The sequence below is a fragment of the Mesoplodon bidens genome (assembly GCF_964165515.1).
Source record: "Mesoplodon bidens genome assembly, chromosome: 16".
Classification (NCBI taxonomy): Eukaryota; Metazoa; Chordata; class Mammalia; order Artiodactyla; family Ziphiidae; genus Mesoplodon; species Mesoplodon bidens.
Genome location: NC_138173.1, coordinates 24,276,331 through 24,564,688, shown reverse-complemented (window position 1 = coordinate 24,564,688; position 288,358 = coordinate 24,276,331). Strand labels below are relative to the sequence as shown.

Below are 288,358 nucleotides of genomic sequence, written 5' to 3'. Positions count from 1 at the left end.
AGGCAGAAGAGTACAATAGAATATCTAAGGCCCTGAGAAGAAGCAGAAGTGAGACTCTAAGGGAAATTATGACATCTAAAAGTAGTCATGTATGTGGGTGAATTGGGGTGGCAGGGGAGAGGAACAGGACACACATAGGACCGGGGAAGAGGCATCAGCAACTACCATGAGAATAGACATGTAACTCAATGGAACAAAACTGAGAGTTCAGGGGTGAAAAAAACACCTTCATATTTGTGGTCAATTGATTTTTAGCAAGGATACCAAGGCAGTGCAACAGGGAAAGAATAGTCCTTTCAACAAATGATGCTGGAACAATTGAATATTCACATACAAAAGAATGAAATTGGACCCTTAATGTACCCCATACACAAAAATTAACTCAGACACTCTTAGAAGAAAACACAGGCATAAATCTTCATGACTTTGGATTAGACGGTAATTTCTTAGATATGACAAAAGCACAAGCAACAAAACAAAAAATAGATAAGTTGGACTTCATCAAAATTGAAAACTTTTATGCTTCAAAGAACACCACTGAGAAAGGGAAAAAACAACTCACAAAATTGGAGAAATTATTTTTAAATCATGTATTACAAGAGACTTGTGTTTAGAATATATAAAGAACTCACAACTCAATAATAAGAAAATAACCCAATTTAAAAATGAGCAAAAATTTGAATAGATATTTGGGCAAAGAAGACAGGACATATGCATGGCCAAAAAGGACATAAAAACGTGCTCAACATCATTAACCATCAGAGAAATGCAAATTAAACCCACAGTGAAATACCACTCTACTCCTGGTGAAAATGCTGTGAATTGTTGAAATGTCAATAAAGGATTGAGAATATTACATAAACTTAGTTGATAAAACAGTGTCAGGGTTTCAGAGGGTTGACTTCAATTTTGAAAGAAGGTATACTGTGGGTAAGATGCTATCAAACAGCATTGTATGCTATAGATAAATCTATGAAATCAACCAATGCAGAAAACTTCATTATTGTCTTGTTTTAAGAAGTTGCTACAGCCACCCCAACCATCAACAACCACCACCCTGATTAGTCAGCAGCCATCAGCCTCAAGGCAAGACCCTACATCACCTCTGAAGGCTCAGATGTTGGTTAACATTTTTTAGCAAGAAAGTATATTTAAATTGAGGTATGTACATTGTTCTATTAGATGTAATGGTATTGCACACTTAATAGACTACAGTATGATATAAACATAACTTTTATATATACTGAGAAACCAAAAAATTCATGTTACTTGCTTCACTGCAATATTCAGTTTGTTGCAGTGGTCTGGAACCAAACCCAAAATAGTTTTGAGATATGCCTATACAAGTAAAACCGGGAGAATCAGAATAAAATCGGTTGTAGTAATGTCAATACCCTAGTTGTGATATTGTACTACAGTTTTTACAAGATGTTATTACTGAGGGAAACTGACAAAGAATAACTTAAATTTCTCAGTATTATTTCTTACAACTGCATGTGCATCTACAATCATCTCGAAATAAAAAGGTTAATTAAAAATACATAAAAGAATACAGTAAAATAAATATACAATAAAATAAAAATTTTGACTTAAAAAAACATTAAGCAGAAGAAAATAAAGGGAGAAAAAGACATCATAGTGTGCAAAAGACAAAAAATCTAATCTAGATAAAAATTTAACTCAAGCTACAGAAGCATATTACGCAACTCCCTTCTCACTATAGCACAACCAAATAACAACATTAAATCAGTAAGAAAGGCAATAAGATTTTTAAAAAGACAATTTCTAGATGAAGTAAACAAGTTGAAAGACAAAACAGCAACATTTTAGAGCTAAAAATATTAAAACAGAATAAAAACTGCTGAAAATTAAATTACTGACCCAGTGAATGCAAATGAAAAAAAACAAAACAATTATACAGAAGACAATATATACGGTAGATAAACATAATCCAATATAAGAATAATTGATACATGAGTCAAAAAACCTCAAAATAGGAGATATATTCAAAGATATAATACAAGAGAATTTTCTGAATTTTAAGATATTACTGAAACTATAGATGAAAAGTGAATACCATGTTCTGGAAATATTTAAATTAGAATATCAATATCAAAGTTTATTCTAAGTACACCACTGAACTTGAAGAAAATCTTCAGACATCTACCAGGCAAAATAAATCACCTATAAAGAAGGAAATCAAGTTGGTCTCAGACTTGCCTCAAACTCATTTATTGCCAAAAATAATGGAATGATGAAATTAGATTTGCTCACTACAAAATATGGTTCTGTATACTTCTTTTCCCAGATAAGTATAAGTAATAGACACAATAACCAGAATACTGGAGCCATAATTCACGTCATAGCAATATAGGAAAGGAGCATGAGACATATAAAGGAGCTCATGTTCTGAAACTGTAGGTGGTACCAAATTAATCATGAGCTATTATCAGTAGTTTAGGGGATAAAATACAGATATTATCAATCAGCGATTATTTTGTACCCCAAAACTTTGCCACAGCTTTCCAACACTTCTATAACACAGCTGTCTCACTTTACAGAGAGAAAATTAATGCTAAGGTAGATGAATCATACTACATTCAGAGCATACATTGCTCTGAATCATACCGTTAAACCTGTAGTTTGAATTTTGTTCTACCTAACTCAAAGTCAATTCTTACCTAACAGTGTAATCTTATATCTAGCTAGTGAGAATACACAATTTTAATTTTCTTCTTTTTGCTTATTTTTTTCTAAAGTGTCAACAATGACATGTGTTGCTTTTGCTATTTAAAAAAAAAAGTAGGCTTTTAAAAGATTCACACAATGGTTCTTTTTCATAGATATAATATATAAATCTAATCCTTGGAATTTTAAATCTCTTGATGCCAGTATAGCAGTTGAAATTAGTTGGTCATTTGAAAGCTTAGTGCACATAGTTTTTCTCAATTTTTAACTCATTTTAAGAGGGTTAAATACAAAATAAATACGGAAATAATGGTCACATGGCATGGACATATATACACTACCAAACGTAAAATAGATAGCTAGTGGGAAGCAGCCGCATAGCACAGGGAGATCAGCTCGGTGCTTTGTGACCACCTAGAGGGGTAGGATAGGGAGGGTGGGAGGGAGGGAGACGCAAGAGGGAAGAGATATGGGGACATATGTATATATGTATAACTGATTCACTTTATTATAAAGCAGAAACTAACATACTATTGTAAAGCAATTATACTCCAATAAAGATGTTAAAAAAAAAAGAAATAATGGTCACAAATTCAGAAATTAAATTGGCTGGATTTTACTAGTCTAGACTAACACAGTCTGTTTCCTGGAAATGTGTCTAAGCCTTCTGTCTTTTTTTTTTTTTTTTTTAACTGTTTGGATAAAACACACATACACACAGACACACACACACACACACACACACACACACCACAGTACCACTATTCCTGTGGTGCAGTATGAAGCTGTATGGATTAGGATACCAGAGGGATCCAGGCCTCACCCAATGCAGGGCCAATGCCACCCATGATGGGCACAGGTCTTCTCCCATAGAACAGAGCATTGTGAGCCTAGTTGGAAACAAGCTTCCCTGGAAGGGGACAAAAGGTTCCAGCATGAGATGGCAGACTCAGCCTGGCCAGTTCACATCATTCGCCAGACAAGCAGCCTCTGTCTGTCAAGTTCCTTGAACTTTGAGTCACTGGCTTGGGCGCCAAGCTAAGAACACGGCCAAGTCCTGAGCAGAACGCCTTTTCTCCCCGAAGAGCCAGCGAGGAATCAATGATGAGGAACCTGCCAATTTTCTGTCACTTGGAAGGCTTCCAAACCCAGGATCGTACTCAGGGAACCAAAGTCCAAGAGGCCTGTGTATGGAAGCAAACAGGACTCTTTTTCCTCTTTCAAAACACTGCTACAAGTAGGTCTGAAATCCTGTGAGGAAATAATGTATTTCTAATTTGTCAGATAAGCAAAAGCAGGCAGTTAGTAGAGAAAAAGTGATCTCATGAACTGGCAAGCTTTTCTTCCTTCCCTCTCCGTCACATTTATTTATGTTGGGGTAAATCATTTTAAACAATTTCCTCTGACTTGGAAGTTTTGAAACAGAAGGGAGTTCAAAGCACAGTTTTTGGTTTGCTTTGGTTTGCTTTGGTTTGCTTTGGTTTGCTTTGGTAGCTGTTCCTCAGAGTTCATTAAGGAAGGAGACAGTGGGATGTTGAGAGATTTAATGTCCCAGACTGTTTTTAAAGCCAAGGTTTAAGAAATGTTACCTCATACGTAAACAGGAATGTTCACTTACACTCAGGCAATTCTGTTCTGCTGTGGCCTTGTAAAGGGTCCATGATCTGGGGCTGTTTTTGGTTCCCTCTTCCTACCCCCCATTTTAAACAAGTACCCCAGGAGCAATCCCTTTAATCACACAATGGGTGAGGTAACAGCTAGAAATAATCTTTGAAGAAGTGATGATTTCACCAGAACAGGGGCTCAGATGACCACACTGTAACCTTTTGAAAGACTGAAAGCAGTAATTAGAGGGTTACTTTCTGAGGGGCTGTCTTTATTTTCTTAGATTAGAAAACATCCATTTTCGAAAACAAGAAAAAAAATGGCTACCTTAAAATGAGCAGAGCCCTTTGTAACTATGGTCATGGTAAATGGACTAAATGAAACTCTCACCTAGTTTATAACAAGACCTTCAATTTCCCTGAAATTCCATTTGGAAAGCAAGGAGGAAATAGCTGGTTGAATTTGAATGAATGAACGCCTCTGGAATATAATCTTCCTAAATCAATGGCTCTCAAGTCCTTTTAAGAGATCTCTTAGTTTGGAACTTCCCAGGATATTGGCTGCTTCTACAACTGTGGATAGGTTTCAACTCATGTTCATGGGGGGGGGGCAATTTCTGTGAAAGAAACGTTATTTGCAGAGATACAGCTCCATCTGATTGAACCACAGAAAAACAGGGCTGCTGCAGAGACAACCCCTTTAAGCATCTCAGTCTAAATCATACAGAACAAGTTTCCAACGTCTCACAGGAGAGTTTAGCTTCTCAGAGCTATTGGCTTCTCATCAATCTTTATTTCATTCAGTGATCTTTGAATCATTTGGGTTTCTTTCTTAGAACAAAGAGAATTTATACCAGAGGGTATTCAAACCTCTACATTTATTGTGTAACCCAAATATAAGCAGATCTCCTGTGGTCTCATCTCTATATTCAAAGGACCAGTCCAGCTGCCAAGTAGCAATTTAAGAGGATTTGAATCTTTATTTTCATCTCTCTCGGAGGTTCTAACTGAGAAGCCCCAAGCCCTTTCTTCCCTATCCACAGGTTTTGTACACTCCTGCAGAGCCTGCAAAATCCAGAATTCCCTCTCCAGCACAGCCCACCGCACCTTCCCTCCCCTCTTCTTCTTGTGTAGCTATGCATTGCCATGATAAGAAATTTGCCCCATCTTGCTCCCTTTCTACCAACCTTTCCATCTCAACCCCCAATTCTCTGACCCCTTTTTTATCTAGTCTACCCTCTTCCATTCTCCCAAGATTTCTTCATAAACCATCCAGGAATCCAGCTGGATTCTCACTTAGTAGGTGGGAAGGGAGAAGCAGAAATCCATGGATAAGTTGAGGGCCTGGGAAGGAAGAAACAAAACATTTGTCCATAAAAACTCCACCCACCGCACTTGCAAGACAGAAGCACAGCTTGCAAGCACGGCTGATACCATCTTTCCCCAGATCCTAGAGCACCCATCAAAGCCTCCTGGACCCTAACCTTCTGCAAATCTGTATTCTATTTCCCCTCTCAAGGGAGCATCTGCCAGAAAGAAGCTTCTAGGCACCAAGAAGCAAGGAGCAAGATAGCTGTGAATCCCAAGGGTCTGTAGCCACTCATACCTTCTTTCCTCCCCCTTCTCCCTTCTGCATTTTGACCCTAAGAATTACAGTTTTTTCTTGTGTGCAATTTATGGAATTCACACCCAATCTAACATGGCCAGAATATTGGGGGAGGGGGGGCGGGTGAAGGAGGGTAGAGGAGATGTGGAAATCTTTTCATTAAAGGACCCTCAGAGCCAATTTGGGTGGCAATGCCAGTCACTGGGCTTGTTATTCTTTTCCCCGGAATCACATCTTGGAAGGTGCTTATTGAGAACGCTCTGTAATCAGACCTGCTGCTCCACAGAGGTAGAACCAAATATGAGAGCCTCATGTCCTGAAATCTGTTGTACTGTCTGGTAAATGTGTCAATACTCACCAAAGTGCCCTGACTATTCTTTCTTTATTGCACCCAGGGATGTTAACATATGAGGCCCCTTGATGTGAACATTCTCTCTAAAACTGAAACGTGGATTACTTCACAAGTCAGGGCTTGCAAAGCTATGCCTGTGGCACTAAATTCATTGACTTTCTTCTCACCAGAGTATCAACCATGCCATTGACTTTAAGACGGCTTTGTGTAAACTAGTCCATTGCTTACAATTTAATGGAAAAGTTGTTCTATCTCCCTCTCATTTAATACACACACGCATACATTTTTTTCCCATTCACATCACCTCTTCCATGTCCTCCTACATAATTCCTGGGCTCATCTCTTATGCCTGGCCACCCAAGCCTCAGCTTATTTCTTCCCTCATCCGCCTTTTCAATCCTGAATTACCTGACCCCCGCTCTTTCTTTCTTCTCCCATTTATCTCCCTTTATCCCGGCCAATACCGTCACTGACAAGAATTATTTGGTGCTTACTAAGTGCTCCGCACAGCTCTGTTAATTTGGAGAAACACCAATCAGAGCTTTCCAAAGAGCGGCAGCACGCCCTGAAAATAAAGCTCAGAACAGGCCATCTCGTGTCTATGCTTGAATAAATCCAGGTCTCTCGGATCTCTCGTTGCTAAGTTTGGGTAAACCAAGAAAGCAGGTTCTGATGCAAGTCAGCAAATTTTTAAAGGAAATTAAGCAAATGAGTGCAGGTCAAGAGATTAAACTGAACTACTTTCTATGGAAGAGCTTCCTGCCAGTGACTTTACCCTGGTACCCCTCCTGAGGGATGGATGCGCTGGCATGGTGCGTGGACCTGCTGTTTTATTTGTTTGATTGATTGATTGATTGTTTTGACCATCGTACACTTCACTCATTCAAACCAGGGTTTCCTGAGTGGCGTTGCTTTCCAGGAGTGCAGGTGTGCAACAGGGAGAAAGGGGCTTTAATGGGGAATGAGGCATCCAGAGATCTGAGTTCATCAAATTGCTTAAACCTTGCTGGGTCTCAGTTTTATCTATAAAGTGAGGAAGTCACATCGAGTGACCCCCTAGATTCCTTGCAGAGCTGCTGATCTGTGATGCTTATTGGTTAAGAACTGCAGTGTCCGTTTGCTAGCAATATAACGTGCAAAGTAATGCATTGTAGTCCGATGGCTCTGCAGGTAAGTAGTGAGGGGCGGGCATGAGAAAAGCAAAGTCAGGAAGTCTACAGGGTTTGGGCATTTGTAGATGAAAAGTTGTGTATTCCAAATCCTGCCTTCGCATAGGAAAGGAATGCTACAAAATGGTAATTGATTTACTTATAATAGAAAGCTAGATTAGCCCAAATTGAGAATGTATTAGCTGTTTAGGTTGTGACTATGATTGCTGAGGAAAAAAAGCTTTAAAGTGCTTTGGGGGACATCTAATTTAAAAGAAACACATAGATTACATTTTCCTAATTTAGCAGTCAGTTAACTGTGACTCACCCTCCTCTCTCTGCTCATGTGACCAGGATAGTAAATACGGTATTGACAAGAAAATCTAGCCCGGCCTGTCAGTAGATGCCAACCCTCCTCGGACTGAAACCCCAGTGAAAATGCGCTTATTTCCTGTTTTCTTTGCATAACCAAATTGCAGGGACCATGCCAGTGTTTATTATAGTGCCCTATGTGAAAAGGGGTTGATTGCTTATTTCTAACTTATGAACTGCAAATATTGTAGCAAACCCTCACGCCTTCCACTTCCTGCTTTTAGAGAGCCCTGAGTCTGAATGAATAGAGATGAATAGGTGCTTGTCTGCCTCCCATTCCTGAGGGGATCTGCCCAAGCTCTGGAAAATCTCCTTTTCCTTCAAGGTGTTTTTCAACAGTGAGAGCTTTAAGACAGATGTGCACTGGTTCATAAACCACCTCTGCCTCCTGGAGTCTGTGGGACTTTGGGAAAGTTACTGATACTCTCATTGCTTGGTTTCCTCATCTACAAAGAAGATAAAAGTACATTTCTTTCATACAAAGGTTGAAAGTAAATGGTACGAATTTTAAAGTACTTACAAGCATTGTAGCTTTAGGGTAAATGTTGAAGATGATATAGTAACTACTGCTGGTGTAATCATAGCGAACATTCATTGGTATGAGCTGTAACTAAGGTAATAATATAAATACATCCCCAACAGAAATACAGAGACGTGTACCCATATGGAGAGAAATCATCCCGCTCCATGCAGCGTGATAAGCAGGGGTTTTTGTTTCCTCAAGGAGAAAATGTGGATCCACTTACTGTGGTTTTTTTTGTTTGATTTTTTGGTGTTTTTTTTTCCCACTTACTGTGTTTGGAACCAAAGGACTCCAAGGTGAGTGGATATTGCTGCATTTGAGTGATGATTGGTAATGTTACACAAGTACCAGTGAGACAGGCTGGGACCTGGGACCCTTTGCTGCAGTGCTTATACCTGGACAAATACCTCCTAGAACAAAATACAAAGAAACTATAAGGGACTAAAAATAACTGTGTGCTTGCCCAGCTGGGGCAAATTATGAACAACAAGATACAAAAAGACCAAAAACCTAACTGCCACTTCTGAAGAGCCAGGAGCAAAAGCAGGGTACTGCGCATGCCCCGTGCACACAACACCACCATAGGGGTGGGCAAACAACCTAAAATACCCCTCTGGCCAACCCTGGACACACCCCTATCCTCCCGGCTGCCCCCCACGCCCCTGCCCCAGGGAGGGAGCAAGGGAACTTGTCGCTTGCTCTCACTCCCCGCCTGCTGCAGCAGGAGCCCCCGTAAAGCCTTGCCAGAATTTCTTGTCTGGCCTCTTGTCAATTTCTATTGATTAGGGAGGCCAAGAACCCTGGTCAGTAATACCAGGCTAGCAGGAAAGCGGCTGTCTTGCGCTTGGGCCAAATATGGAAGGACACCACGGAGCCCCTTCCTAACATGCTAGTATGGGGGTTAGGCTCTTTGCTTTCTTAGAGAGAAGGAATTGGTTGTGGAGTTGCAATTGCCAGGAAGCCTGAACAGTAAAATTTGAGGTACCTCTCCTTTCTTCTCCTTCCCTTCTCTCTCACCCCCAACCAAGCAAACCAAAACTATTTCTCCTCCTAGCCTGTCATAAAGCTTGACTTCTGGATAGTGATGATGTATTTGTTTGGAACTCAAGAGTTTGACATTTTCAAAAGTCTTCTATGAAAATGCAAAGACGAATGGAACACATAACACTCAAGTCGTAGTACCCAGAGAAACTTAAAGAAAATATAATATAATGCCCTTATTTTTCCAAACTCAAAAAGTGAAACCCAAAAGCATTCAGTGATTTGTTTAAAACCACACAGTGGGGGCTTCCCTGGTGGCACAGTGGTTGAGAGTCCACTTGCCGATGCAGGGGACACGGGTTCGTGCCCCGGTCCGGGAAGATCCCACATGCCGCGAAGCGGCTGGGCCCGTGAGCCATGGCCACTGAGCCTGCGCATCCGGAGCCTGTGCTCTGCAACGGGAGAGGCCACAACAGTGAGAGACCCGCGTACAGCAAAACAAAGAAGCAAAAAAATAAAACTACACAGTGGGATAGTGGCAGAGATGGGAGGAGATTGCTTTCTACTGCCTATTCAGAGCCATCATCAGCTGTGAATATTCTTGGGGAGCTAGGAGTATTCGTAGCTTGGCTTATAACACTGGTTTTCAAGCTCAGTGTGGGCCAGAGCAACTGCTCTTTTATCTCATACACATGTTGTTCCTATAAGGCTTTGTTTCAGGAATATTCTATGATTTAAAATGTATGGTTTTATGGTATTGCTTTACAGCCATGAAGACCTGCTGGACAGCAGGCCTTGCTGAAGAAAACACAAAATATGTTGTCATGTGGATTGTGGTAAGAAGTGGAGAAGGAAACCCAGAGTTCTCGGTTCTAGAGACGGAAGCTTAGTAAGATTAGCACCATGAGGGGGTCTGTGCAGTGAGGGCAGCACCAGACCCATGAGGACTTGGAAGCAGAGGAGAAGCTAAGAGGGAGAGGAATGAAAAGAGGAGAAAAAAGGGCCACAAAAATGTTTTTGCTACAGTTACATTGTAAATCCATGGGCATTTCAGTCTGGTTTGTTAGTGGTGTGCAACAGAAATGCACCCTGATTATTTTACATAAAAGGTCATTTATTGAAAGGATACAGTTCAGAGAATCAACTAGAGGCTTGAAAACTGCAGACATGAAGGGCAGTGTGAGGGTTAGGCCTCAGGACTCACAGCAGGAGCTGTCCTGTCAGCAGGCAGCATTTCTACTGGGACAGACTCAGCAAGTGACTCCATACCCCTATTGTCTTTGTATCACTCACTCAGATTCAAAGTTTCAGAGGAGAACATTGATTGGTCAAATGAGGTCACGTGCTCACTCCCTGGCTGCAGGAGAGGAGGCTCTGGCCCCTCATCTTCACTAGTAGGAGGCAGGTATTACTCTCTACCCAGGCCGTATCGTTTGGGGGAAAGGAATTTTCTGAAAAAAGAATTAGGGGCTCTTGAGTACAAACCTACATCATAGTTGGTGGATAAGAGGATGGTTCTGAATACAGAATGGCACCTGTCATGTGGCCCTGATCCCTACCCTGGTCCCCATGCACTCCTAGTTGAGTCAGACAGCAGATGGGCTGTAAATGAAAAGCAAAAGAGCTTTTCTTACATTTTTAGGAAAACACTGAAACTACAGCTCCAGACATCAGGGCACCAGGGCACAAGCAGCACTGCTTGAGTTAAGGCCGATGTGAGTCCTCCCTCTTCCCCGTTTGCCACGGACCACTGGACAATATGCCCCATGGGGGAGGGAATCCCATGGAGGTAGCAGTGTCGCCACAGTGCAGGAGCAGCTCCCAGCAAGAGGAGAAGTGTGTGAGCCAGGCTCGTGAAGGTGGGAATGCCAGCCAGTGACATCCGGGTTATTACCATCCGTGAGACCTCATTAGATTCCAAAGCCTAATGAGGAAAAATTCAATATGTCCTCCAAAGAAAATGTTGAAGAGGAATGAAAGGGGCGTTGGGGCTACCTGAAGTGCCCAGGGGCTCTCCTTCTTATAAGCTGAGTAATCTTGGGCAAGTTACAGAATGCCTTTGACATTCAGTTCCCTTGACTGTAAAATGGAAACCATAATCCCATGGGTTATTGTGAAAATTAACTGAGGTTGCCAGCTAAAAGTTAGCACTTGCCATCTGCCTCTACAAGGATTCAGTCACTAGCTGCTGCAGTCAATGACCTTCAACACACCCTGAAAGGAGTTCAGAGTGGAGATCAGGCATGAGGCCCTCTGTGCTCTGGGAAAAACTGGCAGAACAGGTCTTTAGGTAGTTAGATATTTTCAGAAGAAGATTTTATGAGTCCAAATTCTTGCATCTCCTCGTATCTAGAAAAGCACTAAAATCATTATCGGAGACATCTGCTCCTTGTGACTAGCAGTAAACATCAGGAAACTAGCAGCAACATTCTGCAAAAATGTGTGCTTGATTGCACGTCTCCCCCTTCACAAAATCACGTATGTACTGACCTCCCCACTGCCTGCCTGCTCGGAGCAGTTCCTTAGAGCTACCTGAGACGCTGTCTCCCCGGCTATAGTCCTCATCGTGCCCCAAATAAAACTGAACTCATAACACTTACGTTGTGCATATTCTTTTCAGTTGATAAGATGAAAGGATCAAACACAGCCCAATATGCAGTAATGCTCAATGCATGGGAGAGAAATGTCTGAATAATAATCACCATAAAATGCTAACAACTCACTGAGTGTTTCCTCTGCTCAGGCAGACGGTAGTTCTACCTCTGCTGTCAGACATCCCAGGTTCAAAATCCTGCACCTGCTACTCAGGAGCTAGCTGTGGGGCCTTTAGGCATGTTCCTCAACCTCTCTGATTTCTCAGGGTCCACCTCCATGCTATTACTTACCTCACGGGTTTGTTGAGAAGATTAACTGAGATGAAACGTGTAGAGCAGATGAAACAATGCCTGACATATACTAAGCCCTCAGTAATGTGAGACATTCTTGCTTCTGGTATTACCCTTATTTTCCACAATGCTACCTACCCAATATGAATAAAGGGGCTGCAGTACCCTCACCTCAGGACATTCCTCCCCATATTTGGCCCACTGAGTTAAAGCAACAAAGGGTGACCAGAGACGTTGACATCATGGAGGAGAGGGGAAAATAAGGCAAGAGGAGATGAGGGCAAAGAGGGATAAGAGAAGAACTTGGTGCATGGATATCTGATCTTGGGAGATGGGCCCCCAAGTCACATTCATGCACCTGTTTGGGTTCCAGAATTTTCCACCAAGCCCTGTAGTCTAGAAGAGCCCTCTGAATGTGATTTTTTTTCTAAATTTTGTAAACAGGTAGGGTAGGTCTCCCCAAAGAAAGAGAGCCTGGCATGACTTTCTTGACATAAGAGAAGCCAATGGTGTCCTAAGCCATTTTGTGATGTAAGCCTGGCCACAATGTTTGCCCTTGAAGAGCTCTCAGTAATGATCTTAAGGGAAGTAAGGGAATGCAGGAACAAAGGAAAAGCAGCCAAGAAACAATAGTTCCGTGATAAACAGAGTCCTAGTTCCTCCTAAGGGATATACATAATAATCTGGCCCTCATGACTTCAATCAACCAAAGCTTGGACTCTTGGCAACCTTTGCCCCAATTCTATGCTGAATTCTCCTCTGCTCAAGGCCCTTTAAGCATGTACCCTTAGCTTAAAACTTCCCCTATTTTACTCCTTGGAGAGACACTGCTTTGGGAAAAATCCTCGGCGTTCTCCTTACTCGCTGCAAGCAATACATCCTTCCTTCTCCCAATCTTTGGCTTGGTTGTGTCTTTTGGCTCAACACCCACCAAGAGGTGAACCCAGCTTTCGGGTAACAATATGACTGATCTTAGGAGGCAAATATTTAATTAGTACTCTCTAAGTGTGAGGACTGCTACAGAGGTATTAAATTGGTGGACATCCAGGCAAGATTTAAGGAGGAAGAGCCTTATTTGGGGGAAAAGTGATGCCAGTGCAATGATTAATGAATGGATTAGAAATGTGTAGTGCTCAGGGAAAACCATCTGTATATCTGAGATGCCCCGAAGCGCCTGGTATCAAGACTGTTTACAAAACATTGTAAAATCTTGAGAGATGTACGTATGAGGAAAAAGGAAAACTGAAAACTGAGAAGAGAAAGAAGCTTAAAAATAGCAAGATGACCAAACCCAACTGCCGGCATTGTTTCAGGCTTTTAAGTAATGAGTGAAGGAGACATTTAGAATCAGACAATTGAAAGGAGAGAAAAAAAGTTCCAGACGATGGTGAAATTACTAAACATATAACAAATTCAAAAGGGAGAGCACACAAAAAACATGTCATTTAGGCATACATGGGTGTCTGCTGTCTTGAACATCTTTGAGATCAGCGAAGCAGAGAGATTCAAGGAGACAGCCGGGCTCAAAATCAACTCAACTCCAAGAGCAGACTGAGATTCAAAGAGAAATGGAGCAGAAGTCTTTGTTAATCATAATAAAGAATTTGCTGTATTCAAATGAAATAACAGCAAAGTGGAAGTATGCCAGGGCAATACCAGTTTTCCAAGCAGGAATAAAGGGAACGCTAGGAAATTACAGAGCATTCATCTCAATGTCTGTAATTTGCAAAATAATGGAAACAATAGCAGGGTAAGTTTGCCAAATGCATTTACAAATGAGTATCATTCCCTTTAATCAAGCTAGAGATAACCAACAAAGCAGGATAGAGGACTGGGGGGTTTGAATCTCTCTCTCTCTCTCTCTCTCTCTCTTTTTTTTTTTTGATGGGGCTATGACACAATTAATAATTACATATGACTTATTTTACTTTAATGTCCAGATTATTTTTATGTTGTAGCTACTTCTCATGTGGCCATTAGAGACGACAGTAAGATAAAAGTAAAGCAAAGAAAGACAAAGTAGTCTGTCTCCATTGTATGGGATGTACTACTATATATTTTTTTGCTTAACATCAAACTGTGGCAGAGAGCTAAAAAGGAATGTAAAAAATCCAAATAAGCCATCCTCTGAGCATGGAATCAGAACCACCTGAGGTACATTTATGCCTAAGGATCACCAGGGCAGGTTGTTCTCTCAGCCCGCTCAAAACATCATTCTTTCTTGACACTTTGCTGCAATTTAAGCCCATTTTCTATTGTCCTGTCTTCAGTGAAGACCAAACTGCTAGACAGCGTCCCCCCGATGCTGGAAAACCTGCCTTTGGTCACCACTGGCAGAGTCCACAGCTTCAGTGATTTCACCATACTCCTTTGGCATTGGTTTTCTATTAATTTATTAACTTGAATACTTAGCTCATTGGGAAAGAACCCTGAGCTTCTAGGAATTAGACAGCCTGGTTAAACCAGGCTACTAACCCAGGTCAAGTGTGTCTGACCTGGGTTAGTACACTGAGATGAGCAAGGCACTTGAACCTCTGGACGGCTGACAGGTGTCCCCACTAACCCATGATCTCTCCAGTGGTTTCAACACCCCATTAGTTCCACTTTGTTTCATTCCTCCAATGTCCACAGCAGATATAAAAACATTGCCCTCCAGTTCCTATCCTCTTTCTCGATTCTTCAGCCTTGAAAATGGCCTTCATCTTGAGTAATGGAAACCACTGGGTTTAAAGTTCCTAAATTTTCCTTACACATACACACAACCTTTTTACCCCCATTGCCATTCTTACAATCTCAGGGGAAGATGCATTCTTTTCCTCGTTGAAGATTAATGTCTCCAACTGTGCTTCAGAATCCACCCACTTCTGTCCCTCTGAGAGCCTCTCGCTCTTCAGCTTCCTTTTCAGCAGGCTCTTTCCCCTCCATCTATAAGCATTTTCAAGACTCTGACACATAAAACGCTTCCCCAAACCCAGTGCGGCCTTCTAACTACTGACTGTTTTCTCTCCATGCCTTCAAAGTTAAGTTTCCTGACGAAATAATCTCTACTCACAGCGGCATTTCTTCACCCCCAAACCTGGATGTAACTAGTTTCCCATTCCTAACAATGCAGGGAAAGACACTCCAGCAAAGATTTCCAGCCTAGTCCATAGTGCCCAGGAATGCCCTGAGTAAGTGATACAGTTGCCAAATGAAAGATGGCTGTTCTGTCTTAGGGTAGTACACTGCCACTCCATATGGCTGTTTAAAAAATCTGTGTGTTTGGTCACTGCATAAGAACATGTAGATGTGTCCTTACATATCAGTGAAAAACATGGGGAGGCTGGCCCACCAATCCCCTTCCCGGAGAACTCTGGGGTGAGATGCTAGAGTCACGTGTGATCCCCCCCACATGCTCCTCCCTCCAAGTTGTGAGTCTCAGCCAATTCAACAAGGAATCAACAAGGGTGGGGTGGGGGGAGATTCAGTCTCCTCTGGGTCTTCGAACTTGGAAGATCAGGTAAGGTCCAATCTGTGATTCAGAGACAGCAAAGAGGATCACGGGCATGTGAAGAAGGCGGGGAAAGAATGTGAGGGAGAGAGAGAGAGAGAGAAAGAAAGAGACAGAGACACAGAGAGGGAAGCTTTCCAGGCCAGGCTCCAGGCTTTCCTGAGGCCCAGCTGTGCTTCCAGACTTAGGGTTCTGTAAGCTACCATGTGTCCTCCTGAAGAATTCTCTCCATCTACTTTGACTCCTATGTATGGAGCAACCAGAGTGATTTTTTTTAAAAAAAATCAAATCTGATAATGGCCACACTGGCCTTCTTTTAATCTCTCCAACTCGCCATGTCCTCTCTGGCTACAGGACATTGGCATGTGATGTCCTCTTTATCTAGATGTGCCTCCACCCCTGACTCCAGCCCTAACTTCTCTTCTCTAGTGCACGGTGGTAACTTTACATTTATTTATATGATCCTTTGACGTCTGTCTCCTTTGTGTAGTCACCCATTAGCGTCGCTCAAATGCTTGGGCCAGTGCCAAACATAGAGGACACACTCAATGGTTTGCTGAAGGAAGGAAGAAAGAAAATATCAACGTCACTGATTTTGCTGTGGTTTGAGATTTTCTGTTAAGTCCCCAGAATACCTCCCTTAGCTCATCTCATGATTTTAGATTTATTTCTCCCATTAGAGAGCGGACCTTCCAGGTTAGCAAGCGTCTTCTCCTCTCAATACATCGTCTTTCACACGTTGAGACAGAACCCAGTCCTCGCTAAGGGTCTCGGAACACAAGCAGGTTTTGGGACACAAGCAAGAAAGGAAGGGGAGAGGCATCCAAGCAAGCCTTCCAAAGCTCACTTGTTACAGAGAGACACAGAGAGAGAGAGACAGAGAGAACCATAAGACACTAAAGTAAATTAAAATACACATAATAAATAAGCCACATGCTTCCGCAAAGAGCTTACAAATTTCTTTCCCATCAGCATATCGATAGAGAGGTGATTTCCTCTCACACACCGAAATAGGGTGTGAGGGTTTTTTTTTTTTTTTTTTATTGTCTTCTGGGAATTAGAATAAGGTGAGGAAAGTGTCCTCTACTTTCTACTAATCCACCGCTGAGCCCCTGGCAGAGCATGGCCTGCCACCTCCCTTGGGAAGCTCTCATGATGCTCCGTCTGAGAGTGAGAAAGAATCAGGAAGAGAGGGAAACGAAGTGTGCTTTCCTACTGTCTTTTTATTTTGATTCCATAATTGACTTGGTATACCTAGCAGGGTTTCCATCTCCTTCTCCCTCACAAAACGGGATTTTGGGGTTTAAAAATTCTTAGTTACTGTATGTATTTTTTTTTTTTTTTTTTTTTTGCGGTATGTGGGCCTGTCACTGTTTGGCCTCTCCCGTTGCGGAGCACAGGCTCTGGACGCGCAGGCTCAGCGGCCATGGCTCACGGGCCCAGCCGTTCCGCGGCATGCGGGACCCTCCCGGACCGGGGCACGAACCTGTGTCCCCTGCATCGGCAGGCGGACTCTCAACCACTGTGCCACCAGGGAAGCCCTATTGTATGTCTTTAATATCAGTACAAGAAGATAGTATATCCAAAGAAAACGCTTAATTACTCAAATGCTTCCCACCGGGATCAAAGAATTCCCTTGAAAATCTTAAAAATTCTCTCCCATGTGTTAGAGCCTTCCAGTTCTTTACCTCCCAAGGAGAACCACTTTCCCTCCTTACCCTGTACCAGCACTATTCACTACTCACTACTCCAGAAAGTTTGCCTTTGATTAGCTTTAACCTACTTGTGATGATGATGATGAAAATGATGATGATTCAATCCACTCTGCTCTGTGAGCCATCAGTGCTCATTTAATTGGTTGGCAGTAGACCACTGGACATTTATTTATACTCATTAGATTCTTAATTGTTCTCATGTGCTTGTTTCTTTATTCAGTGACTAAAGTCCTTAAAGAAAAGGATCTTTTCAGCTCCGTGCTTTGTGACCACCTGGAGGGGTGGGATAGGGAGGGTGGGAGGGAGGGAGACACAAGAGGGAAAAGATATGGGAACATATGTATATGTGTAACTGATTCACTTTGTTATAAAGCAGAAACTAACGCATGATTGTAAAGCAATTATACTCCAATAAAGATGTAAAAAAATAAACAATTTAAAAAATTAAAAAATAAATAAATAAAGAAAATAAAGAAAAGGATCTTTATATACACATGCAACACACACACACACACACACACACACACACACAGATACTTCTAATTCAATTACATTCCAAAAGCATTTATTCCATGGTACCAGTGCCTGGCACATGGGTAACTGCATACTGTGTACAGAATATACAGTAACTACCGAAGAAAACATTTTTAGAATAAGTAAGACACTCCCTGCTTTGGGTATGTTGATAGACACCTAATTCTGTAGGAAATATATATATATATATATGCATGTTTTATGTATATTCATATACACATGGGAAATAGGTCGAAAATTTTAGCTGATTTGTAAACATATGTGAGTGTATCGAATGCACACATATCTGAACCAATAAGTACAATGAGAGATCATAAAGGCTGCTGAGGGGGTTGGGAAACCTTGCAGAAACAACACCTGAGCTGGGTATAGACAGATGAAGAACTTCCCAAGGAGAAGAGGAGGAGGTTCATCCCGGGTGAGAGAAGAACCGTACAGAAGCTAAGAGGAGACATAGAAAACGGGAGGTTAGGAGAGCAGGGAAAAGTTGGACGTGACTTGTGATGCAGGGATACATTTTAGTGAGGGAAAGACTATGAGATGGGTCTGGAAAGACAGGCTGGGACCTGTTTGTTAAGAAATTTGTTCTTTACCCTACAGATAAAGAGCCTTGGAAGGCTTCTCGGTAGACATGAGAAAGGAGAGAATATGTGTTTCAACAAGATTTTCCCTGGCAGCAGTTGGGAGGATGATTGGAGGCAGTGGTTTGTGAAACTATAGAACAGTTCGGTGATGTGGCTGATAATAACCGGATGAAGGCAGTGGCAGTGAAAGGGGTGAGAATAGAAGGGCATCTCAGAGGACTGAAGACCCATGGGTGGAGGCAGAGAGGTGTGGAGGAGTCGGCAGTGAGTCCCCTTGAAGCTGCACAGCTTGCTTGGTGACAGAATTCCTTAATCTTGTAGAGCTATGGGTGGCTGAGTTTCTGTACCTATTAATATAGGAGTGGCATCCAGGTTTTCTGGGACCTGAAGTTTAATTAACTTTAAGAGCCCTCTTAGGAAAAAAATACAAGACAGGTACAAAAATGAATATTCATTTAGAAGGAGAGAAGAAATCACAACAAATTACAAATAAAAAGCTGAAAAGCCCCACAAAATTCAGAAAATGACATCATAACTTTATTATAACTATTATTAATTAGCTGCCTGACACACCTGTACAACACTTTTCCCCTACATCTTTTCTCTGAATACTTTTTTTTAATTGAGGTAAAAGTTATATAACATAAAGTTCACCGTTTGAAAGCATACAATTTAGTGGTTTTTAGTTTATTCACGGTCATGCAAGCATTACCACTATCTAATTGCAAACTATTTCTATCACTTCCCCAAAATCTCTGTTACTATTAGCAGTCAGGCCCAATCCCCCCATCTCCCTGTCCCTGGGGAACACTAATCTATTTTTTGTCCTTATGGATTTGCCCATCCTGGACCTTTCATATAAATGGTATCATAGAGTATGTGGTCTTTTGTGTCTGGCTTCTTTCATGACATTTTAAGGTTCATCCATGTTGTAGAGGACGTTATATCTGTTAAAAATTTTATTGAAGTGAAATTCACATCACATAAAATTAACCATTTTAGAGTGAGAAATTCAAGTGGATTTAGTACTGATACATTCTCAGTGTTGTGTAACCATCACCTCTATCTAGTTCCAGAACAGTTTTATCACCCCCAAAGGAAACCCCATACACATTAAGCACTTATTTCCCATTTCTCCCTCCCCCAGCCTCTGGCAACCAACAATCTACTCTCTGTCTCAATGGATTTACCTACTCTGGAGATTTCACATAAATGGAATTGTATTGTATGTGACCCTCTGTGTCTGGTTTCTGTCACTTTGATTATGTTTTGTAGCAGGTATTGGTACTTAATTGCTTTTTATGGCTGAATAATATTCCATTGTATGAATATATCATAATTTGTTTATCCATTCATATGTTGATGGAAATATGGTTTTTTTCTGCCTTTTGGCTATTGTAAATAGGACTACTATGAACATAAGTGTATGTGGATTTCTTTGAGTAGCCATTTTCAATTATTTGGGGTATATACCTAGGAGTGGAATTGCTGAGTCATATGGTAATTCTTTGTTAACTTTTTGAAGAAGTGTCAAACCATTTTATGAAGTAACTACACCATTTTATGTTCCTACCTGAATGTATAAGAGTTCTAATTCCTCCACATCTTCCTCGGCACTTGTTGGTGGTTTTTTGTCTCATTATAGTCATCCTAGTGGATGTGAAGTGGTATCTCATTATTGTTTTGACTTGCATTTTACTAATAACTAACGATGTTGGGCATCTTTATGTATACTTGTTGACCATTTGCATATCTTCTTTGGAGAAATACATATTCAGATCCTTTACCCATTTTTAATTAGGGTGTTTGCCCTTTTGTTGTTGAGTCATAAATGTTCTTTATTGTGTTCTTTGCTACTATCAATTCTTCTATTTCCTTGCCGATCTTCTTTCTAGTTGTAGCCATTGTTGAAAGTGGGACATGGAAGTCTCCCACAGTTACTGTTGAATTGTTTATTTCTTCCTTCAATTCTGTTAGCTTTTGTTTCAGTATTTTGGAGCTCCATTGTTAGGTGTATGTATGTTTATAATTGTTATATCTTTCTGATAGATTGATTCTTTTATTATTATAAAATATCCTTTGCTCTAGTAACAATTAAAGTCTATTTTGTCTGATATTTCTATAGCAACTTGAGCTCTTTTTGTTACCATTTATACAGAATATCTTTTTCCATCCTTTTCCTTTCAACCTACTTGTAATCTTTGAATCTAAAATGTGTCTTTTGTAGGACAACATATAGTTGGATCTTTTTTTAAATCCGTTTTATCAATTTCTTTCTCTTAATTAGAGACTTTAATTCATTTACATTTAATGTAACTACTTATAAGGAAGGAGAACTTCTGCCATTTTGCTATTTGTTTTCTATATGTCTTAGATATTTTTTGTCCCTCAATTCCTCTATTACTGCTTTCTTTTATGTTAAATAGATATTTTCTAGGTGCCATTTTAATTCCCTGGTCATTCCTTTTACTACATATTTTTGAATTATTTTCATAGTGGTTGCCCTGGGGATTAAAATAAACCTCTTAATTTATAACAATCTAGTTTAGAGTAACATCAACTGAATTTTTTAAAATAAATTTATTTATTTATTTAGTTTTGGCTGCATTGAGTCTTAGTTGCTGTGCGCAGGCTTTCTCTAGTTGTGGCAAGTGGGGGTTACTCTTTGTTGTGGTGCACGAGCTTCTCATTGCTGTGGCTTCTGTCGTTGCACAAGCTTCTTGTTGAGGTGGTTTGTCTTTTTGCAGAGCACAGGATCTAGGCACATGGGCTTCAGTAGTTGCGGCACACGGGCTCAGTAGTTGTGGCTCACGGGCTCTAGGGCGCAGGCTCAGTAGTTGTGGTGCATGGGCTTAGTTGCTCTGCGGCATGTGGGATCTTCCTGGACCAGGGCTCGAACCCGTGTCCCCTGCATTGGCAGGTGGATTCTTAACCACTGTACCACAAGGAAAGTCCCTAACATCAACTGAATTTTAGTATTCCAAGTCTTTGTTCCTACATAGTTCAATTTTCCCTTCTCTCCTGCTCAGCACTGTTACTATTACAAATTACATCTTCATACATTGTGTGCCCATTAACATAGATTGATAAATATTGCTTTATGCAGTTGTCTTTAAATCAGATAGAAAAAAAGTAGTTTCAAACAAAAAATACAGTCATACCATCTTTTATATTTACTCATGTAATTATCTTTATCAGAGATCTTTATTTCTTCATATGGCTACAAATTACTATCTAGGTGTCCTTTTATTTCAGCCTAAAGGACTTTCTTTAGCATTTCTTGTAGGATAAGTCTGCTAACAACAGACTCTCTTTTTGTTTATCTGGGAATATCTTAACTTCTCTTCATTTTTAAAAGATACTTTTGCCAGATATAAAATTTTTCATTGACTTTTTTTCTCTTTGAGCACTTTGAATGCCCTGTTCCACTGCTTCCTAGCCTCCATGGTTTCTGATGAGAAATCAGCTATTTATCTTATTGAGGGGCACTTGTAGATGATTAGTCATTTTTCCCTTTGCGCATTCAAGATTCTTTGTCTTTGGCTTTTGATTGTTTAATTATGATGTACACATATCCACACATATTGTGGACCTCTTTGAGTTTACTCTACTTGGAGTTTATTGAGATTCTTGGATTTGTAGACAATGCTTTTCATCAAATTTTAGTTTTCTAGCATTATTTCTTCAAATACTTTTCTCCTCCTTTCTCTTTTTCCTCTCCTAGGACTAGCATTATGCATATGATGTTGCCCCACAGGTTTCTAAAACTTTATTTACTTTTTGCTTCATTCTTTTTTCTTTTGTTCCTCAGACTGGATAATCTCAATTGACTTGCGCCTGCAAGTTGTCGACTCTTCTACCTGCTCAAACCTGCTGTTGAACTCCTCTGGTAAATATTTTTATTTCAGTTATTGCACTTTTCAGTTCTAGAATTTCTATTTGGTTCTTTTAAAAATATAATTTCTTTTTATTGATATTCTTTATTTGATAAGACATCATTCTGATACTTTCCTTTAGTTCTTTAGATATGGTTTCCTTTAGCTCTTTGAACATATTTCAAGTAGTTTATTTAAAGTCTTTTACTAGTAAGTCCAGTGTCTGGACTTCCTCAGGGGCAGCTTCTTTTAATGCTTCCTTTTCCTGTTTTCACCATTATTTTTTCTTTGCATGCTTCATAATTTTTAGTTGAAAATTGGACATTTTGTATATTATAACGTGGAAACACTAGTAATCAGGTTCTCTCCTCTTTTCAAGATTTGTTGTTTGCTGTTTATTTTACTTATTTTTCTCTATTTATTTAACGACTTTTATGAACTACTTCTGAAAACTCTGTATTCTTTGTCATATATGGCCATTGAAGTCACTCTTCTGTTAAATTGGTAGTCAGCTAATGATTAAACAGATATTTCCTTAAATAACTCATACCAAGAATATTTCAAGTTTTTGGCCAAGGGGCTCTGTGTCTGTGGGTGGCATGCCTCCATCACTCAGCCTGGTAGTTTACAACTCTGCCTTAGCCTTCACTTTCTCTGGTGCAGAACCTCAAGGTCAGCCAGAGGTCAGATCCTACAGCCTTCTCATGTTGTTCCTGAGCATCCAGGGCATTCTAGATGCCCAGGAATATGTGTGAGCTTTTCAAAGTCTTTATGGACATCTCATTTCCCAGCCTTTTCTCCCAAGCTTTGTGGTTTATGCCAACTGTTATCTATAGCCTCAGGCAGCAGCAGCTAAAACATTTGCCTTTAAATGCTTTGGACACATGCCCCACTCCCTCCCAGTAGCTTTTGAACTGGACCAGTTCCAAATCAGGGCAAATAAAGACAAGTGTTTTGAGCTGGTCTTCCATGGAGCCACCAGATAAAAAGGAAATAATTACAATTCTTTGCAAATAATGTCCATTCTGTCCCTCCAGTACTGAAAATATGGGCTGTTTTTTAAAGGCTACCTCTGAGCTGGGGTGTGGGGATGGTCCCAGGCTAGAATAAAATGCCACAAAGCTCACTGTTCCTACTGAGATTTGCCACTTTCCTTGAATAAGCACTTCCCAATTACTGCAAGCCCTTAGTTAATGTCCAGGGTTGTGGAAAAGTTGATTCTGACCATTTTTGCCAGGTTTTTCTTTGCTTTTATGGAGAAGAAGAATATTGACATTCTTTTCCACTTTCACCACCACTTCTCTCTGTATACTCTTTTATTATTTCTTCATATGAAAACAGTTTTGTAATGTGTTTCTATTGAAAAATTAGAAGGATAATCCAGTCTTTCTTTTAGCATAGTTGACCAAACTTTATAAAAGGTTGACAGTTTAGAACAATTTCTTGCAGCTACGAGGAATGCCACATTTATAACTTCCTCCAGTTTCTTGTTCAGGCAGGACTTCTTGCTAGAGCAAGCCCTCAGAGAACTCCAGCTCTTTGATCATAGTTGGCATGGCTCCTGCAACTAGTTCCCTAGCAGGTAGTTAGGTTTGGTCAGGTCCTTTCACCTCTTCCTCATACTCCTACCCACATTGGGCTGGTCCTGGGGAAGACACCTGGAAGCCTGGGCCTTAATGTACCCTGGGCACAGTGCAGCCTTCTCCAAGGCTCAAAAATGAAGTCCAAATGCTCCCTGACAACTGGCAGAGGCAAGTTGTCACAAGAGGCCATGTGGATATGAAGGTAGTGCTGGCAGTCTGTCAACCCTACCCACAACTCTTGGACCACCAGTAGGGCACATACAAAATAGACACAAAAGTGATTATACAATGAACCCAAATACCCATCAATTGATGACTGGATAAAGAAAATGTGGTCTATCCATACCATGGACTATTATTTGGCAGTAAAAAGAAACAAAGTTCTGGTACATGTTACACCATAGGTGAACCTTAAAAATTATGTATATAGAGGGGAAGCCCAGGCTAGGGCAGCACTCTTGTCCTCAGGCATATGCTAGAGCTACTGCTTCTTTTGCTTCTCTCTGGAGGAGAGCATGCAACCTCAGAAGGGGCACCGATCAGTGAGGAGCCCTGAAGCTTGAGCTACATTCACTCCACTCCAAGGAAACCTGTCTTTGGATATGCTCCAAACATTCTTCTCTTTTCTTTTATTCTTTCTTTTCCTTCCCTTCCTCCCTTCCTTCCTTCCTTCCTTCCTTTCTTTCTCTGTTGATTATGTGACTCCTTCAGGTTGCCAAAACATTTTTTTAATGTTGGCAGATACATACTCAGTTAAATGAACATTCCCATCTTCACTGACTCATTTGTTGGGAACAAGCTACAGGTTAGGGTGAAGGGAGATGGATGGCAGGGCCCAGGGAGATGAAAGGAGGAGTGACATTTTTAAGAGTATCAATATATGAGTGATACCTCCTCAATTTAAAACAATGAAAATCCATCCAACCAATCTTTTCTTTCATTTATCTACAGACCCTAGGACAGATGGTGACATTGGGGGCAGCAGCCAGAAAATCCAAGTTGGCCTCAGAAGCAATGGTAGATTTGACAGTACCTTTGGAATCACATCTAAGGGATGCCTCGGCTCATGGAATTCCACCCCAGACCCCACCCTATAGGTCCCAAGTCCCCTTTGAACAAGCACAGACATCTTTTCCTGATTCTTCCATAGTCATTTCCAGAACTCTGCCCAGGCTTTCCTATAAACAATTTTGATTTGCTTAACTTTGGGCTGAGTCATAGACCCTTATAGGACTAGAACGTTCTGACAGTTTTGGTGAATGCCCCTCTTGGGCTGGGAAGCACTGTCAGTCTCTTTCCCATTCTCTCATCACCATCACTATTCGCGAAGAGAGCCTTGCCTCTGTGACCCTGGGCTTTGGCAAGGCACAAAAAGGTCTGTTTTTGTCAAGGAGATTACCTCCCAAAAGGAGAGTGTGTTGGGGCACAATGTGCCAGCAGCCCCCAAACCTGATTTTCCTACACCCTGGACACACGCAGAGTCAGGCTACGTTTCTGTCTGACTGACAGCTCGCTGGGATCGTTTTACTGAGGTCTGGCCAAGTAGAATGCAGGCAGAAATGATACGCGCCATCTCCAGGTCTGTTCCCCTACCAAAACAGCTAGCCCATAGTTCCACTCTGAGGTTTTCACCTTCTGGTTGGTGACCTGAACAGCCGTAAGTTAAAGATGGCAGAGTCAAAACCAAAAAGGGGCTGAGGCCCTGAATCACCATCAGAAGACGGCCCACATAGGCCTGTTAAAAGAATGGAACTTTTGGGTTCCCCTGGTGGCGCAGTGATTGAGAGTCCGCCTGCCGATGCAGGGGACGCGGGTTCATGCCCGGGTCCAGGAAGATCCCACATGCTGCGGAGCGGCTGGGCCCGTGAGCCATGGCCGCTGAGCCTGCGCGTCCGGAGCCTGTGCTCCACAATGGGAGAGGCCACAACAGTGAGAGGCCCGCGTACGGCAAAACAAGCAAAAAACAACAACAAAAAAGAATGGAACTTTTATTGCATCAGACATTGATATTTGGAGGTTTCTCTGGATCTAGGGATGCCCTAACTAGTACAAATGTATTTTAAATGGGCCTAACCATATTACAATCAAATGTCATTGCTGGGTAACAAATTTCCTCAAAATGTAGTGACTTTAGACAACACACACTTGTTATCTCATATTTTCTGGGGGTCAGGAATTCAGGGTGTCTCTAGCTCCAGGGCTCACAAGGCTGCAGTCATTTCACAGCTCTCATGGCAGAGAAGCCACCCCCAAGCTCAGCCTCGTGGCTGTTGACAGCTGTTAGTTCCATGGCTACACACATGGCTATTAAATTCAGTTCCTCAGTCATACTAACCACTTTTCAGTGCTCAGTAACCACATGTGGCTAGTGGCTACCGTTTTGGAACAGTGTGGATCTAGAACATTTCCACTGTCTCAGAAAGTTCTATGGGACCGTACTGCAAAAACAAAACAAAACAAAAAACTGCTCTCTCTAAAAAGCTGACTTTTCCCAGAATTATGAAGCAATAAACATCTATGTTCTGAGGCACCCGGACTCTCTTTTTCTGCCTCCATTGTCACTCATATTCTTCCTCTGCCTCTTTTCAGGAACTCAGCTGCAACTAGTTTCTTTCCTTCTTGAAAACCTGCTCTCAAGGAAGAAGTGATTAAACTCATTCACACTGAGGTGTGACTACCTTTTAACCTCATAATGTCCTCGAAAACATCTTCATTCCAACAAGACTGAGTCTACAGCTGAAGGAATAAAGTTTTAATTGTAACACTTTATTTTTTTTAACATCTTTATTGGAGTATAATTGCTTTACAATGTTGTGTTAGTTTCTGCTTTATAACAAAGTGAATCAGCTAACGTATACATATATCCCCATATCTCCTCCCTCTTGCATCTCCCTCCCACCCTCCCTATCCCACCCCTCTAGGTGCTCACAGAGCACCGAGCTGATCTCCCCATGAGATGAGTCTGCTTCTCACTAGCTGTCTGTTTTACATTTGGTAGTGTATATATGTCCATGCCACTCTCTCACTTTGTCCCAGCTTACCCTTCCCCCTCCCCCAATTGTAACACTTTAGATAGCCGCAGGGCTCATTGAGGTGGAGCTCACCCCACTGCCCGCCGCACCCCCCTCCCCCGAGATTGGGAGGGGTTGGGGGATGGAATGCTCAAGTCTTACTACATGCTTTTGGAACTTGAAGAATCCTTTCTGAAATGAGAATAGTCACCCCTAATCTATCTGGTTTATGATTCAGAGCTTCACATAGGAATTTTCCCAAAGTAGGTAACAATTTGGATATGGAAGTGTTCGAACTTAGCAAAAAACAAACATCATGTAGTAGAGACTGTCTCTATATATTTATAACAAGAGGGCACAGATCGGGTGAACAGCGTTACGACATTCAATGCCTAGCTTTTCTTCCTAGCATAAATGAATCCATCATTTAACTTGTTTCAGCCAGAAGGCCAGCCTTTCAGTCGCAGAGGGAAAACAGAAGTTCATGGACAGAAGAGGCAGAAAGCGCAGGAAAGCACTCCGTTGGTTACCACCCAGGTGCGTTTCCACCTGAGCTCCCAGGCCACTTATTAGAGCCTGGTGCTCAATATTCACCCTGGAGGCTTGAGCAAGGTCGTGGCGGGTACACACATCATTTGCCACATTGCCTCCCCGTGATCATTTGGTAAGCGAGGGGGGCTGTCTCTAATGACAGGTCACGAACATTCGCCAGGCGGTTCCTTTATGCCTGCCTCGTCGGGCTGGGCGCTGGCAGCCCTGCCATTCAGGCGCTTGTTTTTGTTATGGAACAAAAGCCTCACTCCCAGCTGTGGCGCCAAAATCTAGCTCACACTGTACGTGTAACTGACAGCTCGGCAGCCGGCGGAGGGGAGGCCGGGCTGGGCTCCTCCAATCGAGACGCCCCTGCCTGCAACCCCGCGTGTTTACAGGCAGCCGTTGCCGGGGAGGGAGCCCGGGGAAAACCAGGACGTGGAGTAGCTCGGAGTGGGCGGGCGCCCCAGGAGAAAAGTGAAAGTGTGCGGCCAGCGACTCGCGAGGAAGCCACGTTGTCACCCCGGGCCCTCGGCAAGGTGCTGTGAGTGTATCTGGTTAACGCCTGCAAGCAATTTCCCTGGCAAGTCCTTTTAACCCCGTGTGCACAGTCTCTGTGATTATAGGGCGATAGAGTAGCAGAATGTGTCCTCTTCACTGGGGAGGGGGAGGGGAGGGGGAAGGAAGGGACTGATAGATACCCAGTTAAGACCTCCATACCCCATCAGGTCCTCTGCAGTGACACAGGTGAGAGAAACCTGAAGGAGTTGATGGCTTATAGGTTTGAGATATTGATGGCTTCCTGCAACCCTTCAAAGCGGAATGTCATTGCCATCATCGTGATGATGCTTATTAAACATTAAATCGTGTTTGCCGCTGTGTGCTCAAGCCACAGGTTCTTTTTACTTACATGGTTCAATAACTTGTCTGAGCCTTGAGTCGTGAATAGAGTAACAGAGCAAAGAAAGTTCCCAGAGAGTGCTTTGCAAAATGAATATGCAAGATCTGTATCTGTTACACAGCAGGCAAAATAAAACAGATTCATGCCTACTCAGTGGACACCAGGAGACTGAAAAGCACTTAGCTTTGGGGGCAATTAAATGATTGCGAGTTTGGAGCTTCTGGGTTGGAGGCAGCAGAGCTCGGGCTGAACGGTAGCTCTGGCTGGAGTCTGCCCACCCAAGGGCTGCTGCTGCTTCTGCACCTGCTGGTTGTGTGATTTTGGACAAGACTTCACCTCCATTTTCTTATCAGTAAAGTGAAGATAATACATCCGGACTTGCTGGGAAGGTTTAACAGAATAATTTATGTAACGTGGCTGGCACTTAGAAAGCGCACAAAAAATGAATGTGGTTATTTGATGCCAATGTATAATGGAGACTTTTCCACAGATAATGGTATGATGATAGGCACATTCTTCCTTATGAAGAGAAAAGCATTTAGGACGGTATACCTGGCACGTATGAGCACCCACTTATTGTTGGCGATGCTGCTGCTGAAATCAGACGGATCCTAGCTCTGCCTGGCTCTGCCAGTGCCTTAATTTTCTCATCTGTAATGTGGATGCGATAATAGTACCTACCTCATAGGACTACTGAGAGGATCAAATGAGCTAACTCATGAAACCGGCACCTGGCAACACTCAGTAAGTGTCAGCTATTATTATTATTACCTTCAGCATCTGATGGATGATCATTCTAGAAATTATGGCTTGGTGATAGACTATATTTTCCTTGTAGTATAATCTAAGGACAGGAGGAGAATGAAGTTTTCCTTAGGAATATGTCCCATCATGTCTGTGCCCCTCTTCCCTTTACATCTGGGGCCTCTCTTTTTCTCTAGGCTCCTACTTCCCTTTCGATGCCCCAGCTGCCCAGGACTTTGCATTCTGACATCAACCAGACCTTTCCTCTCTGTAGCACTTCTTTTTTAAATGCTTATTTTGAGATCATTGTACATTCACATGCAGTTGTAAGAAATCACACAGAGAGATCCTGTGTACCCTTCACCCAGTTTCCCCCAATGGTAGCATCTAGTACAATAGTATAACATCACAACCAGGATATCATCATTGATACAATACACCTTATTCAGATCTTAGCAGTTTTACATGCAGTTGTGTGTGTGTGTGTATGTAGTTAGTTCTATGCAATTCTGTCATACGTGTAGATTTGTGTGATCACCACAACAGTCAAGATTCAGAACAATTCTGTCACAAGGGTCCCTTGTCTGCCACTCTTTTTACCCTAGATCTTCTCTGATCCCACCTCCCCACGATTTTCACAAAACTTTTCTCTCCTGAGGTCAAAGACCTGCTAACAGTGTGTGTAACCCATCACAGATAAATTCTGGCTAGGGGATTATTGGATGATAACTGTTGAATGGAGCATACCCCCAAGATCATTGTATTCTCAGAGAGAGCTTCAATAATTTTGCTCTGAGTAGTAGGAGAATATCAAGGGAGAAAGCAGAAGGAAAATGGGGCTCAGAATTATCACTCGACTTTCAATGTGCATGAAAAAGGTTGAGGTGGGGAAGAAACATAGAAGTCTCTTATAGGACCAGAAGTGTACTAGGATGATCCATCTAAATGGAAGTTAACACACACACACACACACACACACACACACACACTGTCTTAGTCTGTTTGGGTTTCTACAACAAAGTACCATAGATTGGGTGGCTTACAAATGGCAAACATTTGCTTTTCACAGTTCTGCAGGCTGGAAAGTGCAAGATCATGACATGGGCAAATTCAGTGTCTGCTGAGGACCCACTTCCTCATAGACAGAGGTCTTCTCATTGCAACCTCACACAGTAGGAAGGGTGAAGGAGCTCTCTCAGGCCTCTTTTATTAGGGCACTAATCCCATTCATGAGGATCCTGCCCTCATGACCTATTCACCTCCCAAAGCCCCCACCTCCTAATACCATCCCCTTGGGGGTTAGGTTTCAACATCTAAACTTTGGGAAGGACATGAACACTCAGACCATAGCATACATCTTTAAAATGAGGTGACTTTCAGAAACTTCACCACCACCCCCATTACCTATTGGAATAAATAAGTCTATTTGCTGCAGCCCAAGAACTGAATCTCTTTCCTGTTCCCTCTGAATAGCACAGGTCAGAAGTTAAACAACCAGTCAGTGCCTAGACTTGCAACCTCCACCGCAGAGCCCTGTTTGATTGCCTGTGGCCAACCACAGCCTTTAAGTGCTGGTGACCCTGACATATTCTACAAGGCACAGAAAGCACTGTCTTAAAGCCTGACAGGGTGTGAGGGTGAAAAGCATTCCCTTTACAAATTTTGACATAATTAGAGTGCATAATGTTCCACAAGTATTTTTTTTTTTTGTCCCACATACTTCTTTCAGAATTTGACTACAGCGCAAAACCCGGAGAGTGAGAAGTGGAGGCCTTGGGCTTCGTATCACAAAGATGCCCTTCTATCGAGGAGCAAAGCCCAGGCACAAATCCTCCTGGCTTTCTGTGATGCTATTGGCAATTGCAGAGAGGGTAGTGGGGTTGGGAGAGACAGGTGAGAAGGAGGGACACCGCTGGAAGGGATGTTTGGCGCAGATGTCTCGTATGTTCTGAAACTGTGGTACCTGCATCAGCAGCACCAGCAGCATCCGGTGACTTGTTCCTGCTATTTCCAGCCCCTCCCCCATCTGCGGAATCAGAGACTTTGAGGCTGTGTGCCATTAACCTGTGGGGTTTTTTTTTCATTGCCTTCCCTGGTGACGCAGTGGTTGAGAGTCTGCCCGCCGATGCGGGGGTCACGGGTTCGTGCCCCGGTCCGGGAAGATCCCACATGCCGCGAAGCGGCTGGGCCCGTGAGCCATGGCCGCTGAGCCTGCGCATCCGGAGCCTGTGCTCCGCATCGGGAGAGGCCACAACAGTGAGAGGCCCGCGTACCGCAATAAATAAATAAATAAATAAAATAAAATTTAAAGAATAAAATAAAATAAATTTATTTTAAAGAAAACTCAAGCATTAAATCACAGTTCATACTTTATATGGAGATTCAAAGAAATACAAAGTTCCAAGTATAATTAAGTACTGGTTTTACTAATCTGAACTCCTACTTATTACTAACCCATTATGTTTGTTTGAACCTGTGTTTTCATAAACGCTCCGGGTGCTTCTGAGGCACGGTTGAAGTTTGAGAACCACTGAAGCTTACCACAAAAAGACGCAAAAATCAGTTTGTCGGCTCACTAGACTGAATAATCGTTCTTCTAGGGATGGAGATGGAAGAGTCGAGTATGACTTTAAATTCAGGAAAGAAATGTTTGAGCATCTCCAAATGCTAGGTGCTATTCTAGCAAGATTGATGATGTCTTAACCTCACAGAGCTTGTCTTCTAGCTGCTGGTAATAAGTGCTCTAAAGAAAAAAAAAAGCATCAGATTTGGAGGGCGGTTTTAGCAGGGGGGTGAGGAAAGGCCTCTTTAAGGACATGACATTTGAGCAGACGCCTGAGTGGAGTGCAGGAGCCAGTAGCCATGCTAAGATCTGAAGGAAGGGCACTCTGGCAGAAGGGACTAGAAGAGTGGACAGCCTGACATGGACATGAGTCTGGTGTGATCGAGAAAGACGGAGAAGGCTGTGTGGACGGAGGGGAAGGAGAGGAGAGCAGGTGAGTGACAGGTGGGATTGTACAGGGTGTTCTAGGCCTTTCAAGCATGTTTCTATTTCTTCTGAGTCTGATGGGAAATTATTGGAGGTTCTTGGATAGGAGAGAGGCGTACTGTTTTCTGTACTTAAGACCGTTTGGCTGCTATGTGAAAGTTTTCCTGTAGGAAGACAAAAGTGAAAGCAGTAAGACTAGTTAGGAATCTAGCATGGTAGTCCAACTTAGAGATGAGGCTCAATATGGTAGCAGTGGAGGTGGTGGAATGGGTCGGATTTAAGGTGTATTTTGAAGATGAAGCTGGGATGTAGGAGAAAATGGTCTATGGAGGAACCCATTCCCTCACCTGGGTACACATTAGGGTGCCCTTAGCCACACTGAGTGGAGAAAAGAGATTGCCAAATGTTTCCAGATATGAGTATTCACATTTCTCTGTGGCACCGAAATCATGGTTCCCGGACTGAGAAGAGGACGTGGCGATGGAGGGGCTCCTCCGCAGACCATCTGACACGTCTTGGTTTCCCCCCTCTGGACTGCTGGTCCTTGTGTGAAGTGATTGAAGGCAGTGCTGCTTCCACTGCTGAAGGCTCCCATCAGGCAGCTGAGCCCCAAGCCTGCACAGAAAGAGTTGTGCTCAAAAGTAAGACGACATAGACTTTGGAGGGGAAACGTCAAAAAGAACAGTTATTTTAATGAGATGTGTCCTGGCATTGCCATACATGTATTCCCATCCCCTGGTGGAGTTCCTGAATTTTCTGTGCTGTCCCTGTGCCTCTGCCTCCATGCTGCCTCTCCCTGGAATGTCCTTCCTGACACTTCATCATCTGGTGGATCCCCACTCACCTTGTAACACTTGGCTCCGGCAGGACCACATTCCACAAGGCTTCTCTGACCTACCCTGCCCAGACTGGCTTCCTCCTTCTCCATCATCCCCAAATACCCTTATAGACCATGCTTATGCCTTTACCAGAGGCACTGTAATAACGTGATCCCGTGGCTGTGTCCTCCGTTAGACTGGGAGCTCCTGAGTACAGTAACTGGGTAATGGTCTGGGCATCTCAGAGTCCAGCAAAGACCTTGGCACACACAGGAGACACTCAATAACGCTTTTTAAAGAATTGGCCTTCATGGCTGCATATGGTTCGATTTGGTTTCATATTTTCAAATCTTGGTCTCATGTGTAATCCATGGCAGGAGACAGAACGTGTACTATGTGGTGTCATTTGAAATGTGTGGGTATATGGTGTCAGGAAGGTTTCTTAGCCTCCAAATGTGACATATCCCCTGCCATCTAAACTGAACCTGAAATTACTCCATTAAAAGTCACCCCTTAATTTAACTCCACTAGCTAATCTATAAATACCCCTCGAGAGCATAAACTTCCAAGTTCAGTGCTTCTTAACCAAATGTGCTTACAAACTACCTGGGGATCTTGTTAAAACCCAGATTCTGATTCTGGGAGCAGGAAGGCTAAGATTCTGCATTTCAAATTAGTTGCTTGTCTGCAGATCGCACCGTGGTGGCCATGGTCTAGGCAGTGGTTCTCAGACCTTAGAGTGTATCAGAATCACCTGGAGGGCTTCTTAAACCCTGCCTCCAGATTTTCTGATTCATTAGGTCTAGGGCATAGCTTAAGATTTTGCATCTAAGAGGTTTCCGGGTAATGCTGCCGGTCAATGGAGAACCACAGCACATGTCAAATGTGTTTGCCTTCTTCACTCTTTTTTTTTTTTTTTTGTGGTACGTGGGCCTCTCACTGTTGTGGCCTCTCCCGTTGCGGAGCACAGGCTCCGGATGCGCAGGCTCAGCGGCCATGGCTCACGGGCCCAGCTGCTCCGCGGCATGTGGGATCTTCCCGGACCGGGGCACGAACCCGTGTCCCCTGTATCAGCAGGCGGACTCTCAACCACTGCGCCACCAGGGAAGCCCGCCTTCTTCACTCTTACACCAGCTCTGAGAGAAACTGGAGAACTTCCCACAGTTCGACAGTGGAAACACCATTTGTGGGAGCCAATTTCAGCTGCTCCTGCCACATGCCATGACTTGACCCTGACCTGTATCTGCTATTTCTCCCGTTCTCCTGAGGGACCAGTGCTGATTTCCACCACTCTTTGGAAACCCACCAGCACAGAGAAAATAGAAGCCCTTGGGTTTGAACTAAATCAAATTCTTATCTGGCCTCCTACCTACAAAAATATCTGCAATCTCTATCATTCTCGAGGTTCTTTCTCTCATATGAGACAAATAAGTAACCCTCTACCAATGCAGTCCATTTATCCACTGGGCTCTTAGGGTCTTTTGTCTTCAGTTACTCCTCTTAATTCCTATTGCTTTTCTATTTTATTTTAATCATATCCAAGTCTTTCTCATCTTCAAAAAATCCTCTTTATCCTATCTCCTTCCCTCCTTCCTTTAAGAGTTAAATTTCTAGAAAACAATAAAAACCTGAAATGTACACTAATGACTTCCTTAATTCTCAGCCATTTTTAAAATCCACTGCAATCTGACTCTCATTTTTAGGAGTCCCCTGAAAAATGCTCTTGTTAATATCACCAACTTGTTACCAAACTCAATTGGCAATTCTCAAAACATGTTCAATTACATTAGCAAACATCTACATATGCTAATGAGTCCTGTACCAGGCAGGATGCAAGCAGGGAAAGAGAAAACACTCTAAATTTTAGTATGTAAGGAATTTCATCCCCCCAGGTGATGGAAGAGCTGAGCAAACAAACAAGAGTTGTTGAGACAACCCAGAAAGTAGTGACTGGAAGCTGCTACCCCCTAGGCTGGAGGGATGACAGGAAGAGGTGGGGCCATACCGTGGCCAATGGTTCTAGTGATCTGGTGAAAACTGGAGTCACTGGTCTATGTGGGGCAACTGGAGCCTTGGAGGAGACGAGCCCAGCGGGAGGACACCCCTAGAGCAGAGACGGGGGAGGCATTTCCTGGCTTCTGCCTTCTTCTCTCTAATCTCCCATCAATGCCTCTCTTTGGCTAAACCCAGTTAGCAGCCCCTGCAGAGTGTCTGAGAGAAACAGCTTGCAGAGGTTGACAACCTACAATAAAGAGCAAATTGGGGGACGAGTGAGGAATGGATCCAATGGCAAATTGGCCAAGGACCAGCACAGCTCCTAAGTCAATATACCCAAAAAGTGATCACACAACTTGCCCTGGATGCCCATGAGCACCTCAAACTCAACATTTCCCCAAATGCTACTATCTTCCCCACGAAGCCAGCTTCCCTCTGCTCCCCTACCCCCTGTGACTCTCACTAGGCTCAACCTAGTCCCATGAGTTGGAAACAAACAATTTTTCTTTGTTCCTTCTTCTCTCCTGTTGACCAATCCTATTGGTCAAGAAATTTTGTTGATTTCTGTTTTGTATGTTTCTTAAAGCTACCCTCTCCTCACTTTACCCTCTGTTGCTGCTTTAGTTCAAACTGTCTTTGTTTCTCACTGGACTAAGGCAGAACTCCCTGCCTCTACGACCATTCCCTTCCAGTTTATGTTCTGGGCTGCTGCCAGAATAACCTTCCTAACATGCACATTGAACCGCATTCCTCCTCTGCTCACAAATTCTTCAGTGTCCCCAACAAGCTCCCAAGTCCTCCTAGAACAGCTAGGTTCTGAATCTCCCACAGGCCCAAGCACAAGATAGCCCTCAGTTCCTAACGTAGAATTCTCCTTCGCCAAGGAAAGAGAAGAAACTGGAGAACAGGAAGTGGAAGAAACCATAAGTGTATTGTACCCACCCCTCTCAGTGTCACAGGACAAACCTGGAAATGGGGCTCACTTCATGCGCTTGCCGACTGTCACCCAGGTCCCCATGCGTAGAAGATCCCACGTTTGGTTCAGTGCTCTGCTGTCTGTCTTGAACTTTATGGTCATTTTGAGCAAGGAGCCCTGCATATTTATCTTTCATTGGGCTCCACAAATTATGTAGCTAATCCCGGCCAGGAATATCTATAGTCCTAAGTAACACAAGCTGAATGCTCTTCTAAAAGGTGACAGCTCATATACTCAGGGTGATATCTGATTTTAGATTCTAGAAGATAGGGAATGAGTGATGATTTTCAAGGTATTAAAAGGAATACAGACGTCATGGAGAACAAGAAATTGAACATGAAGTGAGAATGGGAGAGAGGTATTTATTTAAAGCTAACAAGAAAACAGTATCACTAACAGTAGAATAATATAGAAGTAGTGAAAAAAAAACCTCATGAAACAACTTGGGTGAAATGACTATGGCATCATGATTAAAACTCTGTATTGAAAACCCATAGGGAAAGGTTTTAAAACTAGTAAAGATCATTATTATTATTATTTTTTTTTTTTGCGGTATGCAGGCCTCTCACTGTTGTGGCCTCTCCCGTTGCGGAGCACAGGCTCTGGACGCGCAGGCTCAGCGGCCATGGCTCACGGGCCCAGCCGCTCCGCGGCATGTGAGATCTTCTCGGACCAGGGCACGAACCCGTGTCCCCTGCATCAGCCGGCGGACTCTCAACCACTGCGCCACCAGGGAAGCCCTCAAGACTCTTATAATAGGTTACTGGGGTTAATTCAGGTACTTCTTCCCTTGGAATAGCTTGAGAATAAAATAAACATAGGAACTAAAATGGTGTAGGTAAAAATAATTCTGGAAGCAGAGGCGATACCTTAGGTGCTTTTGATATCTCACCACCCTTCAACCTGAAAATAGCCTAATTGGAAGCCTGATGAAGGTAATACATGAGAATTGTTAAATATAAGCTAATAATTCAAAAACATTAGGTTTTTAAAATTAGGTAAGTAGATGAGAAAACACAGTTTGGATTTTAGACTTGCAGCAAAGTTTCATGAGTGTAATTTGTTTCCTTAATTAGCTCAGTCACATTCACCTAAAAACGGATCTGTAAAGTAGAAAATGACCCTTGAACGGTCTGAGCCTGCACTATCCAATCCCATAGCCACTAGCTACATGTGGCTATTTAAACTTAATGAAAATTAAATGCAATTTAAAACTTAGTTTTTCATTTGTACTAGCCACATTTCAAGTGCTCCATAGCTACATGTGGCTAGTGGCTACCATACTGGACAGCGCAGATATAGGCCAATTCCCTTTTTACAGAATGTGCTAGCAGATGAACCATTTGTATGCTCACGTTTATATTAATGTTAAATACTTTAAAGAGGTTAAGTTTAGTATTTTTAAAAACATTACTGGGCCTCCCTGGTGGCGCAGTGGTTGGGAGTCCGCCTGCCGATGCAGGGGATACGGGTTCGTGCCCCGGTCCGGGAGGATCCCATATGCCGCGGAGCGGCTGGGCCCGTGAGCCATGGCCGCTGAGCCTGCGCGTCCGGAGCCTGTGCTCCGCAACGGGAGAGGCCACAACAGTGAGAGGCCCGCATACCGCAAAAAAAAAACAAAAAACAAAAAACATTACTTATTAGAGATATTATTGTTTGGATGATAATTATTTAAACTTAAAAAAATATTTCTAATAGGGCTTCCCTGGTGGCACAGTGATTGAGAGGATGCAGGGGACGCGGGTTCGTGCCCCGGTCCGGGAAGCTCCCACGTGCCGCGGAGCGGCTGGGCCCGTGAGCCATGGCCGCTGGGCCTGCGCATCCGGAGCCTGTGCTCCGCAGCGGGAGAGGCCACAACAGTGAGAGGCCCGCGTACCGCAAAAAAAAAAAAAAAAAAAAAAAAAAAAAAAAAAATTTCTATTAAAATGAAAGATTAACCAAGAGTTATTAACTAAAATACAGACAGGAAGGCATGTCATCAATACTAAGTAAATGAGACCAAATTTGAAAACTTAATTTTAAGAATAAGCAATTAGCACATTCTGTAGTATACGGAAATTAGTATGTTGGATAACATATAAACAAAATTGAAATGAAGCCTTGCAGCAAAAGTAAATAAATAAATAAAAAGAATTGAAGGAAAATGACAAAGGATGAAGTCTAGCAGAGGTTATTAGTACAAACCTCAGGGGAAGACAGTGATAGGAATTTGTAAATAAAATCAGCAAAGAAAGAAAAAGAAAGGCCCATAGATACATCTAAAGCTTTGGGGAAGAAAACATGAGGAAATTCAAAGAGAAAGAGCAAAGCTAGGGAAGTATCTGCAAAAACTATGACAAGAGGACTTTTAATGTGGAGCACTTATACCAGTGGAGAGGAAAACCCAGACTCTTGTAGGAATATGGGCAAAGGATAAGAAAAGAATTTGCAGAAGGGGAAATAAAACTTGAACACATGGGGAAATACTTTGTTAATGATCAAAGGAAGAAATTAAAACAAAATGAGATTTGATGGAACATTTATCAAAGTAGTAAAGAGAGGGAAAGATGGAAAGAATGAGATATGATATGATCAAAGCGAGGGAGAGTGCAGAAAATCGGCCACTTTCCCATGGTTGTCAGAATGTCAATTGCGGTAACTCCTTTGGAAAGCCATCTAGTGAAATGTATCCAAAAAATGTGCATACCCTGGGAACACTGATTCCACTTCTGGCTCTGATCCTAAGGAAGGAATCCAGAAGATGTATAATGTTTTCTGTACAAAAGTTGGCAGTGCCCTGTTGAAAATAGCAAGACATGGTGAAATCATAGCACAACAGCTGGACAGAATATTCTGTAGTAAAAATCATGCTATGAAGAGTTTTTACTCTTTATTTTAAAGTGACCTATATAATATTTGAACACAAATTCAAGTTTATTAAAAAGCCAAAAATACAGAAAGTAGGAGGCCTCCTTTACCTCTTCCCTCAATCCCGTTCACCTCTCCCAGGGTTGGGAGGTAACTTTCAGTCACTTTCCCATCTATCTATCTACTTTTCCATCTGAAATCACACTATGTAAAGTGTACATTATACTTTGTGGCATTTTGCTTTAAACACAAATGAGATCATGTATAAATATAATTTTACATCTTGCCTTTTCCATTTAAAACTTTGAGCCTCTTCCCTTTTAGTACAGAGAGAGCTCCCTCACTTTTTTTAGCTGCTGCATAGTGGTTCCCTTGTCAAAGGCTTCTTTTTAAACCATTCTCCTTCTGATGAGTATTTACGCTGCTTTCAATATTCTGCTATTAAAACCAGTGCCGTAACAAGGACCCTCTCTGTGCTCCTTTGTGCTCATGTACCAATATTTCTCTAGGGTCCACAGCTAGAAGTGCAATCACTGGTTTCCAATGGTAAGTGCATTTTAGAATTATGGTAAATACTGTAACAGTATCCATGAGGCCCCATTTCTCCATACTGTCAGTCACACTGAATATTATCAAAGCTTTAACATTTCTACCAGTCTGATAGGTGAATATTATACTTAATTGTTTTAATAAAACTGAATTATTTGTACTTGGCTGTATATTAATCCTTGATTTTGTGTTGAAAACCTACCATCTTTTGCCTTTTAAAACTCTTTAATGGTACTTTTGCCATAGAGTTTAAAGGTTTTTTTCTTTTGTGGTCAAATTTGTCAGCCTTTTGCTACGGCTCTGACTTGACATCCTGTTTATAATGGCTGTCATTCCCCAGGGTTTATAAAAATATTCATCCACATTTTCTTGTAATATTTTCACAATTTATTTTTTCCTACTAGCTCACAATCCATCTACAAGTTATATTGCCATATGTGAGCAAAAGCTTAAATTATAAAACCAGGTGGAAAAACAAAACAAAAAAAAAACATGGAAAGAAAAATTTTTTTAAAATACCAAAACAATATCAGTAGTTGTCTTTTGGTAGGGAGATTAGATTAGATGTGTTTTTTTTCCTTTGACTCATTTTTACGTTTCAGATTTTAGATAATATTGGTTATATTTATAAGACATGGTGGCCTTTTATGTTCTTTTTCTGCCCAGGACAGTAACCATCCTTCTTCCCTTTAACCATGTGGTTTGGTGAAGGCTGCCAATCACAGTACTCCACCCTTGGCCACAGACACGGACTCATAACCCAGAGGGCCATCCAGGGTCCTTTGCAGGGATTTCCTTAACTACTGCAGGCAGCAAAGAATTCCTCTGCTCCTGGTCACAAGGCTGATAGGTGTGTGGCCAGAGATGCCTATGATTTGGGTCTAGCTGACCAGATAATGAAACAAGTCACACATACACACAGACACACAGACACACACACACACAGAAAGATAGAGGACCACACATCACATAAGCCCTGAATCTAATTTTCCCCAAACTGAGGCCCATCTGTGGTTGAGTTATCCAAACTGATAAATCCCTTCCCTCCTTTTTTATTTTGGGTGAGTGGGGATTTCAGTTCCTTGTACCGGAAGGATCTTAGATGAAAAAAAGTGATAGGAAAAGAAAGATGAGAGCAAAACTTCAGAGATATGAAAATACCATTAGTAGGAAGTAAATATACATCTTGGGTGGAGGCAATCCTCAGTTTATAGAAAGAGATGTTCATACAAATAATACAAAATAGCAACTACTTGGTTTGTAGTCATTAGGGCAACTTATCACCAAAGAGATAACTAGTAAAATAAGATGGTAGCAAATGTTGGCACAGTTTCATAATTTTGCATTCCCAGAAAAGCAGTGAGGGCCAATGAAATTAAGGGTGAGGTTGATAGGAACAGAGATGGCAGTCCTAAGATACAGCATGTCACATTGGGTTAGAGGGGATGTCTATATGAGATCCTACATACATTTGTAGGTATACATGTTAGACTCCATTTGTGGATTTTAATAATGAGCATTTGGCTTAATCTCAAACTTAAATCATACTTCGGGTCCATATCTGACATAATGGATCTCAAAAGTCGAAAGACCTTCAAGACTACACCTCATTCATCTTAGAGTTGTGAACCCTGCCAAGATTAGGGGACTGGGGCTTCCCTGGTGGCACAGTGGTTGAGAGTCCGCCTGCCGATGCAGGGGACATGGCATGGGTTCATGCCCCGGTCCGGAAAGATCCCACATGCCGCGGAGCGGCTGGGCCCATGGGCCATGGCCGCTGAGCCTGTGCATCTGGAGCCTGTGCTCCGCAACGGGAGATGCCACAACAGTGAGAGGCCCACGTACCTCAAAAAAAAAAAAAAAAATTAGGGGACTTAACTATTCATATGGCAAGTAATCCTCAGATCCGGATTCAAACCCAAGTCTCTGGGATCCCAGTCCAGTGTTCTTTCCATTGCCTTTCAAGTGCCAATATGAGATGAATAAAATGATCAGGAAACAAACAAAATCTCTCTCTCGTCTACACACACACACACACACACACACACACACACACACACACCCCACCCCAAAATAGCAAATGTGTCACATAAAAAAGAAGTAATTCTATCAGTTTTATGCTCACTAAAAAATAATAATAATAATAAATTGAAAACAAATCCATGTCTCTGGGAGCTATTTTAAAGAACTGTGTAGAAGGTACATTGTGTTGTTAAAGAGGGTTTGAGTTAATTGCTCATGGAAGAAACATTTATTTGGGTGGAGGTTCATGCTTGACTTACACAGGCTTTCAGCCTGAAGGGTGTAATAGCTGAGTGATTCTCTAAACCTTAATCTATTTTTCATACGGTGGGATGACAGTCATCATCTGAAATCATTTTTTTAAGTTTCCCAGAAGTGTGGAAAAGCTAACTTAATCTTACTTTTATAACTTGTTTAAAGGGCAAATTTTTACTTTTAGTTTTAAAATAATTTTTGAAAGGAGCTGCCACTCTCAAGGAATCCATCTATTTAAGGTTCTCAAGGACATAAATGAGCTCTTGTGGGAGGGTAGACATTTGTTATATTTCTGCCCTGGTTATGGTTATCCTTGATGATTTGGGGAGTGTGATTATTCTTTTTCTGACTCTTGAATTTTTAAAAATTGAACAAAATGTTAAATTGAGCCTTATTTTCTTTGTACAATTTCTTAGTACATGTAAAAAAAATGCTTTGGGTATCTTTGGGGCTCAGAATTCAAAGGTTTAAGAATCATTTAGGATCAGAAGAAACCAGGCACGAGGCAGGCAGTTGCTCTATGGTTGTGCGGTGGCGTTTATTTCAAAGCCCATCCTCTGTCTTCCTCATCAGTGCTTCTCAAACTGTTCAGCCAAAGCATGCAGGATGCTGAGAATTGATCCTATCCAAGGGAAAAAGATAGAGTTCATTGTAATGCTTGAAACAGCCCGCTGCTGCAAGTTTCAATCACCTTTTTTTTTTTTTTTTTTTGCAGTACACGGGCCTCTCACTGCTGTGGCCTCTCCCGTTGCGGAGCACAGGCTCCGGACGCGCAGGCTCAGCGGCCATGGCTCACGGGCCCAGCTGCTCCGGGGCATGTGGGATCCTCCCGGACCGAAGCACGAACCCGTGTCTTTTCATCGGCAGGCGGACTCTCGACCACTGCGCCACCAGGGAAGCCCTTCAGTCAACTTTTACATTATGATCCGTACTGTTCTTAGGTTTGTTTTAATATATTTATTTATATTAAATATAATATGAAATATTATATATTCGAGAAATACATAATAAATTTTAATAAATTTAATTACAGATCATTATCAATAAATATAATAAGTTACAAATAAGAAATTAAATATATTAAATAAATATTAAATATAAATATTTACTTCTTTATATTAAACTTCCAGCACTCTCTACCCCCTCTTCTGCTTTATTTTCCTCTATAGCGCTTATGGCATCTATGCAATCACAGAGTTCACTTATAGTCTTTGGTGGTTGTCTGCTCTCCCCCCAGTGAGGGTTATTTTGTTCGCTGCTGCACACCAGTGTCAAGAACAATGCCTGGCATTTAGCAGGGCTCAATAAATACATATTGAATGAATGGTGGCGTGTTTTAAATGATGTTAAACCAGATTCTCTGGAAGACGTGCCTTCTGTGTCCCATGACTTAGAGGCACACCTCATCCTCAGTGACAATTGTTCCCGGTACTAGAAGTAAAAATATGTTATGCTTGGGGAACAGAGGACAGGGAAGCAGCACCGGCTCCTCCCCCCGTGCCTGGCATCACGAGACATTTCTTGACTTCTGAGCCATGAGTGCCATGAGCAGTGCTTCATGAGCCCATGTAATGACATATTTCTTTTTTTTTTTTTTTTGGTACGCGGGCCTCTCACTGTTGTGGCCTCTCCCGTTACGGAGCACAGGCTCCGGACGCGCAGGCTCAGCAGCCATGGCTCACAGGCCCAGCCGCTCCGCGGCATGTGGGATCTTCTCGGACCAGGGCACGAACCCGCGTCCCCTGCATCGGCAGGCGGACTCTCAACCACTGCGCCACCAGGGAAGCCCTGACATATTTCTTGATTCCTGATGAATCAGGTAATTTGAGTTTATTTCTCACTATATGTGCTCTGATTTCATGAGGTTGGTCTGCAGTGGCCTGAATTTGCCTGGATAATACTGGTCTCCCTGCCCATCTAGATCCTTCTCTTCTCTCAAAGCCCAGCTTGCACCAAACCTCTTTTGTGACATTAGCCTTAACTTAGTGGTCCCAATATCAAGGTCAGTCTTTTTCTCCTGCTCAGAGGGCAGCGTCTTGGGCCCAGTGAAGCCAGGGAATGGACGTGTGTGGGCTCCACTGAGGTGGCCTAAGAGAAAGAACAAGTTGATTTCAAAGTACATGTAGCAATTTTGAAAGAAAGTACAATGGTGTAAATTAGTACCTCTTCCACTAAACCACAAACACCAATCAGGAACTCATTTCACTCCTCTGTCTTTCCTCTCAGTTTTCAGGAAAACACTTACTTTCCATCATCTATGACAGTTTTAGACATAAAAAGCTTACCTTTGGCCTGCCCATAGCCCCTTGATAAGATGTAGTTGGGCTTTAAATGCAGGTTCTTGTAGTCACTGACAGTTCTGAGCTTGCTAAAAGAGAGCTACCTTGTTATTCTTTGACAGCACCCCCAAAATACCTTGTTTATACACCACCATCAATACATTTAATGTAACAAGCCCTTATATAGATCTTCCTTGTTCCAGGCACTCTTCTAAGATGATTACACATATTAACTCATTATCCTACAAAACAACTTTACTATTAGGAAGGTTCTACTATTATCCCCATTTTACAGATGAGGAAACTGAGGCACAGAGAGGGTGAGTAAAGGCATATAGCTGGTAAATCCAGAACCGGGATTCAGACCCAGGTACTCTGGCTCCTGAGACCACGTGTTTAACCATTAGCCCACTTGTCTCACCTTTGTTCTTCTCCACCAGCCTCCCTGTACCTATCAGCCAACCCCTTGCCTCTGATCTTTATTCTTCCTGGTCAGAGAAAGACCCTGCTGCCTTTTTCTAAAATCATCCCTCAAATGGATCAAGGTAAATTTCTTGCAATTGAAATGAAATCATTTCAGTGACCTTCATTCTTCATACACACTCACTGATACTGATTAGTTTACTTCTTGGCTGACCTCTGCTGTTCCATGCTTTGATCAAACACAACCATCTCTTAAAATGCTCAAACCATTTTCTTTTCTCTCTCTGAATTCTCCAGTGAAATGTTGACAAATGGAAAGTTCAGCCGGAAAATGCCTTGATCTGAATGAAGTTTGGGGAAGGTGAATCCAGTGCTGATGGTTGGAGGGGGTCAGGGCAGGGTGTGTTCTTGAGAAACTGGGTGTAGAAAGCTTGTTAGAAACTTTCACTTTTGTGGTCATGAAATTCTGTAGGAGCTTTGGGAATGGAAAGGAAGGCATGGATTCAAGAGGCATTTCAGAAAGATCAATGGATTGGACTTGTGGGCAACTGCCTCTAGGAATAAGGTAGAGAAGGGAGTGAACATGATACCGCTATTTTGGGCCTGAATGATTACAAGGAGAGTGTCGTTACTTGAAATAGGCCTATCAGGAAGCTACTCTGATTCAGGAAGAAAAAGTTCATTTTAGAATTTTTGTCCTCATCCCACTGGAAATGTTCAACAGTTGGAAGACATCATAAGTGAGCATTTAATGAGCTGCCTTCAAGTGTCTAACAGGGCACATGATGTTAAATCTCCTACAGTAATTACCATGAAAGGGAGCTGAGGGTGAGGTCATCTTTTTACACTGGCCTCATGGAGGCACCTGCCAGAATGTGTGGTGAGTGAGATCCTCCCCAGCTCTCAGCTACAGAGGTGGAATTCGGCTTACAATTTGAATGTAAAGGACACGGCTTACCATACAGCCTAACCCCAAACAGTAGCAAATGACTTTTCTTTGTCACACCTAAAAATCCTTAGAAAGTGACAGTGCCATTAGTTATGTGGCGAACCGGTTATGTGTTTGGTTTCCACACTTGATCTTACTTCGTATTAATTTTTACAATAACAAACTCAAGTAATCTTGAACCCTCGCCCCGGTTTGTTTCTCCAAAGGCCCGGACAGTGCCAGCAGTCTACACATTGAATGGTGAGAACCGAAGGCTTCTTGAAATTTAGCCTTATAATCAGGCACTCAAGGTAAAAATGCAGAAATAAAAGCTGCAAGACTTAGCACAGCGCCAAGAGAGCTCAATAGGAAGGGCCTAGAATGGTGTGTTCAAGGAGACGGAGAGATTGGCGGGCAATGTCCTGAAACAGTACCTCAACAATCCAAAGGAGTCTGATGATTCAGGTTAGGAATTAACGCCAAATCTCGGGTTGGTACACCTTCCCCGATCTCATATAAGCTCAAGAGTAGTCGCCTTGCCCGGCAGAGACCATTAAATGACTTGCGGCAAATCTCTTCCTTCAAAAGTCTGACGTTGACCGCCAACCCTACTTCCAGCCAAGTCGATCCTCCTCCGTCCAAAGGGGATAAGCAGCCACGGGTTAGCGTGGGCCCTCGCGGCTGGGCCGACCGTTCGGAAGCACCCGATTTTCGGAGGCTGTGGGATGGAAAAATAAATCCAGTCCGGGTTTTGTCTGCGCGGGGCGACCGGAGGGCTGCGAGGAATGGCTCGCGAAGAGGGGGGCGGTAGTGGAAAATACACAACACAAACAGCTCGCGCCGGGGCACGGCAGCTGTAGGCCCGGAGCGCGCGGGCCCGATCGCCGGCCGCATGGAGCGAAGCGCGGCCCGCGGCTCCGGGGCGGCGGCGACGGCGGCGGCGGCGGCAGCGCGCCGCTCGCTCACACCCACCCCCGCCCGCGGCCGCCGCGCCGCCCCGCCGTAGCCGCCGGCCGCCGGCGTCCCCACGGGCCGGTCCAGCGAAGGCGGCGCCCGCGCTTCTGCAGCCAGTGGCAGCCGGCGGCCCGGGAAGGCGGCCCCCGCAGCCCCCCGCAGCCCCGCGCCCCGGGCGCCTGCGACCACAGCGGCCGCCCGGGGAGGAAGAGGAGGAGGAGGAGGAGGACGAGGGGGGGAGGTGACAAACTCCGGCTCGGCGCGGCGGCAGGCAGCCCGCGGTCAGGCATGCAGGCGCGGCGTCTAGCCAAGCGCTCCAGCCTGGGCAGCCGCCGGGGGAACGCCGCGCTGCAGCCGCCAGGCCCCGCGCCCACCCGGGAAGGCGCGCTGCCCGGGCTCCCGCCCCCCGCCCCGGCCCCGGCCCCGGCGCCGGCCCCAGCCCCGGCCCCGGAGAACTGGAGGCCGCCACTGCCACCGCCGCGCAGCGCCGGGACCGGCCCCCCTCGGGCCGCCGGGGCCGCCGCCGCCTCGTCTCCGGTGCTGCTGCTTCTGGGGGAGGAAGACGAGGACGAAGAGGGCGGGAGCAGGCGGCGGAGGGGGCTCGGGCGGGTGCAGGCGAAGCCCCGAGGGGGCGCGGAGGAGGAGGATGACGACGAGGAAGACGAGGACGAGGAGGTGGTCGTCGAGGTGGTGGACGGCGACGACGACGACGAGGACGGCGAGGAGCGCTTCGTGGCCCTCGGCCCCGGCCGCCAGCTCCCCAAGGGCCCGGGCCGGGGAGCATTGAAGGTGCGTGCGGGTTGCGGGGACTAGCGCGCGCGGGACCCTCCTGCGCGGTGAGGGGACGGGCCCGGGGGCCCGGCGCGGAGCGGGATGAGGCCGGTACCGGGAACCGCAGAGGCCGGGCCGGGAGGGGTGTGTCCGGCGGCCCGGGCGGCCGCGCGGGTAGAGCTAGGGGGCTGATGAGCTCACCGCTCGGGCCCCAGCACCTTCACCGGGCCGCCGCTCCCACTTTCCTCCAAGGCCGAGGCGGGCGTGCTGTCTGATGTGGGTGCGGGCAAAGGACGCTTCTCCCGAGCGAGGCGGGGAACTTGGCGATGGGACGAGGTAGGCGCCGGTCTGCGCCCGGTGGGGACGGGCGAGGTAGGGAGGCAGTGAGGTTGTAGTCCTCCCCGAGGAAGCACGAGTGGCCCCCTTCCCCTCAATCTGAGGACTAGACAAGCTCATAGGAACTAGCAAACAGCTTCTCTTGTCAATCTCTCAACCCCTCCTGCCTCCAAGAACAATTGTGGAGGAGTTTCCGTCAAAAGCGCCTGTGAGGGAACCGGTAAACCCAGAACAGCAAAAAACCAAGTCCCGGTGTATACACGCATTTTGCTGGCAGCTTTTGGCAATGCCGCCCCGCCCACCCCGCACCCGCGGCTTAAAACTCGACATTGTTTAGCACTGGGGTTTTCCCCCCCTCCTCAACATAGAAAATGGGGAAAAAAATAGGAAACCAGAGAAAGTGGGGGGAATTTGCCATTTAAAATAGACGTGAGTTTCTGCTGAGATTTCAAGCAAAGGCCCTTGTGTACTGAAGCACCGAGAGATCTTTCCGTTTGTGTATCTTCAGGAGATAAGGGCTTTATTATTACACAACTGACTGGCTGGGCTTTCAGGCATGTGATTGGCCAAAGCAAACCACGTTGAGGTTCTTGCACAGTGTATGTTGCTAAGAAGTTTTGAGGGCAGCAAGTGGGAAGCAGTGGAGTGAGTGATTTTTCTGAAGAGTGGTGCTTAAAATCAACTGGATAAAATTATTGATAGGAGTTTTCAGAAGATATTGGTATTTCAGGAAGAAAAACACATAAACAAATGAGCTTACTAGTTAGAGACTATGAAAAAAAAATTTTCAGGGGCTTGTAGAAAAAAGTCAGCTCCTCAAAGCATGAAACTGCAGTTCCAAAGAAATGTTAAACATCAGCATTTAGAATAGCCCCAGAGTAGACTTGGGCACAGATTTCTTTCCTAGACCACCCTGGAAATACCAGCTCTGGGAGTGAGAAATTTTCAGCAAGTAGTCATTTGGGATGATAGTTTTTGACAGTTGCTTGTTGGAATCCAGACCATGACCACCATCATTACCGTGGTCTAATAAAAAGCCCGCATTGTATGGCTACAGGATATAGCTGGGTTTGGAATTAAATCACATGACATCATTGACATTAAGGAACAAGAGTAGTGACTCCTTAGCATTTTTGTTCAGAAATACTGAAAAGATGTCTTGTGTTTTGGACAGTGGTTGCACAGTTTGTGATAGAAAAATTGATTATAATTTATGGTCCGTGCTCAAAGCAAACTCAATGTAGGAAAAAAAAATCAAATCTATAAAAATAAAAGAACTAGGGTGTGATCATTCACACTATCAGAAAAGATTTTTCACATCTCCGAGCAAATTTCTGCTTAATTCTTTCAAAAGGGGCTTCATTTTATTTGTTGTGGTTTGCCCATAACTTTTCAGGAATTTATATATTGAGTAGTTTGAGGTATAATTTTTATAATCTTTTACTGCTTTAAAGCCATCTTGACACTGCATCTGAAGAGGTATTTCTGATGAATAAAATAGTATCATCTTATTCTAATGCATATATTAATGTCAATATCTTATATATATTTAGGCATTCATTTATTCACATATTTATCAAGCACCTAATATGTGCCAGGAACTATTCTAGAACACAGCAGTAAGCACCTTCCAGATGCCCACATCCAGCAAGAGAAGCCAGAGCAACAAGCAACCAAACAGACAAATAAATAAGCATGGCGCTTGAGATTGTGATGCATGCCATGAGGGAGATAACGATATCTCAGTGTCTAGGAGGAAGGAGACAGCTTGTAGGGAGAAGGCCTCTCTGAGGAGGGGACATTTGATCTGAGATTTGAGACGTGCAACTTGGGAAGATCTTTCCAGAATAACAGTTGCAAAAGTCTTGAGGTGGGAAGAAGGAGAAGAGGATGACTATGGCTGGAACTTGCTGGAGATATGTCAGGGAGGCAGGTAAAGGCCAGCGACAGAGCGCCTGGTATGTCAGGGAGGCAGGTAAAGGCCAGCGACATAGAGCCTGGTGGACCTTTTTAAAGTAGAGTAAGAAGTCTTTGGAAAGTTTTAAACATACAGAATGGTTTGTATTTTTAATAAGGTCATGCTGTGTGGAGTATAGAAGACAGCAGGGAGGAGCAGGGGTCCAGTTAGATGGCGATCGTTGAAGTCCACATGAGAGGCGAGGGCGGTTTGGACTAGGAGTGGAGTTAGAGAGGAGGGAACAAATTCAGGATCGATTGTGAAGATCCACCTGCAATAACTTGCTGATGGATTACGTGGCAGGGGAGAGGGTGACAGAAAGAAGGCAATGCAGGATGAGGCCCCAATGTAAAGGTTGGCCAAATGTGCCATTTGCTGAGATTGGGAAAACTGGGAGAACAACAGACTTTTGCGAAGAGAAAAATCAAGTCTTCTGTTTGGGGCATGTTAAGTCTGAGATGGCGCTTAGACACCGGCATGGAAACTTCAAGTAGGCGGATGGCTGTAAGGTGTAGAGCTGAGAGGAGAGGCCACAGCTAGAGAGAGAAATTTGGGAGATGTGTTGATGTCATTTAAAGCTGGGGATGAGAAAGAGAGTGCAGCAGGCCAGAGGACAGCCTTGGGCCAGACTCTGGGGCACAGCACTGTTGAAGTTTGGGTGTGGGAGGAGAAGCCAGCAAAGACGATAGAGAAGCAGCAGCCAAACATGTCAAAGGAAAACTAGAAAATGGAAAGTCCATTTAGATCCAAAAGTAGGGAGTAATGAACTGTGTTGAATACCACTGGGATATGAGTAAGATAAGGACAGAGACATATTCATCTGGATTCGATAATATGGAACGTATGGGTATCCGTAACCAAAGAATGTGAAGTCAGGGATGCAACCCAAGTGGGCTGAGCAGTGAGTAGAGGCAAAGGACATAGTGAAAAACTCTCTTGTTGGAAAGGAGAATAGAGAGAAGGGGGAGAGAGCATATGGTTTAGATTTTTTTTAAGATAGGATACTGTAGACTCTAATGTAGTGACTACAGCATGTTGGGAATGATCTTTTGTGTGTGTAGGAAGTGTATTTGTTTTCTGTTGCTGTGTAACAAAGTACCACAAGCTTTTTGGCTCACAACCATTCTCCCGGTATCTGTGGGTTAGGAGTCAGGGCCAGGCTTGGCTGGGTCTGCTGATGAGTCTCACAGGGCTGCAGTCAAACTGTTGGGTGGGCTGTGGTCTCTTTGGGAGGCTTGACTGGGGAAGAATTCAGGTTGTTAGCAAAATTCATTCCCTTGCATCTGTAGGTGTGAGGATCCAGCTTCTTGCTGCCTGTTACCTGTAGGCTGCCCTCAGCTCCTAGAGCCCCTCTCCCCCAGCGCCTCTCCCCCACCCCACCTCTACTCCTGCAGTACTTTATTACATGGTTTCCTCAACATGGCCTCTTACTTCATCAAGTCAGCAAGGAGAATCTTAGCCCCTGTCTGCTGGCAAGATGGAGACTCATATAAGGCACTGTAATCACAGGAGCAGTACTCCATCATCTTTGCCATATTCTATTGGTTAGAAGTGAATCATGGGTTCCACCCACACTTAAGGGGGGGAGATATGCAAGGGCATGAATACCAAGAGGTGAGAATCATCGAGGGTTACCTTGGGGAGGAACTGAAGATGCAGAGAAAAGAGGGATGAGTTCAGGAGGAAGGTCCTTAGAAAAGTCACAGGGCAGGGGACCTGGAAGCCAAGTATAGGGATTGGTCTTTGACAGAAGCAAAGACCCTCCTTCCATTGAATTAGGGAGAAGGTAAAGAAAGTAAGTCCAGATGTGGGTAGTTGTATATTGGACGGTGGTCAGATGAAGTAGTATTCATCTGATGGCTTCTGTTTTCCCCCTGCAGCAGGAGGGAAGGCCATCAGCTGAGAGCAAAAGAGATTTGGGATAAGAGCTAAAGCCAGGAGGTAGTGTTGTGGGAGAGCGGGAGGGCAAGTGTACCAGGGAAGTCAAATAGAGTTGCTAGACAGTGTCAAGGGCCCATCTGATGTTTGTGGTTCTACTTGTACAGTATAAGCAGTCTGTCTGGGTATGTGATTTTCCCCACCTTCATTCCATTGGCTCAAGCATAGAGTGATAGTAACAAACAGAATGCTAGCTGATGTTTATTAAGCTATTTAATTCCTATGCTAGTGCAAGTCTAAGTGTACAGTCTCATTTAAACTTCATTACATATCCCTGAGTCAGGCATTATTATATCATCCTCATTTTACTGAAGTGATAAGCAGTTTACTTAAAGATACACAGGTGTTAGGTGGCAAAGCAAGATTTTGAGCCCTGGGCAGTCTCACTCCAGAGCTAGGACCATTAGGCCTTACACTTCACTGTCTCTTGGAGACAAAGCAGAGAGCTGGATTCAGCAGAGATGCACTTTAGCCAGGTGGGTGAGCAATGACAAGAGAGAGAACACACTGTTGACGAAGTTGGCACTGCTGTGACTGTAATGATGGACTATGGGATCTAAGAAAAGTAAGGGCAGGAAGGAGCCATGGGCTGGTAAAAAAGTCAGGGGTCAGTGGATTGGAGAAAACAAAGAGGAATCAATAAAATCATTGAAAGAATGGGAATGAAATGCAGGACAACTTGGGTTCCAAGGTGATGTTAATATGAATGAATATTTGCTGAATACTTATAAGCCAAGAACTGCACTAAATAAATGCTTTCTATGAAGGAGGATCTTCTGAGAAATTATGATTTGGGAATCAGTATTCTCCAGCTGAGTGTACTGACTTGGATGTGAATTAGCACACTTGAGGCTTCATGGTCACAAGCAGAGCCCTGGTTCACATCGATAGCCTGTGCTTTTAATCTCCCTCTATTTATTTGTGATGTTTATGCTCATTTATATCCAGGAGTATTTGGGAAGGCTGAGGAAATAGAGGAATAGATGCTACTAAGTATCTGAGATGCTTGATTACTGTAATGGCTGCTAATTTGGGCTTTAAATGAGACAAGAAGACAAACTTGGTATTACACAGTTTTCAATTTCTGATCGAAGAAGCTTACATATTTATGGGCAGTGGTAAGATTCCACACCCCCCAAAAAAACAAAAAAATAGCCTCCTGGGCCCTTGAATGAGGAACACCAGGTAAATAGTATCTCCAACCAGAGCTTAGTCATAAAGTTTAAAAATAAATAAATAAAATACAAGGACACTGTCAAACGGAGGAAGGATTCTAAAATAAGTTGCTACTCAGTGAAGGCAAAACAGTAGGAGGCTGAGATAACTAGGCTCAGGACTGTGTTCTGCGATGCCCTGTATTAGTTATGGACAAGAGCCGGAGAGTCTGAAGGGATTGATAATGTAGTGTCATAATAAGGTTAGGAGAAACCTAGACCTGAAAGACCGCTATTAGTTCTATCAAGAGTTCATCTATTGGAAAACTGGGGAGAAAGTTTTTTTTTTTTAATTTTTAAAATACATTTATTTATTTATTTATTTTGGCTGCATTGGGTCTTCGTTGCTGCGCGCAGGCTTTCTCTGGTTTTGGTGAGCGGGGGCTACTCTTCTTTGCGGTGTGCGGGCTTCTCATTGCAGTGGCTCTCTTGTTGTGGAGCGTGGGCTCTAGGCACCCAGGCTTCAGTAGTTGTGGCTCGTGGGCTCAGTAGCTGTGGTGCACAGGCTTAGTTGCTCCATGCGGCATGTGAGATCTTCCTGGACCAGGGCTCGAACCCATGTCCCCTGCATTGGCAGGCGGATTCTTAACCACTGCACCACCAGAGAAGAACAAGGGAAGAAAGGTGTTTTTTTTTGTTTTTTGTTTTCTTTTGCGGCACGCGGGCCTCTCACTGTTGTGGCCTCTCCCGTTGCGGAGCACAGGCTCCGGACGCGCAGGCTCAGCGGCCATGGCTCACGGGCCCAGCCGCTCCACGGCATGTGGGATCTTCCTGGGCCAGGGCACGAACCCGTGTCCCCTGCATCAGCAGGCAGACTCTCAACCACTGTGCCACCAGAGAAGCCCAGAAGAAAGGTTTTAAAGTGAGATAATATATGTCAAAGTGCCCACCTTCAGTGCTTAATAAATATTAACGGAGGGGAATCTGTTTCATGTGTGCCAGCTCTTTGGGGTGGTTAGCACATCTATTAGACTGCCTCTGGGCTATCAGATGGCTTTAAGAAGCCTTTGGCAGGGACCAGTGCAGCAAGCACTGAATTCCAGTTTGCTGATAAGTATGTGTGTTGCAAATGGTCTGCGTTGGCTCGAGGGGAAGGCATGTGCTTCTGATACCAGGCAAAGTTGTCATTCACTGAATTGTCGACTGCCAGACTTGGAAGGGAATCAGAGATTATCTGGTAACCCAACACCCTCTTTCGACTGCTCAGTACACCTGGGACCAGGGAAGGTGAAATGCCTTGTCTGGCTAGGGCTGCTTAGCAACTTAGGTGGGACCAGGATTAGCACCCTGGTCTGCCAAACCCCAAGTTCTCGCCCTCCTTGCTGGGTTAGTGCTTTGTGCCTGGAATGATCTGCAGTTAGTTCGCTCCGTTAAGAGTTGTGGTGAGAGAAATCACAGTTTCCTGACGTGATCTACCACTCACTGCTTATCAACTTCTATTTTTGGAATGCTCTTCCCTCCTAAAGTACCTCAGGGAGAGGTGGTCTCATTTCCGGCTGTGGGAGGTGGGCAGGACCCTCTGTGAATCCTGTCCAGGTCAGTCCCCGTCCCTGTGCAGTTCCCAAGGGACACGTGTGCTCAGAGGATGGTAGAAAATGGCCAATGAGCCCCATTTCATTGTGAACCGAGTTCCCTTCATCTCTGGCTTGGTGTGCCTGGTAGACTGGCCTGGAAGACATAGTTTATACTCAGCCCTTAACTAGGGCCTCTCCTCCTCCACCAGATTTGACTGCTGGTTGAGCCTGCGGTGCCCCATAGCACAAGGGTTAGAAAAGGAGGAAGAGCGAGAAGTCAGCCCTGCCTGGAATCCCCTCACCTGAGCTTAGAGAGGAGGAGCTTAGTGAGGGATGTCCTTGACCTCTGAGAGCCCCCGGAGCCTATTCACTGGTAAACGTGTCCTGGTCACATTACCCTGTCTTCAGAGGAGTGGGAGCCTTTCCCTGCCCACTACAGTGTGCGCAGTCAGAACTTCTGGTCTGCACACAGCAACCAGTCTTGTACCATGGCTTGATACAGTGTCTGCTAAAGCTGAGGAAACTTGACCTTTAATTGTCCTGTCCCATCTCTATTAAGGTAAATGCACGGTTTCCATTAGACTTTCTGAAATATTTGAGAACACTTAAGAGACCCTTATAGCCAACCTTCCAGCCTAGTCGAATCTCTGAAATAAGAATGATTTTCTGGGCTTCCCTGGTGGCGCAGTGGTTGAGAGTCCGCCTGCCGATGCAGGGGACACGGGTTCGTGCCCCAGTCTGGGAAGATCCCACATGCCGCGGAGCGGCTGGGCCCGTGAGTCATGGCCACTGAGCCTGCGCGTCCGGAGCCTGTGCTCCGCAACGGGAGAGGCCACAACAGTGAGAGGCCCGCGTACCGAAAAAAAAAAAAAAAAAAGAATTATTTTCTTTGGGTTTGCTGTCCATATTTCTGGTCTTTCCCTCAGGAGATGTTTATTATGGGCCATTACTTGCCATGTTCCTGATATGCATGTGGGAAACAGCAGTCAGTAAGGCTGACTTCCACTTCTGGGGAGCCTACAGCCTGGCAAATCCCTGCCAGGTTGTCGATAAAGAAGTTCAAAGCCCCTTTTCCTCTTTATCCCCAAGATCAAGGTTACATCTGCCCAGAGACCTTGCTTGGCTACCACAGTTTGGGATGTAATTTTGATATATATCCTAAAACATTTGTAGCCAGTCTATATGAAGAAGATTATATGGGCTGGCCAGGAGGTCATTCCTGAATAGCTAGTCAAAGGATGAGTTTAGATCACCAAATCTGGCAAATAACTTCTGTTGCTCTCATTTACTGGATGAAGTGGGAAGGACTATAACTCTGAGATTCGTGTAGTGGAATTAGAGTGATTAAGTTCTCACACTTCATTGAAGATACTATTTGGAAAACCCAGTGTTATAATTTATACATAGGGGAAATAGGCTGGACTCTAGAGTTTTGAAGGAGAGTCTGTAATTTTAGGGTAAGAACTTTGCAGTAACATACAAGAGGGGATCTCATCTTACAGAAGACCGTGGAGCCTTGAGGTGCAAAAAATTAAAAGGGTTCTGCCTGTTCGTGCCTCCATGAGGACTAAGAGTGTATAGTCTCCATGCTACACATGACAATTTCCAGTGACACACTTGCTTTCCTTACGTTCTTGTCATAATGGAAGGCTGAGCGAAAGTAAAGCCTCACTGATGGGAACTAATTGGGGATGGCTGGTCTCTCCTTGTGGTGATGGAAGTATTCTGTATTTTGCCTGTGGTGGTGGATACACATACCTGCATATGATAAAATTGCATAGAACTAAATACATATGCACTTGCACACATACACAAGTGAATACACGTAAAACTGGAAAAATCTGAATAAGGTTGGTAGATTATATCAATGTCAATTTCCTGATTATAATATTGTACTATTATTTTGCAAGGGTTACCACTAGAGGAAAAAAAAAGTGCTCCAACATTTTAAATTAAATCCAATTTTTAAAGGCAATGTGCCTTGAAATATCATTTAATAAAACCTACAGACAGGATAATTTTAGTCCATTAATATGACCTGTGTAGTGGGCTTGTTAGTAAGATGGGAGGGAGCATGGTTGAGTCAAAGCAGATGATTCCTCTATCTGCCCCCCTCCCCACTGTTTCTGTGTAAATCAAGATGTGAGGTAACAGGCCCTGGGTTCAAATTCTGGCTTCTCCACTTGCTAGTTGCATGGCCTTATCAAGTAACTTGATGTCTCAGTGCTTCAGTGTTATCAAATAAAATTGGTATAATATGGTTCTGTCACTGCCTATTGTTATTAAATATGGCCCACAGACCTGAACTTAGACATGGATGGCAATTTATCTCCTTTATGGTTCCAGAAAAGAATCTTTTGTAAAACTTTGTTCAAAGCTTCAAAATCCTGCAGTTATTTTGACTGTTACAGCCGCCTGCTTGTTCCACACTACCAAGGTATTTCAGAGAGCTGCCTCCTGAAGTGACTTCGTTCATCTGAACTCTGGGGTGTTCCATTGTATCAGTGGTGAGCTTGAATCTTCCCTTTCATCTCAGGAAGCTGTGAGTCATTTATCTACTTGTGCGAAGAGGAAAGAAACATTCTAGCTCTCAGGCTCATCAGTCTGTTCAGATCTATAGCTCTTATATTGGAAAAAACCTGGCTAGTAGCCATACAGGCGGGAAAAGGCTTACCACGCACGTTGAATTATGTGTCTATGTGTCGTTGAAGCCTGCGATGGAAATACAGTGATGTCCCCTTTCACCTCTAACTTGCATGTGGCTGAGAACCCCTGAGGTGTGAATTCGCCCTTTCCATCCTCCTCTGCACTGGTGTCTATGACCTGTTGTGCTTTTGTTTGGTGAAGAACTCACTGTTCTTTGGGTAGATAGGGATGCAGAGCCCAAAGTTTACTTCTAAACTCTTGTAAATACTCGCTTCTACTATTGGGAGATAATCTAGATGGAGGAGAAATGGACTCTGGTTAAACAGCATGGGGAAATCCAGTTAAAAAGAGAGATACAGATTTTTTTTAAGTTATAAAATGTTTTAAACAGAGAGGAAATTGAATGAGTAGTACAACACCCATATACCTATGAAGAAGTTATTGACCATAGATGCCAAGGGCCATTTTGAATTTATAAGAAGGTGAATATAGATTGTGGCATTCACATATTTATTGGGCTACAGAGCCTTTTTTTTTTTTTCTAGAACGTCTTTCCCTTGGGATACATTTTGGGATATAACGGTTTAAAATTATTTTCCTAAATGGGAAATCCATGGATAAGTGGCTTATACTTGGGATAACTTACTAAAACTACATTATTAAAGAAATAAATTATCATACACACAGAGAAAGGTTAAAATATTTTTAGTGGGTCCTGCAAGCTTTGAAATATTTTTTCTCATAAAGCTGCTAATTTCTTCAGTATCAAGTTTCTAAAAAAAAAAAAAAGGAGTATTTTATGTGGTGAATTTTCATTTGTGTATCCGTGAATACCATTCCTGTGGGTGAAATTTAAGAACTGGCAGCAAACCCTACTTCTCTTGGTAAATCAGGCTCCATGATGGGTCTAGTGGAGGAGATAGGAGGTATGAGAAGTGCTATCATGACAGAATTACAAGGTTCCCAGGGAGCAGAAAAACACACGGTGCTGTTACCCAGGCAGGTATATTTAATAATATGTTTTCCACATTCTAGAAGAAAAAAGATTGAAAGTATCACAATTGTTTAAATGAAGAGATTGTATAAATTCAGTAGGAGACTAGGATTGACACATTTTCTGTCAACAACAGTATGACTACTTTAAATAAAGGGGTTAAGCATTTGTGAACACAGTACCTTGTGTAAGGACTCTTTACTGGCTATTGTTCAATATTTATTTCAGTATTACCCAACATTTAATGCATTATCATTTTTAGAGGGCTCTCATAGCTAACTTGGTAATCTTGGAAGGTGGATTTTATTATCTCCATGTTATAGATGTGGAAAATAAGTGTTGGAGAAGAATGGGGCAGTTTCTGTGGACAAAAAAAATATAGAGAGAATTTTTTTTTACCAAATGACATATTTGTCAAACATTTCAGAAAACATTTGGGGCCAACAGATTTAAAAAATAATTGGAATTGTTACCTAAGCAACAATGGAAATTTAAGGAAAGAAGGGCTTTGTTTTGCAGTACATTTTAAATTAAAAGAACATGAAATACGATTTTCTTAGGTTGTCATAAACACTTTCATGTAGCTTATTTATTCTTTGAAAGTCGGCTACAAGTGCTTGCTGAAGAACAAACCTCACTAATTTGTATCAGTTTGGGTTAGGATCCAAAGTTTAACTTAAAGAGCAATTTTTTTTTTTAAATGTAAGCTTTTGACAATGTTTCAGTTAACAAGTTCATATACTTACAACTCAAAACTAGTTTAACAAAATGTTAGAAAAATAGTAGAAATATTAGCATAAGGATCTTACGGCTTATAAAAAATGAATATGTGAAGAGTATCTGAAGGAAAAATAGTCGTTTTCATCAGATATTACTTGCAATAAAAATTATCTCAGAAAAAGGAGGAAAATGGACCTCTGAGCCTAGGTAAGCATACACCGATCACTATAGCATCTTAGAGTGGGAAAGAGGAGGTGGACAGTATGGGAGGAGCCACTGGAAGGTTTGAAATGATCCAAGGTAGGGTTTATGGAAAGGGAAGAGGAACTGCCATGCCTGGTGGATGTTTATGAGGTTCTGAAAATGTGCTCTTAGCCATCTGTTGGGTGACAGCAATATTCTTCACCTCTTTATTCTTATTCTAAAAGAGAGTTCTATTCAAATAGGTCTCTCAACTCTGTATTGATTTTGTCACTTGAAATGTTCTTGCAATCTAGCACAGAGGTTATAAGAGAAAATTCTTTTTACTTTAAAAACTATAACAGAAATGATGAGTAGTTTTCACTGCTTGTAAACTATGGCTATCTTTATGTGTTAAAATTGAGTTATCTCAAAGATCTTGTTTAAATTCAGTGACAAGTTAATGGTTTGACTGTGTAAAAAATTTGTGTGGCAGGTGGTTGCTACTTCATTCAATCCCATGGTTATTTCATTCAACAACTATTCACTGAGATCCTCCTACTCTTTGTCAGCTCCAAGGACACAGGAGAGAAAAGGAAGGGTTCCCCTTCACATTCTAGCTGGAGAGACAGACAGTAAACTTTGCAGATGGTTGTGCGTTGCTAAGCTCAGAATGCATGGAGGAAGAGAAGATTTGGGTTGGAAAGGGGAATCGAGTTCTGTCTTAACTATGTTAAGTGGGAGATGCCTGTAAGACCCCCATGTGGAGATGTCAGGTAGACAGAACTAACGATAAAAATCAGAAGTCATGGGCACATGGACAATATTTAAAGTGATGGGATTGGGTGAGAATACCTACAGCGCAGGTAGAGAAGAGAAAGTGCCTAGGACTGAGCCCTGGAACACTTCAGATGTAATTCTCCATCTCTCTATTTCTCTCCCTCAACAGCTTTCTTATGATTTAATTCAGGTAACATACCATATAATGCTCCCTTTTAAAATACACAGGTCAGTGTTTTCTAGTACAGTCACAGAGCTGTACAGCCATCACCACAATCAAATTTTGGGGTATTTTGTCAGCCCAAAAAGAAACACTGTACCCATTAGTAGTCACTACTCCGTACTGCTTTGTATGCACCTATACTTGTGTTGTTTTACTTTATTTTTCAGTGCCAGTAAGTCTTTATTCATTCATTGTGCTTCTTCAGGAAGAAAAGAAAGCAGGAGGGAGAGAAGGGTTAACATGCGTTAGAAAACAGTAAGAGGAGGGAGAGAAAAGAAAAATCCAGTACAGCAAAGTCAACCATTTAATGAATAAACGCCAATGATGGGTCACCACAGCCCTAGGGAGTCTAGTCTCCTGCAGTTCAGGAAAAAAGGGAAAGGAATCAGAGAAAGAACATAGACAGGTCCTCATTTTCCTCCCCCACTCTCTTCCTTCTTGTAAATTCCAGATAAAACTTTGGTTTCCAGCAGTAAACATGGAGTTGAATTACATCCAGTCTACATCCTATTAGATGATCTTGCATTCACTTTGACATCAGATTCTTGCATCAGCAGAGGAGTCCCTGAGTGCACTGGATAGACTTTCTTTCCCTTCTCAGTCTCCCACTCTGAGTTTCTATGTGGAAGCCCCTTGCTATGGGTTGGAAATGAGGGCTAAAGAATTCCTAGTTTATTCAGGTTTTATGCAAGTCTTTTAGGGTTTAGAGTCATCCCAAGAATTAAATATGTATGTGTGTCTTGTTGTTTGTTTTGGCTAAAGGTGGGACAGGAGGCAAGTTTTCAGGACAGAAGAACTTGTCCAAAATAGGAAGTAAGGGAAGGAGAAGCATGAGAACATAGGCAAGGAAGTCCTGCTTTGTGAAAAGTGGCACTGAGCTTATAGTTCACGTCTTCTGGCCTGGTGCAGACTCTTTTGACAAAAATGCTTTGATTATTTTTCTTTCAATACAAAAAGAAATGTGTAAACAAGAAACACCCCAAAACAACATGAGAAAGACCAACATATTATATTTACACAAACTAGATCACATAGCAGTCACCAAACCAGCCACTGGTGAAGTCCTACAAAGCTTGTGTACCACTTGAGAGAGTTTATTTTAAAATAAAGATTTCTGGTTACTATATTCAGAAATTCTGATTTAATAGGTCTGATTTATGACTCAGAGATGGACCCTTTTTAGAAGCACCCCAAAATCCACAACCACAGTTTGAGAAAACTCTCCTATAGGGAGGGTGGGAGGGAGACGCAAGAGGGAGGAGATATGGGAATATATGTATATGTATAGCTGATTCACTTTGTTATACACGAAAAACGAATATACCATTGTAAAGCAATTATACTTCAATAAAGATGTTAAATAAATAAATAAATAAATAAATAAATAAATAAATAAATAAAAGAAAACTCTCCTAGACCACAGAAAGGTCTATGTCCCCAGCGTAGTGTCACTATTTTAAGGAAAGTTCAAAATCAACCATATGAGGTTATTTGTGAGACAGTGACAAAATATGCTCCTTTTACTTTCCCATATCTTTCTGACAGTGCTAATAACACCATCCAATAGGATGCCTTCTCCCAGAAAAGAGATGTAAATTCTTCTGAAAGCAGTTATACTATAAGCAATTAGTGAGATTTCTTCATTCCTTTACATGAATTAATTAGTGTGTAACTAAATGTCCTGAAGAACCAAAATCCAGAAACTGGAGGGAGCTCAATTTGGGAAGACTGCACCCAGGATGATACACCTCGCCCACTGTTTTCTATTACATTTGCCATATTTCAGCACACAGTGCTCGGAGAGGTAGGTCTGTGCTGCTCTCCCGATTTGTCAGTAGAGTTCTCCTTTCTCCATTAGCTCCCCGGGCACTATTGTTACCCCTGCAGCAGGGGACACTGGCCCTGGAACCACAAAGAAGCTCTTGTTTAGAGGAACATCTGGAAGCCACACAGAAGTACAGAGTTTTGAAAGGTTAAGGATTCTAGTTTTGTTCCAGGCATACATCCCAGGCAGCATGGGAGAGTACAGAAGTTTCATTCTTAAAATCTTGCTTACTGGGGCTTCCCTAGTGGTGCAGTGGTTGAGAGTCTGCCTGCTGATGCAGGGGACACGGGTTCGTGCCCCGGTCCGGGAAGATCCCACATGCCGCGGAGTGGCTGGGCCCGTGAGCCATGGCCACTGAGCCCGCGCATCCGGAGCCTGTGCTCCGCAACGGGAGAGGCCACAGCAGGGAGAGACCCGCATACCACACACACACACACAAAAAAAAAATTCTTGCTTACCTAACACTATCTTGAGATTTTTTTACATGCAAGAGTGCGTGTGCTTACACACACACACACACACACACACACACACACTCACAGGCCTTACTCTTTGTCTTCACTCAGACCCTTTTGTCAACTCTGACCTGTTTTAACCTCTCTGTGTCACCTTCCTGTTCAGGCTGATTTACAGTCATCCGGTTGAGAGGTAAGTCAAAGTCGTTCTTTAGAGTAAAGTTATTCCTGCTCTGGAGCCCTGGAGCCCTGAGATTCCTCCTATACCTGAGAACACAGTATGCAAATGAGGGCCTCTCAGAATAATGTATTCAAAAATACAAAGTCAAAAGAGTTATGTTAAGGAAAATAAAGAAAAAGATTTAAGTACACAACAAATGTCATTCCTACATAGCTAGTACTTTGGCATCGTGAGGGGAAGCATGACCCAAGTGAGAGTTATGAGCAAAGAAAATTGTAATAGATCAGAATGGCAGGGGGGGGAAACCTAGTGGCAGCAGGCCTTCAGGTGGTCCCCCAACACCCTTTTTTCTACTATCATAACCCGTGGCTTAGGATAGTTCCTAGAACCCTGTAACAACAGTGGGTCATAGAGGAGACGAGACACGGAAGAACCCTGCCCTACCCCAAGAGAGTCCCTATCACACAAAGTAGTAGCTTCTTGAACCTATTGCCCTGGTCTTAATGTTTTATCTTTTTATTGATACTTTAGCATAGGACATACATCCCTCTTCAAAAGGAAAACAGCTTCCCTATCTAGGCCATTTTCTAGCCTAGAACCTAAAACCTATGATCAGAGATAAAGAAGAATATCTCATAAAGTTAAAAGAGTCAATTTATCAAGAAGACATAAAACCCTAAATATTTATACACCTAATACAACTTCAAAATATGTGAAGCAAAAGCCTACAGAACCAAAGGGAGAAATAGACAAATCTACAATTATAGCTGAATATTTTAATTACACTCAATTATTGATGGTTGGTAGCAAGAAAATGTAAGAATATAGAATATTTGAACAATACTGTCAACCTAATTAACATTTATAGAACACTACACTGAATAATTGAAAAATACTGTTTTTAATTGTGTAATAAATATTTACAGAGATATACTATATACTGGGGGGAAAGCCAAGTCTCAGTAAATTTCAAAGGATTGAATTAGAGTAAATTCTTTAACCACAATGGAATTAAATTTAAAAATCATTTTAAAAAAGGTCACTAGAAAATCCCCAAATATATGAAAATTGATCAGTATTCTTCTGAATAATCACTTGGAAGAAAGAAGAAATCACAATGGTAATTAGAAAGAGCTTTAATTGAAAATTAAAATGCATCCTATCAAAGTTTGCAGAAGTTAAATCACAGCTTAGAGGGAAATATATAGCTTTAAATCAGTGATCTAATCTGCCATCCAAAGAAGCTAGAAAAAGAAGAGGAAAGAAATAAAAAAAGATACGGTGGGAAATCAATGAAATAAGAAATAAAAAATAGAGAAAATGTATGAAACCAAAAGCTGATTCTTTGAGAAGATCAAATCCTAGTTATACTGATTTTATAAAGAGAGAAAGCACAAATCGCCAAAGTCCAGAATGAAAGAGAGGATGTCATACAGACCTACAGACTTTAAAAGGATAATTAGGACATATTACTTTATGTTAGTAGAGGACTTTATGCCAGTATGTTTGACAGCTTGGATGAAATGGGAAAATTCCTTGAAAAACATAAATTAACAAAACTGACCACCAGAAGTAACAGGATGTTTGAATAACCTACCATCTGTTAAAGAAATGGAATTTATAATTGAGAACCTTTGCACGTGGAAAACTCCAGGCCTGGGTGCTTCACTAATGAACTCTATCAAATACTTAAGGAAGACATATGTAATACTAATCTTACAAAACCCTTTACCAAAAAAAAAGGAAGATGGTATATTCCCAATAAATTTTATGAGGCCAACGTAACCCTAATACTAAAAACATACAATGATATTACAGATAAAGAACATTATAGAATTTCAATATACATAGATACAAAAATACTAAACAAAATATTAGCAAATCAAATCTAGCCATATAAAAATGGATAATACATTATGACCAAAGTTTCTTTTTTTTCTTCCAGGAATATAATTTTTGTTAAATACTTGAAAATCAATTGGTATAATTAACTATATTAATTAGATAGGAAAAAGTCACATGATCATGTCAGTAGATGTAGAGAAAACAAAGTTCAACACCTATTCATGATTTAAAAAAAAATAAAACCTCTCAACAAATTAGAAGTGGATGGAAATTCTTGAATTGATAAAGAGCATATATAAGAAACCTATAACATCACACTTAACAGCAAAAGACAATTTCCTCCACCAATATTAGGAACAAGACAAGGATGTATGCTCTAGCTCCTTTGTTCAACATAGTGCTAGAGGTTTAGCCAGTGTGATAAGGCAAGAAAAATAAATGAAAGGCATAAAGATTAGGAAAAAAAAGTAAAACTGTCTCTATGTACAGATGATATGATCATCTACAGAGAAAATTCTAAGGAATAACAAAACTACCAGAACTGATGAGTGAACTTAGCAAGGTCCCAGTATACAAGGTCAGTTTACAAAAATCAGTTTCATGTACAGCATTGAAAAAATGAAATTTAAAAAAAATGTTTATAATGGCATCAAAATCTAAACACTTAGGGATAAAATTAATGAAAATATACAAAAAATATGTGTGAAATCTATTAGACAGTGATGGGAGTAGTTAAAGAAGACCTAGACAAATGAATTGTCATACCATGTTCAATTAGTAAACTCATTATGGTTAAGATGTCAGTTCTTCACAAGTTGATGTATAGATTCAGTGCCATTCCCAGTGAAAATATCAGCAGGACTTTTTTTTTTTTTTTGCAGTACGTGGGCCTCTTCACCACTGTGGCCTCTCCCGCTGCGGAGCACAGGCTCCAGATGCGCAGGCCCAGTGGCCATGGCTCACAGGCCCACCCGCTCCGTGGCACATGGGATCCTCCCAGACCGGGGCACGAACCTGTGCCCCCTGCATCGGCAGGTGGACTCCCAACCACTGGGCCACTAGGGAAGCCCTCAGGAGGACTTCTTATAGTAATTCACAAGCTAATAGAACATGTCTGTGGAAATACAAAATATCAATATATAATAGAAAAATAAGAACAAAATTGCAAGACTTACTCTACTGGATTTCAGGACTTACTATAAAGTGAGAGTTATCCAGACATTGTACAGCTGGTGATACAGGATAGAAAGGTAGAGTCATGCAACAGAATAGAGAGGCCAAATACAGACGAACATAGATATGGCTTAACAAAGTCACCAAAGAAATTCAGTGGAGAAGGCTTTTCAACTGATGGTCCTAGAAAGAAAAGAAAAAACCTCTATCCCTACCTTGTACCATACACAAAAATTACTTCAAAATGAATCATATATATAAATATAAAAGCTAAAACTTATAAACTTCTTGAAGAAAATAGAGGAGAAATCTTTTCAACCTCAGGGTAGGTGAAGAATTTTTAGACAAGAAAGCACTAACTATAAAAGAAAAAAAATAATGAATTAGATGTTACCAAATTTAAATATGTATGACCATCAAAGGACGCAATTAAGAAAATAGATTAATAATTAAATAGATTTCCTCTGTTATTACTTTACCTGGGACTATCCAAACATTGCATTCATTATGTGCCTACTCTGTACCAGTCCCTTTGCAGGATGCAGAGAATATACTGTTAGATAAGAAAGATGTGGTCCTCGTGGAACATGCAGTTTAGTGGGAGAAATAGACAAACAATTAAATAATTACAATATGAAATGACAACTGCAAGGATGGTGAAAGTATAACACTCATATTATGGTTTTCATTTTACAAATGTAGAAACCTGGCAGTGGTTAATAATTTGCTAAGTTGCAAAGGCAGTCTTAGCTCATATTTGCTGACTCCTATTCTCCCCCTTGCCCTCTACCTTTTTTTTTTCTTTCCATTCTAAGCAAAGGGAGCGGAATTTTAAACTTAAGCTTAGTGGCCAGGATCAAGTAGCAAATGGTATTCATGCTTTTAGTATACTAGGAAGAAAAATGGAGTTGTAGCTATTTAAAGAAATTCCATTTCAATGCTGCTGTTTTAAAGCCTTGTTTTAAAGTTAGTTTTTCAGACTATGATGTCGACATCAAAGTTAGGCAAGTTTCTCAAAGGATATTCTCTTGCTGTATAGTGGCCGGTGAGTTGCAAAGGAGAGCTCTGTTCAGGCAGCCCGTCTAATCTTTGCTTTGCTAACTAGTTTCAGTGTATCCTTTTTTTAAAAGCTGGCAAAGTTAACAGGAAGGTGCTGGGAAGTAGAAGTAGAGAAAAATATAGGACTTGGAGCATATCACTCGGGAGAGAAGACTTTACTTTTTAAAGTAAATGTGTAATGGGAAATGCATGCTTTTGTCCTTTTTTTTTTGCGGTATGCGGGCCTCTCACTGCTGTGGCCTCTCTCATTGCGGAGCACAGGCTCCGGACGTGGAGGCTCAGTGGCCATGGCTCACGGGCCCAGCTGCTCCGCGGCATGCGGGATCCTCCCGGACCGGGGCACGAACCTGTGTCCCCTGCATCGGCAGGCGAACTCTCAACCACTGCGCCACCAGGGAAGCCCTGTCCTTCTTTTTACCCTTGCATTTGTGACAACAAAATATTTATTGTGTCTTGTGCTCTTATAGTGCTTTGTACTCTTTAGAATCATTTCACATACAGTACCTTTTGTATTTCTTATGTTTTTGGCAGTCACTATCATTTCAGTTTAATCATGAGGCAACCCTGGCCAGAGGTTAAATGGCTATTTCAGGATGACTTCATAAACAACTGTGAATCCTTTCTTTCTGATTTTCCCCCTGTTTTTGTCTCATCTGCCATATATTTGTAGATTTTCATGTTGACATGTTTCATTATGACTCATTCTTGCTTTAGTCTTCTGTTTTCCCATGTCGAACTAGTGATACTTACCTTGTCTCCCAGTGACTTCCAAGCCGTCATCATTGTCTTTCCTTCCTCCAAAAAGTCCTATTATTCTGATTTTCTCCACTGTTAGTGGTACCAGACCCCATTAGAGATACTTGAGTAGGAGTGGTTGCTCAATCAACGTTTATATGCATAGAAAATGAAAGAGCAAGCATGCCATTGTACATTTTCTGTTGATTTTCCTCTACCACCTTCCTTCTCTGTATCTCATTTATTACCAATTCATATTTATTTTTTCTACCATTTTTTTCCTTCCCTAATAATTACTCTCTTTATTCCTATAGTATCCTCATTGTGTACTTTTTGCTTCCATTCCCTCCTCATTAAAGTCTGTTTTCCACAAACCTGCTAAAATAATCCTTGGTTTTATGTAACTTTTTCATATCATAGAAGTAATACTTGTCCTGATAATTCAAAAGTCCCCATAAGAAGAAAGAAGGAATTAATAATCACCTAGAATTCCACTCATCTTTCACCTTGCTGTGTATATTCTTCTGGGCCCCCAAAATGATATCATTTATAGGGAGATCACTTATCTGGCAAACTCTATTCTTGGTGACCTACCTTAAAAAAAATTAAGCTAACAATGCCTGAGGAACTGAAATAGATGTAAAAATACAGCTCATATGTGTTTAATTCAAATCAGAAAACATTTATTTAGGGCCATGGTATACAAAACACCATGCTAGGCACTTTGAGGACTCAAAGGTAGCGATGATTATTTATTTTCTAGGAATAGTCAGTCCAGTGAGAAGCACCAGTCTGTTGCCTTATTTGCTCTGAACACTCAGTCCCAACAAATGTGGTTATGTGGTTTCTTGGCCCACAGCAAATGAAAAGTTGGGCATTAGCAGAAAGGGAATACATCTCTCCATTAACTGTCAGTGTCCTGAGAGCAGCAAGCATAAAACTGATGTTGATGGAGCATATGGAATCCATATTTAAAACACTGTGCAAGTGAGCCTATGAAATAAAAAGTTTTAAAACTCTGGATCCATTTAACATGGTGGCAAGGTGTTCCTGAGGGCCTATCACTCTATGTTACAGTTTAATAACCTTTCTATAACATTGTACCATCAAGTGAAGTCTGTTATGCTCGGTAGAGAAGCAAGAAAGCAACTAATACATTTCTGAGACATTTACAACAAAAATTATTAAAGTTTATCAGCCAAAGCAGTAGAAACTTCCTTTATTAAAAATTGATTTATGTGGCATAAAGTGTACTAACATTCTTAGGCTGATTATTTTTACCATGAGTACATCAGTATGGAGGTACGTCCCCAAATAATTTCATTCCTCCCCAATAGTTGTCTAAGGGTTCTTGTCACCAAAGCCCCGTGTTGTTTCCCTGCCCTTCCTTTCCAGGTGCAGATCTTCAAGATACAAGAGGTGATATTCTAACCTTAGTGTCCAGAGTACACTGGACATATAACATGGAGTGTTTTTTCAAGAGGATCCCTATGGACTGAGGGCACTGGATTTCTTTCTTAGCTGTTGCTTTCCGAGTTGTATTGCCTTCTAGATTCACCTACAAGAAAAGTAAGTCCCACCCTACATGGCTGCTAGCGTACAGGATTCTGAACAAGCAGGGCTTTTCTCTCTCAGCCCTTACTTCTAAATGGGAGTCCTGAGAGATCCCTGCCTGGGTCAGCTGGAAAAAACAAAAATGTCCCAGCCTGTGTACTTGGCGCATGCCTTTTTCCTAGATCATGAGAATAAACTTGCCCCTGTTTTCCAAAAATGAAACAATAGCCTAATCCATCAGGCCAATGGTTGGAGCCAATCAGGAAGCAAGCCTGCTCAGTTTGTCACCTGCTTTATGTCAGGCGCTTTCCCACGGTCCCCACCTGAGGTGTTTCTGTCAAATAGGGGAAACAAACATGTTTGCGATATTCACAGTCCAGCCTTTTGAGTTCTGTAGGAACAAGCTCAGAAGTGTTCTGGGCACACAGAAAGTGGGAAATGACTACTCAGGGGAGTCCATGAGGGCTTTGGAGTAAATGATGTTAGAACTAAGTCTAAAGGCTGAGAAAGAGATTGTAAAGTGAGAAGGAGGAGAATGACACTCTAGGCCGAAAGCAAAGCAAAATAAAACAACAGCGAGAAGCACAGAGCAAGTGCAGAGACCAGGGGACAGGAAGGAGCCTGGCGGAAGGACAGGGCGACGGTGGCAGGCCTTAGTGCCAGACTGCATCAGTTTTGCTGACTTTGCCAGTGACATGCCATCATGTAAGAAGCATTTCAAGGTTATAGGGAGATTTTTTTTATATTTTGGAGGGAGGGGGGTGCTTAAGTACTTTTTATCCCATGCATGTATTATACATGATTTTTAAGTTGTGTTTCTATAAATACAGAAATAACGAGCTGTGGAAAGATTATGATAGCCTGTCAATTCTGAAAAAAAACAATGTGCAAACAGTGAAGTTTCTATGTTAGAATGCAAAAAAATGAATATGCAAAAAAATATTTCAGAAAAAAATATTTCAGAAAAAAAATACTTCAGGAAAAACTGGTGTGAAACATAGCAAAACAAACCAAATGGAATCCTGGTATGTGATGCTTATGGAACAATAAAAACACATATTTTATTGGGCAAGAAAAATTGATTTCTAAAAAAAAACATATTTCAGTGAACTTTAAAGCTATATAACAAGCTCCTAAAATGGTAACAAAACTATCATAAAAGTTTTAATCTTCATCCTCAGAGCTTAAAAGTCCATCATCCTGTTATAAAGCAGAAACTAATAAAAAATAAATAAAAATAAAAATAAAAAAGTCCATCATCCTCAGAGCCAGGTAAACAGAGCCTGAAAATCCACCATCATTACCAAAATCCAAATCATTATTGGAACTCACTGCAGTGCAAATTTAGTCAGCCCCCTATGCAGGTTACCACTCTCCAGTTCCTTATAGTGTTTTGTTGCAAAGTTTCTACTGTTAAGATGGAATTGAGTGTTATAGTAATGCCTTTGTCATCATCTTTGGGCCACAGATTACAATAGTAGTAAATTTAAATCTTAAGTGTGAGGGAAGTAATGAATTCCACCTCAGATGGGCTGGACTTATTTGTTGTATGTGGCTTATTTCTGTGAAGAAAAGGACCGACCTGTGTCTTTCCTGGGATGTTTTGTGTTGCTGGGCTTGCCACTGAGGAGGGTGGGGGCAGGGTAGTGCAGTGGTGTCTGGTAACCAGTAGCTGGTGATTACCATCTCCTGTGGCAGTCCACCTTCTTCCTATAACATGGTATCCTAAGCATAGAACATATTTGGAGGTAAGTCTGGGCATCTGAATAGAAGTCTCTTTCATACGTGTTATTCTATATAAATGAGGTTACTTGCCTTGAATTTGTTCAGATTTGCAGTAGAATTGTGTGACAAATATAAGTCTGTACCTTTTTTCTCTGAGTCCTTATTACATTCTTCTTATTATATATATTCTTATTATATTTAAGATAGAACTGTATAATACTTAAATGTAGTACTCACTTATCCCCTGAATATTATTCCATGTATCCTCAACTACATTTTTAGCTGCTTGAAGTTACCTTTATTATTTTAATCCCCCAGTATGGGGTGGGACAGTAGCGATCGCTTATTTTATTATTTGTGTTAAGGACTCTGGCATAGTGGGAAATTCAGAGGCCTAAATCTTATTTTTGACGTAACTCTTAACTAAAAGGTTACAGTGTAATCTTGAGTAAATTTCTTTACTGCTTGTTCCTTTGTTCACCTGTAAAACGGGAGTAGACTATATATTTTTCTTTTTTACATTTTTTAGCTTTAAAAAAAGCTTTAAAAGATAATTGTGAATTCACCCACAGTAGTTCTAAGAAATAATACAGAGAGATCCTGTATATACTTCACCCAGTTGCCTCCAGTGGGACCATCTTGCATAATTCCAGTGCAATGTCACAACCAGGAAATTGACATTGATACAGTTCACTGACCTTATTCACATTTTACCAGTTTACATGCATCTGTGTGTGTGTGCAACATTGTCACATGTGTAGATTCATGTGACCAATACCACAGTGAACATACAGAGCAGTCCCATCACAAGGATCCCTCTTGTTGCCATTTATTTATTTATTTATTTATTTAGGCCGTGTGTAGTCTTAGTTGCGGCACGTGGGATCTTCGTTTGTGGCATGTGGGATCTTTAGTTGTGACATGTTGCCCTTTTATAGCCACAGCTACCTCTTTCCCACCTCTAAATCCCTAACCCCTAGAAACCACTAATCTGTTTTCCATGTCTATAATTTTATCAATCAAGAATGTTATATAAATAGAATCGTATAGTCTGTAACCTTTTGAGATTGGCTTTTTTCATGCAACATAATTCCCTTGTGATCCACCCAAGTGTTGGAGGAGGTCATTGAGAGGATGTGACCACTGGTTGACCCCAGAGTTGGACCTGGGCAATTGGAGGCTCCTAACCCCCGCCCCTGTCCTTGGAATGTACATTCTGCCCACTGTTTGCACACTAGGAGCTGTTTCAAGAATGCAGCCTTAAGAGAGAAAGGTGTTGCTGAGACCATCTGGACTAGATAGTGGCTGAACCCAGTTAAGGCCTCTGTACAAGCTCTTAAGATTCTGGTGGGTGTGTGGAGATTTAATCATCTTGCAGTCACCCAAGGGAAGCCTCCTGTGTAAGTTCCCTTGCTTATTAAAACCACCACCCAACAATCTGGAGTGGCTGCCTCTTTCTTCTGTCTCCCCCTGCCCTCTGTGTATGGGGACCAGTTCCAGATTTTACCTGGGAAGCCCCCAAGGTTTTGAACGAACCCCAAGTAGTTGCATGTATCAGTAGTTTGTTCCTTTTAATTACTGAGTGGTATTCCATGGTACAGATGTATCACAGTTTGTTTAATTGAAAGACATTTGGTTTGTTTCCTGTTTTGGGCTATTATGTATAAAGCTACTGTGAACATTCATGTACACATTGAATTCGGTGTACACTTTGCTGTATACCTGAAACTAACACAACATCGTAAATAAACTATACTTCAATTAAAAAAATTTTAGGGACTTCCCTGCTGGCGCAGTGGTTAAGAATCTGCCTGCCAATGCAGGGGACATGGGTTCAATCCCTGGTCCAGGAAGATCCCACATGCCATGGAGCAACTAAGTCCATGCGCCACAACTACTGAGCCTGCGCTCTAGAGCCTGTGAGCCACAACTACTGAAGTCCGTGTGCCTGGAGCGCATGCTCTGCAACAAGAGAAGCCACTGCAATGAGAAGCCCGTGCACCACAATAAAGAGTAGCCCCCGTTCGCCACAACTAGAGAAAGCCCACACGCAGCAATGAAGACCCAACACAGCCATAAATAAATAAATAAATTAATTAATTTAAAAAAAATTTTTTTTAAACTTTGCTGGGATTTTGATAAACCTATATTGACAACTTTACTATGTTGGGTCTTCCAATCCACTGCCTCAATATGTCTCTGCATATATTTATGTCTTCCTTCATTTCTTTCAGCAGTGCTTTTGAATTTTCAGGAAACAGATTATTCTGTATATGTTTTTGCTAGATTTATATCTAAGTATTTCATTTTGTTTTGAGTGACTGTAAGTGTAACTGTGTTTTAAATTTCAGTTTCCATGTGTTTGTTTTCAGTATATAGAAATGTGAATTTTTCTTGCATTGTTAATCTTGTATCCTATGATCTTGGTGAGCTAGATTTGGAGTCCTTTTAGCTCTGAAAATCTAAAAGGACACTGACTAATTATTCTTTATCTCCAATGAAGATGGAATGAGTGGAAACCAAGTTGAGTTTCTCTGGAGTGGAAACCAGGTTAAGTCCAACCAAAGAAGAATTTATTAACCAAAAACAGGACCACTTCAATAGACCACCTAGAAAATGCCTCCTTCTCTGAGAGTTTTGACAGTGCTATAGTTAGCTTTTCATGGAAGACATACTGCTTGGCTTTAGATAATCTATTTAGTTCCCCAATAAACCCCAAAGACCTCTTGATTCCTTTGAAAATGATCTGGTAACAGTATCCTCAAAGTAGGAGAATTAAGACTTGAATGTGTGTGTGTGTGTGTGTGTGTATTAGGTTTCTTTACTTTAAAATCTGGGTTACTCAGTAAGTCTGGAATGTTTTTTAGTTGTACCCTCCAAAATAAATATCAATTATATTTTAAAGTTTCTGCTTAGGAAATAAATAGTTGCCGCTGGAAACTACATGTACGTTTCACTCACAAGCACCTGCTAAAAAACACCAGTGAAGAGTATAAGTCGTTGTCAATGAAATGAGTCCCTCAGTAAGATCAGTATGGCCCTGGATTACCTTGGTAGGAATGCAGATCTCTGCAAAACCAGAAGGCTGATGTAGTCATGCATGATTCCTGAACAGCTTTTCCTGATAACAATCCAAGGTAGCTTCATCCTGTGCTTCAAAAGCTTGAACATCCAGCACATAAACCCAGCAATATAGAAATCAACAAGACATTATTTATTTCATTTATTTAGTATTACTATAAATGCATAGTACAACACAGTTTTTGGTGTCGCAGATGTTAGGGGTTTAGGCATTTTACTTTAGCAATTAAAAAAAAATCTTCTAAAATTAAAGCACATACTTCCCTCCCCACTGAGGATGAACATGGTGACTTAGGAATATCAGAGACTGGGGTTTTAATGTGGAGACTCTTATGTCATTCTGAGTTATTAACATCTGAGTGAAATGGCCCCTAATTGCTAAATTTTGCAGATTTTTTTTGTGTTCTTCCTTTGGGGGTATTTGGTTGTGCCTCTTCTGCTTCAAAATCTTACTTGATAATCAAGTCTAAATTCATGATTCTGAGGATAGTTTCTTATCATCTTACTAACAGTAAAGCCCACAATCTTTAAGACTGATAGTTCCTTTCTCAATGCTGAGAGACCTTCCAGATTCTTGGTGATGTTTGTAGAAGTCTGTGTCTAGACGTGTGGAGTGCTTCTATCCTTAAAAGAGGAATGCAGAGTATTGGAGTATACCTGCTCTTTTTTGTTCTGATATAAGCTAGGCAATTAGTGTGAGAGACGCAAACAGCACAAGTCACATCAGCACCACTTTTAATCATCAAGTGCTTGAACTTCCTAAGTGTAGCCAAGACCCTTCTTATCAGCAGGGTCAGCTTCCGGTGTGAGGAAATTGAAGTGCAAGTGCAGGAAATGACCTGCATTAGATTTGGCATCGAGAAGGCCCTACTGGTGACTGTGTTTGCCTAGAGCTCAGTGGGATCAGGGTCACTACAAAAGCAAGGAAGGGTGTGGCATAGGTGCTGTAGGGCTATATATTATGAAGTAATATGTGTTCTTCTATGTATATTAGGTTTTCGTGGTCTTAAGAGGCTAAAAGTTTATTGAGAGCATAAATATACAATAAGCAAATAGAATAGAAGAGAAAAATATAGCTCATCTATAGCTTCCATTTGTAAATCTTTATGGTAAGCACCTCAGGGGCTCCAGGCTTTCTTGAAATCAAAGTCAAGAAATATTTCACATTCAGAAATAATTTTTAAACCGAGGGTTTTGATCGTCTCCACATAAAATTTTAATAGCATATTTAGCTTGGAGGTAGCATTTTAAAATTTAAACTCCAAGACGAAGTAAAATGAGAAAAACAGCTTCTGTTTCCTGCCTTCAGATCTTTAAATGCCTTGTCAGATCCCTGACTCCCAAAGTGGAATGGTAGATCCACTGCTCTGCCCGTATTTGGAGGTTGTAGGAGGGAAGTAAAGAACACAAATGCTTCTCACTGGTTCCCTCTCCTTCACTTCTCCCCCAGATCAAATCCAGCACCCGCTCCTGTTGATTTTGCTTCCTGAGTATTTCTCAAGTCAGTCTCGTCACCATCCATGCCATCACTATCTGAGCATCTCTCCACTAGGCTACCGCTTACAGCCCCCTGGCTGATCTCCCTGCGTATTAGGGTTCTGTTGCCATTGTAAGAGGTTACTGTACCACAAGTTTAGTGGCTTAAACCAACACAGATGTATTCTCTTGCTGGTTTGGAGGTCAGAGGTCCACAGCGGTTCTGACTTGGGTAAAGTCAAGGTGTTGTCAGGGGTGGTTCCTTCTGGAGGCTCTAGGGGTGATTCTGTTTCCTTGCCTTTTCTGGCTTCTGGTGGCCACCTATGTGTCTTGTTTTGTTGCCTCCTGCTCTGTTTTCAAAGCATATTACTCCATTCTCTGCTTCCATTGCTACATACCCTTCTCACAGTAGAGTACTGTGAAATCTCCCTCTGCCTCCCTCTTACAAGGACATTTGTGATTACATTTAGGGCTCACCTGGGTAGTTCAGGATACCGTATTGCAAGATCCTTAATCCCATCTGCAGAGTTACTTTTGCCATATAAGGTAACATTCCCAGGTTCCTGGGGTTAGGATGTGGATGTCTTTGGGGGCCATTATTCAGCCTACCATATCTTGCATCCACTTAGCCTCTCTGCTGTTCACCTTGACACTGCAGCCAGAGCAAATGGCACATCTGATCTATAACCCTTCCTCTTCCCAGTTTAAACCCCATCCATGAATTCCATGATCTTAGGATCAAGCCCATAGTCTTTACCGTTCCTTGCTAAGGCGGCCATAACAAAATGCCACAGACTCTGGTACTTAGGCAACAGAAGTTTATATTCTCACACTTCTGGAGGCTCGAAATCCACGATCAAGGTTCTGGCAGACTTGGTTTCTTCTGAGCTTTGTCTCTCCTTGGCTTGAAGATGGCCACTTTCTCTCTGTGTCCTCACGTGTTCATCCCTTGGTCTGCATGTTTTCTCTGTCCCAGCCTCCTTCTCTTAGGAGGACTCCAGTCATATTGGATTGGGGCCCACCTATAAGACCTCATTTTGTGTTAATTACCTCTTTAAAGGCCCTGTCTCCAAATACAGCTACATTCTGAGGTACTAGGAATGCGGATTTCAACATATGAATTTGGGGCACGGGGGACACAATTCAGCTCCTAACACAGGGTCTAGCCCCCTCTCTCTCCGTGTCCTCATCTCATGCTCCACACCATGCTTTACTCTGGTCTCCAGCCTTACTGGCTCTCTTTCACGTTCTTAAGCTCGCCACGCTTTCCTGACACAACCACCCATCACCTGGTAGGTCCACCTCTCATCAGACCTCAGTCCAACCGTCACTTCCTGCTACGGACTGAGTGTTTGTGTCCCCCGCCCCCAGCCCCAAATTCATATGTTGAAGTCTAATACCCAATGTGATGGTGTTTGGAGATGGGACCTTTGGGAGGTATTCAGTTTGGATGAGGTCTTGGGGTAGAGCCCCATGATGGAAATGATGTCCTTGTAAAGTCCGGCACTCTCTCTCTCTGCCACAGAGGACACGGCTGTCTATGAACCAGGAAGCTAACCCTCACCAGGTACCAAACCTTCCAGTGACTTGATCTTGGACTTGTCAGCCTCCAGAACTGTGAAGAATAAATGTTTGTTGTTTAAGCCATCCAGTCTATGGTATTTTTGTTATAGCAGCACAAACTGACAAAGATGCTTTCTCAGAGTTGCCTTCCCAGACCTCTCTGATTTTTCACCTTTCATGTGCTCATAGCTCATATACTTCTCTATCAGAGCATTTGTTGCAGTTGTAATATTATTTATGTTTGTGTGGTTCATTTATTTCTGACCCTCCTTCCCACTGATCTCAAGCTCCATGAGTATAGCAACCTTTGTACTTTTTAAATATATGTATATATGTATTTATCACTCTTATCTCTTGTGCCTACAGTACCTAGTAAAAATTTTGTTAAATGAATGCCTACTTTTCAAGCAAACACTCTTTTCAAAGGTCTACTAAAATACCTTTCTTTCTTATTATTACTAGGAAAAAGGAGATGGATTTATGTGTGGGTTGGAATAAATATTCAAGCTTTAGAATTTTTATCTCCTTTAAAATCTTTTATACAACCTCTTTAAGAGTTCCAGGAAAATGATCTTTAAATAAGAAAATTAAGAGATGTTTTAGTTGGGAATTAATGTATTAACATATACTTTAAAATTGTGTGTTATACAGAGATACAGAAGGTGTTTATATAGTGTCTATCACTTGTCTGCTGTTTTCCTGGAAGAATGTACATGCTTCTGGCTGTAAACAACTTATTTGCCTTTTGAAGCTAGAGAATAAATTGTGGCTTATTCATATATTACCTTTTTTTTTTAACAGAATATCCTTTAACTAGCTAACATATGAACAAAAGAGTTCGACTTTTAAAAACCTGAATGTGTGCTCTTTGACATTCATAAACATATGACATATGACATATGAATCATTTGCTCTGTGTAGGGTCCTGTGATAAGTATTATTTGGCTGCGAGCCAAGTTTCATTTCTTCTACTAGGGATGTCAGGGCCACATAGTTGTGTTTATCAGGCGAATTTTATTATACAAAGCCTGTCAAACTACTTGCAGAATCCCACCGTCTACAAATTCTATCTTTGAAAGTGGTAAATTAGATGCCACCATTCTAGAATATCCGTTCCTATTTCATTAACCTAGTAAAGTTTATACTAATACAAAGTTCCTGTTTTTTTTAAAAAAACTATAAATTGAATTAATCCATAGGCTAAATATATTTTTTAAAAATTGGTGGAAAATAATTTCTTCCATATGATTTGCAGCAGTAAACAGCCATAGATACGTTTTAACGTACAAGATACGTTTTAGCAACAGCCAAAGTAGAGTTGTCTTTTTGCTCATTTCTTGAGTTGAAGATGAAAGCAGATGTCAGCAGGTGAGAAGGTAAACCTCTATTTGGCATGTTTTCTAGCTTGTCGGCTTGCCCTCTGTCTCTGTTAGGGAGACTCGTGCAGGATCCTATTGATGTGAAGAAGATTGCTACTGTTGTTGAACAAGGGTTGGGATGTAGAGCAAAGCAAGGGATGATGTGCTATCACTGAGCACTTCCTCTTCCTTCTTCCTGCCCATCTTCCACTGTGGATTCTACTTCCTGTGCATTCCTGAGTAAGGTTAGAGTTCAGGAAGTGGGATGATTTGGACCATGGTCAGAGACATTGATGGCACCCCCCTGGGCTCACTCCAGGCAAAAACTTTTAAGGGAGAGATGGGTTTCATTATCTCTTCCTGGGTTTTTTTGCTATTTCTATTTTTCTTATGGCCCGTTTCCTGCTCAAGGCTCCCAGAAGCCTTACCTACCTCTAGCTGCCCCTGGTGACCCTGCTCTCTCTGAGCAGAGCCCCATCTCCCCCACCGGAACCTTCTGTTTTTATATGTTTACGTTCCCTTTGATGCACTAAACCTGTGTCAGATTGCTACAGTACTTTGTCTTTCACTTACCAGCACACTGGATATTAACTACTCTCACAAACTAATTCTCAGTAAGGTATTGGCCAGAGAGAAATGATGCCTATTTACCATGCATCAGTCACTTTACTAGATATTTCCCTTTGATCCTTTCTACCAACCTGTCATCCCTCTGTTATAGATGAGGACCAGACCTTGAAGTGCAGACAGGTTAATAAACTTTCCCCAGATCAACTACCTAGCAAGTGGCAGGACTGTGATTTGATTTCAGTTGTACATGATTTCACAGCAAACATAGACTCCTTTTCCTGGTTTAGTTATAGTTTAACCAAGGATGCTGGGTTAATGATATAATTAACCCTATGATTTAACCCTATGGATAATATTTCTAGCATTCTTAGCCATTGGAATGTATATCTCAACCAGGGATCTTTATGGCACCTTCAAGTTGTATCACATAGGTAGTTGCCTAATTAAATGATGTTTTTAAAAGTTTAATAGCTATAACTAAGAACACTAGTTTATTAGCATTAGTTTTTATATGGTATGTTAAAGTTATGAAATCTTCTTTCTTATTTTATTCTCTCAATGACATTGTGAGGAGTTAAGAGTAGAAGTGGGTAGATTAGACCAGAAGTTATTGTAGTAGTCCAAAAAAAATGATGGTGGCAATAAAAATAGAGAAAAATACATAGATTAAAAATATGTGTTGGGGGTAGCAGATAGAGGAGGCTGCAAAGAAAAATAAGAAAGAAATCCGGAAACGTGTGGTGGCATGGCCATACTGTACACTGGCTCATCCAACACCTCTGTATCCCCTTCGTATATTATTTTTCTGTGCTGCTGTGGCTGGAACTTCCCAGATACCTTGCAGCTAGAATTCTGTGCGACTTAGGTTCTGTCAAAGCAATGCACCCACCTGAGGCATGTGACTAGGCACAAATAAGGCAGTGAGGGGTAGCCATGTACAGAATCGACCTTCTGGCAAAACACAGTGTCAAAGTTTCCTGGTGCTGCAGGAGCATCTGTTGTGGAAGTTCTGGCTTTCGGTACCTGTTGTCGTGTGGTACTTCTGCTAGTTCAGACTTGGGATGTGGTCAGACCTTCCTCCTGGTTCTGTGCAGTTGAACATCACAGCCTGACTCTCCAGGGTTCTTAAAGAGTCTGTTGTCTTGCTCTGCAAATAAGAATTGACACTGGGGCTTCCCTGGTGGCTCAGTGGTTGAGCGTCCGCCTGCCGAGGCATGGGACACGGGTTCGTGGCCTGGTCCGGGAGGATCCCACATGCCGCGGAGTGGCTGGACCCATGAGCCGTGGCCCCTGAGCCTGCGCGTCCGGAGCCTGTGCTCCGCAACGGGGGAGGCCACAACAGTGAGTGGCCCGCGTACCGCAAAAAAAAAAAAAAAAAAAAAAAAAAGAAAAAAAAATTGGCACTGGTCCTGATATCATAAAGCCAAGAGAAGATGATGCTTCAAGGAGGCTAATTGTGTTTAGTACTGAGAGAATGGAAATCTTAAAGTATGTATTTATTAAATTTAGTGATAGACTCTGTATAGTTCACTGTGACTCTAGCAAAAGCATGATTTCTTTTTGTTTTGGAGGAAGTAGAAATCAGTGACAAGAAGCTGAAGAGTAAATAGGAGGTAGGGAGTGAAGACAGCTCATGTACACATCTCTATTGATAACTCGACTTCGACAGGGAATACAGCAGAGGTGCGGTAGTTGAGTAGGATCAGAGGTCAAAATAAGGTGGGTTCGTTTTTTTAAGATAGGGGATATTGGAGAATGTTTGATTGCTGATGGGAAGTAGCCAGTAGAGAGGAGAAAGCAATGAGGGCAAAGACCTGGGAGACCTCGAGTCAATTACATAGTAATTTTAGTTTTAGTTTTCTTGTCTATAGTTTTCTTATCTATAAAGTTTGGATAATAAGATCTTCCTCTTAGGAATTTTTGGGACTGGAATGAAATAATGTATATGAAGAAATTTTAATACAGTGTCTTGTACTTAGTAAGGGTTTAATAAATGTGGCCATTATTGTTATTATTACTACTATGCTTTTGCTATTGTTAGTGTCTTCTGTATACTTTAGAGTATTGTGAGTATGGAATCACTTCTGTCTCCAGATTTTACAAATCTTCCTTTCGGCTCTTATAGGCTGGCCCCATTGCTGTCTTATCATCACTTAATTACATTAGTTAAGCAGACATTTACCAAGCACCTTGAATGTGCCAAGTATGCATACATCAGGTGTCTGGGATACAAAACTGAGCAAGACTTGTTCTCTGCCTCTAAGTAGCATCTGGCCCACTAGAGGAGAGGGCTAGGGGAAGCATGACTACCTTATACAAGTTTTATATTGTATCAGTCAAGGTTCTAGCAGGAGCAGAACTGCTAGGAGGTGTGTGTGGCTGTGTGTATGTGTGTTGTATTTTTTCATTTGTACGTACACGCATGCACACACACAGGCAGGCACACATTTGCTTATTTATTATAGCTGGCTAAGCAAGCCTGAAGTCCACGGCCAGCAAGGCAGGAAGGAAGGATCGTGACCAGACTGAAACCCCACAAGCACACCTTTCTATCTTAAGGTCTTCCTAAAGCTCATTGTCATGGGTTAGCCCAGCTCTTCCGTTGAGCCATCTACCTTCTTATGAAGGACTGTGTTGAAGTGGGACGTATTTCTCTTTCATGTTCCCATCTACTCTCTCATATACCTGTTGGACCTTTATTCTAAAGAATTAAATTTATGATAAGCAGGTTTACAGATTTATTCTAATATGTACTGTTTTATTTCTTGAATACACTCTAGCTGCATTTATTAGCAGATTTTATTTAGTCATCTGTGCAGCTAGAAGAAGTAATTGGCTGTCTGTGAATTAAGAGCCACATGCAAGCTAAAATGTGAATTCATTAGCTCTCAACTTTAGTTCTTAATTTCACCTGCTGTTTACTGCTCAAAGGAATGACAAATTGTATTTAAATAAAATGTATATTTAAGGAAGAACACTCAGCAACTGACAATTCTTTTTTACTTAAAAACTGCTTCTTAATCTGCTCTGAAAATTAAAGAAGTTGTGTTAGCCTGTGGCAACCACCGATGAACTGGAAAAGCTGCATTTATAGTTCTTATTGCCAAAGGAATTCGAGGCATTGGGTTAGTTAGTCCAACTCTTTTTGTTGCAAGAAGTTGAAACCAGCTCAGGTTTTGCAAAAAAAGAAAGGTGGGGTGAGGTGGGGGGGAGGGCAGAGATTCTGATGAGGAGGAGGGAGATGCAGGTGTCCAGGCACAGAGGCAACCTACAGCCAGTGCGCTCAGGGTGGACGAGGACTTGGGGGGCGGGGGGATGAGGCAGCTCTCAGACGCCTGGTCTGTCTGAGGACCTTCCTGCCCTCGGTTCCTATTTCTCTCCACAGTGTTCCTCATTCTTTCCTGGTTTCCTCTACTTTCTCACATGCCCGTGGCCTGGCCTGGTCACCCATGCTGTCACTCCCAGCCACCAGCACTAATTGACATCAGTTTCTGGTCTCTCAGATTAGGCTCTTGAAAGAAAGGATTTTCTTGGTCCTGTTTGTGCCCAGAGAAATTGTGCATTGTCCTTTTCGAGAACTGATTTGCCCTTTAATTTCTACGTATCAGAACTACATTCTCCAACTTACCAAAAAGTTCTGTTCTAACCACTTCTGGGAAATGTGTGGTTTGGTCAGAAAAATCATGTTTCAAAGTCTCGTTTGATTCCCAGGTCAATGGCAAACAACCATTTAAACCCATGAAGAAAATGAACTCAAACACATTGCTTGAATTGCCAAGAATCTCTTCTTTTTTGCTGTGTATGTTTGTGCCTAGGATTCAGGCCAGGTGGGGACAAGGTTGCTCAGAGACCCTCAGTAGGGGAGGAGAGGAGACTTCAGGGAGATGGGGATGGGCTCCAGTAGGAGGCCATGGAAGGGGCTCTGTGAAGTATACAGTCTCCAGAGTAGCTCTCTGTTTCGTGTGATGGGCAGAGGAAGGTTCCAGTGAGAGGAGACTGTGAGATTCCCCTGGGGCGAAACTACAGTGAGGAAAGGTCAGAGACAGTGATGCCTGTTTTGCGCCCAGGGGCCCCGGTCCTCCTGGCAGTGGCGGTGGGCAGTGGCAATCGTGGGCTCTACGTGGCAGTCACAGCAATCGGTATGGACAAGTCTTCCATAGGTCAGCTGTCCCTCAGCAAAACAGCTGTCTGTTCTCCTTCAGAAAGAAATTTCTAAGAAAATACTTCAGGTGGGACCCAAATCGTATCAGCAAAAATAGTTACTATGAACCAAATGTGGAAGAAATGAAAGATGACATTGAATTTCATATTGTTATTCTTGATTATACATGTTAGAATTGATTGGGGGAATAAGTGGCCTGGATTTGCTATGAGCCTCAGATAGGTGTGGGAAGTGTTTCTGGGCATCCCTGGGGACCAGGCTGCTCCATGTCCTGCCCCTTATAGGAATCTCCACTCCCCAGGAGTTTTGAAAATTATAGAACTTTATAACTGTGACTTGGTTGTGAAATTCTGCCTTATCTCTCTACAGGTTTGTCCTGGATTAACTGGGTGATATTTGTAGAAGGAAAGTTCAGAGTCCCTTAATTTAAAAGTAAAGCAAACCCTATTTTCTTTATAGATTTTATTATACAATTAAGGTTGCATTCCTGGAGATAAAATCCTCCATGAAATAAAATTCAACACTTGATAAGGAAAGGAGTAATATAGTAGCCATCCTGTAAGTATTTTTCACCTCTTCTCCAAATTATAGCACAATTCACTATTTCCTTCTTGGTAGCTTAGGAAATTTCTATGGAATATGACCCCACTCTTTGCAGGTCCAGGAACTTGGCATCCATCCTCCTTAGATTTTGTTAATAGGTGCTACCCTATAGCACATATAATCACCTAAAAATTCATTCATTTATTTACTCCCCAAATGCTTATTGAGGGCACCCTCTGTTTCAGATACTCTTCCAGGTACTGGAAACATCAGTACACAAAATAAAACTACCCTCGTAGAGCAAGATTCTGGCAATGCAGCCTGGACAATAAACATAATAAATAATAAATTATACAGTTTGTTATAAGTGCTGTAGAACCACAGTAGAATAGAATATGGGAGATGAGGAGTGGGAGATGAGCGCTGCAATTTAAATAGGAGGGTCAGAGTTGGCTTCACTGAGAAAGAGATGTTTGAACAAAGGCTGAAAGGGTGAGGAAGCCAGCAGTGTGGATGTATTGATATGAAGGAAGAACAGTCCTGGGAGATGGGGCAGCCAGTGAGAAGGCCTGAGGCAGGGGTGTGCCTGGCCTGGTCAAGGCCAGCAAGGGTCGAGGGAGAGGTAAGAGGGGAGGCAGGAAGTAGGAGAGGGTGAAAAGAAGGATTCTGGGGGGCCAAACCAAATAGGACCTTGGAGGCCACTGCAAGGACCTTGGCTTTTATTCTTTGTCAAATGGGGAGCCACTGGAGGGTGCTGAGCTGAGGAGGGGCATGATCTGACTCTGGTTGGTAAGGGACAAGGCTACTTTTATTCAGAAGGAACTGGGGGGTGGGAACGGCATGGCAAGGAAGGAGACAGGGATCCAGGGAGGAGACGACTGTACACATTCAGGCAAGAGAGAATGGTGGCTTGACCAAGATGGTAACTGTGGGGGTGCTAAGAAGTGACTGGATTCTGGATATATTCTGAAGGTAAAGACCACAGGGCTTTCACATGACTGGGTGTGATTGGTTGAATTAAACTCTGTCTTATATAAAATAAATGGAATACCTAATTACTGTATTAAGTTCAAAATTCTCTATACTAAAGTTAAGTCCAGTGAGGTAGACCCATATTGATATTTCCTCTCTCTCCTTACATCTTGTTGGAAAAAATACACAGGTGACTTTAGCCAGGCTTGAATTTAATATTGGACTTTATAGAAATAGGTATTTCCATTCAGGATTTTAGAAAGGATTTTAAAAAATACTCACGTAGTTTGTTCTCACTTGCATCGTGTTAATAGAAGGCTTGAAACTTCAGCCAAGTAGTCGTTCTCCAAAAATTTTTGCAATAACTTTCCTAAATGTGTGACTGACTCATCTGCCATTAGGCAAACCAAGTCATGCTTTGTTGAATATTAAACTGTCAAGATATTAGAGGTGAAACTTGCTGTAGTAAACCTGGCGTTAACAACACTGATCACTGCGGTAGTGTAGGTTTGTGGCTACCATCACAGTGAGGGTCTCTGCACTGTTGTGCTGAGTTTTACTTCTCGCCCCATCATCACACCAGCAAACCAGGATGATTTTCACCAGCTAGTTACTCTGTCTTGGTATAGAGAAATAATAAACTTGAGGGTAAAGCAGTCAAAAACCACTTCATTGTTTTCAGAGGGCTAAGGGAATAATATAATCAAGGGGCTAGCAATTGGAAGCAATTATTTTTAAAGTGTTTCTACTACAGCTATTCATTAGGACTGGATAGATTTGCCATCCAACTTATTTTTCTGTGTACATAGCATGAAATTTGAAGCATTTAATTTGAAGTGATGAGTAAAGTTCTGTTGACTATTTCTGGACATGGTCTTTGTCAGTCGACTCAGGAGTCTGGTCTTTCTTTAAGCATGACCCTTAGTAGTAATATTTTAAATTAACTTAAAAATCAATTGTTCCTATTATTAATATAACCTTTGCTTCTTTTGTAGCATGTTTTAAATTCTGGGAGTCTGATTACATGCTCCACACTGTAGCTGGCGTGTCATTGTCATCTGTTACTAAATATGTATATTTATGTGTTTTGAAAGCAAGTTTAAAAAATAAATCCTAAGGTGGGGAAACACAATCTGAAATAGGGAAAATTCTCTTATAGTTTGTCAGCTGGGACTGTGTGGTTGCCTGGTGAATGGAAGAGTCTTAAGGCGTTGCTTGGCCAAATGGACCATTCATTTGCCTCCCGTGGCTCGCTCTCTGAGAGTGGTTTTTGCTGTGGCCTGAATTTCATTTCCTTTTCCAAAATTTCTATACTACTTTCTTACTATTCAGAAAGCCCCAGAAGGCAAATGGGTTGACTTTTTGCAGATTATTCCTGGAAATCCAGTTAATCTCCAGAGCCGATTCCTCAAATCTTATTGGGTTGAGATGAGTAAGGACAGTTTCCAAGAGTGAGTGTTGATACATACATTTTGGCGTCTTATTACCGTATATTCATGGGGAGGGTATTGGGATTAAGGTAGCCTGGAAGGCACTTAAGTGTAGACAGAAGGAAGGATTGATCAAGCAAGTGGACTGATGCTAGAAGCCATTCTATTTTCTGATGTGCTGTTAGAATCCTCCTATGGAAACCAGATGTTTTTGTATTGAGAAAAGCTGACGAGCTTCAGTCCAGTTTACAAAGGACACCATTTAGAGAAATTCAAGATTGAAATAGATACTGTTAACTTCTTGTTTAAAAAATTGCAATTTTCCCAAGTATATCATATTTATAGTTAGGCTGTTTATCTTCATCTAGGAAAACAAAAGCTGTTTGTTGGAATAAAATTTTTGAGTTTTATTTGTCAGTTAGCTCAAGCTTTGTCCCCTTGCAAGAAATTACACTGGATAAAGCGTGTGTCTGTGATGTGCTATTGAAAGGCTTCTGTGTTGGGTAGGAAGAAGGAATTCAATGGTAGTGCTTGTAGTACAGTATAGCTGAGAGGTGCTGGTAATCAAGGAAAGTAATAGTGCAGTTGGATGGATCATTTTAAGTAATTCATTTTTCCCCTTTAGTATGTGCATATATACTAGTAACTGAAAGCTAGTAGAAGAAAAAGGTATTAGTTATATAAATGCCAGATTCTTGAGAAACTTAATTATGTAAAAATGATGTGTATTTTTTTAGAACAGAATAACTTTATAAATTTTAAAATACCAAACTATACACGAACACTGTAAAAATTACAAACAGGATAAAAAGCAAAACTGGACTATAATTCTGCTTCCAAGGAGAACCATTCTTAACATTTTGGAATGTCCTTTCAGAATTGTTTTCCTCTTTATATATATACATCCCTCCTCCCCGAGATTATATTGCATAAACTCATTTGGATTTCTTTTTTTCAATTAATGTATTAAACGTCTTTCCATTTCAATAAGTAAAGAAATATATCTTTGTTTTTAACTATACATTTTATTTGTTCATATTTAACCCCAAATTTATTGATGGATGTTTAGGGAATTTGCATTTTTTTAATATTATAAGAAATTCTGTGCTAAATATTCTTGTGTGCTTTTCTACGTATTTTTTTCCCTTAGATGTAGAATTGCTAAATCAGAGGGGTGCACCATTAAATTTGCTGCCTTTTGCCATGCTGTCCTCCTTCAACATGTATTATCCCCACCAGCAGGTGTTGAGAGTGCCGGTTCCCTCATATGTTGACCAGCACAGAGGATTATTCCTCCTACTTCTTGTGAACCTCTAAAAAATTCTCTTTGTATTAATTTTTAAAATTTGAAAACCTTAAAAAAGTAAAAAAAATCCCCCATAATCTCACCACTTGGAAGTTGTGTGTGTGTCTGTATGTGTGTACGCGTGTATCTAATTATACAAGAAAAGAAGTAGAAGAACCTTCTTGGCCCAGAAGGTGTGTAGCTTTTTAGCAAACTACTTTGTTTTTGACAAGCAGTGAAATCATGCCTAACATACTAGCCTGCAACTTACCCGTTTCTCTTAGTAGATCATGAGCAAATGTGTTCCTCTTAATAGATCGTGGATTTATTCTAATGCCCTTCTTTTTAGTGACTTCATGGTTAAGTCCACTGTATGAGCGTTCCATAGTTTGTTCCCCCATAAAGAAAATTTTGGTTGGTTGAGTCAGCAATTCTGACCTCCACATTTTCCTACAAAAAGGCTTGCACAAGTATAAAGGTACATGCATACACACAACAAGGATATTCATTGTGGCATTATGTTTAACGATGAAAAATTGAAAAATACCTCAATGTCTGTGAGGAAGGGATGGGTTAAAAAATATGATCTTGTGAAATGTTATAGTATTCAAAAATTTTAAATATAGTACATCTACAACTAACATGAAAAGATGCCCACGATTTATTGTGTATTGCAGAGCAATACATGCAGTATAAGCACATTCATGTTTAGACACTCCAGGCAGTATATATACGCAGATAGGTATTTAATGCCTTTTAAGCAAGTTGAAGTTTTGCAGTAAATTGTTAAAAGCTATTCTTTCTAGGGGTTAGACCTGATGAGCAGGGTTGGGAGGAGGGTGGGGAAGAATAGAAAGCTGTCCCCATTTTATTTTATACACATCTTTACTGAAATTTTAACAACCAGCATATATTTTGTAATAAATGAACATTTGAAAAAATGAAAAGTACATTCAGATTCTATAGGAATAGTGAAAAATAAAGTGTTTATGTGAGACTAGGTAGTCTCTGAGATTCCACCTGCTTAACAGATTATGAGTCCATGAAATCACGGTCAAGTAAAAAGTAGTAAATCTTTCTTATAGATACAAAATGTTTCATTCACAATGTGGTGGAAGAGTGAGAAGAAAAGAGGAAGAGAGAGTAAACCATAAGGTCAGAATGCGGTCAGCCAGAAGCAGGAGTGGGCACCACTGATCCTGGTTCCGGAGGAACATGGAACTCAAGTTCCTCTTCAAGAGGGCTCTAACACGTATTTAGAGAAGCATAGAGAAGCTATGGGGGCCTCAAACCTTCTGTTTTTTAGATGAAACATTCCCAGATTTCTCCCAATAAGATCCTTTGTCATCCTGATCACCCTGCTGTGTTTGTTCCGATTTGTCAATGTCCATCTTGAAATTTGACAACCAGAATCAGATACTACTGCCTTCCAATTTACAGTCTCGTCACTGTGGGATACAGTCAGATTAACCCTTCCTCATGCAGGAGACACTTTTTAAAAAATCTAGACTAAGATTATTCCTAAACCTCTGCCTTGTATTTTCTCCTCAAAATTCCTGGTTAAGAGTTTTGCTGTTTTTCTTCATTATTTGCCACCTAGGGCTTCTAGATTTGGGGCATTTGTTTGTTTTCTCTGGTTGTCTTCTATTGTTGAACCCTTTGCCTCCCCTTGAGCTGTTTCACAGAGAAATTTCTCAGATTTCCGCAACTTTTCTTTTAACAAAAATATCAGCTCATGTGAGTCACATCATTAATTGATATCAGCTTCAAGGAAGGAAGCTAACTCGGCCCAGGCCCTGCAGATCACCAGAAGGGTTTCCTTTTGTCACCAGGGCATTGTGCAAATTGGGAAAAAAATAAGTAAGAGTGCCCTCTCTAGGCAGATGAGGTACAAAAAGTTCTTCTCCGGGTGGATGAATTAGAAAAATGTCCCTCTTCCATGGGTGAAGTGGCCTGGGGACCTGGCTTGAGTGGGGACTGGATTTTAGCTGATCTTTCTTGTGCACAGGGTATTACATACAGCACAGCTACTTGCAACAGCCTGGGTTGTCAAGCACCTCGTCAAGCTGCCTCTTTGTGGCACCGTTTCCCAGTTTCTGGTCTAGGCAGTTCTTGGGGAAAATATTTTCTACACCAGTTACTCCTGGTTTGGTTCTTTCCTCCTTTTTTTTTTTTTTTAATCAACAGTACTATCGAGGTATAATTTGCATGCCATAATATTCATCCCATTGTAAGAATACAGTTCAGGGATTTTTGATAAATTTATAGCATTGTACAAATCACTACAGTGTGGTTCCAGAACATTTCCATCATGGCAAAAAGTTCTCCGGTACCCATTTGCAATCAGTTCCTGCTCTCAACCCCAGCCCCAGGAAATCACCGATCTGCTTTCTGTCTTTATGGATTTGCCTTTTCTGGGAATCTCGTATAAATGGGCTCATATCTTCCTTTAGCTGCTTTCTTCTCCTAATCTAATAGGGGTTCAAATTTAATTGGGGTTTATGTCTTCCTTTTGCTGCTTTCCTCGGCTGATCTGCTGGAGGTGCAATGGCTGCATGCTGGCCCTGCCCCCTTTTACTGCTCCTCCAAACCCTCACTCATCCCTTCCTTTCCATCCTGCCTCAGCATTCAAATGTGCTCTATTACCTCCCATCTTAGAGCATTCTCCTTTGTCCAGCATCCGACCCAGCCACCACCCTATTTCTCTGGGCCATTTCTGAGCCCATGTCTCAAGATTTGACTTCATATACTTGCTCCATTCTCTTCTCTCCTGTGTACTCTCCTTTTAAAAAATATTTTTAAATATAATATCTGATATGAATAAAAGAACATAAAAAGAAACTGTAGGGACTTCCCTGGTGGCGCAGTGGTTAAGAATCCTCCTGCCAATGCAGGGGACACGGGTTCGATTCCCTGGTCCGGGAAGATCCCACATGCCATGGAGCAACTACGCCCATGCGCCACAGCTACTGAGCCTGCGCTCTAGGGCCCGAGTGCCATAACTACTGACCCCATGTGCTGCAACTGCTGAGGCCCATGCGCCTAGAGCCTGTGCTCCGCAACAAGAGAAGCCACCACAATGAGAAGCCTGCGCACCACAACAAAGAGTATCCCCCACTCGCTGCAACTAGAGAAAGCCTGTGCACAGCAACAAAGACCCAGCGCAGCAAAAAATAACTAAATAAAATAAAAATTTTAAAAAAGAACATGTAATATACATATAAATTTAAAACATAGTGATATAATGAACATCTATACCTGTCACCCACTCCTTCCACCAGCCTTACAAACAGTGGAACCTATGACTCAAAGTATCTAAAGTCTCTTGCTCACCGCTACACTTTTTCTCTTCTTTGATCGTTTCTAACTCATTTTAATTCCACTTTTAAAAAGGAGTCTGGGCTAAGTAGTCTTTGAAATTCATTACATTGCTAAAATTTCCTGATTATTATTGAGAGATTAATTTTATGTTTAGAATGTATTATGGAAGATTTATAGCTTACGTTGTTGAATATTACCATAATTTATTTTATTATGAAGTCTCAGCTAACAGCATGACATACAATTATAATATCATTTCTATAGGAAGTTTATTCTACTTTGTATTAATTTGCTTTAGATGCTGGCTTTTTCCCCTAAATTTTTGGAGCTAAAAGCTAAACTTTCTGTAATGTTCTCCCTCAGCCCTCCTCTCTTTGGATTGAATTCATTTAACCAGTCCAGTTGACCCCAAGGGAGGTATGGATGTCAATTATTGCTACAACTTAATACTAATGACTACTTAAATATTTAATTACTGTAACACTTGACACTTAGGGAGAAACTATTTATAATCATCAAAACCATGCCTTTGTTTTCATCTTTCATGCCTGGCGTTTGGCATACTCCTGTTGTAACATCGCTGGGAATGAGCTGCTCTAGAGGTGGAAAAAATGCCTCCCTCTCTCTTCCACCTCCAGGCAGAAGAAGTTGCACTGAAAGTGATTAGTGATGGATATTTTAAAAATTTATAATTACATTAGTCAGTTTTCCAAACTATGTTTTTATTGAAAATTTATTGCATTTTAGAAGTGTGAAATATTTTCTTATTCCTTTCTATTGAGTATCGATGTCATTTAAACAGTTAGCTCTTAAAAGCACTCATTTTTCTTGGACTCTTACTTTGCTTCATTAACTAATGCATTCTAAGAAATATGGTAACTTTTTAATGGGTTGCAAGTAGACCCAGGTGGCCGACCATTGTCCTGTGGAGCTGGGGCTTGGTCTGGCAGGAACACCATGGAAGATATTCTCTTTTTCCTGACAAGTGCAGGCCAAGGAGAGCAGGGAGCTCAGTTTAGGGCTCTGTGTTCATGTGAAAGATACATTCCAGCCAAGGCAATCCTGAGGCACAAGTCATCCCTATGCTCGGGAAGAATATACATATGTGAGCAGGTCCTGTGACTCCCAACACACATATACTTGAGAGTTTTCCTTTAGTCTGAGAGTTTCTAGTCATTAATACCATACTTTGCCAGTCTCTGCTGTTATTGGGCCCACATATTCTCATTTTATTCTGAAGATGCTGTATGTTTATGGCTTTAGCTCCTATTATTCTAAATCTATTTGATCACATGCTTTGTGGTTTTCCTCCTAACTAAGATTAAAAAGAAACAAATAAGCGTATCCTCTCTTTAAGTGGGCGAGTGAAGATTTACTGACTATGTACACTGACTTCATGAAAGGGAGAGACCGTCTCTGGACCTGTGAAATGTCTTATAGATGCGCATATTTTGAAACATACTCCGCTGATGAGTGAGGCTCTGGGTTGCCAGGTAGTCTGGTTCTTCTTTGTATACTTAGGACTTTTAACAAGTTCACTTCAGACCTCATTTACAGTGTGCCAGTCACATTACGAAATCCTTTTTCTTTTTTAACTTTAGTCTCCTTTTTCAGTCATCACAGTCCTAAAATCTGAAATAACCAGTTTTTAATTCCTTGAGGTTTAAATTCATATTTGTCTTAAACTTTAATCACCATTGCATTTAGTAAAAAATCGTAAGAAAAATTAATATGACTTTTTAATTGCCATACTAATGAAGGATTTCATTAAGATCTTAACTGCTATAAAAAAAGGATAAAAAACAATTCTTGGGCTTCCCTGGTGGCACAGTGGTTGAGAGTCTGCCTGCCGATGCAGGGGACACGGGTTCGTGCCCTGGTCTGCGAGGATCCCACATGCCGCGGAGCAGCTGGGCCCGTGAGCCATGGCCGCTGAGCCTGTGCGTCCGGAGCCTGTGCTCCGCAACGGGAGAGGCCACAACAGTGAGAGGTCCGCGTACCACAAAAACAAACAAACAAACAAAAAAACAATTCTTCATTAGATAAAGAGTGTGGTTAAGATCAGTATTCATAGTCAAAGATATAAGACTTGATTTTATATGTATAGCTCTCTTTATTAAACATAATCAGCATGACATATTTAAGAATTTATTTACTTAATTGAGTTTTCTCAGTTGTAGAAGAGAAAACAATAATGTTTTAAATTTTTAGATTTTTTTAAGTCTCACGCTTTCAAGCCTTCGAAGTTTTTGCACATCTGAAAGGCTTTTCTTGTGCTTGCAATGCTTCTTGTTTGCATTATGACAGGTGGTGCATCAATTGTGCATTACTTTGTAATGCCAGTTATTTTATTTCTGTGTGACTTTTTTCCCATTTAAACTATAAAATCTTCAAGATGAGCAGGGACAGCAGAGTCTGTGGTCTCTTGTCATGGCCATCTGCACATAGTCATGCAAAGCTGATATTTTGGGTGACTAAGAATTTTTGCATTTCATTTCACAGGTGGGGAGCATTAAGCGGGAAATGGCCTTCACATTTCAACCAGAGGACTTAAAACGTGACTCTAGTAAAAAACTGTCTCATCAACACTTGTTCCCCTTGGCCATGGAGGAGGATGTGAAAACAGCAGACACCAAAAAAGTCAACCGAGCCCTTGACCATGAAAAAGAAAACACTCGCTCCATCTGTCTCCTTGAACAAAAACGAAAAGTTGTCTCTTCCAATATTGATGTTCCTCCAGCAAGGTAAGGAACCGTTAGACCTTATATGTGTCTGCTCCAGGAAGTCAGTGGAGAGCATGTATAGTCTCCGGCGTATCTCTCTAAAGTATAGACTTAGGAAGGTTTTTCTGCCAAGAACATTTCTCTGTTGCTTGTGTGAAATAGAGCAGGTGGCCATGCTCTTCAGAACTGACTCTAAGGCTACAGTAGTTGGAACTACTGTGGCTCTAGAAAAGAATGTTTTATTAGATTTTGGCAAATGAGCAACAAAGAGCAAAAGAATAAATATAAAAAATAAAAGAAACATGAAATATATGACTGAGCATAGCCAATTAAAAGCAAGGATACTCATATCTTTTGGTCAGGTGTTGGAGAGCTTTGGCTGTAGGGCAGATTCAGCCCCTGGCCTATTTTTGTTTGGCCTGCCAGATAAGAATAGTTTTACATTTTTAAAGGGAAAAAAAAGTGTAGAATATGGGATATAGATCATAGATGGCCTGCAAAGCCTAAAATATTTATATGTGACTCATTACAGAAAAAGTTTGGTGATCCCAGGTTTATATCATGGTAATCCTTTTAAGACAGATCTAGCTTAGAACTGGGCCAAAAGGGTTTATCTGAAATATTAAAAGGCTTTTATTACATTGTAATTCTATTTAAACCACATCCAGCGCCATTGAACCAAAGGACAATATTATGGCAGAATGGCAGTGGAATAGTAGTAGAATATACATGCTAGACCTTTTACTTATTTTCTTGCCTGTGATTTATCTCACCTAGAAAGTAAGTTCCATGTTGACTGTGATTTTAGTCCATCTTGTTCAGTGCTGTAGCCCTAGTATTAGAACCATGTTGAATTATATATTAAGGGCTCAATAAATATTTGTTGAGTGAAGAAAAGAAAGGAGATGCTGTAGCATGAAAACTTGCTTATTTTTAATATGTGAAATATATTTTGTTACCAAAAACCATCTATAATGAAACTTTATAAGCAATTGTTTGAGAAGTTCTGCGTTTGTTTGAGTGGTTTCTGATAGCTAACTAGGAAAATAGTATCTTTGGAGAAGGAATAAATGTTCCTTTTCTACCGATTCACTTTTTGTAATTAGAATTTCATTTCTTTTTATATGAAATCAAAAGTATCTTCTCTAGAGAAATACATATTTTTCTATTCTTCTGCCAAATTTGTCAAACTTTATAAGATTATAGGCCTCTTTATTTTCCTTAACTTTTAATTGAAACTTTTCATATATTCATTACCTCTGTTTAACTACTTGGAATTATTTGCTTTTCTCATTTTTTCATATAAAGTACATGCTGAATTCTTTAGGATTAGTTCTTTTAACTGGGGGTTCATTATGAAATGTCTTATCATGCCCTGAACCTGGTAGGCACCTCAATTCATATCTGTTATTTGGTTGACTCATAGGTAAAATGACATGTAATTTGAAATGTGAAGAGCTATGGTTTTTTTTTTTTTCCTAAGCCTGTAGGGCAAGAATTAGACTTCCCAATATTACATAGTTTAGGGCCAACTTGCAATTCTATAGAACTTACTCTACATAAAATTTTCATTAGACCATTTTATATGTTGAAAGACCTGGAATTCATAATTTAAAATTGTCATCAGTTGTTTTAGGTATATCTTTATTCTTTGATTTTTACCCACTTGCAGTAGTTTCTGGGGAAAATAATGAAGAGAGGAAGAAGAAAAATGTTTTCTGCCTTTTCTGGCTCTGTTGTGTGGAATATTCTTTCTTCCCCCTCAAATTCACTGAGTGCACTTAAAAGTCAAGCCAGTGTTATTATGGAGTTCTTTAAACAATATTGGGAAATTAATTGGAAACCCAATTAATGTGCAGCAAAAATTCCCCAATGACAAGGTATAGCTTAGATATGTTAATCTATTATGGGAAAGACTAGTTAAAGCTTCTTTGTTTGAGATCGCCACTAATACACTTATTTTCATTGCTATAGTAAGAGTTTAATTATCACAAATATGCCAACAGTTGGTGAAATAAATTACTCTTTTTTAAAGTGATGATGAAGGAGTCAGAAATTGTGGAGTTCATCTAACTCTCCACTCTTTCTGTTCTATTTTCTTTTACTGTTATCAAGTTATTTTGTAAATGTAAACTTTCCACTGTCATCTAAATAGATCAATATTTTGTTTTAAAGAAACTCCTTTACCTGACATGTAGAAGGATACAGGATTTTTCTTTTTGTTTTTTTTAGAAGAAATAGTTATATCTGTTGGCAGTACGTAAATAATGAGGCTTGAGTAAGTCTACAGGTATACGGGAATATTGGTATGAGTAAACCTATATATCTATATCTTATATAGTATATCATATATAACACACGTGTATTATATATACCCCATAGATATATTCTATATCACTATATCTAGCCACATGGTTACTGCAACTTATTACTCTTCTAAATCCACACGTTATGTATTGGCCAGCTCTTAGAAGGGCAGGGTAACGATTTTAGGTGAAGAGAGAATGACTGGTGCAGAGCTCCTCATTGGTTTAAAGTCAGTTCTCTATAATCTTTCTCACTTTATATTTTGCTTTATTGCCACTGTAGCTAACAGGATTTTTGTTGAACTTCACTTTCTGTGGTTTGTAAGATGAAATATCAAGTTGTTTTCTATGGTTTGTGTAATGAAAACAATGGGTATATTTTATATGTTTTTTCATATCCCTAGAAAGTTCTGAGAACCACGCCCCCCTTTAATCACTGTACCTCACTGCAATTAAGCACCACTGATTTCATCTCCATTCAATAGACATTTATTGAGTACCTGCTATGAACTCAGTACTCAGTAACAAAGTGAATGAGGCAGGGTGCTAACCCTCCAGGACCTTACTATCAGAGAGACACCTAAGTGGTTAATATCAAATAACTTGCTCCCTTCTCATTAGAACTGGGGGAATTTGTATGTAATGGAGAACCTCTTAATGTTAGGAAAGTTGTTAGTGTGACACAACTAATTAAAAGGCTAATTTCCTTTTATTAGTATCTTTTTCAAGATGGGGATAAATGGAACAGAGGAGGAGCTCTGTATCTGAGATCTGCGTTACAAAATCCCTGTTTCTTTACCCATTTTCTGAGGGCCCACTTAAGAGCCACTAGTTTCAGGAAAACATAAATTTAAGTAAGTTATTAATCCAGATGTGTCAGGCTGGGTCATCCGAGAAGCAAATGCCAAGGTAGGATTGAACGTGCAAGTGTTCTATTAGGATAAACACCTGGGGTGAGTGGAGGCAGGGAAGGCAGGAGGTGCAAGTCCAACTAAAGTGCAGGTCTGAGCCCAGTGAGGGAGAGGGGTGAAGGAAGGCTGGATGGAAGTGTCTGAGACTGCCTCGCAAGGCCACCGGCACTCCTGCATTATATTCATTACATGAGTTATATTAATGCAAGAGAGTCCACTTACCCATGGGATGTTGCTTGATTGATTTCAGGAAGAAGCAGTGTTTTTTTTCTCTTTTTGTTTCCGGTGGGGGGCAGGCGGGGGGTGGTGCAAGAGGGGTGAATGCATTATAAGGTGAAGTCCTCAAAATATCCCTTGAATTATTCCAGGTTCTTCAGGGGAGAAAACTAAATAGGAAGAGCACAAGAGTATGTAAGAGAGCATGTGAATGGGCAGTGTTCGTCTTTGCACCTAAAGATCTATCATTGACGGAAAAAAAATTCTTCCCAATTTTAAAGATTATGGAGGAGGACTAATTTGGTGGGGCGTGAGGTGACCTGTACGAGGCGTGTCAGTGCTAACAGTGGGGACAGCAGTCTTTAAATGACTGATCCCTCTCTCTGAAGGTTTCATCACTTATTCATTTAATAATGTCTGGTTATAAAAGATAACAGCTCCCTCAGAAAGAGACTGTGAATTGAAAATGAGGAGTTACTAATTATAAACATGTTATCTTAAGTATTTTTTAATCTTCAGGGAAAATACTAGCTTTAGTGATCTCTATGGCGAGTTAGGAAAATGAGCTTTAAGAGGATAAGGACAGGAATACAAAGAGACGGGGGTGTGAAGAGTTGAGCCAGAATGAGAATCCAATACTGTAGTTTGGCCCAAGAAGTGAATAGGAGGCCAAGGTCAGTAAAGACAAAGGCCAGTCAGAGATTTCCTGTGGGCAGAGCTCAGTGGTCCGTTAGCCAAGACAGTATTTTAGCCTTATTGGAAAAAGATGATGAGCCTGGGCCCAGATAATCAATGAAACATGCCCAGTTTAGTGGTGGAAGTTTGGGGAAAAGAAAGAAAGATTTGAAATCCAGAGTAGGGAATTTAAAGATTTTTCCAGGGATGTAGGGTGTAGAACTAGTCGGAAGGAATTGTTCAATTCTTGGGATGTGTGCCAAGCTGTTGCAGTAGCACGAGACTTCTGTGCATTGGCCTGACTGAATACCGTTGGTAACACCAAATTCTTTCGAAGTCCAAGTAATGCTCATTTCAGTGTCTGACCTGTCCTGATGGGTCAACTCGGCATGTTGGTAAAGCCTGTAAGTACCAGAAAATAAAAAATAAAGGACTCAGGAGAGCCACTTTTGGAGGAGAAATTTTCTACTCATTTTAACTCTGCCTGGTTATAGGTAAGGATTGAGGTTTCTTTTTATTTTCCCATATGGATATCCAATTCTTACAATTGTTGGACAGATTATCCTTTCCCCGTTGCATTACCTTGACATCATTTTCAAAATCAACTGACCATATATGTGTGTGTCTAGCTCTGGACTCTCCTCTGTTCTGTATCTGTGTGTCTATCCTTATGCCAGTACTACAGTCTCTTTTTTTTTTAACATCTTTAGTGGAGTATAATTGCTTTACAGTGTTGTGTTAGTTTCTGCCGTACAACAAAGTGAAATCAGCTAAGGCATACATATATCCCCGTATCCCCTCCCTCTTGCATCTCCCTCCCACCCTCCTTATCCCGCCCCTCTAGGTAGTCACAAAGCACCGAGCTGATACCCCTGTGCTCTGCAGCTGCTTCCCACTAGCTATTTGTTTTACATTTGGTAGTGTATGTATGTCAGTGTTACTCTCTCACTTCATCCCAGCTTACCCTTCCCCCTCCCCGTGTCCTCAAGCCCATTCTCTATGTCTGTGTCTTTATTCCTGTCCTTCCCCTAGGTTCATCAGAACCATTTTTTTTTAGATTCCATATATATATGTGTTAGCATATGATATTTGTTTTTTTCTTTCTGACTTCACTCTGTATGACAGACTCTAGGTCCCTCTTGATTGCTGTAGTAAGTCTTAATAGTAGGTAGTATGAGTATGCCAAACTTGTTCTGCTTTTTTAAACATATCTTTCTAGGTTTGCTGGATTTCCATATAGATTTTAGAATATTCAACCATTCTCTACCCTTCAAAAAGTTGGAATTTTAATTGTTATTACATTTGAATCTATAGGCCAGTTTAGGGTGAATTGATATCATAAAAACATCAAATCTTCCAATTTATAAATAGAATATGTCTTTACATTCACCCAGTTCTTTTATTCTTCTCAGTAGCATTTGTAGTTTTTTTTTTTCTTTTTTTTTTTTTTTCGTGGTACGCAGACCTCTCACTGCTGTGGCCTCTCCCGTTGCGGAGCACAGGCTCCGGATGCACAGGCTTAGTGGCCATGGCTCACAGGCCCAGCCACTGCGCGGCATGTGGGATCCTCCCGGACCGGGGCACGAACCCATGTCCCCTGCATCGGCAGGCGGACTCTCAACAACTGCGCCACCAGGCAAGCCCAGCATTTGTAGTTTTCCGTGCTTAGATCTTGCATTATTTTGTTAACTTAATTTGTAAGTACTTTATGTTTTTAGATACTGTTCTAAATAATATTATTTAATTTTTTTGGTAATCCTCTTTTTTCTTCCAGTTTTATTGAGATATAATTGGCATACAGCACTGTATAAGTTAAGATGTACAGCATAATGATTTGACTTACATCATGAAATGATTAGAAATCTAGTGATTATCACAATAAGTTTAGAGAACATCCATCATCTCATATAGATACATTAAATAAATATAAAATTACTTTCCCTTGGGATGAGAACTCTTAGGGTTTGCTTTTTTAACTTTCATGTATAACATGCAGCAGTGTTAATTATATTTATCATGTTGTACATTACATCCCTAGTACTTATTTATCTTATACCTGGAAGCTTGTACCTTTTGACTGCCTTCATCTAATTCTCCCTCCCCAACTACCTGCCTCTAGGTAACCACAAATCTGATCTCTTTTTCTGTGAGAGAGTTTGTTTTTGAAGTATAATTGATCTACAGCACAATGTTAGTTCTTACTACATGACAGAGTGATTGAATATTTCTGTACATTTCAAAATGATCACTGTGATAAGTCTGGTTATTATCTGTCACCATACTAAGACATTACATAGTTTTTGACTATATTCCCTACACTGCATATTGAATATCTGTGACTCATTTATTTTGTAACTGGAAGTTTGTACCTCTTATTCTCTCTTACCTATTTCTTTCCTCTTCACCCCGGCCCTACTCTGGCAATCACCTGTTTTTTTCTCTGTATCTATAGCTATTTCTGTTTTGTTATGTTTGTTCATTTGTCTTGTTTTCTAGATTTTACATATAAGTGAAATTGTACAGTATTTTTCTTTCTTTGTGACTTATTTCACTTAGCATGATACCCTCTAGGCCCATCCATGTTGTCACAAATGGCAAGATTCCATTCTTTTTTATGGCTGTGTAATATTCCAGTGTGTGTGTGTGTGTGTGTGTGTGTGTGTGTGTGTGATATCTTCTTTATCCATCTGTCTATTGATGGGCAGTTATGTTGCTTCCATATCCTGGCTAGTGTAAGCAATGCTGCAATGCACACAGGGTGCCTATATCTTTTTGAATTAGTGTTTGTTTTCTCATCGGAAAAATACCCAGGAGTGGAATTACTGGATCTTATGGCAGTTCTATATTTAATTTTTTGAGGAATTTCCATACTGTTCTCCATAGTGGCTGTAACAGTTTACATTCCCACCAACACTGCACAAGGGTTTCCTTTTCTCCACATCCTCACCAACACTTGTTATTTCTTGCCTTTTTGATAATAGCCATTCTGACAGGTATGGAGTGATATCTCATTGTGGTTTTGATTTGCATTTTCCTGATGATCACTGATGTTGAACATCTTTTCATATGTATGTTGGCCATCTATATGTCTTCTTTGGAAAAATGTGTAATCAGTTCCTCTGCCCAATTTTTAATAGGGTTATTGGGTAACTTTTGATATTGAGCTCATTGAGTTCTTTGTTTATTTTGGATATTAACCCCTTGTTGGATATATCATTTGCAAATATTTTATTGGCATATAATTGTTCATAGTAATCTTTTACGATCTTTTGTACTTCTGTGGTGTCAGTTGTAACTTCTCCTTTTTAATTTCTGATTTTATTGACTTGGGCCCTGTCTCCTTTTTTCTTGATGAGTCTGAGTAAAGATTTATTAATTTTGTTTATCTGTTCAAAGAACCAGCTCTTAGTTTTTTTGATCTTTTTCTTTTTTTTGTCTCTATTTCATTTATTTCTGCTCTGATCTTTATCATTTCTTTCCTTCTACTAACTTTGGATTTTGTTTGTTTTTCTTTTTCTAATTCCTTTAAGTGTAAGGTTAGGTTGTTTCTTTGAGATTTTCTTGTTCCTGAGGTGGGCTTGTATCACTATAAACTTCCCTCTTAGAACTGTTTTTGCTGCTTCCCATAGATTTGGGATCATTATGTTTTCACTTTCATTTGCCTCCAGGTATTTTTAAATTTTCTTTGATTTCTTTAGTGATCCATTGGTTGTTTAGTCGCATATCATTTAGCCTTCATGTGTTTGTGTTCTTGCAGTTTTTTTCTTGTAGTTGATTTCTAGTCTCATGGCATTGGGGTCAGAAAAGATTCTTGATATGATTTTTATTTTCTTAAGTTTACTCTGTGTGGCCAGGGCCCAGAGGGTCTTGGGGTTGATGCCTTGTCTACTGGTGGGTGAGGCTGGTCCCAGGGCTAGTGCCAGCCCATTAGTGGGTGGAGCCAGGTTGTGGGGTCTCTGGCCACAGGGCCCTGTGAGTCCAGGGGTTGGTATCAGCCTGCCGGTGGGCAGGGCCAGCTGTGGAGATGGCTGGCTGTGGGACCCTGGGGGATTCTAGGCCTAGTTTCAGGTCTTGGGCCCTCTGGTGGACAGGGCTGGGTCCCGGGGCAGCTGTGGGTTCAGGGGGTCTTAAAGAAGCCTGCCTGCTTATGGGTGGGGCTCTATCCCTGCCCAGCTAGCTACTTGGCCTGAGGTGTCCCAGTACTGGTGCCTGCAGGCTGGTAGGTGAGGCAAGGTCCTGGTGCTAACAAGCTCGAGGGAGGATTCCAAAGTGACACTTGCCAGCCCCAATGTCCTTTTGGTAGAATGAGCTCTCAAAATGGCTGCTACCAGTGTCTGTGTCCCCACGCTGAGCTCTAGATGCCTCCTGCCTCTCAGGGAGTCTCTCCAAGATCAGCAGGTAGGTCTGACTCAGGCTCCTTTCAAACTACTGCTTCTGCTCTGGGTCCCAGAATGTGTGAGATTTTGTGTGCGCCCTTTAAGAGTGGAGTCTCTATTTCTCCAGCCCTCTGACTCTCCTGAAAGTAAGCCCTGCTGGCCTTCAAAGCCAAATGTTCTGGGAGCTCGTCTTGCTGGTACCGGAAACCCAGGCTGGGGAGCCCGGTGTGAGGCCTGGACCCCTTTCGCCTTGGGGAGAACCTCTGCAGTTGTAATTATCCTATCATGTGTGGGTTGCCTACCCGGGGTTATGGCCTCTTGACTGTACCACATCTTTGCCCTGCTTACCCATCTCATTGTGGTTCCTTCTTTATATCTTTAGTTGTAGCAGATCTTTTCCGCTTTTCTTCTGGTCATTCGCATCAATAGTTGGTCTGTAAATAGTTGCAGTTTCAGTGTGCCCGTGGCAAGAGGTGAACTCAGGGTCTTCCTGCTCTGCCGTCTTGGCCACTCCCCCACCAAATGATATTATTTTAAATGTCAACTTCAAGTTATTCATTGCTGATACAGAGAAATACAATTTATATTTTGACCAAGTATACTGAAAGCTTACTAAACTCAGGCATTAGGTTTTTTAGCTTTTTTGGTAGATTTGTTTTTAGGAGGGTCTACGTAAATGATCATGCTGCCTACAAATAAAGACAACTCATTACTCTTCCTCTCCGGTACATATACCTTTCATTTATGTTTTGTATTTTTGCACTGGCTTGCACCTCCAATGTAATACTGAATATAAGTGGCAAAAATGGGTAACCTTATCTTGTTCTTCAAGGGGAAAGCATTCAGTATATTTCTCTGTTAAGAATGATGATAGCTGCAGGATTGTTTTCTTTTTTTATGAGAGAATGGAAGTACTCTTCCATTTCTAATTAGCTGATGAGAGTTTTTATCATCAATAAATGTTGAATATTGTAAAAAAAATTGCATCTATCTACATGAGCATACTTAACAATTATTTTAATGTGTCGAGTTACATTGATTAGTCTTCGACCATCGAGTCAACTTTGGATTCCTGAGCTAAAACCCCCTTATATATCAAATGATCAATTTTTGCTAAAATTCTATTAAGGATTCATTCATTTCCATCCACTGACCTATCATTTTATTTACTTGGATATTGTTGTGTGGTTTTGGTATCAGTTTAATGATGGCCTCATAAAATGGGTTAGGAAGTGTTCCCTCCTCCTTGTTTACTGAATTTGTTTTAGGACTGGTATTACTTCTTCCTTAAAGGGTAGGTCTACTGGTGAAGCCATCTGGACCTGGAGTTTTCTTTATGGGAGTGTTTTTCATTACAGATTCAGTTTTTAAGATTGATATACAGTTGACCCTTGCACAGCACAGGTTTGAACTGTGCGGGTCCACTTATACGCAGATCTTTTCAATAGTAAATACTGTAATACTACATGGTCCACAGTTGGTTAAATCTGTAGATGTGGAGGAACCGTGAAAACAGAAGGCTGACTATATTATACGCAGATTAACCCCCTCGTTGTTCAAGGATCAACTGTAGTGCTATTCAGCTTTCATGTTTCTTTTTGAATCAGTTTTGGTAATTTGTGTCTTTCAAGGAATTTATCCATCACATATAAATTGTCAAATTTGTTAGCATGTAGTTGATCATAATATTGCCTTTTTAAAAAATACGGAGTATGTACAGTACTGTTCCCTCTCCCATTTCTGATATTGGTCAGTGTGTCATCTTTTTTCTTTTAACCAGTCTAACTAGCAGTTTATCAATTTTATGGCTGTTCTCAAGGAGCCAGCTTTCACATATATTGATTTTCTCTATTGTTTGTCCATTTTCTATTTCATTGATTTCTTCTTTTATTATTTTCTTCCTTCTGCTTATTTTGAGTTTAAATTCCTCCTCTTTTTCTAGTTTCTTAAGGTTGAATTTTAGACTGTTAACTGTAGACTTTTATGTTATAAGCATCTAATGCTATAACTCCTTCTAAGCACTTCTTTATATGCACCTCCCAATTTTGTTAGGTTGATTCTTTTTAATATTAGATTATTATAATGAGATTTTATTTTAAAAAGTAAGAGATACAAAACATTTTTCATCTTATTATTTATAATTGAGAAAATAATCCAGAGAATAGAAATATAGAGTATATTCTTGAAATAGGATATTTTACTCACTATATTCATTATAATTACTGATATGTTTAGAATTTTTCGCCATCTTAATTTTTTTTGTTTTCGATATGCAGGCCTCTCTCTGTTGCGGCCTCTCCTGTTGTGGAGCACAGGCTCGCTCCAGACACGCAGGCTCAGTGGCCATGACTCATGAGCCCAGCTGCTCCGTGGCATGTGGAATCCTCCCGGACCGGGGCACGAACCCATGTCCCCTGCATCGGCAGGCGGACTCTCAACCACTGCGCCACCAGGGAAGCCCTCTTTTTTTTTTTTTTTTTTTAAGATTTGTTCCTCAATACCTTATTTTTCTAAAGACTTTATTTTCTTTTTCAGAGCAGTCCTAGGTTCATAACAAAATTGAGAGGCAGTTACAGAGATTTCCCATATACCCTCTGTGCCCACACATGCAGAGCACCCCTCCTGTTATCAGCATCTGCCATCGTTTTTGTCCTAAAGTTTACTTCTCTAAATGTTAGTGTTGTATATTAAATGGGTTTGGACAAATATATAAGGACATATATCCCTCATTATAGTACCATACAGGGTATGTTCACTGCCCTAAAAAATCCTCTGTGCTCTGATTATTGATCCCTTCCCCTACCCTGAACTCCTGGAAACCACTAATCTTTTTACTGTCTCCATAGTTTTGCCTTTTTCAGAATGTCTATAGTTGGAATAATATAATATGCAGCTTTTTCAGATTGGCTTCTTTCACTGAGTAATGTGCATTTTTAAAATTTATCCAACATCTTTATTAATTAAGTGGATTTTATGTGCCAGATACCGGAATACAAGGTAGAATAAATAGACATATTTCCTGCCCTGGTAGAATTGAGGAGAGAGAGAGATTCTAAACAACACAAATACATAATTATAAATTATAGTAATTTTAATAGATGGAATGTACAGGATATTATGAGGTCCATAAGTAGGAAGACTTATTTTAGACTGAGGCATAAGGAAAGGCCTCTTTAATGAAAGTACATTTTAGCTGACACCTAAAGAATGAGGAGGCGTTAGACAGACTGACTAGAGAGGAAGGTATTCCAGGTAGGGGAGAGTATGCCTGCAAGCCTCAAGGTAAGAAAGAAAGCCAGGGCTTCCCTGGTGGCGCAGTGGTTGAGAGTCCGCCTGCCAATGCAGGGGACACGGGTTGGTGCCCCAGTCCGGGAAGATCCCACATGCCGTGGAGCAGCTGGGCCTGTGAGCCATGGCTGCTGAGCCTTTGCGTCCGGAGCCTGTGCTCCGCAATGGGAGAGGCCACAGCAGAGAGAGGCCCGCGTACTGCAAAAAAAAAAAAAAAAAAAACAAAGAAGGAAGGCCAGTGTGGCTGAAGCACAGAGAATGGGGGAGAGCAGCAAGAGATGAGGTTGGAGAGGCACGCAGGAGCCAAATCATGTTGAGCTATATTGATTGTGTTAAAGATTTTTAAAGTATATATTTAGATCAATGAGAAGAATTTTATGGAGAAGAGTGATTAATGTTCCTTCTGTATTTAGGGATGATCACATTAACTGTTACATGTAGATGGGGTTTGAGAAGGACAAGGTGGGTGCAGGGAGACTAGTCAGGAAGCTACTCCTTTAGTGCAGAACAGATGTCATGAGAGTCTGGACTACACAGAGTGGTGACAGCTGAGATGAAGACAAGTGGACAGACTTGAGATGCATTTTTGAAGTAGATGTGAGGCTTCTTGGTTGTAAGCAGCAGAAGATGACTGGCTGATTTAACAAAGGATGGAGTTTTCTGAAAGACTTAACAAGTTTCTAGGGAGGCAGTTAGAAAGTGGACAGGAGGGTGGGCAGCTAGAAACACAGTTATGTTCATTCCTTCTACCAGGGCCTGCAACTGAGCTTTTTGGCTTCTAAAGCAAGAGATGTATGTGTTTGGAAATTCTCCGGGCACTGGAAATAAATTCAGGCACTGGAGCACAAATTTAACAAATGACAGACCTAAGACTGGGAGGTTTCTGACCCCAAGTGAATTTTTGTTTCTTATTACCATCATTAGTGTTTTATCAGAGAACATTAATTTATTGTCAGTTGCAACTGTGATGCCTTAAAATACATTGATAATTCTAATATCACTTGCTGTCCAGACTCTAAAAAACAAAAAAAACTCAACTGTTAGGAAAACATTATTCGATAACCTGGATCATTAGAGCATGGCATTTGTTATCCTCTTTTTGCCAGACATTGTTTTTTTTGGAAGTACTGATGCTTAAACTGGTTGGATTTCACCCAAACAGCAATTACAATTTGATTATGCAAAGTAGAAACTGTCTTCTAATTATAACTCTAAAGCTAAAGAAATCTATTAGCAAACCAGTTGTAACAAGGGAAAAAGAAAAGTTTGGCCAAAAATATTCCTAACAACAATTTATTAGAATACTCCAGATCGTTAGTTTGCTGGAAAAAAATTGAACCATACGGCACTGTTTGTTTTGCAGGGTTTTAAAATATAGTGATGTCATATATATCACTTGCTGGGTAAAATGAAGTCATTTTCTCCTTATAGAATGCCTCTCTGGGAACTGTATCGTTTAGAAAGAACTTCAGAAACTCATTAATCTCTGAGTTCAAAGTTAGGAAATGACCTGAGCTTCAAGCCATATCTTATGTGGACAATGGAAAATTGTGAACTTATTTGGGCTACCATTTTCAGTGGTGTTCTCTACATTTTCTCCTTTGTATGTACTATATATTACTTATAGAAAAGTCTTTTATGTCAAACTTGGAATTAAGTGAGAGATAAGGCAAAATTGGTATCATTATTTCTGAATCTCCAGAAGCATAGCAGTTTCTGGAGCAAATGTTTAATGTTTAAATGTATTAAAAACGTTTCAGGTCACAAACCGTGTAACCAATATGAAACTACTGAACAGAGGGAAAAGTTTAAAAGGTCTCTAAGCTTATCTCACTGAACATTTTCTTTTTAAAAAAATATATTGGGGGCTTCCCTGGTGGCGCAGTGGTTGGGAGTCCACCTGCCGATGCAGGGGGCACGGGTTCGTGCCCTGGTCCGGGAGGATCCCACATGCCGCGGAGCGGCTGGGCCTGTGGGCCACGGCCGCTGGGCCTGCGCGTCCAGGGCCTGTGCTCAGCAACGGGAGAGGCCACAGCAGTGAGAGGCCCGCATACCAAACACACACACACACACACACACAAATATATATATATATATATATATATATATATATATATATATATATATATATATTGGGAGAGCAATATAAATGTACCTACCCATGTTGGAGAAAGACTAATACTATGTAATTGTCAAGAACCAAAGCAATCTCCACAAAGTAGCTATGAGGACCATCTTTTCCAGGAAAACTTTTTTTAAATTTATTTTATTTTTTATTTATTTATTTTTTGGCTGCTTTGGGTCTTCGTTGCTGCATGCGGGCTTTCTCTAGTTGCAGTGAGCAGGGGCTTCTGTTCGTTGCAGTACATGGGCTTCTCATTGCGGTGGCTTCTCTTGTTGCGGAACACGGGCTCTAGGCATGCTGGCTTCAGTAGTTGTGGCTCGCAGGCTGTAGAGCGCAGTCTCAGTAGTTGTGGCGCACAGGCTTAGTTGCTCCGCGGCATGTGGGATCTTCCCAGACCAGAGCTCGAACCCATGTCCCCTGCATTGGCAGGTGGATTCTTAACCACGGCGCCACCAGGGAAGTCCCCTCCAGGGAACCTTTTTCCACTTCCATCCCTTCCCATCCTTTTAGTAATTCAGGTCAGCAAGTAACTGTTGTTCCTGTTTTCTTGCTTCAGTCTGTCTGTTTGTTACACAGCAGCCAAAATGATCTTCCCAAAGCACAAGTATAATCATGTTGATAGAGGGACGGAAACAGGAAATTGCTAGGAACCGACATAATTGACATTATGACTTAATGAAACACATTGTGCCATCAGAACACAAACAAGTCACATCTTGCTGGGGATTTAGATTCTAAAGTCAACAAATAAATCAAGATTAAGTAGAAACAAAATTATTATTTACAACATCTTCGATCACCTGTGAGTCCAGAACCCACTATGAAAGACTTGAGATTGGAAACCAATTGAAAAAAAGACAATTATTCTCCCCCTTCCTACTCAAAATTTCATTGAACGGAATGGTGGAATTTACGCCTTTTTTTTTTTTAGTAAAAGAATGAATAGATTCATTTATTAGCATCTGTAAACGAGACGTACAACTTGAATAAAAGAAGTATGAAACCATGTAACGTGATGTTCCAAAATATTTGAGGCTTGCTAATTTCTTTTCTACTTCTAGAGGCAAGAACCATGAAGTTCTAGATTAGAAATGTTCTCTCTTCTAATGTTCTCTCCATTGTAAGTCTGAGCTAGGAATGAGAAGACATGGTAGGATGCTGATGAAGCTGATCATTTTTATGCTCTCTCTTCAACTTACTATCATATGAACTTCTAGTTCTTGGCAGAATCTGGGGCAGCCTTGAGCCATAGGTCTCTGGGGATGAGACTCAGTCTAAGATTTCCCTTGGATTGTTTCACTCCTCTAATATCTCCTCAGTTTAAATCTTGTATACCCTCTTACAGCACCTGAACTAAGCATCTTAGTGAAGTTCTAGCAAATAATACTCATAACTCTCACTCTGAAAACGGTCCAGGACTGAATAAGATTTGAGACGAAGACACGATCTTAGCTCTCCCACCCACACCCCACCTCTGCTTATGGAGACAGTTATACTGGGGGCCCGGGGAAAACACCAGGTAGGAGAGGCGGCATACTATCAGTGCTGACCAAGAGTTCACAACAGGCAGTGGACGATCAGAGCACCTTTAGTTTACCTGTGTTTTCAAACAATTAATAATGTAACATAAGGAAGAAGTGAACTAGGGGGAAAACTTGTAAATATCCGTGACACTGTGACAAGGCCCATGTTTTCCAAAGGATGTTTGGGGCCATAAAGCAGAGAATAATTATTAAAGCTTTTTTAAAAAAATATAGGTATCTGGTGTTGAGGTAGGGGAAATTTTCCTCTTGACCTCTCTTGAGTTTTTGTGACTGAACTAATATTAAAATTTACACAGGACAAATTAGCAAGAGAAAAAAAAAAATTTTTAATTCATGTGCACAGAGGTCTCATAGAAATGGGACCTAAGAAGTAGTCAAAGCAGGGAGCTTTTATACTTTTTAGACAAAGAAATGATACATTTGAGAGGAATTGACAGGACAAAGAAGCTTAGGCTTGAGGTGCTCCATTCGTGAAGAATCTAAACAGAGTTTGGGCTTGAGGTGGTAAATAAAATAAGTAACAAGGTTTGTGTATATAGGCTTCTAAGCCCCGAATTCCCTCTCTCTGGCAAAAAGGGTGTCCTTCTACCTGCAGATGCAAGGAGTATACCTCTCATGTGCGAGATTTCCTACTTTCAGGAAGACGGAAATATATATGGAAAAGAATATGAAAAAGGATATATCCCTCTTCATATTCTTTTCCATTATGGTTTATCACAGGATATTGAATATAGTTCCCTGTGCTCTACAGTAGGACCTTGTTGTTTATCCATTTTCTATATAATAGTTTGCATCTGCTCACCCCAAACTCCCAATCCATCCATCCCCGATTCTTAAGTAACTTTAATTCAAAATTATCAATATGCCATTGTGGCATATTTAGGGGCAGCCCCCCCCACCCAGAGCCCCAACACTGGAATGAACCTCCTTAACAGTGTTCCTTTTCTTAAAATCATTTCAGAGAGATGGGAAATGACCAGATTCTCAGGGAACAGCCTTGGCACTTGGCTTTGTGTAAAGAAGTCTGGTGAGTGGATAAGAGATTTTTCCTGCAACCATAGGCCAGAAAAAGTCCCTACAGGAAGCTCCTTTGCTGTTCCTGGACACCTCCCTACCTTTAAGGAAAGACAGGAGCTCTGTTATGAGTTATAACCTTGAGACCGCAGTCTTACAGAACATTCATTAACAACATCTTGTCTCACAGTGTTTTACACACAGCTATGCGTCAGACTAGAGAGCAAGTTACTTACTCCTTTCTTTGGTCTGAGGCCAAGTGACCCGGAGTTAAGAATTGAGAGAGACAACATGGATAGAAAGTCGAATCCCTGTTGTTTTTTTAGAGTTCTCTCTTCCTGCCAAATGCTTATAGTTGAATTTCTATAATTTAAATGCACATATGCTACAACTCTACTCTCATAATATTCTACAAAATTATGAAGGAAGTTGGGGGAGATGGGAGGGAGATCCAAGAGGGAAGGGATATATGTGTACATATAACTGATTCAATTCGTTGTACAGCAGAAACTAACACAACATTGTAAAGCAACTATACTCTAATTTTTTAAAAATGATTAAAAAAATTATGAAGGAAGTTAATAAGGTGAGTCAGAGAACCAACAATTCTAAACCAGCAGTTCTCTTTCCCGTACTGGCACCTATAGCATTGACTGACATTATCTTTATTTTCTTAGTGATAACTTAGGAAAGCTTGTGGTTTGTGACATAAATTTGGCTCAGTTAGTTTATGTGTGTGTGTTTGAGAGAAAACTTTACACACTTGTCACTTGTTTGTGTTGACTTTATTTTTTTTATTGGAGTATAACTGCTTTACAATGTTGTGTTAGTTTCTACCGTACAATGAACTGAATCAGCTATATGTATACCTACATCCCCTCCCTCTTGGATGTCCCTCCCCGCTCCATCCCACCCATCTAGGTCATCATCTCAGAGCACCGAGCTCCCTGTGCTATACAGTAGGTTCCCACTAGCTATCTATTTTACACATGGTAGTGTATTTATGTCAAACCTAATCTCCCAATTCATCCCACCCTCCTCTTCCCCCCATTGTGTCCACATGTCCATTCTCTACGTCTATGTCTCTATTCCTGTCCTGCAAACAGTTTCATCTGTACCATTTTTCTAGATTCCACATATATGCGTTAATATTCGATATTTGTTTTTCTCTTTCTGCCTTACTTCACTCTGTATGACAGACTCTAGGTCCATCCACGTCTCTACAAATGACCCAATTTCATTCCTTTTATGGTTGAGTAATATTCCATTGTATATATGTACCACATCTTCTTTATCTGTTCATCTGTTGTTGGACATTTAGGTTGTTTCCATGTCCTGGCTATTGTAAATAGTGCTGCAGTGAACATTGGGGTACATGTGTCCTTTTGATTATGGTTTTCTCAGGGTATGTGCCCAGTAGTGGGATTGCTGGGTCATATGGTAGTTCTATTTTTAGTTTTTTAAGGAACCTCCATACTGTTCTCCATAGTGGCTGTATCATTTATATTCCCACCAACAGTGCAAAAGGGTTCCCTTTTCTCCACACCCTCTCCAGCATTCATTGTTTGTAGATTTTTTGATGATGGCCATTCTGACTGGTGCAAGGTGATACTTCATTGTAGTTTTGATTTGCATTTCTCTAATAATTAGTGATGTTGAGCATCTTTTCATGTGGCCACCTGTATGTCTTCTTTTGTGAAATGTCTATTTAGGTCTTCTGCCCATGTTTTAAATGGGTTGTTTGTTTTTTGATATTGAGCTCCATGAGCTGTTTGTATAGTTTGGAGATTAATCCTTTGTCCATTGCTTCATTTGCAAATATTTTCTCCCATTCTGAGGGTTGTCTTTTTGTCTTGTTCATGGTTTCCTTTGCTGTGCAAAAGCTTTTAAGTTTCATTAGGTCCCATTTGTTTATTTTTATTTTCATTACTCTAGGAGGTGAGTCAAAAGAGATCTTGCTGTGGTTTATGTCAAAGAGTGTTTTTCCTATGTTTTCCTCTAAGAGTTTTATAGTATCCAGTCCTACATTTAGGTCTTTAATCCATTTTGAGTTCATTTTTGTGTATGGTGTTAGGGAGTGTTCTAATTTCATTCTTTTACATGCAGCTGTCCAGTTTTCCCCGCACCACTTATTGAAGAGGCTGTCTTTTCTCCATTGTATGTTCTTGCCTCGACATTTAAAATTCACCTATTTCCAATCATTTTGTTTTATATCCCTTTATTATAAGCACACATGAGTACCAAACTAGAATATACCACCTGTTTATAATTTCACTGTGAATTTTGGTTATTAATATGGATTTTTAAAATAACAATTTATGTCACTTTGCTATTAATAAAGGATATGCTCTCTGCTTCAATTGGGTAGTATTGAATAAAATACTGAAAGTGTAACCCAGAGTTTATTATGCTTACTGAAATAAGTCAGACAGAGAAAGACAAATACTATATGATATCATTTATATGTGGAATCCAAAAAATAATACAAATGAATCTATATGCAAACCAGAAACAGACTCACAGGCATAGAAAACAAATCTATGGTTACCAAAGGGGAGAGGGGAGGGGGATAAATTAGGGGTGTAGGATTAACAGATACAAACTACTATACATAAAATGGATATGCAACAAGGATTTGCTCTATAGCGCAGATTATCTTATAATAATCTATCATGGAGTATACTCCTAAAAAAACAAACAAACAGAATCACTATGCTGAACATATGAAACTAATCCAGTATTGTATATCAACTATACTTCAGTTTTTAAAAGCTGTGACATTCAGGCATTTGCAGGCATCACTTTCAGAGAGTCTTTGGATAATTAATAAATGCTGTTCTGTCTAAATCGTTTATGGCAGCAAAATGGAGAAAATTTAACCCCCGAAACTTCAGGTGGACCAGTAGCTCTGTTGTGCTACAGTGGACCACTGACTTTGTTGCACAGGTTGGGTATATGGGGATATTCCAGAATGCTTAGGAGTGCCATTATTCTGCCTTCCCGATGCCACTGGTTGCCTCTGAAGAATTGGTTTATGTTTAGATTTTACACATCTTTTTTTTCTCTCTACTTCTGTTCAAAATTTAAACAATCAGGTAGTAGAAATAATTGGATTTCCACTACCTTCCACTCCCCACCTCCTCCTGCCAGTATAAATTCTATATTCTGCTTTTATCACAGTAAGGCAAATAATAAGCAAGATGTTTGTCATTCACTTATTTCAAAAGAATCATGTTTGAGCAGCGTTGTACAATACAAATTTAATGAGCTATATATGTAATTTAAAAATTTCCAGTAGCTGCTTTAAAAACAGGGTAAAGGGCTTCCCTGGTGGCGCAGTGGTTGAGAATCTGCCTGCCAATGCAGGGGACACGGGTTCGAGCCCTGGTCTGGGAAGATCCCACATGCCACGGAGCAACTGGGCCCGTGAGCCACAATTACTGAGCCTGCGCGTCTGGAGCCTGTGCTCCACAACAAAAGAGGCCACGACAGTGAGAGGCCCGCGCACTGCAATGAAGAGTGGCCCCCGCTTGCCACAACTAGAGAAAGCCCTCTCACAGAAACGAAGACCCAACACAGCCATAAGTAAATTAATTAATTAATTTAAAAAAAAACAGGGTAAAGAAACAAGTGAAAAAAAATTTAATACTGTATATTATTTAACTCAACATATCCCAAATATCATTATTTCAGTTAATCAGTATAAGGTAGCCAGAATGTTTAGTGACGACTATTGAATGGTGCAGGTTCAGAGTAAAGCATCAGTTAATTATACATTTCAGTCCAGCTTATCATTTATCCCTAAGACAGTGGTTTCTCTTTTTTTCTGCTCTGACAACACACGTGAAGAAAATGCCTCACTCACACTGATAGGGTGGAATAGTAGCTTTCTATGGCAGTGTTTCTTAAGGGTTAGGGAGGGAGGAAGGAGTATCCCATGTAAGGAGAGAGACATTTCAGCATCTGTGGGTCAGGAAAAAATGTACAGCACAATTCCAGGATGTCTCCTAAAAGGAAAGTCAATCCCAGTTGTGAATAACTGATGTTTTTGTACAATTATAATTACTATGAAGATGTTTAAATTTCATCTAAGTAAAAGAAAGGTTAAAGTGATATAGCCACAGTTCTCGTTTTTTAAAAATATGAAAGCAGCTTCATTTCCAGAGTTTGAAAAGGCCTCTTGTTACCAGATACTCTGACATTCCCTACGGTGGCAACTGTTACCAGTTTTAACAGGCCAAGTCAAGGACTTTAGGCTTGGACGTGGGTCGTCACACTTAATGCATTTCTTATGGTTTTTTATATAGTAACAAAACAGTTAATGAATACATGCTACTTGTAAAATAGGAAATGCAACAGATAAGTCATTTTTTAGAAGACTCCTAGGAACAATGGGTTTACTTTGTTTCTAGCTTAAACTGTTATTGATTCTTCTTTTAAATATTAACCTATGTTCTCCCCCCCCACCCCACCCCACCCCGCCCTAAATAGAGTTCTGGGTGGGGAAGTGTTAAGGGATAAGGCTGGAGAGTTGGGCTTAACTTGGAATACTTTCAGAATTTGATTTTTATCTGTTAGGTTATGGAGAGCTATTCAAGTGATAACTTAGACTGACATTTCAGAAAAGTCTTCTCTGGTATCTGTGGAGGTGAGGAGGTAGGGAGGATGTGTATATCAGTTTTGACACCGAAGGCAGAAAGAAGAGGCAGATATAGAAATCTGAGAGAGATCGTTGTGAAACCTTTAACTAGTGCAGAAGCATCACAGGAGAGGGCTGTGTGCAAGAGAGTGTGAAGTGCAGATTCCACAGAACCTGGGGGGATAAAGCAGATGGGAAGCTTAGTAAGTACTCGGGATGGTTCCAGAATTTCTGGCATGGGCATCTGGATGGATAAAGTGGTTGGTAATGCTGGTAAAAAAAAGAATTCAGAAGTAACACAAAAGAAAATAGATTGGGTGGAGGGAAGGGGTTTGGTTTTAGACATGCTAAATCCAAGTTGCCTTGAGCAATAAAACTGTAGTAACAAAGACCTGCACACTTTAAGCAAAAGTCATATGCATAATAAATGTGTTTATGAATCATGGTATAAAGACCAACTTAAATAGTCAAAACATAATCGTAATGTAAACACATTCTAAAAGTGCTCACTAGTTTAAGAAGTTTTGTTTTAAAATAAATACTACCTCCCTACATTTTGATTTATATATATTGGCTTTTCTTGAGGCGAGCTGTAATTGTACAGCTTAATCCCTAAATGATGAAAAGATTATTTATTTATTTATTTATTTATTTATTTATTTATTTATTTATGGCTGCATTGGGTCTTCGTTGCTGCACGTGGGCTTCTACTCTTTGTTGCAGTGCACACACTTCTCATTGTGGTGGCTTCTTTTGTTGTGGAACATGGGTTCTAAGTATGCGGACTTCAGTAGTTGTGGCATGTGGGCTCAGTAGTTGTGGCCCATGGGCTTAGTTGCTCCACGGCATGTGGAATCTTCCCAGACCAGGGCTTAAACCCGTGTTGCCTGCATTGGCAGGCGGATTCTTAACCACTGCGCCACGAGGGAAGTCCTGATGAAAAGATTTTGATGGCTCTCCCCCACTCAGGATTTGTTTTGACTGGATTTGGCAAACGTTCACTTCTTCAGTGGAGCGCATGAACTCCCCTTTCCTAAATGAACCCTCAAGTTCAGTCACATGATAGATTTGCCTAATTTCACTGCTCCTTTGTAAGAATAATACCTCATAAGGTCATCTGCTATTTTCTATATCCAATTTGCAACCACATACTAAAAATTAAATAAAATGTGGCTTTCATCTTCAGAAAGTGAGATTTCATCAAATCACATTAGAAACTTTCATGTTTGTTCCCTGGGATTGATTACATCAGGATAACTCTAATCTTTAATGTTAGTTGGATGTGACCAGACTGTTCCAAGTTCTGCAAAAGCCACTGAATAAAACACAACACTGAATCTTAGATACTGGTAATTGTGAACTGTTTTTGGGAAAACTGTATTCTCTAACCACAGTTGGTAAATACATTAACCATGTGGTTTTCAAAAATATCACCTCAGTTCTTTGCACATGCAATGTAATTTCACAAATACTAAGGAGGTAGCGTTAATGATCATACAGAACTATCACTGGCAAAAGTGCCAGACAGCTGCACCACATTTATAAGGAGGGCTGGGGGCATGAGGAGCATGGCATTTAGCCTGTATTGTGCCTCGTAACCTTCATAGAAAGCATTAGCCCCATTGAAAGCTATATTTAAGAATTGTGTTCCCCACATGTTTATTTTTCAGGGCTAATACGTTTTCCGTTTTGATTCGTTCTTAACAACGAAACTGTGCCATCATATTTTCCACATATCTGCAGATAATGACACAGAGTGAAAATTAACATTTGCATTTGTAGAGAAACTGCTACAAACCTAAGAAGAAATGAATTTTTGTGATTTGCCACCAGTATTTTGTCTCAAATCCATCTTCACATTCAGTTAATAACTCTCCCTGTCTCTGTAGGCCATTTAAACAAAATAAAGTAAAATTCTCAAAAAAAAATCTGCTGTAACTTTCAGGTCACTTTGGGAAGAGTATAATTTTAAGGAATAAGAGAGTTCTTGAAGAGCATACCTCAACATAGTAAAGGCCACATATGACAAACCTAGAGCCAACATCATACTCAGTGGTGAAAAGATGAAAGCATTTCCTCTAAGATCAGAAGCAAGAGAAAAATGTCCACTCTCACCACTTTTATTCAACATTGTATTGGAAGTTCTAGCCACAGCTATCAGAGAAGAAAAAGAAATAAAAGAAATTCAAATTGGAAAGGAAGAAGTAAAACTGTCACTGTTTGCAGGTGACATGATACTATATATAGAAAAACTTAACACCACCAAAAAAAACTATTATAACTGATAAATGAATTCAATAAAGTTGAAGAAATATGTTGTGCTTCTGTACACTAACAATGAGCTATCAAAGAGAGAAATGAAAAAAAAATCCCATTTACAATTGCATCAAAAAGAATAAAATACCTAGGAATAAATCTAACCAAAGAGGTGAAAGACTTGTATTGGAAAACTAAAAGACATTGATGAAACAAATTGAAGATGACAGAAACATTGGAAAGATATACCTTGCTCATGAATTGCAAGAATTAATATTGTTAAAATGGCCATACTCCCCAAGGCAAGCTACAGATTCAGTGCAATCCCTATGAAAATACTAATGGCATTTTCCACAGAATTAGAACAAATAATTCTAAAATTTACATGGAAACACAAAAGACCCTGAATACCCAAGGTGATCTTGAGAAAAAAAAAAAAAAAAGCTGGTCGTATCATGAGCTCTGATATCAAAATATACTACAAAGCTACACCAATCAAAACAGTATGGTAACATGGTCAAAAGGCACATGAAAAGATGCTCAACATTGCTAATTATCAGAGAAATGCAAATCAAAACTACAATGAGGCATTATCTCACACCAATCAGAATGGCCATCATCAAAAAGTCTACAAATAATAAATTCTGGAGAGAGTGTGGGGAAAAGAGAACCCTCCTACACTGTTGGTGGAAATGTAAATTGGTACAGCCACTATGGAGAACAGTATGGAGGTTCCTCAAAAAACTAAAAATAGAGCTACCGTATGATCCTGCAATCCCACTTCTGGGCATGTTCCCAGAGGAAACCATAATTCAAAAAGATACATGAGTCCCAATGTTCATACCAGCACTATTTATACAATAGCCAAGACATGGAAACAACTTAAATGTCCATTGACAGATAAATGGATAAAGAAGATGTGGTGTATATATACAATGGAATGCTACGCAGCCATAAAAAAGAATGAAATAATGCCATTTGCAGCTACATGGTTGGACCTAGAGATTATCATACAACTAAGTCGGAGAAAGGCAAATATCATATGGTATCACTTATATGTGGAATCTTAAAAAATGATACAAATGAACTTATTTACAAAACAGAAACAGACTCACAGATATAGAAAACAAACTTATGGTTACCAAAGGGGTAAGGTGGGGAGATGGATAAATTAGGATTTAGGGAATAACATATACACATTACTATATATAAAACAGATAAACAACAAGGACCTACTGTATAGCACAAGGAGCTATACTCAATATTTTATAATAACCTATATGGGAAAAGAATCTGAAAAAGAATGTGTGTGTGTGTGTATATATATATATATATATATATGTGTATATATATATATATATATATATGTAGGTATGTATAACTGAATCACTTTGCTGAACACTTGAAACTAATACAACATTGTAAATCAACTATACATCAATAAAAAAATTAATGAATTTTTTAAAATACAAAAAACCCCACAACAGTATGGTACTGGTACAAAAAGAGACACATAGTTCAATGGAACAGAACAGAGAACCCACAAAAGAACTCATACTCTATGGACAGTTAATCCGTGACAAAGGAGGTAAGGATATACAGTGGGGAAAAGACAGCTTTTTCAATAATGGTATTGGAAAACTGTACAGCTACGTGCAAAAGAATCAGACTGGACTACTTTATCACACTCTGTACAAAAAATAACTCAACATGGATTAAAGAGCTAAATCTAAGACGTGAAACCATTAAACTTCTAGAAGAAAACACAGGCAACATGCTCTTTAGCATCAGTCTTAGTAATATTTTTTTGGATCTGTCTCCTCAGGCAAGGGAAACAAAAGCAAAACTAAACAAATGTGATTACATAATGCTAAAAAGGTTTTGCATAGCAAAGGAAACTCTAAACAAAACAAAAATCCACCTACTGAATGGGAGAAGATATTTGCAAACAACATAACTGATAACGGGTTAATATCCAAAATATACAAATAGCTCATACAACTCAACATCAAAAAACAAACAAACCCAAACAACCCAATTAAAAAATGGGCAAAGGACCTGAAAAGACGTTTAAGAAGATATACAGATGGCCAGCAGGCATACGGAAAGATGCACAACATCACTAATCATCAGGGAAATGCAAATCAAAACCACAATGAGATAGTACCTCACACCTGTCAGAATGGCTGTCATCAAAAAGACAAAAAATGACAAGTGTTGGCAAGGATGTGGAGAAAAGGGAACCCTTGTGCGCTGTTGGTGGAAATGTAAATTGGTGCAGCTACTATGGAAAACAGTATGGAGATTCCTCAAAAAGTTAAAAATAAGGCTACCGTATGATCCAGCAATCCCACTTACGGGTATTTACCCAAAGGAAACAAAAGCACTATTTGAAAAGATATGTGCACCCCAGTGTTTACTGCAGCATTATTTACAATAGCCAACATATGGAAGCAACCTCAGTGTCCATCAATCGGTGAATGGATAAAGAAGATGTGGCATATATACACAGTGGAATTTTGTAAGCCATAAAAAAAAAATGAGGGCTTCCCTGGTGGCGCAATGGTTGAGAGTCCACCTGCTGATGCAGGGGACATGGGTTCGTGCCCCGGTCCGGGAAGATCCCACATGCCGTGGAGCGGCTGGGCCCGTGAGCCATGGCCACTGAGCCTGCGCGTCCGGAGCCTGTGCTCCGTAACGGGAGAGGCCACAACAGTGAGAGGCCCGCGTACCGCAAAAAAATAAAAATTAAAAGAAAATGAAGTTTTGCCTTTTGCGACAACATGGATGGATCTAGAAGTTATTATGCTAAGTGAAATGTCAGACAGAGAAAGACAAATACCACATAATCTCACTTATATGTTGTATCTAAACAAACAAACAAACAAAACAAAACATAAACAGAGTCATAGATACAGAGAACAAATGCCTGGCTGCCAGAAGGGAGGGGTAGGAGAGTAGGGAAAATAGATGAAGGGGATTAAGAAGCACAAACCTCCAGTTATAAAATAAATAAGTCACAGGTTTGTACTATACAGTATAAGGAATATGGTCAATAATACTGTAATAACTTTGGGGATAGATGGTTACTGGACTTACCATGGCGATCATTTCATAATATATGCAAATGTCTAATCATCAAGTATTATACCTAAAATTAACATAATGTTATACATCAATTAATATATTTCAATTTTTTAAAAAACCTACACACTTTTCTGCACTGAATAGGTGTTCTGTAGGAATCTGATTAAGTGGGCTCTTATCCATTGCTCTTGGCCATGAGGGCTCCCTGGTCATTCATCACATCATGGCAAACTCCACTTAGCAGTGGCAAAGAGCAGCAGCCACTGAACCCACCTGAATGTGCCACCCAGGGACAAGGTTATTGCCTACTCTCTGGACAAGGAGGAGGCCAGGGCAACACATCCAGTAAGGAACAGGTTTCCACAGCTTTTCATTGATGTGTTTGATATTTCTGGACTCAGCATTTTCTGTATGTACTGAATCACTCCTTCTGTTACCACCCTTGTAAATAGAGGGAGGCACTCTTACGTTGGAATTATAAAGCTGCTTGCATTTCCTTCGGAATCATGCCCAGCTGAGCTGACTGAGTCTGATGTTGGCTTCCTTTGATCTCAAATGTGAATCCACCAGTTTGCAAATTTGCTCCAGCATCCATGGCAAAAAAAATGCAACTTCTGCTTCAGCCATTCCTTCAGTGTACGGTGAAACTATGTGCAAAAATGGAAAACTATTTCTTTGTGTCTATGGCATCAAGCTGATGACAGCATGGCCCGCGGTAGCAGTTGTCACATCTGGAAGTTACCCAGTGACAGAGGTGTTTGCCGTGAAGGACATCACTCTGCTTGGTGTCAGTCTTCTTCTTTCTTAGCCCCAGTCAAAACTGGCAGAATTCCCTGCATTTGCAGGGATCTGTTGGTGGCAGAGGGACAGTTCCCACTCTTGGTTATGGTGTTTTGTCTTTACATTATTGAAAGTTCATGTGTCCTATTTGGCTTCAGAGAAACCAACCTTAATAGGGGGAAAAAAAACCTTCTTTCAAGAACAGAAATGAAAAAACACTAAGTTTTTCTGAGCCTATAGCTGAAACTTCAAAGTCCAAATATGATTGTTGCTTGCTCTTTATTTCCCAGACTCTGAGTAATTTAATTATATAAATTCTAATTATCCACAGAAAGCGAAAACACAAGCCTTTTATTCTGCCTTCCTGGGCTAGAAATGAAATAGGCTATTTCGTCTGGATGATACCTCTAAAACGTGTCAGGCATCTGCACTGTATGTGCTAGAGTAGTGCTGTGTGGGATGGTCATTGTATTATGCCAGGATGTTGTCACAAATGTCAGGTTTTCTATCTCACAGAGCAAAAAGATGTATGCGCATCTTGAAAATCATCCGGTCTATCCACATTATTTGAAAGATGGGAAAATCGGTTAAAAAAAAAAGCTCAGAGGTTGGGTTTGAAAAATGGACTGAAACACTTTCTAAAAGCTGATTTTTCAGATTTTGCCACATTTTCGTTTGTGAGGCAGCACTGAAAATTCATCGGGCACGACTTTATTTGCTGCTGTGCTAATAGTCTTCCTTCTTGTTTGAAAGGGAGAGATACTACTTTCTGCTCCATCCTCTGAAACACACCACCTGCTTTACCAAGCTGGAATGTGGTATTTTTCCACTGAGGAGGGTACTTGTTTTTGCAGTTAGAACACAGCAGTGCTGTTTGAAGACTACACTGTTGATGGCAGAGGATCAAAGGTGGGAGGCAATAGCAGGTGGCAGCTTAAGGGGTGATCAATGCAACCAGTGTGATGCACTGCAGCATGCAGATGCACAGTAGTCCAGCGAGAATCCTAGAGTAAAGGAGAAAAGCTGAAAATCAAAGGCAGGCTATAGTTTCATGTAAATCTGATCATTCTAGGAAATATTAAAAAGGCCACTGTTACTCTACTTAGAATTATGATCAATCTCTTGGAAAATGGATTGTTTAATTCAATGGATAGAACACTTTATCTTTGTTCTCTTATTCCTGTACCTTTGGACACTAAAAACAAGGGAACAAAATTTTAAAAATTCAGTGAGAAAGAAAAAAATTTGTAAACCTATAGGGAGAGAGATGGAGTATCTAGGGTTTTTTTGTTTTATTTGGTTTTTTTTTAGTTGAAGTTTTAAAAATTGATTTACAGTGTTGTGTTAGTTTCAGGTATACAGCAACGTGATTCAGTTATACATACATATATACCTGTTCTTTTTTTTTGCGGTACATGGGCCTCTCACTGCTGTGGCCTCTCCCATTGCGGAGCACAGGCTCTGGACGCACAGACTCAGCGGCCATGGTTCACGGGCCTAGCCACTCCACGGCATGTGGGATCCTCCCGGACCAGGGCACGAACCCATGTCCCCTGCATCGGCAGGCGGACTCTCAACTACTGCGCCACCAGGGAAGCCCTATACCTGTTCTTTTTCAGATTCTTTTTCCTTATAGGTTATTACAAAATATTGAGTATAGTTTCCTGTACTATACAGTAAGCCCTTGTTGGTTATCTATTTTATATATAGTAGTGTGTTTATGTTAATTCCAAACTCTAGTTTTAACGTTCATTCCTTTTCTCTCAGGGACTTTCTTTCTCTTAGTTAACTGAAATTACTCCCAAGGAACATTTCCTGTGTTATCTAAGAGGAGATGTTAGATCAAGGCTAGGTCCCCCATGATTCCACTAAAGACTCTGCTATTGAGTTGGTGTTGGTCCCAGGTTGTAGACTCAGCAATGCAGGGCAGTGTCTTTTCAGAGAGTGGGGAGTTCCTAGCTCCACTTTGTTTTCCACGTTCGCCAGAGCTGCACATCACAAGCCAGAAGTGCTGAGGAAAAGCATGGGATGACTGCTTCAAAGGCAGTGATAATTTAGTTAAATGACAAGGTAGATCCCCAAGCTTGAAACTTCCACAGCAGGCAACTGGTCTGTTGAGGAAGAATGAAATTTTATATACCTAGACTTTGCCTTCTTCAGTGGTAAGATATCTAATTTTTACAGTTTGATCACGTACTGATAGTTACATCCCAGTAGCATTTTTAAAAGAAGACCTAATAAACCTCAGTAGTCATTGACTGAATGCCTGCAATGGGGATCAGAAATAAGGAACTGGTAAAATAATCAAGTGGTATATTGGAGCCTATACACACTGGTCCATGATGAAGTTTTCAGCCTAATGGGCAGTCTTTTGTGTAGCTGCTACATTTTTTGGTGTTAGAATGGCTTTTCTTTTATGAAATCATCGTGATAGATGACAGGGTGTTTTTCATCTTTAAATTGTGGACAACTTAGTGACCTCTTGTTAGTTTTCCATTTTTTTAAATATCATGAGGTCTTGAAATCCCAAAATTTGTAAACTAAAGGAAAGAACTCCCCTAAAAGTCAAGAGACTTGGATTCTTCCGTTTTGTTGATTGCATACCCTTGGCCTATAAGAACCTCCACTTCATCACCTGTTTTTACAGATGTCTTAGGCAGTTGGACCAGTTGAGCTCTTAAAATCCCTTCCAGCATGGAAAGTCAAGAAACATCAGGATTCCTTATTAAATACTGTCTTGTTTCAGGAGAAATCAGCCTTTACCTTACGGTTCAGGCCTATAAATTAAAAGATAAATCCAATTAAACTCTAAAACATTTTATGATTGAATACTTCAGCATAATGCATTATTATAATTATTCCTTGCAAATTTTATATGTATAATTAGAAGCCTACAATTTGGAATGTTAACAGTATTTCCAGGTTTTATTTGGTTTCTAAATATGGATCCATTTTTCAAAGAAGCAAATGGGGGCTTCCCTGGTGGCGCAGTGGTTGAGAGTCTGCCTGCCGATGCAGGGGACACAGGTTCATGCCCCGGTCCGGGAAGATCCCACATGCTGTGGAGTGGCTGGGCCCGTGAGCCATGGCCGCTGGGCCTGCGCGTCCGGAGCCTGTCCTCTGCAACGGAAGAGGCCACAACAGTGAGAGGCCCGCATACAGCAGAAAAAAAAAAAAAAAGAAGCAAATGGTTATGCCAGTTAAAGAACACAAACTTCACAACAGTCAAAGTCAGTTGTTTTCGATGGGTGATTATTGTCATCCCTACCACAAAACCCCATTCCACTCAGGAAACATTTGGAAATGTCTAGGAGGCAGTTTTGGTTGTGCAAAATAGTCCGGTGCAAGGAGGAATTCTCTTGCCCCAAGTACCAGCCCATCGTCATTGAGGAACATTGGTTGCTTTCATATTTATGACGAAATGGTAGAATAACAGCTGAATATGATTTGATTATGAAATTAACTGCACAAAATACCGAGCATAAAGGGTAGTTTATTGTCAAGTGAGCCTTGCTGTGAATCAGAACACAGATGCAGTCTTTTGAGACATTTCATTTTTTAGCTTAACATAACGTAAAACTGTGCTTTCCATGTTCCAGTCAGTCCTGGATATATTTGGCTGATAGTTTGAAGAAATAAAATCTTCCTGCAGCCTTCAGTTATTAAAATAGAACCAACCACCCACTCATTTTATTACATTCTGTGGAATGTTTTTGAATGACAGTCTAAGTATTTTAATTGGTCTCCCGCTGATTTATAACCCCTTGTTTTATGTTTCACATTTTATATCTCAAAATTACAAGTTACAGTGCCATTTTTATACTGTACCATTTAAACAGAGCGAACAGCATTTTTTAGAAAGAAAAAGTTTCATTCAGAAACCCAAGGGTCATTCATGTGCATTGTCTATATTTTGGGGTGCTGGTGCTTCTTGGCTGTCCCAGCTGAATATCTCTGGCTGCTATTCATGTAGGTTCTCCGTGTGTGTTGGGGGTTAGGGGAAAGACAGCTGGATCCTCTCTACATCCAGGAAGTAAGATGTGTCACTCATTTCCCGGTTTTGAATGCAGACTTGCTCAGTTCTGTGTTCACCCTCTGCAGCTCTGTCCCCACGTGATGCTTCATGTCCCATACATTTATGCTGTGGTTCCTCACTTCTGTTTTCATAAACTTGCATGAAAAAAGTTCCTTAGAATTCTACTCATTGGACCATAGAATCCAGGAAGGGAAAATAATCCTTAAAATTTTCCTCCAACCCTAAGCCTTAGTTACAGTTTCATCATTTTACATGTTTACCATCAATGGTTCACTTATTCAAAACTTATTCACATCCGCTTGTTGGTTTGTACCCAGACACAGCTTTGTGTGTGTCTAAACAGAAGCAGAATCTGTAATTAACTCTGCATTTGTTTGCAAAGACCTTGGTAGTTTTAGTGTTTGAGTTCCTTGGTCTAGGAGCTGATGTTTCAGGTTCATAGCTTTCTCCCCGAGAATAAGGGAGACAGGTTGGGAAATTAAAATTGCTTTTTATACTCAGCCATAAAAAAGAATGAAATAATGCCATTTGCAGCAACATGGATGGACCTAGAGATTATCCTACAAGTGAAGTAAGTCAGACAAAGACAGATATCATATGATATTACTTATATGTGGAATCTAAAAAAATGATACAAATGAACTTATTTACAAAAGGGAAATAGACTCACAGACAGAAGACAAAGGGGAGAGAAGGGGGAGGGATAAATTAGGAGTTTGGGATTAACAGATAGATACACACTACTATATATAAAATAGATAAACAACAGGACTTACTGTATAGCACAGGGATCTATATTCAGTATCTTGTAATAACCTATAATGGAAAAGAATTTGAAACAGAATATATATATACACACACACACATATGTGTATATATATGTATGTATAACTGTACATAGTTTGCTGTACACCTGAAACATTGTAAATCAACTGTACTTCAATTTTTTAATGCAAAAAAACAATAACTTTTTAGTTTTTTTCAGTGTGATATCTTGCTGCCCCAAAGAGTTGATTTGTCTCCTGAAGAGTTTTTTTTTTTTTTAAATAAATTTTATTTATTTATTTATTTATTTGGCTGTGTTGGGTCTTCGTTTCTGTGCGAGGGCTTTCTCTAGTTGCGGCGAGCGGGGGCCACTCTTCATCATGGCGCGCGGGCCCCTCACTATTGTGGCCTCGGTTGTTGCGGAGCACAGGCTCCAGACGCGCAGGCTCAGTAGTTGTGGCTCATGGGCCCAGTTGCTCCGTGGCATGTGGGATCTTCCCAGACCAGGGCTCGAACCCGTGTCCCCTGTATTGGCAGGCAGATTCTCAACCACTGCGCCACCAGGGAAGCCCCTGAAGAGTATTTTTATATTGGGTGGTTGTCTTTTTTATGGGCTGTTTCCTAGAAAAATTTTTGAAATGTTGAGCTACAAAATGAACAACAGTTTTCTTTGATAGTTAACTTGATCTAATATTTTTCTTACATAATTATCATTAGAATCAAACTTTGAATGATTACTGTATGGATATATTTTTTAATAAGGCCAATACAATGGAAGAAACTCAAGTTTCTGCCCTAAAATTACCTGTATTCTGAAGAAAGAGATCAGCCAGGCCTCCCCCAAAAAAAATCAAAACAGTATTAAGATTTCCTTAGCAACAACACACTTCTCTTCCTCTGTGGTGTGTACACATCTTGTCTATTTGTATTTGCACTGCCTAGTTCTTCTCAGTTTTGTAACTTTGTTACCTCTGTTTTGTCCAATTGATGTCAATTTTCTTATTATTGATACCATGTATCAATTTTATATGTTGTCCATGTAATCCTATCCATTTGTAGCAATTATGATGTCTCTGTAACATTCTTTGACATTCTTCTATTTCTTTGTTTATATTATATACTATCAAGTACATCCAGCCAGTAGGAACTAATCACTTACCCTTCTTCCACTGATTAAGAGATGATGCCACATTGTCTCAGTTAACCAGTTGTTTCTTTCGGGCCAAATCAAATCAAATAAATCTTCTCAGTTTTCACCGTGGCACATAGAAGGCAATCGATAAAAAGAATGAATGAAACCTCCTTAATTTATTGTGATATTCTATGTTGTTGATGATCCCCATTTATTGTTCTTTTCCTCTTACTCATATGTTTAATTGTGCTTTTTATTATCATGCAGTGCACAGTCATTTTAAACAATTTGTGAGTATAGATAAGCAGAAGAAAGACAACCAAAAAACCCAAAACACGCTTAATGCAATGATTTGATGATAACTACTATTAACACCTTTCTATGTATAATTCTACTCACGCCTTTATATTTGCACATATATAAAACATATTTATTCCAAATAATGGTTTTGTGGCACAGAATATTTTGAAATTTTAAAAAATATAATGAGGCCTTCCCTGGTGGCGCAGTGGTTGAGAGTCCGCCTGCCGATGCAGGGGACACGGGTTCGTGCCCCAGTCCGGGAGGATCCCACATGCCGCGGAGCGGCTGGGCCCGTGAGCCATGGCCGCTGAGCCTGTGCATCCGGAGCCTGTGCTTCGCAACGGGAGAGGCCACAACAGTGAGAGGCCCGCGTACCGCAAAAAAAAAAAAAAAAAAAAAAAAAAAATGCTGTGAAAAACAGCATTTTCTTTCACAGAATCATTCTGGTTTCTCCCTAATGAGTGTTTTTGGAGTATGTTTACTGATGTTTTCTCTTGGGTTTAGCATTGTGTCATTGTATAGGAAAGCTCAATAACTGAAACTAATTACTGCACACATAACAGTATTTCATTTTACTTGAAATACACAGCATTTCACTGTGTAATGCTTTGGCACACATCATCCCTCAAACAATGACAATTTTAATTTTAAAATATTCTTAATGAAAACAGTACATTACTTTCAGGAGCACATATTTATTCAGACTCAGCCAGCAATATTTCAGAGTAGAGGTCCTCAGGAGATCTGCTGTGAGAACAGTTGGGTAGTGGTTATTCTATTAAGTGTTTTCAAGTGGGTATTTTAAAATTACTTGAGGGTGCTCAGCATTAGCTTTATAGTTAAAATTGGTTTGGCAACATGCAGTAGAAATCTCACTAAGAGTGGTTTAAACAAATTAGTTTTTTCCCCCTTTCACGTAATAAGACATCTTATAGAACCACTACATGGTTTATACAATAGCTCAGGATGTCATAGGAGACCCTTGCTTCTTGACTTCACTCTCCACCTTCCTTCGTAGGTGGCTATCATCCTCCTAGACTCAAGATCCTTTCTGTAGTTTCCGACATTGAACTTTTTTCCAGGCAGAGACAAGAGGAAAGGCAGAGGGCAAAAGGTGAAAAGTTGAGCTTGCTCTTTTAAACAACTTTCCCTGAATTTCCCTTCCCTGAAGGCTACCCTGTGGCTTCCAATTACATCTCATTGGACAGAGTTGTCACTTGGCCACTTCCATAGCCTGGGAAATGTAATTTTTTAGCTGAAAACATTGCCATCTCAAATAAGCCAGACATCCTGGTAGTAAGAAAGAAGGTAAGACTGATTATAGAATTAGTAGCTAGCAGTGTCTTCTATTTCATTGATTATTTTAATTTTTCTATCATAATTTATTGCTAAAATTTATGAACTTTATCATCTTAAAAGAGTTATTAACTCAAGACTGGCGTTTGCTAGATTTTTATAAATTATAAATGAGTTAGGTTCAACTGAGTAGAGTTTTACTATATTGGTTTTCCTTTTTTCTATGTTTATAGAAGTATCCAAATACTTTAATTGTTCCAACGCTTTTTAAAAATCATGTCAACTGCACTTGTACATAATTCTGATTATTGCCATGCATGGAATTTTATTAATAAAAATAAAATGTGTCATAAATTCATAGTACCTGGTGTTTTGATTTTGAGATTTGCAAATATTCTTGAAATCCCTGCTAATATGGGAAAATAGGAACCTGCTGAATCATTATGGCTACAATACGGCAAAGAAACTGTTTCTCTCCTTTCAACAGAGTGGACATTTTTAGATGAAAAATATATTGTAGTTAAGATTTTATAAAAGATCTTTTTTTTTTTTTTGCGGTATGCAGGCCTCTCACTGTTGTGGCCTCTCCCGTTGTGGAGCACAGGCTCCGGACGCGCAGGCTCAGCGGCCATGGCTCACGGGCCCAGCCGCTCCGCAGCATGTGGGATCTTCCCGGACCAGGGCACAAACCCGTGTCCCCTACATCGGCAGGCCGACTCTCAACCACTGCGCCACCAGGGAAGCCCTAAAATCATTTTTTAAAGAAATAAATGTCTTTATAATTTTTTTCTTCTCTCTTTACAACATACTGGTGGTACCCATGGGCCATTTTCAAGCGCAAGCTCCATTGTGGCCCTTGGACCCCAGAAATTGGAAAGACGGAGAGTGCAACTGAGTTTGTCACCACAAAATATACTGGGAAGGGATGAACACGAGGCAATAAAAATTTGCCTTGCTGTTAAAAAATTTAAAAAGAAGGAAAATTAGATGAGTCAGCCATTCTCATTGACTCAGTTGAAGTACTTTTTTTTTTTCCATTTAAATTCCTGACGACTTCATCCTGCATAGTTCATAAGAACATAGGTGCCTGTGTAAATACAGTTACCCTCCACATGATGCCATGGCCGTGTTTATTGAAAGCTTAACTTAGGAAGCTCTTTCATCTCCTGTTGTCAGGTTTGTGTTATTCTTTTCCTGAATAGGAACATCTGGGTTGCTAGTGATGTGTTGGTGACATGATTAGATCTTTATCACTTACTTAAGGAGAGTGAAAGTGTATGTGTGTGCCTGCACCTACACGTGCTCCCATATGTGTAATTTTTGAGGAAAAGGAGAGGTAAAGAGAAAAAAAAACCTGGCAGCATTTCTGGAAAAGGTGTTCAGAATTACCTGATTTCCTTGGATGCTCTCCCAGAAGCTTCTCATCCGATGAACTAGCACACAGCATACAGCAGATGTAAAATAACGCTTGAAATCTTTTCTCTGCATGAGGTTATTGCAATGGTTCAAATATTTGCTGTAATCTTAGCAATTAAAGTACATACTATCCACCTCTACTTCAGTCACACTTATTCAATAAAAACAAGCCTCTTCTGTTCTTTAGTATATTTTACTTCCATATTTAACAACTAAAGGAGACTTACTAAAACATGGGGGGTTTTTGTATAATAATAATCAGGAGTTTTATTTATTCATTTCTTGATAATAAATCTCAATCTTTGGGGATTAGATTTTGGTCTTAGAATTTAACACCATTTTTATAAAAGCAGCTCTTATTTTAAGACTCATGGCTCTCAGTGAGTCCAGTATATGCCCAGTACAAGAATCTCCACCATAACATCCAGGACAAGCTGATGGTGATCCAGCCTCTGAGCACATCTATTTATACAGAGTTTATGACTTTCAAGACCAGCTCATTCCTTTTTAAAATAACGTTCTGATTTGTACATATTTTTTCTTAATGTTAACTTCAAATTGTCTTCCATAAAAAGCTTAATGGTTGGTTCTGGTTCTGTCCTGTGGAGCTACCCCAAATGATCTCTCTTGTATGCAACACTTACTCAGATATTTGAATGCAACCATTATATCTTTCTAAATATTTTCTTCTCCAGACTGAAAATCCCCGTGGGTGTTTGAAGCAAGGGAGGAGTAGTGTGTAGCAGGGCATTTTTTCGAGTAAAGGCCAGTAGGCTTCAGGCAGACACAGAAGCTGGATCTCTTTAGCATTGACCAGGTAATTGCATGTGACGCAGCACCTAGGCAGCTCACATGAGAAGGCGGTTTAATTGCAGATGCCACAGTTATAGATATGTCTGTATACGTGAGTGAGTAGACACACATATATTTCCTTCTTCTGTCAGCTGAGATGGCCAAGAGGCAACAACACTCCTGCAGCAGCAAGCACACTCTGCGCTCAGACCTTGGTTTTCAATACTGTTCTCTCCTAAAATGAACAGAGGATTGGAAACATGACCAATGCCAGGACTGAGGCAAGAAATATACAAGATGAGCCTGGAGCCTCTCATCATGCAAGAAAGTAAGAAGTAAAAAAGAAACAAACAAAAAGCCACATTGCTAGGAACACATTGGAGAGCCCAGATGCAACAGAAAGCACTTCCAACGTCCAAAGCGGAAACAATTTAAACAACAAAATAAAGCAGAGTCGGATGATAACCCAAAGTATTGGATAAATATCCATGAGCCGATCTATATAGAGAAACAATTTGATAAATAAATTACAGGGGAGAAATTAAACAAATCTCTTGGCAGAAGAATTCCAAAGAATTTATGTAAATACTCCCACCTCAAGGACATAGAGCATAATACACTCTTCCATTCCTTCCGTATAAACTGCTTAGAAGGTGACTTCCTTCTAAAGAGTACAGTATAGAAAGGAGGAAAACAAGGTAATTGGTGGAGAAGACTAACAAATACGGTTCAGCCAGGTTATCAAGGTCATCATCAACAGTGATAAGTCACGTTATGCATATTGTACACTTGATATGATGTGACGAAAACGGCATTTTATACTTCTGTGGTCTTCTTCCCCCAAACCAATAACCCCAGTATAATCATGCAAAAAACATCATACAAATCCCAGACGAGGACATTCTATAACATACTTGACCTGTATGCCTCAAAACTGCAAGGTCACCAAGAACAAGGAAAGTCTGAGAAACTATCACAGCCAAGGGGAGCCTAAGGAGACGAGACTGTATTTAGTGCTGGTATCCTGGATAGGATCCAGAAAAGAGAAAGGACATTAGACAAACTAAGGAAATCTGAATAAGAATTATGGACTTCAGTAAATAATAATGTATCGATACTAGTTTATGAATTGTTTCCGAAGTATCATACTAATGTAAGTAGTTAGGAATAGGGGAAACTGGATGAGGGAGTTTAGAGGAGCTCTGTACTATCTTTTCAATTTTTCTGTAAATCTCAAATTGTTCTAAAAGGTAAAGTTTACTTTAAAAAAATATTAAAAGATTCCTAGGAGAAAACCTGGAAGATCTTAGGTATGGTGAAGCCTTTTTAGATACAACATCAAAGGCATAGTACGTGAAAGAGATAATTGATAAGCTGGACCTCATTAAAATTGAAAACTTCTGCTCTGTGAAAGACAATGACAAGAGAATGAGAAGACAAGCCACAGGCTGTGAGAAAATATTTGCAAAAGGCACATCTGATAAAGGACTTTTATCCAAAATACACAAAGAACCCTTAAAACTCAATAGTAAGAAAACAAACAACCCGATTTAAAAATGGGCAAAAGACCTTAGCTGACCCCTCACTAAAGAAGATATATAGATGGAAAATAAGCATATGAAGAGATATTCAACATCATATGTCATTGGGAAATTGCAAATTAAAACAACAATAAGATACCACTACACATCTATTAGAATGGCCAAAATCTGGGACACTGGTGACACCAAATGCTGGCGGGGTGTGGAGCAACAGGAACTCTAATTCATTGCTGGGAATGCAAAATGATACAGCCACTTCAAAGACAGTTTAGCAGTTTCTTACAGAACTAAACACACTCTTACCATATGATCCAGCAAACACACTCCTTGGTGTTTACCCAAAGAAGTGAAAAACTTGTGTTCACCCAAAAACATGCACACAGAAGTTTATAGCAGCTTTATTCATAATTTCCAAACCTTGGAAGCAACCAAGATGTCGTTCAGTAGGTGAATGGATAAATAAACTGGGATTCATCCAGACAGTGGAATATTATTCAGCACTAAAAAGAAATGAGCTCTCAAGCCATGACAAGACATGGAGGAACCTGAAATGCATGTTACTAAGTGAAAGAAGCCATTCTGAAAAGGCTACTACATACTGTGTGATTCTGACTATAGGACATTCTGGAAAAGGCAAAACTGTGGAGACAGTAAGAAGATCAGTGGTTTCCAAGAGTAAGGGAAGGATGAATAAGCAAAGCACGGAGGATTTTTAGAGCGAATCTGTACTGTATGATACTACAGGGGTGCATCCGGGTCATCATGCAGTTGTGAAAACCCATGAGGAATGTACAACACCAAGAGTGAACCCTAATATAAACTGTGGACTTTGGGTGACAATGATGTGTCAGTGTAGGTTCATCGATTGTAACAAATGTACCACTGTAACAGGGGATGCCAGTAGTGGGTGAGGTTGTCCATGTGGTAGGAGGTGGGGTGGAGGGTATATGGGAACTTTCTGTGCTTTCCACTTGGTTTTGCTGTGAGCCTAAAACCATTCTAAAAGATAAAGTTTATTAATTTTTCAAATAAGCAATGTATTACATTCTCTCCTGGTAGGCAAGCTGAATCAAGGTCATATTATCCCCGGCTTAACCAGGTTGCTAGAATATGGAGTAAGGACAAGAAGAGACTTAAGTTGTATGATTTAAATTGTGAAATGACTTCAAACCCCAATAATAGAATGTGCTCGTCTTCCTCTGATGGACAGGCCTTCTCTCCCTGTGCAGTGCAGGATGGGCAAGACGAGTGTCTGTTTCTGTGGCTCACTTTTGCTCCTGTCTCCTGGCAGCCACACCTCTGCTGGAGCACACATTATGTTCTACCTTGTACCTTCAGGTCTGCTTTCCAGGAGCCAAATGTATAGACTTTATGCATTTATGGCTTTGACCCATTATGCTTTGATTGTGTAGTTTAACTTTCAAAATATGATGCTTCTTTTGTTTCCAAATATTTCCAAGTGCTTCCTCAAAAGCACTGCTGACAACTCCAACGCCTTCAAATATTCTCAATGAAATATATTTTTCAGTTTCTCTCTTACCTTGTTCTTTCTCCTTTGTTTACACTCCTATTACTAAATACCTTTCCTACTATTTTATTTTACTGTTCCTTTTAAAACCTAATGCCCAGCATTGCCAAAGGACTCTACATGTCATCTGATTACTTCAGAGTACAGTGGACTCTTGTATTCATCTGGACATTGTAATTGCGTTAATGCAGCCAAAAATTATATTAAGTACTTTAGCAGCCCCATCTCACTAGCTCTTGTTGAGACTGTAGTTAAAAACATCCCTGAGGCCTCTATCCTGTGAACTGGTGCATCACACAGCTGCTCATAAAGTCTCTCCTCCAACTTGTGCTTTTATAATCAAATCTCTTTAAATGTAAATGCAGACAATTACATTTGTCCTTGTTAAATTTCATCTTATTATTTTGAGCCGGGAGTTTCAGCCTGTTGAGATCTTACTGAATCTTGGTTCGGCCATGGATTTCTGTTATGTTTACTTTGCTTCTGTCTACAACCCGTATAGAGGAAGTTTGCAAAGAAATCTATGCAGCTGGACTAACTCAAAGCCAGAGGAACAGAGAGGAGACAGCAGTGATGATTGCCCAGGAAGGGAGAAGGCAACCTGCCTTCTCTAACAAAGTAGCAATTCTCTGATATTGTTAGTGGCGGTTACAGTTCGACATTGTGAAATGTATTGAAAGTCGTTTGCTGCTAATTGCATTTAACAAATTGAAATTTATAAAGGACTTAAAAATTAGAGTGGGGGCTTCCCTGGTGGCGCAGTGGTTGAGAGTCCACCTGCCGATGCAGGGGACATGGGTTCGTGCCCCGGTCTGGGAAGATCCCACATGCCGCGGAGGGGCTAGGCCCGTGAGCCATGGCCGCTGTGCCTGCGCGTCCGGAGCCTGTGCTCCGCAACGGGAGAGGCCACAACAGTGAGAGGCCCGCGTACAGAAAAAAAAAAAAAAAAAAAAATTAGAGTGAACTTGGGACCATCTCTGTCACCCCTCTTACTCCCTTTCATTCTCCAAGACATTCTTCAATGGGAGAGAAAGGTGGAATGAAACCATTGGAAACCAAGCTTTCTCATGTAGGCTCCAGCCTGTACACTGGGTTTGCCCATCACTGCTCCAGTACAATGGCCCTCAGTCTATTTTTAAGTCCATGGCACGCCTGGAGGATCATGTTGGCATGAGTGACACCCTTTCTCAGTGTGATTGCACATCACGGCTGCTGCTGTAGCATAGGCTGCCAGCATGCTGGGGATGATCCTGGTGCATCAGATGTTCACCACTCCTCTCTCTCCTGCTGCTTCGTGACATGCCACTGGCTAGAAAAATCTCAGCTCTAACATTTAAAGCAGCAGTTTGCCAACTACAGCATGTTAAAGCTGGGATTGGCAAACTGTGGCCCGTGGACCAAATCTGACTCAACACTTGTTTTTGTAGATTGTTAAATGGTTGAGGGGGGAAAAAAATTAAAGAATAATATTTCATGACACATGAAAATTATATGAAATTCAAATTTCAGTATGCATAATAAAATTTGATTGGAATGCAGACCCTCTCATTTGTTATATATTGTCAGTGGCTGCTTTTGTACCCCAATAGCAGATTCAGGTACTCGCAACAGAGACTTTATGGCCCATAAATCCTAAAATATTTACTATCTGGCCCTTCATAGAAAAAGTTTGCTGACTTCTATGTTAAAGGATCACTTGCATCAGACTCACCTGGGATGCTTTTGAAACTGTATTCCTGAGCCCACCCCTGACCAAAGGGATCAGAATCTGGAGATATGGGGTCCAAGAATGTGCCTTTAAAGCAAGCTCATGTATAGCACGCCTAGACGAACACTAAGGCAAAACTAATGGTAATGAAGTAGGATATGGGGAAGGAAGAGATTCTGCCCTGCTTTTTCTGCCCAACTTACTGTCTTATCCTATGGGCCATATTTTTTCTACAAACTGTGTAAATCATATTGATCAGTTTTTAAGTACTTCTCAAAATCTGCTCTCTTCCGGACTTTTCTATCTTATAGTAAGAATGCTTTTATTCATTTCCTAGGGCTGCCATACAAATTACCACAAATCAGATGACTTAAAACTACAGAAATGTATTCTCTCACAGTTCTAGAGGCCAGAGTTCCAAATATCCAGCAGAGCTGTGTTCCCTCTGGGGGGCCTCAGGGGAGAGTCCATCCTTTGCCTCTAACAGAGTCTGGTGGCTGTTGGCATTCTTTGACTTGTGGCCTCATCACTCCAATCTCTGCCTTCCTGGCCACCTTGCCTCCTCTTCTTCTCTGCATCTTTTCTCTCTGTCTCAAATCTTCCCCTGCCTTGCTCTTATAAGGGCACTTATTGTTGGGTATAGGGCCCACACAGATAATCCAAGATGATCTCATCTCAAGATCCTCAACTTAATTGCATCTACAAAGACATTTTTTCCAAATAAGGTCAGGGATTAGGAGATGGGTGTATTTTGTGGGGACTCCACCATTGAACCCAGTACAGGTGCCATTGTCCTCCCCTCCCCCCAACAACCATTCAGTTTCCAGGTCTTGAAGATTCCATCCCACCCTCTCCAGTACCATTATGATTCCATTCTGTCAACAGGAATTCCTGACTTAAAAGTTTATAATGATGTCCTACTGTTTGCAAAATTCCAGATACATTTCTGAGCCTGGAATTAGGAGCTTTCTGCAGTCATGTTGCCAGCGGTATTTTCCATTTCCTTCTCCCTATTCTTCCCTACGTGTTCCTTAACTTCCAGCCACACTGTGCTATTTGCTGTCACCCTCCCTGCTCCCGCCCTCTTCCTGAACTCACCCACACTGTTCCTTACTCCCAGAAGACTGGGAGACTGGCTCTTCCTCCATCATCATCACCACCCTTGCATCGCCTAAGACCTAAGCATCTTTTAAAGTCCATTTGTGGTCCTGATTCCCCATGGGAGCGTCACTGCTCCTTCGCACTGGATGTGAATCTCAGAGCCTTCTGCACCTTTTATAATATTTACCTTATCCCGCCTTATGTCATAATGTCTGTACTTGCATTGTCATGGCTTTAGATGTAAACTTCCTCTAGATTAAACTCCTTAGGTCAGGGACTGTGAGAGACAGTATTACTCAGTGGTTAAGAACTAGGGCTCTGGGCTTCTCTGGTGGCGCAGTGGTTGAGAGTCCGCCTGCCGATGCAGGGGACACGGGTTCGTGCCCCGGTCCAGGAAGATCCCACATGCCGCAGAGTGGCTGGGCCCATGAGCCATGGCCGCTGAGCCTGCGCGTCCAGAGCCTGTGCTCTGCAACGGGAGAGGCCACAGCAGTGAGAGGCCCGCGTACCGCAAAAAAGCAAAAACAAAAAAACAAACAAAAAGGAACTAGGGCTCTGAGCCAGACTGCCTGATAGACCTCCAGTCATTTACCGCTATGTATCCTTGGGCAGGTTATTTAAGGTCTCCTTGCTATAGTTTTTTCATCATAAATGTGAGTAATAATAATAACTCCTTCCTGGGATTATTGTAAGGATAAAATGAGAAAATGCATTGTAGAGTACCTGGAATACAGTAAGCATGCAAAATTTAGCTGTCATTATTGTCTTATCTCTATTTCCTGATGCTAATACAAGGACTTCTCTAAGTAGGTACTGAATAAATGCTTATAGAGTTTAACTGATAAAATTCAAACCTGAGACCAGAAACAGTGACCTGAGTTCTTCTGTTTGAACCCCATCTCTAGGTATGACATGTCTTTAGCAAGAACCAACATAAATAAACCAACTTTCTGTCTTTTGCTGGATATGAGTATTCTTGAAATTCTGTTACAATGTTCTTTTTGATGCTGTTTCTTTTCATTAAATGGATAGTTGTGGTTAAATATGGTTTTCATTTTTTAGTGATTTCTATCATACAACCTAGTTTGTAGCCAAACAACAAATGGCCTCAAGTAACCAAAGGGTAGAGACTTTCATTTTTATGAAGTTCTTTGATGGGAGCAAGTGCCTGGGAAAAGGAAAGGAACTGTGGGCCTATGATACCTGCCAGTTACTAGTAATTTATAGATTTCTTTTCAGCCTTATAGTGATACTCATAAGGAAGAGTGCCCTTGTAGCAAATCCCACTAAATATGGCCCTAGAATACTGCACTTGCTTCATGATCCATGATCTAACAAGCTCTTCTGTAGGACAGGGGTTCCAGGTAGAGGACACTCCTGGTGGCTGCAGGGGGTGCCCAGCTCTGGCAAACCCTGAGGCCAGATGAGTTTAGAAGGTGGCTGGTCTTTAAGACTTTTAGCCCAGTTGATGAACATGGTTATAAAGAGGATTTAAAATGTGTTTTTCAAAACATCAGTTCTGGGTGTCATGGTCAGAAGTAGTAAAGGAATGTGGGCAGAGCTGTGGCTTAGAACCAAATTTTGAACACATTTTGGAGGAGTTGCTATAATTATAGAACTTGGCAATACAGTTGGATTGCCAAGATCAATCTGCCCCAATACAGAGACTGCAGTGTATAAAGATTAAGCTGATACTGGGTTCTGGTGTTGGGCTTTCTGGTTTCACAGGATTTTGCTCTTTGAAAGTTCTCTGGAATTTTACTGAGCAATCCTATTGCAGGCCCTTTTAGATATTATTAAACTTCTTTCAGACATACATAAATCCCCCAACAAGTGGATTGTCCTTATTTGTGAATCATTTATTATGGAATTCAATGTATGTTTTTCCCATGGAAGCAAAGTTATTAAGGTCACTTCAAAGGATAAAAAAAAAAGAAACATGTTTAACCCATAATGTAGCCAAAATGTAATACATTGGCAATAAAATATATCCTTAGAAACATACTATTTGTCAGTCTTTCCCCACCCTACCTATCCACAGGGAGGATTTGCCACTTGGCAGGAATCTCACCCCTCAGAAACCAGGGAAGAATAGCCAAGTAGATCATTTTCAGCTTTCTCTCCAACTCTCTCCTTGTACTGGGATTTGGAAAGTCTGTTGGTTGAAAACTAAAGGTGTCTAGACTTTAGGGACAATGTCCCTAAAATAGTAGCTTCGTTTGCACAGTTTGTGCCCAGGTCTGGTATATGGGGTTTCTCATTCAACCTGGAAACTCTGTGCCTAAAGAATAATGATTATAATGATTTTAGAAATAATAACTAATACACATATAGCACTTACTCTACCCCAAGCCTGGTTCCAAACACTTTACATATGTTGATTCTTTTAGTCTCTACAACTCTATGAGATTTGTTAGCACCATTTTCTGGATATGGGAAACCAAAGCACTAGAGAAGTTAAGAAAGATGCTAAGATCAAACAGCTAACAAAACAAGATCCAGGATTCCAACCGAGGCCATCCATCCCCACTGTCCAAGCTCTAGACACTGTCTGACCATCGCTCACTCCTCTATGGCAACCTTAGATGCATTTTTCTAGTTACTGCTGTGCTCTGCATACAACACTCTGACCTCAGGAAATGAGCTGTACACATGTTCCGTTCCCAGGGATGCCCCACTACCCTCCACTGCATTACCTGGAGCTGCCATTGGCCTTTGCATTGCCCTGCCCCTTGTTTGTACTTGACTGGTGATGTTGCCCCTTCCCCAGAGCTGCTGCTTTTGCCACGGACTTTCCAAAACTCCAGCTTCTCCTATTGGTCCCTCGTCCATGTCCATTTTCCTCCCCTCCAGGCCTGTGTCATGCAGGTGATGATGTGGTGTCCCCTAGCCCTTCTGATACCCAAAGCTGGACCAGTTTAATACCACTTATTCAAAGAAAGCAAAGCAGCACAAAGAGCTAAGAAGATGAACTTTCCTACTCTTTTTTTTTGGCTGCACCATGCAGCATGCAGGATCTTAGTTCCCCGAACAGGGATCAAACCCATGTCCCCTGCATTGGGAGCACAGAGTCTTAACCACTGGACCACCAGGGAAGTCCTGAACGTTCCTACTCTTGATGCTGATAAGGAAAGAAAAATGAATTTAACCAGAGGAATATGTAGGGTGAGAATGTAGGGAGGGATTTGTGAGAGTCAACAGGAAACTTAGTTTATTTCAATGACATAAAGCTTCAAAGAACTGAAGCTTTATTAAATCTCATTTCACTTCATTTCTTATAGCACAGTCTTCTCAGTACTTGTCTGAGTGAGGTGAGGAGTGATTTTCGTGAGGTATGTAGGAAAGCGTGTCAGCCTGTGGAAGCAGAACCTGTGTGAAGGCCCTCATGCCCTGAGTAACAGCCTCTTGTGATGACTTTGAAGCTTTGTGTTTGTTGGAAGGGAAAACATGGCTTGTACATGATCTTTTTTTTTTTTTAATTTATTTATTTATTTTTGGCTGTGTTGGGTCTTCGTTTCTGTGCGAGGGCTTTCTCTAGTTGTGGCAAGCGGGGGCCACTCTTCATCGCGGTGCGCAGGCCTCTCACTGTCGCGGCCTCTCTTGTTGCGGAGCACAGGCTCCAGACACGCAGGCTCAGCAGTTGTGGCTCACGGGCCCAGTTGCTCTGCGGCATGTGGGATCCTCCCAGACCAGGGCGCGAACCCGTGTCCCCTGCATTGGCAGGCAGACTCCCAACCACTGCGCCACCAGGGAAGCCCCCATGATCTTTTTAAGGGAGAAAAAATGGTGACATAAGGAAGAGAGGTGATGTGGCTTGTGTGGGATTCTGGGGCAGCAGTGCTGACAGGAGAGGTAGGGCCGGGGTAGAGCAGGGATGGGGGTGGAGATGGCCGTGTGCCAGGCAGCTGCTAACACTTGTTTTGTCAGCAACTTGACTTACACCCTGGGCATTGTCTGTAGGTACGTACATCTGATTACAGACACAAAGTAATACAAAATACTTTCTATTTTCTCAGTGCATGCATTACTTTTATTTTAAAAGTTCTCTGAAAAAAAAGTGTTGTGCTGGATTGCGGCTAAATTAGACATATGAAGTGTATCCAAAATTAAACGTTTAAACAAAAAAATACAAGAATTTAGTCCATCAAAGGAGAGTTGTAAATTAAAATACTGGTATGGTTATTAAGTAATTGTAATTCCTGGCTTTCAGAAAGGCTGCTTTTGTTCAAAATGTTTTTGGAATTCTTTTAGAAGCATCTTTTCTCAGTGTCTTTAAGAGAGAAGAACGATCACTATCATATTCATATTTAATATTGTTTTAGAAAATTTTGGTCACATAGATAATATGTATATGAGAAAGAAGAGATAAAATTATTATTGTAAACAGATATTTTGATTGCATACCTAGAAAAATTTAAATAATGAGAAATTAATAGAAGTAATTCTAGAGTTTAGTAAAGTGCCTGCAAATAAGACCAATAAAAAGAAGAAAGCAGTCGCCCTCTAGTTAGAGGGTGACTCCAGTTTATAACTAGTAAGAAAATATAACTTTAAAAAATTCTCAATTGCAAAATAATGTAACTAATGTTACAAAATAATACTACTAAGTATGTGATCTATATGAAGAATTTTTAAATTTTTTGAGTTACAAAAGAAGATGAAGAAGAAGACTTTTAAATTATATAAAAATACCCATTTTTCATAAATTTGTTGTAAGAGTCAGTGCAGTTTTCTCTGGACTACTTCAAAATTTTATTTATATATAATTACAATAGGATCAAAATTCCAATAGGATTTTGAAGGTAGAATTGCACATGAAGAGAGGAAGAGATGAGACTGGAGCTTAGAATAATTCCAAAATATATTAAAAATAATACTCAAGTGTGGAAATTGTCAGAGAAATCCAAAGTTTAAAATATTCTGTGAAACAACTGTCCTGGACCTTTAAAAAAGGTCATGTCATGAAAGTTAAAAGAGAGAGAGAGAGAGAGAGAGAGATGGAGAGAAAGAGTGAAAGAGAGAGTGAGAGAAAAAAGAAGGTAGGGCTTCCCTGGTGGCACAGTGGTTGAGAGTCTGCCTGCTGATGCAGGGGACACGGGTTCGTGCCCCGGTCCGGGAAGATCCCACGTGCTGCGGAGCGGCTGGGCTCATGGGCCATGGCCGCTGGGCCTACGAGTCCGCTCCGCAACGGAAGAGGCCACAACAGTGAGAGGCCCGTGTACCGCAAAAAAAAAAAAGCAGAATTATAGTGAATGACATTCTAAGCCTAGAATAAACTGAACAAATCACAAAGAAAAGAATCAGAAATTTTAACTTTATAGAAGTGAAAACCTTATTACATTAAAAAATATTAAAGACTGATTTGGAAAACAATTTTCAGGTTAATATTTTAAGTATTATAAAGAATTCATTCAAATCGATTTAATATAATCCCCAAATCCGAGGAGATGAATGGCAAAGGTCAACCACAGATATTTCACAAAAGAAATACAACTAGTAAACAACTGCCAACGCAAGCATTGCAAATTAAGCAATATTTCAGCTCTAAAGTCACTTTCTTTTTTTCAGTAGCAGTGACTTGCTGGAAAGGATGCAGACAAGCTCCTCTTCTCTTAACATTATTGGTGGTGTTACAAAGCCATTCAAGTCTGTTGGGAAATAATTTAGCAGTTCTTATTATGAGTCATAAGAATCATCATACCATCAGTTCAGTAATACTATTTCATGGGCTCTAGCTTAAGAAACTAATCCAAAATAGTGGGTAGGGTGAAAGCTATGTACAAAAACTTGCCACTCATGTTATTATTTATAAAAGTGAAATATTGCAAGTGAGTTAAATGTTTAGCAATAATGGACTATTTAGTGAATTATGATATACTGCCCAAAGGAATATTGTGCAGCTATTAAAAATAATGATTATAGAGATTGCATGAAAAACTTATTTTGAAATGTGAAGTTTTAAAATGTTGAAAAATTACATGTATAATACAAATTATATATATATATATATATATATATATATATATTTTTTTTTTTTTTTTTTTTTTTTTTTTTTGCGATACGCGGGCCTCTCACTGTTGTGGCCTCTCCCGTTGCGGAGCACAGGCTCCAGATGTGCAGGCCCAGTGGCCATGGCTCACGGGCCCAGCCACTCCGCAGCATGTGGGATCCTCCTGGACCGGGGCACAAACCCGTGTCCCCTGCATCGGCAGGCGGACTCTCAACCACTGCGCCACCAGGGAAGCCCTACAAGTGATATTTTTAAAGCCAACTTTATGAACTGCTCTTTATCATTAAGATAAATATTCATTCAGCTTACCAAAGTTTTTACCCTAAAGGTATATCTTTTTTCCCCAATCAAGGAAGAAAAATAATTCAATGAAATCTCCCACATAGGCATTTATCTATATATTAGAGCAAATTTTTATCACTTGCCATTTCACGCTAGAATTGTCCAGAAAGATAAGTATTCAAACAACTATATTTTATTGTTGCTCTTGCTGTATAATTTTCTCATTTTTCCACCCTATCATTTTTACCACACTCTGAGTAAATCAACAAGCAGACTGACGGAAGATATTCCCAGAGAATGATATATTTGGAATATTCCACTAAATAAGGGTTACTATTCTAAAATCTTTGCCTACCATAGGTTTGGCCCCATCTGTGTACAGACTACACAGGTCTACCTATACAGCTGAGTATAGTGTGTACCAAGCTACTCTGTAAACTGAAAAATAACTTGTTGAAAACAACTTTATGATTTATTTTGCCTTCAAGCTCTTTTTGTGGCTTCTCAGGTGCCACTACTATACATTTAGAAAGGCAGACTGATAGGACACCCAAATCATTAGCATCCATGCTTTTATCTAACTGTAGGTAGAGAAGTTTATATTCTAATTTAAAAACTATTCTATGTCATGTAAATAGAGAATGAAGCAAAGATCACAGAACCCCAAATCTTCTCTACAGATATTATCAGTAAATTCTTTGCAGTTAATCTAAGAAAAATCATGTTTTTATAAGCAAAATATTTGATGCTTCATAATTATGGCAAGAATATCAACTGATTTGTTGGGATCCAGTGGTGGATTTTTTGTTTTTATTTTTGGGGGGTTTTTGTTTTGTTTTGTTTTTTGTTTTTTATCCCTAAGGTGACAAAGTAGTTAAAAAAAAAATAGCTGAGTGGGAGACCAGCTTTCCAGAAGATGGGGTAAATATACTTCTGCCTATTCCTTCTCCTAAGAACAACTAAAACTTCTGGACATTTTATATAAAACTAACATAAAGGTGAAAAATGGAGAGAAGGCAGACTGGCTAGAGACCTCAGGACCAGAGGAATAATAGGGGTGAGTTCCCTGGGTTTTCTTTTTGCTTCATATACCCCAGACTCGTTGCTAAAGAAGCTGGCAAACAGGAGATGCCAACGGCACAGACAAAAAAAGCTCTAACAAACAACAAAAAAGCCTGCTCTCTCTTAGCCCGAAGACAGGAAAGGGACAACCTAGGAAGACAGAAAACTTTTAGACAATAACCATTCAACTTCAGCCCAACACCACAGAAAAAACTGTGGGCCCAGCCCAACGCACACCAACACAAGGACAGTAGGGAGTCTAGACCTCCACCCTCATGAAGCTATGAGGGCCCCACCGGGGTGTTCCAGAGAAGACCAAGTAGGGGGCCTAGATTTTCATCCCACTAGGCAGGAATGAACGCCCACAGTGGAGCCCAAGTGGAGAACTGGAACTCCCACCCCCAACCAGCAGGAGCCTCCACCTCAGATGCCAACAGGCCATTTGGGGGACCTTGATTTCTGCCTCCACTTTGCAGTAACCAGACAGGACCTCCCCACTTCCCTTGCCAGAGGCATGTCAAGGAAAGCCAGTTAAAACAGAAGGGTTAAATGACATCCAGAGTTTCATCACACAATACAAAAATGTCCAGGTTTCAATTGAAAGTCACGTATACTACAAAAAAAAAATCTCAAACTGAATGAAAAAGGCAATCAGTAGAGGCTAACACCAAGACAACAATGTTAGGATTATCTGACAAAGATTTAAAAGCAGTCATGATAAAAATGATTCAGTGAAAAATTATGAACATGCTTGAAACAAAAGAAAAATAGAAAGCCTCAGCTAAGACATAGAAGATATAAAAGAGAACCAAGTGGAAATTTCAGAACTGAAAAATACAATAACCTAAATGAAAAGCTCAGTGTATGGACAGAAGAGCAGACTGGAGGGGTCAGAGGAAAGAATTAGTGAACTGGGAGGTAGAACAATAGAAATTACTGAGCCTGAACAACAGAGAGGAGACAGGCTAAAAAGAAATGAACAGAGCCTCAGAGACCTATGGGACTATAGGAAAAGATGTAGCATTTGTGTCATCAGATCACTGGAAGGAGAGAAGAGAGAGAGGCTGAATAATGGCTAAAAACCATTATTGGCAAGAGACTTAGCCCTACAGCTTTAAGATACTCACCGAACCTCAAATAGAATAAATCTAAAAAAACCCATGCCAAATGTATTAGTTAAGGTTCTCTCTCCCTCCCTCCCCCCACCACACACACATCCTATTGGTTCTGTCTACCTTGCATATTTTGGACTTGACAATGTCCACAATAATGTAAGCCAATTCCTTAAAATAAATCTCTCGGGGCTTCCCTGGTGGCGCAGTGGTTGGGAGTCCGCCTGCCGATGCAGGGGACGCGGGTTCGTGCCCCGGTCTGGGAGGATCCCGCGTGCCGCGGAGCGGCTGGGCCCGTGAGCCATGGCTGCTGGGCCTGCGCATCCGGAGCCTGTGCTCTGCAGGGGGGGAGGCCACAACAGTGGGAGGCCCGCCTACCGCAAAAAAAAAAATAAATAAAAAAAAAATAAAAATATAAATCTCTCTCTCTCTCTTTCTCAGAGATACAGAACTAATAGAATGTGTGTGCATTTATATATATATATATTTTTTTTTACGTATATAACACAAATATATATGTGTAACCTATATGCATGTGTATATATGTGTGTATTATATATATAATACACACATATATACACATACAAATATATATGTATATATAATACACACACATATAGAGAATACATACACACATACACCCGTACACACACATCCTGTTGGTTCTGTCTCTCGGAGAGAGTTATTTTAAGGAATTAGCTCACATGACTGTGGAGGCTGACAGGTCCAAAATTGGCACAGTAGGCCAGTAGGCTGTAGACCTAGGGAAGAGTTGATGTTGTAGTTCAAGTCTGAAGGCAGTCTGCTGGCAGAATTTCCTCTGCCTCAGGGGAGGTCAGTCTTTTTTCTATTAAGGCCTTCAACTGATTGGATAAGGTCTACCCATCCAGTCAGGATTATGGAGGATTATGGAGGCTAATGTGCTTTACTCAGAGTCTACTGATTTAAATGTTAATCTCATCTAGAAAAATATCTTCACAGAAACATCTAGAATAATATTTGACCAACTGTCTGGGTAATGTAGCCAAGTTGACAGATACAATTAACTGTCACATCAAGATATACCATAATTACACATCTGAAAGTTCTCTTTGTCTGAGACAAATCTTGGAAGCAGCCAGAGAAAAATGATTCCTTACCTACAGGGGAAAAACAACCTGAGTGACAGTAGGTTTCTCAGCAGAAAACCTTAAGAAAAAAATGACAATATATTTCATCTCTTGAAAGAAAAGAGCTATCAACCCAGCATTAATACTTAGCAAAAATATCCTTCAGTAATGAACTGAAAATCAAGGCATTCTTAAGTGGAAGAAAACTAAGAGAATATGCTGTGAGCAGATCTACCCTAAAATAATTGCTAAAAGAAGTTCTCTAAACAATAAATGAAGGAATCTTGAAACATCAGGAAGGAAGAAAGCACATGGTAAGCAAAAATATGTGTAAATACAATAGGCTTTTCTGCTCTTGAAGTTAATATTACCCAGATACCAAAACCAGACAAAGACGGTACAAAAATAGAAAACTACCAAGCAATATCTCTCATGAATGTAAAATTGAAAATCCTTAGCACAATATTAGCATATAGAATTCAGCAATATATAAACAAGTTTTACATTATGGCTAAGTGGCATTTATTTTAGAGATGCAAGGATGATTCAATGTTTGAAAATCAGTCACTGCAATCTACCACATTGACAGTCTAAAGAAGAAAAATCATATGATCATATCAATGCAGAAAAAGCATTTGACAAAATTCAGCACTCATTCATGAAAAAACTCTAAGAAAAATAGGAATAGAGGCACCTTCCCAAACCTGATAAATAGCAACTAATATTATATTTAATGGTGAGAAACTGCTTTCCCTGTAAAATTGGAAACAAGACAAGGATGTCTGTTCTCAAGACTCTTATTCCACATACTGCTGGAAGTTCTAGCCAATGCAATATGGCAAGAAAATGAACTAAAGACATACATGTTGGAAAGGAAAAGAACTGGCCTTATTTGCAGATGACATAATTGCCTATGTAGTACATTCCAAGGAATCTACACACACACACACACACACACACACAAACCCTCCTAGAACTAACAAGTGAGTTAAGTGCAGTCACAGGATACAGGATAAACAGACAATGTATGCTAGCAATGGACACTGAAATTAAAAATACAGTATCACTTACAATTGCTCAAAGCAGAAAATGTATACTTAGGTGTAAATCTAACAAAAGATGCATAGGACATATGTCCTAAAAACTACAAAACTAATGAAAGAAATCAAAGAATATCTGAATAAATGAAGAGATCAATCCTCCCAAATTGAGATACAGGTTTAACATTACTGTCAAAATCCCAACAAGATATTTTGTAGTTGTACATAATAGTATTCTAAAATTAAATGGAAAGGCAAAGGAACTAGAATAGCTAAAACAATTTTGAAAAAAAAAGGATCAAGTAGAAGAATAAATTTCAAATCATATAGTAATCCATATGTGTCTATTTGCAGAGAGATAGTCAATAGAACAGAATAGAGAACCTAGAAATAGACATACACAAAAATGCCTGATTTTTGATAAAGGTGTAAAAGCAATTCATTGTAGGAAAAGACAACATTTTCAACAAACAGTGGTGGAGCAATTGGACATCCAAAGGAAAAAAAAAAAAGGACCTTAACCTAAGTCTCATACTTATATAAAAAGTAACTTAAAATGTCTCATGAATTTAAATGTAAAATATACAACTAGAAAAAATAGGGGAAAAACTTTGCAATGTAGGGCTAGGCAAAGAGGTCTCAGATTTAGCCGAAAAGTACGGTTAATAAAAGAAAAATTGTAAATTGGACTTTATTAAAATTAAAAACTTTTATTTGCAAAGGACTCTGTTAAGAGGATATAAAGGCAAGCTAAAGAGTGGGAGAAAATATTTGCAAACCACATACCCAACAAAAGGCTAATATCTAAAATATATAAAAATTTTCAGAACTCAACAGTAGAAAAAAAACAAGTGATCAAAGTAAAACATGGGCAAAAGACATGAATAGACCTCGTTTCACTGAGGATATACAGATAGTCAAATAAACACATGGGAAGATATTCAAAATCATTAACCATCAGGGAAATGCAAATTAAGACTGCAATAAGATATTACTATGTCTATCAGAATGGCTAAAATAAAAAATAGTGACAACACTGAATGCTGGAGAAGATGCAGAGAAACTGGATCATTCATATATTTGCAGATGGAAATGTAAAACGTTGCAGCCACTCCGTAAAACAATTTCTTAAAAAACTAAGCATGTGGGACTTCCCTGGTGGTGCAGTGGATAAGACTCTGTGCTCCCAGTGCAGGGGCCCAGGTTCGTTCCCTGGTCAGGGAACTAGATCCCACATGCATGCTGCAACTAAGAGTTCGCATGCCACAACTAAGGAGCCTGCAAGCCACAACTAAGGAGCCCACGTGCTGCAACTAAGGAGCCAGCAAGCCGCAACTAAGGAGCCCACCTGCAGCAACTAAGACCCGGCTCAACCAAATAAATAAAAATAAATATTTAAACAAACAAACAAAAAACTAAACATGCAGCTACCATATGACCCAGCAATTGTACTAAGAGGCATTCATCCCAGAGACATGAAGACTTATATTGACACAAAAAGCTATACATGAATGTTTTATAGCAGTTTTATTCATAATAGCCAAAAACTGGAAGCAGCCAAATGACCTTCAGTAGATGAATGATTAAATAAGCTGTGGAACATCCATACCATGGACTACTCCTCAGCAATAAAAAGGACTTGCCAGTGAATTATGCTGGGTGAAAAAAAAAGCCAATTCCCAAATGTACACTGTACAATTCCATTTATTTAACATTTTTGAGATGACAATACTAGACTATGTAGTAGTTGCCGGGGGTTAAGGAGAGGGTCAGGGTGGGAGGTGAGGGGGTGTGGCTGTAATAGGTCAACATGAGTGATCCTTGAAGTGATGAAAATGTTCTGTTTCTTGATTGTATCAGTGTCAACATCCTGATAATGATATTGTGCTATAGTTTTGCACAATATGATAAAGTAGTAAAGGACAGTGGATAAAGGATACATGGAATCTCTCTGTATTATCTCTTACAACTTCATGTGACTCTACAGTTATCTCCAAATAAAAGTTTAATTAAAAAAATAGCTGAGTGAGTGTGCCACGCTACTGTAAAATCACCAAATCAAATATTTCAACAGTTAGTCTTTATACTTTCAGAAAAAAGGGCAATTTTTTTAGATTCCATTTCATTGTCTAATAGAGTTTTTTAGAATCTGTCAAGATTCTGGCACCATCAAGGACCATCTAACTCAGATGGGATAGGCTAGAATTTTAACTGGTCCATACATTTTAGTAAACTAAGCTATAAGCTGTTTTATGGCACAGACTGTAGGTTGTCTTTGTACCCTCAAAGTTTATCACAAGATCTAGCTAGCACACATTAGACTTCAATAAAAACTTGTTAGATGGATGGATGAATGGATGAAAGCAGTGTTTTGTTGGTAAATGTTTAATAATTAGCACTCCAGAAGAAAAAGAAAGCCCTGATTTGCATCATTTGCTGATTTCTCTGGTGTAAATACTCCTACTTGGCCATTTTCAACCAACTCACAATCTCTAAACACGAAGTCAGGAAGAGGTGTTAATGATCACCCTTCATGAGCCAGTATGAACTGGGTGGAACTGAGTTGGATAGTGTGTGATGCTAAATGCCCTTATTTTCTGATGTCAACCTTGTGTCGTCCAGTTAAAATTACAGAGAAAACTGGGTTTCAGGTTATTGTCTATTCTCTTCCACGAGGATATTATGTTGGTTTAAGAGATCCAATGAGAATTAGTAAGTAGTTGGCTCAAAGTAAACCTATGATCTCAACCTAGCAAATAAAAATAGAAAAGAACATGGCTTATTGTTGGTGAATACAGACCTTTTCATGATGGATAGGATGTTCGAGTGGAGAGCTGAGAAAGGTGTGAATTACAGTGATTTATACTCGTCCAGCTACGGTGGAAGCAGGCTAATTTTTCCTGCTTAGCCTTTTGATTTCTTCTTGGGGGTGATTACTTATGGGTGATGTACTTAAAAGGACATACAATATAAAGCTTTCTGTTTTTAAGGAGTCTAAAAAGGAGAAATCTCCTGTCGGCTTTGTACCATGGGTTTGTTTCTCAGTATTAAAGCCTTACTTCTAACATCTGAGTAATCACACTTACCTTCTGCTTGTTTTCAGTCTTGTTGAATGTTTCTGAAAAGTGTTTCAAAAACAATATTTTCTCTTCACTCTGTCCTGCAGCTGCTACCTAATCTACACTCAAAGCTTGTGTTGCATCACACATGCCCTTGGGCCACAATCTCTGCTTGCTTTGGCATGGTTTATCTATTCCAAATATAGCTGTACATTGGGGTTGTTATAGAGACTTCAAGTCAGCTAAACTGTCCAAGAAAACCTCAGAGAAGTCAGTTTAGTATCTTCTGAAGCTCAAGGTGGTTAACAGACCTGGATTCTAAAAATTGTGCTTAAAATTTGTGCTGCAAGCAAAGGAACCCATAGGAAGTGTGATTTACTGACACTGGCTTGAGAGGGCAATTTTGAAAGCAGCAAAACAGCTGAGTAGAGGGAAGTGGGAGAAATTCTTTGTAAACACAGTTATGAGAGAACACCCAGGGTGTTGATTAACATATTAAGGTCTGTTTCTTTGGGAGATTGGATTTTAACTGCTCAGTATTAAAAAGTTTATAAAAACTAGCCTAAGGATTACATATTTCAAGGTCATTGCTTATATCAACTTCAGACATAAGACATGAGTCATTGTTTTCTTTCTGCCTTTCTGTATTTTCATATTTCCTTTAATATGTAGTATCTCGTGATTTAAAATCATACATGATTAGTAAATGAAACAGCATTATTGATTATTAAATAAATGTAATTATTCTTATTATTTGTGTAGCAAATATTACACAGTCTAGAAGTGAAATGGTTAAAGTAAACCAGAGTATAGATTAGTAAACACAGAGTTCCTTATATTTAAATAATTTGAAAGCTGGTGACCATGTGTTTTTCATGTGGTTAGAATCAGGAATGAGTACTTTTATGGGTGAAATCAAATAAACTGTTCTTAAGTTTTATGTTATTTATTAACTAACCAAGCTAATTACAAGTCTGAAAGATGACAGATTTGTGAGGGAGCTTTATAACAAAAGTCAAATTCTTTAAGCCTCTATAAATTCTTCAAAGTAATGTTATATGATAGACATCACTCACTGGAATGGGTACAGAAGGTCAAGTTTTAGGAAATTCTGGCATGAACTAACTTTTATCTTGGAAAGTAGCTTCACCACCCTGAGGTGCAGTTTCCTTCTTTATAAATGGGAATCAGACCATATAACCCCTAATGTCTCTCTCGCTTTAACATTCTGTGGTACAGCAATCAGCTGGGTGTGGTGTAATTTAGTAATAGAACAATTATTTTTAGACAAATATGAGGGACACAGATATTTCAAAACATCAGTAACTTAGATCAGGAAAGGACAGTCTGAAATAGTGAAAAATCTTCATCCATGTATTACCTAAGTCTTTTTCAGTGGAGGTGACTGAATCTCAGTGGATCCTTGCTAGGATCTCAGAGTGAGTGTACAGTTAGGTTTCTGTGACCTGGAGAAAGGGCAAGGGTGCAGCTGGACTTCGGGAACTCCATCAGCAAGGACTGGAAGGAACCAGGCTCTCCCTGTCTGTCTCTGCTTCTGAGTATCAGGCTGTTCTCTCCTCCTATAGAATGCTTTCCTGCAAATTGCAGGGAGCATGGCCATTGAGAATTCAAGCTGGTCTCTCACAGCTTTAGAACTCAAGAAGGACCCCCCGTTACTCTCTCTTGCCTCGCATGAAAACAAAATCTTGGAGAAAGATTCTTGTTAGCCCATCCTTGGCTGATGAGGTGCCCAACCTTGGATCAGTCACTGTGATCGGTGAAATGAGTTAGATAAGATAAAGACCCACTAGAACAGCGTGACTGGAGTTAGCGGAAGTAGCATTTTCTAGGAGGAAAGGTTACATTTACCAAGAGAAGGGGAGTAGTTAGACAATAAAATGATAAAGTCCACTAACCTTTTTGAAAAATTGTCAAATGAAATGAATATTTAATGTTTCTTGTATATGCAGTAACTATACTAATGAACTGTTGCTTGGTAAATGTGGCCCTTGATTCACTAATACCATGCTAGAATTTACCTAGTGGGTGCTCAATAAGTGGTAGTGGGTGCTCAATAAGTGGTAGCTGTTATTTTTCTGATATAACCAAGACATTAAAATCACAATTGGAATATTTTGGTATCAACTATTTGAGAACATCATAAAGTTCCATGACACAAAGAAATTTACCTTTTCACCAAGTGTATTAGTTATTTATTACTGCAGAACAAATGACCACAGACTTGGCAGTGTAAAATAACACACATTTTTTATCTCATAGTTTCTGTGGGTCAGGAATCTGGGCACAGCTTAGCTGGGCCACCTGCTTGGGGACTCTCCCGTGAGGTTGCATTTAAGGTGGTGGCCAGGGCTAAGGTCTCATCTGGAAGCTCAGTTAGGGAGGGATCCTCTCTCAAGCTCATCTAGGTGGTTATCGTCAGGATTCACTTCCTTTAAAGTTGCTGGATTGTGGACCTCAGTTCCTAGCTGGCTGTTGTCCAGAGGCAGCTCTCAGTTTCTTGCCATGTGGGCCTCCCCAGTATGGCAGCTTGCTTCACTGAAGGCAGTAAAATGGAGAGTCTGCTGAAAAGATGGAATTCACAATCTTAAATAGGTTAATCACTAAGGTGACAGTCCATCACTTTTGCCATATTCTGTTGGTTACAAGTAAATCACAGGTCCTACCCACACTCATGGGGAAGGTATTACACAGGGTGTGAATAGTAGGAGGGGAAGACCATTGGCGGCCATCTCAGCATCTGTCTGTCACACCAAAATGTTGATTTAAATAGTACTCACCCAGGGCTTCCCTGGTGGCACAGTGGTTGAGAATCTGCCTGCTAATGCAGGGGACACAGGTTCGAGCCCTGGTCTGGGAGGATCCCACATGCCGCAGGGCAACTAGGCCCGTGAGCCACAGCTACTGAGCCTGCACGTCTGGAGTCTGTGCTCCGCAACAAGAGAGGCCGCGATAGTGAGAGGCCCGCGCACCGCGATGAAGAGTGGCCCCCGCTTGCCACAACTAGAGAAAACCCTCGCACAGAAACCAAGACCCAACACAGCAAAAACAAATAAAATAAATTAATAAACTCCTACCCCCAATATCTTTAAAAAAAAAAATAGTACTCACCCAGTGTAAGGCTAGGAGTGAGATATTTAGCTAGTGAAAAAACAGCTCTTAGTGGAAAAAAAAATAGCCCTGTAAAGGAAGTCCAGGCTTAGATCTGCTATTATTCTAGAGTCCATCAAAAAGGTACTAAGCTAAACATTCTAGTTAACGGCTCAGATACCCACAGTCCCTAGTTAGTCCTATGAAAAGCTGTCTTACTCATCTCTATACCCCCAGCACTCCCAGCTTGGTGGCTAACTCATAGTGGATGCTAAGTGCTGAAAGAATAAATGTTTATTAAGCCTGTATTTCCATGGGGTGGGAAGCAGTATAGTGTACCAGTTCAGAGCACGAACTTCAGAGCCAGAAAAAGCTGGGATCACATCCTTGCTCTGCCATTTACTTGCTGTGTGACCTTGAGCCAGATACTCAAATTCTCCAAGCCTCAGTTTCTTCATCTGTGAAATGGGGCTAATCATACCATAATTTTTTCATCTGAGGCACCATGGATTTTAGAATATAGCATCATTTTATGTGTAATTCATAAAGAAAAATTGCTACCAATTAAACTATGATATAACTGTCTTTAAATTAAAGTATAGTTGATTTATAATGCTATGTTAATTTCTGCTGTACAGCAAAGTGATTCAGTTATACATATATATACATTCTTTTTCATATTCTTTTCCATTATGGTTTATCACAGGATATTGAATATAGTTCCCTGTGCTCTACAGTAGGACCTTGTTGTTTATCCATTCTATATATAGTAGTTTGTATCTGCTAATCCCAAACTCCCAATCCGTCCATCCCCTACCCTCCTCCCCCTTGGCAACCACAAGTCTTTTCTCTAAGTCCGTGTGTCTCAAAGTGTGATATAACTTGATTGATTATAAGATGTACCCTGTTTGCAAACATATTAGAATATGGAAAAACATGTGTGCTTTAGAATTGATGTATTGTGCTGGTGCCGAGCTGATGTGGTTTTTATAAAGTTTAAATGAGATGGCATGCATCAAACACCTAGCAAACGGTACCTTTTATATAGTAAGAGCCTAATAAATATTAGCTATTATCATTAGCAATTATGGTCATCTTGCAAATCCTAAAACAAATCATTGTGTGTTGTTTTCTTTTTTAATATCTGAAATCAAGTTGCAGAACGTATCTACAGAGCCAGTGTTGATTTTTGCAAATAAGGAGTGGGGTATCAGCAAAATGTCTGTCTCAGACCTGTGATTCTGTCCGAAAAGCTTAAGTGTGACACTTGACAAAGGGCTTTTGGTGGGAAATGTGCTTCCCACATTTCATGTCTTAAACAAAGGTAGAATAAAGGCCCAAATTATGCTTAGTAACTCAACCAGTTGAAAGCCAGCTTTTACTGCAGCTCTGCTCTGCTTGCCTACTCCTGTGATAACTGATAATTTGATGACTAGCTGAGCAGTTGCTCCACAGTAAACCACAGGAAGGCCTTTATGCCCCAAGCCAGCAATGCTTCAAATGACAAATGAAGAGCTGTTTGAAGCAACATGATATTGATACCAGTTGCTCTGAAGGTAGAGCTATAAGACAGCGCCAGAGAAGGACAAAGCCTGGACAGAGAGAGTGTATGTTAAATTGACTGCAGGTCTAAGAAACAAAGCCCAATGCACTTCAAGTGTATGGAAGGACAGCTGACCCTTCTTTGTCTCCATGGACACCTTGAAAGACTTCCTAATACTTGTCCCATCATACCCCTTAGCACACGATTCTTGCTATTTAATTGCCCGTGTGTCTAGCTGGACTCTAAGCTCAGAGGGGGGCGTGATTGTGTCTCTCCTGCTCCCATTCTATCTGCAGTAACTAGCACTCAGAAGGTTCTAAAATCTTCACTGGATAATTGATTGAATACTGTTTAACCTTAAGCAGAGGAGTGAATAATGTATAATGATGCCAAACTTTATCAAAACTTCAATTTAAGGGCTTCCCTGGTGGCGCAGTGGTTGAGAGTCCGCCTGCCGATGCAGGGGACACGGGTTCATGCCCCGGTCCGGGAAGAACCCACATGCCGCGGAGTGGCTGGGCCCGTGAGCCATGGCCGCTGAGCCTGCGCGTCCGGAGCCTGTGCTCCGCAACGGGAGAGGCCACAACAGTGAGAGGCCCGCTTACCACAAAAAAAAAAAACACAAAAAACCCCCAAAAAACTTCAATTTAAAATAAATACATTTGAATTTGAACAGAAAGGCTTAGTCCATATGTATTTGTCAAAATTCTGCGTTATGGTCTACCATTAAGGCATGTTCTTTAGATTAAAGCAAGTTCCTGGGAAATAGGTATTGTGACAATGGGAAGAGCAATAGAGAATTGTTATAAACCACCTGTCCCTCAGCTTTACTCCAGCTGATGGGGCAGATTGTGAACACCTTGGATCTTCAGTGATGTTCATGGCCATGCGATGGTGGGCAAGTCACTTAAACTTGTAGTCTCAATTGCCTAGTCTCTAAAATGGAAATGATAATAATACCTCCTCATGGGGTTGATGTGAGGATGAAAGGAAACCGTATCTTTAAAACACCTAATATTATTCCTGGTGCATAGTAAGCAGTGAGTGAATGGTAAATAACGTATCATCATCACAGTGGAAACACATGCATTCATATATCTGGGTACAAAGAGACTTCGGATGTTCTTAGGGGGAGAGAGATTGTATGGTGCCCTTGAATATTCTCTCCTGGTATCCAAAAGACTCGGGTTTCTGATGTTCTTTGAGGGGCTCTGATGATACTCTTGTTAACACACCCCATATATCTGTAGTGTCCCTTAGCCCAGTTGACTTTCCACCCCAATCCTGAATCCATACTGAACTTGTGCTCAGAGTGGGACACCTGACTCCCTGAGTGTTAAACAATCACATACTATAGTGTTGGTACTAGAACTACTGCTTCTGGTTACTCCAGGGATGGAATACTAACAGTATGAGATGGCCAATGAACCATGGATTGGGAATGTGTTCTGCTGCTGGACCACGGGAAAAGTGACAACCCCAGTACCTAAGGACACGCATTTCATGTAACATGAACATGCTAGTTAATGACACTGTTGTTGGTGCATTTCTTTCTTTCCTGGAATATTTAATGTCCCAGGACTGAAAATAACCAGAGCCCAGAAATGTGAAGCCATGGTTCTCAAGCCGGGAGACCACAGGGGGAGACTGGGAAGCAGTACAGATGCCTGGATTCTAACTGGAACCAAGTAAATCTGAATCTTTGGAGCTGGGCCCAGATGAGCACGCAGTGTTGAGAACATTGGATTTAGACATTCTAGGACTCACTTTGTTTCTCAGCATTCATGTCTGCTTTCCTTAGCTGGACCCTTTCTGTTTTGTTTTTTCTTAAGTGTTTTATTTGCTTTGAGTTTTGATAGAGCTGCTAGGAGATATCATAGAAGTTGACTAGCTATGAATCTTAAGCTGTGGTGGGTTGGGGGCCCTTGTAAGGATGGACTTGGGTGCCTTCTTGGTACCAGGACCTGTGACACGATTATCTTCTGCTAATTATTATTAATCGTTTACTAATTTACTATATTGATCAGTTAGGCTCGGTTTGCTTTGGTAACAAGCAACCCCCAAATCTCATTGGATTCCAATAACAAAGGTTTATTTCTGGCTTATGCTTCATGTCCATCTAGGACTCGGGTGAATGTAGTGAGGAAGGGAGCACAGAGGCCTGAGCACCGGTATTAGAAAGGTGACATGTGTCATTGCCACTCACATTCCTCTGACCCAAGCAAATCATGTGCCGTGCCCAACTTCAGGGGGGCAGGGCTTGAATTCCACCCTGGGCCTGGAGGAAGGAGGCCTTGTGAACAGTCCCAAAGACCCAGACACTGAGAGTGTCTTTTTGTTTGACAGCTAGTCAGTTTCCTTTGCATTTGTCCACTTATGAAATCCCAAACTAGAAGAGGTTTTATATAAAATTATAACTTTCAGAAGGGTTCATACTTCACGTCCAGTGAGCCTATTTTGCATCCGTATCACTTAGTATTTTTAAGAAATTTGGGGGAGAGTTTTTTTTTTTTTTTTTTTTTTTTTTTTTTTTTTTTTTGCTGTACGCGGGCCTCTCACTGCTGTGGCCTCTCCCGTTGCGGAGCACAGGCTCCGGACACACAGGCTCCACGGCCATGGCTCGCGGGCCCAGCCGCTGCGCGGCATGTGGGATCTTCCGGGATAGGGGCACGAACCCGTGTCCCCTGCATCGGCAGGCGGACTCTCAACCACTGCGCCACCAGGGAAGCCCCCTGGGGGAGAGTTTTTTTAAATTTAATACTTATTTTAGTTTTTTGTCATAATATTAAGTTTAGGGTGGGAGAATGGCCGCAGAGCTGCAGATACTCTTTCCTTTAGTATATTTGTTGAAGTCATTAGAGGTGATGACACATGCCAACGTGGAGGAAATACTCACTCAAACCACTGAAGGGCTGTGCTACTTGACATCGCGTTTATGGACGAGTTTGGCTGTCCTGCTACTACATTTCTAGGCGGTGAGTGCCATGGCAGGATATTGAGCAAAAGGAGTTGTTGAAATTAACTCAGTAAATATGATTGTAAGAAAAAATACACTGGAAGAAAAAAGTCGGGGAAGGCCTTTAGGTTGGAGAGAGCTGTTTGCCTTGCTCACTTCTCATACGGCCTGGCATTCCTCGGTTTGGAATGGGCGTGGGTAAGACTTGCAGCTACTAGCTCCGGCGGTGTGTATCAAGGCCTCTGCCCATATCACTTCTCTTCCTGGTAAAGAACCCGGATGGTCCCAAATGCCAGATGTTCCTGTGGCAAAACAGCAGAATACTAGGGAGTGTTTCTCGCTGGGTCTGCATCTGAGGTCTGGAGAGGCCTGGCAATTTAGCACTGCATGTTCTTTTCCCATCAGCTCTGCAGCTAGCTTTGGCATGTAACTTTGTTCAGGGGCTAACACATCTTTGGGGAAGTCGACAATCCCAGCCTGGATGATATTACTTAAAAAATTTCAAAACATTCTGGCCTTTTTATAGACATTTGCTTCACTGCTTCCTTTAGAGTGTAGGACACATTTTACTGCTTAGAATTACGAGAAAAAAAGCATTCTTCAGTGCCACATCCAGTACTCACTGCTTTTGAAGAAGGAGTGATATTTGACAGAGAAATGCATCAGTGGGGAAGGCCACATTTAACGTTTGTTGTTTGGGTTCAGCGCTGGAACCAAACCAGTTTTTCTTGTCTCCCCCCCTTTTTTTTTCCTGTCTGAGTGGCAGAAAGCCCAGAAATATAAGTTTGCATGCCAAGAGATGGCTCTAAATATAGTACTGGGTGGGCAGGAAGATTGTTTCCTCATGAATGCAACTGGTGTGTGCTGAGTATTCCTCACTACCCTCCAGCGGGAAGGGGCTGCTTTAGCTGCTCTGCTTTCCAGACGCGGGCTCTCCTTCTGACTGCAGAGCACAGAAACATGAGCCTGGGCAGGTTTGCTTTGCACTCGCATCTCCAGCCAAGGGGTGTAGATCAAACAATCACTACCTAGCTGGCTTCTTTACTCTTCAGGATTGAGACAAGTAATTAAACACGTAACAATGGCCAGCTTTTAGAGACTGGGGAGAAGGTATTGTGGATGCCTTGTTTAAACACAGATTGTTTATAAGAGGTAGAAAAAATGTTGCTTTGCCTGTGTTTGCTTGGCAATACAGGAGGGTGTTGCTGGCTACTGTCTACCAGCCAGCTGTGAAACTTGACTATTTTTCTCTTGTTCTCCAGGGTGGCTTTTTTTTTCTCTTTCCTACCTATTTACTCTTGATGCAGTTGAAAGGAAATAGAGCTAGCAGGATTAGTAGACCAGCTTGAAAGTGCCAACTTTAAAAGGTTGTTTTTCAGTTTTCCCCCCAAAGCAGAGCAGGTCAGTACAATAAAGAGCTTAGCTCAAAAACACCTCCCGAGCTCTTGCCCTCAGCAATTAAATAAAATATAATTTAGAACCTCAGTTTATAAATCAGATTGCCCGGAGGGAATGGAGAAAACTGGTTTGATAACTGTTTGGGTCCAGTTTCTTGTTAAAGGTTTACTTTATCTCACATTGCTTTTTTCATTTTCCTCTTGGCAGTGGACATAACATGACAGCTTTGCAGATTAACGTTGACTTGGTTTTTAAAATCAACGTTCATAAAATGACAGCTTGCAGATTAACGTTGATTTTGGTTTTGGTAAAAGCTTATTATGCCTAAGGAAGTACTGCAAAGTAGCAGGTACATGTTATATAATGCAATCATCTATGTTGAATGTATTAGCGTTGAGCACTGAATCTCAGCATGCTGTTGGTCCTAAACCAGTGTTTCTTAACCAGAAACATGAACTCAATAACAAAGAAGCAGTGGGAGGTTTCCATCTCAGGAGAACCCTGGCTGACAATGAGCTGTACCACTTGAAGGAGAGCGAAACTGTGATCTGATGCTGACCAACTCGGTAAATAGTCGTTTGTGATACCGAAAGGCCACACTTTAGCATCAGGCAATTTCACAAATCCTCACACATACTTTTATTTATTTATTTATTTATTTGCGTTACGCAGGCCTCTCACTGTTGTGGCCTCTCCCGTTGTGGAGCACAGGCTCTGGACGCGCAGGCTCAGCGGCCATGGCTCACGGGCCCAGCCGCTCTGCGGCATGTGGGATCTTCCCGGACCGGGGCACGAACCCGTGTCCCCTGCATCGGCAGGCGGACTCTCAACCACTGCCCCACCAGGGAAGCCCTCAAACATACTTTTAGATTCCATTAATTGCAGGAAATGCAAGGGAGAGACAACTACTAGTAATTCATTAATACTTTTACATTAATTTTTATCTTACTCATTATAATATCTTCCATCTATATTTGGGAAATAGTACAAATACATGGGAGACAACGTGCAGCCCCTGAAACAGTGCCCACCTCATAATTAGCAGTCAATAAATTTTTTTGACTGAAAATGAAACATTATACAGTCAAGGGACAATTGTTAGTGTCCAGGCAGACTCTAAAAACATCAGGGCCCACAGGTTGGAAACCAAGATGCAGTCTGTTTCTGTGCCGCTTTGTAGGGCTCTTGTCTTGCCGCTGTAAACGAAGATCCAGAAAGGAGCAGTGGGCAGGCTGGCGGAATCACCCTCTGGTCAGGGCAGAATGCCCCAGTGGTGAGAGTCATCTTGCTGCCCACTTCACTCTGCAGTGTGGTCATTATTGTGCCTGCAGGCTGAACGTTTAAAAACTTCCTCAGCTTTGCCACTTCTCAAGTGTGTCCAGATATTAAGATTTTAGTGGCTGAAAAGGAGCAAAAGTTTCACAACAGCATTCTTTTGTCAAAATTAAGTTAGTAATCAATGTTGCAAAAAATAGTTTCCCACACAGAATTTATTAGAGCTATTATTTTGTAAACACTTTATTTTTCCTAAATTAATATTTATACAAAAATTTATCTTTGAACACCATGTCCTGAGAGATTTCATTCAACTTCTTAGAGCTGAGCTCTCCAGTACAGTTGCCAAGGGCCTCAGTGGCTGTTGAGTTGTGAGATGTAGCTGGTCAGAACTGAGACGTGCTCACACAGTGGGTTCTGAAGACTTTGTAAGGGAAAAAGGATGAAAAATATCTCAGTAACTTTTATCTTAATTATATGTTGAAATGACAATATTTTACATGTTATGCTAAATAAAATACATTATTAAAGTTCATTCCTCCTTTACCTTTTTTTTTTTTTTTTTTGCGGTACGCGGGCCACTCACTGTTGTGGCCTCTCCCGTTGCGGAGCACAGGCTCCAGACACGCAGGCCCAGCGGCCATGGCTCACGGGCCCAGCCGCTCCACGGCATGTGGGATCTTACTGGACTGGGGCACGAACCCACGTCCCCTGCATTGGCAGGCAGATTCTTAACCACTGCGCCACCAGGGATGCCCCTACCTTTTTCTTTTCTTTTTTTTTTTTTTTAAACGTGACTGCTAGAAAATTCAAAATGACGTACGCAGCTTACGTTGTTTTTCTATTGGACAATGTTTACTGAATGCTGCCTGAGAATATGAGGAGACCCCCCACCCCAAGCCAGTGAGAATGAGGAATAATAGGTGGCCCCAATTCAACACCACTCAGCACTCGTTGCCTCTTCCAGGAGTAGACTGGGTGGATCTGAGTGACCCCAAGGGATCATTTCCTGTGCCAACCCTGATGAGTGTCACAGCTGCCTGAGGGGTGTGTTGGGGAGGAATATGGGGCCATACCTTGGCTGAGCGGGAAAGAGCGCTCTGAACTCCTAGCCTCAACTCACTTGCCCACCCAGGAGGAGTTCTTGGTCCACCTAAAGGACAGGGAAATAGAAGCTTCCTAAGTTCAGGCCAACGCTAAAGTAGTTTTGTTAGAACGAACGCCTAAAAGGAGTTGGTGCAGCCCTGGTGAGAGAAGATCTGCACACCTGGAAAAATCCAAACTGACCAAGTCCAGCTTGAAAAGTCACCTCTGGTAGAGAAGGAAGGAAGGAGGGATGGAAGATGCATCCATCCCTGGATGGGTGACTGACACCGCAGGGGTGGGGTCACAGGGGCTCACTTCTTGCTGCTCTCCACAGGGACAGTTTTCCTCAGAAGATACTTGCTGAACACGAACTACACATTTATTTATTTATTTATTTATTTATTTATTTATTTGCAGTACGCGGGCCTCTCACTGTTGTGGCCTCTCCCGTTGCGGAGCACAGGCTCCGGACGCACAGGCTCAGTGGCCATGGCTCACAGGCCCAGCCACTCCGCGGCATGTGGGATCTTCCCGGACCGGGGCACGAACCCGTGTCCCCTTCATCGGCAGGCGGACTCTCAACCACTGCGCCACCAGGGAAGGCCTAACTACACATTTATTAAATGGGCCAGGCTCTATATTTTCTTCCTGTGCATTAAATGATAAAATAAGAAAAGATAGTCTTTGACTTCAAAGGGATTGTAATCTACTAAGGGGGTAAAGGCTGTTGGTCATTTGAAGATGGTCAAAATGGTATAGGCCTCAGGAAGTAGAAGGGGGCATTCTTCTGTGGGCAGGGCAACTGAAAGCATCCCTCACTCATCGGGAGAGGAGCCTGGCTATCCAGCTGCTTTAGACCTTCCCACAGAACCTAAGTTCCATGAGAACAAGGGTTTTCATTTCTGCTGGTTCATTGCTGAATCCCCAGCACCAAAAACAATAATTAGACAGTTAGGTGCTGAATACATATTTGTTAAATGAACGATGGTGGAGGTGAAATTCTGTACTCCGTGTTACTCTCCAGGCCCGACCTGGCTCCTGGAGGCCTAGAAGCTGAAGAAGACAACTTCAAACTAGTGAACTTCCTTTGTCTTTTCTTTCCTTCCAAAATTTGCTGTCTTTTCTGATTCGGAGCCAAGTCTCCCCTGCCCCAGTCAGTCTCTCTCTTTCCAGGACTTTCTCCTACTCTTCCCTCTTCCCACCCAAAAACAAGTTGCTTTTTCTCCTGCCGTCTCCTACCATCATTGCCCATTCCTCTTCCATTTCCACTCATCTAAGATGTGGATTTTGGGGCTTCCCTGGTGGTGCAGTGGTTGAGAGTCCGCCTGCCGATGCAGGGGACACGGGTTTGTGCCCCGGTCCGGGAGGATCCCACATGCCGCGGAGCGGCTGGGCCTGTGAGCCATGGCGGCTGAGCCTGCGCGTCTGGAGCCTGTGCTCCACAACGGGAGAGGCCACAACAGTGAGAGGCCCGCGTACCGCAAAAAAATAAATAAATAAATAAGATGTGGATTTTCTATAGTGGTTTAAAAAAGAAGATGTTGCTAAACCATTGGTTTGGGTCATCAGGCTATGAGGGATGCCTGTGAGATTCTTCCAGGGCAGAGTGAGACCTCTAAGGTCAGAAGGATGGTTGCCTGTGAACCAGGGCTGGCAGGGCTGGACGATGGACTTGACCCAGATGCCTCAGGCACCTTTTATTGTTGGTCAGCTTGTCCTTTCCAAAAAATTTAAAAAATCTTTCCTTCTTGTTTCATCATAACACTTTTCCTGTTCACATGAGAGGGCTCGAGTATACCCCGGTTGGGAAGAGGGTTCCATTAAACTTTGCATAGGGTGGTCTCTGAGTATCTACTTGCCATTATTTGGGGGAGTGGCATCTTTTTATCACAATCCCTTTTTTTTCTGACAATCCAGAAAACACCTCTAGCATTGGACTATAATACAGTTGTTTCTGAAGATGGAATATAAAGTTCACATAAACACTTTTGCCATTAATAGAGGTATTGCTTTATTAACAATTATTGCAACCTCCCAAGAGGGAAATGAAGTGCTTTAAACGTTTTTTTAAAGCTACTTAAACAGTTTAAGATTCGTGTGGTTGGAGTGACTTCCATCGTAATGGCTAATGCAATCAGGAAGGCCTTCGGTCAGTCTAAGTGCACACCATGGATTGAGGATGTACTGAACATACTCTGCATTTGTCTAATGACATCCTTCTTCCAAGTTCATTTTAATGCCACAGTATTTGGAAAGAGGAATTTTCTGCAGCTTTGTCCCCAGTCCCACTTCCTACTTCCATTTTTTTTTTTTTTTTTTTTTTTTGCCAGAGGTGTGTGTAGCAAATAAAACAAAGCAGCAAATACAGATCAAAAGTTTTCCAGCAGAGTTAGTGTTTTTTGTACCACTTTAAAGTTCTGGTTGTTTATAGTGTAAACTGTATTTCAGCCCCATAAACAGAACCTTTCAATTAAATTGAAAAAAAATTATTAAGTACTCAATGGGTTCCAGAAAATCAAGAATCTTGGTTGTTGCAAAAGCCTGTTTCATGGTTAGAGGCCAGTGTGGCCGACCACAGAACTACACCACAGACTGTAAATTTAGCAAATCCCAGAAACTGGACTGGAAGTCAGAATTGGCCCCATATGATTATAAACAATTTATTCAATTACCTAATTCCTTCAAGCAGAAAGCTAGAAGTGTTGGGATCCGAGGAAGCAGATGTGGAAAACCCAGATTAAGCACGTGTGTTAGGAAGACAACATATTGTCAGAGAGAGTATAATCTGGACTCAGGACCATCCACCAATTTTCCATTTTAATACTATTGCCCTTAAAATGGAAGTAGACTGCCTTAAATTAGAAAGGACTTTATGGACTGATTAGTGCCTTCACAACTATATTCTCATGTTATTTTCCTAATAATATCGTGGATTTGTGAGTACATTTTGCCTGGTTTACTCTACAGGTTGCATTTAAATGCTCTTCCTCCAGGAAGCCTTCTCTGACTGACTGCTGCAGCCAATCTCCTTGCCAGCAAGCAGGGTTCAGAGCCCTCCCCACAGCACTGAGTCTTTACCCTGCTCACAGCACCTACTGCTCTCCATCGAATTTGCTTCTGTTGTCTGCTGCCTCCATTGGATTTGTAAGATACTTGAAAGCACAGGTTCTATTTAGTTGATTCTTGTGTTCCCCAACGCAGTCTGTCAAAGGTGCTGAACTGAATTGAATTATGCAGGTGGAAAGGGAAGTGCAGAAAACGTAACCATCTTGCCCAAGGCACTAGAATGTAAACCCCCTGAAAGTAAGGTCTTGGGCCATCACATTCAATATGGTATCCCCAGCACCTAGAAGAGTGCTCAGCACAGAGGGTGTGCTCAAAAAGGTTGGATGCATGGATATGACAGATGAATAGCAGAGCCAGGACATAAACCCAAGTCTGCACTATTGAAATTCTGTACTCTGTTATATCCAAAAACATGAAAGGAGATTGAAAATATTATTTAATAAACTCCTAACACGTGCATGACTCTGTGTAAAGCACTTTCACGAACATGATCTCATTTAATCTTCCCAAGTGTCCTGAGAACGTTCTTGTGTGAGGTTATATTTCTCTTGGGTAAATACCTAGAAATATAGAGTAGATATTTGTTTAATTTTATAAGAAACTGTCACACGATTCTCCAAAATGATTGCACCGTTTTGCAATCCTCACAAGAGTCCTGAGAAAGTCTGAGTTGTACTAGGAAATTAAATCTACTTTCCCTTGGCAGAAATATATTTAATCAGCTAAGAGCACCTGAGGCGATTTTGACATTTTCCTTATCTTTCCAAGGGGCCTGCTTGTTCCTATTCGTACACTCTGTCTGTCTTGAGAATCTCCTTGGTTCCAAGCTCATGTTCCACTTCATGTTGAAGCACAGTGTTTATTCAGCTGTAGTCTGATCTGTGGAATTTGGCCATGCTCAGAAAGAGGAATCGCAAAGTTTGCAAAGTAATTTTTTTAATGGATACACTTATGTATAGGAATGCTTCCTGCTGTCGTATACAGGCTTTCTAGCAAAATAGCATGTAAATTTTTTTTTTTTTGCGGTACGTGGGCCTCTCACTGCTGTGGCCTCTCCCATTGCGGAGCACAGGCTCTGGACGCGCAGGCTCAGCGGCCATGGCTCATGGGCCCAGCCGCTCCGCGGCATGTGGGATCTTCCCGGACCGGGGCACGAACCTGTGTCCCCTGCATCGGCAGGCAGACTCTCAACCACTGCGCCACCAGGGAAGCCCGCATGTAAATTTTTTAGAGTATTCTGTGTACTAATATAAGTTTAAGGTATCTCCCTTATTTAAATAAACTTTGGCTGTCATGGGTGGTCGACATATTAAGATACTGGACATTATCAACACATAGTGTTATTTGTCCTGGAAGATTTTAATGCCCATCTGTAGTTAGACTTCTCTTTAGAACAGTTTTCTGGTGCTGGAACTTAGCTGCATAATTGCCACAGCCCTATCAACCGTAACTAAGGAATTTCCCTCTGTGCTCAGGGGATTCTTTGAATTGAAATTGCTCTTTTTATCTTGATTATCTTTAAAATCTAATACAGTAGATAATAACATTGAAGAAGTAAGGGGTGCCATCAAAAATATAATGTTAACACCGCTTTAAAATTCCACGGGGGCTCAAAAAGAAGTAAAATTATTTAGTTCCTTAATTATTAATTTGGGAATTTAAAATTTTTTATATTAAGTATGTTGAGATGATGATACCTATACTTAAATTATATTATGGAAAAATCAGAAACAGAATGCTACATGCTGTGATAGGAATGGAAGAGATGGGTCTCCTTTAAAAAAAAATAAAACCACAATTTTTATTCTAAACTTACTTACACCTTTTAAAAGTTAACCATTCCAAATGTAAATGTTTTTCTTAAATGATTGACCATAGGTTTCGTTAAAAGAGAGTTCCTCAATGCATACAGGGGTTGTTTCTTTTTGTTTGTTTGTTTTGTATTGTTTTGATTACTTTTTGTAGCAATTTACTACCACAAGGGAATAAGTTAAAAGTTTAGGAGCTACTGAGTTTTGAGGGTCCGTCAAAAATGGAGATGCATCTGTTTATCCTCTAGTTCAAATAAACCATGTAATTAGCTATGTGAATATTTAATATTTGTTAGTTCATGTGTGTCTGCCCATTACCTCTAGCCTCCCCAACAGTAAAAGGGACAGTCTCTTAGTTAAGCACATTATTTTAAGCAAAGATAACCCTTTCCCTGGCTCTGTGCATAAATAAGTATATTTGTGCCAGTTGACTGCATTTGTGGATTGTGATAAAAATGTCATGCATTAAATTGCAGCCAGATTACATCAAGACAAATATAGCAGGGATGACAAGAACATTTCTTGAATGGATATTTGAAATTTTCCGTGATTTGAAAGTCCCTAAGCTCTTTGCTCTCATAAGTGATTACGCACTGCAACAGGGGAGACTATATTTAATGATGTGATAAGCACTTCGTGCATATTTGGCTTCATACTCCCTTGTAATTGAGTTACTTTCAAGCAGTATCTTAGGGAGATGTGTTAACTCTTACATGGCCAAGGGTATAATTCAATGAAGTATTTCTCTCAATGCTATTTCAGTGTTCTAGAATGGCTCAGTCCAAAAATAGACATTGCAAGACACATATGTAATTTTAAGTTTTCTGGTAGCCACATTTTAAAAAGTGAAGAGAAACAAGTGAAATTAACTTTAATAATTTCTATTTTATCTAACCCAACATGTCCAAAACATTATCATTTCAACATGTAGTCAATATTTTTAAATTATTAATGGAATGTTTTAGATTTTTTTTTCTTCAAAATAAGTCTTCAAAATCCGGCATTTATTTTATACTTACAACACACCTCAGTTTAGGCTAGCCTCATTTCAAGTCTAGAAAGATCTCCCTATCCTGCTGCCTGGAAGCCACTCACTTGGTTTTGTCCTGAAAATTCCTAACTTTTTTCCTTAATTTTCCACAATTCACTATCCTGAAGTCTTAAGATCATTAAAAAGGGACGTTTTGGGCTTCCCTGGTGGCGCAGTGGTTGAGAGTCCGCCTGCCGATGCAGGGGACACAGGTTCGTGCCCCAGTCCGGGAAGATCCCACATGCCACGGAGTGGCTGGGCCCGTGAGTCATGGCCGCTGAGCCTGCGCGTCCGGAGCCTGTGCTCCACAGTGGGAGAGGCCACAACAGTGAGAGGCCCACATACAGCAAAAAAAAAAAAAAAAGAAAGAAAGAAAGGGACGTTTTGATAATTATACAAGCTGTCACATACTGAACCGTCCACTGTACTAATAAGTATATGTTGGGCTAACTAGTTATCTCATTTACTCTCATGTGACCCTATGCAGTTAGGTACTGATATCTCTATGTTACACACGAGGAAATTGAGATTCAGAGAGATTGATTCACCTGGCTAAGGTCACGTGGGTAGTAGGTGACAGGGTCAAGATTGGAACCTCAGTATGCTGGGCCCTCCCCAGCTCACTGTGCTGACAGCGATGGGCTGGAGAGGAGACTCCGGGCTGATTGAGCTACCAGGAGCCCTCAGAGATCCGCTAGAACGGAGAGGGTGCAGAATGGCACAGCACAGCTGAGCAAACTGCTAGGTCAGCTCTGAAACCTACCTGCTTTTCTGAACATCCCTGGGCCCATGCTTCTCTCTTTCCAGACCACGTTTTAGTTCGTATTTACTTAGTGGGACATGTAAAGATATTTACCCACTAACATCATAGAGACACATCCTTAATCATATTTATAAATTCTGCTCAGTCCTTACACCCCACATTGTTTGGTGGGGAGGCTTTTTCTTTTTCTCTGGAGTCTGTAAGGATGTAGACCTGAGAGTCTCTTAACTATAGACGTAGGCGAGGAAGTAACCTCCCCCTCCTTTTCTCCTGCTCTCGGAGAGAGAGAGAAACCAGACGTGGCTTCTGAACATACTTTCCTGCTAAAAGGCTGAAGAGAAGGAAAATGTTTTGCAGTGTAACTGATCTGATGAACTTCCTTAAGTTTGTTAGCACGTTAACCGTATCCGCAGCTAGCCCCTTCCTTTGGACTGCTTCCGTTTGTCCATCTACACAGCAAACAGGACAAGGTCAGGAAGGATGGGGAGAGAAGATTGGAGCTTTGCTGCCTTCCTCTCCAGAGGAAAGGTTTGCTTCTGCATCCCAGGGAGACAGGGTGTTCCAGTTAAACCAAAGTATGGGACACCCACCCACCTGAGCCATCTGGGTACCTGCCATGTAAAACAGGTTGACAGAAAGACTAATGGTTTCCTGGAATCTAGACTCCCAAATACTCAAGGTTTGGAGAAAATGACTTATTATGTATGACCCAGAAACATGATTCCTAATCCTTGGTGGGATGAAAACAATGCACTACTATAGAAACCCCAAAATTATACTCATAGACTGAGTGGATCTCTGGGCTGAGCATTCGTTAAATAACCCAAATTGGTATCTGCTCTCATCATAATTGCTCATTAAAGTAGCAACAGAAAGAGGGAAAACTTTAACATTTGTGGCTTTTCCTACAGTTCTAGCCTGATCCCCAGGTTCTATTCAGTCATTCTGGTATGAACCTGTTGTATCTTGGCTCTTAGCCCTGGGTCTGAACATGAAGGGATCAACCACTGTGAGTTTTGGTGTCCCCTGGTAGCCACTCAAGACAGTGTGGGAAACTGAGGAAAAGGAGTCACTTTCTTTTCAGGCAGGAAGTATTTCCTGAGTACCTGTGTATTAGGTGCTCAGGGGAGACAAAGTATATAAAACTATGTCCCTGCTTTCAAAGTCTGATTGAGAAAGTCAGACATACATCAGGGAAACAATATGCAACAAGATATAAGCAAGCAAGCCCTGTATTGCCCTTTCTAACAAGTTCTTGGGAATTTTGTAGAATATTAAAAATATGTTTGAATGGTACTAAAAACAAGTTCTTAGTAGTGCAAAGGTTAAGGGGCTCAGTAAAAGAACATAGACTCTGGAATCAAACCAACCTCATGTTAAATGCCAGGTCTTACTAGCCGTGCACATCTTTATGTGCACACCTTTAAAATATGTCCACCCAAATGTTCTCTACAAAGAATCCCAAATAATTTAGGTAGATACCCCTCCTCCAGGAGGTAGACGTTAACTCCCCTCATTTTGAGTAAGGGCTAGATGTAGTGATTCACTTCCAAAGGAGAGAGCATGGAAAAGGAAAAATACTAAATTTACAGTGGAGAAGCCTGGTAGATACCCCTTTAACCAAATGATCAAGGCTGACATGATGAGAGAGACATCATGTTGATATTATCTCCCTCCTGAAGGGGTGTGATGAGAAAAGCACTTTACCTCTGTTGTAATCCCTCCCAAAACGCATAACCGCAGTCTAATCCTGAGAAAATGCGCCAGACGAACCTAAATAGAGGGACATTTTACAAAATAAATGACCAGTACCTCTTAAAACCAGTCAAGGTGTTGAAAAACTTGGAAAAATTGAGAAACCGTCACAGGTCAGAGGAAACATGGCAACTAAATGCAATGTGGTATCCTGGATGGATCTTGGAAGAGAAAAGAGACATTAATGAAAAAAGTCGGAAATCCAAATAATGTCTGGAGTTTAGTTAATAGTAATGTACTAATGTTGGTTTCTTAACTTTGACAAACATACCAGAGTACTGTGAGATGATAACATGAGGGGTAAGTGAAGCTAGGGGTGTACATGAAATCTCTGTATTGTTTTTGCAACTTTTCCATAAATCTATTCAGAAAATTGTTCCAAATAAAAAGTTAATTTTAAAAAACATATGTCCATTTATTTTATGCAAATATATAGAAAGGCCTCATAGCATACATGGTGCTCATTGATAATAATGGTTACCTGGAGGGAAGGGCCTGGAAATTAAATGTGATGGTGAAGTAAGACTTAGTTTTATCATAATATTTGCATATTTTACAATGAGACTACACTTACATATCCATTATTATTTGTATAATAAAACAAAACTTTAACATATTTTGGTATGTTTAGACTCAGCTGGAATGGGTTTCAGGAGGTATCTCTATCCAGCAGCTTAGCTAGTGTGGCAGACAGAATAATGGTCCCCCCAAAATGTCCATGTCCTAATCCTTGAAACATGTGAATATGTTACCTTACATTGAAAATGGGACTTTACAGATGCGTTAATTTAAAGATATTGAGTTGTGGGCTTCCCAGGTGACGCAGTGGTTGAGAGTCCGCCTGCTGATGCAGGGGACACGGGTTTGTGCCCCAGTCCAGGAAGGTCTCACATGCCGCGGAGCGGCTGGGCCCGTGAGCCATGGCCACTGAGCCTGCGCATCTGGAGCCTGTGCTCTGCAATGGGAGAGGCCACAACAGTGAGAGGCCCGCGTACTGCAAAAAAAAAAAAAGATACTGAGTTGTGAGATTATCCTGAAATATCTGGGTGGGCCCAATGTAGCCATAAAGGTCCTTATCAGAGGGATGCAGGAGGGTCGATCAGAAGCCGCTGTGACAATGGAAGTAGGGAGAGAGACTGGAAGATGCTACACTGGCTGCTGGCTTTGAAGATGGAGGAAAGAGCCACAAGCCAAGGAACGTAGGCTGCCCCTAGAAGTGGGAAAAGGAAAGGAACCGTGTTCTCCACTAGCATCTCCAGGAGGAATGCAGCCCTGATGATGTGTTTTGAAATTCTGACTTCCAGAATTATTATAATTAACAAATTTGTGTTTGTATATATATATATATATATATATATATATATATATATATATATATATATATATATATCCACAAATTCTTGGATACTCCCGAGTTTGACTGCCTTCCCCTTGAGTGGACTGTATTTAGTGATTCACTTCTAGCGAATAAAATTTGGCATAATTGATGATACGTAATTTCCAAGACTACGTCATAAAAGGCAAGTGACTTCCTCCTTGCTCTCTCTGGGATCACTCACTTTGGGGAAAGCCAGCTGCCATGTTGTGGAGTCACTCAAGCAACTCTGTGAAGAGGCCCACCGGATAAGGAACTGAGCCCTCCTGCCAGCAGTCATGAAGCAACTACATTTTCCTGCCAACCCCCTTGCCATTGAGCCTTTCTATAAAAGGGCTGTCCAGCTCCAATCAGGCCTTCAGATGACTGCAGTCGTGGCTGATATCTTGCCTACAACCTCAAGAGAAACCTTGAACCAGAACACCAAGCTAAGTGACTCCCAAATTTCTGACCACAGAAACTGTGAGACACAAATGCTTGTTGTTTAAGCCATTAAGCTTTAGGGTCGTCTGTTATGCAGCAATAGATAATTGTTATAGTATGAAACATGGTTAACATGCTGCCTGGTATACATATATAAGTACTGAATAAATTATAGTTTTTATTTTTATTGTTAAGAAACTTATTTTTCTTCCCCTGTTATTCTAGTCTTCCCATTTTCTCTCCACTTGGAACAGTGATCCTTAACCATAACTGCACATTAAAATCAAAAAACAAAACAAAACAAACAAACAGAAAAAAAAAACAAAAACAAAACTAAGAAAAGCCATAGGGCCCAAAGCCTTAGGCCAGATTAATTAAATGAAAAATTCTGGATGGGCTCAAACATCAATATATTTTGAAAATTACTGTAGCAGTTTTCATGGACAGGTAGGGTAAAGGGCCACTGCTATAGAAACAGTAACATTTAAATAAGGACTGCTAAAATTCTATGACCTCTGAACTTAGGAGCTTAAAGTTGTATTTCTTGCTAATTCATCAAAATAAGCTTTATACATTGAGGAAAATGTTACAAAAAAAAATTTAAAAACTGTCCACTGAAATAGCATGTGATCTTATAGCCAGCCTCCTTTAAAAGGAATGAAGCAATCTTTAACTAAAGGAGTTTATCGACTAGGCAGAGAGACCACAGGATAATTCTGTTGACCTTGCAGCAGCAAAATGGACTATTTGTGGATTGTATTCCAAAGAACAGTTAATGTTTTCCTTGGTTAATGTGCTGAACTGGAATTCCTTCTTTCCTGTTTATATTTTCTTTCTCTCTGTCAAGCATGAGTACCAAAGAAACATTTGCTGAATATGAATTATCTGCTTAAGGCATCTAGGAAAAAATTAATTACAAATTCGTTTAAATATCTTTTAGTTGATAAAAAAAAAGGTCTGCATATTTCATACTGAAAATACAGAGCCACGAAATAGGGAATCTATAATTAACATAGAAGAGTTTGTCATTTCATCCCCTTGCATAACCCAGGGAAGGAAATAATCCACCAGGAGTCAGGTCTCTACCAAAATGAGTTTTTACCTTTCTATCTTGTCATCTGGGTAGCTCATTGGCAAAGGAGTGAATCAAATCGTAATTCCTGGGCTAAGCAGGTTCATTATGGTCCAATGAAAGTCTGTTACTTAGATTTGGACACTACGTTGCATATATTTTCAAGGCATTTGTTGAATGTAGATTTTGTGGGCGGCACTTTAGAAGATTATGAAGATTCTGCCCCTGATTCAGCAGGTTTGCAACACCATTGTCAAAATGAAAGTTGGTTTGTAATGCACTTCAAGTTTTTGCATTTTAAACCATGAATAAAATATAATTTCAAAGAAAAGTATTACAAGCATGGATCAAATTTGATAGAGAAGGTAAGTAGGAGAAGGCAGTATTTGGTTCTAATAAGTAAGCATGCTAGGTCCTTGGTATTTGATGACCAGATCATGGATATAGTTTGAATAAATAAGGGGAAAGGAGAGCATCTAGGCTGGAAGAGAATCACAAAAGCAAAAATAAGCATCATGTGGGTAGTAGTGAAATGACTGACTTATATAAAGTGGAAGTTTAGTTGAAAAGTAATAAGGAATAAGGAGACCAAGACCAGATGATGTTGAAGCCTTGAAGACCAGGCTGAGTACCCAGAAGTCACTGAAGATTCTTGAACAGATTGAAATTGGGGGGATGTGTACAGAGAAGAGGGTAAGCGGAGTAAGCAATATGCTGGATGATTTGGAAACAGTAGAAAATTAGAGAGATAGACAAATCTCAGACATGGTAGAGATGAATCAAGAAACTTGACTTGATGATTAATTAGATAAATAGTCTCCCTTTAGTGGGTATGTCTTAGTCTGAGGACCAGCTTCATGTGGCCAATAGCCATCAATAGATAGTGATGGAGATAAAAATGTAATCAACAGATAATTTACTTTGTACCACATCTTCTTTATCCATTCCTCTGTCGATGGACATCTAGGTTGCTTCCATGTCCTGGCTATTGTAATAGTGCTGCAGTGAATATTGTGGTACATGACTCTTTTTGAATTATGGTTTTCTCAGGGTATATGCCCATTAATGGGATTGCAGGATCATATGGTAGCTCTATTTTTAGTTTTTAAAGAACCTCCATACTGTTCTCCATAGTAGCTGTACCAATTTACATTCCCACCAACAGTGCAAGAGGGTTCCCTTTTCTCCACACCCTCTCCAGCATTTATTGTTTGTCGATTTTCTGATGATAGCCATTTTGACTGGTGTGAGGTGATATCTCATTATAGTTTTCATTTGCATTTCTCTAAGAATTAGCGATGTTGAGCATCTTTTCATGTGCTTCTTGGCCACCTGTATGTCTTCTTCGGAGAAATATCTATTTAGGTCTTCTGCCCATTTTTTGATTGGGCTCTTTGTTTTGATGATACTAAGCCACATGAGCTGTTTGTAAATTTTTGGAGACTAATCCCTTGTCGGTCACATCATTTGCAAATATTTTCTCCCATTCTGTGGGTTGTCTTTTCAGTTTGTTTATGGTTTCCTTTGCTGTGCAAAAGCTTTTGAGTTTAATTAGGTCCCTTTTGTTTATATTTGTTTTTATTTCCATTACTCTGGGAGATGGATTGAAAAAGATATTGCTGCGATTTATGACAGAAAGTGTTCTGCCTATGTTTTCCTCTAAGAGTTTTATAGTGTCCGGTCTCACATTTAGGTCTTTAATCCATCTTGAGCTTATTTTTGTGTATGATGTTAAAGAATTTTCTAATTTCATTTTTTTACATATAGCTGTCCAGTTTTCCCAGCACTATTTATTGAAGAGACTGTCTTTCCACTGTTGTATAGTCTTGCCTCCTTTGTCACAGATTAATTGACCATAGGTGCATGGGTTTATTTCTGGGCTTTACATCCTGTTCCATTGATCTATATTTCTATCCTATTACTCAGCCATTAAAAAGAACGAAATAATGCCATTTGCAGCAACATGGATGGACCTAGAGACTGTCATACTGAGTGAAGTAAGTCAGCCAGAGAAAGAGAAATATAGTATGATATTGCTTATATGAAGAATCTATTGATAAAAAGAAATGATACAAATGAATTTATTTACAAAACAGAAACAGACTCACAGACTTAGAGAATGAACTTACGGTTACCGGGGCAGGGGTTGGGGGAAGGGTGGGGAGAAGTGATAGGGAGTTTGGGACTGACATGTACACACGGCTGTATTTAAAATGGATAACCAACAAGGACCTACTGTATAGCACAGGGAACTCTGCTCAATATTATGTAACAACCTAAATGGGAAAAGAATTTGAAAAAGAATAGATACATGTATATGTATAACTGAATCACTTTGCTGTACACCTGAAACTAACACAACATTGTTAATCAGCTGCACTCCAATATAAAATAAAAAGTTAAACAAAACAAAACAAAGAAAAACCAAATAACCTACTTTGAACATTTGAGTCACAAATCTATAAATCAAGAGTGTGATTCTGTAGTCCTGTAATTCTTGTAAAATCCTGTAATTCAGTTGGAATACGTGGTAAAACTTGCAAAGACATTTTCAGTAAATGTCCATCTTTCTCTTTTAGATAAACTATATTTCAGCAGAAAAAAAGGTTACGTCTGTGATACATACTTAAAATATTCCTTTTAAAATGACATTGTTACATGTAGGAATTTGTTTCCTCCATTCCTAATCAAAAGTACCTGACTTTTTAAGTTCTAGTTTATCTTGTTTGATCTTATACTAGACATCTAGTACTCTAAGTGGGAGGGTTGGTCTAAATTTTGACCCTTACAAGAAGTGTATATTGTTATTAATAGTCATATTACTATAAAAATAAGATTTCCTTATGTGTTCGAAACATTTCTTCCTTTCTTTTGCTCAGTAACTAACTTTTAGGTAGGCTTTCTGATGTAATGATCCAGAAAACAGTGGGGAGTATTCTCAGTGGCCTGTAGGCCTCTCCATAGTGCTGATTGAGTGTCCTCACAGCATGGCTACTAGGTTCTCCACAGAACTAGAGCCTATGCCCTTTTCTGAAGGTTAAATGTGAGGAGCAATGGCCTCCCTGTCTAGTGATTTGGCCTTGGAGGAATTTGCTTGACATTCTCTAGAAATGGTTTATTTCTATCAATAGGGTTTTTTTCGTATTCTGTTCTGACCAGCTGACTTGTCATAAATGAGTGGATTGGCAGCTGTTTACAACTTTATTTAAAGAATACTAGTTCCTATAGTATGAAAGTGGTTTGAAGAAGTAATGCTATTAGACCCTTAGCAAAACAAAGTACATCTTTTGTTTTTGTTTTCTGATGTAACTGTATTCTAGATTAACTAATAAAACAATGCAAGAACTTCCACTTCTCGTAAGTGTCAAAATTTAGGCCAGTCCTCCTACTGAGAACAATAAAAGCTGGACAAAATATACTTGCTTGGAATTGCTTGGAGACATCAGAGATCTAACAAGGCAGAATTATGGGAAAGACATGGAAAATAAGAAAATCTAAAGAGGTGAGCCTGCCATAAGGGGCCACTTTTTCACTCAGAAGTCTGCTGACCCCAGAAAACATACCTGAAAGGCTGAGAAACTGAACAGGGCTCCTGACAGCCCTATGAAATAGAGGAATAAAACTGGAGTCTAGAACCCTCCAAAGCTGGGGTGAATCTGGTAAATACCCCAGGCTTTGGATTGAGACACTAAATAGCTACCCACTAGGAGTAAGAATGAACTGTAAGTAGACTATCCTCTCAGAGCCTGAAGCTCAACTTCAAGTCATTTTTAATCCTTGAAATTGAATCAAGCTGATCTCAGATTGCTAGTTTCTAAACCTGCTGATAGCAAAGTCAAGTCTCTCTCAAGGAAGAGAATGTCATCAAGGTCTCAAATTATTTCTACAAATTTTCACATACCATGTCCACTATTTTAATAATAGTCAGGCTCATGAGGAGATAAAACAGTAAGGATGAAAAAAACAAGAAAAATAGAAGGTAATGGAAACATGGAGCTCCACATAATAAATTTAGCATACACAGACTTTTAAAAAATACTCTTAATATGTTCTGTGAGATTTTTTAAAAGACTGGAAATTTTAGAAGAGAACTAGAAACTACACAAAATGAACCAACTGAAAAATTCAAGAACTGTATTTTAAAACTTGATTGATGGGTGGATTAGCTATTTATTGCTATGTAACAAATCATCCCAAGACTTAGTAACTTAAAGCAGCAATAATCACTTAATCTTTCTCATAGTTTCTGTGAGTCAGAAATTCAGGAATTCTCTTATGAGGTTTCCATCAGATATTGGCTGGGGGACAGTTATCTAAAGACATAACTGGGGCTGGAGCCATCTTGAGGGGGTTCACTCATATGGATGGGAAGTTGGTTCCTTTCAATGTGAGCTCCTCCAAGGAACTACCTGAGTGTCCTCATGACATGGTGGCTGGTTTTCCTCAGAACTAGAAACCCAATAGCATGAGTCAGAAGATGCAATGCTTTTGATGACCTAGCCTCAAAAGTCTCATACCACCACTTCTGATATACCCTATGATATTCTGTCATACCTATCTGGTCATACAGATCAGCACTGATCTAACGTAAGAGGAAGCTACCCACGGGTGTAAACACTAGATGATGAGAATTTTGGGGGTTGGAGGGCCCACTTGTTAACTGGCTACCGTGAGTAGACACAGCAGAAGAATTAGTAAACAGGGAAAGGGAATTAGTGAACAGAATAGAATACAAAGAAACAAAAGAATAGAAAATCCAGAAGAGGGAGTATGGATATGACATGTAATTGGCTTTTCAGAGGAGAGGAGAGAGATTAAGGCAGAAGAAGTATTTGAAGAGATAACAACTGTGAATCTCCCAAAACTGATGAAAGATATCAAGGTACAAATTCAAGAAGCCCTATGAATTCCAAGCAGGATAAAAGTGCAAAACCATTGTCTCTCCCACACTATATGCACATATAATTGGTCTTTGCTTAAAATTTTTAGCCTCTGTTTGAAAACATTATTGCTGGTTTGAATGTGTTGTTCATTTTTATAATTTTGGAAAAGTCCTGCCTTAATATGATGTGAGAGTCTGGTATTGTTTGTGTTTCATTCTTAATTGTTCCTAGTCCTTGGTTATTAGCCTTTGGATCAGCCTGAAGCACTATATAAAGGGAAAATGTACATTATGACAAAGAATAAAACTCTCATTAACTTGATGTTATCTAGCTATCTAGCATTCAACTATTACTAACTGGTACTTTCATACATGTAGAAAGCAGTGACAGTTGACATTTATGAAAATGATTTTGAAGTATTGAAATCCCATCAGAATCTCACTTTTAACATTATGATGTATTTATTATATTTGGGGGGTTCAGTACATCATCATGTAATCCAGTTGGTTAGAAATTGACCATGTGTATAACATTGGTAACTGAGTATCTGAATAACCACAGACACCATTCCTTGGCCATGCTGTATCAACAACAGTTAACTTGACATATACCTGACTCTTTTGTTTAGAAACACTGCTACTTTTGCTTCTACTAGTTGTTTTCAAATGGCAATTATTTTAAGTGATGGCAAGAATTTAACAATAGAAATTGATTAACATCAAGCCCCCAAAATGTTGGGGGGATTGGTATGGAGTGTCCATTTAGAGGATGCTGTCCATTTTGAGACAGAATCTGGTTCTTGTTCATGACAGGTAAGGGCAGATGGCCATTCCAGCTTAACGAGTAATTGGGTGGCTGTCATAAGGAAGCAACTACCTTAAAACAGATTGGATTTAGCCCATTGTCTCCTAGACTGGCCTCTCTTTTGTTCAAAAAAAATCCTCAGATGAACTTGTTTTTCTCTAAATATAAGAGCATTTAAAATAAGTGTCTTAAGAAGTCAGTTTCAGTTATCAAACTATATGATTCTATTTGTTTCTTCAAAGTTTAATAAAAAAACTTGGGCAGGGCTTCCTTGGTGGCGCAGTGGTTGAGAGTCCGCCTGCCAATGCAGGGGACACGGGTTCGTGCCCCGGTCCGGGAAGATCCCACATGCCGCGGAGCGGCTGGGCCTGTGAGCCATGGCCGCTGAGCCTGCGCGTCCGGAGCCTGTGCTCCGCAACGGGAGGGGCCACAACAGTGAGAAGGCCGCGTACAGGAAAAAAAAAAAAACTTGGGCATATGAGGCATCCATATTACACCTTTCATTTCCCAATTTGTAATGCATTCAACTCATGTTGTTTGACGGTTTTCAATTTCATTACAAAGATTGACTTCGTCCTAGTATAAACCACCAGCTTTACTGTACCAGGGCAAAGTTCAGAAGTAATGTTGTTTGTAAACATCCAATTTAAAATAGTGGGGAAGGAGATGCTCCCACAGTTGGAGAAAATAAATCTAACCTTTGTAATTAGAAATTAAAGTACATTTTTTACTGTTGGTAATTATTATGCTTTATCATCTGAGACCACAAATAGCTACATCCACAACTATTATGAAGGATTGCTAAACCAATACAGCATGATTTCAGATATCATGAAGTGTACAAACAATATTTTCTGGAAGTATGTGTACTTCTCCCTTTAAGTGTAAGAGAAGAAATGCTTTCATAGGAATTACATTTTTTAAGTCTACTTCCTCGCCATGTGACTGAAGCTTAAAGTTCCTTTCTTAGTGCATCTCCCCAGGAATGTTCTGTTTCTGGCACCCTATGGCACAGATTTTGGTGCTGTTAAAAATCAAGCTGCCTAATTAGTTTAATAGGTGTTAGAAGTGGTCATATAATTTTATAGACAGGTATCTTAGGCACAGATAAGAAGTCGCCCTCCAGGTGATTCTGTGCTATAGGGCTGATCAGAAATTTGATCCTGGCTCTGGGGGGGTTCCTGTAGTAATCAAAATCTATTCTCCATGTGTGAGATTTCATTATACCTAATCAGCCCAGATTTAATGAAATCTCACACATAGTGTATAGATTCTATATTCCGTTGGCATCCCCCAGAGTGCTTCTGCTCAGTGATCAGCTCTACAGCTGAACTGAAGTGCTCAGTTACCTGCCAACTGGGTGATGCTTCCACACTGCAACCAGTGTTGGAACTAAAATGCTTGGAAGAGAGTGGGCTGGGAGTGAAAGTGTTTCTGGTGGAAAAAAATCTTCCCCCAAATTCACAGAAAAGTGATCAGTTCCCACTTAATCCAGTGAAACATGGTTACTCTCTGCGAACCAAGAGGACGCCAGGTTTCAAGCACCAAGAAGGGGATTCTAGGTTTCTACCCTTAGTCATCCTGCCCTGCTCTTTACTGAGCACACCAAGCACTAGGTTCAGAACTGTGCTTTATCTTATTTGATCTTCACAATAACACAATGAGGAGTGTATTATCACCCCCATTTTACAGATAAGAAAACTGAGGCTCAAAGCCTTTGAGTCTATTGCACGAGGCCACCGAACTTTTGTAGTAGAGCTTGTACCCAAACCTAAATCCTCCAGACCCTCAAACCCTACACACAACCATTATGCCACATCGCATTTCCTCTCCTTTCAGTAGTCTTCATCCCACCTTCTCTGTCTACTCTTGCTTCTCCTCCACTGGCACCTGAAGTGAGGCAAGGGGCTCAGTCACCCCAAGATTGCCCCCCTACTTCCAACACCAATCACAAGTCTAGGTTTTACCTGTACTTCTAAGCAATCAGCTACAAATCAAAGGTTCCCACAACCCCTTCCTCGGGTTCACTGAATTTGCTAGAGCAGTTCACAGTCCTTGGGGAAAACAGTTTACCTACTGTTTACCAGTTTATTATAAAAGGACCAGGGGAAGGGGTTGGAGGAGGGATGGAGTGGGAGGTTGAGGTCAGCAGAGGCAGGCTTTTATATATGAAATGGATACGCAGTATCCTGTAATTAACCATAATGGAAAAGAATAATTTTAAAAAGAATGTATATAAAAATAAATAAATAAAAGGATCAGATAAAGGATACAGATGGAAGAGATGCACAGGGCAAGGTGTGTGGGGCGGGGTGAGGAGTATCTCCATGTGTTCATGAACCTGGAAGCTCTCTGAACTTTGGGGGATTTTTATTTTCACATAGGCATGATCAATTATTAAATCTGTTTCCAGCCCGTCCCCTCTCTGGAGACTGGGGGGTAGGGTTGAAATTTTCAAGCTCCTAATCATTGCTCGGTTTTTCTGGTGACCGGAGCCCACCCAGGAGCCCACCAGGAGTTACCCCATTAGAGCAAAAGACACTCTTATCACCCAGAAAATTCCAAGGGATTTAGGAGCTCTGTGCTAGGAACCAGGGGCAGAGATGAATATATATTTTTTCTACTATTTCACAGTAGGTTCTTAATAAATACTCCTCTCCCCGCCATTCCCTTTTACAAGATGGGGTGTCTAATGAGGTGAGAAATGCCAAGCATGGCAGATGCCCCAGCTTTGGCCTGTGATTTCTTGGGAGAAACAATCCTCTCTTCTCTATTTTATTGAGTTGTTATTACATAGTACCATGCATGGGCCTGTCCTGGGGCCTAAAGAGCAAGGTAGCATAGTGATTAACAATATGGGCTTTGGACTGGAATCCCGTGGCTTTGCCAATTGCTGCTGTCTGACCTTGGCAAATTACCTACCTCTCCAGGCCTCAGTTTGCTCATGTTTAAAGTGTATATATGTGTGTATGTGAGGTGGGGGAGGGAATGGGGGATATGCCTACTTTGTAAGGTTGTAATAGGGACTAAATTAAATAACATATATAAAACATTTAGTACGGTTCCTAGTATACAGTGAGCTAAATAAATGATAATGATTATTACTATTATTTAATATTATTGCTATGGTTATTCTTTTTATACTCTTCGGCTAAAATATCTTTAAAGAAACACCGAGACTATCTCTTGCCATTTTAATTGGACCCTGTTTTTGAAGAAAGCCGCTTACCTTCCTAGTCTGATAAGGGCAGTAATCAGTGACTTATTTACCGATAAGCTCTGTTTTCCTTTGGCACAGAAGCTGATCCTAAGGCAGGCAGTGTGTTCTGTTTCCCACGACACCTTTGAATAAAATGCCATTTCCTCAGGAACAGCTAGAAATACCGATGCTAATTTTTCCTGAGCCCAGGAAAAGCAAGAGCGCTCCCACTGTGGTGGGCTGAAGGAGCTCTCCAGAAGCATTACGTCATCCTAATTTGCACTGCCAGGGGATGAGCTCATGGGGCGGGGTCTCACGGGGCTGCAGCTGTGCCGGTTCCTCACTTGCGGGATGTGCGTCCTCCAACTCGCCTCTCCCTGCTGCCCGCCCCACCCACCCACTGCCGCCTGCGCCACACAAGAGGCACTGCGTGATGAATGATTTAAAACGGGAGGTGAAGTCCTGCAAAATACAATCAGGCATCAGAAGGCACAAAAAAAGGCAAACTGCATTTTCGTCATTTTGTATTACTTTAGAAAGAAAACACACACACAACTGCAGAACAGTTGTCAATGAGAAGAGACTTGTGTTGGTTGTCTTTGCCTCTCTTTGTCTAGAGCAGCATCTTTCCACTTTTCTGCTTCACAGAACAGCTTGATCTATGGCTGAACCCCGGCTGGATCTGAGAGGATCACAAGTCTGGCCCTGAGCCATAGCTGTGGCAAGGGCGAAACAGGCGAGCCATTTCCCCTTCTTTTCATTATTATATGTATTGTGAGTATATTTATACTCCTGCTAATCTACCTGGCAGTATAGGGAAGGGTTAAGCATACAGACTTTAGAGTCAGGTAGCCTGAGCCTGGATCTCAGTACAGACACATGCACTATCTTTAGGACAGTGAGAACTGTCACCTCTGCAAGCCTCAGCTTTCCACCTACAAAATGGGGATAATAGTGAAGACTAGATCAAAAGACTGCTGCAGACATTAAATGAATATTGCATGGTAATCACTAAGCACAGTGCCTGGTCCATGGAATGTACTCAATAAATTATGAGCGATCATTAATAAGATAAACATGTTCAACTGCTCTATTAACTAGTCACTGCAAGAGAATATATATATGTACAAATATATATATTTAAAATATAAATTGGAGGGTGGATGTAAATGTATTATAAGATATACTTCCGGGCCTCCCTGGTGGCGCAGTGGTTGAGAGTCCGCCTGCCGATGCAGGGGATACGGGTTCGTGCCCCGGTCTGGGAGGATCCCATATGCCGCGGAGCGTCTGGGCCCGTGAGCCATGGCCGCTGGGCCTGCGCATCCGGAGCCTGTGCTCCGCAACGGGAGAGGCCACAAGAGTGAGAGGCCCGCATACCGCAAAAAGAAAAAAAAAAAAAAAAAAAAAAAGATATACTTCCAAGGAAATTATTCATTCATGAAAAAGACCTGTTTACCTTTTATTATAGAAATTTTCAAACATACACTGAAATCGAATCATATGCTCAACCCCTCACATACCCATCACCCCAGTTCAACAATCATCAGCATTTTGGCAGCTTTGTTTCATCTACTCCCCACCCTTTCTTTTTTTCTTTTAACAATTTTTATATTTTATTTATTTATTTATTTTTGGCATTGGGTCTTCGCTGCTGCATGCGGGCTTTCTCTAGCTGCAGAGAGAGGGGGCTACTCTTCGCTGTAGTTCGCAGGCTTCTCATTGCGGTGGTTTCTCTTGCTGCAGAGCACAGGCTCTAGGCTCACGGGCTTCAGCAGTTGTGGCACGCAGGCTCAGTAGTTGTGGCTTACGGGCTCTAGAGCGCAGGCTCAGTAGTTGTGGCACACGGGCGCAGTTGCTCTGTGTGGCATGTGGGATCTTCCGCGACCAGGGATCGAACCTGTGTCCCATGCACTGGCAGGCGGATTCTTAACCACTGCGCCACCAGGGAAGTCCCACACGTCTTCTTTTCAAGTGGAGTATTTTAAGGGCAAATCCCAGATATTATATCATTGTACCTGTAATACTTGAGTGTGCGCCTCTAACAGAAAAGGATTTTATTTTTAATTTAACCCTACAATGTAAAATAATTCCTTATTATCATCTAATGTCCGGTCCATATTCAAATTTCCACAATTATTCAAGAGTGTTTTCTTCTACCTTAAAAAAAATCACAGAAAATGTTCCTCACTGCGTTTCTAAATATGTGAATTCTTGGCTTTTTCAGAGCTATATTTCAAACATTAATAAACACAGATATTGATATTCATGCAGTAGGACCAAAACAGATTACTAATTTGTTTTTGTTAATTGTTAATCTGAATGATTTGTCTTAAAGTAAGAGACTCTGTGTTGGTTAGAATGACTAAATAAATAATGAATATGTGTTAATTTTTTAGTCGTTAATTTTATATCTGTGATTCAGACGGCCAGTATTTTAATGTGCTCGTTATCTAAGCATATGACTTTAAAATCTTACTTAAACCAACACTTAGTGTATAAACAATATCATAATTTATTCTTTTTGCTGCAGATACTAGCTTGTTTCATCTTAATTTAGTGTCTGTAAATCTCTATACAGTAGAAATTTATTTGGAAAGTATTTTACCGTTCAGATTGCCAATAGCTATTCTTGGTTAAATGTAAACATTTAATTTAACTTTCAGAAAATACATCTTTTTCCATTTAAGGGGAAGCTCTGTTTGACTCCTGATGTGTTTAAAATTCATATAATCAGTGTTACAGTACATCTCCAGGGAGGCATGAGTTATGTCCACAAAAATTTATGTGTATGCTCTATTTTTCATAAAGGATATAGTCTCTCACTGCTGAACATACGCTCCCAGGATGACATCATATTCTTCTCTGACAAGTCAAGGTCACTCAAAGCCTCTGTGATCTGGCCTCATTCCTTCCCTAGCAGTATCCCCCATAACGTCCTCTTTCCCCCACCCCCCATATACCTAAGACTCCAGCTGTGTTGGACAACTGGCCATTCTCTTTGTGCTTTTCCATCCCTGCTCTTCTTCTCAAGCTATTCCACATACCTGAGGCAGAGTTGCCAAATTTAGTAAATAAAAATACAGGAGGCCCAGTTAATTTTGAATCTCAGATAAACAATGAATACATTTTTAGTGTAAGTATATCCCCAGTATTGCATGGGACATACTAATACAAAAATGTTATTTGCTGTTTATCTGAAATTCAAATTTAACTGAGACTCCCAGGTTTTGTCTGGTGATGCTAACCTAAGGAAACTTTTCAAGGGCTGGCTTTTCTTCCAAGTAGCCTTCCTGAGTGCCACCCTGCTACCACAGCATTTTGCTGGAACCTCTAATTACATATAGAAGCACCCCAGTATTTTTTTTTTTTTTTTTTTTGCGGTACGCGGGCCTCTCCCTGCTGTGGCCTCTCTCATTGCAGAGCACCAGCTCCAGACACGCAGGCTCAACGGCCATGGCCCACGGGCCCAGCCGCTCTGAGGCGTGTGGGATCCTCCCGGACCGGGGCACGAACCCGTGTCCCCTGCATCGGCAGGTGGACTCTCAACCACTGCGCCACCAGGGAAGCCCCTCACCCCAGTATTTTTTAACTAGTCGTATGTATGTGTGTCTCCTTACCACTTTGTAACACAAACACCGTGTCTTATTCCTAGAGTTCTGGGATTTAACCTTTACACCCCACTCCCCCTTCCCACTCCAGAGGTTAGATAACATTAACCCCTCACAGCATTTTTCCCAGTGCTTTTGGGTTTTTTTGTTTTGTTTTGTTTTGTTTTCTTCATGTAAATCTGTATGGCCTATATTCACCATTATTGACTCCTAACAGTGTACCAGGCACTGTGATAAGCAGTGGAGGTAAAGAGGAAAATTAGATAAGTTCTGACCATTAGGAACTCACAGCTCACGGTCTCAAGGTAGAAACACATAACTAGATAGGTATTTTGGTAGGTATGATGTATTTGATAGATATTTATTAAAAACCCAATATATATCAGGCACTGTTCTAGGCACTGAGCGTGCAGCCGACACAAGGAAAGCCCATGTTCTCCTGGAGTTCATCTCCTGAAGAAGGACTATCCAATGGGTAGATGTGAGTGAGAGTTTCCAGGTAACCTTCCAAGACTTCTCATGAATAGCTGAGTCCTAAAGTAAAGTAGGAGTTTGCTAGACAGGTGAGGGGTGGGAAATGAGCACTCCAGGAAGAAAACTGGACAAATGCAAAGGAATGGACTAAAAAAGCCCAGAATATAGCCTCTGTAAGGACAGGGACTTGGTCATGTCTGCACTCATATGACCCCATGCATTGACTTGTGATGGGCACAGAGGAAGCCCTGGATAAATAGTTGAAGGAATGGATGAAGGCAAGCATGGTGTACTCAGGGAAAAGAAAGGGGATTGGAATGACCCAGGGCTAAAAGCTGGGGAGTGTCACTGTAAAAGCAGACAGTGGGCGGATGATGAAGGGCTTTATAACACGTACTTAGAAACGTGAATTCAAATTATAAACATTGGAGAGACACTGGAAATTTTTTCAGATCTAGAATGGCACGATTCCATTTAACTTCTGAAGAGGTTGCTTGGATGGCATTGGGGACAATAGGTTGAATGGCATGGAGACCAGGGAGACCGGTTAAGTGGCTGTCGTTTTGGGAGGATGGACAAGGGCCAATATTAAGCGGTGGTGGTGAAATGTCAAAATGGGAGACAGATTTTAGGGTTATTTCTAAAGTAAAATCAACAAAAGGTTGGATCAGTTGGGTCTAAGGGGTCAAGAAGAGGGGACAAGTCCTGGACAGCTCCCACGTTTCTGGCTTCTACAACTGACTGGACAAAGGTTCCATTAGGGCACAACGGGAGTACAGTTTTAGAACATCTGGACAGGAGATATTGGGGGAAATCATCAGTGATTATTGAGAGTTAAAGCCATGGTGATGGATGAAGCCAGCCAGAGAGAGTACATAAAATTAAATTAGAAGGGGGCCTGGGGAATGCCATTTTGCAGATATGTATTTGTCTTTTACATATATATATATTTATGTATTTGCATATGGTTGAATGAGCCCAAACCTAACATCAGCTTGGAAAGGGAATAGCAAGTCATTAATATGGCCTTGCTATTCTATATCCAGAATGTTTTTATAAATAGGAAGAGTCATTGGTTTTATTCGATTTTCTGTTGACACCATCTTTGACTTCCTATAGAAAGATCACTTAACCCCTTTCTGACTACCTCCTACATATTTCATCAGGCTTTGTTAAAGACCGATTGAATACAGTCTACAAAGTACTTTGAATAGCACGGGAGAGAAAAAAATGAAAATTCCAAAATCACAAGATAATTATTGATGATGGTACAATATTATTTAAAAGCAATCCCTTCTAAGAATCTTCAAAGCAGCCCTATTTTTATGGACATGCAAAATATAATACAGTTCCACCTCCAGGCTTGTAACGGCTTTGGAAGTGTAAAAGCTGATAAGAGTCGGGGTGTGAGTCACCACCAAATAGCATTTCCCTCATTAATAACTAAGTAATGATGATAAAGGTCTTTTGAAACTTTAGAACTGTAGAATGTCTTTGAACTGACTCCCTGGATTAACCAGTGTTTTTCGTTCTGATACTGAAAACTCAAAGCTGACAGGCTACTCTCGGGATGATGGTCTTCAAAACTTCTTGCTCATGAATTCTGAGCAAAATTTAGAGAATTTTGAAAACTGTGCACCCCTCACACATTTTAAAGTTGACGTCTTAAATTGTGCATAATAGATTTAAGTAGGAATTTAATTTAATTTGATTAGTAATTTAAATAATAATATTGTTATTTTGATTAAAAAACTGTAGCATGACTTTTAAAATATCCAATAAAATCTAAATACCATAGAGGTTTGATTCCACCATCATCCATTTTTCACAATACACAAATAAACTTTTTAACTGGCAGAAAGTCTACTTGTTCCTTTTCTTTTTAACTCAGTTTCCATTCCACCTTTTCCACAGAACTTTATCCTAATGTAATATATTTATGCTTTAAAGGTTTTTATTGATCACCCTACCATAATTCTCTGCAAAATATATATATATATATATATATAAATTTAAGTTAAAATAGTTTACATTTCGTGTAACTGTATGATTCTGAGTACTTAACATTTTGTCTGGTATAAGCTATACTTAAAATTATTAGTAGTGCACATTTGACCAACACAACACACTAAAAATTTGATAAGCAAATGAATATAAAAATAAAATTTTATTAAAACTGCATCTCTAATGAGATACAGGATTTTAAAAAAAATTATCTGTGGATAAATATTACATATTACTAGAACGAGACACTATTCAGCATCATTTTTAGTCCCATTTTTCATTTTTAATGTGAACACAAAAAACACTTGTACACACAGGTAGATGGGAAGAAAAAGGGTTTCATTATATCAGTGTCACTCAATGAATTGAATTGCTTTCAAGTGAGATAAGTGGCAAATATCACAGCACTGTATCATCAAAAACTATTTTTAATGATCTAACTTGATTAGGTTCTCCTTCAGTTCTCTTGAAACCAAAGAACTGGAAACCACTTGAATTGCAAAAGAACTTTTTAAATCCAATAAACAGAGTCATTCACTTTTTCTGACACCCGACACTAATTTTTCTAATTGACTCGAGTCGCCACCTAGGAGGTCTTACCACACTGAAAACAGATGAAAAGTTGCCTTTTTTCATAAAGTGGGAGAAGGCGCTTTGGGGTACAGACAAAAAGAACTCACCCTTCCCAATAGCAAATATATTCTCAGACCAGCTGTAGAAGATGTACATACAAGTTAAGGATTGTAGTAACAAATCACTTCTATAAAAACGAAGTTGATTGCTTTGAAAAAGGCAAGTTGCTCTAAGAATTGATGACAAACTAGGTGCTATGAAACGTTATAGAAGACTGGAAAAATCTTTAAATTAGGCACTTCTCTTGCTTGGTAAATGTCTTTACATTCCTGTTTCCCTTTAAATCACAACAAAATATTTTATACAATGCATGATTTATGCAACGAAAATTAACACTTATTACGAGATTACCATGTGCCAGGAACTGTCCTAGTTAATTTGTTTGTGTTCATTATGTAATCCTCACAACAAACCCGAGGTAGATAGCTTTTCATTCCCATTTTACAGGTAGGAAACAGATGGAGAGAAAGTCACTTGCTCGAGATCACACAGCTAATAGTGATACAACCAGGCAGTATTGATCCAGAGTCTACGTTCTTAATCAGCAAGCCTCAACGCAGAGATCTTGATTTTGAATTAAAAATAAAATGTATAAGGTCCATATATAGCACTTTTATGATTTTCCCCTTTAATAAGCTTTCTTGATTAACTGATCGAACAAGCATGTTAAGTGGTTCTCCACTGGACCATAAATGTTAAATAATAACCTATGGTTATTATTTTAGAAACTACAAGTCAGGAATGATGCAGGGCATCTCTTAGTGTCCCAAAACTGCTTAGTCAGTTTGGTTACAAAAGCATAATAAATCATTGGTGATTTATTGATGAAAATGGATATTAAAGTGTTTTCTGCAACTCTGAACAAGTCCTCCTGATTTTTGCCCAGAGTGATATCTATTCCTCTCATTTTAGTGTGCCTTTCGAAAAAATATTCTCAGAGTACCTTTAGGCACATCACAGAGCATGGTTGACACTGTAAATATCAATATATTTTAATTAAACAGACAAACCCCAGTGCAACTTCTAATACAAAGCATCTGAGACCACTTCTTTCCTCTTCTACGCCACCTTCCATGCCTTCCCTAATTCCCTGACTTCATTTAGCCTAAGATATTCAGACTGTAACATCTGCATATTTCCTTCCTTTTTATATTAAGGAAGCTCAAGCTTCCTCCTCTTTCTATTTCCTTAAAGTTACATCATTCCAAGTAAATTTAGTTTTTGCAAAATTTAACACTTAATTTGCAAATCTCTATTCAAACATTACCTACAGGCCAGACTCTGTTAGGCTCTGGATATAGAACAAGGAACAAAAAAGAAAGTGCTTGGTCCTTCACAGAGCTTATAGTCAAGAAGAAGGTGTGAGCAACTGAGCCACAATCAAATACATGAAAACTGATACAAGATGGGTAGTGGACATACTTTGTGAAAGGTGCCCTGGCAGGGCCTAGAAGATGAGGCATCGAATATCAGCCTTTGTGTTGTAAATGCCTGACCCCTGCCTGGCCCAGTAGCATCTGATTGTCTGGTTGACTGACTGATGACTTCACTAACTCCCTTGTTGACTAGTTGGTTGACAGAGATTGATGAGACTAACCAAAGGGCAGTGGCTGATTAACCTTGAATGGCTGATTGCAGGATTTTGGTCCCAGCTTTTAAGTTTTCCCTTCTGGATGAGAACATAGGGCTGATGGAAACTGTCCTTCTATTTCCTACTTTACCATTGAGGGGAATGAGAAGAGCTTTCTGCAGGTTCCCCTCCTCCCTCATGGCTCTGGCAGCTCTTACTGCCACTGCTACATATGGCTGAAAGGAAAAGACCACAGACAGCAGGAGAATGACTCCTTTCCTCACCCAGACACTTAGCCTCCTCCATGCTGAGTTACTGAAGTGGAACATTCTGGACTAATACAGGAAGAAATTTATATAGAAAGTCCCTGTGGCTACAACACAGAGACTATTAACTAGTCTTGAAAATGCACCTCATACTTTAGCATTTCCTATGTACAAACATGTATAAAAAGGAAGTTCTCTCATAACCTGCATGATCTTGGCCGTGAAACTTTGAGAACTGGTAGGAAAAAGGAAGGAAAGCCAAAAGTGGCTTGGTGGCTGGGTCTGAAAGACTTAAGGGCTGATTTCCAGTGGAGGTGGAGCACAGAAATATACATCTCCTTGTAGGGGGCTTGAAAACTTCAGAGACAACCTGGGCTGAGGCTGCTATCCAAGGAGTCACATCTGGTGATAGAAGAAGGCACCAGGGATCACAATGGGAGGCAGTGGTGTCCTGGGAAGAGCATGGGTTTTAGAGGCAGACAGACAGACTTGAATTCAAACCCGAGCTTTACTGTTTAATACTCATTCAGCCTTGGATAAATTAGCATCTTTAAAGCTCTTCCTGGGACTTCCCTGGCGGGCCAATGGTTAGGACTTCACCTTCCAATGCAGGAGATGGGGGTTCCATCCGTGGTCGGCGAGCTAAGATCCCATATGCCTCATGGCCAAAAAACCAAAACAGAAAACAGAAGCAGGGGCTTCCCTAGTGGCCCAGTGGTTGAGAGTCCGCCTGCCGATGCAGGGGACACGGGTTCGTGCCCCGGTCCGGGAGGCTCCTACATGCCGCGGAGCGGCTGGACCCGTGAGCCATGGCTGCTGAGCCTGCGCGTCCGGAGCCTGTGCTCCGCAACGGGAGAGGCCACAACAGTGAGAGGCCCGCGTACCGCAAAAAAAAAGGAAAAAAAAAAAAAAACAGAAGCAGTATTGTAACAAATTCAATAAAGACTTTAAAAATGGTCCACATCAAAACAAAAAAATCTAAAAAAAAAAAATTGAAAAAATAAAAAAATAAAGCTCTTCCCTTTTCCCATGGTATTAGGGTGAGGATGAAATGAGACGGCGTGTATAGAATACTCGACCAATGACTGCATCCCATCAGTACGAGTTCCCTCCATGTCAAGTAAGCTAAGAGATTTCCTGAGTCAGTCGGTTCTATGGAAGCCAGTCTGCGCTGGAAGGCAGACCCAGTTCTCAGTCTGGAGTCGGCTCCTTGCTCAAGTACTCAGTAACCTACTTATGTCAGCTGCCACGGTGACCTGCTTTCTCCCAGCCCTCAGCACCTAACACATTTCCTAAAAACAAAGTGGTAAACAAACCTCTTTTGAGTGAAACAGCCATGAACTAGCCAAAATCCTTAGTGAAAAGGAAGAAAACGCCCACCAAAAAAGATCTGTGGAAGCTAGAAACCCTTCTGAGCACACGTCAGAGACCCCCAAATCTGCAATTTATAAGACAAGTCGTGGCTCCTTTGTCCCAGCTCCTTAAAGCTTTGTGATAATTGACCTATGTCACACTGTGAAAGGAGTAACCCTGCCATTATCGGCCTGGCAACTAAGAGTTATTTGTGTACTAATCAGTAGTTATTGTTACTTTGATCTTTCCTGGAAGCGTTCCACGGAAGCTTGTTAAATTGTTTTGGTACCGCCATGCGGGGCACACTAGGTAGTCTTTGATGATAATCAAGACATCATAACCAATAGCTCCCTCTGTTGATTTTAAACCTTAATAACTTGTTTGTTATCTAATTGAAACCGGCAACAACGTATAGAACGCCCACCGGGTGCAAGAATCTGAGTCGCTAAAGAATACAAAGATGAAGAGGGTGGCTCCTGCCTACCGGAAGGAACAGACCTGTGTACATGAAAAGCTGAAATACAAAAACTATATCAGCTAGCTGTTGGCACAGCAATACCAAAGAGCAAAACACCCCGAAGTCAGTGGCTTGAAACAGCGGTTATATATCCTCACTCATTTGTATGTAAGTTGGCTGGGGGTCAGTTGGTCTAGACTGGATTTGGTAGGGCTGGGCGTCCATCTGCAGGTTGAGTTCAGGTTTGTTCCACGTGACTCTCATGCTCTTTGGACCAGCAAGTTAGCCAGAGCGTGTTCTCACAGCGATGACAGAAGTGCCACAGGGGTGAATGGAAACCTTCAATGGCCCTTGAAGCCTAGGTTCAGAACTGACACGCCCAAAACAATGGGGTGAGCAAGAATGCTCGACCTCTAGAGGAGGGAAAACAGTGTCAGCTCAAAAAGGGCATAGACACAGGGAAAAGCGAGGGGCTGGGAAGAATGTTGCAAACTATCACAATAATATAAAAGAAGTTCTAAGTGTCAGGGGGCATAATATAGAGAGTAATTAATTCTAACTGGGGAATCAGTTGTCACTTTCTGAGGAACATGGAATTTGAGATAACCTTACAGAGTGGGTAGGATTTAGATAAGCCAAGCTGGGGGTTTGTGCACTTTTTTTTTTTTGCGGTACGCGGGCCTCTCACTGTTGTGGCCTCTCCCGTTGCGGAGCACAGGCTCCGGACGCACAGGCTCAGCGGCCATGGCTCACGGGCCCAGCCGCTCCGCGTCATGTGGGATCTTCCCGGACCAGGGCACGAACCCGTGTCCCCTGCATCGGCAGGCGGACTCTCAACCACTGCGCCACCAGGGAAGCCCAACACTGACTTTAATAAGCAAATGAAAAATCTTTTGGGGGTGGCTAGAACAAGGGATTATTGGAAGGTGGAAACAAAGGCAAGGCAGGTACAGTTTAGCTGTTTGTAAACATTCCAAAACCCAAGTTCATTTGAGAATTTGTTGTCCATTGGTTCTTACCATGTGCAACTTTGTGCATGCTCTGAAACATTATACTAGAAAAATGCACATAATGCACTCTAAAACATTTATATGCAAGTTCAGCCCTATAAATACATGAGAAAGAAGGAGACAATTCTATAATGTGCAACAGGATATTTGAATCTCACAATGAAAAGTAACAGCCCTGCTGTTAAGGCAAGAATTATGGAATGATGGGTGGACTGTAGTTGGACTTAAGACATTTCACATATATTTTTTCTGCTTAAACCTTTCCCTGCCAAGGAGGCTTTCACATTAGCTAAAAGTATTTAGAGAGTCTTTAACTGCTGGAGTTATTTAAAGAGTATGGAATGCCTTTGCAACTTAAAAATGGATGTGTGATAAAGTTTAAGCAGTGTTTTAATTGGCCTTTCTTAGTTTTCCCTGAGGCAGATAAACCAAACCATCAGAAGAAGCTGACAGTGAATAACAGCAAGTAATAAATCTCGCTGATCTGGCACTTAGGTATTGTTCCTGACAGCACAGGCCTACCATGTAGAATTTAATATAAAGCGCCCTCAGTAGATAAAACTGATGAATATTGTAATCCCAGTTTGAATAGACTCTTGAGTTCTTTCTTGTTTTCAGATTTTAGGAACAGACGTGCAATCTTAAGGGTACAGAACAGAGACCAGTGCCAAAAATGTAGCTCTTTTGCTTGAAATTGCTAAGTTATGAACAAAAACAGATTAAATGACTCAAAATGGATTAGTTGAAGTTTTCTGGACATGCAATTAGACATCTGTCCCAAAACTCCTCCTGTGAATCAGGTCCTGACATAGTAAGTTTCCTGAGAGCAATCGGTATCAGCTGTCGTGTTTAAGGATGGTAAATGTCTTCTTGAATACTTTGGCTCCAGAGGTTAGAAGACTAAGTAAGGGACGATGTCTTTGGGTGATCCAAGGGTAGAGGGTCTCAGATGAACTAAGATGTCTTCTGTGAGTCACTGCTTTGTTTTTAATTGATCTGATCTCCTTTGACCCAATCAAGGGACAGAAGTATTTTAGAAAGCAGGCTTGGCAGAAGGATATGGATCCTGTTAAGTATTGGAGAGAATCCTAAAGTTTTTTGACCTATAAGCACCGACAAGGCCTTTGGACTTAAACTCCCATAATTCCAATATGTCATGTGACTTGGTTTAATGCTCCTGTTCCTGTTTATAATGAAAGAGGAAAGAAATTAAATGATATCAAGAGAGTCGCTCTGAAAGGAGTTGGTAGAAGTCCCCAGCCCCTTGTCACGAGGATTTCCTCATCTGTTAACCCCTGAATCAGACTCAGGAGTTCTTAACCTAAGCCACTCATTAGTCTCCTGGGAAGTTTTAAAAATGTCAGTGCCCCAAGGCCCACCCTGGAGATTCTGATTTAATTAGTCTGGGATGGAGCTAGGCATCTAGACAAAGGAATCTAATGTGCATGAAGGTAAGGAGAATACAGGATTAGATCAATTTTGTAAGCAAGACTCTGAAAGGTGGGCATGGATGAACCTCTGGCCTCACCCCCTCCCTTGGGCCTTATGCTCCCCTGTAACCCCGCATCCCCCCAAAACAGAAGTCTGAAGCCACAGTACCGAGGGCTTAGGAGTGTGCCGCTCTAATCCAAAGAGGAAAATCACTGCCATAAATGAGCTGTTGCCTGGGGATATTGTCCCCAAAATACTGTGCCCTCAGGAACCTGTTCTGAAGCCCACAGAGCCCTCCTATGGGGTCTCAGTGCCCCTGTCGTGAGAAGAAGAATGAAATGCTCACTTAGGGGAGCGCAAAAACGTGAATCTCAGATAGTCTCATGGAAAACAAAGGACAAGGTCAAATTTAATTCACATCTTGTGTGGGCTTAATAAATTAATAGTGATCCTAGAAATGCATCCTGTACTGTTGCCCTTGAGAGCAGGGGAGTGAATTCTTCTTTCGTGATATTATCTCATTCCCTGCCCTGATAGACATCAGTACCTGAACACAGGGTATGCGTTTTGGGCCTGTATTTTAATGAGTAATTTAATTTGATGAGTCAGAATTTTGGTTTTTGCAGCCAGGAAGTATAATCAGCACGCATCCATAATTCTTTTTCATCTTAGAAATCACTATTGTTTCCATGGAATCCGTTGAATTGATGAATATTAAATCTGACTTCTCCTTGTGTGCATGGAGGCAAAATGGCAGAAAAGAAAGATCAGTGGCAATAGAGAAATTTTGTGTTAAACAAAATATATACTTACTGAAATATCACAGTCATGGCCCTATCAGCCTCCTATCGCCATCCCCTATATGTGACCTATAGTGGGACCGGTATGCTATTCGCAACTGCGCTTTATGAGATGACATCAATCAAATGGAAACCAGTGGTTGATAAGAGAAACTGAGTTCTGGAGCCCTCTTTTCTTGCAGAAAACTGCTGATGTAAATATGTGAAGCCAGGAAGAAAAAGATCAAAGGTGCCCAGAGGAGACCATTCATAGCATCCAGTAATCTCACGGAAAGAGATTGTCTAAAGGTACCAAAAGCTCCCAGACAGTCACTAATACCCTCTTAGAGCCTTGGGAGTAGTCAGTGGTCCATTAATCAAGAAGGAATTTAAAAACAAAACTGAAAAAACAAAAACAGAAAGCTTGATACTCAGATGAACTTTTAAAAAGTCTCATGGGGGTCTTCCCTGGTGGCACAGTGATTGAGAGTCCGCCTGCCGATGCAGGGGACACGGGTTCATACCCTGATCCGGGAAGATCCCACATGCCGCGGAGCGGCTGGGCCCGTGAGCCATGGCCTCTGAGCCTGCGTGTCCGGAGCCTGTGCTCCGCACCGGGAGAGGCCACAACAGTGAGAGGCCTGCATACCGGAAAAAAAAAAAAGTCTCATGGGAAACCTCCTACACTGTTGGTGGGAATGTAAATTAGTACAGCCACTATGGAGAACAGTATGGAGGTTCCCTAAAAAACTAAACACAGAGCTACCATATGATCCAGCAATCCCACTCCTGGGCATATATCCAGAGAAAACCATAATTTGAAAAGATACATGTACCCCAATGTTCATTGCAGCACTATTTACAATAGCCAGGACATGGAAACAACCTGAATGTCCATGAACGGATGAATGGATAAAGAAGAGGTGATACATATATACAATGGAATATTACTCAGCCATAAAAAAAGAATGAAATAATGCCATTTTCAGTGACATGGATGGACCTAGAGATTGTCATACTGAGTGAAGTAAGTCAGACAGAGAAAGACAAACATCATATGTGTCACTTATATGTGGAATCTAAAAAAATGGTACAAATGAACTTATTTACAAAACAAAAATAGAGTCACAGATGTAGAAAACAAACTTATAGTTACCAAGGGGGAAAGGGGTGGGGGGAGGGATAAATTGGGTAATTGGGACTTACATATACACACTACTGTATATAAGGTAGATAACTAATAAGAACCTACTGTATAGCACAGGGAACTCTACTCAATACTCTGTAATGACCTATATGGGAAAAGAATCTAAAAAAGAGTGGATATATGTGTATGTATAACTGATTACTTTGCTGTACAGCAGAAACTAACACAACATTGTAAATCAACTATACTCCAATAAAAATTAATTTAAAAAAAAGTCTCATGAACGAGAACCTACAGAAGAGGCCAGGGTTTTGAAACGTGCAGAAATTTTCCTTGATTCCATCGCTTGTTCAACAAATATTTGTTGAATGCATCAGGTATTATTTTCAGCTCTAGGGACAAGGCTGTTATTCTTCAGTACTGATAGACTTTCATCCCAGAGGTGAGAGAGGTTAGGAGTAGGTTTTCCCTCTGTATATCTCATTTGTATTAGCTTCAGTAGGACTTCCTCCTAAGTCAAATATTATTCTCTGTTGACTCTACAAACTTCCTGCAAAGTGGTGTTTTCAACAGAGAGGAAGAATATGCTTGTAGTACTGTGGTTGCCTGTGAAAAAAGTTGGACCGAAGCTCCAGTCGGCTAGTTATTTATCCAGGAAAAAGTGGTAGCAGTGTTATCAGGCCCTCTCTAATGTAACGATTTGAAGGAGTCATTTTAGGATTGCAGCGTATTCTTCTAGAATCTGAAACAAGACTCTGCTGAGTGAGGCTCGTGGACCAGCCATCCCTGCCCTGTGCCCTTCTGAGTGATACCAGAGAGGATATTCTCCTTCATATCCACATCAGATACAAGGAGGGCCTTCTCAAAGTGCACCACTCTCTGAAATGAATCTTAAGCAATGGCATTTAGACATAACTGGCTTCTAAGATGATAGCAGAGGCATAATTGCAACCAAAAGCAATTGTAAATTAAAGAGATTCCCCTAAATGACCCCTTACTGAAGAAGCTCACTATTTGAAATTATCTTGTTAGTTTACTTCTGTGTTATCCGTCTTCTCTATGCCTCCTCCATGAGGGCAGGTACCTTGTCTTCTTCACCATCCTAGACCAGTTGCCTGATAAGAACTTTATTAAATATTCCATGACTGAGCTGAATAACTGATGATACAGATGATACAAACCTGAGAGGGACATCAGACTCCACATCCCAATGCTCTCAACTTAGTGGAATGACCAGCTGAACTGAAAAGGTGACATTTAAGAGCAATAGAGATGAAGTCTCTCATCTGGGCCCCAGTTTCCATCTGCACAGCAATACCTATGAAACACTTACAGGAATTAGTTGACAATAAACTCAGTATGAGTCAACAGTATGAAAAGCAAATGTCCAATATCATTACTAGAAAATGAGTCCCCCACTGCAGTCAATTGATTTTCCACAAGGGAGCCAAGATAATTCAAGAATTGTCTTTTCAACAAATGGTGCTGAGACAGAGTATCTACACGCAGAAGAATGAAGTTAGACCCATACCTCAACCATATAAAAAAATTAACTCAAGGCCTTCCCTAGTGGCGCAGTGGTTGAGAGTCCGCCTGCCGATGCAGGGGACACGGGTTCGTGCCCCGGTCCGGGAAGGTCCCACATGCCACGGAGCGGCTGGGCCCGTGAGCCATGGCCAAGGAGCCTGCGCATCCAGAGCCTGTGCTCCGCAACGGGAGAGGCCACAACAGTGAAAGGTCCGCGTACTGCAAAAAAAAATAAGAAGAAGAACTCAAAATGGATAAAGACCAAATGTAAGAGGTAAAACTATGAAGCTTTTAGAAGAAAACATAGGAGTAAAGTTCATGACCTTGAGTTAGGCAATGGTTTCTTAGGTATGACACCAAAAACGCACGTGACAAAAGAAAATTAGATGCATTGGGCTTCATCAAAGTTAAAAACATTAGTGCTGCAGAAGACACTGTCAAGAAAGTGAAAAGACAGCCCACAGAATGGGAGAAAATATTTTCAAATCATATATCTGATCCTGGTCTAATATTGAGAATTTATAAAAGCTCTTACAACACAATAATAAAAAGACAACCCAATTAAAAAGGGTAAAAGACTTAAATAGACATTTTCCAAGGAAGGTATACAAATGGAAATTGAGCACACGTAAAGGTTTTTAGGGCTTCCCTGGTGGCGCAGTGGTTGAGAGTCCGCCTGCCGATGCAGGGGACACGGGTTCGTGCCCCGGTCCGGGAAGATCCCACGTGCCGCGGAGCGTCTGGGCCCATGAGCCATGGCCGCTGAGCCTGCGCGTCCAGAGCCTGTGCTCCGCAACGGGAGAGGCCACAACAGTGAGAGGCCCGTGTACCGCAAAAAAAAAAAAAAAAAAAAAAAAAAAAAGAAGAAGTTCAACATCATTAGTCACTAGGGCAAGGCAAATCAAAAGTTATTTCACACCCACTATGATGGCTATTATCAAAAATATAGATAATAACAAGTGTTGGGGAGGGTATGGAGGATTGGAACCTTCATACATTGATAGTAGAATTATAAAATGGCCCAGCCGGTATGGAAAACATATTGTCATTTCCATTTTGTCAGAAGGTTAAACATGGAGTTACCATACGACCCAGCAATTTCACTGCTAAGTACATACCAAAGAGAATTGAAAACATATGGCCACACAAACACTTGGATAGGAATATTCATAAAAATATTATTCATTATAGTCAAAAATTAGAAACAACACAAAAGTCTATCAGCTGATGAATGGATAAATAAAACCTGATATATCCATACAATGGAATATTATTCAGCAATACAGTTCTGATACAGGTTGTAACATGGATGAAGCTTGAAAATATTAGTATGCTAAGTGAAGAAAGGCCATCACAAAAGATCACGTTATATGAGCCCATTTATGTGAAACGTCCAGAAGAGACAAATCTATGCAGAAAAGATTAGTGGTTGCCAGAGTGTGGGGAATAAGTTGTGACTGCTAATGGGTATGGGGTTTCTCTGGGAGATGATGCAAATGTTCTGGAAGTGGTAATGGCTGCATAACTCTGTAGACATACTAAAAACCACAAAAAATACTGAATTTTACACTTTAAAAGCATGAATTTTGTGGTATATAAATTATATCTTAATAAAGCTGTTATCCAAAAGGGAGTCCCCTGGAACAAGGTCCCCTTCATAGAGCACTTGTCACATCCTGCCTGAAATACTGAATTCAGTCCTGGGCATAGGACAGGAGCAAAGTAAAACTATCTCACCAATGGAAAAGCAGCTTCAATAATGAGGACATTTAGACTTGTTCCGAGGAAAACATTGAAGACATATTGGATGTTTAACCTGTTTAAAAAAGAAAAAAACAGAGGACACATTCTAGTTCTTCAAATTTGTGTGACATTTATGTGGGAGAGGAATCAGAATTGCGCTCTGTTATGCTGGAACACTGAGCTACCTAAGGAAAAGGCTGGTGTTGCCTCAACATGAAGGAAAACTTCTGAAACGTTGAATTGTCTGAATGAAGAAGGGGCTCCCTCTGGGCATGAGGAGTTCCTCACCCTGAGAGCAAGGGGTCAGAGTTCATGCGATCGGGATGCTATGGAAGGTGGCTGTGGCTTCAGATGACAGGTCGGACTGGCTGGCCCCGAGATAGTTTTCCTTTGAGTGGATTCTATCATTTAATCCCAGGAAACTCTTGTGGGTTGTAACTGATCGCTCAGATCTCATATGCCTGGAAGTTTGTGATACTTTTTTTTTCTAAATGCATTTATTACCTTGCAGTTTCTCACATTCACATGTACCAATGTTTTTGTCTATTTAACATAATCTTAAAATATCTTCTGAAATCCATCCTTATCAACTAGAAGTCAGGATCATCAGCAAATCCAAACATTTTTCTATGCCCTCGTCCGGATCATTTATAAAATGGTCTAAGCAGCAGCTTCGCAGGAACGTGGTTAACATGTCTCCATGCAGAGAGGTACCCATTCATTTCCACCTTGTTTCCTGTCTCTAAGCTGGTTCTCTGTTCGTAACAAGGTTCCCTCAATCCCCTGATAACTCCACTTTTTAAAAATAGTCCATGAGGTGGAATTGTACTAAAGGCATTTTTAAAGACTGAAGGGGTTACCTTCAGCGTATTTTCTGCCGCCAACTTGAAGTGGTTTGGAAGCCGTGTGTGGTCTAACCCACTAGATACTATCGTTAAACATCAGTAGGGAAGATGGAGGGCTGTGAACTATTACCTTCACCACCTCCCCTCTACCCATGTGCATAATCGTCTCCTCAAGGATTTATAACAGGTGCATCAGGCGTAACTTGCTTTTGCGGAAGTCATGTCATTTGCTTAGTGTTCTGTGGCCGTCCTCTTTTACTTTCACCAGCATAAAAGATAAAAAATCTGAGCCTCAGTAGTTGGTGGTTTCCACAATCCCCAGGACTCCTTCTTTTTTTTTTTTTTTTTTTTTTTTTTTTTTTTTTTTTTCTTTTTGTGGTATGCGGGCCTCTCACTGTTGTGGCCTCTCCCGTTGCGGAGCACAGGCTCCGGACGCGCAGGCCCAGCGGCCACGGCTCACGGGCCCAGCCGCTCCGCGGCATATGGGATCCTCCCAGACCGGGGCACGAACCCGCATCCCCTGCATCGGCAGGCGGACTCTCAACCACTGCGCCACCAGGGAGGCCCAGGACTCCTTCTTATAAAATACTTATACTAGTATGCTGCCCTTTAGCACAGGGCCATTTAAAGACAGGTTATATATTTTGAGCTCCATAGGTTCTCTCTTAAGTTTCTTTAAACGGTGAGTTTTTAACCTGCTGGAGGCTATGGATCGACTTCAAGGAATCCATCGATTCACTGAAATAATATACAAAATCTTGTGCACCTGTATATATCCATTTTTCTTTCCTGACTCAGAGTGTACACCTGATCTGCCATTCACAGTGGATTTCTCTATTGTTATTTAGTCCCACTATCCAGGAGACTGTTGCTGTTTGCCACTATTCTCTTCTGTTGCCACCGCAGCTACTATCAAAACTGTCACTGTCATCAGGACTGTTGTCAATTTCCATATTTGGTCTTCATCCACTGTTCCTGACTCACAATGCCCAGAACCCTTGGAATTTCCTGAGCAGGAAGAACAATGGAATAATATCTGGGCTCTCATCCTCAGCTCCTGAAAATGCTTCAGGAAAGATGACTTTTGGATCCTAGCAAAGGACGGGGGCTGGCTTCCAGGTGAACCAATTATGTGATTAGAGAGTTGAAACTTTCAGTCTCACCCTGTCCTTAGGGAGTGGAGAGGGCCTGGAGGTTGAACGAATCACCAAGGGTCAAAATTTAATCATTTGTGCTTATGTAATGAAACCACTATAAAAACCCAGAAGAATGGGGGCTCAGAGAGCTTCCAGGTTGGTGAACACGTGGAAACTGGGGAAAATGTCACACCTAGAGAGGGCATGGAAGCTCTGTGCCCTTTCCCCATGCCTTGCCCTATGAGTCTCTTCATCTGCTGATTCAGATCCTCTAATATCTTTGTAGAATAAATCAGTGATCTAGTGAGTGAAAGGGTTTTCCTGGGTTCTGTGAGCTGTTCTAGCAAATTAATCAAACCCGAGGAGGGAGTCATGGGAGCCTCCAGTCTGTAGCCGGTTAGTCAGAAACACAGGTAACTCCCTGGACTTGCAGTGGGCATCCTGAGTTGGAGGGGTCTTGTGGGACTGAGCCCTTTACCTGTGGATGCTGATTCTAGCCCAGGTAGATAGCGTCAGAATTGAGTTGAATTCTCAGACACCCTGCTGGCACCTGAGAATTGCTTGCTGGTGTGGGGAAGCTTCCACATTTCCACATTGGAGTTGGGTCCAGAAACCCCTTTGCAGGCTGCTTTAACAGAATACCAGAGACTGGGTGGCTTAAACAACAGACATTTACTTCTCACGGTTCTGGAGGCTGGGAAATCCAAGATCCAGAGGCCAACTGATTCAGTTCTTGGTGAGGGCCCTCTTCCTGGCTTGCAGACGGCTGCCTTCTTGCTCTTGTGTCTCTTACTCTTATTAGAAGGACGCGAATCCCATCATGGGGCTTCACCATCATAACCTCTTCTAAACCTACTTACCTCCCAAACCCTGTGCCTCCTAATATGATCACATCGAGGGTTAGGCCTTCAACAGAAGAATTTGGGGAGGACACAAACATTCAGTCAGAAACACAGACGATGGTGTCCAACTGCCTAGATGGGAATGCAGTATCCACCACTTACTTTGCCTTTCCTCTCTGTGCGTCAGTTTCCTCATCCCTAAAAATGGGGGTAATAGGGCTTCCCTGGTGGCGCAGTGGTTGAGAGTCCGCCTGCCGATGCAGGGGACACGGGTTCGTGCCCCGGTCCGGGAGGATCCCGCGTGCCGCGGGGTGGCTGGGCCAGTGAGCCATGGCCACTGAACCTGCGCGTCCAGGGCCTGTGCTCCGCAACGGGAGAGGCCACAGCAGTGAGAGGCCCGTGTACCGCAAAAAAAAAAAAAAAAAATGGGGGTAATAATAGTATTGACCTCATAGACTTATTATGAGGATTAATGGAGTTCATGAAAGTAAAGCCTAGAGCAGCGGCTGGCATATAGCAAGTGCTGCATAAATGTTAAATATTATGATTTATTTAAGGAGGTAGGTTATACCCTGGGTTTGACCCTATAGGACCACAATCCAGAGGAGTTATACTAAAGGTAACTTTTAGGCAAATATCAGAGTGGTCTTTGGACAGTTCTGGAGACAGGAAATCCTCCCAGATGCTTTATTTAACTTGACTGTCTCTTTTCCTCTGTACCATGACAGCAAGTATAACCCATGCCTGGTCAGGAAAAACACATAGGTAGACAGCTGGTCCTCAAGGAATGTATCTCAGGGGAGGTGTCCAACCTGGGTATTTTCGAGCTTTGTCTGAAAGAAACAAGATCCCTGTGTTAAATTGCATAATCACCGAAAAGAAATAGTACTTGTGGAGGGCATGGAAATACTCCACTCAGATCTCCTTTCAAAATGGAGTTGCAGCTGCAGGGAGCACAGTTGCCGGCCAGCCTCTTGCTGCCACTGCTTTGAATCCGCCACACCTGGTAAGATCATGCTTCCCCCTGGGCTGCTTCTCTCCAAGGACCTGGCACAGCAGGGCTCCTAGAGCTGGGTCATTCTGCCTGACATGGGGCTTCTCTAACGGGCAGCCTCTGCTCAGGGCACCATCAGCTTGAGCTGAGACTTTCTTAGAACTGCTCCAAAGTACTTCCTAGCCAGTCCTTCTGTCTTCACTCCTTGCTGACAGGTGTCAGACCTGGCGGGTGGCCTGCAGTCTCCCCTGCCTTCTCAAGCTCCCACCCCCTCTCCCTTCCTAGGCATCTTCCCTAGTAAGTCACTTACAGAGCTGCTCTTGTCTTGGTGACTGCTTCTGGGAGGACTCAGACTGACAGAGCAGCTATTACTACCTCTCTGAACTTCTAGAAGATTTACCTGCCTATGAATGAAAGCGGGTGCTTATTTCTGTCTGTGCTGGTTGAACCTTCATAGAGATAGCATACCAAGTGAGAAAAGAAACGTCCATGAAGTCAGTGACGTGTCATACTGAAAGGGTTTTTCTCCATAATTTTATAATCATTTTAATTGGCTCATTTTCTCATCAGATTTCAAATAAATCCAGATTCTTTGTCCGAATGCATGTTAATTCCTTATCATAAGATGATTGGTTCATTTCAACTATGTAGAAAAGCAAATTTATAAGCCTTCCTAATGATTCAAAAAAAAGGAAAAAAGACAGATAGGTAACCACGGAGCTGTTGACTAATAGGGGCCTATTTGTATGTGAAATACTTAGAACTTCATAATAGCACAGAATTGAAAGATATATTGAATGGGTAATTCCACCGTAGTTTAATCAACATGCTATTACAGTAAGTGCACCTATAAACTGCTGCTGTGCTCGTATGACAATTTAAATGAGTGAAAAATTACCAGCAGAGGTGGAAATTATTATTTATACCTGATAGCTATACAGTTGTTTTCAGTAATGCTCTTTACATTAAATATTAATTCCAGCATCCTAGGCTCATAAGCCATTTATATTGTTTTCAGAAGAAATGTGAAAGAGTAGCTACAATGCTTTGCTTCCCCTGCACTGTAGACTTCTCTTGGCTTCAGCCTAAGCCTTGTTTGGCATTACTAACCTGTATTCATCCACCTCTTATTACAGGAAACTGGATATGCCCTGGCCAGTAGCCATCCAGCCATGTTACTGATCTGCTGTTATGTCCAGCAGTAACCTTTGCATTGTGTTCCTGACTGTATCAGTTTCTCCTGCTTATTCCTTTGGGGAAATCATGTTCCTTGTACATGGAGTATACACAGCTAAATGTGCAGTTGTTCAGCCTTCGGGTGTTCAATAAATAGGTTTGATTTCATAGTGCTTAGATTGTACTGTTATAAACACTTTAAGAATGATAGATTACCATTTTCTAGGGACAAGATACCTAACTGACAGTTTGAATTGATCTGTCACCAAATAATAGCTGTATGAATTGACAGAAACATATAACCTTAAGATGGTTAAAATATAAACGAGAGAACACAGGAAACAGAGCCACTGATGTTGGTGTGTGTGTGTGTGTGTGTGTGAATAAGGATCCTCTGGAGGGCGGTGTAGATGCTTCCACTCATCTCCCAGAATCTCAACATTCCAAGTGTCTCATGTAGAACATTGACAAGGTATGGGGCAAGGAATTCTGCCTAAAGCAGTACTTTGCACATAGTAGACATTGAATTGAAGCTTGTTTGAATTATATTAACAGGAGATTATCTTCAATAAAAGCCAACTCCAGAAATAAAATTACCCACAGTACATACCTCAGGAAAGAGAACCACTGTCTGGCTCATTGATCTGAAACAGTCAATTTAAAATGAGGATAAACTGGTTCACTTCTAGCCTTGAAACTACCACATGAAACTACCACTTTTGTAGATTAAAAAAGAGTGAATATCAGCAATTTCATATGGTTTAACCTAACAGTATAAAACAGGTATTTATTTGGGTAGGGGTTAGAATTTGGGTAGATAAGTTGAACTGAAATTTAATCATTCAAAACATTTTAAGAATATTGTAAGAATTCTATTTAAAGAAAGTCCATAGAGAATCTTTTTAAAAGCAAAACACTTTTTTAAATAGGAGTAAAAAGCTTAAATTCAATCTATTTTTGTCAACTTCAACTTTTATATTCTATGTTCTCATTAATGTGGAATCACCCATGTATATAAAAGAAATCCTTTTCAAGGATTATCTTAAGATAATTTTAAGTGTAATACAGAAAAAAATGTATATTCTAAAAGATATTGCATTAACTTCACAAATATATTTCAATTATAGAAGATGACAAGCATGTCTTGAATTTAAAACAAGGTTATAAAGAAGACCATGAAAATGGCATTAGTGTGGGGTGTGAAGACCCCACGGGGTCACTGGAATAAGGTAGGGCTAGCAGAATGGCCAAGTGCTCTTAGAAAATTACCAAAGTCTCCACATTTGTAAAATGGGGCAGTAACATCAATAAATTTAAGTGACAATTTAAAATAATGTACATAAATCATCTGCGTTGGGAATGCTCAATAAATATTAGCTATTATTAGAAAGAAGATGCAGTTTAAAAAAAAAAAAAAGATAACATTTTTTTCTTTTTTTAAGCCAAATCTGGAACTTGAGCAGCTTAAAAAGGAGTTAATTCAGTAACACCCATACCAGTTTGTCCCCTCTTTATAGCATAAGACAGTGGAGGCACCAGTCCTGCCACAGGTGTAGCCGAAGTCTGCAAGCAGGTCCCACACAGGCTAAACATGAAATAAACCAAAATTTTAAAATATAACAACAAGCCCCAAATTCCCCCTTAGCCTAGAGCAGGGGAGCGGATTAGCCCATTGACTTGCTAATAGCTCTCCTCTGCCCAGCTTGAGCAGCCGCCCCCTGGAGGTCAGGGCAGGTACCCCAGTGCCTGCAGTACGTGGGCAGTGATGGCTCCAAAGCTGCTTTCTCCCATTGAGGGGGTCTCCCTCTCTCACTCCCAGGAAGCCTGCTGGGGCGGCTTGGTTGGGAACAATATAAGCCTCTGTCTTTGGAAAAACAGGTAAGATGGCAACAGCGGTCACTCCTAGCCCACATTTAGGCCTGTTGCCAACATAAAAATGTCACCATAGTAATGTCACCATAATAATGTCTCCATAATGAAAGAGGAGAAGTAACAGAAATAAGAAACAGTCTTTTTTAACCTTATTTTTTTAAAGAAATCTAGAGAAAAAAATCACCTCTTTTCCCCTTAATTGGCAAACCAGAAAACACTAGATTTGTTTTCTCCCAACTGCCCTTGTGAAATAACTTTCATCACCATAAATGTAGCTCGAAGTTCTTTACATTATTGAGACCTAAATGGATTTCAGGCCTCGGAGCAATAATATAATTAAGCCCACCAGAAATTCCGGAATGACCCGACTTGGACATAAAAGTAAGAGTGAGAGATGCAATTGTGATTCCAGTTTTCTTCTTGAGGGCAGCTGTGACGTTTGACCTGCAGCCTGTTAACCCGCAGATGGCCTGAATGACTCGGGGCTTCAAACCCATTAGCCTGGGCCTCACTGCCTCTGCACACAGGGCAGGCCCCGCCCGACAAGGTGCTCCCAGGACTCAGGGACTGACCAGCTGATGGCCCACAGCAGCCCAACCAGAAGCTGGCTGAAACATCCATGAGCCCTTTCCAGACAGTCTGACTACCTTGCTTTGGCCATTGCTGAGTAGCAGGCAGATGCTTCATGGGATGTAAAGAGTCAGCAAGGACCTTGCCATTCCAGAGGCCAGGAAGAAAGAGACCGGCAGGCCCCGGGCAGGAGACTGGGTCATCTGCAACTCCCTCCATCTCCTCCCCTGTGCACAGAGTGCACACGAGTCCACATGTAGACACTCACACACAGACCCAGACACGAAGCTACACAAACACACACACACACACACACTGTCACAGATGCACAGAAAGACACACACCGATCCACACAGGACATCAACCCAGGCAGATACAGACACGGAGATAAACACACACACAGGACATATATACACACACACACACACACATTCACAGACACACAGAGATATTCACACAGAGACATGAAGATATACACAAATACACATTCGCAGACACACAGACATTCACACACAGACCCACATAGGACGTCAACCCACACAGCCACAACACGAAGATATACACACACACACACAGATTCACAGATACTCACAGACACACAGAGCGATACACACAGACCCACACAGGACATCAGCCCACACAGACACGAAGATATACACACAGGACACATATACACTCACACATTCACAGACACACAGACATTCACATACAGACCCACATAGGACATCAACACACACACACAGAACCACATAGGACATCAACCCACACAGACACAAAGATACACACACACATACACACACAGATTCACAGATACAGACACACAGAGAGACACTCACGCACAGACCGACACAGGACGTAAGCCCACATAGTCACACACACACACACACACACACACACATAGGTTACAAGAGGGGATTTGATGTGTGCCCTCTGGTCTTCTATCATCTGCTGCCTAAAGGGCCATCCCAGAAGGGCACTTCCATGTTCACAGAAGGCTTTGTGTTCGGAGAAAACTGCGTGGATTTAAGACCAGCCTCGTGGCTCCCAGGAGAACATGTTGGCTGCAATCAAAAGCGCCAAACCTGCCCAGCAAGAAGGCCATCCAGGGGTGTTCACGACGCTTCACGGAGCTACACTCCGCAGCTTGCTCACATCCAGAAGTCCAGCTAATCACACGGAACTGTTTTCCGGGGATTTGGAACTTATTATTTAATAATGTTATTGCTGCCATTCCAGAGTTCACAGATGGGTCTGCGAGCCTTGGTGAATACAGGAGAATGAGCCCAGACACTGGAACCACATCAATTCTGCAGAGATAGGCCAACATCTTTTTAGGACCAGTTAAAAAAAAAAAGAAAGAAAATTCATGTGAGTGATTTATTTAATAGCTGAATTTTTGAGAAATTGTTTTCCACACGAGGAACTGAATGCATTACCGGGTCTAATGAGCTGAGGGAGAGCGGGCAGAAGAAATCTGCAGAAGTTCGTCCGATCTGCTTTCTGTGCTGCCCACTGCCGACCCTCAGCCACTGCCGACCGCCACTACTGAACGCCAGTTTGTCCCAAAACCCTTCAAGAATTTACTTTAGGGCTTCCCTGATGGCGCAGTGGTTGAGAGTCCGCCAGCCGATGCGGGGGACGCGGGTTCGTGCCCCGGTCTGGGAGGGTCCCACATGCCGCGGAGCGGCTGGGCCCGTGAGCCATGGCCGCTGAGCCTGCGCGTCCGGAGCCTGTGCTCTGCAACGGGAGAGGCCACAGCAATGAGAGGCCCGCGTACCGCAAAAAAAAACAAAAAAAATTTATTTTAAGCAAGGTTTCATGCTAGATGTTGGAAACAGATGCCAGACTGAGTCGTGATGCACGGGGGAGGAGTGAGCCCAAGCAACCCAGACGACACAGCGGGGCGCCTGGCATGGCTGGGCGGGCGTCAGCAGGCTTCCCGGGAGTGGGACGGAGCTGCTGATGGCAGGGTGGGGAGAAATAGGCCAGGTGGAAAGGGGAGGAAGCTTGTTCCAAAAGCAGAGGGCTTAGCTCGTGCTCAGGTACGGAGAGGAAGGTGCGTCTTCTTGTGGAAAACTGCCGCGAGTGGGGAGCTGCCTTGCAGGGCACCTGCGCTGAAATGGGGGCAAGATGGGGAGACCCCGCTAGAGTGGCCCACCTGCTTCGCGCACAGGGGTTTGAACCTTATCCTGAAGGCTGTGGGAACCTCCCAAGAGCGTATGTCTGCGCATCGCCACTGCTGTCCGCAAGCTGTTACCGCCTGAGCCCTCTTGTAAACCTCCTGCTGGCCCTCCACCTATCCCCTTCCTTGACTCTCCAGACATCCTGGTCATTCACCCTTCAGTAAAAGCTTGAGCCACCTGCTCACAGCCTTCCTCTCCTGGATGACATGAGTGACCATTACATACGTGGCCTCACCATTCACGACGCACTGACCTCCACCCCTCCCCCGCCTCTTCCCTCTTCTCCTGCAGCTGAGCCTTGGCCCTGCCATCTCCCAGGATTTCTCTCTCTCTGGAATTCCATCTCTGGTATTCCCGTCCTGCTCAGAACCTCCTGTTCTTCCAGCTCTTTCTCTCTTTTGCTCCCACCACACTTGTGTTCAGACCTCGTTAAGAGCTCTGGTTTCTCTCCACTTGCTCTCCCATCTTTTGGTCCCCTCCAGCCTTCACTCATTTCCTAAGCCAGCCAAGATCGCACGGCACTCTCTCCAAATGCAGTTTTACCAAAACCTCCCACTTTCTCGCACACCTCTTCGTTGTCCCCCCAGGAAAAGCCAGCGGCTGCTCCCACGCACCCCTTCTCCAGCTCCCAGCCCCCCCACCCCCGCCTCCAGTCACCATCGTGAGAGGATCAAGGTTTCCAACCTCAGCAGAGCCTTCCCTGCTGCCCGTCTTTGGGTGTCCCGTTCAGTTTTCTGTCCCATTACCCCTAACAGCGACGTCAAACCTTCAGCCCTCCAGGGTCCCCTCCCCCACTCCCCACTGAGAAACATGTCTGCTTCTGAGGAAGGAATTAAAGCAGAAACCTCCAAAAAGAGACATCGTCAAGTGCCCGAGCCCCATGTCTACTCATGTGCCTACGCCCAGGCCACCTCTGTTCTCATCGTTCCTGTTATAGGGGACCAATGTCCCTCCTTCTGTGTAAAGTGAATTCCACCTGAGCCCAGGACCCCGCTCTGGGCAGCCTCAGTAAAGACCTTGTCCACTTACTGTCCATCCTCTTCTGGATCTTCAACCTCTCCATGCCACTGGCTCTTTTCTGTCAGCATTTCAATGTACTAGAGTCCCATTCATTTGAAGAAAAAACAAACAAAGACCCTCTAACTTCTTCCAGGAAATTCTTTCCATCATGGCCAAGCTTCTTTAAAAAGTCGATTACGATCCCTGCCTCCAATTTCTCATCTCCTAGTAACCATTCACTCCTCAACCCACAGCAATGCCACTTCCTTTCCTGCTAAAGTTTCTGCTACTTCCCGGCTGCTAGTTCCGGGGGACCCGCTGGTCCTGATGGGCTTGGTCTCCACCTCCTCTGATGCTGTGAGCCTGTCCCTCCTTGAGAGTCTCTTGCCTCTTGTGTTCTCCAACCACTGTCCTCATTCCTGTTCTACCCCGTCCATTCCCGTTCAGTGTCCCTGAGCGCAGGTGGGAAGAAACCCTTAAGCATGTTAGTGGACTGAGAAAAAGCAAAGGGGGCACAGGAGAAGGGGCAGGATGAAGAGGAGGAGGAAGGTGGCACAGGTGGAGGCGTGGCTTCAAGCAGGAAAAGCAACACTTGAACCACCTGTGAGGCTGAGGAAAGGAGGTGAAGAGGCAAAGTGGGAGAGAGGTCCTGCCTGGAGGCCTCCATTTTCTCTAAAATGTAGGAGGTTAGAGTATCTGCCGTTTACTAAAAACACTAATTCAAAACATAAATGAAGCCCAGTGTTCATAGCAGCATTATTTACAATAGCTGAGATATGGGGAGCAACCTAAGGGACAATCAAGAGATGAATGGATAGAGAAGATGTGGTACATGTATACGACGGAATATACTTAGCCATAAAAAAGAATGAGATTTTGCCATTCGCAGCAACATGGATGGACTTAGAGGGCAATATGCTATGTGAAATAAATCAGACAGAGAAAGACAAATACTGTATGATATCATTTATATGTAGAATCTAAAAAATACAACTAGTGCATATAACTGAAAAAAAAAGAGCAGACTCAGATACGGAGAGCAAACTAGTGTTTACCAGAGGGGAGGGGGGAGGGACAATATACAGGGGGTAGTGGGAGGTACAAACTATTGAGTGTAAGATAGGCTCAAAGGGCTTCCCTGGTGGCGCAGTGGTTGAGAGTCCGCCTGCCGATGCAGGGGACGCGGGTTCGTGTCCCGGTCCGGGAAGATCCCACATGCCGCAGAGCGGATGGACCCATGAGCCATGGCCGCTGAGCCTGTGCGTCCGGAGCCTGTGTTCCGCAACGGGAGAGGCCCCAACAGTGAGAGGCCCGCGTACTGCAAAAAAAAAAAAAAAAAGGAAAAAAAAAGATAGGCTCAAGGATGTATTATAGAGCATGGGGAATATAGACAATATTTTGTAATAACTGTAAATGGAGTGTAACCTTTAAAAATTATATAAAAATTTTTTAAAAACTTTTTAAACAGTGTAGTATTGGCAGAAAAAAGAGTATCTGCTATATGGGTTTGCAGGCGTTGAACCTTGAAGAGAGAGGTGAAGATAGAGGATAATCCTGCGTGTAGATGGAGCGTGTGCTGACCAAGGACAGATGAAGATTCTGTCGAGGAGAAGCACCGGTGGGGTGTATGCTCAGGCTGGACCCACTCAGCAGGGTCTCTGGTGGTTTCCATCAGCACTTGGCTGCCCCAGCAAGATAGTAAAAAGCAGCCAGGGAGGATCCCACCAGGGTTTGGTTCTTCTGGGCCAGTGAAGCAAAAGGCTAGAAAGGCCAGGGATTCCAGGATGCTGATGAAAGACGCGTCCAGGGCATCAACTAGTGGACCCAACCATAGGGAAGGGGTAAACAGCGGCAGGCTGGTAACCTCGGGGAAATCGGAAGAAGCAAGAGACTGGCTGTCTCTGGGGGCAGGAGAGCAGGTGCGGTGGCGGTAAGGCAGTGTGAGCTAGAGGGCAGGGGAGTGCGAGGCTGGGGGAGAGAAATAACAAATGTGGCCCCAATCCAGGTTTGCGTTCTTGTTTTTAATTTGTCTTGTGGAAGTTTCAAATCTACATGGAAGTAGAGCGAATGGTCTAATGAATCCCTCAATACCCATCTCATAGCCTCAACAAGTACTAACACTCTGCCCATCTTATATCACTTTTGGGGATGGAGGAGAGGGAGGCTGTAGCTTATTAAAGCAAATCCTAGTTTCCGTGTTATTTCACCTATAAATACCTCAGTAGGTGTAAGTCAGGTTTTTAACCTGAGAAAAGTTCACTGAAATAAGAGTTTGGATAAAGGATAACGATAATAATAATTATTATTTACTGAGTGTTTAGTATATGTCAGGTATTTTACATGTTATTTAATTCTTCCAAAACCCTATGAGGTCAGTATTATTATCATTCCCATTTTATACATGAGGAATGAAGCTGCACAAAGCTACGAGATTTGCCTAAAATCACTCAGCTAGTAAATGGAGTTTCTGGGGATTAAACCTCAGTCTATCTGACTGTAGTGTCTTTCCCTCAAGTTCAGCACTCTGCTGAATGTTTTGGGGGCTAAGGGGCCAGAAGTTAGGATAGTGGGTGCTTTCGATAGATCTCCTAGGATTGTAATTCCAGGCAAGGTAAAAATAATGGCTATAATTTATGTGCCAAAATATTCGATGACTATTAGGCGAGGGAGGTGCTGATGGAAAGGCTGGTGATGGCTAAAATAGGAAGAGAGAGAGGACTGCACAGCTGAGCCTCAGAAACCCAGGAGTTTTTGCATGAGGGTGAGAGGGATGGGCTCCTAGGGGGCAGGTCAAAAGCCAGCATCCTCTCCTGATGTCAGTGGGGGGTGACAGGAAAAGTAACCCCAGGGGAAGAGAGGAGTAAGTTCAGAGGAGAGCCCACGTACAGTACAGGGGAGAGGGTGAGGGATCATCGACAGTGGGATGCGGGGCCCAGGGTGCAGAGTGACAAGGGTCGAGAGAGAGAAGTCGGTGTGTGTGTGGGGGGGGGGTCCAAGAGGACCAGAGCGGCAAGTCGGGGACAGAGGGACAGGACTGGATGCCGCCTGTTCAGGCAAAGTGAAACGGACATCAAAGCAATTGCCTCAGGCTTCCCTGGTGGCGCAGTGGTTGAGAGTCCGCCTGCCGATGCAGGGGACACGGGTTCGTGCCCCGGTCCGGGAAGATCCCACATGCCGCGGAGCAGCTGGGCCCGTGAGCCATGGCCGCTGAGCCTGCGCGTCCGGAGCCTGTGCTCCGCAACGGGAGAGGCCACAACAGTGAGAGACCCGCGTACCGGAAAAAAATAAAAAAGCAATTGCCTAGTTCCACGTACTCAATGTGCAGTCCATGGACCAGTGCCGGTCTGCACTCCGTTACCAGCCCGCAGTGAGCTGGGTACAGAAATTGAGAGGAAGCAGCAGTTTAGAAATGTACATAGAAATTTAACGTGGCCACATCTTCCACAGCCCATTTTTTCCCTTGTATTTTACAAAAGTATTGATCCATGACAGATTAGAAATTTCTTAAAAATAATCCTTCCGCACAGGTCGTTCCAGAAGTACTGGCCTATGTTGCCTTACCTGTTAGGATGTGTTTGCTCTGATTTTTCCGTCTTGTTTATTAATCAAGGCCGCTGGACACTTTAGTGCACTGGAGGCAGCTTCTCTAATCTTCCCTATAGTCTTAAAGGAAACAACAGCTGAAATGAAATTGGAGGCATTAACACTGACCACTTTTGCTACAAGATCCCTTTAGAAAGAAAATGAAGTTTTTGTGCTTAATCACGTTTAACAGTTACTGAATCCAGTTTTCCAAACTCTCAGGAAAAGCTTTCCCAGAATTCCAAGATAGGGGATGTCACTGTGGCCTCTCTAGGGAAAGAGACTTTATTTTCAGATTTTATTCCTTGTTCGAAGATTACCACAAGTTTTAAAAGTAATTGAACTCGGTCTAGACAGCAGATTTTGGTAGTTGCTAAGGAACTGGATCGGTGCTAATCTAAGAAATGTGTTCTTCATTTTTATTTCCGTTTATGACTACCACGCTTTAATTGCAGATAAATGTCTTTTATGGCTCTCTCGGGTGTAAAACACTTCTCTCTTAGCTGGTGGGTTAGCCAGGGGAGACCGTGTTTGTATGCACCCTGCAAGCAGACGGCATTCAGGCATGAAGTGTTATCAAAAGAAGAAAAATGCTTCTTGTGGCGTGAACAATAGCCGGGCTTCTCGGCGCAGGCCATGGCCGAGCGCTCGGGGCCAGACCGGCAGCGCCCACCCGTGCGGGAGACCCCAGGCCCGGGGCCGTGTCCCCTGATGCTGCACACACACACCCCCAACTGCCTCTTTATGTCACAGGTGATGTCCTTCCGCAACCTGCTGCCACAGTCACCAGGCAATCCATTCTTCTGATAAAAGATCGGTTGTCAAACCCCAGAAACTCATTTTCCACATGGCAGCCAGAGTGAGCTTTTTGAAAAGCAAATCTGATAGCATCACCCCAAGCTGACCTGACCTCTCCCAGCCCCACCCCACTTGAAACAATTCAGTGCTTCCCAGGGCCTTTAAGATAAGGGCCTTACACAACTCCACAGGCCCTACCTGTGCAAGGGCCACCCCGCTCGGCCTTGTCATTCCTTTGACGGCAGCCTGGCCTGCACTCTCGCACTGCCCAGCCCGGGGCTCGCCCACGGCCTCAGAGAGGCAACACCAATGCCCCTTCGAGTCCCCCTGAGCCGGGAGTTCTTCCCTTAGCCAGGAGCACCGAATCCATCCACTCCTTCCTGGCATTTGTCACGTCTGTAAGTTTACATTTATTTGTGTGTATCCGATGAAAGTCTGGTTCTCCAACAGACTAGAGCTCCGGAGGGCAGAGACTCTGCCGAATTTTCTTGAGACTGTATTTCCAGGAACTAAAGGAGCTCTGAGCGCACAGCTACTACTGCAAGAGTGAGGGTTGAAAGCAGAAAGTTTTTCAAAATTAAATCCAAATGGGCACTCAAGGCTTTGGCAACTTGTGGACCGTCCTCAAGAGCCATGATGTCATGAGCTGTATCCTTGCCAAGGCTCCAACGTGAAGCTCTAGCGAGGGACCCAGCAGCTGCTCTTCCCCGGGCCAGTTGCCACCTCTTACTCTTGTGAAGTTTGTGTCTTTATGAAAAATAACACCACCAGCACAAGCCACCCTACACTACCCCCGCAAAAAAAGAAAAGTAGGGCTTCCCTGGTGGCGCAGTGGTTGAGAGTCCACCTGCCGATGCGGGGGACACGGGTTCGTGCCCCAGTCCGGGAAGATCCCACATGCCGCGGAGCGGCTAGGCCCGTGAACCATGGCCGCTGAGCCTGCACGTCTGGAGCCTGTGCTCCGCGACGGGGGAGGCCACAGCAGTGAGAGGCCTGCGTACCGCAAAAAAAAAAAAAAAGTAACAACTGCTCGTGTTGGTGCTGAATAAGAAGAACAAGTGAAGTAACCTAACACTTTCCTCTTTCCTGTGGGGTTATGTGCTATGGGCCTGTTCATGAACTTGAAGGTTAATCATAGCTAACACCCACGGAACCCTTACTGTAGTGAGGCTGTGTGCTTGTGCTTGCATACGGTTTCTCATTTAACCTTCTCAACAGATCTATTTTTATCTTCCTCTTTCTAATAAAGAAACAGAGACTCTGAGATGTTAAGTAATTTACCCAAGGTCACAAAGCTAGTAATGGCAGAGTGGATTTGAAGCCCCATGATCTAACTCATTCCAAAGTCTGTGCTCTCCACCATTACCTTTACGGCCTCTCCCAGAGAGGCCCAGTACACCTCCTTTGCGGATATGTAGGGAGTCTGTCCTCAAAGACTCAATGCTATCTGTTCATCGAGCAACAGATGTCTCTTAGTCTATTACTTTGGGTTTGAATTACGATTTAACTAAAAATAGCTAAACAGCCTACCTTTAGCTTCTTCCCTTTCCATTACATTTTCCATTTTGACCCTTTTCTAAAATACAGATTGATCATCTATCTCTCCCCCAGGTTCATGAAGGTTCAATGGCTTCCCTGTGCTTACAAGAATATGACAAACCACTTAGCCTGGCACATGAGGCCCCATGAACTGGCCCAGCCTCTGTGTTCTCATCTCCCATCCTCCAAATAGGACTCCTAAGTGGATTACAAGGCAAGGACTTGCCTAATTCCTTGCCTGAAATGTGATTCTCCCTTCTTGAAATCCTATTCATCCATCGAAGCCAGGTCAACCTGAGGGGCAAATCACATATAGAGTAACAATGAATATTACTATTTTTTAAAAATAATTCTAAATGTTATTAAGTCCCATAATACTCAACTAAGTCTGAGAGAAAAGATGAATTGAAAAAGGTCTCAACCTTTTGTAAACGTGATTAGTAAGGTTTTCAACAGTAGATTCAAATTCAACGTCAAATTAGGAGAGAATATGTAGTATCACCTCCAGTGATTTTTTTCCAGCCTCAACAACTCTAAATCTACCAGAAGGCCTTTGTAGCGATTCTCTCAAAGTGTAACAAACTCTACTTTGTATATCATCTATTTGTGTTTAATTATAAGGATTTGAATTTACAGCACCAATGAACCAGTAATTAGATAGTACTGTACCAAAAGAAATTAAAGATAAAAACAAAAACACAGCTCAGCACAAGGCCATATCATCCGATAATGTTTCATGTAGCATGATAAAAATACTTCCTGAGAAATCGAAGCTAATTGAATCATTAGCAATGTATTCCTTTGATTCGTTGTTGTTGTTAGCAAACTCCCATGCCAATGGGAAACTTAAAGGTAATCCAAATTCAGAAACACTCTGATTATACTAATGTTCATTCCCCTTTCTACTCTTCATCAGAAATCTGCTCTATGACAGGCAATAATTATTTTGAAACGTCAGCTTTTGGAAATGCGAAATAAAAATGCGTATTTTGTAATGATACGTGCTCTATTGATCTCCATATTTAAAGAACACACAAATCAGCTTTTGAGTTAATTATCAGTGAGTCTAAAACAAAAAGTGCATGTTAGATGGGAAAAATCAAAGAAGCTGCAGAGCAGATTGAGGAAGGAAAAATGAAGGTCCCTGAAACCAAGAGAGGAAAACCATGACTGTACAGCAGGTCCCGTTAGGGATCAGGGCAGGTGGCGAGGGGACTTTCTCCCTACAAAGTCATGCCGTTTCCCTGTGCCAGGCTCATGGGCCTCTTTTCCAGGTTCTTACACCTTTTGTTAACAAAAGAGAAGGAGAAGACTGACAGTGGGAAAGAGAAGTCAGCAGTTCCTGTAACTCAGTCCTTGAAGAGATGGCAGCACAGCCTGCCCAGGTGCACCCCCGCCGGCCTGGAGCCATCCTGACAGCCGGGCTGCGGGCCGGCAGCCGGTCAGAGGAGCCCCACCATCTACAGAACAGTCTCTGTAGCGAGCCTTCCTCCTTCAACGCCCCCAAGTAACTCAGTCCCCCTGTGACCATGACTACATGGGAAGGTTGAGCCATAAAACACTCCAAGTTACCTTAAGGTGCTTTAAGTTCTTTCCCTGGTGCTGTTTCAGGAGCCCTCCTTTCTGGGGGCAGGGGGGAGATGGCATCACTTTTACTCCCAAGTACAAGGATCTTATAAATTGTGGATACTGTAAAATCCTTTCACGGTATGCCAAATGAGTGAGTAGCTTCTCCCCTAAGTGTATGAAATTGTCTTGAAAACTTCTGTGCAATAAATTTCATTGTGTGCTCTCAAGCTCGCTTTCTAGAAGTATTTTTCTCTGAAACAAGTAATTTGTCTTTTGATGGATCAATTGGCCAAGAGAGAGCATAAGGTACTTTGAGAAGAACTATAGAAGAAAATTTCAAAGATTCCCATCTTTGGTACCTTAGATTGAAAGAGGATGCTTTGCTTAGTAATTCAGCACCACGGTGAACATCAGAGAGCCAAACTGTAATAATTTTTGTAACTTCATGTTGAAATTAATCCAGCCCACCTAAACTGGGAACCATTTGATTTCTCTCCAACTCAGGAATCTCTTTTCCCATTGTTGTTGTGAAGCAATGCCATCAAGTTTCTCTAAGGGTTCATTCCTTTTACAAATGGTACAGCACACCTGTGAATGAAAGCCACATTTGTCAAAGTGTCAATTCCTTTGTCGATAGGCCTCATTCATCCTCTGGTGCTTCTTCAACTGTTCCCTTATTCGAAATGTTCACCTCTCAGGAGATGGTACAATTGATCTGACGTCAAGGTACTGCATACATTTTTGCCTCTCGATATTAACTTCCTTACTGAAATCAGCTTCAGCTGGCTGCAGTTCACGGTGACCATTATCTGATGAACCTTTATTCGGGGTTAACTGGCCAAGATTAATGATCCAGAGTAACCTCTTCTTCTCAGTGGCTCTTCACTCTGACCACATGGTAACTACCCCCTGACCTAGCCTTCCTTTAGTAGCGTGTTGTGAAGCACAACACTGGAGTTTATACACCCCTAACTGCGTTTTCCTCCACTCTCTCCGTCTCGGTCAATGGCTCTAGTTAATGCTCAAGCCAAAGACCTGGGTGCCTGCCTTTCTTGTCACCCTGCACACCAAGTACAGCAGCCGGTCCTGCCAGACCACCTGCTACTGCGTCCAACCTAGTCCATGCCACTGTTTCCTCTTGTCTGGGCTCCTAGCAATCATGTCCTAACTGGCCTCCCTGCTTCTATTCTGCCTTCCCTAAAATCCGCTCTCCATATAGCAGCTCGGGTCATGAACTTAAAAATATTAATCATCTTATGTCACTAGACCTGCTTCAAGGCTTCTAGGGACTTCCTGTTGCACCTGGAATAAAATCGAAACACCTTCCATGGCCACACGACCCCACAAGACCAGCTTGGCACTACTCTCTCCTTCTCACACCAGTGGGTCTCTCTTGAGATATCCGGTGCTGATTCCTGCTGCTTCGCCTTCACACAGCTGTCTCTGCTGCTTGGGGTCCATTTCCCCTTCCCCTCCTCCCTTCACACTTCACCTCAGACATCACCTTCTCGGAGAACCTTTCCTGACCCCAATAAGTGCAGCTGCCCACAGCCATCGTCATGTCAAACTGTCTGTGCCCTACATAGCACTTGTCACTATCAGAAATTATTCTGTTCCTTTTTGGTTGTTTACTGATCCTTGTGTCTCTTCCCACCAGCCTTGTGTGTTGTTTACCATGCATCACCTATGCCTAGAAGTGCGTAGCCCAGTACTGTACTCTCAGTAAACACCTATTAGATGAGTGACCAGTGAATGAAACCATCACTTCCTAATACTGTAGGATTTTCTTAATAAATCAGATTTTTTAAATTAAATTTAATTTTTTTGGCCACGCCGCGCAGCATGTGGGAATCTTAGTTCCCTGACCAGGGATGGCACCTGCGCCCCTTGTGGTGGAAGCGCAGCGTCTTAACCATGGGACCGCCACAGAAGTCCCCTGATACTATATGATTTTGACTTCTGGACTTCGGCTTCCTTACCTGTACAATAAAACTAACAGAACACTGGCTTTTCATTGGGACAAGCTAAAGGAGTAAATGTGTATGGTAGCACGTGGTCCTTGGCATGGTAGGTGCAGAATGAGCACAGTTAACAATGCCCCTCCCTGTTTTCCAGGAAATCCTCAGAGGAACTGGACATGGACAAGGTCACAGCGGCGATGGTACTAACCAGCTTGTCCACCAGCCCTTTGGTTCGGAGCCCTCCTGTGCGGCAGAACGGTGAGGCTGGGGTACGGGGAGGACCCTCTGACACCGAGAGCAGAGCTGCTCTTTGAGGGGTCCCATTCCTGCCACACACAGTGAACAGTTAACGCTCACCCGTCAGCAGGAAGTGAGGAGAAATGCGGGAGAAGTGGACCCCAGAGCTATCAGCCTCCTCCCCATCATCCCGAAGACCCCACTGCATCTCATTCACGCATCCATCCTTTCACTACACATTTATGGATCCCCATCACCTTTCCAAAACACGTCTTTGAGAACTTGTGTTCCTTTTTCCCCCAGGGAAATGGAGACTGGTCTAATGAAGTTACTTCCCCAGCTTTTTTTTTTTTTCTGTTTGGTTGGAGGGGGAGTTGGATCAAAGAGCTCTGAAGATTCAATATTTTGAAAAAGCATTATCCTAGGCATCTTACTCTGTTCTTTCATTCAGTATATATTTACTAGGTACCATAATAGATGGTTTGAATACATCAGTGAAACAGTGTCCATACTCCCAGGTAGTGTACAGTCTCTGTGGGTGGGGCGGGGGAAGACTATCACAGCTGTATTAATGGCTAGCATTTATTGAGCACTTACTATGTGCCAAGTGCTAAGTTTGCTTTATCTCATGTAATTTATCACAACAATTCTATGAGATGTTATCACTGTTTTACAGATGAGTGAACTGAGGCACTTGGGGATTAATTAACTTGTAAAGAGCAGAGCTGAAATTCTATTGTATCTTCCTGATTCCAGATCTTCTTCGTCGTGATATAATATTGACGTGCATAATTCAATATGATAAATCAGGAGGGCAGTAGGAGATGAAGTTGGAGAGCCTGGCAGGAAATCAGGGGGCCATGTATGCCTGGTTATGAGTTTGGACATTCATCTGAGGCTATAGGAGAGCTCTTAAATGATTTAGGCGCTAGAAAGTTATAATTGGATTTACTGGCCAAAACAAAAAATAAACAAAAAAAACACATGTGGGTGTCCTGAATCTTGGTGGTCACAGTGTGGATGCATATAGGGCATAACTGAGAAATGTGAAAAAGGCAGAACCAACAGGAGTTGGTGATAGACAGAGAGGATGAAGGAGGAGGAGTGATAAGGGTGACTTCTGTGAAGTTGCTGTGCCTCAGCAAGGAAGCCCATTCCCTGAGATGGGGAACAAAAGCAGAGGAAGACATCTATTAGTGAATGTTTGGAGCGAGAAGTGGGGTTGCTGAAGAAGATGGTAGGTCCAGCTTGAAACACGTTTAGTGGGGAGTACCTGAGGATCATCCAAGAGGCAGCATCTGATGGGGATCTGGGTGCAGCCTGAGAGAGAGGTCTGGGCTGCTGTGGAATTGGAAGGCAACATTTTGAAGCCATGAGCATAGATGAAATGACCCTGAGAGAGTTGTAGAGAAGTGGAGGGCGAAGAGAAGGTGGCTAAGAGGGAAGTGGTGACCCTTCTCATCACGGAAGACAAAGAACCCAGGAAGAGGCGGAGGGAGGGGTAACTGGAGAAGCAGAGATTAGGAGAGTGTGACTTCATGAAAGCCAAGGAAGAAGCTTGTTTCAGGGAGTGACATCTGATGCTTCAGAAGGTCAAGCATGAGAAGGACTCAATTCTGCCTCACGAAGAATTTGGTGGCTTTGGCAAGAGCATTCACAGTGGATGGCCCATGGCAGAAGCCGTATTGCACTTCAGTGAATGTAATGCACTGGGACCGCTGGATGGAACTTAACAGCCAGGGAAGACCTTCTCGCAAAAGCCAGCCTAGTCAAAGATGAGCTAGAGCTAGGGTTCACCCATAATCTGGTTGTAAGCAGGAGGTGTTAAAATAAATTTGTGGAGCATCCACTGAATCCTCACCAAAACTCACTCCAATCCATTTGTAAGTGGGAAGAATGGTCAAGATACTGGGAATTCAGATCAATACCAGAAATCAGGAGTGCCCACCGTCATGATTCACCTCAAGCTGGGGTGATGTCACCTCCTCACACAGAGTAGACACCGTGCTCTTGAGATGAACATGATTTCTCCTGATGTCCCTCTCAGCTTGGCAAAGCTGCTAAAGAAAGATGATAGGAAAAGCAAAAGTGAAGTCATCCCCAAAACCTATTCTAGGAAAAAGGAATTACAGAATTTCACGGAATCCTCAGGGGAAAACAGTAATTTTGATATAATCGTTCTTTTTACCATTGAATATTTTTAATTTGAGAACATTTTTAATATTCCTTTGTATTGAAATGTTAGAATCAAAATAAACCTTTTGCTTCTTCAGTACAAACTTTTCTTAGCATAGTTATAAAGGAAGTGTTCATTATGACTGAAAAAATAACTATCCAAATAGTAATCCCAAATTTCTGATATCTCTCATTTATTCTGCAAAGGGGAGGAAATTCTTAAAAGGGGGAAGCAATTTATGATAATGAAGGCTTTTTTTACTTTAGAAATAAAAATTATCTCCAGAATGATTGTATATCAGTGAATTTTGGGAAACTGTTGTGATCCTTTACTGTGCTGGAAAAGGATCATTTTGTTAGGATGTGGGTCGGCAAAGAGGGTGAGATTCAGCAAAATGCCTGTCTGCATTTTTAGCAAACACATGTTTAAGATAAGGAGATACTGCTCTCTAAAAAATATTATGAATTGGTTCTGACTTTTTTCTGAAAAATATATTTCTAGATTCCATGGTCCTTCTGATTAAATAGTGTTTGTTTTTTAAATATTTATTTGGCTGCATCGGGTCTTAGTTGTGGCACTTGGGATCTTCAGTTCGGCACGTGGGATATTTTGTTGCAGCGCATGGGTGCAGTAGTTGCAGCACATGGGCTAGTTGCCCCACGGCATGTGGGATCTTAGTTCCCCAACCAGGGATCGAACCCCAGTCCCTTGCATTGGAAGGCAGATTCTTAAACACTGGACCACCAGGGAGGTCTCCAAATGGTGTTTCTAAAGGAAATGTCATTCACAGGTAAACAAACAAATTAACTTTTGGCATTAGCATGAAGCAGTGTAACCACACTGTAACAATTGTTTGTTCTCAAAATAATTTCAGTTCCTCATACTTCACATGATTACAGATCTTGCACTATGAACTTGTTTTATTTACAAGTTTATGCTGTGATACATTTATAAGCCTCCTGGGCCTGCCACGTGAGTTTGTCACACCAGGTAGTATTACCTAAGGCCTTACACTGGGCTCCTCTTGAATTCATATTGTAGTGAATGGAGCTTTCTTATTTATTAGAGGCAACTCGGGTCCAGGGAGTATATCAGTCTCTGTGTAGACTACAGGGACTGAGATGCTGATTTGGTTTTTGGTTTTGTTGCTGCTGTCAAGGTGTGAGCCTGCATAAATGACCATGTAATTCTGTTAGAGCCTGGCTTTAAGGAGATGGTCAACTTACTTCTGCTATTCAACTTAAAACTTCATTCATCTAACTGAACTTTTTGCTTGACATAAGTTGTGGAATATTCTGGAAGCCTGTGATTAGGTGAAGGTAGTTGAGAAATTTTTCCATGAATGCTAGTCTGCTATTTGTCTTCACTTCATTACTAATTACACAGTTGTTAACAGCATTTTTTTAATGAGTCATTTTGGGATTTTTTTTCCTCCTTGGAGTTAAAATATAGTTTTAATATATTCAAAATGTGCATTAATATGGAGAAGAAATTATCCAAAAAGAAAGTCGAATTTATACAAATGCTAATTAAGATTGGGCATTTTGAAAAGTAAAGCAAATCTTCTGTGATTAAAAGAGCCCCCTGAAGACATTCAAACTGGGCAAAGATCTCTCTATATTTGCAAGCATTTCATCATGTTTTCCCCCACAAGTGGAAAGGTAAAATTCAACACCAATCTTGTCAGTAATTATCCAATAACTTCTTTTACGATCTCAGCTTTGCCAGAGAGAAGGGAGGATGCTCACAACACAGGGCCTGCAGCCCTGAAGGAGAAAGAAGGCCAACTGGTATACCAGGGTTTGGGGCCCTGGCCCGTCCAAGTTATGTACTAATCATGGTGAAATGGCAAATCACTTCAATTCCTGGTGACTCAGGGTCCTTGTCTGTAAAAGGGGCATGATAATCCTTACCCTGAAAGATAGTGTGAGAATGCATGAGATTGTGTGAATAAGCTTTGTAAGATGTAAAACACACACCAAATGTAAGGCACGATTATTTCTTATATAAAGCAGGATGGTAAACGGCTTTAGGTAACTAATCAGAAATTCGTTCTCTTAGGTTCTTAAATCTTAGACTAACTCTTTCTATAAATGTATTCCAAGAATCACAGTCCTATAAGAAATTCCTTTTATCGTATTAAAATGCGGAGGTGTGGGGTGTGGGGAAATACGGCAAATGACTTCTCCCTTAGGGATACAGTCCATAAACACCGGTCTTCCCAAACTTAGGGAACCAGAACATCTTTTTTTCCCTTGTTTTTATGTAATCTCCACTCTCATCCGTAAGAACTAGTGTTGCAAAAAGCAACACCCATCAGAAAACTCTTAGAGAAACCTGCTATCGTGTGGCTAAAATAAATGTTTATAAACTATAATGAGGCTTTTTTTTTTTTTTTTGAAGTATAAGTAGAGTGAAACGTACATGCGCAGCTGTTGCCAACTGCCAAGTGGGCTGCAGGTGCCTTCACCGGCATGGAATCCGGGCCCCCGTTTCCCCTCTGACCCATGCCTGGGCTCCCCGGGGTCCGGGACTGGGTACTGACGCTGTGCTTGTGTGACGGGACAGAGGGCCTGAGCGGATCGTGGAAGGAGGGAGGCGGCGTGCCTTCCAGCACGAGCAGCAGCGGCTACTGGAGCTGGAGCGCCCCCAGCGACCAGTCCAACCCGTCCACGCCGTCGCCGCCGCTGTCCGCCGACAGCTTCAAGCCCTTCCGCAGCCCCGCGCCCCCGGACGATGGCATCGACGAGGCGGAGGCCAGCAACCTTCTCTTTGACGAGCCCATTCCCAGGAAACGAAAGGTTGGTTTCGGGTTTCAGTTGTGGGACGGTGCTTTCCCTCCGCCTTCTAAGGGCGGGTTTGATCCCGGGGTGGTGATTTCGATACTTCTCCAACCCACGCCCCTTTTGATCAACAGGAACAGCCTCTGTTCCCCTCTAATGTTCTTTGAAGTTTCAAAATAAATTAAGGGTCGTGGCTAAAGACAAATAGAAACGACTAAGATATTAATATGTTTCCTCCAAGGAAGCATTCCCCCCATCCCATCCCCGTCCTCTCCCCTGGTTGTAAGTTGCTGCACTGGTTAAGAGTTAACATCAGATAACCTGGGACCTACCAGTATTTGGAAGTCAGAAAATTGGACTTCAGGCTTGGTTTGGTAATTAACTCACTCTCTTCATGGCACTTAACTTCTTCATCTGTAAAATAAAATTAATATGTTTTTCTCTTTTCTGCTTCACTGAGCCCTGAAGCGTTGTTGGAAAGAATATTTTGCATCTTATTTTTATAAAACCAGGTGTGAAATATACATGAAAGCTAACATATAAACGTATGTAGTATATAAGTAATATACCCCAAATTATACATTTATTAAATTAGAAGTGAAAACGGAGGTCTAATTAATTGATTTAATAAATTAATTGATTACACTTTTATTTAATCCTCACAGCAGTCCTGTACGGTAAGTATTATTTTCCTGTCTTGATAGGAGGAGATTGAGGACCAGGGAGATTATACATTTAACTCTCTCCTGTCCTGCGGGTTAGGAAGGGCCTGAGCCGCCATTCACACCAGGTCTGCCTGAAGCGAAAACTCGTATTCTTTTCATTCTCTTCACGTACATTTAAATCATTATGTTCACTCACGATTTTAAAAAGCATTTCTGTTTCATTGAATAAAGAAATTCTACTGCTCTATCTAAGAAAACATTCTAACATTTTTTAAAACTCCATGTAAATATGAAACTGTTATTATATATTAGTCTTTTAATTTGCAATTGGCAGCTTCATTATTAATGACTATTCACAAACAAAAATCCAAAGAAAACCCTGAGGATTGCAGTGCAACGTTTTTTTCCCCCCAGTTCATTTCAAAGAGAAAAACAAAGAGATGGCACTGATCCAACACCGTCCCTCCCTGTGTCTCTCTTAGCATCACGTAGCATGTGTAGCAGGGGCGGTGGTGTACGCACTCTCTCTGCCCAGAGAACAGGGCATTAATGTAGTCTGCTATCCTTCCCGGAGGCAGTGGCATGAAGAGTTGCTGTTTTACACTCCAGTCCATTGGGCAGGGGGCCTGGAGTTGTTCCGGCATCCCGTGGGTCCCCGGAGACACTGCGTCTTCGCTTGACTAGACGGGGAGAGAGGCTGGCACTTTTATCAGTGGGAACCCGTAGGCAAGACGGCTGCGTGGACCCGGAGTCTTGTTCTGTTGCTTCAGGCTGCACAGACTTTCTCTCTGGGGCCTTCAGAGTGTGTGGCCTTGGCTCTCATCAAGCGTGGCCCAGCCTTGTGGCAAGGACTCAACACAGGGAACCCCCGATGCTTGTAAGGTGCGCTGCTGAAGGCCCATCACAGCCTTTCCTTTCTACTCTAGCCACGAGCCAAAATTCATACTCTTGCATCGCAATTAGGTTGCATTAGTCAGACTCGTATTTAAGGTCTGTAGGCTTCAACTCGATTAGGGGATAGTCAAGTCACCAAGGGAAAAGAAAAAAAAAATCATTACTTAGTGGCATTTATTTGAAGGGCACAGACCCACTCTGCAGGAGTCGGGGTAGTAGGGATGCATGAACGAGTGAAAACCAAGTTCCTCCTTCTTTCTTTATGACTTCTCCCTCTGGATTCCCCCCTGCCCGCCGTAATACCAATAGGATGAAGCTCGTAGTCCCTAATTTTTAACGAGAGGATTTTACATAGACCAAGTCATTGCCTTTTTTTTTTATACAGCAGGTTCTTATTAGTCATCCGTTTTATACACAGCAGTGTATACATGTCAATCCCAATCACCCAATTCATCACACCCACCCCCCTGCCGCTTTAGTCGTTGCCTTTTGAACTTAATGGTACTTTGAATAGTGAGAGTAACAGGAAAGTAGGATGGTTGCAATTCATTTTTTTTAATGTATTAAGTGAACCAATATTTACTGAGCACCCAGCAAGCACAGTGCTCAATGCCCTGAGATTAAGGCGTAGCCCCTTCCTTCAAGGTTGAAAGTTGGGTGGGTGGACACTGATGTGTAAAGAGGCAATAATAATTATGAGTGATAAATGCTGTGCTCACGATGTGGTAGAAACACAGTAACTGTAATGCAGCTATTTTAGAGTTTTAAAAATCATATTTCAAAAGATTTCTGAGAGTTCCTTGTCTAATCCATTAGGCAATATGTTCTAGTTGGTGAAACCTTCTGAATTCCTTTTATTTTCCTCTTCATTCCCTCAGATTCATAATATCCATTTGAGACCAGGGGCAGTTGTGATGGTCACGTATCCTGTGGGGATTGTTTGAGAACCTTCTAGATCAGTATTTTCCAAACTGCAGGTCTCAATCCACGAGTGGGTTGTGAATCGGTTTAATGAGCTGTGAACAGCACATCTTTAATGAATAGGACAGAATAGGGTGCAATGTACATAATCAGGATAAGTACTGTTTCTTGATGCTTTGGTTCAGTTGTACACTTACATGTCTACTGTACAAAATGTGTCTCTTACTGTGGCTCCTGGCCAAAAAAGTTTGGAAGCCCCTGTTCCTTATTATAAAGAGGGAACATGTAAGTGGTAAATGAAGGAGCCCTGATCGGAAATCAAAAGATCCACATTCTCAACTCAACTTTGCTACCCTGAGAACTTAAGGAAAACACTTCATCCCTCTCATCATTAGCTTCTTAATCTGTCAAACAGGCAGACAGGCATTATCAAACCTCTCTCAAGACAATCATGAAGATTAAGTGTGACCAGCCATAAGTAGAAAGGGCTTACAAGCCCTAAAACCCCATGTACTGGAATGTAACAACTTTGTAATGGACATTTTAGGACCCCGAAACAAAGGGGGAGGAGGCATACCCTATACTGATTATGAAGCAATGACCCTGATCTTCCTCCTCATTATAGAAACTCCTTATCGCTTTTCCTCACTGTCACCTCTTCCGTGATCCCTGTTCCACTTGTGTAAAGAGGAAGAGAGATTCATTGCCTAGACAAGGCGTTATCGCGTACTCTCAGTAGTAAGCAAGAAACAATTGCCGACAATAACTACATTTGCATATTTTGTTACAGTTTACAAAATGCTTTTAAACGCAGCATGTCATTTAATCATCACAAAACTCCTTGGCCGAGTCATATCCCTATTGAGCAGAAGAGTCTCACTGAGGTTATGTGAATTGCCCAAAGTCCTGTAGCTTATAATGTGTTAGAAATAAGATCAGTTTCGCTGAAAGAGCAAAGATGAAACTCTTGAGGCAAATGAATTGAAGGAATCCACATTTCCCTCTGCCGCCCAGAAGAAAACAACATGGAGAGAAAACAGACCCAGCTACAGCCAACATTACATGGCAGGGTGGGAGCGGGGTGCAAAGGGTTCGCAAAGAACTTGAAGACAGAGAGCGGAACTCCAGGCTGTCTGATGGGGGCGCGACTTCCCGCAGGAAGCGCCCATCGCTCTTAACAGGCCCTTCAGCCAAGGTACGGGGGGTGCGAGGAGGGGAAATGAAAGGCTTCTTTCTCCCGGCTCTGGAGATCAGCCAGTCAACTGCGTCAAGCCCCGTTCTAGAAGAATTTTTCCTCTGGAATTTCAGACGGACAGTACTTCGCAGCTGCTCGGAGAAAAGCCTGGTGGTATGAGCCAGGATTCTGGGACTACGGGGAAGGTGCAGTTCCCATCATGACCACAAGGTGGTGGAATGGCCCTAAATACAGCCGCTCCGGGCGTCTGGGAGAAAACAATTCTCTGGAAGGCCAAGAGTTAACCATCAATTCCTGACGACCTGCAGAAAATCAAGAGGGGCTGATAGCTAATTACTAACGTGCTTCTTTCCATGTCAGATTCCTGGTTCAGTCAGATTCTGGATTTGTCCATTGCTAAACAGGATAAAACAGTTCGGGCTCTGGAATTAGCACCCCAGCTGCCGTACTCGTGTGACCTTAGCAAATCACTTGACCTCTCTAAGCCTCAGTTTCCTCATCTGTACAATATGGAGAATGATAGCACCATATTGATCAAGTTGTTGTGAGGATGTGTGAGCAGTAAATGCTGGCTGCTAATATTTCGCTTTCCTTTTTACCCATTTGACAACAGACCAAATGGAGTTTGAGAACCGTGGGTGTGGAGAGAGAAGGCTGCCTGCCTCCATCCTCCAACCTGACCCATCCTGACCAGGTCAGGGCCGCCGCAGCCCCTCGGCCATCTCAGCCGCCTTGGGCTTATTTAGGGTTAATGGAAGAGACCAGACTATGTCAGGTGAGGGGTGAAGGAAGCAATGACAGTGGCAGAAATCAGGGCCCTGTGAGGAAATCTGACTCAGGACTCTGCATTTCAGAACAGCAGCACAAATCAAAGGCAATCACGAAATTCCAGCCTTCATCATTTTCATTTATTTCACAGGTGTCTTGACCATGAACCACTTTACCTGTGGACTAGAGAGAATCTCAAGTCAGAGAAAAAACAGCTCAGTTCACCTAAGCTGCTTCGGTCATAGTTGTACAGTAGTAAACAGTAAACAGTAGAATTAATCATTTGCTCCATTCTACGTGTTCAGTCTTTCAGAATCAGAAAGCAGTGAATCACTTTACATTGTGAATGACTGCTCCGGAAAGGAAACAGACCCCCAAGGCCCTCACGAATACGCCTGTTGCCAGTCTCTGCACGGACTTAATTCCTAACCCACTAATTTTGAGCAGAGAAGTGCCTTCTGTAAGAAGAACTGCTGCTCCAGAAATAGACCCATCTGTTAGAACTGCTGGGGAGGGCGGTGCTAAGAAAAGCAGCTCAGGGCTTCCCTGGTGGCGCAGTGGTTGAGAGTCTGCCTGCTAATGCAGGGGACACGGGTTCGAGCCCTGGTCTGGGAGGATCCCACATGCCGCGGAGCAACTAGGCCCGTGAGCCACAGCTACTGAGCCTGCGCGTCTGGAGCCTGTGCTCCGCAACGGGAGAGGCCGTGATAGTGAAAGGCCCGCGCACCGCGATGAAGAGTGGCCCCCGCTTGCCACAACTAGAGAAAGCCCTCGCACAGAAACGAAGACCCAACACAGCAAAAATAAATAAATAAATTACTAAAAAAAAAAAAAAAGAAAAGAAAAAAAAATTAAAAAAAAAAGAAAAGCAGCTCAGGGTCACACTGTACGGGTTTCACGGTGATGACACAGCATTGCCAGCCAGAGCCGGGGAGCTGATTGACCTCAGGGAGGATCAGGGTAAAGAAGAGAGATGTAGGCAATTCAATGACAGCATCTTAGAATAGTCTGCCAGGCAGTGTGTGGTCCAGGAGCTCGAAAGACTTCAGAAATCACCGAGCCCAGGCTCAACCTTTCCAAGTTACAGGACCGCTTGATCATGTCTGGAAATGTACAGATGTCCCCAAAGGTGAGATGCACTTTTAGAAATCACTGATCGAGAAAATATATAATGACTAGGGATTTCTATTAATTCAGGAATACTTTTGTTGTGGTTTTAGAAATCATTTTAAATCTACTCTATATTTAGGTATCATTTCCACATGATAAAATGAACTCGCTTTAAATGTATAGTTCAGTGAGTTTTGACTAATGTCTCCACCTGAGTAACCACCACTGTGATCCAGGCCAGCGATCCTTGTGTCCTCTTCACTCAGATGCCACCCCCCACCCCAGACAGGCAGCTGCTGCCCTGACTTCTGTCACTAGAGATGAATTTTGCCTGTTGAAAATGGAATCATACAGTGTGCACTTTTTGGTGTACAAAATACCAAATGTTGGCAACAGGAACTCTCATTCATTGCTCTTGAGAATGTAAAATGGTACAACCACTTTGTAAAGCAGTTTGGCACTTTCTTATAAAGGTAAATATATATTCACCATATGGGCCAGTAATTCCACTCTTAGATATTTACCTAAGAGATAAGAAAGCATGTCCACAAAAACACTTGGAGACAAATTTCATAGCAGTTTTATTCATTGCCGCCCCAAACTGGAAACCTGTGGTACGTTATAAAACGGAATACTACACCACAATAAAAGGCAACTAATGGCTGAAATAAGGAACAGTGGGTGAATCTCAAAAAAAAAATTATGCTAAGGTATAGAAGCCAGATCCAAGGGGATACATTCTGTATTATTCCATTTACAAAAATCTTTTTGTTATTTTTAAATTTTATTACCACAGAATCTATAAATGGCACGTACAGGTGAGAGATGTTTAATCCCTGCTTGGTATACATTGGAATTTACCTACACACCTCACAGATCCAAAATCACTAATCTTGTTTAGTCCTCTTGTTTTACGAATAAAGAAAGAAAGTCCCGGGCTTCCCTGGTGGCGCAGTGCTTGAGAGTCCGCCTGCCGATGCAGGGGACACAGGTTCGTGCCCCGGTCCGGGAAGATCCCACATGCCACGGAGCGGCTGGGCCCGTGAGCCGTGGCCGCTGAGCCTGCGCGTCTGGAGCCTGTGCTCCGCAATGGGAGAAGCCAGTGAGAGGCCCGCATACCGCAAAAAAAAAAAGAAAGAAAGAAAGTCCCAAGGTGGTGAGGTGACAGGTGTAAGTAAGGCTGCTCTCCCAGTAAAGAAAAGAATTGGAATCCCTACAACTTCTAACGGTTACTGATTTTTTTTAGGACAGCATTTATCAGCCTTTGGAGCCCGCTGAAGGTCTGAGTAGACGTGTTGGTTCTGAAAGAGCTGTTGCAGCCTCTGCCAGGGGCGTGGCTTCCCATGAGGCAGGCTGAGGAAGCATGTGTGAGGCAGCACACTCACCTGTGCAGAATAATTGGACCCTCTTCTCTCTGGGAAGCTTGGATGTATGAGCGTCCACCCCTCGCCCATCCCAACACACACACACACACACACACACCAATCGCCAAATAAAACATACCTCAGGATCTTCTCAGTTGCCTTAGAAAAGGCAACTTGATGCTAACTCCAGGCAGCTGTCTGGTAAACTGGTCATGTGATGCTCAGAGTCATGCTTATGTACCTCCTGGAATATAGCTGTAATTGAACTTATCCCTGGACGTGTCATATAACACTCCCAAAATCCAGCTGTGTTTGCACTCTTGGAACTGAAGGTGACCTTCAGCAGTCATCTTGTCAGTCCTGTGTACCAGTCTCGGTTCTATCAGGAAAATAGAAACTACTCCATGTACCCTGAGTATGAAATAATTCAAACCCAGCATGGATGTTTGCCATGGAAAGGGAAGCAGAGAGAAGATGAAGAAAGAAGCCTTGGTCAAAGATCTTTCTTGGCCAAAGAAGGAAACCTATAGCCCCAAAGCAGTCAGTATGAGAGACATTCTGGAAGCTGCTGCAGAAGTGATGAATCCCCAGGAAGTTCTTTCAAGCCATCGTAGCCCACAAGGCCAAAGTTGGCTGGTTCTAAAGAGCTTTCCTGGATGCTGCTGTGAATATCACATTGGGCATGTGTGAGATTCCGTGAGTCTGCTTGTAACTGCCAGGAACTTCAGCTTAATCACGCAGATGTGTGGAGGACCCTAGCACGCTGTGCTTCCCAACCGACAGTGACCTCTCTCTACCTCGGACATCCCAGCTTTCTGAACGTCTGTTCGAGCTGAGAGGAGAAGCCAGGACTGAAGCACAGATGGGCACGTTCAGACTTGGAGGCTGCAACTCCACCGGCAGCTTTGCTTGGTTTGGCCTCTTTGGACAAGCTTGGATCCATGTGGCAATCTGGGTGTTTATTTAGCTATTTTTTTCCCTGTTCTCCTCCTCCCATGGCTGGCTTTCCTTTAGCATAACAGTGAGTAGTCTGTAGACAAAGGATTTGTCTCCATTGGATGTAGTCAGGGGACTTTGAAAAGTACTTAAGCACCATTTAAGGGGCCTCTGGTTCGACGGAGAACATTCTTCACCTAGGTAGAGAGAAGTCATTTGATTTCATTAAAGTTGAGGTGCTCATGCTAGTATACTTTTATTCTCCAGAAATTAATCAAACAAGTGTTATAGGGTGACTTTCATTTTAAATTTAAAATAGGGTAATTTTTATGTTTGGAAATTAATGTAAAAATAAGATACCCTTCCCCAGTATTTCTACCATGCAATTTCTACCATGTAATTATTTGTATTACATACCCTCCCAAATATATAATGTTGTTTATATTCTTTTATAACCTACTTTTTCCCCATTTCAATCAAGGTCCTGGGGGAAGCTGATGGTGTTCTCAAGTGGGGTAATTGAGAAGAGTTTAATGAAGAGGCTCTTTATAAAGGTGTAGATAGGGCTAGAAGGAATCAGAAGGGGTGGTGTGGTACCCCACGGGCAAAAGAGAAAAGCAAGGAGGAAACAAAGTTGATCATTTTTCTTCATTTCCATTACCTAATTTTCTTTGGGCAACAGATTTCTTTGGAGCCCTTAGCAGGGGCCCAAAAAAGTATGGGCGTAATTGAGGAGATGACACGCAAACACTTGCAATTGGTAGGGCTCCAAATTCCAAGGGATTTAGAGAGGATGTTGGTCAGCTTCATTGTATTTGGGGGATCCGATACCTCTATACCAGCTATTTCCTCTTAACTAAGGAAAGGAGTTATACCAATGACATTTATTTTTCTATAATCAGTACCAAGCTTTAGTAATCAATTCAAGAAGTAAATGCTTGACATATTATTGCAAGGACTAGGAACAGAATGTTATACATAATACTTGTTATGGCACAAAAATACCACCGTAGGGCTTCCCTGGTGCGCAGTGGTTGAGAGTCCGCCTGCCGATGCAGGGGACACGGGTTCGTGCCCCAGTCCGGGAAGATCCCACATACCGCGGAGCGGCTGGGCCCGTGAGCCATGGCCACTGAGCCTGCGCGTCCGGAGCCTGTGCTCTGCAAATGGAGAGGCCACAACAGTGAGAGGCCCGCGTACCGCAAAAAAAAAAAAAAATGTGATTGTCATTTCCTAAAACAATCAGCAGTTTGACCCACAAAATTCCTAAGATGTAGAATGAATTTGGCTCTAAACGTTGTGTAGTACTATTATATTAATTTCAAAAGACTTGATCTAACTGACTAATTGGTAGGAGTCATCAAGTGCTACTGGATAAGTCACATATCCCTTCTTGAACCACTTTCTTCTATTTGTGCTGGTCATACCACACTGTCTGGATTACTACTACTTTCCCCACCCTCTCTCTCTCTGGCTGCTCTTTCTCAATCTCCTACATGAAATATTGGATGCTGCAGTATCCTGGGCCTTCTCATCATCTCTAGCTGCACTTTTTTCCCTAGATGATCTCATCCAGATCTGTTTTAAGAAATCCTTCAGCTCCTGACTCCAAATGTACGTCTCTAGCCCTGATTTCCCCTCAGTTCCAGGCTCACAGATCCATGGTGTTACTTGCCACCTCCTCTTGATCAATAACAGGGATCTCAACATTAGCATATCCCACACAGAACCACAACTCACAAAGCTATAGAAGTCATCTTTGACACCGCCCCTTTTAACATTCCTCATACTCAGCCCAACAGCAAGTACTGTTTGATCTGCCTCAAAAATTGATCTTCTTAAAAAAATTTTTATTAGAGTAGAGTTGATTTACAATGTTGTGTTAGTTTCAGGTGTACAGCAAGGTGAATCAGTTACACGTATACATATATCCACCCTTTTTTAGATTCTTTTCCCATATAGGCCATTACAGAGTACCAAAATAGATCTTGAATGTGTCTACTTTTCTCCATTCTCACTGCTCAAACCTTCTTCCAGCCGCCCTCTTCTCTGACCTGTGGGAGCATCACACTGGTGACCTTATTTTTCTCTCCCCAGAATAGAGTGATGTTTTCTTAAAGCCTAAATCATATAATGTCGTTCCCCTCCTTAAACCCCTTCAGTAGCTTCTTTATTTTAGAATAAAATCCAAATTCCTTACCTTCACCTACAAGACCCTGCATGATCTGTCCCTCCTTGTCTCTCCACATTATTTCAAACAGATCACAGCCTCTCTCCTTTCCCTCTAAATTCACTGTTCTTTCTGGCCCTACAATATGTCAAGCTCTTCCCCATCTTCATACCTTTGCATTAACTCTTCCCTCTGCCTGGAAAACTCTAGCTCATAGCATGACTGGCTTCTTCTCCAACCTTCAGATCCCAGCTCAGAAGTCACTTTCTAGAGGCTTTGTCTGACCTAACGCAGCCCACCCCCATTTCCAGTGACCTTACCATACCTGAAACAATCATCATTTATTATCATTTCTCTCTCTCTCCCACTAGGATCTAAGTTCCTGGAGAACAGCTTCTTTTCTTTCTGGAAAGAAAAGAAGTCACTGGAATATTCCTTGCTAAATAGCTACCTGGTTTAATGAATAAAGGAATACCATCAGCAAAAAGGCTTGGAATGAATCAGAAAGTGTTCTCATCTATCATGACTTCATTTCCAGATGGATATTTGGACTCTCAGATACCTGTAATTTTGGTTTGAGTCATTAATTCCCTTAAGTGGAAGATAATTTTTAAAAGTATAGCTTCATTGTTTGAAAAATGGGCAGAAAGCACTCCTAGGGGGAGGATTTGTTCATTAATACTGTTAAGTTGTTATATGCTTTGAATAAAAAACACCAAGCAGAATTCTTTTTTGTGAACCTTGGGGTTGGGGTGGGGGGCAGGGCAAGATTTAAACTCTCCCCATTTGGCCCATCTTACATCTCAGGCGTTTGGATCAGTGGCTCAAGGAGATCAGGCAGCCTGAAATTTGTGAACTGTCTCCTTAGAATAAACACCGATGCATCAGGACCATGTACTTTAAAGTCTCCTAATTGTGTCTCTGCTTCTCAGCTCCCCTCACATCCCTCTCTCACCTTCTGCTCCATCTCTTCGCTGCTGCAGCTCCTAGAGCTCAGTACCGCCCATTGCAGCGGGGAGCACAGGCAGGCTGTCTGAGATGCCTGGGAGCTACAGTGGGAATGGCTAGGTTGCTGTGTCAGGAATGATGGCCACCTGGCCAGAGTCCCTGGGACCCCTAGGCCACTAGGCTCATGAAGCCCACAGGAGGCGTGAGCTCCTTCTGCTGTCACTAGTCTTTCCCAGCAGACTGTGACCATGTGCCACTTGCCATACTGAAAGTGACCATTCCCAACACACAGGATACTCCTCACTCCGGGAAGTTGCCAGGTACCTTGTTTCAATTGAGAAACCTAGAGAAAGACTTGGGTGCCGGTGGGTGGCTGGCTGGCTGGATCAGGATATTAATCCCATCATAATAGCTGATGAATCATCCTCTAAATGTGTAAATGATTGCTTTCTAGAACAGGGCTTGAGGGCAGAAATCCTACTAGACTTGTAAACAAAGCTACATCAATTCCGTCAGTTCAAGGAAGGTGTCATGACTGCTATGTTGATTGGTCAGGGTAGGCTTACGGTTGAAACAACCCATTCCCAAACGTCAGTGGCTTAACCCCATAAAGGACTTCTCATGTCACAATCCAATCAGGTCAGCGGGGGTGGTGAAGGGGTGTCTCTGCCCCACACAATCCTTCAGGGACCCAGGCCCCTTCCTCCTGGTACAGAGGTTCTTAACCTGGAGTCCACAGGTCCCAGAAAGGGGGTAGACAGAATTCAGGGAGTCTGTGAACTTGGGTGGGAGAAGAAGTATATCTTTATTGTCATGAATCTTTTAACTATAATTTAGCATTTCCTGCAATTATGATCGAAGACATCAAACCACAATAATGTTAATGCCACCTGTGACTTTAGTAACAATAGAAATCATGGATATTTTCATATCACCTTACAATTTTAGCAGATATCATGAAATATCATTTATGCTTAACACTACTTTGAGATTATGGTAGTTACTAGACTCACTTAAAAATCTTGTTATTTAATGGGTTAAAGAGTACATATATTACCATTTCACAAAATTTTTAAGTATTTTGATAGCTATTTCAGTACTCTTGCAGTTTTTCGTAATCCTATGTATTTTATTTTAAACATTAAAAAACATTATTCAAGAAGGGGTCCATGGGGCTTCCCTGGTGGCACAGTGGTTGAGAGTCCGCCTGCCGATGCAGGGGACACGGGTTCGTGCCCCGGTCCGGGAAGATCCCACATGCCGCGGAGCGGCTGGGCCCGTGAGCCATGGCTGCTGAGCCTGTGTGTCCGGAGCGTGTGCTCTGCAACGGAAGAGGCCACAACAGTGAGAGGCCCGCGTACCGCAAAAAAAAAAAAAAAAGTGTGTGTGTATATATATATATATATATATATGTATAACTGAATCACTTTGTTATACAGCAGAAATAAACACCACATTGTAAATCAACTATACTTCAATTTTAAAAATATTGAAAATTTAAAAATCTCTGATCTAGTGGTTCTACTGTCCCCTAAGTCCCTGGGTATCCCCTACCTCTAGTCAGCAGAGCGGACTTGGGTGACATTGAGAAGTAGTTTAGGGACGAGGCTTAGAAGGAATGTGTGTCACTTCTGCCCATGTTCCCCTGGCCCTGACCCCACCTAACTGCAAGGGAGGCTGGGAAGTGAAGTCTAGTCTGTTCCCAGGCGAAAACGAGATGGGGCTTGGTGAGTACATGGAAGTGATTGTCACCGTGCCCATGGAAACAATTAGCAAACAGCAGTCCAACGACAAGCACCCTCCCTGGAGAAAACTCACTCCCTGTCAAATTCACTCCGGGAAGTATAATCATAATAAGACCATAATAGCTGCCATTGGTTGAATAATTGCTCCCGTCAGTATTGCGCTAAATGATTCACTTTCATGACCTCATAATTAATCCTCATAATAACCTTATGAGACAGGTGCTATTGTTCCTACTTGATAAATAAGGAAACCAGGACTTGAGAAAGGCAGTCCAGAATCGGTGCTCTCAATCACTGTGCTGGACTGTTTTGGAAAACTTCTGAGGTCCTTGTAAGAGAAGATGGAACTGTATCCTGGTGGAGAGAGTGGTTCCTGGAACCAGACTCCCAAACTTCACATCTCAGCTTTGCTGGAAGCTGGCTCATAGACAGGGCAAGTTTTCCTGAAGCTTTCCATGAATCTGTAAAAGGGTGATAATAATAGCATCCATCTTTTAGGATTAAGTGAGATAAATTCTTAGACTAGCACCTGGCACATGGTAAGTGCTCAGTGAATGTTAGACACTGTCATTAATGCCTAAATGGCCCTGTGACCACCTTAATGAAAGTGAACTAAATGTTCCAGCAGGGCTCAGTATTCATGAAGGATGCAAGTAAATCTCTGAGGTCACCGAGATCCTCACCAGCCAGGGCGTTTCCTAGAATGGTGTGCTGAGTTATAGTCAAGAGAATGGGATGCCGCTACTTTTCTAATGAAGGAAAAAAATTAAAATTGTTGGGTTAGTTTTCATTTGAATGTAACTTTCTCTCCCATTTATAGAACTCCATGAAGGTGATGTTCAAATGCCTCTGGAAAAACTGTGGGAAGGTTCTGAGCACTGCAGTGGGTATCCAGAAGCACATCCGGACCATTCATCTTGGGTAAGGCAGCCCTCCCTTCAGAGCTTGGCGTATCTCCATCAGTTCGATCCAGGGTCACTTGCACTCAGAATTACACACCACACTGTGCCTTAAAAATTCTGAACACGGGACTAGGGACTAAGCCAACTTGATCTTCCTAGTCACCATGGAGATGCCCACTGCAGACTTATAGGCCAGTATGCCAAGTGGAAAGAAAGTGGACTTAAATTTGTAAAGCCTCCCTGATATACTCACTAAGTCAGGGGTCCCCAATCCCAGGACCGAGGATCGGTACCAGTCCGTGACCTGTTAGGAACCGGGCCGCACAGCAGGAGGTGAGCGTCGGGCAAGTGAGCGAAGCTTCACCTGCATTTACAGCCGCTCCCCATCGCTCGCATTACCGCCTGGACCATCCTCCTCCACCACCCGCTCTGTGGAAAAACTGTCTTCCAGAAACTTTAGTCCCTGGTGCCAAAAAGGTTGGGGGCCGCTGCACTAAGTGTATTAAACAAGTCACTGCTTGGAGCCTCAGGTCCTTCTGAAAATGAGGCTAATAATATCAGCCCTGCAGGGGCATGTGTGAGGGTCAAAACTAAAATGTATGTTAGAATAATTTGTAAAAGATGGACCACTAAGGTAGGGTAGGGTAGGGTAAGGGGTCCTTGAACCCCCTGAAATTGTCTGTAAAATTAGATGTGCACTTTTTTTCCCAATGGAGTGTATTCGTGACTTTGAGCCACAAAGGCAGATATAACCTGAAAAGGGTTTAAGAACCACAGTGACAATCAGTGCTGCTGTTGCTATTCTTATGACGCCTGATGACCTGCTCTATCATTTTCTGTTGCCCAAATAAGTCCTTTATTTGTACAACTGACACTTCCTTGTGTTACATAAAAACCATTCTAAGGAAAGATGAAACTAAGTTTCTAGCAACAGGGATTAGGGGGCCACTCCAGAGGGGCAATGGTAGTTCAGTTGCCTTGTGCTTTAGTCTCTGGGTTTTTCTTGTCCAGGGATCTGGGACTGAGAAGAGACCTTGAGAAGCTGTAAGTCATAACCAGTGTGCATAAGGCAAATCCAAATACATGACCAGCCCCCAAAATGCTTGGACACAGAGGAGCCCTTTCAAAAAGATGAGTGTTGAGAAATAAACGCTACAGTCACTTTGCCCAGCAAGGGATAAATTTAGGGAATGCATCATCCTTAAAAAAAAAAAGTGGTAGAAAAAGAAAACAAGAACTGGTTCTAAGGTGATTTTGCTGATTGGTGTGGATTGGCCTCTTCAGTGACTGGAGAGAAGCAGAGATCTATCTCCCTAACCTGTAGGCTTGGGATGCTGGAGACACAGCCAGACCCTTCCAGGGCACAGCACGTGGAAAGTCACCAAGCGCCGTGGGTGTGGCCCAGCAAAGCGGGGCGCCTGCTCCGCTAGCCTGAGGGTCCACCTCATCCTCCAGGAAACACCACACTGAACCACTGCGGGGCAGAATGCACTCCTGTTCCTAAAGCCTTCGGAGAAGGAGATCCTGCGGCTTCTCCCCTCAAACCTCACTGTCAGCACAGCTCACAGAGTAAATAGCTCAGAGTTCTTTAAAGGTTTAGGCAGGGCTTCTGGAAGCTATAATCAGGACCTGGGGTATTTGTTTTAAAGTCCCTCTGCCCAACGATTCGAATCCTAGTCAGCACTACACAGAAACACATGCCACATATATGTATTTATAGACTATAAACGGCATCACAGGATTTTCCTTTGAGCTTCCGGGGTGCTCTCATGGTGGGTGAAATTCAACGTGCAGCTGCTGTATTCATTTCCCTGGGATTCCCTTTTTACTCTGTGTGCTTCACATTGCCTTGGTGAATTAGGATTCACATCCCTGCCAGCCATCGCACAGGCATGGGCCTGGGTTAGCAGGACTCCAAGGCTGCTCTGTATGTATATGAAGCTGTCACGGACCTGGGTAGGGGTCGGAAGGGGACCGCCTTGGCCTTAATCCATGTCCTCCACGATGTGACTGTAGCAGGATGGGGCATTTTTCATGAGTGTTGGCTGTGGGACCTAGGGGAAGAAGGGGGCATTCCAGAACCCCCAAATATGTGTCTTGCATCTGATGTAGCTGCAGTGCACACCATATGCCAGTATAAAATTACACTGTTTTTCTCTTAAGTCTCACTCCCTTCTTATACACCAGGGGCTGATCCTGATTTATCCCCGTGTAGGACACACAATTTCCCCCAGGCCTGTGTGTCTATTAGTGGCACTCAGGCAGCCAGTAGCAACTCGGCCTGCCCTTTACTGGAGAGGAAGTGGGGACAGGAATAGAACAGGCACACATTCTTCAGCCCACTCTCTGGGGTCTTCCACGCTCTGCTTGTAGGAAAGCCAAGCCCAGCCTGACCTGCTACGGCGCAGACACCTCCCTAGACGCCTCAGCCTGAGACCTCAGGGGAAACGGAACGAGGCTGGGAGAAGCCGCCGATGTGGCTAAACAGAAAGGCCGAGGAGAAGGGGAGATTTTGTGTTTTAAGTTCCATACAGGGATTGTAAATGGGAAAAAAGTTTATTCCGAGTCAGTGTCCTGCGCCTGCTGGATGTGGTCATGAAATTTGGGGAAGCCCCAGGGAAGGGAGATGTGCAGAGGCTATCCCATAAAACCAAGTGGCCAGATGTGCACCATTTCCCTAGAAATTCATAAATCCAATAAATGTTATTTATTCGACAGTTATTTTATGCAAAGCTTTCTGTGGAAGAGTACAATTTTCCATGTCTCAGGGAGAAAAACTGTGGAAGTACTAGAAGATATTTTTCCTGGTGATAGTAAACATTGAGGCTTTTTTTTATACATATAAATTTATTTATTAATTTTTGGCTGCCTTGGGTCTTCGTTGCTGCCTGTGGGCTTTCTCTAGTTGCAGCAAGCGGGGTCTACTCTTTTTTTTTTTTTTTTTTTTTTTTGCGGTACACGGGCCTCTCACTATTGTGGCCTCTCCTGTTGCGGAGCACAGGCTCCGGACGTGCAGGCTCAGTGGCCATGGCTCACGGGCCCAGCCACTCCACGACATGTGGGATCTTCCCGGACCGGGGCATGAACCCATGTCCCCTGCATCGGCAGGCGGACTCTCAACCACTGCGCCACCAGGGAAGTCCCAACATTGAGGCCTTTTAACATCAGCCTTATTTTTATTTAATACGCACTCAGTGCTTATTATGTGTGCGGTACACTTCTAAGCACGTGTGCAGTAGGCCTCCATACCTGCAGCTGCGGAACCCACAGATACGGAGGGCCAGCTGTGCTACATCATTTTATATAAGGGTTCAGGCTGCCAAAATCACACACACAGCTAGAAGCTGTCAGGATTTGAACCCAGGAGATCCGACTCCAGAATTCATGCCGGGAATCACTGTGCTATAACGTCAGCTTCCTTCGTTCATTCATTCAACATTTAATAGGCACCTCCTGTAGGCCAGATGCGCTGATATGTGTGGTGTGACACAAAGATGAACAAGACATAGCCCTAGAGAATCAGTCTCAGGGAGGCGACAGGGGTTTAAAAGAAATTACAGAAGTGTACCCAGTCATTACATAAAGTGACTTAAATAAACTGAACGCACCTCACAGGGGGCTCAGAGGATCTAACAGTTCGGAAGTCCTAACACCCAACGTGCAGAATACTTCCCCGATTGGAGAGCTCAGGTCACTTCCACCTCCCAGCTCTTGCCCGGCCACTGTCACCTGCTCCACAGTCTGCTCACTGGCCTCCCTCCCTTCTTGCCCTCCTCTCCTCTATTCTCTCTCCAGACAATTGCCAGAGTGATCCTTTTAAAAAGTAACTTATGGGGCTTCCCCGGTGGCGCAGTGGTTGAGAGTCCGCCTGCCGATGCAGGGGACACGGGTTTGTTCCCCGGTCCGGGAAGATCCCACATGCCGCAGAGCGGCTGGGCCCCTGAGCCATGGCCGCTGAGCCTGCACGTCCGGAGCCTGTGCTCCGCAACGGGAGAGGCCACAACAGTGAGAGGCCCGCGTACCGCAAAAAAAAAAAAAAAAAGTAACTTAAGAGTCTATTTTTGTTTTGTAAATAAGTTCATTGGTATCATTTTTTTAGATTCCATATATAAGTGGTAGCATATGATATTTGTCTTTGTCTTACTTCACTTAATATGAAAATTTCTAGGTCCATCCATGTTGCTACAAATGGCATTAGAGGGCATTAGAAAACAAACTTATGGTTACCAAAGGGCATAGCATGAGAGGGGGTGAACTGGGGAGAGATAAATTAGGAGCTTGGGATGAACAAATACACAGTATTGTATATAAAACAGATAAACAACAAGGACTTACTGTATAGCACAGGGAACTATACTCAATATCTTGTAATAACCTATAATGGAAAAGAGTCTGAAAAAGAATATATATATGCTTTATATATATATATTAAAAATATATATATAATTACTTTGCTATACACCTGAAACTAACACAACATTGTAAATTAACTATACTTCCATTTTTAAAAATAAAAAATAAATAAAAATAAAAAGTAACAGAGTCCTCAAAATCCCCAGAGGCTTCCATCACACTCAGGACAGAATCCCAAGTCTTTCCCCAGGGCTACAAAGCCCTGGGCGATCTTGCCTCTGGCTTCCTTGCCACTCTTCTCTCATTACTCTCTGCCTGGTGCCCCGAGCACCAGCCACCTGCCTCTCTGCCCTGCTTGGAAAGTGCCAAGACGGCCCACCCCAGGACTCTGTGCATTCTTCCCACATGGTTCCCACATGGGTTTCTCCCTCACCTCATATAGACATCTGCTCAAATATTACCTCCTCGGAGAGTCTTCCTCTGAACACACTATTTAAAATGATGCCCCTATCATTTACGCTGATTAAGGACACTCTTAATGCTGCTTAATTTTTCTTTCTGGGATTTATCACTACCTGATGTATTAAATGTCTATTTCCTTATGGGTTTACTTTTTTTATGAGTTATAGTCAATGTACAATATTATATAAGTTACAGGTGTACATTCTGGTAATTCACAATTTTTTAAGGTTATACTCCATTTATAGCTGTTACAAAATATTGGCTATATTCCCTGTATTGTACAGTAATATATCCTTGTAGCTTATTTTATACATAATGGTTTGTACCTCTTAATCCTCTACCCATATACTGCCCCTCCTCCCTCCCCTCTCCCCACTGATAACTACTGGTTTGTTCTCTATATCTGTGTCTGCTTCTTTTTTGTTATATTCACTAGTTTGTTGTATTTTTTAGATTCCATATATAAGTAACATCATGCAGTATTTGTCTTTCTCAATCTGACTTATTTCACTTAGCATAATACCCTCCAAGTCCATTCATGTTGTTACAAATGGCAAAAACTTCATTCTTTTTTAATGCCTGAGTAGTATTCCATTGTGTGTGTCTCTGTGTGTGTGTGTGTGTGTGTGTGTGTATCTCACATCTTCTATATCCTTCATCTGTTGATGGATACTTAGGTTGCTTCCATATCTTGGCAATTGTACATAATGCTGCTATTGGGGGGCATGTATCTTTTTGAATTACTGTTTTGTTTTGTTTTGTTTTTTAGATATATACCCAGGAGTGGAATTGCTGGGTCATATGGTAGTTCTATTTTCAGTTTTTAAGAAACCTCCATACTATTTTCCACAGGGACTACACCAATTTACCTTCCCACCAACAGTGTACAAGTGTTCCCTTTTTTCCATATTCTCACCAACGTTTGTTATTTTTGTTCTTTTTGATGATAGTCATTCTGACAGGTTTAAGGTGATATCTCATTGTGGTTTTGATTTGCATTTCCCTGATGATTAGTGATGTTGAGCATCTTTTCATGTGCCTGTTGGCCATCTTCATGTCCTCTTTGGAAAAAAGTCTATTCAGATCTTCTGCCCACTTTTTTTTTTTTTTTTTTTTTTTTTGCGCAGTACGCAGGCCTCTCACTGTTGTGGCCTCTCCCGTTGCGGAGCACAGGCTCTGGACGCGCAGGCTCAGCGGCCATGGCTCACGGGCCCAGCCGCTCCGCGGCATGTGGGATCCTCCCTGACCGGGGCACGAACCCGTGTCCCCTGCATTGGCAGGCGGACTCGCAACCACTGCGCCACCAGGGAAGCCCCAAATTAATTATTATTATTATTTTTTTTTTTTCCTTTTTGCGGTATGCGGGCCTCTCACTGTTGTGGCCTCTCCCGTTGCGGAGCACAGGCTCCAGATGCGCAGGCCCAGCGGCCATGGCTCACGGGCCCAGCCGCTCCGCGGCATATGGGATCCTCCCAGACCGGGGCACGAACCCGTATCCCCTGCATCGGCAGGCGGACTCTCAACCACTGCGCCACCAGGGAGGCCCCTGCCCACTTTTTAATAAGGTTTTTTTTTAATGTTGTGTTAATGAGCTATTTATATATTTTGGATAGTAACCCCTTATGGGTCATATCACTTGCAAATATTTTCTCCCATTCAATAGGTTGTCTTTTTGTTTTGTCAGTGGTTTCCTTTGCTATGCAAAAGTTTTCAAGTTTAATTAGGTCCCATTTATTTATTTTTTACTTATATTTCCTTTGCTTGGAGACAGATCCAAAAAATATTGCTACAATTTATGTCAAAGAGTGTTCTGCCTATGTTTTCCTCTAGCAGTGTTATGGTGTCATGTCTTACATTTAGGTCTTTAATCCATTTTTAGTTTATTTTTGTATATGGTGTTAGGGAGTGTTCTTTTTTTTTTCTTTTTTTTTAAATTTTTATTTATTTATTTAATTTATTTTTGGCTGTGTTGGGTCTTCGTTTCTGTGCGAGGGCTTTCTCTAGTTGCGGCAAGTGGGGGCCACTCTTCATGGCGATGCACGGGCCTCTCACTATTGCAGCCTCTCTTGTTGTGGAGCACAGGCTCCAGACATGCAGGCTCAGTAGTTGTGGCTCATGGACTTAGTTGCTCTGCAGCATGTGGGATCTTCCCAGACCAGGGCTCGAACCCGTGTCCCCTGCATTGGCAGGCAGATTCTCAACCACTGCACCACCAGGGAAGCCCAGGGAGTGTTCTTATTTCATTCTTTTACATGTTGCTGTCTAGTTTTCCCAGCACCACTTATGGAAGAGACTGCCTCTTCTCCATCGTATATTCTTGCCTCCTTTGTCACAGGTTAATTGACCACAAGTACGTGAGTCTATTTCTGGGCTCTCTATTCTTTTCCATTGATCTATGTGTCTGTTTTTGTGCCAGTGCCATACAATTTTGATTACTATAGCTTTATACTGAAGTCAGGGAGCATGATTCTTCCAGCTCTGTTCTTTCTGAAGATTGTTTTAGCTATTTGGAGTCTTCTGCGTTTTCATACTAATTTTAAAAGTATCTGTTCTAGTTCAGTGAAAAATGCCATTGGTATTTTGACAGGGATTACATTGAATCTGTAGATTGCCTTGGAGAGTGTGGTCATTTTAACAATATTAATTCTTCCAATCCAAGAATACGGTGTATTTTTCCATCTGTTTGTGTTGTCTTCAGTTTCTTTCATCAGTGTCATACAGTTTTCTGAGTACAGGTCTTTTACCTCCTTAGGTAGGTTTATTCCTATGTATTTTATTCTTTTTGATGTGTTCCATTATGGGTTTCTTGTCTGCCTCTCCCCCTAGACTGTATGTTCCATCAGGGCAGAGTCTATTTATGTTTTGTTCACTGTAATAGTGGGACTCTAAAAAAAGAGCCAGGACATAGTAGACTCTCAATGAATTGTTGTTGAATAATTGACTAATTGGTTGATTAATTGAATAAATTGCTTTAAGAAGTCAAGGAAGGCTTCCCTGGAAGTGGACAGTTGAGTGTTGCAGGATAGGTAAGAGTTTGCCAGGCAGACAGAACAGAGGAAAAGCATTCCAGACAGAAGGAACAGCATGTGATGTGCCAGATTTCAAGGCAAGAAAATGGCTTGGGTGAGTAGGATTGTTTTGCTCTCTTTTGCATTAGGCGTGTTGGGGAGTCTGACTACAGTGATGGAGAAGAAGACTTTTACTACACTGAGATCAAGCTCAACACAGACTCAGTGGCAGACGGACTGAGCAGCCTGGCCCCGGTTTCGCCCTCCCAGTCCCTGGCTTCGCCTCCTACTTTCCCCATCCCAGATTCCAGCAGAACAGAAACTCCTTGTGCCAAAACTGAGACAAAATTGATGACACCCTTGAGCCGCTCTGCTCCCACCACCCTCTACCTCGTGCACACCGACCACGCTTACCAGGTGACTGGCAAGGGGCCGTGAGAGTAATCACTTTACTCCTGACCAAAAGCAGTAGCATTCTGACCTCTGAGTAAAGGATAACTCAGTGGAAAAACAGCATCCAAGAGAGCCCAGTAGCAGAGTTGGCTTTTTCTTTTTCTCCTTTTAAAGCCAGAATCTTGCACAGATGAAACCCTATAGGTCCTTGGACTTTGCAGTACTGATTGAAGATCCGATCCCTGAGACGCTGTTATGAGAATTAAAATCCTTAATACTGTAAATCTCTCAGAAGGGTGCCTGGCACATGATATAAGTACCTGTTAAATAAAAAATAAAATAAGTGAAAAGACGAGCATTGAAAAGTGCTGACACAGTGCCACTTTCGTCCTGCACCCCAGTCTGGGACTCAGTGCACTCCCTTCTGAATTGGTAACTAACTCTCTCAGACTGGAGCTGTGGTTGTCAGTGTTCCCCAAATCAACAGTGTCAGCATCACCTGGAAACTTGTTAGAAATGTACATTTTTTGGGTTTGCCCTAGACCTGTGGGACCAGAAGGAAGGGTGGGGCTGAGCAGTCTGTGTTTAACAGACCTTCTAGGGGATTCTGCTTCACTCCAAAGTCTCATAAGACCTTAGAGACAAATCCTGCAAATACAGGACAGGGCTAAAGCTCCTTTTCCCCCAGCAATTATTAACTCTTTTAAGTGTTGATTTAGTAAAGTTTCAATACACTCAAATTTAAAAAAAATTTTCCCATAATTATCAACCACCTTATGTAACTTTTTAGAAAAAAAATCTCCTGTACATATTTGTAATTGTGTTCTCTCACCCTTGTTTTATAAACACTTTCCATAGAACTGAATATACAACCAAATTCAATTAAATCAAAACATTAAATTGTTTTAATCATTCTTTTGTTAGGGATCTACTTTTTAGTCTATCCAGCTTTTTAATTATCATCAGTAAATCTACAGAGGATACCTCTGTGCCGGCAGCTTTATTTTTTCTTTGAATTTCCAAAAGAGTAATTATTGAATCTTAGGATATAACATGAACAGCTATGTATTGCCAAAATATTTTCCAATGGTGCCAGTTACAAAACCACTGTCACTAGCAACTATATGTATAAAAGTAGAAAAACTAAAGCTGTAGAGGAAGAATTCAGCCATTTATTTAGTAGACTTCAACTCAAGAGCAACGGAATAGAGCTAATTATTAAATTAGTTGATGCAATAACTTTCATTCCTGACTCTCCTTAACGGCGGTCAAAAGAATTATTCATTCCTTTGTTCTTGTTTGTCAGTGTTGCATTTAGGTCCGAAATCGTGGGCTTGAACCAACTTAATTAAATTATTTTGCTTATCTATATAATGAGAGTTGGAACACACACTAAGGGATCTAGAAGTTCCTTCCCAAACCATATATTCACAATATTGGGATTTTTCTGTTTACAGATATTATAAATGCTCAGCATAAAAATATTAGAAACATAAGCAAAGAAAGAAAATCCATCCTTAGTCCCAACAACAAGAAAGCCCCTTGGCTCATAGTTTTGGTATGTCCTTCAAAAGTATTCTATGTGTGTATGTATACTCATTTTTTTAAAAAAAATGGAATCTATTGTAATACTGTTTTCACTATGCTTTGTTTTTTCCACTTAATATCTCATGAACATTTTCCCAAGCCAATGAGTATTCTTCAACAACATCATTTTTAATGGCTCCGTGGCTATATCATGATATATCTACCCTTTTCCCTATTATTGGACACGTGTTTCCAGTTTTGTTAAATATAATACATAGTTCTGCAATGAACATCCTTATATCCATTTCCTGAGAATAAATTCTAGAAGTGGAATAGCTAACATACAGAACGCTAAGAATTTTTATATGTATTGCCAAATTACCCTCCCAAAGTGTTGTAATTTACAATCTACCATCACTGCATAAAAAAGTGACTTCCCAACTTGATAGTGAGGAATTGTATATCACAGATGTCCTAAAATAGGTATATGTATGTATAAGCAAATTTCTTTTCAGAAATCGGTAGTCAAAAACTTTCTCCTTTTATACCTTCGATTGCTTAGATAGCTAAAAAGTTTATCTCTAGCTACTCTCTTTGACTGTGTTTAATTTCCTGCTATTATAATTTAGTCATTAATATAACTGAGATTAGTTCTGAGGCCCTACTTTGGAAATGACAGCTTAAGACTCTGAGGTGAAATGTTCTTTCATAGCAACTTTCTCTGTTTTCTATTTGACAGGCCACGCCCCCTGTGAACATTCCAGGATCGGCCAAGTTCACCCCCAATGGCAGCAGCTTCAGCATTTCTTGGCAGTCTCCTCCAGTTACCTTCACAGGCATTCCAGTAAGTAGAAAAGCAAAAAGCCAGAAATCTGGTCAAAGCCAAACGTATATTTAGAGAACAAATTGTAGAAACATGCAAGAAAAAGATGAAAATTGGAATGCCAGAAGAATTCTTTTTTTTTTTTATGATATTTGTAAACTCAGCGAGGTGTCTCGTGGTCCAGACAGGCCCAACTTCTTTGTAAAAAGGTGTTTTGACTGGAATTTTAGAAACTAAAAGACAGTTTCATCTGTTGATAAACAACTTGTTGGAAATATATCAAGATTTTTTGTGTGGGTGGCATATTTGTATGTTTCCAAAAGGCTTTATAAAATTAATAGCTGAACTCAGACCCTGAACATAAAAGAAAGAGACCCTATACGTAAATGGCACTTATCATTATGAGTAACTTTATAAGATTTGACTTTGAAATTATTGTTTGTGGGTATGTCATTTTGCAAGTTCAAATAGTAGAAATTGAAATCACTTTTTTTCTTCCAAAGCCAGAATAGTCCATGCTGAGGGGTAATTTGCAAATAAATGAGTGCTGAAATATGCCATCGGGTTTAAGTAGTATATAAGAATTGATTTGATATAGTAAATGATTACTGTCTGAAAACTCAGCATGAATGTGCTTGATTTTTAACTATTCATTTAAAAAGATATTGGGTCTTTTATAGCTTATCACAGAATATCCATAGACCCCCATACCACTGATGAGCAAGGGGGTTTATAACTCCTGATAAGGTTCAGGGAAGTGGCTTATGATAATAGACATTAACCTTATTTTCTCCTCTCCACCCCTCTCCCTAAGGACCTCACAAAAGCTTCTTATTGCAACCACTGGCCACTCCCAGAGGTTTCCAGCAAATACCAAGGCCTCCTGTGGAGCTGATAAAAATGAAAGTGGCTCAGTCAGTTGCGCTGTGCTCTGTCAATGAATATTTATTAAATTCCCTAGAGGAATAGTCAACAATAAAAAGCATCCTGCTGGCAGCAATTCGAGAATTTGTGGCTTCCAGAAAATACTCCTAGAATAGGATTTTTAAACAGGATCATGGCTCTGGAATAATTATGAAAGGTGCCTCCTTCACGAAGAGTGGAACTGCTGGTAGTTCTCAAAAAGCAAGAATACGATGAATGCCCTGTTAGTAAACATTGAAAAAGAATAGCTTAGACATGTAGGTATTAGTTTTGTTTCTGGCAGGAACAGTGATCCCCTAAGGTAGGTGTCAGAGGTAAACAACCAGCCCTTTTGGCGACTTTTTTTTTTTTTTTGGATAGACATAAAAAGACCCAGAGTGGCTCTCGACAGGACATTTGAGACAACCCTAAGCCAGCAAGGCAGCTACAATCACAGAATGACAGAGACCTGCTATTCTAAATTCCGTTCCTTCCCTTCTTTGATTTGAGCAGAATTTTCAAGAGCATCCCCCTAGAGCTCATCTGGTGTAAAAACAAGTATAGTGTGTAGACAGAACAGCCCAGTTCAGACTTCCTTTCAAATTACCTCTATGACCAGCCCAAATGGAATATTTTCCCCTTTGTTCTATTAATTAAATCATCTCCTTCTGAAGCATAGTGTGACATCACGCTGCGTGGTTGTTTTTTTTTTAAATTGGGGTATAGTTGTTTTACAATGTTGTGTTAGTTTCTACTGTACAGTGAAGTGGAGTTCCCTGTGCTATACAGCACGTTCTGATTAGTTATCTATTTTACACATATTAGTGTATACATGTCAATCCCAATCTCCCAGTTCATTCCACCAGCCCCCGCTTTCCCCCCTTGGTGTCCATACATTTGTTCTCTACATCTGTGTCTCTATTTCTGCCTTGCACACCGGTTCCTCTGTACCATTTTTCTAGATTCCACATATATGCGTTAATATACGATATTTGTTTTTCTCTTTCTGACATTTCACTAGTTCCGTGTCCTCCAAAGTTCCTAAATGTCTTTCACGGTAGGGTACCAGCCAGGATACCGCCTCTTGTTGGTTTTTCAACAGTGAAATTTTAAAACTCTTCTCTCTGTGGACACTGTGGACAGAGTCCCTTAGTTTGCTCTCGATTGCTTACCAGGGATGTTCTGGACTAGAGCTTTGACAGAAAGTACATAGAGTAACTGAGTTAACTAGGTATCCCACTAAAATCCTATGGGAGCATCTAATTTATCCTTTCGCCAGAGAATTCCCAATCTATCTGGTTTTAGACTGTTTCAGCAGTCAGGCTTGCCATTGCTATCTAAAAATAAAGGTAAGGGGATGGAGGGAGCTGCCATTTTCGAAGGCTTTTGTTTAATTCTAGAAGGAAGGCAAGGAGGCTTACTACTAAAAGTGTTCTTCATGTTGCCCTACTCTCTATCAATGCTTTTTTTTAAAAGAAAAGAAAAAAACTGGCTGTTTGCTGTCCGCCCCCTTCTACAGGGGGCTGGATCTCACAACTCCACACCACCCAGGCATAGGACTGTCACATGTCCACTGGCTGGGTGCCAGCAGCCATCCCTGAATTCCCCAGGGGTGCTAGTCCTGCCTCTAGAAAACAGGGAGCCAGGCTGACTCTGAGAACCTGTGAATCCCCACCTCCTAAATTCCTGTAATAGGATTTTCAGACAGAAGCTCTAAAAGTTTTAAATGATAAGGTACTAGTATTAGTGGTGGCTTCAACTTTATCCAAACTGAAGAACAGAGCAGTTGCCATTTTATTAAATCCTCATTAAAGAACACCTTTCTTGTTGTACTCCAAAGCAAGTACTCTGAGTTTGTCAACCCCATTTAAGGTTTCCTTTTCTCCCATGTCTTTGAGACCTGGTATTGACGAGGGGATGCTTTTGTATGCTTCCTAGAAAGTAGAAATAATCTCCTTCTGCGAAATCCCAAGGTTTAAAGAATTTTATTTGTTCATTTGCCTACACTGGACTTCCTGAATTTGGGGCTTTAATAAGTTCCCTGGGTAAGACCTCTTTCCGGAGGTGTATAGCCCAGAAGGTCAATCGCATATTCAGCAATGTAACGTTTCAGTCTTTTCTAGCCCAAGGCTATGGACATAGGGGTAGGGAGAAGACCATGGTTAATTACTGCTTTCTTTGACCTGTTTTTCCCCCAATGACCCCTAATTATCTCCACTTCTTTCCCTGTCTTTTCATGGCAGAAAGCTGAGAGCTCTTGGCCCCTGTGTTAGTCTGCCATAATAGACTGGGTGGCTTAAACATCCCACATTTATTTTCTCACAGTTCTGGAGGCCAGCAGTCTCAGATCAGTGTGCTAGCTGATTCAGTTCCTGGTGAGGGCTCTCCTGCTGTCTTGTCAGGGGCTAACTTTTTGATATGTCCTCACATGGCCTTTTCTTTTCAGGGGGTAGAGAGATAGAGAGAGAGCCCTTTGGTGTCTCTTCATCTAAGGACACTAATCCTATTGGATCAGGGTCCCACCCTTTGGACCTTATTTGTCTTTAATTACTTCCTTAGAGACCCCATTTCCAAATACAACCACACTGAGAATTAGGGCTTCAACATGTGAAGGGGGGTGGAGCGGACACAAAATCCAGTCCATAATAGACCCCATGCAAGCAAATAGGAGCTAATCAACCTGCTATCCAAGGGCCATTCCAAGAGGCTTCAGGCCAGAAAGACAGTCTCCAGACCTGAAATAGTAGTTCTTAATTGTTAGCTTTTTAGCTGGTTTGTTTTTTATTAACACTTTGATGGAGGGTTCAGAATATTCTGTTAGAAGAGATTCAAACCGAGACAAGGGGCTTTTTTCTTTTTTTTTCCCCCATTTGAGGGATAGAAAATCACAAAAGAAATTTCTCCAACATATTTACAGAAGGACACAACATCTGTATTAATGCTCTGGTGTGAGGCAAGTCCTGACTGGCATTTACAAGCCGTGACCTCTAGCCAGTCATAGGACCTCTTTCAAGCAATGCCTTCAACTCAGCTCTACGACAACCACCTTGTATCGTTGCATTGTTGAACACAATGCCTGGCACTGGCTGACATTATGTTGTACTTCCTAGTGTTGTTATCTGTGACACGTCCCATTACTGTAAAACCGGGGGCAGAGAAAGTGGATGCTCTGTATCTGGGGTTGACTCATATAACACAAACATACTCAACATATGGGAAAAATTAGCCACGATTTTTGCAGACTATAATTTAGAATTCTTTAAACTCTTCTGAGGTCACACCTAATCAGGAGACAAATTACAGGCAAATAGCCCATTTTAGTTATTTAGAAATAATACCATACAGTACTCTCTCTAAGTGTATTATATGCTTTATAAAGCATGTCCCCAAATAGAACTTAAAAGTGGTTTAAAAAAAAAAAAAAGTGGTTAAGATGGGGCTTCCCTGGTGGCGCAGTGGTTGAGAGTCCACCTGCCAATGCAGGGGACACGGGTTCATGCCCCGGTCCAGGAAGATCCCACATGCCGCAGAGCGGCTGGGCCCGTGAGCCATGGCCGCTGAGCCTGCGCGTCCGGAGCCTGTGCTCCGCAACGGGAGAGGCCACAGCAGTGAGAGGCCCGCGTACTGTGAAAAAAAAAAAAATGGTTAAGATGTAAAACAAATAACTCTGGAATGTGGAGGCCACTGGGAGAAAGAGACAAATCATGTTTTCCAGGGCTTTATTCCAGGGCACACAATACTGCCATCAGTTTTGAGGCAGGATGGAAGAGAGAAAAAGCAGGGCTTTAACACCATTCAGAACCAAGTTCCAAGGTCGGCTGGTGTCAGACAGCCCATATTCAAATCATGGGTCCGCCATTTACTTTCTGCGTGGCCTCAGCAACTTCCTTAACTTCTCCATTTCCTCATCTAAAAAGTGGAAGTGATAGCGATGCTTATCCTGGGCTTATCATGAGGATTAAATTAGATAACACAGGGGAAGGTACTTTAACAAGCTCTTGGTAATTCCTGATACTACTTTTAACTCTGGGATGCATGTAGGCCAGTTCCCTGCTCCAAGCCTAAATTGTCTTACCTACAAAATGCAGATAGTGCTTAGTTTGCAGGCTTTTTGGTGAAGATTCAAAGAGAGTATAAATAACCTAGTGGCCTTTCACATTTGCAAGCACTGAATAAATGTTGGCTGCCTATGCCCGTCTCCCCCTAGCCTCAGCCCCAGCTAACATAAGATGCCAAAACATGATTGTCTTGCTATTAAAAATTCTCCAGGAAAGCTCCCGATCGATAGCGGGAGGATATTGATCCTCCCACAGAACTAAGCCGCACGCTGGTGTGTGAACAGGGTCCTGGCTTCCACTATGCTGCAACCTGCAGAAACCCAGGTCTGTTGTAGAACAGGAGAGGCTGCCATCAGACAGGACTAGACACGAAACACGTGTGTGCCCTCAACTCCAGACTTAAGAAAGCCGTTAGCAGAAATAAAGAAGGTAGAGAAGGTTTCTTCCTGCAGTAGGTCCAAACCTGCCCCTCATTCCTCCCCTAAACCTATGAGGTCACCAGTTTTCTAATGTCAGTTAAGTGGCACCCCCATCCCTCCAGCCTCTCAGGCCAGGACCTAGGAGGCATCCTTGATTCATCGAAAGATTTGTCCTCTTATTTTCTGTCCTATATCCCATTTATCAGCAAGTCCCAGACTCCGCCTCTACAGGATACGAATCCAGCCCCTTCTCCCCACCACTGCCACACTCTCATCTAAATCACCAGTACGTTTTTCTCCTGAAACAGTGCAAAAGGCTCTTAAGCGGTCCTCGGGGCTCCTGTCCAGGCTCTTGCTAACCCATTCTCCAAGGAGCCAGAACGATCTTTGTAAAGCGTTAATCAGATGTCTCACTTTCTTAAAACGCTCCACTGGCTTCCCTTGCACTTAGAATCACCTTCAAATTCCTCATCACAGCTCCAAGACATGACCTGAACCCACCACCTCCTGTCCTCCCGCCTTCCTCCTGCCTCCCATGCATTGTCTTCCGGCCCCACTGGCACTCTGCACCTGGGAGGCCTTGGCCCTTGCCCTCCCCCTTTCCCTGGAGTGCCCTGTAGATCAAAGATAACCTCCCCAAGAAGCCTTCCCTCACCACCCTGAACAAATATGTCCTCTCCTTCCATCACGCTTGGCCTGGTAGCCTGTTTCATTTTCTGCAGGCACTTATCACTAAAATGCCCTTACTTGTTTTGTACTTATTGTCTATCTCCCCACTAGAATGTATGCTCCATGAGGGCAGAGACTTTATCTTGTTCAGCGCTGTATCCCCACAATCTAGAACAGTGCCTGGGGCATGCTAAGTATTTAACAAATATTTGTTGAATGAAGAGCATTTTATAATCTCATATCACCCCACACAAAATTGACGTATGGCAATTCTGCAAAACTTAGAACCTTCCGCATTATCCCTGGCTGATGGAAACAGTGTCACTGTCATGTCACCTAAACATTTCCAGTTCTCTGACTGAATAAAGAGGTACTCTTGGGATTCTACAAATTCTACACTAACTTTTAAAACAAAAAATTTTTTTTCATTGTCCTGAGCACTTAAAACAAGTCATATGAGCGTATTCTAGATCATCTACAATGGTAGTAAACCCTGAAGCGTTCACTCCTTCTACTGTGCTAATATGCACCCTGGTCCCGATGGGATGGGGGATGGGAGTGGGAGGTGGGGATTCTGCTTCTGGAAGAACCTACATATCCATCCGCATCAAATGCAGACACTGAACTCCAAAGCTTTGGTTTTTAAAAAATTATGTATGTCACTCACCTCTGCTGGCCCTCAATCCACCTAACTTTAGCAAAAAGTAAAGACCAATGGTACAGAATAAATGAGACTCATGGCAATAATGGTTTAGGGCTTCCCTGGTGACGCAGTGGTTGAGAGTCCACCTGCCGATGCAGGGGACATGGGTTCGTGCCCCGGTCCGGGAAGATTCCACATGCTGCGGAGCGGCTGGGCCCGTGAGCCATGGTCGCTGAGCCTGCGCGTCCGGAGCCTGTGCTCTGCAACGGGAGAGGCCACAACAGTGAGAGGCCCGCGTACCGCAAAAAAAAAAAAAAAAAAAAAAGTTTAAAATGTTAGGTTTTTTTTTTTCTTACGTGTTTAATTTTTTTAAATTAATGACTAGGAAAATAACACTTATGTACATTCCTTTACATTGAAAGAAAATAGAAAATACTGGTCCCTGTACTAGAGAAAATCAATTCTATGGAATGTTCCCATGACTGTTGGTTGGTACTGGTATTTCTGTGGTCATGTTGGCTTCTAAGTGATTAAGTTTATCAACTTATTAGATGTTTGCTCTTTTGTGTATGGCAGTATTGTATATTTACTTGAAACATCATGTATCTTTTGTTATAAAATTAGCTTTGTGTAGCTTTTGAGAATCCCATTTGCTGGGAAGATATTTAGTGCTAGGTGAGCAGGTGATACAAAGAGAATAAGTGAGAAATGCAAGAGGAATGGAGAACAAAGGGGACCCTCCCATCGTTACGACTGAGAGGTGGGGCATAAGAGGGTTAAACACATGCTCTGGCATCAGGGAGAGCTCAGTACAGCCCTGGCCATTGCAAGTTCCATGACCTGGGGCAAGTTATTTAACCTTCCTGGGCTTGGTTTCCTCATCTATGAACTAGGAGTGGTGAGTACTTATCACATGGGGTAAATGTGAAAGTAAAGCTGTTGTCAGTGACCCTGGCACATAGCGGATGCTCAGTAAGTACTACAAGGTTGACGTTCATTCTTGATTTGCTCAGGATCTTTGCTTCTTGCCATTATCCCTGTTCAGACCCCAGAGTCTGCCATGTGGACGTCTTATGCAAGAAGCCATTTATTTACTGGCTGTGAATGATCCAGCTGAATAAACAGAAGGCTGAGATCCACATTGTGTGTTGCCACTGACTAGCTGTATAATCTCAGAGAACTCTCTAAACCTCTTTTCTTCTTTAAAAGAGAGACGGATGAGGCTTGGAATAGGAGTATGCTTTAAGGTTTAAAATATTCAAGTGAAAATGGGCAACTGGGAAGGCAGAGATGTTGTGAAGTCATGAAGATTTGTAAAGTATTCGTTGTTGCTGGGTCTTTTCTGTTGGGGGATGCCTTTAAATTCCACCATGAGCATCACCCCGTCCATTTTAACATGTGGTCTCTGTGAAGGAAGCACAGCCTCTCCGTGTCTGATGGTTGGGTACCCCTGCCCACGTGGCAAAGGCTAACGAAATGCATGGTGAGGAGAGCCTGCCCCGTTAACTTTGTTTTCCATGTGCTTACTAGGTGTCACCAACCCACAGTCACCCAGTGGGCACAGGAGAGCAGAGACAGCACACTCACACCGTCTTGTCCTCCCCACCCAGAGGGACGGTCAGCCTAAGGTATGACTGCTTGAAACCCCACACACCTCCTCTCCAGGGAATTAACTGAAAAATAGAACAGCGAGGAAAAGAGAAACCGGAGATACGATCTTCATAAAATTCCCCTGAAATGGATGAAACACCCCTTCTTTTGTTCCCATGGTTTTCCCCATCTATTAACTCTTGATAAAGATTTGTTATTTTTCTGGGGTCACAGTTTACAGTAAATTTTCTTGCAGAATAGGTAATGCTGATTACAGGGTCTCTTTAAAGCCATGTTGCATTAATGTCTGTATGAAATGAAGTACAAAATAGAGTTTTTAATCCAGATCAAGGAGGACCTCGCCAGGATTCCCTTAACCAGAAGACTAGAAATTTGAGAAGCAAGAGAGCATTTGAAAGTACATATTTAAAAACTTGAGGGCTTCCCTGGTGGCGCAGTGGTTGAGAGTCCGCCTGCCATTGCAGCAGACATGGGTTCGTGCCCCGGTCCGGGAAGATCCCACATGCCACCGAGCGGCTGGGCCTGTGAGCCATGGCCGCTGAGCCTGTGCTCTGCAATGGGAGAGGCCACAACAGTGAGAGGCCCGCGTACTGGAAAAAAAAAAAAAAAAAACTTGAAAGAATAATGCTTTCTACTGGTATTTCTTGTATTTACTCATCTAATTCAATGTTATGGAGATGCCCAAATGGACACGTCTACAAATGGACAAATAGAAGCTGAAGAGTTCTGGAAGTACTATAAGTAGCAAATGTTAACAGTTCAGTGTAGTGGCTGTGAACACATCCCACACAGGTTAATGGCTGAACCTAGAGAGACCCCCTACTACGTTTCCTAACTTTTTCTAGATTTTTCCAGGGATTTTGAGCCCTCCAAAGAATGCCCATTGAATCCCTCACACTGAATACTGTTTCCTGGCCTGTCTTACAGGAAGCCCCGGGGAGAGGGGAAGAAGTGCCGGAAGGTGTACGGCATGGAGAACCGTGACATGTGGTGCACGGCCTGCCGCTGGAAGAAGGCCTGCCAGCGGTTCATTGACTAATGCACAGGCCCCTGATCATCGCCCAGACACTCCTGCCCTTGACTTGTGCTGAGGGTGTTGGAAAGCGCTTTTCCTTCTGAAAAAAACACACTTGAAACCCAGGGAAGGCACTTCCGGGAACCTTGGTGAAATCGCAGCAAAAAACAAAAAAGGTCACCACCCTCACTGTTCTTGCTGAGAACCCAGCCGAGAGCAGCTGTAACTACTTTTTTCCTTAAAAAATCAACTTTTTTTTTTTTTTTTTTTTTGCTGTATGTCTAGCTCTGAAAACTGTGGACTTCTGTAGCAATCGAACCAACCAAGCCCATTTTTCCTGGAAAGGAAGCCCATTTTGATAACCTTTCTGGATAATGTCGTTTCTGAGGTTTTTTGGGGGTTTTTTTTTGACACTTAAAAAAAAAGCTACATGTTATTCAGTAGCATTTGTACAAAGAGTGATACCTGTTTTCATTGTGAATAGTCTTTTGCCTGTTCTCCATTGGACTTCTGGGAGCAGTACACATCATGATGTGTTGCCAGGAAACGGCAGCAGTCTGGGTATCTTTTCTATGTCTTGTTTGTTTGTTTGTTTTGTTTTAAAGAATGGCCCCAAACTGAACCACGGTAGAGCTATTAGCTTGAAGGGCCCAGGAGGGCATAAGCTTGAAAAGAGATTGACAATGGACATCACCAGCAGACTTCAGCCCCAGCTGAGTTCAGGACATCCCGCTGTCACTGTTGGGAAACATCTGGGAGTCTTCCTCGGAAGCCTTCCCTGAGGGGTGGCCTGACCCACTCTCTCCCGGCCACAATGCACTCAAGACCTGGCACGCATTGCCATCTGGGTAAGCCTCAAAGCTTCCTTCAGGGATGCGACGCCAGCCATAGCTCGGATCTCTTCGTCACTGCTTATCTGACAGTTGTTGCCAGGTCAGTGGCTCATCAGGCCTTCCTTCCCTCAAAACGCCACCGCTGACTGTTTTCAGAAAAGGTAGAGAACGCCAGACCATCCCGGCAGGTGTGCTTTATTTACACAGCAGAGCACAGCCTCCACGTCCCCATCTGTTCAGAAAGTTATGTGAGATCAACATCCATTCTGAGTGCACTTTTATAGGTTTTATGCTTTAGCATGTCTGGGAGATGGGTTAATGAACAATGTAAAGATTATATGGGGAAAAGGAAGGTCCAAACCTTTATTTTTCTTATCAAAATATTGGAGCTATTCATTAAGAATTTGCTCAGAAGGGAACATACAGAACACCAAAAGGAAAATGCGTGTTGGTATAGGAATCTCTCAATTTAATAGGACCAGGGCTTGCACTGTGTTCCATTTATTAGACTTTCTAGCGTGGTATTTGTTTGTTTGTCTGTCTTGGTGGTAGTGGTGCGGGGACAGGGGAGTAGTTGTCAAGCCCTATAAATAAGCTCATTCTCTGTCTACCCTACTCTTGATTGCCCTGCTAAAGTTATTCCTCCTATACCTATGCAAAGAAGTAAGAGCACCTTATAGGATGCACTGTGTCGGGACGGGGGCCTAGGATCAGCCATAGGAATGTTAAATGAAATTGCACAGAGCAAAGTTTAATATATTTAGAGATTGTACATATGCTTTTTTTTTTGAAAGAGTAGAAAGAAGTCATCTAGTCATAAGAGCTATCCTCTTTTTTTTTAATAAGCAAGGGAAAAAAGAAGGAGGTTCTACAGTGTAACATCTGCAATCTGTGCATTCATATATTTTGGCAACTTTATTTTTTAAACTTTCACATGACATTTGAAGCATTATTCCTTGAAAGAGATCCTGTTTTCCTCCTTCATTTATTGTTTTCTTTAAAAACACTTATTTGAAGAGCAAAGAAAGAGCTTCAGTTAATATCACATCGTGATTACCAATCAGTACAGCACCAGCTATAATGTATGTTTGAATACTAACAAAGTCAGCCAGGAAAGGGTTTTTTAAGTGCAGAAACGTATTTGCATCCTCTACCCCAGCCTGTCTTTTCTCCTCCCTGGTGTCTTGTCGCTTCACCCACAAGCATCTCTGCTGGGAGGTGATGCTCTGGCTTGGTCCAGAAGGCCCTGCACTGTGGCTGGATTGCCCAGTGGCCACGGTGAGTCCAAGGCTGGTCAGCCATTTCAGCAGGCTCACCATGGACTTCAGTGATGGCTGGGATGCAGTAGTGGAGCAGCGGGTTTTCTCTTCAGCAAAGTTCCATGGCCCTTGATCCTTGGATTAAGTCACTAATCAAAAGAGATTAAAGTGATGAGGGGCTAAATCCATCCCCTACTCCCAGAACTTTGGGACACAAGGAGGGAGAGATGGTAGCTGTGGAGCAGTCCTAGAGTGAGGCTCTGTGGCTCTGACCCCAGAGGTACAGCCCATGACTAGTGCTAGGCTCTGACCTGGCTGAGCCAAGCTCAGTCCTTACCTAGGTATTAGCCAGTGCACCGATACAAGCAAAGGGTAGAACTGGATGCAGCTTCCTTGGGATTTCTTCTCCTTTCTAAAGCCTTCTTCACACACACTCTCTGCATCTCACACTCACGCGGGGCTCCTTTCTGCTGGCCAGCCCGGGGCTCTGTGTGTCCTCTTCTCTAGCTCTGAGGTGGGCACAGACCCTCAGTACTTCCTGCACAGAGACACTGATTCCCTGTACCAAGGCATGTAATGACTAGGGAACTACCAGGCTTAACCTGCCTGGCCTTGAAGAAAAGGAATGAAACTTCTTTTAAGCCACCCAGAAAGCTACAAATTGCAATATACAGCACTGATTATAAATGCTAAAATAAAAAAATATAGAGAGCTATTTTGTCACATTTTGGAACTAAATGAAGTGCCAAATTAAGTCCAAGATTTGTTTTATGCCTCCTCTTTTTTTTTTTTTTTAAAGATTTTCTGATGTGGACCATTTTTAAAGTCTTTATTTAATTTGTTGCAGTATTGCTTCTGTTTTATGTTTTGGTTTTTTGGCCCCAAGGCATGTGGGATCTTAGCTCCCCAACCAGGGATTGAAGCCACACCCCCTGCATTGGAAGGCAAAGTCTTAACCACTGGACCACCAGGGAAGTCCCTGTTTTATGCCTTCTCTGTGGTACCACGTTCTTTTCTGTGTTCATTTGGCAGGAGGAGGGGAGTATGGGTGGGAAGGGAAGCCCCAGGGCATGTGGCTGCTTAACCGAAGCCTCGCCCATCACAGGCACATGTCTGTGGAAAAGGAACGGCAATGCAGTGGGTTCTGGTCCCAGAGTCTTTCTGAAGAAGGCATGTGGTAGCCTTTGACTTTTCTCTCCCCGTTACCCTTTCCTTCAGAAAAGATTTCTCATCTCTCTCCAAAGAAGGCATTTCCTGGTGATGGACAGGCTTCTCCAGGTAGCTGCACGGCAGAGAACAGTCATTTTAAGCCTTAGTTCTTCTCAGAGAATGTGCAACCAATTTATGGGAGGCAGTGTGACAACCTGGAGGAAACACCCGGGTAGCAAGTGGGTGGGGAGCCAGAGAGGAGATACAGGAGGGCTGTGGACACCTGGCTCGGGCTCACCATCCTAGAGCTATCAGCTGGTGGTGACTGTCCCTGGGCACCTCCGAGGGAGCTGCCAGGTTCCCGCTCTGGGAGCAGCTGATTGAAGCAAGGAGAGAGCTCCTTTGCGGGAAGCACTCAGGCCAGGGATGCAGGACTGCCGTGCGCATCTCGGGTGGGCACAGACTGCTCTCCTCCTCACTTGCCGGGAAGTCTTCTCCCTTGTTTGGCAAAAGCCAGTGTCAGGAAGAGGGCAGTGGGTTTCTGAGCAAGAATGTGCATGCCTGTCAGCAGCTCCGTGCACCAACAGGGTGGGTGCCCTTTATGAGACGATTCTTTGTCCAGGCATCACTGTGTTGCAGATAAAAACTTTCAATACGATGTGTGTTACAGTTCTTGGGCTTTCCAACAAAACTTTAAAAAAAATAGTGACATGTATGTTGCAAAAGATTTCTGAAACTGACATGCCCCCTATCAAATTTCAAGATCACTTAAGTTGAAGTCCACTGTCGCTGGTGTCACACTAAGCCACACTTGAAAGCAGCCCTGGGTTCTGAATTAGCCGGCACTGCTAAAACCCATTTCCGGCTTCATCCGACTTCAGTAGAAAAGGAAAGCGCAGCATTCACTTGTGAATGTTTAGAGAAAAGTGACAGAACGTGTACATATGGGAGAGAATACCTTGAGAATAGTAGCAAAATACTGTAAAAAATATTCTTTTCCTCAGGGAAAACTAAAGGGTATGTGAAAAATAGATCTGGAGGATCCTAAGACTAGAAAGGTTTTTATGATCTCCAGCATCTTTTCTGGTCAGAACAGTTTTTGTTTGTTTGTTTGTTTTTTAATGAACATGATACCATTTCAAGACAAATTGCCATGAACTGGACAGGACCGACATTTTGAGGTGTGGAGGAATGCTCTATGAAACAGAACAGTTTCTTTGTTTCTTAGACCTGCATTCTAAGGCTGACATCTGAACCACAGCACAGTCCCTGGTGGGTTTTCACAGACTCATGTAAGGCTGTTTGTGAATGTAATTATGAATATGACACCTTGGTGTTCCCTTTTATAATCAGCCGGTTGGATGACTGGTTATTAGCTGTACACAGAATTCTATAGGTGAGGGACGTGAAAGACGTGCAATTTACTTTAACAGCAGGTTAAGGAGCAAACTTCCATGGACTTTTGTGGACAAGGTGCTGCTTTTTCTCATGACCCTGTAGAATTTCTGTCAACCACATCAACTGTAGCTCTGACCTGTATGAATGCAGGGAAGAATTTGTGCATACAAATGAGTGGAAACAGAGCACGATTCATGAATATGGATGAGGATGTGGATCATTTTGGAGAAAGCGCTGGGCACACGGGTCAACTGGAAATTTCATTTCTCTAAGAAAATAACCCAACCAGCAGCATACACGCTTTCCCTGTTCCCCATACCTGTGGGAATTCCTCCAGAGCGGAACTGTTCCCTTCTGTCTTTTGCATTGTAACTAGTCAAACCGGAAGTCAGTAAATAAAACGAGCTTAGCACTTTTAGGTACCAATTGTATCACTAAGTAATGCCCACCACTAGAGCAAGAAAGTGTAAAATGCATTTAAAACCAACTGGTTTGCTTATTGTGACTGACTTTGAAAAAGTCCAGATCCAATCAATGATATACATGCTTTAAAAGGTGTATCTATCATAGGACCAGAAATCAAAACGGGAATTTTACTTCTGGTCCTGTTTTGTAAATAGTTCCTTTTCTTTTTTTTTTTTTAAGACAATCTCATGTTTTATAACTTTTCTTGTGAGTCTGAGAATCACAATGGTAATGTGTTATGTCAAAATGTAATCTTAAATACAATAGTAATTATAACTTAATTTTCCAAATAAGACAAGAAATATACTGCATAGGCTTCTACAATTCTGAGAGATGTGACACTTTTATAATAAGCATTAGTACTTCTCAAGTTAACAGAACTGGAAATATTTTACAAGATGCAGTGTTTTGTAATCACAACATGAACATTTTGTGGGAAATGACCTTGGTTTTATACATTGTAGCTTATTTTTTAAAATACAATAATTTACCAGACAGGAAGTGTTAATATTATAAGCAATTCCTGCTCTCCAAACAAAGGGCTATGCCTCTTTTAAGCAAGCGTTCTGATGCATATCTTTTCAATTAACCCTCTGCAGCAAGGGTGGAAATGCAGATCATTTGGAAGATTATTACAAGAGAATCAAGATGGCAACAGCTACCCCTTTTATCTTTACCAGTGTGTTTTCAAAGTATCTTGGGGGGAAAAAAAACTTCAAGAATCATCTTATGTATCTTAAATCTTTAAAATGTTAATAGATATGCTTATAGGCAATGGGAGAAATATACTTGTAAATTCTTTAGTGTAAAATGATAGATTCCTGTCACGAGGACAAACTTATTCCTCAACCTAACCAGAACCACAAAGCTGCTTTTAACTAGCAAGTATCATTTGATGGAAATTTCTAAAATCATGGTGGGTAAGCCCAAAGATAGAATTCTTAGGTGATCAGTGATGTTTAAAATAATTTTGTCCTCAGCACTAACTAAATAACTTTAAATTCCTTACCAGAACAAGTGCTTGATTTTTCACATGAAGAATTCACAGACAGGCAAGTCTGAGATCAGAAAGTCACTGTATTCCCAAGAGTCGGGAAACAAGGAAGGCAGCCATGGAGAGTTGATTAACCGCACAAATAATTTTGAGCTTTGCCAAAACCATTTCATAATGCTCTACAGTTTTTTCTAGCCCACTCACTGTTAAAGCAAGAAAGCATCTTTTCTTTCTAAGATTTTGGTAATTCAAAAGCTAGACTAATTAGTCAAGTATGCAGATAACATCAAAAGAAAAGCTGGGATAGAATGGTCGCACACCCGTTGGGCAACCCCTATAAGATGGTCAGAGGGTCACTCTGACTTTGCTTTCTAATAGGCTTTAGGATCTGCACACATGAGGACTAGAAATGCATGGAGTTAGGGGAAAATGTATACAGCCTCATCTCTGAGATGAAGCAGCCCAAACCTCTATCTTCATTCTCTTGGAATATCTCTAATGTTGGCATTAAAAGTTCCCAAGAAGTGTTTATTGCTGCATGGTTTTGAACCAAATGAGTCTTGCTTCCTATTTAAATAGAAGCCTCCTAATCCTTTCTAAACAGATGCCTTGGAAAGACCAGGCAGATTCTGTAAATGAGCGATTCAGATCAGGCAGAAGAAGGACCCTAAAGAATGACGGAGATCATGGTGAACCAGAGGACACACACCCCCTTTAAAGGGGGATCCCAGCTCTAGACAATCAGAACCATGCAGAAATCAGGCCTGGGGCTGCTAGATCTTCTGACTTGGAAATATAATGTCACCTGACACTTAAGCTAAACTCAAATTCTTGGCCAACCGTGTGCAGACCAAAGAGAACGTGTATGTGGGCAGATGCAGCCTTTGGCCACCAGTTTCAACTGCTGGGAAAAGCAGATTTCACCTTCCAGAGCCATCAGGTCAAGTTCTTCCATCAGCCCTACAAACTCACACATTGGTACCATCTGGGCAACTAAAATCAAAGAAGGGAAAGAGGCCAGTTCTCCCCAGAAATCATTCTCATGGAAGACTTGAAGACAAAAACACAATATCCTTAAACTAGCCTTGTCTCTGATCAAAATATACTGAAGCATTATTCAGCTGTCACTCTGCCTCCTGGCGTGCCCAGGCCAGGCCCCAAAGCATGGAATGACTGTAATCCTAACTTCTTTACTGTTTTCACTGCCGTGACCACTGTGATGAGGGCTGGCAAAGAACAGCCTTGTGCCTTTGGAGAAGGCAGCCAGGAGCCCCTGCAGTTTAAGATAGCACACATTGCCTTCTTGTGCCAAAGCCCCTTGCCAACCCTTCCACACCCTCTCCCACTCCATCCTGCCTCGTAAGTTTGCATCCCAGGATAAAAGTTCCTTTGTTTCACCTCTGACATGGCAAAATCCTTGCTTCAGAACTGGTAGGTACTTAGGTATTTTAGAGTGTCCAGTAACCTCAAAATGGAGTTTTTCCACGTAGAAAACATTAACACCTTTCCCCGAGGGCAAAGACAAAATGGGAATAAATGTGTCATGGAAAAAAATTAGACGTTGCTTCCTTCATTTGGATGAACTAAGTGACTTTAGACTGTGTCTTACACCAGAGTCCTGATGGTGTTGGGATAATCACTAACCCTTTCACATATATAAGACAGTATGTCTCTTTCAGATACATGACTTCATTTGACCTTCCCTAGAACCCAGTGTAAAATAAGAATATTTAAGATCACCATCACCACCTCCAAGGCCAACCTGGTTCAAGTGGTCTTCAACCTGTGACTCGGCCCCATTACTGCCTGGAGGGAGGAGGGAAAGAGCGTGTGAAAGAGCTCGCTCAGACCTCAGTCTTCCAGAATGACTCTAGACCTGAGAAGACCCAGGGACCCATGTTCTTCACCCATCCTTACAACCCAGGTACTTCAGCATAGAAATAAAGCCCACTCATTCGCATTGTCAAATGCACACTCAATCACCCCCGAATTTATCCCTTTAGGGTACCTACCAGATCCCTATTCCCTAAATTCCAACTAAGTGATTAATTATAGGAGTTGATTAGCTGGTGCAATGTTCTGAGTAAAACTTTTGACTCCTTGGAAAACAGTTATTTTGCCACTAGCATTCAACATTTGTTATCCATGTAAACTTATATGGATGCCCCCAAATTTGAGAACAGCTCAGATTTACAATTTGTAATGATCAAGTTGAAAACTACTGTCAGTCAGCTCAACCCGGTAATATGGTTAGGTCAAGTTTAAATATGAGTACAGTTACAACAACACTGGCAGTGCCTGAGATTTCTGTCGTTGTGAGTGGTTAAAAGGTTGACCAGTCCATGGACGGATTTCACCTTCCCCTTCTCCCATCAGCTCCCAGGTTTCACATCCTGAGTTTAGGGTAAAGCCCCTCACAAGTGTAGTCATGGGGCCTAAACCTTTTTGGCCCATCGCCTGCTTCATTAACAGGCTTTTCGATAAAAGATACTTTTATTATGTTTCGGAAGCAATACAGTGCTAGAGGAAGGAACCGTGAGCTTTCCTCCTCTGCTGGAAAAGAAGCCCGTTTTGCAGTGGTAAGCACCAATGCCATGACAGCGGCAGGACTTCCAAGGACCCAAGGTCTAGGGAAGAAGAAAGAAGCTACCACTCAAAAAAAAAAAAAAAAAACTATAGATTTTTGAAAGAAGGTGGAGATTATGAATTCAACACTTAAACTGTAGTCCTTGTTTTTCAAAAATATTCTTTCCTATTGAGCACCATCCACATAATTAACTGCCAGCTTCCAAAGGAAAGATCCCCTTTACTTATATTATGAAAGTGTTAAAAATTAATTCTCAAGTCTGATTAACCATTACATTTACATACTTACTAGGGGCAATTCTCTAAATTTTTAATTCAGAAAAATTAGCCAGGGGAGCACGTAACAACTTCTGAAAAAGGCAAGAGCACTATCATTAAAGAACCTAATTTTCTTTAAAAAAAAAAAAAGTGGCTCATTTATTTTCTTCTGAATTCTCTTTACGTCTCTGACTAAAGAGGAAAAACCAGCATTCAGAAGAAGAAATTGAGCGTTAAGGGAGAGAAAGGACAGTTCCCATTCTAGTTACTAGTCTTGTTTTCCCATCTTGGCATCCACCTGGAATTCACTAGTAAAATGTTACCCTCTCTTTGCCTTTATCCACCCAAGCCAGAGGCCATGCTGTCATGTATGTTTGCTTCCAGAAGTGCTGGATGAAACATTTTTGCTTCTGTGTTCCTGATTTCTCACTCTTAATTAAGGTCCAAGGGAATAAATATTACCGGGACTGGTATGTTAGGCTTAGTCTATGAGGCTACTCCCTTCCTTCTGGGAAATGCTTCCATTTGAACAGTTTTCGGTGATCATTCAGAGAGCAGGTCGGTCAGCAGACAACCTGTCACACTCATCACAAAAGATTTGGTCAGACTAACTGATAAAGAATGACAAGGCAGATACCTAATCCTTTCACTTTGACTCAAAGCCCCCCTCCCAAGTCCCCTACCCCACCAGTCCCCTCCAGAGCAAAGCCAATGCAGTGATCAGGGCAGAGGAAGAGAACTTCACATTCGTTGCTCTAGGCCCTGACCTCTGCCCAGGATTACAGAGCATGAAAATGGAATTGACCTTTATTATGTGAAAAGGTAGTGGCTCCTGCAGGGTATAATTGTTTTAAGTTTATATTTATGCAAAGAGAAAACTCATCCAATCTGCTCGTGTTGTGAAGCACGTGTCTCTCACCCTGGTGGAGCCCGCTTCCCATGTTTTGGGCACAGATGGCCAAGACAGAAAGGAAACAGGCAGAGCTTTGGGGGCCAGTGGCTCCAGAGATGGGATTACCCCTCAGGGATCTACAGTGTAGCATAATCCATAAACTACTCCCACCCAAGGGAAATTAAAAAAAAAAAAAAAAAACGGATGCATCACGGGGTGTACTTCCCTGGCAGTCCAGTGGTTAAGACTCTGCTCTTCCAGCGAGACATGTGCTCTATCCCTAGTCCCTGGTTGGAGAACTAAGATCCTGTGTGCCGTGCAGTGCAGCCAAAAAAAAAAAAAAAAAGATGCATCACTTTTCAGATTACAAATGCTTGCTTTGCTTATGCCTTTTCCCCTACACTGCTAATTGGAAAGCAATGACTGTGACTTGACCAAGCCCTGTGATGATAGCAAAGCTTCTTCTTCCAAAGTATCCCGACTGTTTGGGGGAACCTCTGTGATCACTGGTAGAAAGCTTTAGAAAAGATTTAGATTTTTAGGGAAGAACTCAATATCCCCCAAAATATACTAATTCTGTGACTTCAATAACTGAAAATGTCCTGGGTGTAAAATAACCCAGGCATGCGGATCGTACACGTTTTTTAAAAATGCCATTAATCAGTATTTTCCTACAACATGACCTTAAATTCCTATTTTTATAATTAATGGTTGGGCGATAGTCAGCCATTGAAACATAAGCTCTCTGGAATAACCAGACACTAGTGTAGTTTCCAAAGTGTTTCATATATCAAAATCTATATACTTAGAGGAAGAACTCAGGATAAGAAAAAATCGCTAGGTCCCAAAGGGTTTGTGACTATCATCAAATACAACAGCCGAGTGGCCTGCGGTCATCTTTTTCAAATGAGGGAGCCGGGGAGAGAGAGAACCACAGTCAATACGAAACCTCTGTTGTCCTTCATCCATGATAGGGTTTAAAAACATTCTACTTGTAAGAATTAAGCCATCTTTCAAATTGTTTTCTACACCAAATCTAACCTATTAAAATGAAATTATAAAATAGCTAAAATGGGGTACTTATTGGAAATTGCTGAGAGTAGAAAGCATTGCTTTTTCGTGCCTGCTAAACAAAAAAGAGAAAGACAGAACAAGCAGCCCTTCCTGAACGATGCGGGTGTTAACGTGACCAGCATTAACTCGGAATCGGGCACTAATTCAAAAGCAATGAGGCAATGCTCTCCAATTTTTATAGATCTTTCAAAATGCAATCTTACCGCCATTTGGAGGTAAGTACTGGCTTAACAAAAGTCTTTAATATTAGTGAATGAATGTAAAAAGTTACAAACTATGCATTTTCAAAGAGTAATGTTATTTTGTATCCAATCCAAGTCAATTTTTCTCATAGAGACTTACCACAACTGAAAATTGTTCAAAACACACTTGAATGCATATCATGATGGGGTTGTAGGACTTCCATCTATATAGTTCTAGCTGATAGTTTTAAAGACAGTGCATTTAAATTTCAGGCTCTATACAAATTCAGCCATGAAGGTGAATAAAGGAGAAATGGTTTATATTTTACTTCTTCAGCAGAAATGGGAAATGTGGGCTGTTACGAAAATGGGCCCAGTTCTTTTTAGAGGTGACTGTTCTAGTAACACTGGATTAACAAGCAAACAAAACTACATGAAGTTAATGAGTATTGCCTTGGATGAATAGAGCATAGGTTGTGTCTATTTTGTTTTAAGTCGCAATCTAAGGGAAAAAACTATTCTCCAAAGGGTTTGGATTATATAGTTTTGAAGAACAAAACATAAAAATATTGTCCAGCAAAGCAAAATCATTGGTCTTTTTTTCAAAATTATTTGGAGATCATTACTTGTATTTTTTGGAAAGTCCATATAAAACATACACACATTTCTTCAGCCCTCTTTTAGATTTTGTATTTCCATGAAACATTTTTTGCTAATAATTTATCTTTGCTCCTTAATCAGTACTTTCCTACATTACTCAGCATGAAAAAAAATTTTTTCCTTCATCTGGCAATGTTGAAATAAAGAACTCCATTTCTCTGCCATTCTGGATCTCTTCTGTGTCCACTGAGATAGTTTCTCAGCTGTTTGTATGTAAAATATGGAAAAACACACTTCTAAACCTGGTACTTGTGGTTATACTGAATATGTTTGCTACCTATTTAGAAGTTATTGGGGGTGGGGATGTGTCTTTTTATATGATTTTTAGCCAAATTCAGATGTTCTGATACTACATTTCTGAATACCTATCCGACTGTAAATACAGCCTGACGAGGTTCAGGTTAATAAACCTTTTATGTGACTGTTCCTCAGCCATGCTCCTTGCCAGCTTTGGGCACCTTGTACATAGATTTGTCGAATGTTTAAATGATGTTGTTTTTCTAAATGCTGTTCTCTAAAACAACTTTTTGAATGTTTTTTGCTTTCCATTGTTTGGGACTTTGTGTGTTGGTTAAACAAAAAATGTTTCCTAAATATTTAACACCAGGAAAACTATTTCAAATAAACTGGTGCTAATTGAAAGAGAAGAAAAATTTCAGATGGAAGATTTACAATATAAAATGCTGATACCAGTTAAACTAAACTGCACTTTCCCAAGGGGACAGCTGGCATCTACCTGCAATGGGTATCACGAGGACCACTGAATGTTTACAGTTTCTGTGGCCCATTTAAGCATAAAATATAGAAATGGTGCTGTCCCCCCAGAGTTGAGGATTTGCTACGTTGGTCCTATGGAAGCATTTAAGTAGAGGTAAAGGTCTGTAGTAAGAATCACTTTAGTAATAGTCTTCTGGTCTTTGGACTTTCATGTTCTGTAATGCTTAGCTGTAACAATGAATATGGTGTTGCAATCTAGTCTGACGTCATCGTTGCCCTGTATTTCCTGCGTGTATGGTTCTACCTTGGGTTGCACTGGCACGTGCCGAGCCAGAACACTGGACTTTCAGGAAGACCATTCTGACTTCTACGGTGTCCACACACATGCATTTAAATGCACTTGTAACTGGTTAATTACCATGAAGTCTAACTTCCACTTAATAAAAGTTTTTGTGTATCTGCTTCTACTTGGGGGCTGTTTATTTGAGTAAAGGATAACTAACCTGTATCCAACAAAGGTTCACAGGGGTTAGAGGGTTTGAGGCTTTACCTACAGTTGTAAAAATAATTTAAAACCAAAGGGATATCTTCCCCATATCAACTGCTCGCCATCAAGGCTATTTTTAGAAACATGTTGTAGGTACATCTCTCATCCAGAGCAGTGGTCCCCAACCTTTTTTGGTTCCAGGGACTGGTTTCGTGGAAGACAATTTTTTCACAGACAGGGTTGGGGAGGGAGGGGGTTGGTTCAGGAGGTAATGCGAGTGATGGGGGGGATGGTTCGTGGTAGTGCAAGCGATGGGGAGCGACAGATGAAGCTTTGCTGGACCCTGCCACTCACCTCCTGCTGTACAGCCTGGTTCCTAACAGGCCGCAGACCGGTACTGGTCTGAGGCCCAGGGATTGGAGACCCCTGGTCTAGAGTTCAGCTCTGATAATTACAACTCAAACCCATTCCCTTGGCAATGACTGCCCAGATGCATTAGCTGCTCATGCAACGCCGCTGGTCCTGTTGCCTGGGTCATGTAAACACAAGCTGGCAAACAGAGGAAAGGCAATGTCTGTTCTGATGCCAAGCCAGCCTGGAGACCCTCCTCTAGGCCAAGGCCATGTCCACTAGAACTTGACCTATTCACCTGCAAAGACCAAGCATATGTATTTGTGCAGCAAGGCAACAGGCTTTGGAGTTCAACAGTCTTGGACACAAATCCAAGTTTTGCCTCTTGCAAGATAGAAAACTGGACATTTGATTTAACCTTTTTTAAGTCTTGTTTTTATATTAGGAATGATAATAAAAGAGATGAAAACTAATTAGTCTGGCTTGGACAATATCTACTCCTAGTCCAATCTGCCTTAGCTGGGGTGAGGAGAGCTATGACTCATGGTCTACTGCGTGCTTCCAAGAAGTTCCTACCTCATGCGGCTATTGTGAGAATTACTTGAAATAACATGTCATCACTCACAGAGAAGAATTCCCCAAATGGAAGCCAAAATACTCAAATACTGGAATTCTCAGATATCTAGGATGAGTGCTTTCAAACTCATGAGCGCCTTCAGAATTTTTTCAATTTCTTAAGAAGATTCTTTCTAAGATAAAAATGTCCGGCCTTAGTAAATAGCTTACATACCACATCTGAATGACTTCTTGGTTACACCATTATTTCATCAATTAATAGACTGGGCAGTGGAGACAGTTTTACAGCTCAGCCTATTCAAGAACTAGAAGATTGTGCAGTTGGACACCCGCTGCTTTCTTCCATGCCAACCCCAGCCCCAGCCCACCTCCCCGTCATTGAACAACTGTGATTCCCTTGTATTCGGCACAGGGCCCCTGAGCCCTTTGACCTTTCCTGAGATGCAGTGGGATGGGAGATAGGACTTGCTTTGCTCCTACAGCACAGTGCCAGGCAATGTGCCGGATGCTTCCATGTGACCATCTCATTAACTCTCACAGCAGCTCTGTGTGGGGAAACCACTATCCCCATTTTATGCAGAATGAAAGACCTTCATAAGGGTTAACTGTCCCAAGGCCACAGAGCTTAGGATGGAAGTGGACGTCCCCCCAACACCGCCCAGTAGACGTTCTGCGTTTTGAGGGGCTATCGTCTGTGGGTCTGCTGTGTGTGATCGAAGGCAGCTCTCCTCTCTGTTCCCCCTGCTTGTTGGTTTCCTCCACCTTTGAACCAGGTGAGGGCTGCTCTTCACCCCAGGATGCCTTCCCTCTCCATCCTGTCCTCCTGCCTCTTTGCCGCTGTCCATTCTTATCACTTCTTTGGCCAGTTTCTCCCCACAAGCCAAAGGCACTGCAGGGAAAGCATGGCCCTGTATTCATATCCATCAGTAAGAGTTCTTTCTCCCTGTTCTTCCCCCAGCATGTCTGCCAAGCCTGCGACCACATCAGATGCCTCATCCTTCCCCACAAAGCATTGTCATCCTCAGGCCTGAGGGTTCTTGAAGATGATTGCTAGACAGTTGACTTTTAGTGGCCACATGTTTGCCAAGAAGGAGGATGGATGTAACAACCTCTATGAATGGCGTTCAAACTGCACATTCCCGCTTCTTCCGGGCCTTCCTGCCAAGGTCCCAGGAAGTTCTGCTCCTCGGAGAGTCACCCAGGAAGCTGCATGGCCCTCAGGAGTAAAGAGCAGAAGAAGATATTGGGAATCCGGGCTGGTGATGTTGTCCTGCAAAGTTGTGTGTCACTCATATTTGCAAAACAAGTTTTGACCAAATGCCTGCTATCTGAAGAGAAGCTGCAGCAAACATCTAATGAAGTAATGGATTTTTTTTTTTTTTGGCCACACCTCGCAGCATGCGGGATGTCAGTCCCCCGATCGGGGATCAAACCCATGCCCCCTCCAGTGGAGGCACGGAGTCTTAACCACTGGACCTCCAGGGAAGTTCCAGTAATGGATTCTTTTAATGTAAAAAAAATGAAAGCTACCTTCCCTGCAAAAAAATACCTTCCAAGATCTTACACTTCTTACATCGGCATGTAGTATGTGCTCAATAACTTTTTAAAATAAATTTATTTACTTATTGATTTATTTTTTTGGCTATGTTGGGTCTTCGTTGCTGTGCACAGGCTTTCTCTAGTTGCTGCGAGCGGGGGCTACTCTTCGTTGCAGTGCATGGGCTTCTCATTGCGGTGGCTTCTCTTGTTGTGGAGCACAGGCTGTAGGCACGTGGACTTCAGTAGTTGTGGCACGTGGGCTCAGTAGTTGTGGCTCGTGGGCTCTAGAGCACAGGCTCAGTAGTTGTGGCACACGGGCTTAGTTGCTCCGCGGCATGTGGGATCCTCTGGGACCAGGGCTTGAACCCGTGTCCCCTGCATTGGCAGGTGGATTCTTAGCCACCGCACCACCAGGGAAGCCCTGCTCAGTAAATTTTTAAGTGAATGAATGGAAAACTGTTCAGATGGATCATTTCTTCAGGCTGTAGATACACTCTCTGCTTTCCATCTACCACTGCCTGAACAAAGCAAAGAGACAAGAAGGAAGTGAACATTTTGAAGCCTGGCATAGACATTTATTTGGTCTAAGTGGCATTTTTAAAGTTTCTTTAGAAGATGTACATTCTCAAAATTACCAACTCCAAATGACTCTATTGATTACCTAGTAATTAGCTCATATAGGACAAAGTGTCCAGTTAACATACACTATTTTTATGTAGAAGTTCCTTACACATAGCAAGAATTCAATAAACGGGTAAGTGAAAAAAAATGAACGCTTCTAAATGAAATAAATTGCAGCATAGGTCTGTGCCATTAAAATCATGCAGAGTAAATGGAAGAAGGCCAATAGGATTTGAGTCAATAACACAGGAGAGAGAATCTAGGCTGGCACTAAAAATTAAACACTATTTTTATGATTGGGATCTGGGTATGAAGGTGATTGTTTGTATGATAGTGATTGTTTGTAATATATGTACACATTAAAAAATATATATATCAGGGCAGTCAAATGCTTGTATTGAAAGCAAGCCCTGCTGCTCCGCCCCTTTCCACCCCATCACACTCCCAAAAGCAGCCACTTCTAACTCATTTAACTTGATTCCATTTTTCTAAATTATATGCAAGTGCTGCCAGGCAAACAGAAAGACCAGCCCAGTCCAAGGCAGCAACAGTATCAGAAGCAAAAGAGACAAGCCCGGCATGATGCTGCAGGATGCACAGGGACTGGCAAAGTGCCCAGCACAGGTCAGTGCCTCTGATCCGAGGGGGTCTCTGCACAGGGCTCCAGATGTAAAGTTCTGAGTAACACATATCTCTCTCTTCCTGGGCACCAAGACGCTGCCCTACTGGATGATCCAGGGGTCTCTCACGAGATGGCTATGAATCAACCCCCCCAAAGCACAGTGAGCCCTGGGTAACCTGAAAACAACCAAGAGTCCTCGGCTCCAAGATAAACCTGCAAACTAGCCTTGGACCCCAGACCAAACCTTCAGCCAACAAGCTGGCTAGTGGATCCCTTGCCATCTCTTTTAATACCATCTTCACTGCTGCTTCTGGTTCTCAGTAGGTTCCTTATTCTAGTTGATTTCATGATAATGCCCAGATCATCACAGGAAAACATGTCAAGTCAGATTTTGCAAAAGGGTTCAATGCAAATGTTGCTCACTGTTCACTGTTTGGCTACACCAGACATGCCAGGGACCAGCTGCACACATGTGTCTCACATGGCTGGAAGCAAGTAATAATCTCATTCAAACTATATTAAGCAAACACAAGTGGAGGATTTATTGAGACAAGGTCTCTCATAGGATCCAAGGTCAGACAGTGTTGCCAGACCTCGTGGAGTCCTAGAATCAAGATCAAGAAAGCCATTGGGAAACAAGAAAGCCACACTCTCCACCTTGCCAGGCCCGTCCCCTCACCCAGCCTCCTTGGGGTGGCAGAATCAGGATTCCTTTCTTCTCTGTAGGTCTCTTTTCTTCTCTCTCTACATAGCTGCCTTCTTTGCTTCTCTAGCACACGGTGAAAAATGGCCACGAGAGGCCCACATTGAACTTGCAGCACATGTGATCAAGAGTGGGCTAGATTCTTGGAGCACCAGTCCCGAATTCAGGAATCATTGGCCAGGCTTGGGTGAGATATCTTCCCCTGCTCCAATCAGCTAGGCTTGGGGGAAGAGTGGTGTCAGGGGTCAGGTGGGAGGGTATCTAATAAAAAAGTGTGAGATTCAGAAGGCAGTGATGGGGGGGAGAAAATAACTGTCATTCCTAGTACAGTAAATGAAAGTCATTTTTTCTTACTAATAAATATAATCATAGAATTTATATCTGAGGGGTATTAAAGGTCACCTAATTTGTCTCTCTTATTTCATAGATAAGATTCATGACCCAAGAATATCATTTTACGTTTATTAATGTTGTTTGATGCTAGTTTGTTTTTGTAAGATTTTATTGTTGGCTAGTTTTCTGAAAGACAAGGTTGTCTATTCTCTTAAACATAACAGGGTGGAGTGCAGAGGATAGGACCACTGAAGCAATACTACCTGAGTTCAAATCCCAGCTCCACCATTTACTGGCAATGTGACCTTGGAAGATTCATTAATTTCTCTGTGCCTCAATTTCCTGCTTCATCAAATGTGGGTAATAATATGACCTATCTCATATGAGTACTGTGAGTTCTAAATGAGTTAATAAGTGTAAAGTGTTTATAATGGTGCCTGACACAGATTGAGGGCCATAAAAGTTTATCTGAGTCATCAACAGTATCATCACTTAAATAGCTTGAGACAGATGCATTAGCCAACAAAATCATCTGGAACCATTAGAACAGGGAGCCACTAGTTAAGTTACAGTAAAGCCGAAAGTATATATTTACTTCTAACAAAGATTATTTTCTAATTTTTCCAACTTAGAATTCTTCCACATGATAGAAGTGCAGAAAAGTAGGAAGAAAATAAAATCACTGATAACCACAACACTGAAAAATAAACATGGGGGGCTTCCCTGGTGGCGCAGTGGTTGAGAGTCCGCCTGCCAATGCAGGGGACACGGGTTCGAGCCCCGGTCCAGGAAGATCCCACATGCCACAGAGCGGCTGGGTCCGTGAGCCATGGCCGCTGAACCTGCACGTCCGGAACCTGTGCTCTGCAACGGGAGAGGCCCCAACAGTGAGAGGCCCGCGTACCGCAAGAAAAAATAAATAAATAAAAATAAGCATGGGTAGATTCTGCATTTTTTTCAAACTATTTCCATGCATATTTATTTGCATAGTTGTGATCACACTGTATATATAATTTAACATGTTGCTCTTAACCGCTTAACATTATAGCATATGCATTTTCCCATGTCATTAAATATTTTCAAATGCCTGTATTTTAATGGCTGGGTAATAGTACAGCATGTAGATATATACTGATTTCCTAAAATAGTCCCTCTTTGGAAAACATAAGTTATTTCCAATTTTAAACTCTTTGAAACCCTTAATCCAGATTGCCAAATTACTCTCCAAATGATCTGGCTCAATTTTCCCTCCCATCAGCAAAATGAATGTTTTCCTGTATGCTCAACTGAAATGAGTATTATCATTATTTAAATATTTCCTAAGTTCACAGATATTAAAAGGCATGTCATTGTTGTTTTAAGTTACATTTTTTGGACTTCCCTGAGGGTCCAGTGGTTAAGACTCCGCACTTCTACTGAAAAGGCATGGGTTTGATCCCTGGTCAGGGAACTAAGATCCTGCATGCCGCATGGTGAGACCAAAAACAACTTTTTTCAATTTAAAAAATAAAATAAAACTAAAAAATTAAATTATATTTCTTGAATACTAGCTGATGATATTAAACATTTTTCTAAGTCAACCCTTTACATTTTCTATTTACAACATGTTAGTTCATGTCCTTTGCTTATTTATCATTTGAAATCTTACCCTTTCCTTATGTATTAGTAGGCATTCTTTAGATTGTTGGGCTGTAAACGTCTGTCTTATTTGCTATAATAGTTTTCTCAATTTATGTGCATTTTTTGATTGAGCTATAGTTGTTTTACAATCTTGTGTTAATTTCAAATGTACTGCATAGGAATTCAGTATTTTTGCAGATTATATTCTGTTATAGGTTATTACAAGATAATGGGTATAATTCTCTGGGCCATACAGTATATCTTTTTGCTTATCTATTTTATATACAGTAGTTTGTATCTGTTAACCCCATACCCCTTATTTGTCCCTCCCCCTTCTTTCTTCCCTTCAGTAACCATGTTTGTTTTCTATGTCTGTGTATCTGTTTCTGTTTTGCATTTACATTAAGTAGTATTATTTTTTAGATTCCACATGTAAGTGATATATAGTATTTGTCTTTCTTTGACTTATTTCACTAAGCATAATGTTCTCTAGGTCCACCCACATTGCTGAAAATGGCGGTATTTCATTCTTTTTTATGGCTGAGTAATATCCAGTGTATGTGCATTTTAAATTCAGACATTTTTGCATGCAAATTTTAAATCTTTATATCATTAAGTCTGTCAATGTTTTTCTTTAAATTTTTACCTCTTGTTTATAGCTTAGATGGGCCCCTCACATTCAAGTATCAGGAAATACTCCCTTATATTTTCTTTCAGGTTTTATTTGTGCTATTTTTTTCCTTGCTATCTAGAATTATTTTGGTATAGGTAAAGGTTAAAATGTATTTTGGGGGGGCTTCCCTGGTGGTGCAGTGGTTGAGAGTCTGCCTGCCGATGCAGGGGACATGGGTTCGTGCCCCGGTCCAGGAAGATCCCACATGCCGCGGAGCGGCTGGGCCCATGAGCCATGGCCACTGAGCCTGCGTGCCCAGAGCCTGTGCTCCGCAACGGGAGAGGCCACAGCAGTGAGAGGCCCACGTATCGCAGAAAAAAAAAATACTTTTTTCTTCCCAAATAGCTGGCTAATTATCCCAATCTCATTTATAATTAACCCATCCATTCTCCAGATTTGATTATCATTAGCTACAGAATTGTTATAAAATTATGGATCTTCTCAAGGCTCTTCTGTTCCTGATTAAACTCAGTTAACCCAAGTTATCCCTGCCTCCTTTTTCTTTGGGTATTTGCACATGATCAGGCATGAAGATGGTGAGATGGACAGTTTCTGGTCCTGGAAAGTCATGTGCTGTTTTCTGCTAATTCCATCTGGTCTTTGGACTCCTGTCTTTACCATCCCATCATCCACTCTGTTTTTTTTAATACATATATTCTTTTTCATATTCTTTCCCATCATGGTTTGTCACAGGATATTGAATATAGTTCCCTGTGCTATGTAGTAGGACCTTGTTGTTTACCCATCCTATATACAATAGTTTGCCTCTGCTAACCCCAAACTCCCAGTCCTTCCCTCCCCCACCCCCTTCCTCCCTGGCAACCAAAAGTCTGTTCTCTATGTCTGTGAGTCTGTTTTTCTTTTGTAGATACGTTGATTTGTATCATATTTTAGATTCCATATAGAAGTGATATCATATGGCATTTGTCTTTCTCTTTCTGACTTACTTCACTTAGTATGATGATCTCTAGGTCCATCCATGTAGCTGCAAATGGCATGATTTCATTCTTTTTGACCATCATCGACTCCTGACTCATCATCCCATCATGACTCTGCTGTGGACTCTAGTTGACACAGTCCACGGTTCATCTACTGACAGTTCCCCATGTTATTCCCTCCAGGACCCTTCCAGCCTCCTGGCCTTGTTACAACCCCTCTCCCTCTCTCCTGGGGTCCTGGGAGACTGAAGGGCTGTCTTAAGCTAGCCCAGGCCTTGGCATGCCACACTACCTCCCTTACTTACATAGCCTCTCTGGTGCCATGATGGCTGATGTCTGCAGCATCCTCTAGAGAGCAGGGCACAGGCCCACTCTACTTTGAAATCTCCCTAAATGTATTTGGCATTGCTTGCACCTCCCACTCCTATAGGACCTCTGGTGAGACTGCACCAGAGCTTTGTTCCTCACTCTCCTTTCTGCCTCTTTGGAACTCTTCCTCTTCCCCTCCCCCAGTTAGTCTCTGCCTTATAGTGTCATATGATCCTCCCAGCCCAGTGTCATCTTTGACACCACCCTCTCCTTTACTCCTTGTGGCAAATCTGTTACCAAGCCCATTGGATTTTACCTCCTAAATATCTCATAAATATAATCAATTCTGTTTCCACTGTTCTCACCCAGGTGGAAGCCCCCATCCTCTGTCACCTGTACTTGCTCAGATCTCCCTCGGCCACTTTTGCATCCTTTCAATGCATTCTCCTCGCAAAGGCCACTGAGATCTTAAAAACACAAATCTGATCATGTAACTTCTCCTTTGTGCACTTTGGCAAATTTCCTTTGCCCTCACGATACAACTCCAGATCTTGCCCAGGCTGGCGTATGTGAGTCTCTGCCCACTTCAGCCGTGTTCAAAGGCACCCCGCCTACCTGCTGGCCCTCCAGCCCCTTACACACACATCCTGTCTCCCATCCCAGTGCCTTTGCCCTTCTTCTTCTCTCTGCCTAGAGAGCTTCCCCTAGGTTTACTGTCCTTTTCCCTGCCCTCACCTCCACCCACACCCTTTCATCTGGCTAACTCCTCACCACCTCCTCAGGGAAGCCTTCCGCTCATGCCAGAGGTTAGGTCTCTCTTAGTCACTGCCTAAGAGCTCTGTGAAGGCAGGAACTATGCTGATCTTACTTGGTACTTCTCTGGTAGGTAGCATACAAGGGGTCATGAATGAATGAATGAATACAAAGGAAGGATGCAGGAGATCCAGGTGGGAAACATGAATTAAGTCTTAGATACCTAAAGTGTTTGTCTCTATTCAATATCCGATCATCCGTTCTTATATGTTATTTTCCCAAATCAGCACCTTAACTTATGACACAGTTGGTGGTTGATCAAAATTTCTAGTAGTAAATTGGGCACGTGTCTTGCCTTGTGGACATAATGTCATAGCTTCTGTCTACCTACTCTACCAAAAGCAGAAATGCAAGTGTAAATTCCAAACAAACTTGGGAGGAAGAGACATCAAAATGCACTTGAAAATTTATTAAATGAGTAAGTAGAAAAAAACTGCAAGGCTACTTCAGTCACATGGAGTCTGATCTCCCCTCGAAAAAATGGGTTACAAAAAAAGAAAACATGAAGAGCAGCTTCTCCCCTCTAAGTTTTTTTGAGGGGATAGCAATGGAAGGAAGATGGTTTTCTGAGAAAACTCAAGCAACAGATGTTTCTGAACAGAAGCTTAAAGCCTAGAACTTTTACAATCTGAAAATCATTTGGAAAAACTGCATTATAAGCATACACCCTTGGCATTGCCTAGAGAAAAGGAATAGCCTCTTTTCTCAGACAAATGTTTGCCATCTTCTGCAATATATTTTCTAGCATATCTCATGACCCCAAATTTTTATGTAAACCACAATACCTTAACACGAAATTACTTATTTTAATAATAGGAAAGTTATATTTGACTGCAATGAAACCGTAAATCTGGCCTGTTTTGCTTCACTTCATTTGTTTGGATGGCCATCTGGCAAGGTTATTTAACACAGTGCAGACTCTTCCCCTGTACAAGTCAAATATTTTCTATTTAAAAGTTGATGTTGTGCCGAAGGCTGAGCTGTATTTCTTTTTTCATTTTTTCTTTTCTTTGCTTTTTATAGCTAAATAAACGAAGGATCTGACTTAGAACTTCTTCTACTTCTCTATTTACCATACAATGATAAAGTAATAAAATTGCTTCCAAATGCCACATTCGAAAATCAGTGTCATAACTTTAGAGAAACCAGAACCGACTGTAGATATTTCTGCCTTCTGGGAGAGAGGGGTCATTCATCTCCAGGTAAGTAGGTAGGTCTTTGGTTTTGAGAAAAACACCTCAGAGTGCATTGATAGTTCTTTTTAGTAGAAAGAAAAGAGGCCCCTTGGGCAAGCCTGAATGGCCAAGTTTTCTACATAATAAACAAATGGAATCTGCACAGTTGAGATGTGTGTGTGTGTGTGTGTGTGTGTGTGTGTGTGTGTAAGTGAGTGGAGACCTGGGACTAGGAATGGAAGTAGGGAGATATGAGGAGAGAACAGTGCTGTCCAACAGAACTTTCTGAGATGATGAAAAATGTTCTACATCTAAAAAAAAAGAAAATGTTCTACATCTATGCCATCCAACATGGTGGCCACTAGCCACATGTAGCCACTGAGCACTTGAAATGTGGTGATATTATCAGGGAAATGAATTTTTTTAATTTAGTTTAAATTTAAATTTCCACATGTGGCTAATGGTCACCCTATTGGACATGGCAGAAAAGAGGCCCCTTCACATCAATCCCTCCCCCTCCCCAAACTTGACCCATGAGCAGCAGTGTATGACCTGAGGAAACCAGAAAGCTCCCAGGGTAGGGATGCTGAAGGACTTTCAGGAATCCCATGAGTGAGTGATAGTTGACTTTAAGTTGTTTCTTGCCCTGCGTTTCCCTCTTGTTGTCCACAAACCTTCAGGAAATGCCTCCTATACTAAGGTAACCATTCATCTCAGCTTGCCTGGGACTGCCACTTTGTGTGATGCCCTGGTGTAACTGCTAATAGTCCCTGCTTCACTCTCAAAAGTGTCCCACTTGGACGCCCCACCTAAGCACACAGCCTTGTAGTCACAGTATCATAGGGATTTAAGGAGAGGAATGTACAGAGAAGCTCGGACTTCCTGTCGCCTCTCCCCAGCAGCCTCGTACAAGAGCTGGGGGAGTGGGGGGTGGCGCAGAGCAGCCAGAGAACATGGCAGAGCCTTCACATGGGCCCGGCCAGGACAGAAGCGAGATCACACTCTCTTTCCCGAGTACACTAGAGGGGGGCGAAAGAGGCGAGACAGAAGAGGGGGGAGAGAGCCAGTTACAAAAAAGGAAAGAGAAATAGAGTTTTTCTGGCATTTTCAAGCATTACCAATATAATTGGACAGATTAAAATCTTTCCAGTTTCCTGTGCTTGATAAAATGCAGTATTAGGATGCAGAATGCTCTACTGCAGTTAAGCCCATAACAGCACTTGTAAAATTCTTCAAGGCATAATTAAAGTTTAGAATAAAATCATCTGAGATTTCCACCAGTATATAATAAAACCAAACTAGCATGTGGAAGATAAGGTGAAACTGAAAAGTACTAAAGCCTGAGCTTGGCCATGGCTCACGGGCCCAGCCGCTCGCGGTATATGGGATCTTCCCGGACTGGGGCACGAACCCACGTCCCCTGTATCAGCAGGCGGACTCTCAACCACTGCGCCACCAGGGAAGCCCAAACTTGAGCTTTTATCTGAAATATATTAGGCATTAATTTCTAACTTTGGATCCAACATTTTGTTTATTCATGTGTATTTTTGTTGTGTGTGTGTGTGTGTGTGTGTGTGGGTGTGTGTGTGTGTGTGTGGTGAGAAGGATTAAGATCTACTCTCTTAGAAAATTTCTTCTCCCTTTGTCTGGCTTATTCACTTAGCGTACTGTCCTCCAGCTTCATCTATGTTGTCACAAATGGCAGAATTTCCTTCTTTCTTGGGGCTAAACAATATCCCCTTGTATATACTTACCACACCTTTATCCACTCATCCATCCATGGACACTTTTAAGTTCTTTCCATATCTTGGCTGCCATGAATAAAACTGCAATGAACTTGGGATTGCAGATCTCTCTCCAAGACACAGATTTCATTTACTTCCGATACATACTCAGAAGTGGGATTGCTGAATCATATGGTAGTTCTATTTTTCATTTTTTGAGTTGTGAGGTAATGTCTCATTATGTTTTGTTTTTTGTTTTTTGTTTTTTTTGCGGTACGCGGGCCTTTCACTGCTGTGGCCTCTCCCCTTGCGGAGCACAGGCTCCTGATGCGCAGGCCCAGTGGCCATGGTCCATGGGCCCAGCTGCTCCACGGCATGTGGGATCTTCCCGGACCGGGGCACGAACCCATGCCCCCTGCATCGGCAGGCAGACTCTCAACCACTGCACCACCAAAGAAGCCCCTCATTATGGTTTTGACTTACATTTCCCTGATGATTAGTGATATTGAGCACCTTTTCATATACCTGTTAGCCATTTGTATATCTTCTTTTGAAAAATGTCTATTAGCCATTTGTATATCTTTTTTTTTGTTTTTTTTGTTTTTTTTGTTTTACGCGGGCCTCTCACTGTTGTGGCCTCTCCCATTGTGGAGCACAGGCTCCGGACGCGCAGGCTCAGCGGCCATGGCTCACGGGCCCAGCCGCTCCGCGGCATGTGGGATATTCCCGGATTGGGGCACGAACCCGTGTCCCCTGCATCGGCAGGCGGACTCACAACCACTGCGCCACCAGGGAAGCCCCTGTATATCTTCTTTTGAAAAATGTCTATTCAGGTCCTCTGCCCATTTTAAAATTGGATTATTTGTGCTTTTTTGCTTGGTGTGTGTTTTTAAAGCCTTACACAGGATTTTAAGTGATTTCCCACTTAGCAGTTTTATAAATGAGAACTAGACATTTTCACTACATCAGTCCTAAATCCACTGTACATATGAAACATTTGAAGAATAATTGGTTTTACTTTACTTCTAGACATACACAAGATGCAGTTTTGTCCTTTTTATGGCCCAGATAAATGCCTAAAGTATATTTCACTGAGGTGATGACAGCAAGAAACAGAATGGTGGAGTGATTAAGAAGGTGGGATCTACCATAAAAAAAATGAAATAATGCCATTTGCAGAAACGTGGTTGGACCTAGAGATTATCATACTAAGTGAAGTAAGTCACACAGAGAAAGACAACTATGATATCACTTATATGTGGAATCTAAAAAAAAAATGATGCAAATGAACTTATTTACAAAACAGAAACAGACTCACAGACATAGAAAACAAACTTATGGTTACTAAAGGGGGAAGGGAGAGGACAAATTAGGAGTTTGGGATTATGAGATACACACTAGTATATATAAATTAGATAACAAACAAGGACCTATTGTATAGCACGGGGAACTATATTCAATATCTTGTAATAACCTATAATGGAAAAGAATATGAAAAAGAATATATATACATATATATCTACACATATGTAACTAAATCACCTTGCTGTACACCAGAAACTAACATGACATTGTAAATCAAGTATACTTGAATTTTTTTTTTTTTTTTTTTTTTTTTTGTGGTACGCGGGCCTGTCACTATTTTGGCCTCTCCCGTTGTGGAGCACAGGCTCCGGATGCGCAGGCTCAGCGGCCATGGCTCACGGGCCCAGCTGCTCCGCAGCATGTGGGATCCTCCAGGACCGGGGCACGAACCCATGTCCCCTGCATCGGCAGGTGGACTCTCAACCACTGCGCCACCAGGGAAGCCCCCTTGAATTTTTTTTTTAATGGAAAAAAAAAAAAAGAAGGTGGGCTCTGGAGTCAAAACTTTGGGTTTTGAATCCTGGTTGACCAACTTAGTTTTCTCATCTGTAAAATGGGGATACTTTTAGTAATTACCTTATAGGGCTGCTATGAGGATTCAGTTAGATAATCTGCATGAAGCCCCAAGCACAGTTCCTGGCAGATATGTGCTCAGTAAATGCTAACTATGTAGAGGAGGAAGATGACGATGATTAGCGAGTAGCTGGTGGAGAGAGAGATAGGAAAAGTTAAGAATTTAAATATAACCTTCTGTCTAATAGAATGTGAAGTTTTCAAGAGAAGGGTTATATTGACATGTATTATATCCTAGCAACTAACAGAGGACTTGAAATATGGAAGGCAATATTTATTGATTGATATCAGTTATGCAACAATTATTGACCGAGCAACTGCCATGAGACCAGCACTGACTGTGCTAGATGATAAGGACATATACCTGGGTCACTGTTGGGGTTCAGTGGAAGAAAATGTTGCTCACACAAAGGCAGAATATTCTTTTAGGGGCAAAAAGAAGAGATTAAGTTTTTTGCGTGTCACGTATAAATAAATCCAGTCTTTCCTTCCTGCAATGTCCATTCTTTGTAGTCTTAGGCTCAGCTAAGGGAACTTAACAGAACCCAGGAAGCCTCACCTGGTGCTGGCTTCAGTAGGGGTCCCCGTGCGGGAAGCAGCATACTGGTAGGGATGCTCCCAGCTGACCAGGGGCTGGTTTTAACAGTGTACTTCACAGGTCAGAGATGAAAGCCTAAGAACATGCAGGTGGGTGCAGAAGCCCCATATACATAAGGAACCATTTCCATTGTAACAGTCTTAGAGCCACAGCTTCCCGGTCCCAGTGAGGAGAAGCCCAAAGCTGTGCCCTCTCACCAGGCAGTTATATTCGTTTGCAGACCTCCCAGTCTATATGCAGCTCACCAACCATGGGTCATTCTTACCAGAAGCGGTGTTGCCTGGTAACACAGCTAGCATTCACTTCTGTCAGATTTCCCGGCAAACAGCTAGAAAGGTAACCCAAGGTCATTTTTTTCATAAAGAAGAACATGCTTTGTTAACCTTTTACTCACCCCCATTCTTGGCCCCTCTGAGCGCCCCAAATCTTATCAGAAACCACCAATGAGAAGTCTCTGATGCACCCTAAACTCAATATGTACAAGACCCACCCACGTAATTCTCTCCTCTCTCCCTCCCTGGACACATTTTTTTTTTTTTTTTTCCGGCCACACTGCGCAGCTTGCAGGATCTTAGCTCTTCGACCAGGGATCGAACCTGGGCACATGGCAGGGAAAGCACTGAGTCTTAACCACTGGACCGCCAGGGAACTCCCTATGTTCCCGGTTTTTGGTTTGTTTTTTTTGCGGTACACGGGCCTCTCACTGTTGTGGCCTCTCCCGTTGAGGAGCACAGGCTCCGGACGCGCAGGCTCAGCTGCCGTGGCTCACGGGCCCAGCCGCTCCGCGGCATGTGGGATCTTCCCGGACCAGGGCACGAACCCGTGTCCCATGCATCGGCAGGCGGACTCTCAACCACTGCGCCACCAGGGAAGTCCTGTTCCCGGTTTTGATTAACAGTCGTCATCCATCCAATCACCCCCTGCATGGCATTCTTCCATGGTTTCCATCCCCAATTCCTGAGCATAACAATGAGAGTTCTTCCAAATCTAGACATGGTTGGCCTCCAGCCTCTTCCACAGACCCGACCCTCTAGACACAGACTGTTTGTCATTCTCCCACATGCCATGGGTAGAAAATACCTACAGCCTTTGTCCAGACCTGGAAGATCCTTCCACTGTCTGCAGCTGGTCAACCAAGCCCTTCAAACCCTTGAAAAACCAACTTAAGCATCATGTCAGTGAAACCACAGTGTCATCCCCGGTATGAACTGATCGTCTCCTCTCTCTCCTCCTGAAGCGCATTCGCAGCCTCCCTTGCAGCAGTGGCCACATGGTCCCCATCACCTACAGAGCTGCTAAGGGAAGAAACTGAGCCTTATCTATATTGTGTACCCCAGGGCCAGGCCTCCATGGGTGCTTCTCTGCACACAGAGGACCCTCAAAGTCTGCTGGCTTGAATGCAAATGGTAGCACTGAAGCTGTGCCTTAAGAAACTAGTAGAACTTCTGAGGACAAACAAGCAGAAAAAGGCCCAGAAGCAAGAAAGTGGGAGCGCATTTAGGAAATAGTCCAGTTTTCTGATGTATGGGTCCTTGGAAGAAAATAGATGTTTCAAATTCACCATGATCCTGCCCCAACCAAGACACTTTGTGTTTATCCAGTAGGAAATGTTTGTGGCTCACTGTTTTTATTTTTGAAGTGGTATCAGAATACTTTAATTTATTTTTCCTCTGTTTTATTGGGATATAATTGGCATACAGCACTGTATAAGTTTAAGGTGTACAGTATAGAGATTTGACTTACACGCATCATGAAATGATTGTCACAATAAGTTTAGTGATCTTCCATCATCTCATATAGATACAAAATTAAAGAAATAGAAAAAATCTTTTTCTTTGTGATGAGAACTCTTGGGATATACTCTCTTAACAACTTTCACTTACAATATACCACAGTGCTAATTACCTTTATCAGGTTGTACATGACATCCCTAGTACACATTTATCTTATACCTGGAAGTTTGTACCTTTTGACTGCCTTCATCCAATCCCCCCTCCTCCTCCCCCGCCTCTGGTAACCACAAATCTGATCTCTTTTTCTATGAGTTTGTTTATTCATTTGTTTTTGAAGTATTATTGACCCACAACACTATATTTGTTCCTGTTACACAACATAGTGATTTAGCATTTCTATATATCTCAAAATGATCACCATGGTAAGTCTATGATCTGTCACCATACAGAGATACTGCATAGTTATTGACTACATTGCCCACACTGTACATTTCATACCCATGGCTCATTTATGCTGCAACTGGAAGTTTGTACCTCTAAATCTTCCCTCACATGTTTCTTTTCTCCCCTCACCCCACTCTGCTCTGGCAACCACCTGTTTGTTCTGTGTCTTTAACTCTATTTCTGTTTTGTTATGTTTGTTCATTTGTTTTGTATTTTAGATTCCACATATAAGTGACATAATACAGTATTTGTCTTTCTCTGACTTATTTCCCTTAGCATAACACCCTCTAGTTACCTATGCAAGGACTTAAAAAAAATTGAGAGGTTATACCACAATCAAGTCTCTAGGTAAGATTATTTCTAAATGATAAAATTCATAGATCTTTTGGGAACAAAAAAAAAGATTCCTCAAATCAATGCTATAAAAGCTAAACAAAGGATAAAGTGTAAAAAGTAAATACTACAATTTTTGCATGTGATTTCAATACATGCAAATGTATTGAAATCCTAAAACACAATCTTTAAGATGAAGGACCATCATCAGTGCTCTATAGCACAGAAACGCTAGACCCACATGAATGTCATCTTTGACTTCTCAGGATCCCTTTATACCCTGTCATCACAGGGCATCCAGTCATAATAATGAGATTATGAACACCTGCCAATTCAAAGGCACAGCTCACCGTTGAGTGACAAATGAAAGGAGGTGGGACAACTCACAGGCCAAAATAATGCAAGGCTTTTGAGGTCAGTTTCAAGTATTAGATGCTGAGAAAAGTACTAGACAAGTTGCCCCAATGTACTCTTTCCAGTTCTTGTTTTTTTGGAAATGAATAAAACAAATCCCTCAATGTGATTATAATCCTTCCTTCTTCCTCACCAGGAGCAGACTAACATTCCAGCCAATCAATCCCAGAATGGTTATTTTTTGTTTTGTTTTGTTTTGTTTTTAATTTTTTAAATTGAAGTATAGTTGATATTTGTTTCAGGTGCATAGCAAAGTGATTCATTTATATGCACACACACACACACACACACACACACATATATTCTTTTTCAGATTCTTTTCCATTATAGGTTATTACAAGATATTGAATACAGTTCCTTGTGCTATACAGTAGGTCTTTGTCTTTTATCTATTTTATATATAGTAGTGTGTATCTGTTGATCCCAGCTTCCTAATTTATTCCTCCCCACCCCTTTCCCTTTTGGTAGCCATAAGTTTGTTTTATATGTCTGTTGAGTCTATTTCTGTTTTGTAAATAAGTTCATTTTTTTAGATTCCACATATAAGTGATATCATATGATATTTGTCTTTCTCTGCCTAATATGATAATCTCTGAGTCCATCAGTGTTGCTGCAAATGGCAGTATTTCTTTCCTTTTTATGGCTGAGTAA

General features: G+C 41.7%; 1 protein-coding gene across 4 annotated transcripts; it reads left to right on the top strand.

Moving 5' to 3' along the window:
* The first annotated feature begins 46,354 nt into the window (after positions 1-46,354).
* ZNF704 (zinc finger protein 704) lies at positions 46,355-264,997 on the top strand. 4 transcript variants are annotated; one of them, XR_014017819.1, is made up of 11 exons: positions 46,355-46,951; positions 92,251-92,492; positions 108,874-108,939; positions 218,753-218,856; positions 223,580-223,812; positions 237,331-237,431; positions 245,385-245,652; positions 247,895-247,999; positions 256,201-256,298; positions 257,209-259,653; positions 259,692-264,997. XR_014017819.1 is itself a non-coding variant. In XM_081258803.1 (10 exons), the coding sequence occupies exons 1-10, from the start codon at positions 46,451-46,453 to the stop codon at positions 257,318-257,320; spliced, it is 1,830 nt and encodes a 609-aa protein (XP_081114929.1). In that variant the 5' UTR covers positions 46,355-46,450; the 3' UTR covers positions 257,321-264,997. The 4 variants fall into 4 exon arrangements, 3 of the variants coding, with proteins under 3 accessions (XP_081114929.1, XP_081114930.1, XP_081114931.1); XM_081258803.1 differs by having other exon boundaries at positions 257,209-264,997; XM_081258804.1 differs by lacking the exon at positions 108,874-108,939 and having other exon boundaries at positions 257,209-264,997.
* The last annotated feature ends 23,361 nt before the right edge of the window (positions 264,998-288,358 follow it).

What these genes read in the sequence shown, in the direction of transcription:
- ZNF704 (XM_081258803.1), top strand. Translation starts at nt 46,451, where the DNA reads ATGCAGGCGCGGCGTCTAGCCAAGCGCTCCAGCCTGGGCAGCCGCCGG. An exon ending in CCCTCCTGTGCGGCAGAACG is followed by an intron (nt 218,857 to 223,579) that starts GTGAGGCTGGGG and finishes GTGACGGGACAG; the next exon opens with AGGGCCTGAGCGGATCGTGG. An exon ending in TTACCTTCACAGGCATTCCA is followed by an intron (nt 248,000 to 256,200) that starts GTAAGTAGAAAA and finishes TGTGCTTACTAG; the next exon opens with GTGTCACCAACCCACAGTCA.